Source organism: Ciconia boyciana, chromosome 4, assembly GCF_034638445.1.
Source record: "Ciconia boyciana chromosome 4, ASM3463844v1, whole genome shotgun sequence".
Lineage (NCBI taxonomy): Eukaryota > Metazoa > Chordata > Aves > Ciconiiformes > Ciconiidae > Ciconia > Ciconia boyciana.
Window position 1 is genome coordinate 58645143 of NC_132937.1, and position 288358 is coordinate 58933500.

At 38.7% G+C, this 288358-nt stretch overlaps 3 protein-coding genes across 11 annotated transcripts; 2 read left to right on the plus strand and 1 right to left on the minus strand.

Annotated features, from left to right (window-relative positions):
• Positions 1-21717: 21717 nt before the first annotated feature.
• GNAQ (G protein subunit alpha q) lies at positions 21718-159229 on the minus strand. 2 transcript variants are annotated; one of them, XM_072859149.1, is made up of 8 exons: positions 159128-159229; positions 157926-158070; positions 113650-113834; positions 60344-60498; positions 47439-47567; positions 46331-46460; positions 28152-28305; positions 21718-24476 (listed from the first exon to the last, which is right to left on the minus strand). In XM_072859149.1, exons 2-8 carry the CDS (start codon positions 158059-158061, stop codon positions 24286-24288), a joined length of 1080 nt encoding a protein of 359 aa, XP_072715250.1. In that variant the 5' UTR covers positions 158062-158070; positions 159128-159229; the 3' UTR covers positions 21718-24285. The 2 variants fall into 2 exon arrangements, with proteins under 2 accessions (XP_072715250.1, XP_072715249.1); XM_072859148.1 differs by lacking the exon at positions 159128-159229 and having other exon boundaries at positions 157926-158516.
• A 32335-nt stretch (positions 159230-191564) lies between these two features.
• Positions 191565-220299, plus strand: CEP78 (centrosomal protein 78). Of its 3 annotated transcripts, none has more exons than XM_072860188.1 (16): positions 191565-191722; positions 194085-194361; positions 194581-194756; positions 195393-195465; positions 196039-196142; positions 196917-197091; positions 198495-198608; positions 198901-198965; positions 204564-204672; positions 206292-206427; positions 207390-207435; positions 208634-208777; positions 214805-214882; positions 216684-216850; positions 218363-218516; positions 219528-220299. In XM_072860188.1, exons 2-16 carry the CDS (start codon positions 194109-194111, stop codon positions 220050-220052), a joined length of 2319 nt encoding a protein of 772 aa, XP_072716289.1. In that variant the 5' UTR covers positions 191565-191722; positions 194085-194108; the 3' UTR covers positions 220053-220299. The 3 variants fall into 3 exon arrangements, with proteins under 3 accessions (XP_072716289.1, XP_072716290.1, XP_072716292.1); XM_072860189.1 differs by lacking the exon at positions 191565-191722 and adding an exon at positions 191723-191751; XM_072860191.1 differs by lacking the exon at positions 191565-191722 and adding an exon at positions 191770-191796.
• A 5819-nt stretch (positions 220300-226118) lies between these two features.
• PSAT1 (phosphoserine aminotransferase 1) lies at positions 226119-253590 on the plus strand. 6 transcript variants are annotated; one of them, XM_072859121.1, is made up of 10 exons: positions 226119-226219; positions 227265-227414; positions 228579-228639; positions 229807-229876; positions 231191-231396; positions 233027-233199; positions 234279-234448; positions 237499-237627; positions 240193-240330; positions 240960-253590. In XM_072859121.1, exons 4-10 carry the CDS (start codon positions 229809-229811, stop codon positions 241063-241065), a joined length of 990 nt encoding a protein of 329 aa, XP_072715222.1. In that variant the 5' UTR covers positions 226119-226219; positions 227265-227414; positions 228579-228639; positions 229807-229808; the 3' UTR covers positions 241066-253590. The 6 variants fall into 6 exon arrangements, with proteins under 6 accessions (XP_072715222.1, XP_072715220.1, XP_072715223.1 ...); XM_072859119.1 differs by having other exon boundaries at positions 227265-227409; XM_072859122.1 differs by having other exon boundaries at positions 227265-227389.
• The last annotated feature ends 34768 nt before the right edge of the window (positions 253591-288358 follow it).

Sequence of the window (288358 nt, forward strand, 5' to 3'; positions counted from 1 at the left end):
GATCCCGTGGCTTCAGGATTTTTTTCAGTTCAGCCCCTTCTGTTCCCTGGGCAGAATCGTCTCCATAGCTGTTTTAGGACACACCTGCTAATGTAACACTACATCATACTCCATGTCCCAGAGTTGGACACTCATTTACAGGTTTGCAGACAGTGGAGAATATAATAGTTATGACCTTCTAATTCTACTGAAGGTCTGCAAAATCAGCACATGATTTTTAAATCTATTTTCAAGGTTATTTCAGGTGTAGAAAGAAATTTTTTCTGGTGTTTTTTTTTTTGGGGGGGGAAGAAACATCTGTTGTACAGATGCTAGAACATCAGATTTATAATAACCCGGTGTATGCATTACAATTAATTTTTTCTCATCTTTGCTTTCTCTGTGCATGTGTCCAAAGTTTCCTTAGAGTTTGACTCTTACTTTGTCATCCTCCTATCATTTTTTTCTCTACTGGTTTATTCTAAAGAAAACAAACCTTGTAATGATACTTGAACTTTTGAACTTCCAGAGTTTTAAAAGCATTTAATAACAAGCAACAAGCTTTTGACTCAAAGTTTATGTAACAGTGATAGGTGAAACCATTAGAAAATAGAAAGATAAGCAAAAATTTATTTAAACAAGCATAAGTGGTTTTGTTGGTTTCTTCCCCATACGCAGTTGCATGTATTTATATTGTGAATGTAAAATATTTTTTAAAATCAAAGCTTAGTATTTCTAGGTCCATGGAAAACAATTGTCTCCACCTTTACCAATTAAGTATATTAGAGTAAGTAATTATAAAGCAGTTGCTTCATAATTTGAAAGCTAAATATTTTTGTACTTTTTAGTGCTAGTAACTTTTTAGAATACCTTCCTGACATAAGAAAGAATGCAGGCAGGTTTTAAAGGAGTCAGGATCCTCTGGGTTTGCTGATCCTGGAGTTTCACACAAATGTGGCTATTCTCTGAATAATGTTATTCAGTGCTAGTGCAGGTAAATATTTGCCTTGTCTAATAGTATTTTATCACCAGTACATAGGGTTTGAGATAAGTGTCAGAATCAGGTTTTTTTGGCGAACTACAGAAAGGTGTACACAGCAGTACAATTCCCACTATGCTAACAACTTTGAAAATTCACATCATATCTCTGTTCCCACATTAGGGTTGGCTCTCCAAGGAAAAAAATTCAAAGTCCAAATCTATTCTTACTGTATATCTCTTACCTTTATTAGCATTATTCAAAAGCAAAAATAAGCACCTACAGAAGAGTTTTCAGGATTGTACTATATGAGTTTTTCCTCCATGGTTCCACAGAAGTACATCAGCTCACTTAAGAAGTGTCAATAAAAATTCCTTTTTCAGTGGAGGAGGGTCCCAGTTTCCTCATCAGTGATTCTTTTAACAACAACAACAAAAAAGCATCATAATGCAGCAGCCAAAGGAAGGGAGAGACGAAAAGGGAAGCTACACAGATTCCCATCTCTTATGGATAGCAGGGTTAGGCTTCCAGATGAGGTTTTTTTTGTGCCATAACACAGTCAAGTTCTAAACAATTTCTCAGTGACTGTGGAGTTCCCTACCTGTAAATTTTTTAACTCTTCCCAATGTATTACACTTTATTTCACCTGTTTCTTCACCTAAGAACAAGTTAGTGTAATGTAGAAAATCCTTTGGACAATTTATTCCTGGTGCTAACATTTAGGTGATACGCTTAAGCTTTCTTCCAATCACCAGTGCTATTTTTTCCAGCTTACTTGTTGCTTTCTTGAATAAACTTGCATTGCTTATGGTTTGATTATCCTGTAGCTGAGTAATAGAACTGTGCAGATTACCAGGCTACCAATATTTTCTGCTGAGCTCCTGAGGGCTTTGTTTATCCAAAATGCTGCTACATCTCTCTTGGTGCAGCTGAGGAGAAATACAACCACACAAATCACCTGGCAGCAACTTTTGTCTGTAGCAGCCTCTAGGCTTTATTAAGAGTTACATTCCTGAGGCTGTGCAGAATATTAAGACTTAGTGGTATCTTCTAGACCAGTTATTAGCACCCATCTCATTTCCCTTTGACTCCCTTTAACCCATCACATTAACCCCCTTTAACCATTAACCAGACATGCCCGCTCCCACAGATGTAGGCATATGAACTCCTAATAATCTTGAGAAGGCTGCTAAAAACTAAGGGGTATGTAAAAGTTGGTGTCTGTACACCAACCTTTCTCAAGAGGAGATAAGATTTCAGAAGCAGGATTCAGTTCTGAGCTGGTTACAATACAAATAACCACCAGTGGTAAAAATTCTGCCCTCAGCTAAACAAAGTTTATCTTTTGCTAGGGGTAGGTTTGAGATTTTTAAAAACCTGGTGTGATGTAAAAATGCTTAGAACTCATACATCTGATTGTCTGACATGCCCATGTTGCTGAAAAGTAGCTGAAAAAGCTGTGCTCACATGCAGTTGGGAAAAGTTTTAAATCACTCCTTTTTCTTAAGTGTGGTGGAAGTTATGTTTGACCTCATGGAGGACAGTCAGAAGTCATTTTCAGTGAATATCTTGTAACAAAATCATAAAACACCTACAGGTACTTCCCTCTTTCTTTTGCTTGCACATGGTTATTCTTCAAGAGCAAAGCCACGCAAAGCCATACACTGCTGTTTTCTGCTGATCAGGTTTTCATTGTTGTTATGCTTCCTTAAGAGTGAACATCATCTTCAAATCAGGAGGGTGTCAACTAAAAAGACCAAGAAACAGTGCTCTGTAACAACCAGGAAGAGAGTGGATGTTGTGGTTTTGGGTAGAGGTAGGAACCTGGAGAACAGCTACAGCAGAAGGAAATTTTAGATGTTTCATAACCTCATATTTCATTATGTGCTTTACATGGAAGTAGTTGGTTGAATAAAAAAGGTCATGAGTATAGAAGCAGGGCAGACCATGCTTTAGAAAAAACGTGAGCAAAAATGTGTCAATGTAGGTTCAATGAGGGAAGTAATTTTGGTTTTGCTATTTTTAAAAGTGGGTTTTTTTCGATGGCTCACAGTGTCTTTTTGGGTATTGTTGGTATGGAGAGAGAACTTCAAGGCAGAATACCTGATATCAATAATATTTCAGTTTTACTCCTAAATTACATGTACACTTTTTCTTAACTATTTCTAGCTAGGAATATGTTCTTACCTACTATGAGCCCTGCTCACATTCACTCAAGTACTGAAAAAATGAGAAATTGTTTTTTTCTGGGCCTTCATAGAGCATGGTCATTTTAACCTGTGAAAAATGGATACAGGATTTTTATTTGGTAGTAGTTTATATCCACTTTTCTTAGGAGTAAACAGCTATGTAGGATACAGAGATTCAAAGAGAAACAGACCCCAAATGTTATGCATATTTCAAAATTGGGAGATTAAAATAAACTCAATTTTGCACTAACAATCATGTGTGGCTTTCTCTTTAGGGTGGGTGGTTTAGTTTGTATTTGTTTTGTTATTTTACACAGTGATAAAGTTTCACTCCAGCTGACTTGTTTATTTTCTTTGGCACTCTGTGTACTTTGTGCATGTCATTGCTCAGTAACTCACAGTAGCTGCACTCCTTAAAAGGAATGGGCTCAGAGAAACTTTCTTACTGGCCCAAACAAGTTTGACAGGTTTAATGACTCCAAATACTGGTGCAGTGAAAAATATCCCAGATTCAACCACCTTCCAAGTACACATTATTTAATATACTCTTACCCTTCAACAGAAATGCCTGGATTAAAAGATACCAATTGAAGTAGCACTTAGCAAGTGAACAATTAATTGGATAAAAATCACAAACCAGTCTCATTCTCAAAAGGCAAAACTGGTCCTTGCAGTAGGAATACTTTGGAAACAACCAGCAGCAGCAGCTCAGTTTTCGTTCTAACAGATGACTGAGACTTATTGTAGCCAAATTTTGCTCATTTAATTGCATGGTAGGCTAATCTCATCTTTGCAATGTGAAGTTATCCATTACCCTAACACTGCAAACAAACAAAAAAATGATGAGAGTAAAATAAAACTGCTGTACCTCACCTCATGAGAGAAATAAAAATGACATTAAGGAAGATAGGCAATGAAGAAGCAAAGGAGTTTTCAGATTATCGTTCTCGTAAGTGGAAGGATAAGAGAAAGACTCCCCTCTTAAATCCTAAAGGCTTGACTACCTAAGGAAATTTTCCTGAGTAACTCCACACGTGTGTGCTGCTGTTAAGATTTACTAATGTTGTGTTTTGTAAAGGCTTATGGTGTGCAAGAATAAAGGAACTAATGCGCATTTAACTACAGGCCTGCAATCCTGTTGTATGAGGAAAGATATCCCATATTTTTACTATTAAAACCACTAATTAGAATTAATGTTACATAAATGTTTCGGTATCTATGGAGGAATTAAACCCACCATCTCCTGTTACAAAGATGAGTCCTACAAGGCAGTCTTTAAATTCTGTCAGGTTCAAATATTTTATGGTGCTGATAAAAACACATTAAATAGCTGCAGGTTCAAAGAGGGACTTAGAAACATATTGGATTAAAAGATGTTTTGGAAAAAAAGCATGTTTCTGTTGCTGGCAAATCCAATAGTTTTGCATTTTTATATTATCTTTTATCACATAGTCTAAACTTCACTAAAATTAATGCATTACCTCCCACAAAAGCCTGTTTGGATGGACTGTTTTTACTCCCTGTGCTCCACCACCCCTATCTAAAAGGCAAGAGAGCAAAGAATCCATTTCCACTGGATCACACAACGACTATGGCAGAGCTGGAACAGGAAGCCTGATTATATCACTTCTCATCCTGTTCTTCAGTTTATCATAAAGCATTCAGTAACATTCAGGCAAATGTTTTTGAAAATTTATCAGGGTGTTTACTTGTGCTGACTGATGGCTGTGTTTAATTAATTAAACTACAGCTGATAGTAGCACAACAGCAGCACTGTTCCAGTCTTCTGGTATTTCTCTTGGAGTTAATGATTTATTAAAATTTCACATCAAACAGAACAAGACCTCCTCAGAATTTTTGGCTGCAACTTATCTGGGCCTGTTTTAATTCCTGCTCAGTATTATTCACAATTATCCCTAGTTACTAATGGATTAGAAAGTATTTAATCATGCTCACGTGACAGCACCTCACTATGTTCCTTTCAGACATATACCAGATATCAGCGTCTGGTATGCCTGCTTCATACTTTCTTCATCCTCATGTTTTACCATTTGGGTAAAACCATGTAGGACCTGTAACATTGCTAATATATTCTAATGTACTTTAAAATATCTGCCTTTTTAGTGTCACCTTATCCTTAAGAGCCATTGCTATTTAAACTTCCCTTTAGTATTTTCTGTACTCCTTACCTTTGAATTTCTATGATTTATGACTAGCTTTTTAATTTTTTTCTGTATGTTGTATTTCCTTTCCCTTCCCTTTGCTACTGAGTCACGATGAACTTTTAGCCAAATCTGTCTTGTTACTGAATCTTTTTTTCTTGATCTAATAAATTTCTTAAAAATTGTAGGGTTTTTTTGCAGTATTCTTTGCTTATTTTTATTCCATACCTCACTCATAATTTTCCCTAGCTTTGGTAAATTGGCACTTTTGAAGTATCACTTTTGAAGTACATAGATTACTTCTAGGAACTCTTCTCTCTTGCCAATAATAAACGCAGGGAACTGGGATTGTTTAGTCTGGAGAAGCGGAGGCTGAGGGGAGATCTTATCACTTTCTACAACTACCTGAAAGGAGGTTGTAGTGAGGTGGGCATCAGTCTCTTCTCCCAAGTGACAAATGATAGGACGAGAGGAAATGGCCTCAAGTTGTGCCAGGGGAAGTTTAGATTGGATATTAGGGAAAATTTCTTCACCAAAAGGGTTGTCAAGCATTGGAACAGGCTGCCCAGGGAAGTGGTTGAGTCACCATCCCTGGAGGTATTTAAAAGACGTTTGGATGAGGTGCTTAGGGACATGGTATAGTGGTGGTCTTGGGAGTGTTAGGTTTACGGCTGGACTCGATGATCTTAAAGATCTTTTCCAACCTAAATGATTCTGTGATTCTAATCAGATTTTTATTACAGGTTTCTTTGCAGTAACTGGCTTCTGGTCTGATAACTAATCTTCTTCATCATAATTCAGTTTTTAAAAAGGCTACTTCAGATTGTGTGCAAAGATTTTGTGTTTTAAAAGTTCCTGCATAAAATTTTCAGAAAAAGAAATTATGGTTTCTTACTGGCTAGGTTCATATTCCTCAGAACACAATCTTCTAACACATTATCACCAGGAGATTTAGGAGTAATTACTTGTATTCTTGATTAATTCAATGGTTTATAACATCCTTCCTCCATCCCTTTCTAATTCTACCAGCTTTGCCTTTTTTTTAGTTAATGTATTGGTTCATTTAAGATCCTCAAAGCTTTGAGTTATCAGATACTAAAGACAGAGAAAAGGTGTGTTCAACTAAGAATGCCAAGCAGCCTGTTTTATGCACTCATTTTAGAGTAGAGGTTGTAATCAGATATATCTGTTCCATTCCTGTAAACCACTCCACCACGTATAAGCGAAGTTACAAAAATCAACATACAGAAGTTGTAAACTATATTAAATGAAGAGCTCTGGAAGCTACTGTTAAAATATAAAATTGGATTTGTGCATTTAAAGGAATCAAAGAGGGACAGCTGACATAAATAGAGTCTGAACTCTTGAGTGACTGAATTTTTGGCAAAATCTAAGCTGCAACCGGAGTCAAAGGAAATACTGAAATTTTATACCACAGTAGGATTTAAAATCTATCCCAATAGTATCTTCAAAGACTCAGAAGGAACAGGTTAGGAACAAAACAAAATCATGTTTACATTCATTGAATCAAAACCATATAAAATATTGGGAAAAGAATTGAAACCCTGTCTTTAGCACATGAGTTACATGGAAAGTAGTAAGCATGAATTAATGTGGTTGACAGTATCAAGATGAAAGGAAAAGGCCTAGAGCTTACAATATAGTTCAACAGCTGTAAACAGATTTTGTCAAAAATGAATGCTGCCTTTTATGAATATACAGACTCTAAAAGACCAATTATGCATTTAAGATCAAACATTCAATATATGAAGTTCTGCAAACCAGGCAGTGGAAATAGAGCAGATAATTGCCTACCCATTTTAATTATCACAAGACTAAGAAACATTAATGAAGACAGGCTTTTGGATTCCTTCAGTTGAAACAAGTAAAGAAAACAAATAATCTAGGAAATTAGTAATAAAGTTTCTGAAAATATTTGAAGTAAATATTCAAGAAGAATTAGACATCATGTGTGAAAGAAAGTTTGACTTAAAAAATTAAAATACACAGATAAAAGTGATAAAAATACACATTGATTATTTTGTACCATGGAAAACATTAGAGCCTCTGATAATGTCAGCAGCAATGCCAAGTCCTGTCCATGTTGGCTTATTTCAGGAGAAAAAAGGCTAATTTACCTCAAGTTAAAAAAAATGTATTCAGCTGGGAGGGAACTGGATTATCAAAAATGGCAGCCAAAGCTGGAGAAATGTACGTGCTATCAGATTGAGCGATGACTGGTACAGGAACAACAATGCCAAGTGATTCTAAGTTCCACCTGTAACATTTTGAAATAGCTAATTATGGCTATTAAGATCAGTGATGAAATAAATATAAGTTGTATTTATATTGCTGTCCCTCAAACGTAAATCAGATTTAAACTACATCTGATTGTAACCAGCATATGTTTCATAAAATAATAGAATAATATGCACAATGCTCTTGGCTCTTCCCTCACGTTTTTTTAAGCAGATGACATAAAAGCCCATGTTACAAATCACCATGTTGTCTGGGAAGAGACTCAGGGAAGATCTGGCAGTTACCAGAGTACTCCTTTGAGGTTCTCAGACCAATTATAGACAGGTGTTTTCGATAGTGATATATATATTTATATGTATTGTGGGAAACAACTCTTTCTGTGCATAGAATTATACAAAGCCAGGTTATAAACAAAACATAATACATTTAAACAAATGTATAATCAAAATAAAATTAGGAGAACATGCTAGTGTCTCCTTAATGTCTTTGGGCCACTCAGCATGAGTGTCCATCCAGACAGAAGTTAAATATTTTCTATATTCCAAAATAGTTGTTCATTACAGAAAACATCAAATGCATACTTGCCAAAGACAGTCTCATGTCTAGCCATGAGAATGTGCTGCCTATTTTGCCTGCATCTCCACCTAAGAGCTCAAAGCCACTGCTCGGTAGACTTTATCATCTTCAAGTTCCTGCTAATGAACTCCACAGTCCAGTTTGTAGGTCTGCTACCATGAATATCATTAATGCAATTCTGGTCCTATCCTGGATTTGACTAAAAGGGATCTGAAAGGGGAAGACTAATTTTATGCAGAAGCATAGAGAAAAGCATGGAGGAAAGAGGCCTTTCTCCTATAATACCCTAAGTAAAATATTTGAACCATGCCATTTCAGAATTATTGCTACTGTTTTGTTTCTCTTGGGTTGACCTACCACTTCTAAAGTTACACCTATTCCTACTATTCAATTATCATAGAATTGTAGAATCATAGAATAGTTGGGGTTGGAAGAGATCTTAAAGATCACCTAGTTCCAACCCCCCTGCCATGGGCAGGGACATCTTTCACTAGACCAGGTTGCTCAAAGCCCCATCCAACCTGGCCTTGAACACTTCCAGGGAGGGGGTACCCACAACTTCCCTGGGCAAGCTCTTCCAGTGCCTCACCACCCTCACAGTAAATAATTTCTTCCTAATATCTAATCTAAATCTACCCTCTTTCAGTTTAAAACTGTAACCCCTTGTCCAATCACTAGATGCTCTTGTAAAAAGTCCCTCCCCATCTTTCCTGTAGACCCCCTTCAAGTACTGGAAGGCTGCTGTAAGGTCTCCCCAGACCTTCTCTTCCCCAGGCTGAACAACCCCAACTTTCTCAGCTTGTCCTCAAAGAAGAGGTATTCCAGCCCCCTGATCATCTTCATGGCCCTCCTCTAGACCCACTCGAGCAGGTCCATGTCTTTCTTATGTTGGGGGCCCCAGAGCTGGATGCAGTACTCCAGGTGGGGTCTCATGAGAGCAGAGTAGAGCAGGAGAATCACCTCCCTTGACCTGCTGGCCACGCTTCTTTTGATGCAGCCCAGGATAAGATTGGCTTTCTGAAATTATTTGTGCTGTAAACTAAATAGAACTTTTAAAAATTATAGACTTGTATCTAAAAGTGATTTTTTTCTATTCCTTGGAAGGAAAGTATTAAGTTGAGCTGTAATCAAGTCTGTCACTTTTTCTATTCAGAACTGTAGGCTTTCAGTTTGTGGAAATTTTTCATTCCAGTAAGCCTTTCATTAACTTTCTGTCTAACAGCAATTTTAAAATCTATAAAGTCAACAAATCAAACCATTGTGAATGCAGTTTACAACATGCTTCCAGGGTCTGTGTCCATGCTCTTGATTCATTCTGATTCTGCAACAACTGCTTTCCACTGGTCTCAGTAGGCAAAATATATTGACATAGTGGCACTCCGAAACTTGAGATTTGTTTTCAAAGGGTTGGAGGAATTGAGACAGTCAGATAATCAGAAGACATATCCAGGTCTGACAGAGGACTCATTAGTGGTGAAGGAACAGGTCAGAATGAGACACAGATGTGTGAAAATTCTGAAGTGGTAAAGCATTTTATCACAGTATTTATTACAGCTACACAAAGGCTTACGGTATAAGTCAATTTAGCATGTCAGTGCTACAACTAGGAGACCACTAGCACTCTGCCTATATTTTCACATAGTGAACTTTCCTGTGAGACTCACTTATTCTCATACCTCTTTCCCTTATCATTCTCTGACACATTTCCTTGTGAGTGTGACTTTTCAAGTACTGCAGATAAACTAAATACACTTGTGACATCAGGTACTTTACTGAATAAAGACCTGTATTAGTGTTCCAGGCTCTGATCTGTTATGGACAAGAAACCCTTCTCCTAGTAACTTGTGGAATTCACTTGCATTTCACACAAATAGTGATGTTAGAGCAAAAAACTTGACCCTACTTTTCCTTATGTCTTCTGCTTGCAAACTTTAAACATTCATTTAAAAGCTCTGAATCCAAGGAGAAATGGGTACTGCATAAACCTGAAACGTATACAGTTTTATTATGCTAAGTTATCTAAAATGTAAAAAATTAGTTCAGTGGTCTAAGTCTTGGGAGGCAATGAAATGATAGTTTGTGATGTGTTGTCCACGAACTTATTAACACATGGGTAGAGAAATTTTGGTTGAAGCAATACCTACAGGCCATGCACACATCCCACCCCACCTCATTTGCCATCTGGTTTATACAAAGGATGAAGCACGTATCATATTTTGAAGGAGGGAGGGATGAACATGCAGGTATGTTCTTCATAACCTGAATATCTCTGATTACTGGCAAAGTACCATTTTTCTTGTAGAGTAGTCACACATAAAGTCACATTAGGCAACTCCAAGAAATCACCTTTCTCGTGTAGATAATAACTTGAAGATAGGTTTTCAGTGTCCCTCAGACTGGATATCAACCAGAGACTCCTTTGTTGGATGCAACAGACAGAACCTCCTCAACGCTGCAACACCTCATGAATGTGAGAGTGGTGTTAGGGGAGATGATGCACAGGTGTTCAAAATTAAGATATTCTTTAGCAGGGTTACTGAAGCTCTGTAGAGTGTATACTCTGGTTACTGTCATAAAACTACACTAACAGTCTGGTTATCGTGATACCAATCATCAAATTAGACATTCTCCTTTTGGAAATATCTCTATCTTTAAAAGTTTAGTGAATTGACATGAACAGTCATAAAGACTATCTGATCGTCTTAGCCATACGCAAGACAGAAAAAAAAATGCACTGGAATTTCAACCTTTTAATGTGTGATTATTCATGGAATGCGAGGCTTACAGGGGGAGGAAAAAGAAAAATCCACTGAAAAATGGGGTCTTTCTTCAGGAAAGAAACTTAATTGTATGCAACTTAGAATACCACTTTTCTGGCTGCCAGTTAGGTGCCTTAGTTAGGTAATTGCTCTTTCAAGGTCAATAAATGCCCTAAATGCCCTGCAGTTGAGACCGCAAGAAGGGATGGTAACTAAGAAATACACCAAGTTGAAAAATAAGTCCACTTGTCCGGGTTGGACTGCCTAGCAGAACCCTGTTTCAGGAGCTGAGACACTCCTCACTGGCAAAGCAAATACAAGGACTCATCAAGCCACAAGATACAAGATACAGAGACTGAAAAGCATAACCTTTCTGAGTCAAATGGCAGCAGTTTAGGATCATCAATAGTATTAACTTAGGGGCAGCTGGTAAAGTAATGATTTGTATGACATTCACCAGATTGTATTTGCCCTGTGTCAGAATAGTGGGATGTAGGCTGAATTTTATACCTCTGAGACCACAAAGATTCAGGCTTTGACAGCTAACAGTGTGTGGCAATTCTAATGAAAAAGTGGTGTGCACCGTGACATCAAGAGGCTTTTTTATTGGTTCCCAATTAGCTAAAGCTGCCTTCAGCATTTCTCCCCCTCCAGAACTCAGTGGGGAATTACACAGCGCTACTGAGAAGCAAAAAAAGCCTTTCAGAAGACAGGAAGTTGTAGTCAGTTAGTTAGTTAGCCACTCAGATCCTTTCATAGGCAGACTGCACAGAAACACTGCACCAATACACCTGCTGTATGGGTAAGATACTCCTGCAGTCTATGCAGCCTCAAAATGGGACCGCATAAGGAAGTAATAGGTTTTATAAACTGAGGAAACAAAGAATTATCTTAAATTAATGAATTTTAAACAAAGTCAATCTCTATGGGAGTTTTTAATCTATCATTTTCAGAAGACTCAAGCAGATATCAAAAAAGCATGCAAGGGTGATTGCACAGGTTCTCTGACATGAATAATGCTCTAGATCTATTAAAATGTATAGATTTTTAATATTCTGTCCTTGTAACAACATATTCAATAGGTACGTTCTTTTTAAATACCAAATTTGATCAAAATATATATTGCTAAGTTTACCAAAAAACGTCTATCTTGTCGGTTTATGAGAAATACGTGCTTCATTAACTCCTACATCTTTAGCATCTTTGGTGGTTTATATAGTTAATTCTTCTAGAAGAACAAAATCTTCTCCATATTTCCGACATGATTTTCCATCATCCTGGTAGGTGACCACCTTCAGTTTTGTCTGGAAAAGTGACTGACATACCATTCACTTGCAGCCTACTGGTGAAATTTTAAAATCACTCAACATTTAATTTGTGCCCACTTAAGCACAGGAAAAATTTGTCAAAAAAAGTACCAGAGATGAGAGCAAGGCCCAAAATAACCTCCATAACAGCATGTTTAATTTACTTTTCACAGGCATTCAGTCATTTTGATAAATTAGGACATTTTGATAAAGTAGGAACATTCATCCACAACAAAGCAGTCCATACAGTTCCAGCAGAAATTAGAAAATACACTTTGTATTGGAATTTGGTATATATAAATTGCTAAGAATCTTATAAGGAGCCTATTACGTACAGTGGTGGTCAGGGGCTTTTGTGGATGACTCATTAGCAGGTGTGTAGGCTATCTATTTTTTTACAATGTATTTTCTCCGTAAACAAAATGGACTACACTTCTGTGAAGCTATCAGCTTACTGGTTCACTCACTCTGAAATTGTAGCAGATCTGCAAGTATTGATCTCCAAACTCCTTGGATAATCACAATGAATTGCAGTCCTCAAATCCTGGACACAGGACTAGATATTTAGATTTCTACCCCAACAAAGCTGGAAGCAAAGGCCCAAGGTCAACAGATGCTCTTCAGACAGCCACCACTAATCCTAGAACTCTGATATTCTCCATTAGCTCCCATAGGCCAAAAATGGTGCTCGTCCTGAGGTTAAGCGATAGTGACGATTGGCTTATGAAGTCAGTGTCAAGGCACTTATGTAACAGAATTTCAGCACTAACTACTACAAATGATACATGCAAGTCATTTGCTTGAATGCTAGTCCAGGGAGGATGGAAATTCAATGAAGAAATAGAGAGTATTTTTTGTTTTGTTCTTCTGAATTTGATTGTTGTGACCCTATAACTACCACTTAAGTCTGGGAAAGGTGCAAACCCTTTGCCAATGGCAAATCATGCATGGGAATTACACAACTTCTAGAATCTGCTAAGTGCTTGTTTGCTTTTACAGTATTCACTGTGACAGTGTTTGCTGTGCTAGGACATGGATGATAAAAAAAGATCCTTCTTTTATTTCTTTGGTGGATAAATAATTCCCATTCTATTAACATTTTTCTTTGAACACAAATGCAATTTGTAGTAAATGCTAATAAATATAGGTTAAGTTGCTTAAAAAATGATTGATCAACTAGTTCCAAATTCATTCAGTATAGTTCTAAAAAATTAAAAGCTTAAAATCAATATATGTAGTATTAACACCAAAGAGATTGACAAGGACATCTGAAACTTTTAAAATCCCAAATGATGAGGTTTAAATGATGAAATATACAAAAAGATTTGGGAAATATATATGTTCTGACTATTTCTGTTTTCAGATATTCACAAGATACTTCTGGTCTCTTGACCACATACTACTTCAGCATCCAGGATTTTCTCATCATCACTGTAGTCTGTGAAAACCTATTACTCTTCAGCCACTAGAACAATCATCACTGTACTTAGACATATCAAGAAACTCAGGCTCCTGAAGAAAACACCTTTAAAAAAACCTTCTGATTAATTTAAAGCCAAAAAAAAAAAAAATAAAAAAATCAAACAAAACATTACTTCTAGTTTTCATTAAAATCTATGAATTACAATGGTTCCATGATACCTTTCTAGAGATTCTTTAAGTAGGTAAACATTATCTGTAAGACTACAGCTCTCTAAGACATCATAAAATGCCTGATATGCTTGCTATGCCAATAGAAATGTATATGTACATATAGACAAATATACTTAAATGTGTTTGTACCTGTCTGTGATGAAAGATGTAAAATTGTGTGGCCTGGCATTGGCCTTGTGCTAAATTCTTTATTCATTATTTATATATGCCATTTCCTAAGTGTCACAGCTCCTGCATTTATAGCTAAGTAGCACATGGTTGTACAGATACTTTCTGAACTTGTGTTTTCCTTAATGACAGCCTTGAAGTCTTGGCAAAATGCCTCAGATTTTACCTTTTTGTATTTTCAAAAGAATTTTCATAAAGTGATATGAAGATTTCCACATTCCTATTTTCTCAGTGTACTTTTGGCCTAAGCATAAGTAGTTACTGAATTAGTTTTCCAGAAAAAGAAAGTCCCCTCCTCCTGCATCAGTAACTTCTGCTGTGGATCTAACAGTGTGTGGGTACTTCACAGCTTAGCGTCCTGCTTGTCCTCTCTGTAGATCTCAGTACACTGTTAATGGCCATCTATCATCAATTACTTCTTTTCTGGCCACTTGAGAAATCCTAAACTTGAAACCATCTTTTACAGTATCAGTAAAGGCATTTTTCTAAAGAACAAGGTGTATCTACATCTCAAATCCCACCAGACGTTACAGGCTTGATGTTGTAATTACAGGCTTGAAATCAATAGCCAGTGATCATATTCATAAAGCTATTGCTTTCTGTGGGCTCAAACAAGACTACTGAAAACTGTTGTCTGGAATGTGAGTGTAGCATGTCATTAGCCTTCCTGGTTCCCTCGGAATTTATTTTTTTCAATAAAAATGAGAGAGAAGGAGAGGAAAAAAACCAGAAAGTGAATAAGGTATCGCCATGGTAGAGAAATTCTGTTCCACGAAAGGAACAGCAGAACTGCTCTTGCTTTGAATGCAGATACATCAGACACTAAGACTTTCTCTTAAAATTCCCACCCTTTGGGACCCTGGGTTCACAGGTGGCACAGCAGATCACAGTGACAGCAGTGTACCATACGGGAATTTCCACGTAACCATGAGTATTTTAAATAATGCCATGTCAGCCTGAGTCAGTCTGCTCAAGACAGACTGCCATCAGTGATGGAAGTGCATGCTTTCTTTACACTAATGCTTCAACCTCTGTTACTTACAGAACTTAAACTAGCAAGTAAATGTCGGGAAATATCAGCTCTAACAGAAGCCTCCTCTGAGAAGCAGCTTTCTTTTTTATAGATCTCAGTGGAGTCAAATTTTTACTCAAAGACCTTCAGGTAGACAAGCGAATCTATTTCCCTTCTACTAAAATGTATTGGGCACACAATTATTGAAAGCAAAGACTAAAGCAGTAGGAATAGACAGCACAAAATGAAGTCTGCAGCAGCTAAACTTGTCTGCCATTTCATTAATTTCTGGTGGCAGAGACTTGTCTTTTTGCTTGCTGGGCAATAGAAGACTAAATAAAGGTCATACTCGTGGCTCTCTAAGACAGCAAAGACCACATTAAGTGCTGGAGAGTTGGGGAAAGGAATTCACCTTCTGTTTCTATAGCCTAGCGTAAGACAACCATTCTTTCATATTACCATTAGAATGACTGAACAGTGAAGAATTAAAAAGATCATCCGCTAGGCTACTGAAGTCACAATAAAATTTTCTAATGCCAAGAGATACCAAATAATTGAATTACGCATATTTTGCAGGTCAGCCAGCGAAATCAGGTTCACTTGCTTGATTGAGGATGTAAGGTTAGCCTTCCATGCCTTGCACCATCACACTATTCCCCTCTGCTCCAGTTTGGAGGTGTCATTCATTTTGAGCGCTCTGCAATAGTATGTATTACTCAACTGTTGAACACCAGAGTAAGGGAGAAAGAACTCTTAACCTGCATTACTTTGTAATTTTTGTGACAAATGTTTGAAGAATTCTCTTAGAGATAATGCTAACAAGGTATCTCACACACAGTTTTTATTTTCCTATTAACCTTGAACAAGTCAACACTCACCTAAATGATTCAAAAACGGCTTCCCAGTTTACTTGAGCCTTTCTCTGCTTATGAAATTTGTTGTGCTCATTTACACTCTAACACTGTCATATAGGATGAGTTCTATATTCACCTTCTAGAGCTATATACTGTTTTACTCTTCTGGTTTTACATTGAGAATTACATTTTGCTATCTTCAGTGGAGTTGCTTTTGTTTCATATTAGCAGAAATGAAATCAGCATGTATGAATGTGAATATACATCAAAACAGAATTGTTTAATCCATAGCCACAGAAATCTTCCACTTGTGCCACCATTTCTATACTTTCCTATGAGAGATGCAAACAGTTTCTAGACAACATTAAATAATACTAAAAATCAATTAAGCTTTTTTTACAAATATTAGTCATAACATCATTTGAACACTTCTGACATCTGGTAAAGAATCTGAGTAATATGGTTATGTATATAAGATGAGGGAAACTGATTTCTTCTGTCTTAGTACCACAATAGCCTGTTGCAATTCAAAAGGAATAGCTCCATCAGATAAATTATAGTGATATTATTGATTTATGTGTTAAAAGATTATTATGCAAGGGAAGTATCCAATTTGATTACATTTATATCTGGCCTTTTGCCTCTCAATTACACTTGGGTTGCTTAACTTCAGTAAAGTCAGATAAAACAGTGAAGTTCTAAAGTACTTGAAGAAAAACCTTAGTCATTAATTTTACATTGCAGTCGATTTCTTGAGCTAAAATAAATCAGGTTGTATCAGTAACTGTGAAGGTTCTCCTAAGACATGCTGAGAAAAGTAGCAATCAAGATATTGATACAAAACGTTGTTCTGCCTTTCCAAAATCAGCATTTAGAATAAACCAAATATTCTATGGCATGTGATAAAAAATTGATTAACCCCTAGTATACAATAATCACACTCGTGTGCACACTTAACTGACAGTTGTTAAGAGACTCCAGATACTTCATCTTGAGATAAATGGAATTTTATTTTTAGGGAGAGAGTGATTCCTCTTTATAATAAATGTATAAAAGTGCAATATCTTAAATGTTTACTGCATGCAAGTTGTCTTTTTTTGTTAGCATCATATAAAGTAATTTTATGTAATAACTTATCTCTGCAAGAATACATTTGAACTTATTGTCAAATTAATGTATCTCTTCAGTTGAGTGCCAGCCTGATCATTGCATTAACCACCTCATACAGGACTGTAGGAAAAAAAAGCAAATTTTCAGTAACATCTTGGCAAACACAGTTGTCTATTGACAATGCAAAATGACATATTAAAATGGGTATTTTGGCCCTCGTTAGCCTACTATATCCTTCAGTTGACTGTATTACAGCTACAGTGTCTGAAATGCCTGTCCACAAGGCTAATTGGATCTGCCCCCCATTACAGGAACTTTCTGAAGCTATTCTTATTCATAATTTGTCTTTAATTTATCCAGTATAATAAATTCTCTAATCATTACCAGAACTGAATCTGATACGTCAAGCAACCTTCTCTTTATGGCAAACAGGATAAAGGAAAGATACAGAAAAACAATCAGAACAAGATGGCAGGAGGAACATGAAATAAGATTAAGCAAAAAGTGCGGTCTTCTTCAGCTGTATCACACTTCATCAATTGTTCAGTCTTTAGCAGACCAATTTATGTTTAATTCACAAGGGTCAGAAAGTATTCCAGAGTGTACATACATAAAGGAATACTGTAAAAATATTTTCTTTAGATGGCAGGAAGCAATTAATCAATGTGATAGATGAGTATGAATGGAGAAGGAAGGAGTGCCTTGGACAAGGACACAGTAAACCTTGAATGTCATGCACAGTGACAAGGCATTTTAAATACCTGAAGATGAAAAACTTTTTTTTTAAGATCTTACTGGAAATGAACAAGAACTATTGTTTTTTCTTTTTTCTGTGAGACAAATGAAAGCCTAATTCTTATATTTCTCCATCCCTTACACCAAGTGTGACTTGTTGGCTTCAGTCTGATACAGTTGGGTTTAGTCCATATATACACAAACTTGTTATTCTTAAAGGGGAGCAGAAAGGAGTTTTCCTTGTCCTATCATTTATTTTTTGTCAGCATAAAAATGCAATCAAGACCTTTCAAAGTGAAAACAGCAACCCTTCCAAGCCAGAATAGCTAGTAGCCCATGAAGTGCATGAAATGAAGGTTTTCGATACTACACACTGTTCAGGGCTAAGTTTTAAAGGAAGGGGAGTTCTACTCCCCTTTTTCCTAACTTCTAAGCCTTTTGGCCACACAATTCTACCTCTTCCATTTAGTCAGCTTAATGCTTGTCTGAACTGTTGATTAGCCAAATTGGCTGAAAACCCTGAAAATTAGACTACTAAACCAGCCAAGCAGGAAGAGCAAAAGTGAGTGGGGTTTTTCACCCAGTTTATTGGCTGACCAGGTGGCAGGGCTGACACAGGGAGAGGGAAAACCCCACGCAACTGAGAGCCAGGAACAGAGGAGGTCTTGATGGGTAGTTCCTTTTGGTAGCAATGAGCTATAAGAGGGGGTCAGCTGCCTTGATACCAGATACTGATACCAGATGCATTCCTGAGGAGCTGGCAACTGCATATTTTGTGGTGGTCTACAAATACTCTGGAACTCCTAGGTGTTTGGGACAGTATCCTACAAAGTGGTTGGCAATTGGGTGATAGGATCATAGTATGTGATGTAAGGTTTTATCACAACTATGCACAATTTATCACACAGATACAGTTTCTACATCTATTTCAAGTATCTAAATATCACCACTTACACTGTATTTTTGTTGACGTTATCTTCACTGAGACATAAAGATAAAATAAATCCTTCCCCACTGATCCCTCTCCCTTACATTCTGCAACAGGAAAGAAAAATCAGGAACCATTCACTCAAATCCTTGCTTAGGCAAACTGTTTGGACTCCAAGAATCTTACTTAAACTGTTATGATCACGGAATAGAGAACAAACTCATTTTTGCAACTGGCCTGAAATTCTATTTCTTCAGTAATGAAGATCTGAGATCCACTGATTGTTGATCAGATATGAGCCAGACTCCTGAAAAGCAACACATAGGCATCTTTCCGTTATTCCTATCATCACACGGGCGAACAAAAGATCAAAGAAACAGTCTGCTCTTGCAGTCCTACTGCAATCAGCCAAAATGCTTAAGAAATTCACCTCGCTGTCTACAAATTCTGAAAGTTTTCTATTAGTGAGATATAGACTATTATTTATTTTCCCCCATGCTTCCGAGTTTCCATTGTACACGAGCCAAAAAAACCCTTTAATAATACTGTCAAATTACTGTCTCCACTGTAACAAACCTTAAATGTTTTGCACGTTCTGGCTATATAATAAATATATTCTGGAAATTTTAATATTTAGACAATGAGGAGAGAGCACATATAATTAAAAAGTAATAATGGAATAATACATCTATCCAGCATTTATCATAATAAGAAGCATTTTGGGAGAACAATAAGCCCAAATAATGTTTCAGAAAAGCTAAAATTCAAGGAATGAACATACTATAGCACAAAGTTATGGCCAAAAATATTGTATTTTTAACCAGCAACATTTCTGAGGGGCAGTAACTGTACAATATTAGTTTTTTTCAAAAAAACCCCTACTTCTGTCCCTCAAACAACACACAATACATGCATTTAAATGACACTTTAAGAACAGCAAATATGATCTTTATTTTTAAATACTGCAAGTTTAAAAATGTATCTGACACCCACCCCGCAAAAAAAAAAAGTCAAATAAGGATTTCCTGCAGCATGGTAAATGAGGAATCCAGCAATAGACTTCAGCTTAGACTGTACTTTGAGAGAAAAAAAACAAACCAACAGATTTATAGTAAGATTGATCTGGCTGACTTTATATTTTTCGCACTATCTTAAAAATCCCCCTCTATTCCTTTCTTTCCTGCAGCATGGCTAGTGTGAAAAAGCTTGAGTGAAACTTACAGTAAAATCCCTTTAACTAGCTAAATAGTGACCCTCAATGTATTGTTGACTAAGTAGAAATGTTTCTGGTTTGACTGATAAAACTCAAAATGTTATGGGTAACCAAAAGCCAAAAAAGAGGAAATGCCAGTAGCTCCTCTTCTCAAACTGAATGTATGGTTTTGCAAGATTTCTACTAAACTAACAAACTGGACAGGGACAGATGCCTTCAGTTGTTTAATGCATACTAAATTTTAGAAATTACGGTTTATGATAAAAGAAGGACCGTATTAACAAAAGTGTGAACTTCTAAAATACCGTAATTAATTACCTACACCAGGACATTTTAATTTCCTAACTTAGGATGATCTCTCCAAAACATATTTACTTTACTGGTCTCTTAGCTAGAGGTAGGTCATTTGTAGGCCTTGTTAATATGCTGTGCATATTAACATTAGTTCACTAATAACAGTGATAGTCTGCAGGATAACCATGCACAGAGCTCCAAGAACAGCAGCACATATAATAAATTAATTGGGTAAATTTTATTTTTTCATGTGGGTTAACATGTCTTTGTTTTCTCCTAACATTTCATTCTTTTGTGAAGAATGTGTAAAAAGGAAAGGGTCATGAGGTTGAGTAATCTGAAAGTCTTCTGCACCTTACAACCAAAGGCTGGGAGTCTAGCAGTGTCTTCAAATGCAGCCCTTTTCCCCCCATTTAGAGATTTTGCAAATCATGCAGTAAATTCTGACTGATATCCAGCATAAAAAGTCTCTTTTCCACTTTCAAACTTAAAAAAGTGATTCACAATCATGTGACAGTATGATTAAAAATTACAGTCCATACACCTTGACAATCAAAAAGAGTCTGAATTATAAAAAGTAAACTGCCCTTATAGCTGCATCATCCTATATATGTAAGGACAGTGCCAGTTAATTTGTGAAAAAGGCAAGTTTAAGGTTTCTGTAAAACACGTATTACAGCTTTCTTGTGCTAGTGAACATCTAGAATACACAGGTTCCCAAGACGTTTTCCTTCCCTCCTCCCCCATTTATGACATTCAAAGAAATCGCATAATTTTGGCAAAGTTAAAAGGGTTTCTGTCTTGATGTTTTTGCCTTCAGCTTCATGTTAGAGGCACAAACTTCTGGACTCAAGCACTATAAGGCATAGTAGAAACCACCAATTAAAACAACAGCAACACCACCACCACAATGGAATATACTGCAAGTGGGAACAGCTGTGTTATTTAAAAAGGAAATGTTTTTGTAAACTGTCACACTGCAATGCTGTGTTAGGTGATTCATGTAAAGCTTGCCTTGGCATGCCGAATATATATATATATTTTTTTAAGAACATGCTCAAATGATCTAAACATTGCCACAGGTTCAACTTACCTAAAATATACCAGAAGTAGCCCAGTGGCACACACTCTTGAAAACTTTGCAATCACAATATAACTATAAAGCATGAGTAAACTTTTGTTTTGTTTTTATACAAAACTCAGAACCACATTTCCTTCTCCCCCACCCAATATCCCATAAGAAAACAAAACAAATAATTAAAAAAACCAAACAAACCCAAACCTCTGTCAGACACCACTGTTTTGTTTTGTTTTGTTTTTCTTTTTCTTTTTCTTTTTTGGCTACAGTTCCATTCATAGCACTGAATCCAGCATGGGCAATGTATTCCCAGGTTAAAAGAACGGATATTATCAACAGTGGAACTGTGAAAACAGAAGCTTTGTTGCAATTATAGCAAGATCAGGACCACTTTTGTAATGCTGTATGTAAGAGTCACTGCTCTGATCCCCTATTCAAAATGTCAGTGTCGCTTTTCATAACCTAGATCTACCTGCTTTAGCTTTATTAAATAAAATACTTTAACTCCTTAAAATCGTTAACAATAGTGACTTTTTGGTTGTTGTTGTTATATCTAAGGTTTCTGCAGTTTCTGAAAGACTGTTTGATTGTTCTGATGTTCCGTATTTTGTCATGGTATTTTTCGGGCAACAGCATATATCCATTAGTACTTATGTACAATGGTTTGAAATATCGCTAAACTTACTTTTCTAATAAAGCCTATTAGAAAAGTAAAAGTAACCTAACATGAATCTGCCAAGTATAAATTAAATTTATATTTAAAAGCTTATGTTCCAATCCTAGATATAATGGCGTAGATTCTAATAAGACTGGTTTCTACACCTGTATAAAGCCCTGACAAGATGTAAGCATTGTTTTGAATGGCCTCTGTCTGGGTGTCTCCAATTTACTTCTACTCAGGAATGTGCAAATGATTTTATACAGCACGATGCTAGTACCGCTCTGTACTATAGTAATTTTTTTGTTTTGTAAATAAAAAACAACAACAAATCCCTAGTCAGAAATAAACTGACAAAATTTACATTCTTCTCTCTTAAAAAAGTAAATAAAATAACATTATTTAAAATGTGAATTAGCTATAAGACATACAATACAATTACATAGATACATATCAATACAGCACATTCAATTTGCCAAAAATTAATGATTACAAAGCCAATATGGATGCTGCCATATATATATATAGATGTATGTACAATGATTATAGCATTCATAATTGCACTATACCTACAACCAGTTTTAAATTACAAGGTGTTTTAAGAGGGAGCAAAAAATAGCAACTGTTTCTATTATTGTTGTTTTGGAGTTGGGAGGGTTAAGGATGAAAAACGTCTCATTAGTATTTATTGTTAACTTTGGTAATCAACTAATAAGCCATTATTTTTTTCCACCTCCCATCCGCTGCTATGAGGCAGCAATTTCTGTGTTAAGTGCACTCTAGTGCTCCTTGGCATTGCAGATGATCAATCCAATTACATGTCTGAACTCTGAGTTTTCTGTAGCTTGCTAGCAATCATGCACCTGGTCAAAAAACACCTTTCAACCTAAGCTGCAGAATAAAGGCTCATCAATGTGTGCTGCATTTTTGTTGTTAAAAAATTGCACATTTAAATTTCAAGAATGAGTTTCTCACTGTTTCATTTACATTAATAAATCTTTTCTAAAGAACATTGAGAGGCTAGTTTGTATGAAAGCCTATCAAATGTTTAGTTAACGCGCAACCTTATCAAGAAAGATTCCTGAATGTGATCTCTCATCAATAGTTTCTCGTTATACAACTAAAGGTGCCTTGATATTATTACAGAAAACAATCTCATGCCATATCTGACATAAGGAGAGATTTAAACTGTCTTTAAATTAGTAGACCACATGCGTGTGCATGGTGCACCTCGCAGCATATTCACTCACACAGTTGGTTTTGGCATTAGAAAATGGAACACTTTCTAAAAAAGGGAACATATGAGCTGAAACTGTTTGTTCATCATTTGGCAGTTGACTCAGTCAGGTCAGTTCCCAACCCATCAGTTTGGCATTTCAATCAGTATCTTATGTTTCAAGAGCATTGGTTTTATAAAAAGCCAGATTTGGCAACATTAATTTTACACAATAAAAATAATTTTTCTACTGTGGAAAAAGAACACTTAAAAAAGCTCTAACTTAAGAAAAAAAACCCCACACAACTGAAAAAAAACCCACTGTTTCAGGCTGTAGCCACTGGGGAAAATGTAGTGTCTATGACATTTCTATTTGGCATTTGTGAATAAAAGAAGAGAGAAAAAAATGGCACATGGCAATTAAAAAGAGATTCAAACATACTCCACGTACATACCAGGTTGTGTCTTAATTATTTCATTACTGTCTTCTGTGCACCTTTCCGAACTGTGAAAATATGGTTAAATTTAATATCCTTAGACAACTGTAATTCTATTTTGCAATCCCAATATTCAGTCCCAAAAGTGAAGACAGAATGAAGACACCCATGTCAAGAATTTAAAAATCACAGTATCAATACTTCTGATCCTTCAAAGAAAGTACATACTGTAAAATTAGAATGACTGATGACTTAAGTTCTGATGATAGTATTTTCCTGACCAAATCACTCAACAGAAAATATTTCACCCAGGAATGCAACTGGGGAAAAAAAGGCCATTGTACCTTGTAAAAGATAAGGGGGGAAAGGAAGGAGGGAGAGAGAAAGGGTCAGGGAAAGAGGAAACCAGCTTGATTTTGCTTCAATAGCAAAAAACTGCTATCTTTTGTAAAGGTATGACTGAGAATTTAAAACACATTGAGTCACAAGGTTTTGCCTAAAAAATGAGGAAATGTGCTGTGAATGTACTTCAGCATCTTTTGGTTTTCCTCCATATAGTTTAAATAAAATCATAATATTAACTACAAACTCTGTGGACATTCACAGAGTCCAGGCCGGCAATAAATTAGTATTATGCAAATTGTTTTCACAGATAATACAGTCCCTCTTGTATATCTTTAATCACGCAAAGTTGGTTTTGGAGGGCCTCCTAGGCACAGTTAGACCAGGTTGTACTCCTTCAGGTTTAACTGTAGGATCGTGTCCTTGACAGCAGCAAAGACGAAGCGGATATTCTCTGTGTCTGTAGCGCATGTGAAGTGGGAGTAGATAATTTTGTCACTGTCTGGATTCAGGTCTACGAACATCTTCAGGATGAACTCTCGTGCTGCCTGTGCATCCCGTTGTGGTCCTGATAATTAAAAAGAGAAAGTCAGTTTTCTTGAAGTTGATTCAATATTTCAACTTCTTTAACAGGAAACAAGAAAGGGTCAGTCTGGTCCTCACATAAGAGAAGACAGGGAACTTTTTACTAATCAATAGTATCATATAGTGGCTACTTTCTTCCTGGTAGGAACTATAAAAAACAAAGATAGAAGGAAATTTCAGAAGTTCATCAAGTCAGAGCTATCATGTCAAAGCTGCTCTTTTCCTGCTGACTATCCTCTTTCTTCAGTAAGATAATGTTTAAAACTGTGATTTAAAACTGCATAGAATGAAAAACAAAAAATTAGCTGTACTAATAAATCTTTAAAATTGTTAATGGAATTGGTGAATGTTCGGTCTACACCTACTACATTTAAATTATACTTAAGTTCTTTTAGCACTGCAACATTTACTAGTTTTATGAGGATTTTAATAGGTAGCATAATGAAGTTATATCCTGAACTGGTCTGACACTGTCACCAATAGAACTTAATTTACTTTGCTGATAATAAAATACACATACTCTCCAGCTGAAGCTGTTCGATTGCAAAAGGCTCATGTTCTAACAAATCACTTGTTATCTAAATTATGTACAATAATAATCCTATCAGTTCTAAATTAAGGTTGTAATTCTCAGAAGGATGCAGAGTCTATGTAACCAAACCACATGTTCAGCTTTGCAGAAGACAGAAGGTAAAGTAATGACTTCCAGCCTGGAACAGTGAGGATTCATTCATGTTCACAGCGAAAAGAGCAGTGCAGAAGCAAGAACATTAGCCACAAGCTGTTGAATTCTGTTCCATTATTCCAGTGCCATTTCCGAAGGCCATTATTCCCTTGCTCTCCTGTTTCTGGAATGTGGGTTTCAACAGAACATGCATGTTTTCTGTGCTGCCTCCTCCTCCTATTCTCTTCATTAATCCTGGTCTTGTAGCACGGCAATATAAATACCAGCGCTCAGCTGCTATATGTAGCTCTGTCCTTCAGTAGTTATGAAATCTGTACTTTGGGGGTTAGCCCATGCCCACATATTTTTCAACAATTGGAAAATAAACCTTATTTTTAATACTTCAAGCTTACAATTGCTAACATTTCCAATTTGGATAACTCCATAAAATTTAGGTAGGCAATGCATGGAAGAGAAATCACATACTTTCTGGTGTGCTGCAAATCTGTCTGGAGGGGGAGTAAGATTCTGCAAAATATGGATGTATGCACATGAACATATATATACATATATGTACATACATACACACATAAAGATTACACATTTCCTGAGATTTAGGCATGTAAATGGATCATAAGCTCTCTGAAGCAGGACAGAGGACTGTTCAACACTTCTACAGCTTCTAAAACACAACAGGGTCTAGCCTTTGGCTTGGTCACCCAGACTCTATAGAAACAGCAACAACAATAAGTCTCACACTACCATGAATAAATTTGCAGTACTTGTGAAGAAAACTCTTAGACTTCCAAAGACATTGATTTCTCCAGAATAAACCACTTACTGTTTTAAACAACTTCCTAGAATTTTGTTAAATGGTTTCATAGTAGTTAGACACAGTGCTCTCTCAAAATCTACTGCACTATTCAAAGCCTGTATCCAAATTTGCTTACCTAATCACACCTCTACTGACTATCATGTAATTTGAATTTTTGTTTGACTGAAATTCAAGTATGGAAAATTGAAGTTAGAAAGAGCATTTATGACCTCAGGAATTATCAAAAAATTGAATGAGTTAATGTTAAATTTAGACTGCAAAGTGGTTGTGATCTAAATAATATGAAGACTTGAAAAAGAATTGCCATATAAATCAGTTGGTTTCTTGTCCACTGCTCCCTAATCAGCAGTTTTCAAAGAGTATCTTTACACAATATGTTCAAGATCTATGTAAGAAGTACTACATCAATATTTTTCTCTTCTTTTCCTCCCAGCTATGTCCCTTTTTTGTATTTGTTCTCTCTCCCTCTCCCAGTTCTTCATTCCAGTCTGTGAGTCAGCCTTCTAGTACTAGCCATGCAAGGATGTCTTCGTGCGATACACTGATCACTGAGCATGCCTCAGTCCCCCTTCCAATGCTGTTACAACATACCATGCAGCAGAACTGCTTAGCTTAATTTAATCAGTCCCATTTGCCATCCTGGCTAGCAGGTCTTATCCCTATGCTACTTTCTCCCTTGTACAGGAAAACGGTTGGGAGAAGTGATCCAGCTGAAAAATACCTAATTCTGATCCCCTCCTCAAATCTTCCCACCTCCCACATCCTCAGAGTGCTGGGACAGAAGAGGGGACCATACGGTGACCTCTACAAGCCACAGACCCCAGCCTGCCACCAGAAGAAATCAAATCAAACCATAACCTCGTCTGTGGAGTTAAGTCCAGCAAGATCTGCAGAATTAAGAGACAAAGACTCTTGAAGACTTCCAGGTCTTGACTCCAACAGCCCTACCAGTCCATAATCTTTTCTTCCTTCACCAATGGCAAAGGACAAGAGAAATAGGGCTTCCCTGAGCTGAGTGGTTGAGTTTTGTCTGTTTTTTTCTGGACAGGCATTTTAACACAAGCTTTATCGTCACTTGAGTGGTGATAACACAGTAGACTGTAGAGTCTTCTCACCTTCAGGATGTCATCGAGGGAGATTGTCATATGAAGGAAACTCAAAAGAACAAGCATATTTCTATTCAACTGCCAGTTCTCTTCTGCATAGCACAATGAAACTAATCTTACACTGACTCATAAATAATATGGTCTGATACTGCAGGCTGTTCACTGTTTCCTTCCCCTTAAACAGGAAATAAAACGTAAATTTTTTCTATTTTTACTCTCTGTATTTGAACATGGGAGATTTAATCTTTTATTCAGCTTTCAAATCTACTATTCACTCCCTGGTGCGACAAAACAGATTTTTTTTTTTTTAGAAATAGGAGCATTTTGTTCTTTAGACCTCTTATTATATGAGTTTGATTTTTCTCTGTTACCAAGGCCTCCAACTCAGTTACCTCAAAATACTTAGCTTTTTACCTCAGGAGAACTTTCTGAAAGTACAGTTTTAGTAGAAACAGCTGTACAATCCACATAATTTTTACGGACAAGCACATTAAGCTTCACATAAATAATGTAAATTAAAACAAAGGAAAAAAAGAGGTACAACAGAAGGGTGGAAGTAGTGGTACTGGTTTGTCTGAGTGCCACAGAGAGCTTATGACACTTCCCCTCAAGATATCCAACCTTACACAAAACCAAACCTCAATAGAAGAGAGTATGGAAGACAATGTGGAAAAGCAAGGAATGCATTTTTACTTCTTTTTAGCTTTTATACTTCAGTTTAAACCGTCATCCCAACTTATGAAAAAGGACAGAATGTGGTTCACTGCTAATATTACAATACTCATCTAAAAGTCAACAATTTCCCATGAAAGGTTCTGCCATCCTACCCACAATTAATTACAGTATAAAATGAAATCCTAGCGGTCTAAAAAATCCCACAAGAGTTCAATCATATTTTAAAAATTTAGATGATTAAAAATTGCAAAGCATCTTTTTTTTTTTAAAGAGCAAAATATATCAAAGGATCTATCTGTCTAGCATTTGGACAAGGCTATTACAATTTGTCATTACTGCAGCGTAAATGAGCATGAGCTCTGATGTCATTATACTTACCATCATACTCTGGAAAATAATCAACTAGATGGGAGTACATAATTTTCTCCTCTAAGAGATCTTTTTTATTTAAGAACAGAATGACTGAAGAGTTTTGGAACCATGGATATGTGATAATTGTCCTAAAGAGTGCTTTGCTTTCTTCCATTCGATTCTGGAATAAAAAAGAGAGTGGAATTTTGGTGGTCATGGAAATAATTTAAAAAATTTTTTTGAAATAAATTCATGCAATATCACTTTATTTGGTAAACGGATCCATTTCATGTTTTGCACCTTACTACCAATATGTAAGGTTCAAGTAATTAAATTATAATTAATAAGTAAACAGTTAATTAAATGTGTAAGCATTTTCCTTCTGCAAATTCAACTGCTCAAGCATAAATATTCTTTAAAACACAGGTCATGAACACGAAAGCTGTAACAGGTACATTTGTAAAGTCTGAGTATGCACAGTTATGACCCGCCAACAAACTGGTGGGTATTGAAATGCATGTGATTCATGGTAGGGACAAGTATACCGCAACAAGACACAATAACCAGTTCAAGGTTTAAGAACATTATTTATTTGATAGGCCTTTCCTGAAATTTAAATGCAGAGTTAGATAATTCTTAGAAAGAGATCAACTTTAAAATAGTTGCAAGTAAATTTGGAATCTGAGAACATTTTATCAACACCAAAGGCTTATGGCATAAAATCTTAAAAATCTGTAAATTGCTAAATTTGTTTCTAACATCACTGGGCTAGCCTTTACTTTAATTACGTAACTGCTCCTGAAAACCACTTTGCATTATAGCTAAAATGTAAGTGAAGCCTACGGTTTTATTTGTGACACTTTTCTGTCACTGTAGAATTATGTTATGATTTGATACAGTTCTGAAGAACTGTGGTTAATACAGAGTCAAAACAAATTGAGTTCAAAACAAAGTGTGCTGGTTTTGGCTGGGATCGAGTTATTTTTCTTCCCAGTAGCTGGTATAGTGCTGTGTTTTGGATTTTAGTGTGAGAATAATATTAATAACACACTGATGTTTTAGTTGTTGCTAAGTAATGTTTGCACTAGTAAAGGACTTTTCAACTTCCCATGCTCTGCCAGGTGCAGAAGAAACTGGGAGGGGGCACAGCCAGGACAGCTGATCCCAACTGACCAAAGGGATATCCCATACCATATGGCATCATGCTGGGTATATAAAGCTGGGGGAAGAAGGAGGAAGTGGAGGACATTAGGAGTGATGGTGTTTGTCTTCCTAAGTAGCTGTTATGTGTGATGGAGCCCTGCTTTCCTGGAGATGGCTGAACACCTGCCTGCCCATGGGAAGGAGTGAATGAATTCCTTGTTTTGCTTTGCTTGAGTGCGTGGCTTTTGCTTTCCCTATTAAACTGTCTTTATCTCAACCCTCGAGTTTTCTCACTTTTACTCTTCTAATTCTCTCCCCCATCCCACCAGGGGGGAGTGAGCGAGTGGCTGTGTGGGGCATAGTTGCATGACACAAAGGAACTAACTAACTCTTTTTATTATTATTATTTAAAGCTGCAGCCCCCTGAAAAAACCTGTTTCACCACCAAATGGGGCTCCGGAGAACAACAGCAAGGAGGTGAATCCTGCTGATTCTGCTGTTGCTGAGCCATACAACAATCTGTTAGACAACTCAGACAGTTTTGCAGTAAGTGTATCTTTACTTGCATTAATTTGCATTTTAAAGAAACCAACATAAGCATGAAGAATAGGAACTTTAAAAAAAACCAACCAAACAAACAAAAAACACCAATAAAAAAACCCCAAACCTTAAAAACATTCCATCTTGTAGAATTTGATGGTTTGGTCTCATGTCACCACAGAACCTTTAAGCAATTTATAAAACTGCACTGCATGCTGGAGTGGTGGGTGAAAATAAATAGCCAAATTTAGAGATTGAGAAACTAATGCAGAGGAGTAAAATATTTGCTTTCTTGCAGTCAGTTCTTATGAGTCACATTGATTTCAGTGGTGCCAGGATTTCATTCACAAAGGAGAAAAACTGAAATGTCAACAGAGCTGAGCATAAAACCTAACTCCTCAGACTAACTGTTAATCAGACCATGTTTTCTTCTCAACATTCTATATAGACTTCTCTAAACAAGGCCTTACAGAAAGGCAATGGGAACGACACATGATAGTTTTCACTTTTACAGTTGATGAAAAAGAGAAGGCAATGTAAACTTACAAACTACTGTTTAAATTATATTTACCTAAACTCATTAACACTTGGTATCTTCTAATGTAAGACTCAGAAGGTGAAATAGCATCATGACTCAATTAGCAGTGTTCTTTCACAGTAAATGTATAAGCTATTGAACACTCCTCAGTAAGAAAAGTGCACTGAAAACACAAAGAAATTCTTCTCTAGAGTAAGTGTTCCTGCTTTTCACAAAAACCCTTCAAGAGGGCTGCAATATTTACATCTATAATGCTGATTCTTTTCCATATACATGATACAGAATTGCAAAGACAAAATAAATAAATTAGTTTGGATAAATTTATGACCTTTCCTCCAGGAAAGCTCAAGAAAACTGTGTTTTGCAAACATTGTTATTAGACCCAGAGCACATTTTCATTTTCTGTTTGAAAGGGATGCCAAACAAGATGAAGCAGAAAAGGCATGCGGTCTAAAGCTATGTTGATATCATACCTAAAACAATTTCTGGCATCCTATCAGCTAAAACATTTAACTCTGTAAGTGCTGCATATCATAAAAATACTGAGACACATAATAAAGAACAAAATATTGTGTCTTCAATGTAAGAAGAGTGTCTTGTGTTATATATTAACTATGAATTCTGTATAATATGAATTGCATTCCACAGAGTCACTTTTTTCCTATTACAAATTTATAAATGTCTCTTAGGTCCTTTCAGACTGGATTTGAGGCATCTGATTTAAACCTCTCCTTGACGAGATATCTACTAAGGATTCGACTCAACAGAGATGAAGCACATTTCCATGATTTCAAAGATAGTTCAATTAACTCAAAACCAATCTGGGATACCAAAAAAGGAGGCAGTGTAAAAGAGCTGCTTCAGAAAAAATAGTGTTATATCAAAGGAAATAATTACAACCTTGAGAAGTTTACAGAAGTGGTCAATATGTGGAGTCTAACACAACTGAAAGAAATGCTCAACTGCTTTAGAAAAAATAAATAGTTCAGGTTGTCAGTAACTGAAGTCAACAAAACACAACCAGATTATCCCAGCCTCATTCACTTAACTGTATTCTTTAGTATAGTCAAAGCTTCATTACATACAGAAGCCATTTGCCTCCAAAAGTCATCCAGTTAACTGTATTTCCAGGAAAAGCCAGGCTACATCTGAATCTATTCCTGATTTTGGCAGAATAGGCTTTAAAGAGGCAATGGCAGTAGACTGTTGCCCTTGACTAATTTTGTATTAAATGACCCAGTCCTAAACAAAATCAACTGAAAGTCAGAGAACTGGGAAATGATAAAAAGTGCACATTACATTGCCAGAGCCCATTGAAGTAGTATTATTTCTTACTGTATGAGGATCTTGCCCTGTACAGTCATACCAGCTGAAGATATTGGGAAGGTAAGACAGTAAAGTCTTGTGCACCAAATGGTAGCTCTGAGGAACAGTAACTATCTCGGTATATGGATTATTTCACAGTGTACATCACTACAGAATGGCCCTTACCACACCTACATCTGCAGAATGAAGCAAACAGCACGGATTAAGATATCAGGAAGGCTGCAGACACATTTTCTAAGGAGTTGGCAAAGGATGACAAGTTGTCCAAATCTGTTAAGAAAAAGGTCACTCTCCTTAAGATCTGACAGGCCTATGAATTTCCGTGATCCTTCTCAAGGAAAAGACCACACAACGCTATGTTCTGCCCTTACAACAGAACTGTAGAAAAAGGACTTAGGATATCACCGGTTATCTTCTCTGAATGTATGTCACATTGCAATGCTCCACAGACAAATATGCCTTCACAAAAGATATACGTAATAAGATGGTACTGCTAGAACTTTAAAAGGACAGATCAGTCAATTCCAGGGATTCAATGAAGATTTCATATCATTCGTATATTGTCTGTATATTGTCACAAGTGTCTTGCAAAGCCTCGTAAAGATATTAATTAAGAAAATTCATTTTCAGTTCATTGCATGATATACATAACATTATGTATATATTACTAAACGACTGCTACGGTCAATGCTATTTCACTGGAAGAAAACCTTAATCTTAGATGCAATGATGTAATGAAGGAATTGTCCATGAACTTGTCTGTTTTCTCTGATTGTATCAGCTGGTCTAATAAAATTATTGCCTCTTCCTACACATCTTGCTTATTTTAGCATTTGTATTGTCCACAGGGATCCTCTGAATGAAAAATGTCAGTTGTATCTGACAGCATCATAAATTACAGGGCTGTTATTGCAGTCATATGTCACATTAACATCATAGTTTTGACATCTAAAGATCAAACCAAGGAAATCCAAAATCTGTAATTGAATGTTAACTCCGGGTTTTGGTTTTTTTTTTTTTTTTTCCAGTTCTTTTATAACTTTATTATGCATAGACCTAATCATAATATCATAGTTGAAAACTCAAGGGGACTCAGAAGACGGGAAAAAACCTAGTAAATAGACAACCTAACTTCACACTCATGTTGCATTTTTTTACTATTTTTTTCTGCCTCTTCTTAGTGCCAGAAACTGCACTTATAGTATGGACAATACTATCAAAGTATAAGAAAACACAGTACTTAACATGCCCTAAAGAGAAGACAGATACTGACTGTATATTGACAATAGCTGTATTTTCTCTTGGTGTGTAGTCGTTAACATAATAAAACATGAAGGGTCTATCTCTTCTGTTCCCTCTCTATAAGTCCTTCAGGTGAGTGGGTTTTCCATAACTGAGCCCTTCCTTAGCAAGTAAATAAAAATGCTTATCTGTTGCCTGAATTATGGGAAATGTCACTGGCTTTTTCCCTTTCCCTATCCTTAAGAGGAAGGGAGACAGGATCTCATTAAATACATACTAAACTCTCAGCACTTTTTAAAAACTGTCCCAAAAGCCAGCACTGTAAACTTGAAATTAATATGTATCGTTATGAAAAACAATTAGCCTCTGGCTTCTCCTTTTGAAACTATCCCACATATTGAATCAAACCATTTGCTTTTCATAGTTTCTATTTTAACAGAGAAGAGCCAGAAAGTTTAAAAGAAGGCAGAAGCACAACAAAAGAAGCACAGAGATGAAATGAAGCTATAAGCTTCAATACTACTGGAAAGTGATGGACTCCCTAGGAAAACATTGCAATCTGTATTTTGAATTTAAGGACTGTTTTTGTTAAACTTGTTACTAAAGGACTCAGCATAGTTATAATGAAGAGCAAGTGCAGTCAACTTATGTGCGGGTAGCTGATAAATATCCAACACAAGCTCTGAAGATGAACATTAAGAGCTGAATTAATTTCTTATGTTATTAACATGTAAAGAAGCTGGATTTAGCAATTCTAACTACAAATATGCATGTACTTCTGCAAAGCTACTCCTTTGCTTAACATTAGGCTTAAGTCAAGATCTTGTTTTCAGATGCTGTTAGGAAAGGAGTAGGGAAGTATCATCATATGCTCTTCCTTTTCCAAGTAGCTCTTCCCAAGAGGCAACCTTCTCCATTCTCTGCACTAAGACATTGGGACACATATATCAAGAAGAATTTTGTCTTTATTTCACCAGAAACTACTAATTATAAAATTGGAAACAGTAATTCACAGTTTAGTTCCAAAATCAGACTCTTCATATAACAATAATACTGCTCCTACCCAATACACATTCAGGGTCTAGCTACCTGGATGACTTCCGAGTAAGGGCTAGGTCTACCAGTGGTAAAAACACTACAATTAGATGACAGTAGTTACTATTATAACCTAAGAGAACATAGAGGACATGATTATGTGTACATACACATCAGTAGGGATGCTGCTGCACTGCTGATACCATTAAGGACCATACAACATGAACGAGTAACAACCCCATATTTAATTTGTTTAAATGTAAACAGCTGTAAATGCTCACAGTGACTGTCACACATAGTCCACTGAAACACCACTGAAATGGCAACAGAGTATTGACCCTGAAATGTTGGCTGGAAGGCATCTCTAGAGTTCATCTACTTTAGTCTTTCATTCAAGTAGGACTACTGACAACACAGAGCAGGTCAGTCATGGCTTTGTCTTGGCAACTCTTGAAAGCCTCTACAGATGGATATTTCAATAACTCTCTGGTTTCCCTGTCCCACTGCTAAACTAACAACCAAGGGAAAAATGTTTCCTAATATATAATCTGAACTTCCCAAGCCACAGTTTGTTATATTGTCTACCTAAAAAAGTTCGTCTCCATGGCACATTTGCAACTCTTCAAATATTCATTGGCAAGTATTAGTGTCCTCTTCACTAGACTAAACAAGCTCAGGTCCCTCACCCTGTCTTCATAGGGCTTTGGGCCCTTCATGCCTTTCCCAACAGTTTATGTGATCATGAAATTGCATTTATAAACCCTTTGCAATTATTTCAGGGGGAAATGGAAGGGAATTGCATTAAGGATGGTGAACAGACAGTTTGATATTTTGTCACTCAGATGTGTAGTGCATAGATGTTTTGCAGGAACTGAAAGATGGCCTAGAGATTTTTAAGTAGATTTTATCTGGTTGAGCAGATAAAGCAATATAGGTCCTGAGTTTATCGTAACAGATTAAACATTCTAACATGGCTTTACTATTTTGTTTTAGAATGATTCAAGGATTAATCACTAAATTTTAAGCAATTCATTTTTTGACTTATCAATCTCTGCTTAACCTTCTGTGGTCTTTCATCTCTCTTTATCCAATGTCTAAGAGCAAATCAGCTTTTATGGATGTCATGGCAGATAAAACTGGTTTTGTTCCAGAAGTAATTTCTCCAACAATACTGCTTATTATTCTCTAAAATTTCTCTTAAACAGGTTTTCTGTTGCTAATGATAGCTCATACCATTGCATGCTCACCATTTTCCTTTTATTAAACATACATACATGCAACATTACTGCCATAATATTTTTAATCAGTTTTATTAAAGAATGTTTCACAAGATGAAATTGTTTAATTAGTCACTGTTATGAAAAACACTTGTCATTAACAGGATGCACTTTTTCTTATGTAAGAGACAGTTTCATGTTACATTAGTTTTACTGGAAATAGGGATAGGTTTACAAGGAGTATAGGAAAAAGGCCAGCACTGGGGATCTGACCTTCTGTCAGATGCAATGCAAAGGAAGCCTTGCCAAACCAGGCAAGACAGTGCGGCTCTTCAAAAAGAGAACAGAAACAGTGGGGAGCAGGCAGTATTTAGTGGTTCGTTCAAGCACTAGATCTGATTTTATGAGCCGGCTCTACCTCAACAAATTGCTTCCAGAAAAATCTTATTTCAGCTTCAATGGAAAAGGCTGCAGAAATAAACTTGTGAATAAGTAATGTACAGAAATGTGCAGCTGGAGCTGGCTCAAGGCTTTCTCAGTAGCTGACAGCCATTCTCAGCAGCGATGCCAACCTTCACAGCAACCCCCCTCCGACAGCAGCAACAGCTCATCGTGGCCTCCCCGGCTTTGCAGGCAGCTGGCACAAGGAAAATGAGCAGCAGAATCACTGTTTTCACCATCCCTCAAGATCTGCTGGCTTGGGCAACCTCTCTGCTCTGCTTATGTCTGCAGTCAGTCTCAAATTGCATGAAGACATATTGGTATCACCAGCTATTACTCCATTTTTCTCGTTATGATATACAGACGCTAGCATAAAATTCCCCCATCCTCCACACAACCTGACACAGTCACCAGTCCAATGTAAAAATATCATCATGAAACACAGAATAAAAAATACAGCAGAAAAACTTCACAAGTGAATAGAAATTTGTTAACTACATAGAGATCATATAATGTTGGACAAGATTATTCCAACTTCTTATTAAACACCAAGAAAAAAAACACTGTACTTACTCATGAATCATGGGACTGTCCAGTTTTATGACTAGAAATGTGTTTTTATGAATCATAAATAAAAATAAAATGAAATTTCTTTCTTCCATGTACCTCCATATAAAAGATTTTACGCTGGTAAGTTTTTGTATGATGGTTAAACATTAACGTAAATATAACTAGACATACAAACCACGTTTTCTCACATTTTTATCCAGATGCATACTCCTACTCTTCCTCATTTTTTAATAGATTAAAAAAGAGTATACTTCCTTCCACTCTTTTTTTAATCCTATACATTCAGTTTTCATGTTAAAATGATGTATTTCTAGTTTGGATTTACGTATTGAAATTTTCTTTGCTATGTGTTGCTCTGGAAAAATATGCAATTACTCCTGCAATTACAGAAACAACAGAATTGGCATAATTTATAGAAGCCAAATCCTGAAAAATACCTGAAAAGCACTAGAATAGCATTTAAAAGCTGTATCAGCTGGTACCCAGTGAAGGGAAAGCAGCACTTCCCAGCTAACAAACATAGTCCTTTGACAGAACAGACCAAGTACAATATTAATCTGAAACAATACAGAAGCAGCAGCAGAGTTTCACCCATTACTGTCTTTATGATTGTCTAGAGTGGCATCTAGTGGGCATACTGAAACTTACACATTGAACCAAAAATGTAGTCATTTTTGTCTTAAAAACTGTTTGTAATTTAAATAGTGTCTGTTAACAAAATTAGGATTTCACAAATTTTGACGGACTGAATTTTGTTGAAAAGTTGAGAGAGAAGGTGGTGAGGAGGTAAACAAGATATATTTTTTAGTCAACAACTTGCACTGTGTATATAACTATGTTTATGCTGGTAACAAATGTTTATTTGAGTGAGAGGGCATTTAGAGACGGTAATTGTAGAAGAGGAGGTATTGATGCAGAGAGCTTCAGAAAAAAAAGCAGGGGTTAATATTTCAGAAGTTATTTAGTGTCACGGTAATGGACTCTATTATTTTACTTGACAAAATCTTGTGCATGTGAATGGTTTTTGTGCAAAAGTCTATATTAATTAGGAATGTCTCCATCCTCCAAATAAGACTTCCAGCAATTATTTAAGTAGAAGCACTGTCTGCCTGCACAGAAAGACCTACAGTGTATTCCTTGGCTAGAAATTTAATAGAGTTGCTACATAAAAGTTGGGAAATAACAGAGGAAATCAGGAAGTGGGAGTAAGTGCACAGTCCTCCACTATGTAAAAAAGTAAATACAGTATCAAAACTGGAAGTGCTTCAGATTTTTGCCACAAGTATGAAGTATAACCTTGCAGTTCTACTGCTGTAACTAGCCATCTAAGAAAAAATGGCAATGGTTGTACAAATATTTTGATGAATAACCCAAATGCAGTAAGAGACAACTTCAAACACAGAGCTTAGGAATAATTATTTTATTTTCTTCACTGGTCTTGAATCTTTCTGCAAACTAGCCTAATAAAAAAGGCTGCTGGTAGAGGACTGGGAAGACACCTCTGTAGATGAGAACTGTATTTTTAAATCACCTGGGAGAAGAACTCTCACCTCTCCAACAACTTAAATTTGCAACACTGCACTCGCTAATATATGGCAATTTTATGCACCCAGCAGAGGGACAGATGAACCAAATGACAGCTGAAATCCATCAAACCAACATGTTCAACAACCATCAGAGCACAAAAGTACTGTCCAAAAAAAAGTGGTCCAAACAGTGGTAAAAAAACATGGTCTAAACATTGCTGTCAACTATTTTTTACATTAAAAATGGCTGTTAAATTAATTTTTATGAAATAACATGAATGCCAGAATAATCCGTTTTCCATGAATACCTGCATTATTTTTGAGAAAAACGGGCGAAAATATTTTAAAATTAAATTGTCATTGAAAAATGACAGTTTTGACACTGGTTATTGAAAAAAAAATAAGTGGCAGTCGTCTTTGCCAGCAATTGCTGCCAATAGCAACATTTACCAGCAGCATTTCTGGCAGCTTCTGCAAGCGGGTTCACAATCATTCAACCTCCCATTTCCATTATGAAACACCCACTTTAACAAAAGAGAGAGAGGCTCTGGCTCTTCCTTATGCAAATACTTCCCAGTACTGATACTTTACATTCTAAAGGTTCTTTATCCACAAACCAAAAAGAAAATACATATGCATATGTGTGAACAGGTATGAACAGATACAATACATACAGCAACAAGGTTTGGCACAGGTGGTTAATGTGTTATTTTCTCTAGTTTCCAAATAAACAATGAGTTCTGGAGATTTTACTTCCCATGGAAATAACATTGTTAAATAATTATGAAGACCATTTGAGGATTTTAATTCTGTCCGGGAGTTCATATTATCCCTCTGCCCTATGCTCAATTGTTCTGGATTGCTGAATGCTGATGAAAAAACCAGGCAACTAAAGTATTATGTTTATTCATGATGGAGAAAAAGAAGTGCTCTGATCTCAACATTGTTCTCTTTCAGCCTTCGTGCTAAGCCATGTAGGACTAGCCTGTGAACAAGGAACACAAAGTGCTGGAGGAGAAGTGGAAGCATGCCCAGATGTGAACAGCAAGATAGTTCTGATGAAAAAATGAAATACGTGCTTCAGATAATTCCCTCCATAAAGAGTGAAAGTATTCTGAACTCTGTGGCCACATGCTATTTCTTATTTTTGTCCCACATCAAAAGAAAGTGCAACTGGAACATTGTACCAATTTGTCACCTATTAACAGATCGCACTGACGACCACTACGGAATTTGCATCCAGGCTTTGGATACTCATCTATTTTGCAGATCTGTTTTGTCCAGATTCAAAACATGAGCATGTATGCCTGCATCTACATGCCTGTACACACAAACAGAGGAGTTCACACTAAAAATACCTATCCTGGGTTTCATGTAATTACTTTCATGTAATTTTAATACATGAGACTTTAACTAGAATATTTTGTAACAAACCAAGCAACGCTGATCCTTTCTACTTGGGACAACCTAAGAATAATAAAATTTTCCATCAATCAAAAGAACTGACATCCTTGCACGGTGCCTTTATTCAGTACTTAAAGCACAGAAACATCGCAGAAAACCAAAGTTCCTTCAGTTTCAATTTGCAGTTGTGGCTGAGGTACCGAAGCCCTAATTGTCTAAATATCCTGTTTTGCCTTCATACAAGCGTTACTTCTGATAAAATCGCAAGACAGTTCTTCAGTGTAAATTAAGTACTGTGAAGATAACTACATTAATTCAGATATCCACCATCAAATAAATTAGGGTTCTTCAGGGTTTTAAAGAAGCTATGGCAAAACCTTATGGCATGACCACAAAGATGCTCCCCAAAGAAACAAACAAAAAAATCTCCTTTCATTTGTCAAACTATGATTTTTCGACTTAGAATCACAGAAGAATTTATACTGGAAAGGACCTGTGGAAGTCATCTGGTCCAACTCCTTGCTTCCAGGAGGACTAACTTTGTCATTAGATCACATTGCTCATGGCCATGTCCAGTCAAGCTCTGAACATCTCTCTCCAGGATGGAGATCCTACCCCATCTAAGAAACCAATTCTACTTCAATCACTCACTCACATGTAGCCATCATCTTCCAGCCCTTGTGATCTATGAACACCAAGCTAAACACAGTTTTACTGAAGGCCACTGTATTTACAGACTATTAACTCACTAGACAGTTTTAATGATCCCCTGGTGGTAATGTTTTGGACAAAGCATTTTTAAGAACAACTTTTTTTCCCAGATTATTTAGCTCTACACTGCTTACAAAAGGGACTCCAACCAGTCACATGTTCCTTCTTCCTTCCACCTCTCCTGTTCCACTTGTCTGAGTACCCCCCTGAATTCCTGCAAGGTTTGTGCAATGGCTTTTTGAAACACTGCTTGAGTCACTTCCAGATCTACTAGTTCTGTCATGTCTCAAAAGAAAAATGTTATGCTTTCCTACTGCTAGTGCCATGCAAATGTCTGCTACTGGCAAATGAACCTGCTATTCTACATTTCAGAAACCTAGAAGACTTGATGGGGGATTACAGCTGCACTTTGCTCCTAAGTAACTGCCATTGCTTTAAAAGTTTATAAACTCAGGATAAATCTGTAAGACAACAGGATGCTGAACACAGAATGAGAGAGCATCCAGTTACAGCAGCAGAATTGTCAACAGTGCAAGCAGCAGTCTGGCTGCTACACCACTGTACATTACACAGCAGCAATGGAGCAGATTTAGGCAAGTTTCTGGGGAACTCTTTCTGTTCAGAATGAGCAGAATGGTAACACATGCAAAAGTATTTGTTGGAATGTTTTAAAAATGTCTGATCAAGACTGGCACAAAAATTATTCAATCTGGTTATCATATCAGATTAGACAATGCAGGTCCTTAAAGCATACAAACCATTTGGTTCCATGTGGTAAGGAAGTGAAAGCCAGTGGACAGATGAACACAAGGCAAAAGCAAGAAGCTGGGAAAATTATCTTTACGGCATCATTTTTGCGGAAGTCCATTGAGCAATATGGCATTTGTCAAGATCACAGAAAAGATAGATCCTAGATAATAGTTTAACATGTGTGAAAGGAGGACACACAGGAAGTAATGGCAATATTAGACATAGCTTGAAGGCATGTGTCTAGGATTTCTTAAGCCAAGGAATCAATTTTGTTATTATTTTAAAAATTCAGAATTCTTAAGCCATTCCAGCCTGCTTCATACATTACAAGAAAAACATTACAAACATTTTCAGCAAGAACTCCAATCTGGGATAAAACCTGTAAATACATTAATTAGAAGGAAGTGGTACTTTCCATAAAACTTTAATGCAAATTAAACAACTCCGATGATTAAAGGGAAGAGAAGGAAATAATGGAATAATGGTTTAAGATAAATTCAGTTACACATTATTATGTTACAACTAACAATTTTGGCTGCAGCTATATCAAATAATTAAGATGTAGTACAAGCTTTTTGAAAAAAAGCTTAAAAAAAAAAACCAAACAAAAGCTTAAAAAAAAGCTTTAAAACAAAAGTTTTTTTTAAAAAAGAGCAGTACTCTGCTTGACAAGAATCTCCTCCTTTTCTGATTAAAAAGAACCAATAATGGTTCTTAATAAACCTCTTAAAAGGGTTGCAAATTACCCGTCTGGATAGGATATATAAATGAATTAGACCTTAAGAGTAAAATTGGTTCTGTTTGCTTTGGTATTCAAGGTCATTGAAAACCCGGCAAATAAACCATGTATGAAATACAAGTTTTAAAAGTTATATTAATGTTACTATTTTAAACAAAGGAAGAGACATTTCAATGATTCTTTTATATGTGGTTTCATTCATCAATGAAAAGAAATTGCTTAACAAGTAAAATAATGAAAAAAACATTGTTTTCCTAAGGCATAGAGATGCATATATAAGATATTTGTACGTATATAGGATACATAGTATGTATATATAATGCTGGGCATTAATGAAATTCCTTACTCAAAAGTCAAAGTGGAAGGAATATTAGTTGTAAATATTAGCAACATTTATCTCCAATCCTATTAAAACTTCACATTTTACAATTGTATTTCTATTTTTTTAAAACCCAAATGTATCAGCTTTGCCCAAATTAATCTAAACTGGCATTTTCCCCCCAATTTATTTTTTGCAATGGATATTCAGAATACTCACACTGATTTACTACTAAAAATTATCCTTTATCAATGAATATTTTATGCTGTCCAATGCCTCTGCAGCTCTGCAGCCTCTGACGATACCTCAGGAGAGACAGTATTTGCTTTTTGATAGTTTAGAAAATTTCAAAATTTCTCTTAGCCGATTAAGCCATTAAGTTAGCTGAACTGAGGAAATTGTATTCTGTCCTTTCTATTTTTCCTCTGGGAACACAGAAGAAGGAAGATCTCTCTCTATAAAAAGCCCACATTTTCATAGCCACCATAGACCTATCCAAGCTATATGAAATCATATACGCCTTAAGACTTTTAGCGTGCTAATGTGGAAGAAAACTATGTACAAGAGTCAATAAATACTGTCCTTTATTTTGCCATTTCCAAGTACTTAACAAGCTCTGCAAAGATAATGAAAACCTCTTTTTTATGAAACCAGATTTTACAGGTACACTGTGATGTCTCTAGTCCTTCCATAACTGCAAGTGGTTACTGGTTCTCTTATAAAGCTGGAACTTTTTTTTGCATTTATTGCACTGAGACCATGAGATTTTTTTATGTTTAGAAGAGCTACCTGTGATACATATTTAAATGCAGCATATCCTGGAATATGGATTAATATACTTCACCTGGAAATAATCCTTTATTTAAGAAAACAAGTTGATTTTAAAAATCAAAAAGTTCTAAACTGTGCTTTTTGATAAAACTGCAAATTTATCCAGATCTGCTGGTATAATTCAGAGCAAAAGCTGGACCCAGAGGACATAATACATCATAAATTAATTTACCAGAGAGATTATTCCTTCATTTTTTATCTAACCTCTAATTCTGTCAGACTTTTCTGAAAAAGTGAAAAGGTCAAACATCGATAATTTAACTTAGAACATGTTCTCCTTTGTCACATCATATCAGACTGAGGGATGATTTACTTAATTTACAGTACTATTAATGTAATTAGTATATTATGTCCTCTGGATCAAATTTTGTCCTCATTTCCACCAATGAATCTAGACAGACTTACTGTTTTATTAAGGGCAGAATTTGGAACAGTTAGCTATCTCTCCTTTTACATGTATTCAAGAAGAAAAAGGCATTTCAAAACTGCACATAATCTGAAATTTTTGAAAGATATGTTTAACTATACTGTCCTTACCAATTCTTCTTGTTTTGTATTTATGCACCAAAATCAGATACTTAGTTACGTACAATCTAGACACATACTTAAGAGAGGAGAGATGATATTGTTTCTGAGTACTGCCTGTTAGAGGAATCATAGTTAAAATATAGTTGGGCGGCCATGCATGCTTTTCTTCAGGACTGAAGCCCCCAACTCTTTAGCTGCAGATCTTTGTCATAGGAGTGCAATTTCATGGATGTATCATTTAAGAGTGATGCTACATGGGACTCTGAATAACGGGCAGTCTGAACACTCGTCTTATTTTCTATGTATGCAATCCCCTTACAGAGTACTTACAATATATTCCTCAGAACTTTTAATAGTTAACTCCTCCAAGGGCATGAAGACAGAAACAGCTCCCAGCTCAATCCCACATATAACCAGTGAGTTAAAGCCCTTGAGAGACACCAGCAAAGCCTCTCAATTCAGTATAGCCTCATCTGATTTATAATTCAAATGTATTTCTCTTGAATAAGCTAAACAAGGGAAGAAATGGATTTACAACTGATTCTATCAGGCACTACATTTTGAAACATAAATCAAGAGTCTTAAGGGCTCTAAACCAGTTTCATAATGATGAAGTGTCATATAAACACACATGAACTGAATGGCGAATAATAATTCTTACAGGTTTATGTTCACTCATGAAAATGAGATTAATGAAAAAATGTATTATCTAAAAAGAATGCCACAGATGATTAAAAAGTGTAGTTTTCTTTGTAAAAACATACTATGAGGAAAAAGACTTCAGGCAGTAACATGCAGTGGACTAATTAGAAAAAGAAAGTGGGCCATCTTAACACAAATCATACTGTTTAATCAGGCCATGAAAGCAATGCAAAGGGAGTAGCAGAACACTGCAAGTTGTCAAGTCAGATCTTTTAATTTCAGTAAGAGGCACACAGATCAAAGGATTAGATTCTATCATAGTATCACACTGATGGCACACATACAAAGAAAGTAGGGCATTTAGATACACTCTCTCACTTTGGTGCTAAAATTTTAATACTGTTTCACAATTTAGAGGTAACTGCAAAAAAGTTATCTCTTGGCTGATTACTGAAGTCTCCAAGTTAAATTACTGTCTCCCCTACTGAGCTTGTCACACCCCAGTGAAGAACAAAAATATTTTTTGAGGGTAAATTTCTTAATTCAAGGTGTCCACTAACACATTTAAAACCTTTTCCCATATTTCTGCCATACCCACATTCAGTAAACTATGCTTTGCTTTATGCAGAATAAATAAACCTATCCTTCTCCCATGCGTTCTGGGACTGCAGTGTTTAGAGATACAGGGGAGGGAAAAGGAAGGGAAGAAAGCAGTGCCCTGGTATACCAACCAAATCTAGACAGACAGGCTACAGCTTGCTGAAAGCCAAAACTAAGCTGCCCAGATAGGTGCTTAGCTCTAAGACAGTCTGGATCCAATCCAGAGCTAGAGTAACACAGGCCTAAGGCTGCTGGAAAGCGCTACTAGTACATATGTATGACTTGAAAACAAGAACTGGTTTGAATTAAAGATATGAACGTATTTTAAACTGGAAGACAAAAGGGTTCAGAAGTTTTCCACTGTTGTTAATAAGAAACATAAATAGTCTAGCAGCGAGGTGGAAGAACCATCTGCAACACAGTGAGGAGTTTTACAGCTTTTGCCTCCATTAAGTGTTTCAAAAGTGAAAACTTGAAAAATCAAAACAGCTTTATGAGTAAAGTGATCTTTTTCTTAATAGTTGAAAAGTAGTTATAGAAAAGCTATCACAACTTTAGGCATCACTTCAGCTATTGGAGAGCCCAAAACATAAAGGAAATCTTCAGTCAGATGTTCTATTCAGTTCACAACACATGAACCCTTTTAGCTTACAAGAACACAGAGCAAGATTGTATACTCCAAATGATTCAGCCTAGGAAGATATTGCTCCATCTTCTACAGTAGGGATGCTCTAAGTCATGATCTGCACACTGAAGTTATCTGACAAACCAGAGCAAGGGTCTGAGCAAGCCACTTAACTAGAATAGGATACACTTAATAGGGAACCCGAGTCTGGTAAACCTCTCCCTATGGGACAGTTCCTACAAGAACTTCCCCCTATGAGAACGACAGTATGAAAACACGGTGGTAAACAGGTAACATCAGGAAGCTTTGAAGTTTATTTTGGATAGTTAGAATAGCATCTGAAAATTATCATAACTAATTTTTCTTTATGTGATTTCCAATATATTTTGACTTGTAAAATTAAAATGCTTAATACTTCTGTGTTCACTTGTGGCTACAAAAGAATAATGCAAACAGAAGAAGATAGAATCATACATTTCTGGCTTGGTTTGAAATGAGCCATGTCTGACTGAGTTCTCTTTTTATCTACACGTCTAGCTTCCAAAATTACAAGAGATGAAGTTGCTGCAGATTACATCATCATTTTTGTAAATTCAGCTTTGAATGATATAGTTGATTATATAAATAATGCAACGATATTTTTTCTTTTATGGAAAGACTATAAATGTAAAAGCTTTCAGAGCTCCCGAACTTTATTAAACAATGAATCCTGAAGAAAGTTCACCATACAAACATGAATGTCCAGGGACACCTGTTTTACCTTGTTATGTCAACCATTCTCTTAAACAGTGAAATCAAGATGTATGCAGCCATGAAGAACATTCAAATATTTTCTTTTTTTCATCTAACTTTTGTAAGTATGTGTTAAAAGACTTACATAGGACAGTCCCAGTAAGTAACTCATAAAAGTTTGATGAATTACTTAAAACAGTCCTCAGGAAAGACAGAAAATCTAAACATTAATTAATCTCCCTACTCTGTAAAACTGCATTCGAAATACTGGATCCTAGGGTACTTTGCCCCCTCAGCTCATCCACTTTCTTACTTCTGTTATTTTTTGAAATAAAAATACAATATACCTCCTATGCTTTAAGTCAAAGGAATGAAATTTACTACTTCAGGGTATGTTCTAGCAAAGAATCTGTAAGTTTTGTCTTCATTTCCACCGCTTATTTTTGTGGCTCTGCTACATAATACTAACTGCATAAATAGCTACACTAAGAACATTTCTCTGTATTCAACTGTATTCCCCTTCAACACAAAATAGATAGGTTTCTTTGGATCCTCCATGCAGCAGATCAAGCTTTGCCGTATTTGAAGACTGATCCCCTCCTCCCCTCTTGATCCCTGTAGTGCTTCTCACTCCACTGGGTGCAGTTGTGTATGACTGCTGGTAGATGCATTTTGAAAACACCTGGGACTGGACAAGTGAAGTTATTTTTTCTCTAAACCTGGTGCTTTTTGCTGATGCTTGCTTACCTCATTGTCTGACTCCACAAGCACTTGATCATATTCACTAAGAGCTACTAGGAACATGATAGATGTGACGTTTTCAAAGCAATGTATCCATTTTCTTCTTTCTGATCGTTGGCCTCCTACATCCACCATTCTGCAAAATTAACATCCACATCAACTCCATAAATACCTTAACAGATAAACACACAAGCACACACACAATGACAAAAGTCAAGAATTTAGTTCAACATACGGTTTGGTTTGTTTTTCTTAATGATTTTTTCCACTGATATTTAATGGAATCTGTTGTAAGTAGACGGTTAATCATATTTGCTTTTAAGTCTGATGTGTTTTCTGTGTTTAAATTATTGTGGGTCTCAAAACCCTCAGATTTCTGAGATACAAAGGTCTCATGAGCCATGATTCGGCAATGTATGCCCTGTGTATTTAGCAGAAACAGATGTGAACACAATAGACTTGGTGGTCTGCCTTTTCCCCCCCAAATTACCAGAGTCAAAATTCCCAACTTGTTAAAGCTGCCCCATTTTAAGAGGACAAACAGAATACAATATGTATCTACTAAAATTTTTAATAGCCAAAATTAAACCTCAAATTTTCTCGCAGTGTATTTCCACTTCAACCTAGTCTCAGTGTAACTAAACACAGGTGTCTAACTTGCAATTGCAATTGCATAGTTATTTTGTAAACAACTGTACTTGCACTCAAGTAGGGTGATTTCTCTCTAAAGGAGAGTAAAAATTAACTACACAAGTGGTAACTTTGTATTCCATAATTTACATGAATTATGAGGACACATGATTGTATTTTCAGATTATTATTCATAGTGAAACTTTGATACATATTATTGAAAAGGTGAACTGCAGTTTTCTATCAGTAATAACTACCTTCAGAAAAAGACAAACCTAACTGTCTTTCATCCTTTTGACATCTGTAACATCCGCTGCTTATTATATGTGGCCAATTACATGAAAATATAATGACCAAGCTCAAATTTTAAAAACATAGAATAATTGCTTTTTATGCACTTTTAACCAATATCCTATACATGGTGTTACTAATGTAAAAGGAAACAAAAGAAACAAAGCAAGTGGGTGTTATAACTTTTTTCTACCTGAAAATGACGCTTTGTAAGTCGAATGGATATTCAATGATCCCTGTTGTTGGGACTCGAACTCTGAGCACATCTTGCTGAGTTGGCAGATAGGTGGAATCTGCTATGCGGTCCAAGTCATTAAGATAGCTATAGACAGGGAGAAACAACAGGAATGCAAGACAGTGACAACATCATCCCACTGAGGAAAAGAGAAAGGAAGACTTGGGACTGGAAATGGGCTGTGGGGCAGGAAGAAGTACAACAGAAAAAAGAGCATTATCGGCATAAAAGAGGGGACAAAGTACAAAAATGTGCTCCATCCTCCCTTCCTGTATACTTTCACAGCATAAAGTAAATTCTACAGAAGGGTAGCATAATTATTCTGGGGTTTTTTTCATACAAGTTTGCTTGTCTTTCACATGTAAATTCACCAAAGATTCAAAGTTTTCAAAGTTTTCAATTACATAATTCTAGGCAATTTAGAGACAAATAATATTATAAAATGTGTGAGAAATATAAAATTGCACAGTTTTATTCGAATATGTAACATATTTCTTGATATTAATTGTGCAGTGTCTATACAGATACATGGATAGACAAACATGAATCTCCCACGGAACAGTGAACTGGTATAGAATAGATCATTATCAGTTAAAAAATGATAGGAGGATAAATGATACAGTTTGGAGATTAAATTAAAAAGAAAATTAAAAAAGGAAAACCCCACCCACTGACAAATTAAAAAACTCTCTGGATCTTGTTATCAGAAGGCAGCACTGATTACTTAGTGGGATCTCTGGCACCTGAAAGTCCTGCATTCACTTCCGTTTAAGTTAATAAGCCTGTAGTAAATGAAATACACCCCAGTCAGTTAGCAAATAACATGAAATTTCTATAAAATTGCTTGTAAAGGTTCATTAACTACAACACAAAATGCTTTTGCTATTGCCTAATGGTGGGTTTCAGCCATAAAGCACCAGTGTACTGGCGGTTTTAATTAATCCTCGTAAAAGGGATGCTTCAAAAAAGAAGTGTACCAATGTGTGTGTGATAGCCTGTTTGGGTCCAAGAGCTGGACATCTCATGAAATCAGTGCACCAGGCAGCTTGGGCTCTCCCCACGGTAGATGTCTGGGAGAAAGACTGCTGCAGGAAATCAAGTTCTTGGGCATTTGGTTACTTCCCAGCACAAGAATGACCTAGAGTTAGCCACTGAGAACATAAATTAACCTACGGATGCCCTCATTCATTCTAGGGGAGGAGAGCAATGGTCTAAGCTCTGAACGTGTTCTTTTCCTTGTAGTTATTAGTGAAGGTGCTCTTTTTAAATAAACCCACACAAGAAACAATTAGACTTCTTCTAGATCCTCTGAATGATTCTTTAATGAAATAGTGAGAGGAAGTTATCCTTAACAATGACAGAAACAAAGCAGTTTGATTTCTACCTTACAGCAAAAATACAGAATAATTAATTTGTTAGGTGTGGGAGGGAGCCAAAACCATTATCAAATCTCGCTCACTATGATTTTATTCATGAAAAATTAATCCGATAGTAAACATTGAATGTGAGAAAGTTACACATAGTTAGAACGATGTATGGAACCACGTATCTCAGATAATTCAGAAGCTACTACTCTGAAAATATTTTCTGAGAACACTGATTAGTTTCTGCCAATAAGAAAAAGGCTTGAGAGTCATAGAATCACAGAATCATTTAGGTTGGAAAAGACCTCCAGGATCGTCTAGTCCAACTGTCAACCCAACACCTCCATGCCTACTAAACCACGTCCTGAAGTGCCACATCCACATGTTTTTTGCACTCCTCCAGGGATGGTGACTCCACCACCTCTCTGGGCAGCCTGTTCCCATGCTTGACAACCCTTTCAGTAAAGAAATTTTTCCTAATATCCAATCTAAACCTCTCCTGACACAACTTGAGGCCATTTCCTCTCATCCTATCACTTGTTACCTGGGAGAAGAGACCAACCCCCACAACCTCCTTTCAGGTAGTTGTAGGGAGTGATAAGGTCTCCCCTCAGCCTCGCTTCTCCAGACTAAACAATCCCAGTTCCCTCAGCCATGAGCACTTGATCTACCCTCATGTGTTTTACACAAAAAGCAGAATGGACAAGCACATCATCAATTTGTTGGTGAAAAAATAAAAAGTGTAAGTGAACAAAATCCATAACCACCACAATAAGAAACTGACAGAGACGCTGAACTAGCTTCTTTTTCCCTCCTGCCCCCCAAAAAATTGGTTTTGGTTTTGTTTTGTGACTGTATTTTGGAAGTGTACAAAGAAGCATTGTGGGTCACTACACGCTACAGTGGTATTCATGAGAGCAGGAGAATTTTAACTGAATAAATTGGTAGGTGGCCCATTTACACAATCGTCTTGTTGCATTCCTTTGGCAAGCTTCAGCTGTGGTCTCCAATGTGAGCCTGGTTACTGTACCTCTGCACCATCAGCACAGTGGACATGTTACTAAGATATGCTGTAATGCACATCTGGATGATTTTAGAAAGGCAATAATGCAAAGGGATATTACTAAATAGTTAAATCTCATTTGTGTTACTGGAAACCATTAAATGGGCAGATGAGGGGGTTTTTTTTGTCCTAACACAAATCACTGATGTCATTAAGTTCCAGAAGCATTAATTTATCCTTTAAAAATACTTATCTTTTCCTCATCCTCATTCAGTTCTGCTCAAGTTCTGCTCATTTTATTACTAAACAGCAACCTTCTCACTCATTTCACCTGTAGCACTGTACAGAGCCTATACAGTCCATAGAAGAGTCCTTATGGAGTCCTATTGCTTTCCCTAGATTTCTTCACTTAACAGATCAAAGGATATTGGGCTGTCTAAGAAGTGTCCTGAATTACACATTCAAACCCAGAATCAAGGAAGCAGTGTCAAAACTGGTAAGACCACCTCACAGAAAAAAAAATAAAAATCAGATAGCACGCACAAAATCCTTTAAGAAAATCTTTGTGATCAGAAGGCATAACAAATCATAACCAGAATATACAGTCCAATAAAAGCAATTTAGAATACATCCTGCAATTTTTGTTTTTGAATAATGACATTTAGCCCTTACCACTTTTCCTTCTAACTTAAAACTTAATAAACATATTATTGTATCCATTTATTTAAATGAAAATGTCCCAGTTCTTTGTTGCACAACCTTACTTTTAAATCTTTTATTATTGCTATTTTCATTAACAGAGACATTTCTGATGAAGAATTACGTGTGCTGGAATTCAGATTTTAATGAAGTTTGTGCATTGTTGCTCTGAAGCAAAGGAGTAGATATTTTCTGCTACTGACTTTAACAGTTCTGCAGATCAGTTACACTTCCTGTTACCATATGAGGATATGTAACTTCACATTCTGCTATCAACTTCAAGGGGATTAAACATGTTTCAGAAAATCAGACTGAAAGCTTTGCCTGCAGCAGCAAGACAATGTTCCCTTCAAGATAGTCTAAAATCCCTAAAAACTCCTTAAGTCTCTCTTAAAATTCATGTAACCTCTAAAACAAAGTAACACAATTAATTAAAAAAATCTATTATCTTTGGGTAAGAACATGTATCATTGGGATTGACATCAGGGTCTTTCTTTTCCATTGTACCCACTGCTTTATATCACATCTGAAGATTTTTTATATATTGCAAAAATGAATCGTCCCTCGTCAGGCGGGTGCAATAGTCCTAAAATGCCAGTGGGAGCAAATCAACACACTTATCTCAATACATTATCATGCCTTTTGTATTGAATGCATAACACTATACTTCTATGTCCATAGTACTACATAGACAAAAAACAAGACATTTTTTCTTCTCAAAGCACAAGAATAGATTTTTTCATTGCATTAGGAGGGGTGGGGTGACAGCCTGATTTTTCTGAGTAACTGATTTGTTGGGTTGACTCACTGTTTCAAAATGCTGAGAGGGAATATGTAAATGAATACAGGTGACTATTTACATAAAAAGAAAAGACAACTGGAATACCATTAATATTTAAAGACATACTACCCGCACACACAATTTTCACATATTATTATTATAGATGTTCCTATAACATTGAAAATTTAGAATTTGGTTTACTTGGTTTATCATAGTTTAATTCACTGCCACAATAAAGGCTTATATTTTCACATCTTGCTTGTACCCAAAGGGTTGGCAATTTAACGCATCCTACAGCTTTTTCAACTAACAATTTATTTATTTTTAAATTAATTTAGCAAGCTGCAATTTTAAATAAATCAAAACAAGCTAGCTAATGCCAATTTTTTTCCACCTTCAACTGTGCTGGCTCAAGCCTAATCTAACTGCACCTCTGCCCATCCCCAGCTGCCAGCTCTTAGCTTGTGCAATGGCTTGATAACGCATTTCTGTCAAAATGATTTGGAATAGTGAAGAAACACTATTGAAACTGTTCAGATTAAGCTAGTTTATTTGATGGACACAGCCTGGGGTATGGGAAGTCCATAAGTTCCAGCAGGAAAGCAGGGTGGAGTTACTTCCTCCACTAGCTTATCTGCAACCAGAAAAGAACTTATGAAGCCAGGGCTATGTGAAATGTCTCAAGTCTCTGAATTCAGATGGGTGAGGAGTGAAAGAAAATGAAGATTTTTATTTACTTTTTTGTATATCTGCTTATTAAAAAAAACAGTTCACCATGGCTTTAAAGCACTTATCTAATGCAGCCCTACACAGAGTACTGAGAAATACGTTGCTCACCTGGGCAAAAAAATCCTGTGCACATACAAAAAATTTAAGCATGTAAGAGATACACACAGGGTATTTTACAATAAGTGCCTAACTCAAAATGTATGCACAAATACTGCAATCAGCCTTTGCAATGTAACTAACTCTTCAGTGTATACTAGAAATGGCTACACATGCACTCTTGCAAACAAACCACAAGACTTGTCATGAACATGAACTTCCAGAAAAAGAGTGTTGCCAACGATTGCCCAAACCAGATGTTTCCTCAGTTTATTAACTCCGAAATTTAAAATCATAATAATGATATGGATATTGGAAATACCCTGGCAGTTATTCTGAGGACTAGTCTAAAAGCAGGTAACCACCAGCGTTACCACGGGGAATTCAGTTGTATGGCTGGCAGCAACTGTGCAAGCCATTTAAGTCTCAACTATATGGCACTCTGACTCTATTTTTACCACCTGCTAAGAAATGACTTTGATGAGACACACTGTAGCTATATGGCCTCTCACCCAAGCAGTACCTACTCAGCTAGGCATTATACAAAGGAACAAAAAAGGGAAAATTGCATAAAATTACTGGGAAAAAAAAAAAAAAAGCCGAATCACATAGGTCTGAGTAAATTTATAGTACAGACCAAGTTTACAAAGTTAATTATACCTGTAATTAGTTTTGTAAAAATGAATTTCAGTGGCTGTTGAGGTAATTTTCCAGGGGGTTGCTATAGCAACATGCAGAAGGTGCATTACCGAGGCGATGTGTGTGTAATGAGCTGCTGGCAGTGGTCCTCCCTTGACGTCAGGAGAAACTGCCACTGTCTTGCAGCACGCTTGTGATCTCCACGATGACCAGAAGCAGAGGAAGCCTTTTGTTTCCCAGTCAGTGCCAAGAGACAAGTACTTATTTTTAATGCACTTTACATCACCTATGTCAAGGTCCAAGCCTGCAGCCAGCTTCAGGGAAGCTGCCAGGCTATGGAGGTGCTAACGATACCCTTGAAAGACAGCATGTTTCAAAGGTACCGTTTGTCCACATTTCAAAATAAACAGCAGGAGCAGGATCATGGGAGTAGACTGACTGGCTCTGTACTTTCCTCCATACCTTTCCCATACAGAAATCAGGCAAAGAAGTGAGACTCCTAACCTTAACAAATGGATGGTTAAAACAACAAGAGTTGTTTTAACCCATAACCTTCTTCAAGAAGTTAAATATAACCCCTGTCACCATGAACAGGTAGCTCAACATTCAGCCTTAATTCATTTCACAGAGCTACATCACCTAACAAAGACAGAACATCAAAACTTATTTGAATTTACTTTCAGTGCATGAGGTCTTGAAGCACCTTCAACATGAAGAAACATGGGGCAGACACTTCAAACAAACACCCTCCTCCAGCCATGAGCTACTATTTTCCAGACTCAGATTTTTTGTTGCAAGTAATCAGGTGACAAAGTAGCATTTTCTCAGGAATAATTCTGTAAGATGAATTTCTGTAACTTCAAACTAAGTTTAGCATATAGCCTAATTAATCAAGAGAAAGCATTAAGGCATGGGCAGACAAAGGCAGAAAAGCTACAGCCTTCATCCATCTCTAACACTCGTTTCCCTTTCCGAGGTTAAAAATGAGATTGCTCTATTCATCAGTACTTCCTAATAACTCTTCCCAAACTCAGCAGGCAAGACTGATGGAGCAAGATGCTGAATTAATATTCACTAGCACACTAATAAACCCTGTGCTTAGGAGGAGTCCGCCTGCGAGACCTTGTGAGCACAGAAGTCCCTGGGGAGCAGAGTGCCTCTGAAACGCACTGCTGAGGAGAAGCAATCCGCCTGGCACCACACCAGAAACACTCCAAGAGAAATCTCTAAAATAAAACCAAGCATGTTGAGATAGAGGTAATCACTGGCACTGATAAAAGGGTCCGTCTAAAACCAGTAAAGATTACTTGTTACCACCCAGCCAGCAAACAACGTGACTGTTTCTTAATCTATATGGGGAGAATGAGAGTACAGGGGAAGAGGAAAGGGACAAACCCCAAGAAAGTCTACAAAGTTTGCTGTTTAACAGAATGTTTGTTGGGCGATTTCAGTGTAACCACAGCTATAAAAGTAAGGCTTACCAGCAACACTTCCTATGCAAATACTTTCACTGTGTTCAACCACATGTAAGACAGATAGCGCACGGCTGACTTCTTCCAGTTATGATAGTAACCATAAACATTTACATCTTTTCAACCCTAAAGCTCTCAGGTTTAACGCTAAAAAAAAAAAAAGTATTTTCCTTGAAGTTAGGATTGTTCATAGGTATGACCCTCTACAAAATGCTCTCTCTCATACACGTACAGTGGCAGTGCAAGTGAAAATAAAACCCTAACCAAAGTCTATGACTAAGGCAAATTAGGCAAACAAGATTTGATATGTCTCTGTCCCTTGGAGCCTGGCTATTCTGGAATTGGGTGGGGCTACCCTCCATACTGTTGGTGGGGTTTGGTGTGGTTTGGGGCGGGGCTGGAGTTTGTTTGTTTTGCAAAACTCTGAACTGGCTGATGAGACTACCCCAAACTAGCATTAATTTTGACCGTGTGCTGGAAAACAAGCTTTGAAAGGGAAAAGCCTTCTGCATTTTTGAAAACGCATACAACATGCTTGTCTTTCAACTCCACATATGCAAAATGTTAAAGTTGCTGTAGCAGGATCTTTCCTACTTCACAGAGCTACCAGAATAACTGACACAAGTGTCCTCTTTGCTAACATGCAGCAGCACAGTAAATGGAATCAATTTTCAGTGTACAAACACAGTGAACAAACCTAAGTGTAAACAAGTATTGGCCACATTTGCAGAATTTCTGTAGAGGTTTGCATTTCTGAGCCTCTACACCACTGGTGAAAAGTTGAGGGACGTTTACCAGTTTCCAGAACTATCTAATCTTAATCTAAAGTAAACACAGTAAACTTAAGACCTTCGCAGTGAGGTAGGAAGAAGTCTGCACTGTGCTTTTTTTATCCTTATCCCACCGAAATCCTACCTACCTGTCTCCCTCAATTTCCTACATGGCTAAAAGCTAACCTTAGCAAAGGCTAAAAAAAGCAAGTAATCAAATAAAAAAATGCTTGTGCAAACTTTTCTTAATAGGAAATGTGGTTTAAAAATTATACAGATATTAAAAACATGTTCAGTACTGCATGAACAAAAAGGCTCCTGAAAGAAATTCATACTGTATACTGCTTTATATAACCCCACTTCCCTTTCTGAATTTCCCTAGTTCTGTTGCATAATCTTTGGTTTTTCTATAGGATGCAGTGCTTTGCTATGCAGCAGATTTCATGTTCCATCTTTCCTCAGACCTTCCTTTTATATTTGGGAACTATATCTAAGGCATAAGATAGGGTTAGCATGGTTCTGCTGCTAGTACTTAATCTTCAGACTTTCATTTTTATTTGCTGTTTTTATCTTACTGCAAACCTTACACAAGTAAGGCTGTGTAAACTGTGAATATATAAAAGCAGAATCTACCATTCTGCAACACAACTTGCCCCCAAATATAGCTTTAGAACCTTCAAGTACATTTTTACAAATGAAGGGAAGAAAGAATCAATGAACAGTATTAAAAAGTTTAATAAATAATGATGTGCTTAGGTATCTTGTAGATTGTGAGTATATGGTTTTCCCACCCCCAACAAATGACTGTTACACAGATATCACATAGACAGTTGTTCATAATTTGCTGTACCAGTGTCAGCTGCATAGCAGGTCTCAATTTAGGACAATATTAATCCTTCTGAAAGGCTCACACAGAGCCATGATGCTCTAAGAATTCCCTACAGCTTTATGAAATAAAAGAATGAATGTTCTGATCACTAGAAGCAATACCAGCAAGTACAGGAGTAAACTGCTGTCGTAAAAACTTAAGATTCATACACGCATCTTTCCCCTTGTGTGCCTCTAAGCACATCCTATTTAGCACACAGTAATTCCACTGAAATGCACCTGTTTCAGAAGTGAAACATGGAAGCAAAATGTTATTTTTAACAGCCAGGTATGAAGGAGTTAATTGTTCAGCTGAAGCTATGAAGAACTTCAAACTCAGATGGAATACTGTCATACAAAAATTACTACGTGACCAAAGCATTACAATTCATGCAATGGTTTCACAAAAGGTGAAACATGAACTTTTAACAAGCAGACATAATTAGGATTCATCTCTTTCTTCCCTGTTAACAATCAGTGATATTCTGAAGATGTCTCTTACTACATGGTAAAATACTGGAATCTGCATTTCTGTACTAACTGTCCAGCTAACTCAACTCACATGATCACAGGTATATGCACAGCTGTGTAACTGTAGGAACTAAGTTGTTAAAGGTGACAGCAAATGTAGAAACAAAAGCCTGAAGGACTCTCATGTATGTATGAGAATGCCATGGCATGTATGACTAATAAAGCAGTGCCTTAAATAATAACAAAGTGGGGTATTATATGCCCACTGGTGTAGCTAACACAGTGGGGTAGGAACTTGAGGGCAAATTATATTTAATTATCTGAAGTGTTAAAAAACACACCACGGAAGGGAAACTAAAGAGATATCCTCAGTGCTTGTGTAGCAACTAGAAAGTCCTTGGTTGGAGGTACACAATGGTATAATACTTCCATTTCACGGGGCCAGAGAAAGACGAAGTTTTTCAGCAAGGCTCTGGGACACTTTCCAGTTCTAAACACTTCCTACTTTTTCTTCATTAAGGGGAAGCCCTTAGTGTCATACTGGGAAAAACTGGTGATGAATCTCCACAAATTCTAGTTGCAACCCAAATTCTGCAAGTTGTCACATAAATGTGAAATGTTACTTATGACAACTGTCTCTCTTACTGACAACAGTAAGACTGTTGCCTCTCCTTTCTTCAGGCTTTGAAAAGCGATAATATAATCAGACTGTTGACTGGTAACCTGTCTGCATTTGGGTTAAGGTCTTGACACCCTGTGCAGTACATGATCTCATCTCTCACAGCTATTACTTAAGGCAATCCACAGTGTGGTGTTGGTTTACATCTGTCTCACACTGTCAACAGTATTTTAAAGGGAAGTGGTTTAGTGGTAAGTAAGTGGCTAAGTCATCCCGTAACATATATGGGAAGTGAATAATCTCTATTTACCTGATGTGCTCTTGACTTTACCACAGAGAAGTCTAGAAATTGCTTTTAAAAACAACACACCCAACCTTTGGAGCATCCAATGGCAAGGGAAGAGAATGGAATGTATTTGCTGAGCCTCCAAGAGGTTCAAATCAACTCCCACAATGCAGGAAATTTTCTTTTTTAGATCCTACCCTCACCTCTTCTGGTAAACACACATCTGATGTATTCTTCCAGGGTACTAGCAGTGGGTATAAAAACATCAAAAGTGTAGCTAACAATGACAAAGCAGGTCAAAAGATGACAGAAAGTGAAAGTATAGAAACATACAGGATGTATTAGAAACCAGAAACAGAATTTAGAAACAATAAAAGAAACAGGAAATGCAGAGGAAGATATTTAGGAAGACAACGTGTAATAACATTGACAGGCAAAAAAAAGCAACACAGGGAACAGACTGAAAATACTACTACTATAAAAGCACAGGGGAAAACTACTGAGAAGATGAGAGGCTCATGCAAGGGATGAATGAAGAACGTGTGACACTGAAACATATGCTTAAAAACATTGACACACATGCTTACAAGAGATCTGGTGGACAACAAACCATTTTGGTTTATGCATCAAGCCAGAAGAAATTACTAAGACTCACCAAGTCAATGGGCACTGGGTGCTTATTTCTGTCTTACTGCCTTGTGAATCCCAGTAGTAAGTTTTATGCATTTTGTTTTCTTGCTTTGTGACAGGGATTTAAAGCTAGCAAATTCTCTTTGGGTGTTTTATTGCTAAACATACACACTGTATTTCTGAAACAATGGTTCTTTGGTTTCTGCTAATGGCTTTTACTGGACTTACATACCTGAAAAAACTCTACTTGCAAGCATAAATATACAAGAGGCTCTTCTAAAGACTCATATACAGTGATTCACAATTCTAATTTAAAACAGATTTTGCAGAAATCCATAGTATGACTATAATAGATTATAGTTAAAGTCACCAAATCTGCAAAAACTCATGTTAAATTGCTAAACATGTTGAGCTTGAAAAATAACCAATCAACTAGTACATTTACCTTTGGCAAGGCAATGTACTAGCCATTTGCTTCTATAGCTACTTAATGAATTATTCCCTACCATTTTTAATACTACTCAAAAGATCCACGATGGTGACAATTTCATTAGAATTAGGTCAAAACTATGGTATTCAGCACAATCTGATATGAAGTAGCATCAGACGATTATTTCCTACTTTGGAGAGCAAGTAATTCTATTTTTATCCTCTAAGGCAAGCACACGAAATACATACATTTATTTCAACTTTAAAAACAGTATCACATCTGTTGTGGAAACAAAGTTAGGACCTACAAATACAAGAAATTCAAAATATAAGACAAGCTCTGCTTCACCTTCTAGTTACCCTTTCTGCTCATTTTGGTATGGAAACAATATGAAAGTATATTGTCAACAACTTGTCTCTGCAATTTTCTTTTCACCATTTATGCACCCTAAACTTTTTCACTTTATGTAATATTCTGTTTTCTTACCACTAAAAACCAAAACACAGTACAGTATCTTTGGGGTCAGTGAGAATCCAAACAAGAGTGATGCCACTGTGTTTTGCACCACTCTGCACCAAAATACACAGACACAAATGACAGAAGTGATAGGTTGGGAAGGTAGCCCACTCCACAGGACAGCAAACTACATAGGACAACAGGAACCCTATCCATGGGGCAAATATAGCAGAAGAACATGGTGTGGTGATAGCATCAGAGCAAATCTGAGGAGACATACGTCATGCATCTGTAGCTTCAGCTGCCTAAATTGCATCAGTGAGATACTAATAAGCTTGTCTTGACTAAATCACATGTAAAGTGTTGAGCTAGATAAGAATCCTCAGACTACTGTGCAGATAAATGTTATCCCAGACCTCTCATATCTATAGCCTTGTTCCAATGAGCTTAATGGGAGCTTCACGGTGCCTTTCCATTCTTCTGTGCTTTCCTCAATAAGAGGTTTCCATTCACATACACCTGATGAATGGAGACTGGAATGATATAATCAGAGTAATTTGCATAGCTAATACAAAAATTCCTGTGGACACCATGGAGGTTTCTGCCACAGCTTTAATAACTATGCTGCATCTTTTAACGTAGGTCAACATCAAAAGGTCATCATCCCTTACCATCATCCATTTCTTTGACAACAGATGAGAAATTTGATCTGAGCTATATGCTACATTACTCAAGAGTAACTGAATTTCATGGAGTCAATCTTCAGGCAGTCCTTAGATTCCAATGTTAAATTTCACAGTACTATTTTATCAGATTCCTGCCCCAAGAAACTAAAGGCATAACATTTCAGACATTGTTTAGTCACATATGCATTTTCATTATTGTTGATCTATAACAGAGAGGGTTTAACTTCAAGTGCTTTTCCTGTTGTCTTCGTGGCAGCCCTGTTCTTTAAAGTTTAGGCTTTGTTTCCATAAAAAAAAGGCAGTTCAATAAAACACAAGAACCCTTGCTTAGTACTATTTACCTCACCACGAGGACTGCAAAAGCAATCTGTGAGGGAAAAGGGGAAAACCTGGGAAAACAGGAGTTCTGGCATTATAATTTTTTCAGGCATTATAATTTCTATTAATTGTATGGAGCTCTACCTTGATTGCACTTCCCAGTATTCACTACTGTCATGCTACATGAAAGTATTTTTGTCCAGCTTGCCTTTGTGAGTGTATGTCAGAGGAGAATAAGGGCCTGAACAAGTATAACAAAAGAAAACAAAACCATCAGTGATTAACTATCCCTAGCTAGAATCTTACTTTAAGACTTCAAAGGATCACAGACTGTCATGCCGTGAAACAAACACAGATATAATCCTAAACTAGATGCACTCCACTCCTTAAAGTATCCTCTGAATTCAATTTAGTAAGCGTATATTCAGGTATGTTTGTGCTGCAGATGCATACAAACAGGTACACAGACATATCGTATAAAAAGTAAAAATTACTTTGTTAGAAACAGAAAATGATATATAGTTGTTTGTAGCCACCATGTACTTACTATTTAGTTGAATCGGACAACTGATACTCCCGTCGTCTATCATAACACTCCTGAATTCCAGGGTCATTCCATAAGCTTCTTATTGCATCTACATATGGATTCTCAAAAGTTGACACCTTCTCTACGTCGACTTCTCGAACTAACTGTGCATGAGCCTAATTCAAAACAAACAAAACAGTAAAATTTACTTCATTTTCTGTGTTTGCAGATAACTCATATACAGTGAACATGAGAAACAGGAGTAATTTTTCATATTGGCCATGCCACCAATATGTATATGCAATTTGAAAAATCAAGTACCACGAAGAAGGTTGTGAAGATGGAAAAAGGAGACAACTGTTACAGAGAGTCCCAGAAAATGAGGAATAAAAGAAAAAACCTTCACTTTTTTTATGGAAAGGATATAGATCTCAACATAGATCAGCATATTATTTACCTTTCGTGCTAAAAGACACTGTTAAACAGAATACCTACCATCCATTCTACCCACTGAACCACTCATTAACAACTGAACCCAGGACACTTGGACAACATGAAGATAGAAAAGACAGTAAAACCCCCAAATATTCAAAGATGGGTATTTTACCAAAATCTGTATTCATGTGAATAAACTTAGTGATGGTGTAGGAAGGAAGCAGTAATGTTGATTTATTGGGGAAGACCTTAAAGTAAATTGTGAATGAATGAGAATAAATAACAGTACTGGGTAAATTATGAATGAGTGATGATACAGTGTGTTCAAAGACAAATAGTGCTAAATACGATATTATGACAGAAAGTGAATTAATAAATGTACATATGGGCCCTTATTTTAGACTGTGCTTACTCCAATCCAGTATTATTTACATGAAATGGATGAAGCATTCACATTAAAATTTGTATTTAATTAAGCTCATTTTAAAGAAAGCTTTCATTTTTTATTTTTCAGGTACAATCTTAGAGTATATAAAACATACTTTTTAAATTATGACTGGTTAACCAACTTGGCAGATTTAGATACTGATGGTAGTTGAGAGAATGGAAAGGAGGGAAGGAAATTGCCTTTCAGAGAGACTGATAAAATTCTTGATGTTACCACAAAAGTAACAGAAGTTACTACTAAAAAAGAAAAGCAAGATTATTAGAAATTGTCTCTAGTTTCAATTTGTGCTATAAATTATGGAAATTCTTAAAAAGTAATGTCTAAAATTGGGAGTTGCTAATAGGAAAGAATCCCTAATAAATCCGTTACCCTCCTAAATACGTAAAATTTAGTTAAAGCCTATGGAGTCAGAACTACCAAAGAAATACAGCAGAACGATTTCTAATTTGTCCTGGAAGTATTATGTACACATTTCAGTAACAAATACATGAATGTATGTATCTGTGTAGAGATATATAGACATGCAAACATACACACATACAGAGAAGACAACCAATGAAAACTTGGTCAAGCAAAAAACCTGAGGGATTCTACTCTCATATCTAGTCTGCAGTTGAGCTGAGGACACAAACCTCTTCCCATTTTAAATTAGGTGAAGGTATACTGAAACCAGTGTTCTTGTTATTTTTTAATAAATTTATCCTCTGTTTACACACATACAATCCCCACTCCCCTTTTTAGACAGTCCAGGAGAATGATGCTACTGCTCATTACTTAACAAAATATTATACCTGCAACTGTTTTTTACTCAAGAGTTAATAAAACCCTCCAAGTTCAGTGTGAAAAATATGTGTCTTAGAGATAAGGAGAACATATGTTGTCTGTTATCAGAACCCAAATCTCCAAAGTTCTAACAAAGGGTATTTTCGTCCGGATCATGTCCATGCATCCCCAAAATACCTGGACGAATCATGAAGGGTGCCTACCTTCTCCCAGCAAATAACAAGAAATAGTACTCTGCTAAACACAAGCCAAAGTTCTTGTGAAACAGGGTAATTTTTTTTAAAACTACCTTATATGTTATCAAGCTCAGTAGTGTATTCTATTGTCCTTGTGTACTTCCAAAAGAATGATGCCCTGAATATTTTCCCACATCTTGTGACAAACTGATAAAAGAATATATTCAGATACTGATTTTTTTTTTGTACTTGAGCTCTGAAATTACAGCCAACTGATATAAAAATCTAACAGAGCTAAAAGACTAACTTACTATTCAAAAGCTTTCATTTGAAATCCGTCATAGCTGAAGTTATTCCTCCAACAGTTCACTAAATATTCTCTAATGGGTGCTCAAGTATTCTACATTGGTAGAAGAGAAAATCTTAAAAGGTAAGTACTTTATTCAGTTACCTATCTAGACTTGTTACTACAAAGTTGTCCAAGACCTTGCTCTGTTTAAAGTATCGGTTCTGTATGTTCTGCTATACAATTAATATGACTTTGCACTATGTGACCAAACTTACAAAATAAACTATGACATATGCCAAGAAGTTGCATCCATCGAAAAACTGATTCAACTTTTTAAAAAGAAACAGCATTTCCTCAGTGAATACTGCTTCTGCTTCCCTGCAGTTTGCCTGGGCAGAGTCATGACAGCTTGTACCCTACTGATACACAGCTCTTCGCATCAGTGCCACTTCTCTTAAAAAAGTAATGCCCTTTCACATAGATTTCAAATCTTTATTAATCCTCAGCTATGCCTTCTTGTTCCCAGAGGTACTATACTTTCCTGTAGACAACAATTTTTCTTTCTTTGAGAGTCTTTGTCAGGCAACTTCTTTTGGTGGCTTCTAATTTCTGGTGGCGGAGATAGAAATGAAAATATAGGATCTCATTTATTGGCTTAATTTTTGTCTCACTTGCCCTGGTACCCTGCCCAAAAGTAATTCTTGTGAAACCTTGTGAGATGGAGAAACATAAATTTAATGCAGGAGAAGAAATCAATCATGACCGATGCGTGGTGCCACTACTGCTAATCCCTGGCTTTAGTTTCCTTCCACTAATATAAATAGAAAATTTGGAACATAACTGTTGATGTTAGCACTCACACATGAAAAAATCTAAGGACTCATCATTAATTCAGTTTATGCAACTATAAACACTATCCAGTACTTCTTAGTCTCTACTAATCCTTTCACTTTACCCAAAAATTGACATTATTTGGGAGGACAAAAAGAAAAAAGTCAAGCTTGAGACCTGTACCTGAGAAAGTTGTACCTTGTTAGAGTTCTCTCTTTTCAGACACCAATAATTGTTATCAAAGCATTAAAACAAAAAAAATCTCAAAATGACAGGCAAAACCGAAGGATTCTGAAAGTACCACCAAATTCAAACTGGTCATTAAGGTGTAACTACTAGTTCAGCTGCAATGTTCCACAAACAAAATCTAGATGGTGTAGATGACTTTTCAGTCCAATACACTTTTGACATCAGCAGTCAACATCTTCTGTGGCCTTCTGGGAATATAAGAACACTTGTAACAATTTCCACCTTATTTACCAGAAATCTTGTAAACACTCATTCAATTACTTTTAGCAAATCACATCTCTCCTAAATTTAAGAGCTCCTTCACCGATTTCTACAAGTATTTAAAAAATGAACCCAGAATAAGAAAACTGGAATTTTTGGGAATAGTATTGGATTCTGAAATCAGGAAATCTGAGCCTGAGGAGAAACCAAAATAGCTGTCATTTCTCTTTCTTCATTCCCCTCAGAAAACTATTGACAGTGTTAAAAACTAATTCTGAGCTTGAATAGCGTTATAGTTTTATGCTGGTCTTTCTGGCAATACTCTTTTGGCCACAATCCATTCATAATAAGTATACTTTTTTAACCTCTAGGCTTCATCATGTCAGTTTTCTACTTACTCTCTTTGTAATTTTTTGAAAGCTCTGATGCTTCTTAGGGACTAATTGGGCCAGCCAATGGATCCGGGCTCGTATTCTCTCTGTATGTGCATCAACCATTTGGAGCCTTACAGCAGTGACTACAATCAACATAGCAAGCATGGAGAAAGGTTCATATTTTTATATTCCTTTTGATATAGTCTCTGTAACTTTCTCAAATTAGCACTCCACCTACCAGAGTGATTTATATGAGGGAGATCAGGCAGAAATGCACAGTCTAGTTCAAAAGAAATTCCTCTGGGATCTTAAATCTACAGGAGAAAGCAATATGCTTGAGACGCAGCACGTAAGATTGCTTCGTATCAATGGTCTCTCTGGACTAGCTGATTTTAGGGTGCCCATTTAAAGAATTCTCATAGAGGGAACATCTGTTTTGTAAAAGGATTTCCCAAACCAATCAGAAAAAGCCTGTGGCTGTAGTGTTTGGCTGTCGGTAACTAAAGGATTGATCCTTTAGTTCAGTGATATTTAGTTCAGTGATACCAGTTCAGATTGATCCTTTAGCACAGTGATATTAGTTAACTCTGGATAGTATAATTCACATTGATTGCAAAATTGAGAGCAATGGCATGTGATCGGATCCAAGCAGTCCGGGAGCTGAATGGAAGTCGTTACAAAGACATCATCATGACCATGGATTTATGTCTTTTGGGGGAGGAATTCTTGATAATGCAGCTTAAAAGCAGTAATGACTATTTATGCCAGCTCAACATGAGTCATTTACAGATGCAGACCCTGGTGACTTGTAATCTACAACTGTGGTTCATACAAATATCTTGCCTTATAGGGCTGTATAGCAAGATATGGTGCTTTAGAGACCCCTGCAAACCTGCTGATATTTGAAGCAGGTGTAACATGCAAGGCAAGTAATACTAGTGTATTCCACTGTCTCGAAAACTAGACAGGTGGGGCATGTGTTCCTTAACGTGTCAGAAAGCAGCCACTTCTGACTGATAATCAGTCCAAGGTAGGAAAGTGTTTTTTACATAGCAGCCCACAAAAAACAGTTTGTAAGATGACTGTAAAGAGGATGTTGCTTCCCTTGAGCAACTTCAGAGCATAGAATGGACTGAGGTAAACACGGTGGAGGTTTCATGGTGTGCTATGCCAAGAACTGTATTTAAATTAATAAAGTGTGCTATGAATTGCTGAAACAAGGCTTGGTGCAATGCTAATCATCCTTCAGTTGCTGACAAAGGTTAATAGGGTATCAAACTACCTAAATCAGAATTTGTCACTCTTTCCTGTTTCACATTCTAACCTTTAGAAAAAAAAAAAAAAGGCACAAGCTCTTTGAAAAAGAATTCCACAGACATGTAACAATCTAAAAAAATGAGTTTGCATGAGGAAAATTTTTTTAATTCCTGGTCATTGTCTGTAGAAAGCCTAGGATAAAGGACCTTAACCCATGGCTTATGGGCAGTACAATGAAATGGTAAGGATTTAAACAAGTTATCCTGTGACTTAAGCTGGAAATTTAATCCATTTAAAATGCATCATTAAACACTAGTTGTAATACTTTTATATATCTAAACACTGGAATTACAAATGTCTACAGGTATGAGGTTTGGTTTTTTGGGTTTTTTTAGTAGGGCTCAGAGAAAGCTTAGAAAGTAGCTGAATAAATAAGAACTTCATTCGTACACTGCAATCAGAGCCCTGAATTTCCTTGCTGTCTTATTTACTTTTAAGCTGCACCAGACATAGAAGACAAACACTAAGTCACCACTATAGGGCTGCAACCAGAACATTCAAGCAAGCTTTCATCAAGGATTATATCAAAATTTCAATATAGATAATAAAAAAGGCTTCTGAAACTTAAATTTTAAAGGTCATATTACCACTATAGTCCTTCTTGAAAAAAACCTGTTTTAATACAGCAAGAGAAACACAACAAAATAACTTCTTGTCACCCTAGGAGATTCTCTTGCCAGTGTTGGAGACATGTGAGTCATGCCAAAGGGGAAGACAGGGGAGGTTAGGTGTACAATTTAAATACAGAATCCAGACCTTCATAAATGTACTTTGTTACAGTTATCGTACTATTCTACCCTGAAGTTTCCGATCCTCTTTTTATAACAAAAGATTTGGATAGCAACAAAATAAGATTTTTCTGATGTCAGGCAGAAGAGTATAAAGTTATCTTCCTCTCTGATAACTAATTCACCCAGTGTGAATAACCGTTGGAAAGTTAGCTGAGTTAGAAAATTAAGTATGTAAAAATACAGCCTCGTTTCATGAAATATGAGATGCCGCCCTATAAGATGGAACATATGCATTATTTAGGGAAAGGAAAGCTATGGGACAATGCAATTACACCAGCACAGTGTAGATACTGTTTAGAAGTAAATAATCTAAAGAGCCCAAAACTAACATAGACTCGTTCTGCCATGGCAAATCATAGTATGGGGCAACAAAAGGGCGTGATCATTTTTCTACTTACTGTCCAGCTTTCCTATTTTCCATATATAAAATTTAGGCTGCCTGGCTATCACTGTTAATCCGTTGCCTAACAAATAAAAGCAACTTAAATATGTAAACATTAACGTTACTGCTACTTTGATAGAATATCTAATTCCATGTAACAGCCTGAATTATCACTTTTATCACTACTCACCCCTTCCCACTCAAAACCCCGTATCTGTTGTAATACTGCAATCAACTGAAACAAGTTCTTCAGTGAACACTTTGGGCAATCAACCTCTACAGAACAAACCAGGTTTTCCAAACAAAGTAGAAAATACAAAAACATGGAGAAAAGGAGAGATGAAGCATCCGTAAGCCATTCCCTCTCTACCAAAAGGACAAAGAGGCAGATTAAGTCAAATGAAACAGTCTTGCCGTGATCTTAGGTAACTTCAACTGTTAAAGTCTTCACCATTTCTTCCCTTACAAAGAAGGCTAGGTTTTGAACATTCATCCTAATTTTGTTCACAGTAATTCTAAGCAGAGTAAGTTACAAGAAAACTCTGGTAAAAGAACTGGTAACTCCACATTTAATAAGATAAAAATCTTCCTTAATTCATATGTCTAAAAACCAAACGTTGACTTTCAGATTTTTGTATTATACAACATAGTATTTTAACCTAAAGATCTCAAAACACTTCACAAAGGTTGTAAGTACCACTAAGTGTGGTTAATGTAAAATTGTCACAACACACAGGTCAATCATTTCCAACGGCACAGTGTAATCATATTAATGTTCAATTAACAGCAATTACCATTAGATTATTATTAAATTTGAGACTAAGATTCAGTCCTGTAGGAGAAAGTAATTGTTACCTTCAAATGGTATCACCTCTTCTATAAGTATTTCTAATGAGGTTACTGACAGAGTACAAAACCTGATGTGTCCACATCACAAGTCACAGGAGTGTTAAATGCCATACCATACCATGTTACCCAGATGCTCATACACAAACACACACTCACACGTCTTTACACATCCCCGAGTAAAAAAATACACTTTGTCTAAACTATCACTTCAGTTTAGTGAAATGCCTCTGTGATTATTTGAAGAACATTTTCCTTCAAGTAACAGGTTTAACAGATTTAGCATAGCTTTCTACAGCCAAATAATTCAGGCCCAGTTTCCTAATGTACAAACTGTCCTTAAAAGTGTTTGAAGGAAAAATAAAAATTTGTTTTGTTGCAAGACCCAGGAAGCTTCCCCTATCGAACCAAAGACACTGCCTTTTATCTTGCTAATAGTATTTATCTTTTTCTTTTGTTTTTTTCACTGTTTTGGTTCTTCTCTGCTACAAGGAAGTTTTTAATTTTGCTATAATGTGCTATTTAAGTGTACTATTTAATTTTAAGAGAAATGTTTTAGAACAATATGTCTCCAGAATGGGAAAGAGGGTAATTCTGAGGCAGAATTATATATTCTTATCACTCCCTTTAACCAAAACACAGTAGAATTATACACCTTCCAGCAGATAAGGTGAAGATATGACGTTCATTCCACTTAAACACACCATATATGAAAAACGTGGATTGTCATGTGTTTTTAAAACCTAGACTGGTCACATGAGAATACCCAATGAAGCCACATGACTTTCACATTCCGATATTGCTGGGGTGAGGAAGGAATGGATTTAAGACTTAAGGAAAAGTATTTCTTCAATTTATTTTTGCAGTAATAGGAAAATTATGGGATTCCCATAGGAACTTGGAGATATCTGATCCTACAGAATATACTTCAAGACGGAAACATAATTGTTGAAAAAGTTCTTGTAATTCAGCACTATTATTAAGAAAAAGGTGCACACTTTCAAGACTCTGCTCGCTGGAGCTGTAGGACTACATTAATGGTGGTTAGGGTTTGGACAAGACTTCCTTTCTGTCAACGAGTTGATGTTACACTACTACGAAGTACTTGCTTTCTTTAGCTATTTTTGTACATTTAAATTAAGCTGGGTTTTGCCAATTTACTCCAAGTAATATTTTACTGAATTACCATAGTGGTTAACTATGGGAACAACAGCAGTTAGCTGAATAAACTCAGGAAAAAAAAAACACTTGATGCCAAATACCCATTTCATCTTTCCAGTTATCGGAGGAACTAAATCAGTCATCTTTTTTCTGTAAAGCAGCATCAGTCTTCAGAATGAAACACTAGCCAGATCTCTGAGGAAAAGCTTCATCAACCAAAAAGGCATAAAATAGTAATGCTGCTTTCTGTAGTCTTTGTATGGAGCAAGAACACCCACAGAGCATTCCAAAATCTTGGAATTCAGAAGACTGGCCTGTCACCTTCTCCTGGACAAGTCATGACCCCACAGAAAATGGAAGGATAAAACAGCCAAAAGGCACAGCATGTTTTTCAATTGCCTGATTCATGATAAACATGCAGGGTCAGGGAAGCCACTCCAAACTGTGGACACATAAGGATGTTACAGGAAAAGACACAGACCTTCTTTTCTCTTCGTATTCTTAGCTTATTTATTTACATGTCCCTTTCCTGTGAAGAGCAGGTACCACATAGGGAATGGAGTAGAGGGGATAAACACCCCAAAAGTCTGATGTTACCACAGGCTACTGTTGTCCCGTTACTGAACTGAATTACGAGTCAGAAACTGCTATCAAGTCTGAAATGTCTCTCAGAAAAACTCTGCAATAGGACTTCAGACCTAGCTGACAGTCAGATAATGAAAAACTGGATTAAACAGGAGAAACTTTAAGAAATACGTCATCTGCTTGCTGCCAAATGCCTGCCAACGGTGGCTCTTTTGTGAAGCCCCCAAAAGACTGAACTCATTTTAATGGACTGATGGGCAATGAAGGCAAAGTACAGTGCAGAACTACTTTATTGTTTTGTTATACTGTTATTTAGTTTTACTGCTAAAAAACACTCACTGCCTACCTTTGTTTCAGATCAGGTCACAAGACAAAGTGGGAAAAAGAGAACCTTATCAACACACTTAGAATGGAAAAGATAACAAAATAAATCTTATAATACCACTTTCCTTAAGCAATGTCTTTACCTTCTGGTCATACTGTATAATATAAAAAATATGAATGAAAGCTACATTTTTTATCTCATGCATGAAGGAAGTTCAATTTCTCTACGGCAGTTATTTTTAAAAAGCTGGGACCTACCTGGACAGCATATTTAGTAAGTTCATTTCCAAGAATTATATGTGCAAATGTCAAAAATTATAACATCCAAAAAATTACAGAAAATCTCAGAACAGAGATTTGAAATGGCTCCTGATCCAATACATTTATAATTTAACTGATAGCTAAACGGCTCCATGCTGATTCTACCATGCAATTTTCTTGTATTTATATTATTATATCAAAATGCAGATGCAACTGTAAGTGTTCATAAACACAAGCCTTATATGTTCCTGCCTAAAAATCATGCCACAACTTACACAGTTAAACATCTCTAATTTAGAATGTTTTACATTTTGTTAAAACATACTAAGACATATTTATTTTACCTATGTATTCCAAAGTCTCAACTACAGAAAGACAATGCCACAGCAACTTTCAATAATCCCAATGGTTTCTGGTAGGTTGAACTTAAATGTATAAACTAAAGATTCATATTGTTACACTTCAAGAGTGAGAATGCTGCAGCTGTAAGTCAGTATGTGCTCTAGTCACTTACACATCAGGCAGCTAGAGTCTCACAAAACCTTTAGAGCAGCACCTTCCTCACCATGGCTCCACTTGCAACATGAAGATAGACACAACTATGCAGGCACAAAGGGAGAAATAAGGGTGTATAATAGCTTCTTCATTCTTTCACAGTGAAAGGGTAAAACCTCAGTTGACTGAACTGAAATCCATTAGAATTTCAGACTAATTTACACAGAGCCATTTCATTGCAAATAAGCACGCACACAGAGAGTTCTAGTCCATAATATGACATGTAATATCATCAATATGGCGCAAATATACTATACTGTATACTATCAGGAAGTTTTACTATACTCCTGACATAATATATTCCAACAACCTTGGCATCTCTCTGGCCAAATGGGATAACTTGTGAAGTGGACTCTATAATCACCTCAGTAATTCTCTCACTGGGCTGATCAAACGTTTGCAACACAGCACAAACCCTCAAATGAAAACACTGCATATATGTTACACACTATGATGATAACATTACACAACCCTCACTGACTTCTCATCACTAAACCACCCTTTAATGATTCGCAACAAATCTGTTAAGAAGCAATACATCACCAAGAAGTAAGATATGGAATAAGCGAAGGGTAGCTCTGCAGGCAAACTTTTCCATGAAGATAGGAAATCGTATGCAATTTCTGGGGAACCGCTCAAAAATCTTACAGCTCCAGGTTGCCTAGAAAGGGATGCATAATTGTAGTATGCTGGAGCATTTGTTCTCTGTCATGGAAGTCTTAATTACCAAAGTGTCTCCAATGCTTTGCCTGAGTCTGGTATACCAGGTGATTTACCAGGCATAATAGTGCCATTTCAGATATAGCAGCATTTCAGAGACTTCAGACTTGATGAAAATTACAGGTATAAAGCTGTTTTTCAAAAGCAAAATGAAATTGAAATGTGTTCTAATCTTTGAAATTATTTGACTACATTTAATCACTAACATCACAGTGACTTCTAAGCATCTTCTATTCTCTGTGCTCCTGGCCTGAGAAGGAAGAACAGCTAAAACCAAAAATATCTGCCATTGGAAGGGACAGGGGAACTTCTCACTCCCTCTCTTGGCTACACAAGATCTAAGCTCCGTAGGAGATAACTCAGTATCTTCTCAATTGCCCTCTGACGACAGAGGTGAAAGAGAAAAACAGAAATTTCAGCTTCAGATTTTCGTTATTCATTCTCCCCTTTTTCACTAGATCTAGTTGCTTCATTTTTAGATATAAAATAAAATATGCTCTATGTAGTATCACATCTGTTAAACAAAAATGATAGGCTCTTTTATCATCTCTTTTAAAGGCTTCATACCCCTATAATCTTCAGGCAGATCCTCCAGATTTCTAGGGGACTTTTGGCTGCTTTCTTTCTTGGGTAATGTTTTTATGAGATCAGATCATTTTAAGCATTACAACTTTGCTTGTTAATGACTGCAAGGCTGTTATACTCTTCAAATATTGCTATGGCTAGGAAAGCTGAGATGGCAGATGACATCAATGTTTAAAAACAGAACAGTGGGTTGCAAAGAGCTATTCCATAAAACATCATACTTAATATTTACTCTTGAGTGTGTGGCATGTTACATTTGCAACGGATCATAAACTAGACACTTTTACATCTCCTGCTGGTAACAAATGTAGCACCCTAGCTGAAATTTTTACACATTGGTCCTGAAATTGTGTAGCCAGTGAATACTTTCCTGACATGTGCTGTAAAAATCTGTCTCTTTTGCTATTGAGGATCCCAGAAACAGAAACCGCTTTACTCTCTGGACAACACTTTTATTTTGCAGAGTTGGGCAAATTCTGCTGCTGACTTTCAGAAATGTCTTTATGGATCAGCCAACGGCCACATCCTTTCCAACTGCTTTAGCAATTCCCCTCCAAATAATTTTTTTGTCTTGTTGGGAGGCTAGATATTATGCCCTGAAATTGCTCAAGATAATCTGCCTAAACATCCTACTCGATTACATTCACTTCTGCTAAAATACTTTTTTTTTTTTCATTTACATGCAATTATATTCTAATTTTGAACAATAGCTTCCACTTCTTTAATTACAGAATTCATTTATATACGTTTAATTGCTTGATTAACACTTGATTACATTAATTCTGCAAGTTCAGTTTGGTTTCCAGGCTGTGCCTAATTTTGCTTTGAAGAACACAGAGCAACAAGTAAAATACAGGCCATGTAAGTAAAGAGAGATCCAGAGCACTGGATTGCAAAGTTACTTTACTACTAGGTTTAAAAATGAAATAGTCCCAGAACGTCATGTTTTGACGTGTTTTCCAAACGATACTTTTACTGCCATATTTTCAAAGGTTTTCAGTGGGTGTGACAATTCTGGGATTCACACCTTGGTTCAGATAAATCTTTAAGATTCCCAAGGAAGTAGTGGAAGATATCTACTGAAGTTTTGAAATAGTTCAAAATTAATTGTAGCATTTGAGTTCTAACATTGCTAATCTGAACATAAAACTAAATCCAAAATTCTTCTCTTGGACATAGTCACTAGCAACGATTTACATCCTCACGAAGTCCTCACAATTAATAATTGACAAGCCCAAGTGGGTAAAATCTTTTTCTACTGATAAAAACCTATTTTCAAATTTAACTCAAATCTGCAATTACAGAAACTAACAAAAACATTTCAGATTTGAACCAGCATAAGTGAGAACTGGCAAAAAGATCTCCCCTCATGATAGTTTTTGTAGCTAACATGGATTATCCAAATTACTGCTCTACCTGTATAAAGATAGCATTATCAACAAATGTTTTCAAAAACACATTCAAGCATGTATATACAATCACATTTTCAGAAAAATGTCCATGTCCTAGGCTTTTCTTTCTTTTTTTTTCCTGAGGACCACTTTTAATCTGAGATCTTCAAAGAAATATAGTGCAGTAATCCTACAAATAATTATTGTACACACATGTAAGAAAACACACCATTGTTTCTTGAGCTAGCTAAACCAATTCATATACACACAGCAAAAATGCGAACCACTGGACTGCTTCTTAGTGTTACTCTAGTTGAAGTGTTACTCCAGTTAAGTGTCACTAAAACTACTGCATTGAGCTTACATGCAGTAAATACAGAAGCGGGAGGGAGTGTACTTTGCATCTGGGAAAGAACTCTCTCTATGCATTCAGCTGGTATAAACTGGGGCAGACTTAGAGCTGTTTTTAACAGCAGTGAGCAGAGAACAATGCCAACCCCAGAGTCAGGGACGCATTTTCCATTTCACCACGGTTCCTCATCATGCATATGGTTCAATAGCATGTGCCTGACAAGTTCGTCATCAGGAAACAGTATTCAAAGTATTGGACCACATGGTAACAAACCAAAAGCGCCTCCTCACAATCTTTCCTAAAAAGCATCCTCTACCTGCTTTGCCCACAGAAGAATATTTTTTTCAAAAAGATCTGGAAAAAAGAAGGGGTTAAAAAAGAAAAAGAAAATTCAACTGCCAGTCTCTCTATAGTGACTTCCCAAGAAGCTAGGATAAATCACTGAAATTTTTAACTAGTCCTTCTCCTACTTTACATGCATCACAGGCTTTAAGAACTTCATAACAGGCTTCATGTCCTAGCACCTGTTTTTGAAGAATGGTGCTCAATAACAGTCGAAATTATGGAAGAGAATGTTATGCAAACATGGACATGCTGAAGTTTTAATTCCATTTTCAAGCAACATAACTGCAGTACTTCACAATCCAGCAAGAATTCACTACCTCAGTCAACCATTGCAATACAACAGTAAGTGCATTAAAAAAAAACAAATAAAAGGGCAATGTTTGAATATGTGAATTCTCACTTAAGAAGCGTACAGATGGACAGAACTCCTGCTGACTCTCTCCTGTACAAAGCCTGAATGAGTCTTGCACTACAGATGTTTTTAAGAATCAGAGGAATAAGAGCTTTGCTTGGCTTCATGGGTTCAAATAGCTGTAACTGAAAAGACTGTGCGCCTCTTCATAGAGTAGAGGTTATGGCCAGTTGATTCAGGCAGTTCAGAAATTCAGCCACCTCAGCCGCTTGCCAACACAAAGGAACTGTGGAAGTTTCCCTGCATTTACAATCTAGAGAAGAATCTATGGTGAACATAGGACGGGCACAGGGAAACAAACAGCAGGTTCTCTTTAAGGGAATCATGTCATCATATCTCCGTTTCAATTCAGAAGAGGAAATATTACATGAAAAATAATCCTGTACAGAATTCTATCATATCAAAATTTCACAGTTATAATTTGTAAGTTAAAAAAAAAAGGGGGGGTGGAGGGGCACTGCAAAGAAAAGCATTTCTCCTCTGTATTTTTAAGCCATACTTTCTCGTATTTTTAAAGGAGGAGAGTGCCCTCTGCTGACTAACACAAAACAGCAAAGACAGTTACTTCAAACTGGTATTTCTAGAAGTATCAGAGGACTGGGAGGGTCCCTTTCAAAATAATAAATGATTCCAGCAGGAATTTTCCTCTGCAAAAATTGCAGCTAACTTAAATGGTTGCATTTGTGTGTTGTCCAACCAAGAAGATTGCCTTTCTAAACAATTACCTCATTTCTTGGAAGTAAACTCTGAAAATGAGCTTCAGACTTACCCTAGGCATGCAAAGCTACATGATACCCTATCACCTACTTCTTTTGGGTGCTTTCGTTAATCCTTTTATGTCTAGAGTAATGAATTGGCAGGACTAAAGTAAGGCAGCAAAATGTAATCTCAGATGAAAAGCTGTTGTTTAGAACAGGGTCACACAAGAATGAACTTAGCCCCAAGATGTTAAAGATAGCAACCCAACATTATTTTCTCTAGAGAAACCACAGACATATTATACCATGGTGATGAGTAACTATTTGAAACATGCCTTGAGGGAGAATTAAAAAAAAGTTCTATGCCATGTGTGACCTAAAAAAGTGATAGCTTCTTTATAAATTAGGTACAATCTTCTCATTCCTAGAAATATACCGTATTTCTGCTGGCTCAAATCAGATGCCAGGAAGAGCTTATTTAAAGCAGGACAGCAAAGCACTGCTGACTCCTCTTTCAAGGCTTCAGGCAAAATACCAGTCTCCTGAAACATGCTGCCAACTTTTATCATTAGGAAGGAGGAAGAAAAACCGATAAAACACAACAACTTTCCTATACAGAAATCACAGAATCAAGTTTTATACAAATAAGAGCTTGAAAAGCTTCTGCCCTTGCTGCCTGGTGTGTGCAAAATTGATTCATAGTCTGAAAATCTAATTAATATGTATTTTTAAATGATTAATTTTGCTTACTAACTATTCTGTATTTACAGGGAGAGGTCACAGTAGGCTTTTTAACAACCATTTGGGAAGGCTTATTTATCTGCCAAAGCACAAATGGATTATCCTCCCAAGACAGTAGCCAAAATAAGACATGGTCCTTATAAATGTTCATCAAATGAAGGGAAATAGATTTTTGGAGGGTTTTTTTTGTTTGCTTGCTTGTAGTATGTTTTTAGTAATCTAAACGGTTTGTAAAAGTACGTGTTTTCAATAAGAGTTAAATCTATGTGAAGGAAAGCAAAACTGGGGGCTTTTTTGAATTAATTTTGATTAAATTGTATCTGGAAGAAGCTTCTGGGAACTGAATAAGATGGGTAGAAAAGTGACAACACCGTCTATTGAGAAAAACTGCTGTATTAGTACAGCAAGGTTTCCATACTCAGTCACCCAATCCTGCTGTGCAATATACTCTGGAGATTCTGCAGGACACAGAGCAAGGAGATGAAGATCTAGGGACAAAGTGAACAGCCACAGACCAACGTATTACATCAAGTGTCCTGAAGTCAACAGGTTCTACTTAGCTACAAGTTTCCAAATCTACCGCCTTAATATTTTTTTTCAGAAATGCCCAAGGCAGTTTCCCAGAAGATCTTCAAGACAAATTTATCAAGTTAATTTAGGGAAGCTGTTGGTGTAGAAAAGACAGGCTGTTTGTGTTACATTCTGCTATCCAGAAAAAACGCTTACTAATGGGCCTTATCTACCCTGTTCACAAGTAGTATCTGAGACAGGCAACCACTTAGGAAATCAGCATGCAGCTACCACACACACACACACAGAGACTTTTTGAACTGGAATTGCAATGTTAATGCAAATGCTGGTATGAAGACTGAACTAGATGGTTACCAAACATAGTCTGTAATTAGCCTTTAAAACAGAAGATGTCATTAATTCACCTTAAGAAACAAGAAAGGATTTTGTTGAAAAAGCCAGCAAAGCATATTGTCCTGACCAAGCACCAACTGATGTTATCATCAAGATTTTCTTCAGTGGGCTTTAAACTCCCTCTTAATATAAAAATGACCCTAATTCCTTTACGGATAGGGTAGATAAGTATTCTGGTTCAGACTTCTGGCCTAAAATGAACCACAAATTGGATTAAATGTGAATAATATTTAGCTTTACTGGATAATTATAGTACTTTGAGTCATGTAATCACCCCACCTACAGAACACATCTCAGACCAGCAACACTTCTGCATGTTTGTAGGTAGACCAGGACATTATTAATCGAATTAAAGAGAGCAGAGCTGGAGGGGAGGAATTAGAAGAAGCTTTACGCTGGTTTTGCAGCCACCCAACACTTTCTTTGGAAGTGCTGATCACCAAATCTTCTGCAAATGCACCGCAGCCCCACAGTCACTCTAATTTGCAATGATGGTTAGTGACCTGACAGCCCGTGCCACAGTCAGCACCTGGGAGTCTGTTCATTTAGGTATGCGACCACTGCTGTCCTTAAGCAACCTCTGCAGTCTAACATACAAAGCAGTAGGAGACTTGTGCAGGACGATGCATTCTTCCTTAACAGGCATGATCACAAATCCTACTTGGAAATGTTATCAGAAGCGGGTAAAATTTTAGAAGGCTGGAAAGGTGGAGAATACGTGGTAAGAACATGGCTCTGCCACCTCCTTTTTACGTTGGTGCACTTTTCTTCACACTATTATTTTGATGCTATAATACCTATTTTCAAATGACTGATTTAAATGACATATTTAGTTAAAAAGGTCAACACTGAGCAGATAGAGGGGACCCTTAACGATACATGCTAACTGTCTAGTTATGGGATGTAGCACAGAATGTCCCTTATATCAAAGTCTGAATTTTATGATCAAAATACAATCATATTGGTTCAGATATCAACACAAAGATGTTGGAGCACCTCCTATTCTACAGGTGTACTCTCAGTTGCAATCTCTGTCATGCCATCAAAATTCTTTTTAACCAAAATCCACTGGCTGTGGATTATAACAGATTTACAATAGCTGAGTAATTCACTGCACTGGTGTCACACTGGTGAATTATTTTTAACTGTAAAATAAAATAATAAAAATCACTTAATGGAAAGCTAGGAAATTCACAGTACAGTTCAAAGAAAATACTAAACTTTCTCTTATTTGTGGCACACGGCAAAGGAGCCCCAGAACCCATGATTTCCAGAAGATTTCAGTGCTGTTTCCCCTGCATCTTCTTCCTTTCAGTAATTTCATTTTACAGCACACTAGTTGCTGTAACTGTTAAACTGCTGCATACTGAACTGTTTAAAATGTTAGAATGTCTTTAACTAAAAAAAAAATAAAAATCTTAGAAAATAGGATACCAAATTTTGCTATGAGATTTTTCTATGCAGTAATCAGTCTTTTTCTTCTTTGATCACAAATTGCAAATAGTCTTCCTCATTATTTTTCAAAATTCAGCTTTTCACAATACAAAAAAATCTTCCTTAGATAGTGGCTCTATGATGAAGAAAGCTACCGGTACATCCAGAGTCCCCAGTAATTCACCACCCGCAGAAGTATTTACCTAAAGGCAAATTTGGATTAGCAATCACATTTACCTTTCACAAACCACCAATCATAGAGCAGTAAAATCATTCTATTCTATAAAGGAAAAAAGTAAGATACCAGTTTGAGGTCAACAAGTCTTTTGCTCTTTGTAGGTCACCCTCTTTTCAATTTAAGCAGCAAAAAGCCAGAAATGTTTGCAGTGTTTCCTCCTGAGAGTCAGCACATGACTCAAGTATAATGGAGGGAAAAAACCACATAAAGAACAAAACAGTTTGGATAAGAACAAGGAGGCTCTGCCTGTGCACACTTCTGTGGCTGCTGCTCTGCAGAAGCTGTCTCAGCCTCCCGCACCACAGTGTCACAGGTACTGCAAAGTGCTGAGAGGGTCACAAATACTGCTTCAGCTCTGACGAGCAGGCTAATGTGCACCATTTGGAAAACATGTTAATGAGGGAAAAAGTTAACTAAGTTTGTTAAAATGCAGGCTCTTCAGGAGGAAACAGAAGTTTAATTAGAAATCATATTCTGATCCCATAAAGACCAAAGGTTTGACAAGCAGTGTCATCCAATTCAGGCAAGTACACATTTCTGGTTGGCATCTCAATGCTTTCAGTGATGTCACTGTTTGTTCTTCTCCGATATAATTTATTATTTTAATGGGAACCCACAAATTCTGTCTGTAAGTCTTGATACATCATACATACCATACCACCCTGCAACTCCACTGCTGTAATTGTCAGCAAAGCTTTTGATCAAGGGGGGGGAAAAAAAAAGTAGTTTATTGTTATCAACCTCAAAATGTACCAACCTTCTTCACCTCTATGACTGACAGGATCAACAGCAATGTCTTCAGTCTGGCACTAATACTTCCGTGTCAGGAAAGAAATTAGAAGACGAAAAAAAAGAGAGGAAATAAAGAACAGAAAAGAATTCTCTAACTTTTAAACTGTTTAGCAGCCTCATCTTCTCTCTACTGAAATCTAAAGGAGAATTACTCCTGTAGTCTCTACTGAATGAGCACTGCAGAAGTCACTATCCCTACATGAACCACATAAATTAGGTAAAACACCCCCCCCCATCAGGGTCTTACAAAGATCTGGAAGCTGCATTGTTCTCCTTGACTTGTCCTGGTATCAGACCATACTGGAAATCTAACCACCGCATATATTTGATGAATGATGATAAGTGGTTTGAAAGGCTGTGTTGCCTCATTACAGGTTTCGTATGTTAAGTATGCCCTGCAATGCTTCTGTGACGATTAATGTGAATTCAGTAGCCTTAATTTAGAACAAATCTACTTTTATTAATACAAAGTACAGCTACTGCACGCATTTTCCTGTTGCATATGCCACTAAAAAAAACCCCAAAAAGTCATGGCAACAAGAAGGGAGAGATGGGAAAGGAAATGGCATCTTTAAAGACGATATCCTGTGGGCAGTGCCATCTCCTACTGTCCTAGGATTGCAATTATAAAAGGAAGGCTGTATACCCTGAAGCCAAGGGAAGTATTAAAAACATTCCTAGAACAGTATTTCAGAAGCATAGTTAAACTGATGCTGCCATACTGGTCTCCCCACTTTTATCCAGAAATTCAGTGGGTGAGGTAAAGAATTTATTATTTAATAAAAATAACTGAGAAACACAGCTCTAACCATATGGCTATAGATTTTTTTTAATTTTTTTTTTCATGGTAAAGGCACCACCATACTGACTGTTTTCATGTACAACCCTCTCAGCACTGCATTACAGATATGTCCAGTTTCAGTATTAAATGTTCAAGTGATGTACCAACAGTACCCACACCAACACAGAAACTTAACTGCTGAACCTTAAAGATTGCTAGGGGTTCATACCCCCGAAAAAACTGAAGACAGATGGCATAAGTAGCCCTTTTCTCTTCACCAAGAGGCCTTGCCCAGATTAATGCTGGTCTTTCCTTCCAAAGTGAGTAAATAAAGATGTTGGAACAAGCAACAAGCAGAACAAGTACGCTGGGAGAAACCAAATTACTCATCCAAGTATCATAGTGGCAGCTTGCCACGAGCTTGTGAGCCATACACAAATGGCATCAAACAAAGCAGGAGGCAGCTGCCCCTCATAACCTGTGTAACGATAGAGATGCTGAACAGTTTCTAGACAACAGAAGAAGCTGGGCATGCCTATACATTCTACACTTTTGTAATTAAATTGTGAATTGCTTTTGCAGAATAGTGGGGATTTAATTTGACTGTGGACTACATTTGGTAATACCTGAAGTATGTTGTCTGAGTCAGGCTGCAAAAGAAAAGCTGAAACTGAAGAACCTGGTGAGGTTAATAACCGCATTAAAGAAACCAGGAAGCAGGCTGACAGATGAAAAGATAATTTATGAATAGGAAAAATCTTCCTTTTTCCATTCCTGCTTTCATTGTCTTTAGATGACCTTCCTAAGAAGGCTGAAACCAACCCTAAACCAAAAGCAACATCACCATTACAGTTCCCATCTTAACACTTACTTAAACTTTGACAACGATACTACACACATTAAATCTTTACTTTTTATACTAAACTAACAGGTTTACTTAGGTCTAAATAAAAACCACAAAGCTGCTTGCTGAAGAGATCATAAATATTCCATTCAGCTGATCCTCAAGACATAAGCATCATCAATTTGGTTACACAGTCACATGCTAATGTCACACACACAAATACAACTAAGTGAGAAACAAGTAACTCAGTATGAGCTAAAAGTAATTTCAGAAACATTTTAATAAAAATTACTATAGGAATATATTTTACTGAAAGGTAATTCAAATCTACACCAATTCTAACGAGTCACTGTGTTAGGTTTTTTCCCTCTATTCAAGCTACAATATTGTGGACTGTTCTCCAAATTTAAAAAAGGCTGATATTTCTGTGTTTGTACAAATCTTAATTTTTCATTTTCAGAAGTCACACGTCATGGAAATCACTTGCTCTGGACACCATTTATCTGAATAGGGCTTGCTAGGTTTTTTGGTACAATCTTTATCATCAGCAAAGTCAGTACTGCACCAGTGACTCTGGAAAATAAAACAAGGCTTTGGGAAGGGCTGAACATAGAGGAAGGGAACAGACATAAGGAAAAGCAGAAGAGCAAGACTTAACACTGAGAATAAATGCCAGATACAGCGTATGTGCTTCACTACTTTAAAATGGTGTAGCTGGAAATACTTCAAAACTCAAAGTGCAAATGGAGCTACGTTAGAAAACAGTAAATAGAGGAAACAGTGTGGAAGACGACCCAAGATACTTATGAAGGACATCACGTCTCAATATGTACGCTAGAGTTATCTCCAGAAGCCCAAAAGGAAGAGAGAAAGTAGCTCCACTGACCTGAAGCAGGACCTTAAAGTGAACTGTTTTTACTGATTTATCAGAAATATGCACATTTATAGTCTGAAGAGGATGATTAGAAGAAAAATAATGAAAGGGGGAAAAAAGACCCAAGCAAAAAACTTTGAGATAAAAATTGCTTTCCTTGATAACACGTAAAATGGGTGAAAGGGCATTCTCCATCTTCTAACTAGAATCTATGATTTCACTATTCTGATCTATATAGAAAAAAATCATGTTTTTAATTAAAATCTGAAATTAGTGATCACACATTCAGAATAGATCACCTTGCCTGTATCACAGTTACCCTGGAGATTAATGTCTAAACTATCATTAATACTACTCAGCTGGTGAAAAGAAGACTTAGCTATGAAAAATTACCGAGCAAACATATGTAACTGTGTTAATGCAACGGTAGGCTGCTTGAGAAAGGCAGCCTTCTGCCTACTTTGGAGCCAGACAAAAATCTTCTGAAATCAGAACTATTAAATAGACAAATCACCAAAATTGAAAGCTGTAGAGAAAAAAAAAACCATGAACTCATCATTCATGTACCTTTCACCACTGAATCCTTATCATATTGTTCATATTTTTCACCCACACCATGCTCCTGTTATTTTTTTACTCAGGACAACCTTCTATTAGCCATTACTTCTTTATTTTTATGCCCGACTAAGCACTTAAAACTTATCCAGATATACATGAATAATTGTATACAGATAGCTTGGATTAACACTCTGTAATTTTTTAACTTTTTTGTTTGCTGAAGGCCTTGTGGATAGGTTGATAAATCTGCCCCCCTTCCAGGAAAAGAAAAAAAACCAACAAAACCCCCCCCAAAACTTCACTTGTTACTGCACTGCAAAATTAACACACTTTCACTTTCTGTTGGAACACAGTTTAAGAGCCGGATATTTAAGCCTTTATTTCCTTTCAAGATGTTAAACTGTTCTGGGTTCTTTCAGAAAGTTTGAAAACCAGCTAGCTTTTATGGGAACATGGGTTTATCATATTAAAAAGAGAAAAGAAAAAAAAAAAAGAGACTTATATGGGAATAACCACTTTCTTTTCTGGGCATAAGAAATGGAGATTTAAATTGAGCTCATTCTTTGGCAGTATGAGAGCTTTTACTGACTCACAAGCTTTGCTGGATTCCAAAGCCGCATACATTTATCATGCAGTTCTTGAGGAACTGGGTTTGAAATAATTGCTTTGAATTTCTCTCTGATACATTATGCAGGCTGTTTTATATCACAGCTATAGCTCCAGTTAAGTGCTATGCTTGTTGCAGTTATATTCACTGATTAATTTTTATATGAATTTAGGCTATTGCTTATGGAACATATTTTATTTTTCTAGTATTTTTTTTATTTCTGTGCACACTTTTGTGAACAGTGAAAAATACCATACTGGACCATAATTTTTAATAAATCTATTTTAAGAATAAACTAAGTGGTTCCTGTATTTTTCTTCCACTTTAGAAGATCTCTTTCAGTATTATAGCACATTTTAGGTGCCACCCACTAACAAAACCAATGGCTTCTCCATATGTAAACACATAAACACTCAGGAGAATTAACTGAAGTGTAGACACACTCATTCAGTAGACAGTCCTTCATTCAGATCAGCCTAATTCACTTTGCAAACTAGGTCTGCTCTTAAAAGTTACCAAAAAAAAAAAAAAAAAAAAAAAGGAAAAAAAAAAGGCTGTATTAGAACGGAGACTTGGCTTGTTATCTGGACCTCCCGCCCCCAAGCTCATCTGTGAGCTCTGCCCTAGTTTGAACCCTGACTGTGGGGCATTTGAGATGTTCACAGATGACATGTGTTAATGGAGACTGTTAGTTATCATTTTCTCAATTATTTGGCCCAGGAATGAGAGATTGGAAAAGCCTTCTGGGTGATTTTTGGCCTCTTGAGAATAAGGTGGACTGCTGCAATTTTCAAGGTGCTAGATTTATTTCTCTAGAGAAGCACATTACAATAAATGTTCATGAGTTTGTAGCTAAATTAGGTCATTTAGATTTATCACTCACGGGACTATATATACTTCTGAGTTAGATTCTCCGCAAGGAGGATCAACCAGACAGGAGGCCACAGGTAGGCGGTTTGTAAGTAGAGGAGGCCAACAGCACAAAGCACCCCAATCTCTGTTGCACTGTGGAAAATTACGGGAGGAGTGGGTAACCAGGAATATTTGGTGTACTGCGAGCCCCCGCAGCCACCTCCACTGCAGAAATCCTTGCCCACTCAACAACAGAGAAAGAAAAATGCAAAACTGACTGTATGGAACATTAATGAGCCAAACACTAAGAAAATTCTGTGGTGTCCATATCCTTCATTTGGTTTTGGCCATGAAATATCTGCTAGAAATGCTGCCTTCAAACACCAATAGAAAAAACCCACAGATGTCTTCTAGAAATGTAATTGGACTGCTTACTTTGTAAAATATTTGACAGTATTTTAGTACTGACTGAAATGTATTCAAAATGCGCAATCCTTAGCTGAATTCCATAGGTGTTCTGATTTCCAACATCTAAACTACAATAATATGTGAATGAAGAGATGTACCACAAATCCTTTTTGTATGCATAATATAAACTCTCTTTCTAAAGTCAATTGAGGCTAATGGCCTCCTGTATACATCAATCTCAGCTATTGTGCTTCCAATTTTTAGGTGAGATCTGTTGTTACACCAATATTACTCCTACTTCACTAAACAAAGAATAACAGTTATGTATTTATTCCACTTCTAAAATCTGAGCGTTTATTTTTTAAAACCTGAAATATTTAAATGGAGATTTATTGCATTTGTGGTATTAGAAGATTACAGCATAAGTTACAGTTCAATAGAATGGTTTGGTTGGAAGCAAAATATACTTATTTAAGACAAACTTTTTCCTTGTCTTAAGAATTCTAAATCTCTCTTCCCGACATTTGAAGGAAATTAAGTAGAGGTGTTCATAGTAGGTACTGGGATCTCTTAAAAAATTCTGCAACTGAAATAGATCCTGCCCCTACATATGCCATAAACACCTTTTATAGTACATTATACAGTAAAGAAAGAGGGAGATTAAGTGATTTGTGGCTTTCTGTAACCATTCAGCAGTATTTAGATTTGACCATATATGTGTATCTTACTAAAATACAGTTGAAAATCATCTCCAAAATGTATAGACACTGCTGGATGAGTTTAGGATTCTCTCCACTGTAGTCTCATTGTCAGAAATGACACTTTTCTGACTATTTATCTTTCCTCACCAGATAGCCCTATTTTGTGAGCTCCAAATATACTAACAAATATTTTCAAGACAGGGCGTACTAGCCCCATAATAAAACTGCAAAATGGAAGTAAAATTCACTCTGGAACTACCTTCTTAGAAAGCAAGCCTTTGGTGGCAACAGTGATTTCTTTCATCACATTACCAATTACATGAGACACTTAAGTCATTGTAGCCTGGTTTGGCTGGAAGAAATAGTGCTATACTGTTTATATGCATTACAACACCTGTTACATAGGAAACATGGTAAGTGCAACATATATTCTGACAATGAAAGTAAAATGCTAAGTAGAAAAATACATTTTAAAATGAAAACGTTTCTTTTCATTGAGAAGTTGCAATTCTATTTAAATTTCTTTGGGCAATTAAAAAAAAAATTCTTGCTTGTGCTGAAGTACAGCATTTTAGAAAATAAAAATACGTTCACAGAATCAGAGAATCATATAGGTTGGAAAAGACCTTTAAGATCATCGAGTCCAACTGTAAACCAACACTACCAAGACCATCACTACACCATGTCCCTAAGCACCTCATCCAATACCTCCAGGGGTGGCGACTCAACCACTTCCCCAGGCAGCCTGTTCCAATGCTTGACAACCCTTTCAGTGAAGTAAAATTTCCTAATATCCAATCTAAACCTCCCCTGGCGCAATTTGAGGCCATTTCCTCTCGTCCTATCACTTGTTACCTGGGAGAAGAGACCGACCCCCACCTCACTACAGCCTCCTTTCAGGTAGTTGTAGAGAGCGATATGGTCTCCCCTCAGCCTCCGCTTCTCCAGGCTGAACAACCCCAGTTCCCTCAGCCGCTCCTCATAAGACTTGTGCTCCAGACCCTTCACCAGCTTCGTTGCCCTTCTCTGGACACGCTCCAGCACCTCAATGTCTCTCTTGTAGTGGGGGGCCCAAAACTTGCTAAAGTACTGTTATCTTATGAACAGCAACCTGTAATTGTTGAATGCAGAGCCCAACTGATATGAATCAGTGTAGATTCACAGAAACCACTGTGGATTTGTCAGGATTTTCCAATCTTCACCAGCCTCCTACTCAAAACCTTGCCTTACATCATCAAATAAGCACCGCCTTTTGATGAATATTACTCCAGGCGAGTAAATGGCAGACATATGAATGGTACGAATTCAGAATCTCTTCTGTCAAATGGATTTTAAGTGTTCACAGTCATTCTGGAGGTATGAAATATCTACCATGCATCTGAAGCTAAAAGTTACACACAGGTCATTATATAACCAAGTAAATCTTTCCATTAAAACGGATCTACTCTGCTATTGATCTGTCTAAATTCTGCTGGGTATGAAATACATGCCAATTAAGAGGTTGGTCTTAGTTAATATTTATGCTTGATTTCATATTAGGTCATCAAAAGCTATATACTGCAATCCACAAAAATGGATTCTGGATAACTTTATGAAACAATTAAATCAGGGTGAGATGTAAAGTTATAGTGGAAAACAAATTTTTAGGCTCATCTTGGATGGAATACTAAGAAAAACAAACACTAAGAAAATACAAAAAGGGTGTATTCTTTCAACATGACTTCACCAGAATATTGCATCACAGAGACAAAACATTTTAAAGATGTAAAAAGGACTTTTTTTCTAGGGAAAACATGAAATATGTAGAAAAGAGTAAAATACATGAAACTAATTCCATGTTACAACAGTTGTATTAACTTCTTAAAGAGTAAAAAATGTGTTAAGTATAATTTAAATAGTAAACAGATAAAAATATATCTACTTTGTTATAAAATATATTTATTTTTAGAGCTAGAAGAGAATAAGCATACTGTAGTGTGGGTTTTGCTTCTCAGACTATATCTAAAGAAGAGAAAGTAAAAAATGTTGACAAGAGAAATCATCACTACTGTTGGATCCATGAATTAAAAGGACAACAGCCACTGGGCTCAGAAATAGCAAATCAACAGAGATCAAATGTTATATGCAAATAAGGAGAAAAAAATATTGTTAGAAAAAAAAATCTGGGAAATAAACATACCATGTCCATATATGTTGACCGTAATGCACTTAGTACAGATGTAAATTTAGCCTCCAGCTTATTGGAACTGTAAATGCTGAACACTATTTCAAAACAAAGTAAATTCATTCAAACTACACATCAGTTATATTTTGCAGGGCTGCAATACGGTAGTAAGAATTTAAAACTACTAAAAAACATTATGGCTTCATGGATGGTATCATCTTAAGAGAATACTGAACTCAATGTTTTTCACATATTTCAAGGTCCCCCATATCAAATTTTTTAAAACATTATTTGTCTGCAAGTTTGTGGACAAGAGTTATTTCTACAACCTCACATCTTTGGTCATATGCAGCTTAAAATCACCGGTAGAGGACATACACAGTGCTCTGAGATAATGGTATCTAAGCTTCAGTTTTCAGTATTGTTAACAGCTGAACTTAAATTAAAATAATTAATTAAGTGATCTATTCATTTTACTATGTATTTTAAGTTATTTCACTAAGAGAACAATAAGAAACAGCATGCATAGGGAGTTTTCTTCATTCTAGTCTGTTTCAATTACTTTTTTTCCCTCAAAAAAAGGCAGATGTCCAAAGGCTAACAACTCCCAGAGCTACACAGTGTTCTGTTTTAATGGAAACAAAAGTGAAATTAACTTGGAGTTATTGTACAGTCACTAGTATAGTAAGGCTTTACAATACTGCTTATCCAATGCATTTGGAGAAATATTAAATATAGGCAGAAAGAAAGAAACAGGAAGGCACTTCACTACTTCAGAAGACAAAACTGCAAGTGGATAAAGAAAAATTTACAGAACTAAGTTTTCAAACAGCCGCAACTTCTTCATACATAGTAAGCAAGGACACATATTCTCAGAGGGAAGCTAAAGGAAATAACATCATTTTGGACTTCCTTACATAACTCCTTGCATACTTCTCAGTTTATTCTACCAGTAGTTTTGTGCTCCTGCATAACTCATTGACTCACTTTGAAGAACTCTTACATAGGAGATGCAATTAAAATGAGAAATGTAAACAAAGCAAAGCAGTTTTGCTATTCTAGACTATATACAACATTACGGAGAAGCTCTAGTAAAAAGTCCCATTCAAAAAGCTAAACTCTTCCCTACTTCCCTGCAACCCAGTAAGAAAAGGGCTCCCAATGAACTATTTTGAACTATCAGTTCATTCAGCAAGATTATCAGAAGACAAAAATAATTTTCAGAGAACAAGTTGTATTTTGTCTTCTGAGTTTGGATGCTCTTGTATGCATGTCAAGCCTGGACGTTACACCAATAACACTTTAAAGTGAGGACACAACAAGTTTGACAGGTTTATGTTTTAAGGAAAGAGAAAGAAGGGGAGGGAGGGGGACAGAAAAGAGATGGCTTGAAAAGAGCTGCTTGAGAATTTCGAGCACAAAAAGGTGCCAGTTCAGGCTAGCATCATATATAATTAGGTGCATTTCCATTTGAACTCCTTCTAGATTAATCTGTGATTGACAAAGGTTTTCCCTCCATCCTCCCTCCAAACTTATTTGCAAATAACACAAAATAAATTTGCTAGTCTGGACAAGGGTCAGAAAAAAAACCTCAAACCACAAAACCCAACCAAAATGACCAGGAAAGGTGCAAAACAGAATTAAATACAGAACTAAAGACAGTAATTTCATTATAATTAAGGCTGAAACAAACTTTCCACTAGCTTCATCAAAACATATGAAAAGTTGCACAAAATTTCCTTTTAAATATTTTTTTTTTCAATTGTAATCTGACAGATGACTCTTTGGGAGATACTGAAAGTTTCAGAAGAAATTATCTAATTATATCAACATTTCTTTTCTTGTAAACATTCAGTAAACAGTTGATACAACTTAAGAGTTAATGAGTTGCCTTTTGTTCTCCTTTGTCAAAAATGTACTCAGCTAGTTTATGCAACCAGAACACAAAACTTCTAGTGAAAAACAGGAAAAGGAATAACTAAAATTTCCTAGGATTCCCCTGGGTTGCCTTTTTGCTAGTGTTCACAGAGAAAAACAAATCCATCTCAACTCCTCCAGTCCCTCCTGTCTAAAAGAGTTAGGACAATCCATTCATGAATGCACAACCCAAGAACTTTCAGGCATAAAACTCAAATGCATTAGGTAAGATTGGGAAGGGAAGATTTCTTTTCCTGAAATAAAGAGTTTCCACATAAACTATGATTCCCATAGAGTTCTCGGTGGGGTAGGGGTCCTATGGCTGACATTATATTGCCTGAACAACCCCACAGAAGACCTTCTGAATTCAACCCAGGCCCAGCAGGAAGGCTCTGATGGACAAATTGCAATCACATGTGAACAAAAAAAAAGGGAAAGGGAAAACAAAGCAAAGTATAACCGTGAAGCATTAGAGACCTTCAGGAAGAAAGGCAACCAGGAAGACATTTGGAGCAGGAGGGTAAATGGAGGTGTTCTGAGAATTACCAGATGACAGTCTTAAATTGGTGTCATGATCCATGAGGGCTGTTAAAGAAAATTTCTTAATAAATTAGGGGAGAGGGCCTTCGCAGCATGCAAAGGCATGGAGCTTTTTAAAAATAGGGTTTTTCCCAATATCTGCAAATTATCTAAAGGAAGAAATACCTAGGATATAAGTGATTTGTCCTGAACAACAGAGAACTTGGGAATTCAAATCTATTCTTCTATTGCCTAAAAACATACATTTTAAAAGAAGCATTAAAAATATACTCCAGAAATAGTGATAATGAAATACGATACAACGGTACCACTGCCCCAAGTAAAGGCAGCAAACACTATCATTATCCCATCAAGATTCTGAAATTAGACAAATGATCTGAGCAAAATTGTTTGTTAATGGTCTGTAACACAGTAACATTACATCAAAGTAATCTGATCCTACAACAAATAACTCCAAACAGACCATCCACCAGGAAAAAGAAGGGTATCTAAAATTTCACGCAGAAGTTATCAAAACAGACAACAGACCCATTTCCCCAAACCTATGAAGTTGCAGAAGTATCGTTCATCTACCACAAATTTTTGAAAACAGAAGTAACTAGAACTAATAGTACTCAAGAATGTGTATAGCACAATTATAAAAACATGTTCAGCACAATGTTGCTATTTTGTAAGTACTGCTACAGGTGCTGCTACAGAATTAGCTCACTTGCCGGAAAAATGGTGTAAATTTTAAACTGTGCTAGTGATGTTACCTTCTTCAAATGGAAGGGAAAAGAGGTCTGTCATGTAATATCCTGGCTAATAGTTCTGTTTAATGAGAAAATAACAACAAAACCAGCTTGCAGTTTCTTTGTTTACGGCTTTTCCTTTGAGTACTTAAAACTTAACTAAAGCTCAGCAAAAAGGGGTGTGTGTGCATATGTACAAAAGTAGCATAAATGGGACTGGCACAGATATTGCTACTTTTGGTTTGCTGCATTACATTTCTTGGCTGAACATGCTCTGTTGTTGAAACTGGAAGTGCTTGTTGTTTCTTTACTATTGAATTTAGATTCCCCAAAAGAGATACAAGTTTTTTTCTTCTCCAAGCAGTGACCATTTAAAGCAATGTTTTATTTCAAATCATCTTCATAATATTTGATTCAAATACTTCACTATTTGCAGATTCATGATGAAAATTGCAGGGTTTTTCACTTGGAAATACATAGCCATTATGATGCAGTAACTGAAATTAAGTTAAATTTAAAATAACTGAAAAAACAGAGGATGCATAACAGAGTATCACTCCTTTAGTGTTTGTTGCATTGTATACGATTCCAGAAATTGGAAAAAAATGCTATGCATCTTAGTGCTTATCACAGTTGCTAAATGTCAATAACAAATATATTAGTCTTTCTGTATAGTAAGCATTTAGGCAAATCTCCAGACTGGACAAATAAACTATGAAGAAATTTTTTTACTGTTCCCGTTATTTGTTACTTGTTAGTTGTACTGAAGGCACACATTAAACCTGCACAGCTAAACATACTAGCACAAAGATATGCTTATTTAGCTTATTACATATGATCTAAGTAACTCTTGAATACAACATGAAAAAACTGCAACAGTTTTACAATCCTAAATTAAATTGTCTGAAATGCTGTGGGTTTTTTCCTGAGATTTAATTTTCTGAAACATCAGTGGAAGAATAAAACCAGGTATAAATTCCTCATTAGAATAAAATCCCTCATGGAAGGGCAGAAGGGCTAGATTGAATCCATGGTTTTGATGGGGAGAAAGGAAAAAAACAAAACAACCAACCAAAAAAAACCCTAAAGCAATTCCTACTTGACTTTTGGTAATTCAGCAGATGAAATGACACAGAAGAACCTGTTAGAACAACCCAGTTTGGAATCAACTAATTCTGGAGGCAGGTGCAGAATTACTTTAACAGAATCCTTTCTTACTGTGGAAGGATATCTTCTGGCAGCATGAGAAAAATGAGAGAAATGTCCCGATTCCTAAACTATGTACAGGCTAACTGCTCTTGCTTTAAAGTCTGTGGAGACATATGAAGAAATCTGCTGTCAACAAAAAAGAAACAAACAACAGCAACACCTTGACAGGTGGAAAACAGATCATTGAAGGTCTTGCAGAAGAACTAGGAGACCCTGAATGCTGAAACAACAACAACAACAAAAAATTGAAGGAAAGCTGAGAACTATATTCTGTATCTGATAATATTTCCTTTATTTTTTATTATCCTTTTGAGAACACTATTAGGAATAAATGGCTACTGAACTCTACAAGTGACATAAATAAACTCTACAACCCTACAATTGACATAAATGAACTCTACATAAATATTGATGAAGTTAGTGTGTTCACCTTTTAGATCTATTTACAAACATGAACATTTTAAATACAGAAGTCTTTTTAAGTGAACAGAAAAAACTAAGCAGCATTATATACTGGATCACATGCTGCTGTAACACAAATTGCAATCATAGTATTCTTGCAACCTCTACTTTTCCCTTCTAATATTCCTTTCCGTTGTTTCACATATTTTCCACTGCTCCAAGTATTTCCACTTGTATTTTCACCCTCTGCCCCTGTAGCCTTCCAAGTCCTTGCAAGGTGCTGCCCAAACTTCTTGAACAGTTTGTGTTAGTCCCCATACTACCTATAAACACTCCAGCTTCCAAAGGTGTGTGCAGCTTAGGAATAGGGAAAACAGAAATCTGCATAGTAAATGCATGTTTAACTGATATGAGCCTGCTGCGATATACTATTACAGCATAAAACCTTACTCTTTATTTATCAGCAAATTTGAAAGAGAAAATTAGAAAGCGTAAGAAATTTATCTGCGTCTGTGTTGAAGATTGTTGTTTGTAATACGTTTTCCAACTCTTCTTATATTTGAACTCTTAGAAATGACGGGCTTCCAGCACTTCCCTGGGAGATTACAGTCTCCTCAAACACAACCTAATAAAACAAAAAAATCCTACACTTCTAAATTATCTTTCAAAGACATGAAAAAAAAATCATTATGATCTTCACATATATTCTAACCCATCTATAGTCCAATTTTGTCTAAAATTTGAGCATACACTTTACCAAAAAAAGCCTACATACTTGGAACTATGTCTTTTTGTTTCAGGAGGTTTATTAAGATAGTTTATATATTCAGTAAGATCCTGTTTAGGCAGGCTAACTGTAAACATGAGGTTTTATGGATATACTAAATACATTTCATATAGTTACTAAATCTCAGTTATCTTAAGGTAATTCTGAATATATTGGAAATTAATGAAACATAGTTCAATACACCTATGTTTTAAATGTACTAAGTGCTTATTTATGTTTTGTACCATGGTAAAGCCAAGGTACAGGAACAAGAAACTTTCTTTCCTTTCAGAGCAGCAGTCACCCACAGAAGCTTCAAATCTCAGCAGACTAAGAGATGCCAACAGAGCCCCTGGCTCCAGAGGGGACATTTCTGAGTGGGACAGAGCACTGAATGTGTTTGCTGGTTTTGGTTTTAAAAAAAGATTTAGCGAAACAGTGCGAGGACAACACCTGCTGCATTTTTCCAGGAGTTCTTCCCGAGACTATTTCCCATGCATACCAACTAGGAAGCATACTTCCATATGATTAAGCACCACAAGACCAACAATAAAGTCAAATGGAAACATTTTAAGTGTTGTCAAGCTGTATGTTTTCTTTGACCTGTATACATAGTTTGGATCAGTTTGCAATGTTATTTGAATAAAAACTGAAGGACATTTGTACTAAAGACTTTTTTTTCCCTTGCTTTCTCACCCCTAGTCTTTTTATTTTTGGCATTATGGAGAATCACAGATAAACTTCATTTTTGCTTTGTTGAGTATATAGACTCTGCTATTTGGATGCAAATCACTGTGAGGGTAAGATTAGCCCTATTGCCCATGCGCATACTGAATAACAATCTAACAATCAGCAAGAGAACACAACGAATAGATTACTGTGTGTATTTCTACTCCACTACAGGGCAAGGTGGGGAGACATGACACAGGGGGCAACTTCTAGTGATACGACTGTACAAAGCTACAGTATTGTACAGTACAAGCCCACAAACTCCTGTGAGACTTCTGATTATACTCTTCACTCTCTTTTTTTCTCTTTTTAGTTAGCATTTCAAAACATACAATAATATACACTATGGTTATTTTCATGAGGCTCTGAACAGAAGGAGTGAGTTTAGTGCACATGACTGCTGAATTGTGTAAAAGTTAACAAATTTTGAAACTTCCTCCTAAATTTTATGCCTTAATTTATATGAACTAATGATTTTTTTCTCTTACTTCCTGAACATTTACTCATAAATTCCCTAAACACTACTACAAATCATGCATGCTGTAACATATGAAGATTTTGGTATGTAATTTTCCTGTGTAGCCCAACATACAGTTTTTTACAACAACCGGAGTTTGGTCCTAACTTTATTTTCATTATTGTCTTTCTCATACAGTGCTGAAAGCTTTCTCTATGCTTTTAATTTATATCAGCCAAGATGTTGATTTTTTATTAGAATAGTGACACATTTAGAAACAAGTTAACATAAAATTATTTTAGCACAGATAATTTCAGATTGGCACAGTTTTATCCAGTCTGTTCCAAAATTACTTTAACCACAAATACTTAAAGCACTGTGGAAAAAAAAATATTCCCACAAAACCGTTTATCTGAAGATACACAATCATTGATATATATTTTCAAAATAGCTTTTCAAAATAGCTTGTAACTTTTTATGAAAGAGCTGCAAACACTGCAGCATCACTTTCTCTTTTAAAAATGCACACGAATATCTATACTAATACAGTGTGTTCAGTTTTGGGCTCTTCATTACAAGACAGACATTGAGTTGCTGGAGTGTGTCCAGAGAAGGGCAACGAAGCTGGTGAAGGGTCTAGAGCACAAGTCTGATGAGGAGCGGCTGAGGGAACTGGGGTTGTTCAGCCTGGAGAAAAGGAGGCTGAGGGGAGACTGTATCGCTCTCTACAACTACCTGAAAGGAGGCTGTAGCGAGGTGGGGGTCGGTCTCTTCTCCCAGGTAACCAGTGATAGGACAAGAGGAAATGGCCTCAAGTTGTGCCTAGGGAAGTTTAGATTGGATATTAGGGAAAATTTCTTCACCAAAAGGGTTGTCAAGCATTGGAACAGGCTGCCTGAGGAAGTGGTTGAGTCACCATCCCTGGAGGTATTTAAAAGACGTTTGGATGTGGTGCGTAGGGACACGGTTTAGTGGTGGACTTGGCAGTGCTAGTTTAATGGTTGGACTTGATGATCTTAAGGGTCTTTTCCAAGCTAAACGATTCGATGTTTCTATGATTCTATGAAAGCCAAACATTATAAAACTTCCCAAGACCACTATTAATCAGTGTTAGCAAAACAGGATAATCAAGGAACAGTATAATCAAGGAACAGTATATCCTCCAGACCCACTGAGACAGACATTACCCTAATAGCTGACCATTATAATTCATCTCAGTCACGAAAATAGCTATGCTATTATAGCCTAATGACTGCTTGGTATGGAGAGTTTTCTGACCTCTGCCTAACTGTTTGCAATGATTTACTACATTGTTGTCCAGCTAAGAAGTAAAAATTACGGACCACTGCAGTGAATCCCTTCAGTGTTGTGTCATACCTAATGCTCACACAGCTCACTGCCTTCTCCTCCACATTACTGCCTCTCACATCAGCATCACAAATACCAGAGCCCAGATTCAAAATACACTGCTTCTGATTTCTATAGGCTTCCTTGCTTCTCACTGAAATGAGGAGACCCTAGCATCTAAAGACTTACTTAAACCTAAAACACAGAGCAAGCAGAGCTTACAGAAAGGCAGAGGGAGTTTGTGAACTAAGGAGATAATTGATGAAGCGTCCTTCTTGATGAAGCATCTTCTGTCTACTGCATTTACAGTGGGTGGAAAGTGGTCAAGAAAGGCAGTTTCATTGACACTACCAATATATTAGGCAGAGACAGTTGCACTGACTTGTTCTGTTGTAAAAGCAACTGAATCAGAGGAACAATGAAAAGGCCCCCCACCCCCAACCCCTGCGTGACTGTATCTCACAATTTACAAACAGTGCCCATGTATTATGGTGAAAACCTGCTCGGTTTATAACAAGGATCAGCCTCTTCCATAGTTCCCTTGAGATGCTTGTTTTGGTTCAGTTTTCAAGGCTATTTCATTAATAAGTTGAGCTCTAACTGAAGAACTATTATGTTGCTGGCCTCCTCCTTTTGTACTTACAGAGGTAACAAGCATGACTCGCATGCATATTAAAACAGTGGTGTCTTCCTGAGTTAGTGGCCAGAAAGTTGACTTGCTTGTGCTGCCGTTCATAGCTCTGTCAAACACCAACAGAAGGAATGAACAAGTTTATGATCAGCCTCACCATTATTTTTTTCAGCAGTAGTCACACAATTAAAATACTATGCTAATTGTATTCTGCTGCTAATGCTTAAGGGAATTTATGAAATGCAGAACTGTTGTTCTTCTAGACTTGAATTCTTAAGGAGGAGGAAAACCTAACACGCAGACTGAGACAGCCATCAAGAGACACACACAGAGGCTTTCAGAAATAAAGGCTGCTTCTTCTCTACATACATTGAGCAGGACTGAAGACTGAAGCCATCACCCTATAATCAGAGCTCAATATAACGGGGAGTCCCAGAAATTCCAGTCTAGCACCTTTAGGATATATAACAAATAGCTAAGAGAATACCACCTTTCCTTCTCCAGCAGTTATTCACTGGGTGTTGTCAAGACTTTAGAAAGAAAAGTATTGCCCATTATAGATTTGTGTTTGGTATTCTTCCCCTCTTGTAATTATTATTTTGTTTAATTCTGGCTCATTAGGTTTAGTTTCCCTGCTAAGTGGAATAGGTGTAAAGAGTCTCCAAAGATGGAGTCAAAATGAACTGGTAGGTGAATGACTGTGACATGGAAGTTACATCAACCACCAGAAAGTGCATGGCTTTGCCAGGTAACCAGCAAATTCCTCCCACTTACTTCAGCTACTGGCTGCACAGATTCACCATTTATTTTGAGCCTCAGAAGCAACAACAGAAACAACCAAAAAAGATATAAACATACTGAAATGATACAATTTACTCATCATTGTAAGATTTAATTCAATTAAGGTCTACAATAAGTTTTCATTTCACAGTTAGAAGGCGGAAAAGTAATGAATGAAATGGATAAAAAAAGAACACAATTAACTAGACAGTGACTCATCAAGAACACAACTATGCATTAAGTAACATTAGTTATTCCTGGTTTGCTTGCCATCACGTATCCAAACCTAAACCCAAGGATATGAGTATTGTTCCTGAAGCAATGTGTTTCTGGGGAAGGATCCCTATAAAGAGTTGCTGTCTATATAGACTTTAAAAAAAAAAATCCTGTTAGTAAATGTCTACTTTTTTTTTTCCACCCCTTAATTAAAAGGGAAACAATATTTCAGCAGTTACATCCTTGGAAGAGGACTAAAATTAATCAGTCCAGGCAACATGATTTGAGATGCTGATTTCCGCTCCCCCACCACCACCTCCACCACCCCACCTGGTAGTAGAAACAAGGAAAAAGGAGTAAGGTAACAGAAGCATAAGGACCATGCCACAGATTTATATGATTAAGGAAAAAAAGCATTAAATATACCAAGTCAAACAGAAACCACAGAATATTCCACTGTCAAAGACAACACTAACTGAATCTCAGTTACTTACTATTGGCAATCTTTCTCTGGATATTTGTTTCCTCCTTATTTTCCATTTTAGTGAGTAAGACACTCAGTAATATTAACAGTTCTTGTTCCTCATGAGCTTAAAGAAAAGCCTCAGAAAATGGGCGAACTGTGTCTTAAAAAGACCTGTGTTCATGCAGGTCACCAAATGACTTACTGAAGCACAGTCTGAAGCCTAATTTTAATTGGCTCCTATATAATAAACGCAGACTGTAGAAATAAGCAAATCCACAAGTTTCTTGAACAGAGACTTTATTATTGACAGCACTCTGCATATCACGGAATGAGACTGAGCTTTAATGCCAAGCATAGAAAAGATGCATTAGTCCCCTAAGGAGGGCTTTAATGAGTCCAATATGTTGGGAGAGGAAGACAATCAGCTAGAGACCTGCCTTTTAAACATTCCAAATACACTGAGCCCAATTATGCAACCTTAATTCATGCTCATGAATTTTTATGTGAATAATCTGGTATTAGTTTGAGCAAGTGCTCATCAACATGATTAAGAGGACAACCAGTGGACTCATCATAATTAATGCTGAGTCATAAATGACCTTGCGGAAGAAATAGAAAAATAATTATGGGCCAGATCTAGTTCAATTTATACTACAAAGTTTAAACAAGTATTCAAAGAAATCTTTAATGTAGTTTTTTTGAAAAGGTTTTTACATGAGGACTTCTGCTAGTCCTGTAAAGCATGCTTGGAAGGATGCTTGATGTCAAGAGGGAGATGCCTGCGGAGCAAATAAGTGGAAAGAGCACTTACAGTTTTGGTTACAATTTCAACTACATCTTTCACCTTTATTGCTTTGTTAAGGAAAATGAGTAGGAAAGCCTTTTACCATCTCTGTCTAATCTGATATGCAGGTACTGTGGCTGCTGGATGAGTGGCTAAATACTACTCCAACTGCCAAGAATAACTCTTAGAGCAGATAATCTGTATAAAATCAGAGGCAAAGGGGTTTCCACAAGAGAAAGAGCTCTGAGGTAAACTACCCATTCCTGTTAACTGCAGGCAAATCACATGGCAGCTGAACCACAGGCTGCTGGTCTGAGGTGGTAGTGGGTTGTTGGTTAAAAAGACCCATAAATGACGAGCAGATAACTGCAGACTAAAGATGTAAAAAATGGGTGTTTCTCGACCCAACTTTTTTTTCTTACCAGAAGCAGCTTAGTCTGCTTGCCTTGTGCACCCCACTCTATCAGGACATCCAACTTAGCTGACCTATGGACTACAGATGATGCTTGTACGAGTGTACTATCTGTATGGAAGTCATATGCCCTATCAACACATACTGCATACCAACACTGACAAGACAGAGGGTGTGGAGGAAAACACTGGTTAGCTGAGTCAGACTCTTTCTGGAGTGAGGCTGGCAGTGCAATTAAAAAGAAGTATATTCTCAGAAGTCTCACTGCATTTTCACTGTCCATCTGCCTGGCACAAATCCACTTCTATTAACAGCATTCAATTAGAAGAGCTGGAAGACGAGGCAAATAAGCTTTGCCTTCCTAATTGTTATGTCTGACTTCTATCCAGTTGCAAAAACCTATCCTTCTGTTTTCATATAATTGAAACAGTGATGGTGGAAGGTTAAAAGGCAAGTAAGTACATTAAAAAGAGGAGAAGAGGTGGTAATGCAGGGAAAAAATAGGATGATGATGGAAAGCATTAGCATTTAATTATTACAAATTTACTATGCACAATCCTGCAATTTCCAAAATTAGGACTCATTTGTTACAACTTCTCACAGCAGACAGATTTGCTAACCCTAAAAAAAAAAAAAAAAAAAAAAGGAAAAGAGTCACTGAAAGTGGCATTAGCAGCTCAGTTATGTGTCCTCTTGTTGAATCCAAATTTAGGAATAAAAACACTGACATCAAAAGCCCTTCCCTGTGTCTAGAAACTGCTAGTACAATTAGCAACCTATTAAGAAAAGCTTTAAAATACCATCAGACATATTTTAGCAAAAAGTGGAGATTTTCTTTTTAAATATTTAAAAGAACTGATGCCAGAAGAGGCAGCATTAATTTCATCAGATTAAAGGAAATTTACTGCAGCTTGACTTTTGATGCTTCGGAGAAAAACTGCATTTGTTGAAACTAGCATCTCTTTTCCTGCTTTTTATAAAGCTAATATTAAAATAAAAGTATTTTTGAAGCAAATTTCTTTATAAATTGCCTTACTTATAAGTTAATTATAGTTAAATCACTGCTGTTTCATATCCAGAATATGGCATTTCACTTCTTAAAAGTAACTTTGCCACCATAAAAAAACCCCAAAAACAAACAAAAAAACCACCTGATAATGTGTGAAATTCCTGTTCAGAGACTAGTGAACAGAGAAAATTTCTGGACAGGCAACAGTTTATATCTTCCATCTCAAAACCAAGATGAAAATGTACATCATTTTTTACTAGGGAAAAAAAAAAAAAAAGAGAAGGATTTTTCTATCCTGGTTTTGGTGATAAATCAGTAATATCAAGCTCTATAAATTAAGAAGAAAAGAAGTCTTCAACAAACAAGTCTGAAAGAAATGAGACCTGGTAGCAAAACTTCAGTTGCTTACTTTAGCTTCAGGTAGACGACTTCCTGATTTAGCTTAGGGTAATAACTTGTTCCTTGCTTTAACCTGTGGAAGGCGTATTTAATTACCTGCAATATCTGAGAAGCCAGTGGATAAAGGTACATTCAAAATTACGCCCCCAAAAGGGTCTGGTATTGACTTACTAGCATTTTCTAGAATGTTTTATTGTTGCATGTGAGGTCTGAGGTCAAACCCAGAAAGCTAGCAAAGCAATATATGCACAACACACTTAGTAAAGCTGGGGGGGGGGACACGGAGGGGGAGGGGGAGGGGATGGGAAGAAAGAGTTAAGCATAAGGTAGTGATATATCATCTTTATACCCTCCTGACTGTTGAAGCTTTTAGCTTCAGGCACTACTCCAAGTTAAGCCAGAACATCGTCTGGGCTGACCTAACTTTCATCAGCTGCTAATGGATCTGGCGGATACTGCTGTGCTTTCCCTACTTCAAAGACCATGGTGGTCTAATCACCTCTTTGTACACTCACAACATGAATACTGCATGGGACTGGAGGTAAGTGTGGAGATGCTGAGGTTGGGCATGGGTAGCACATATGCAAAAACCCCGCAGCCTATTATCTGAACCAGCTCCCACATACGCTGAGTGTGTATTTCTGTATGCGGGCACAGTGGCACAAGGCACTGAGCCACAAACACATGACTGCAGTATTCACTTCTGCAATGATACAGGTTTTGAAGCAACCCCAAACTAGTAGGAGTAACACTTTGGTACAATGATGTTACAAACGGAGGGAACAGTTTTGTTTCATACAGAGGTCAAAAAGAGGGAAAAAAGAGACAATCGCCATACTCAAATTCATTTGCTTAAAGTTTTCTAACTTTAAAGTAAATAACATTGATGTTAATTTAAATGCTGTGGGATCCTATCCAAGATCCATATTTAGGTTCTTCGATATGCTTCTCCAATTTACTTAGCGGCAGCTATGCCAGCTATTAAAATTAAGTAAATTAAGCAAGTAAAACAAATTAAGGCATTACTATAGGATATTTAGATCAAATTACCCAGACTTACCAAGCATATTCAACACTTGTGGTAAAACTGACTTTCTCATGGCCACATGAGCTAGTGAAAGTGGGAGGAACCAAAGACAGGATCCCTACAGCCTACCGCAGCTCACCCACACAGGCGAGAGAACCTAGCTCAAAAAGACTAGGTAGCTCATGGTGATCCACGGCAGCATGTGCTGGGCACGCTACCGCTGCTCTCCATTCATGACTCTGTGCTGTAAATCAGATGCAGGGTCATCCTGGGACAGCTCATGACAAGAGTGCGACTGCAAGTGGGGCAAGGGGTGCAGAGGCTGGGGCACTGGATGGAGCCACAGTCCAGCACATTGGAAAGGAAGGAGGAAAAGCTATACCTTGGAATGGTCTCCCAACAACAGCTTTGAGCACTTTTCCAGCACTGTTCTTCATTTTAAGGTCTAATTATTAATATTTCAGACCTGCCCATTGGTCTCTAACAACACAGGTCTCTGCATAGCTAGAGAAAATGAAAGACAGCAACAGACTAATGCTCAGAATGGCAGGATTCCCTCAAAACAGAAGAAACATTTTAAAGGACGCGAGCCTTTCCCCTATTCTATAATTGGTTGTGCTGAGGAAAAAAATTTCTGTGAAGTGCAGAGGAAAATGCTTTAGTCAGTTACTGATTTTATTTATAAACTGTAACAGTGCTGGCACCCGTTACATATCATAACAGTGAAGATTTATCCTTGTTACTTTCATTACATTCATCTGCTGATGCAATAAGGCATAATTAAGAGATGGAGATGAATACAGATGTCTGAATTTTGGGTGTGGTAGACTTCTGGTTAAGCACATTTTTATTCAGCCTTTCAAAGCATCTATGAACTCCAGTTTCTAAGACAAAATTACTTCATAGTAAAAGCATGCATTACATTTTTGCTCATTGTCAGGAAGAGATAGTTACTGTCCCTTCTCTTCACGTAGCTTGTAGAAGGCATGTTTTGTATTTTGTGCAATGCCGCCAGCTGCAGACCCAAAACTATGGCATTGTTTTCTGTTTGGTTTCTCAGCCACTTGGAAATACTTATTTTTAACAAGCACTGTAGTAAAATTCCCTGGAATTCTGCAGCCAGTACAACCCTGTCTCTGCGAAGTGGGTGCTGGAAAATGCAACTAAATCAGGAAGTCTGTACTCCACAGCGATCTTAACCACATTTTGTCCAGCCATATGAAGTTATGTCAAATAATGATCCCATCTGATTAATTCTGTGATCCATACTGCTGGAAAAAATTAAGACTCTTATGAGAAACTCACCAAATTTCAAAAAGTTCAAAAGGAATATGGGAACGGGGTAAAAAATGCAGCAATATAACCGTTCTTGTTTATTATCCTCCTCTTACATTCTTCAGCTGAATACAATTGTACAAGATCTGACAGGGAGAATACCCAAAGTGGAGGGGGGAAAAAAAAAAAAAAAAAAAATCTTAACATGAAGAAAGTGATCTAATCGCCAAATCTAGAATGGGAAAAAAAAAAAAAAGAAGAAAAAAAAAGGTGTTTAGGGAAGAAGCTTATTTGGTACCCCACTGAGAAATAGCTATGTCATGTTCAAAGAATAATGACTTAATGAGACCATCTGAACACCAGAGAAGCATTACTAAACAAAACTATCTTCAGTGATTAACCCTTACTTTAAAAGCAGGTTCTTGACAATTCAGCCTACATGTCAGCTATATCACTCCCTTCACACACATTTCTACCAAACCCTCTCCAAGGCATATTTATTTAAATTTCCTCTCATTGTGGTAGCTTCATATGAGAAATCTGATTTTCATTCCTTTCCCAAGAGGAAAGAATTCGTAAAATCTAATTCTCATGTAGTTTGGACCAGTAATGCAGGACACAATGAAAAATTGCATTAAAATGTTGAACAGCAAGAATTTGATTGCATTTTATGTTGGCAAGGTTTCTGTAGATGGTGTCTGTTTCAGCACACCCAGATGGTTATAACATCTGCTTGGGGTGTGTTCATAAAAAGTTGTTTTCTTCTGCATATCCTAGTCAGTAGATGATAAATCAAAAAAGACCCACTGGATCACAGAAATGCATCCCAATGAGAATTAAGAAACTAACTGTCTGAATAGTACTGACTTCAATTAAGAAAAATTAAAAATATTGTTGTTGCAGTTTTCTTATTTGTCAGATGGGCAAAGTACCACCCACATTGCTGATTCATATGGTATCATCAGACAGTAGTGCACAGGAAGCTCTACAGGAAGACCACAAAAGATGACGGGTGTCCAAAAACGGACAGATAGGCAGAAACATACCAGTAAGAGCATACGCACACCACTGGAATCAGGAAACAACGCAGCTAGCAAGTGAGCTACAGCTTCTCTCAATCCTTAATATTAGATCCTCAAAAATCTACTTCTTTAAAACATACATTTCTTTTATGAAACAGAGATGACTAAAAGTTATGTAATTTTTTTTTATTATTTCATGCAGGGAGGGAGTTGCTGTTTAAAACATTTTGCAATGCAGTGAATGAGTACTCTGCTATGGCAAGGGCAGCCAGTGCAAGTCATTGTTTATCACACAAGAAGGACATGAGCAACAAGGCTGTATTGCCATGTCCCTCTCTGATTAGCATGGTTTTATTTAAAAAGTTCTTCTGCAGGTCAATATTTATGTTTGAAATGAGGCCTTTCACAATGAGTTTAATAATGGGGTGGCACAATTTGTTTTCCTGGTCAGTGGCACTAGAACTACTCACAGGTGAAATTAAACAAATTCCAAGACTTAGTTTGGAAAAATGCCAACAGGTGTTTAGATTCCTCTAAGAGCAGGAAGGCTTGCGTTGCAAGCAGTAGATGAACTATACGCAACACAGTATCATTACACAAATTCTAAAAGAACACACTTCTAAAAACTAACAAGCTTACACAAACAGACATACTCCCTTCTAAATCGCAAAAGGGTCCTTAGAAACTTCCTGACCATACTTTAGAAACCACCTGCACAGCCTATGTTCTCCCTTGCAGAAATACCTCACTTGTTCTCAGTGTGCAGGCTCCTTTGCAGCCTCTGAAAAGATCAGTCCATTCACGCATTCTTCAATTTCCTCATACATATGCTTAAAAACCTTCCCTTATGAGCAAGCTTGAATCCGACAAGTAACTCCAACTTTCTTTAATAAAAATCCATTACATACTGCATACACCACAGTACGTACATGCACTAGCCAAACATTCTTCACGTCTTTTAGTGATATCTCAGCCCAATACCAATGGCTCCTCCATCATCATCATCAAAGAACCACTTCTTTTACTGCAGAGGAGTTTTCAAAAGCTGCTTACAAAGTGGCAAGTGGCTGAAAAAACTCCAGCTTTTTCAAAAACGAGAATAAGTATTGAAGTTAATTTATTTCCCAAATTGTTACTGCACATCTAAGTTAAAAAAATACATAAAATATTTTTTAAAAATATAATCACATTTCATTTTGTGCTTTTTATTTGCAGGTTACTGGCTGCAAGAGAATTTATAATACCTGGTATGTTTTTGCACTGTTTTGAATTCCTTTATTTTCATCCTTCATTTTTACTCTTTCAACTTTTCAAAGGTCAAGGCAGTATTTAAAAGTTCAAGTGACAGAGAAAGTAAAAGAAAGAGAAGGAGGAAAAAAAATAACTAGAGAAAAGCCATACAGTTCTAGGTTTATGAGAAAAAGTAATTAAAGCTTTACTGCAAAAGATTTCAGATTTCAAGAAGTCCTTTTTCAATCCAGAGTTTGAATGAAAGCAACTTTAAAAAAATGCATAGGGTCAAAAGAATCATATAAAAATGTACACTAAAAGTTTCTCAAAAATATTCTGTCCCAGAAATCACAGTTTCATCTGATTACATGGGTTTATGAATGAGGGGTAGAAGAAAAAAAGAGAAAAGCCTACCCTCTGAGAGCTTAAAATTGCACAAGATTCTTCCTATTTGATTGTGATGGGTGCCTCTAAGAAGTGAGTTTAGCTTTCAGAGGCTGGTACAATGAATTAGTCTGGCCTTAGTTTTATTCTCAAACGATATTTGTACGTATGTTGTTACAGCTTAAGACACAGAAATGTACTTTTTCATGGAACATCATCTTGATTGGTACCCTTAATAAAAACAAATAAACAGTTAAAACCAAAAGCAAGAAAAAACCCCTCTTCCAATCCAAACTATATATTCTTTTCTGTTACTGAAAAACTGGTCTGGTAACTGATACTACCTTTGTATCTACACTCAGTTCAGAAGCAATATTTTAGTAAACTGCAAAAAATGCTATTATATCAGAAGAACTCTTAAAATTCTTACATGGGGCACAAATCCTGTTTCTGTACAACTACAAGTTGCCAGTGTAGTCTGAGAGAATACTCAGTGAACCTTGTGGGTGTAAAAGCTACTGAATGTCTGTTTCATACTCAGCAGATTTCTGCTTTAAATGATCCTTGAAGGAGCCTTGAGTAATGGGTGCTACTATGTTTCTCCAATTCCAAGCGCTGCATTGAACAGAACTAGCAGTAAAGAAGAAACTACTGTGCTACCTCATAAATAATCACAATTCACTAAACAGGCACTAATACAAGGGCATACATAAAAATCTCATTTCCACTTTTTTCTAAAGCTCTTCACAAATGCAATATGACATAGGGTGGCCCTACAAATGGTACAGTTAGAAAAACAAGTCTGCAGTCAGATTCTTCCAAAGTCAAGGTGATGCTTTTCTTCTGCAACATACAGAATAACATCTCTGTAGATTAAAAATAGATACAGACTAGATAAGGACTCAACAGTAAATCCCATCCCTGTGTTTTTCCGTTCTTTGGATAAACAGAAACAAACATCAAAATAGCCATGAAGTCATGTAATTGACCCCAAACACCATGATAGGATTTATGAGGCTTATATAATGACTATGTCAATAGCTCTTCCTCTGTGGCACATGCCCACTGCTCCTCCACCCAGCATACGGCTGTGCTGGAGTCCAGAAAGTAGGCAGGTGTGCCCAAGGCTTCTTTATGCTCCAGTGATGGGCAGTTACCTTTTCATCCAACCTGTACCGTTGGCGGCATTTTATTTACAGTTGGAAAAAAAAATAGCAAGATAAAGACTGCAGATCAGAGGCAAAGAACGTCTTCATACATCAAGAGCACTCATCTACCTGCTTGTACAGCCAACAATATGTACAGAGAGTTTAAGTTCTCAAACCAGCAATCTCAGTTTACTAAACAAAAAATATCTAAAAACAGAGATCATCTCCAAACACAAATGACTCAGGACACAATCTGCATTTTTGAAATTTTCCAGTAACACTCCAAACTAGCAAAACATGTACATGCAACCTATTACTAACAATGTATCTACAAATCAGCTTAGAAGGTTAACTACTAAACAATAAGCCAAATTTTAACTCTGGCCAATAGGTCACATTAAGAAAATCAGAAAGTCATCATCATGAAATAACCTTAGTTAGCAAGAAAAAACCTTAATACTGTAACAGCTTTTCCACAGTATCGCTTGCCCCAGCCAAGTGCCCACAAACTCGTATATATGACAGGGACAAAGGAAATAGAGAGACATGTGAGAGTTAGAGAAATGTTAAGAAGGATTAAAAGCAACTCTTGGTAGTTACTACCCCTCCAACCCAATATTAAGCTCTCTTTTGTCATGCTCGAGATTTTTTACAGAAGTGACTTGCTCATAATAAATTATTTTCCTACCTACCCAGTACCTTAGGTCCACCATAACATTAAACAATCTACAGTCAAGATCTGTACGCTTTTTTGCAAAGCTGAAGCATGCAACCATAGCCTTGTGTTTGATTATCGTAAGAGCTATTCGAAAAAAATTAAAACATAACATGACTAATGTCATGCTTAGATTTCCCTTTGCCAACCTCCTCTTCCAGAAGCAAAAGACAGGACTGTTGCCTCATGCCTCACCTCCCTGCAATCACCCAAAATTAATACAAAGTCTAAGAGTGTAGCTACATGGGCCCATATTCTGAAAACAGGTAGACATGTGACTGGACTGATGAAGCGTGAATATGTAATCAACTCTTCACGTGCAAGACCTTATACCTACTTTAACCAGGGAGAAAAAAAAGAGCAAAATAATCTTTCAGAAAAAGTAGAGAATCAAAGGAATGATGTGAATACCTCTATCAGACAATACATCCCACAATACAAAACAAATTATACTTGAGGAAAAAAAAGGGGTGGGGGGTGGGGGGGGGGTTGTTTTTTTAAAATAACTCTTTTGTTTAACATTAGCCTATTTTCTAAGCCAAAGCTGAATTTTATTATAAGACAAAGCCTTTTTGCATCTCAGACGTTGTAACTTTTACCACATAGGAAGTGCAAACTGAACAAGAGACTGACAAAACCTGCAGAAAAATATGGTCCATTTTAGCTGAATGTTTCTTAATCCATTGCCCTGAACCTTATTTCAAGCAACTTCTGTGTGTTACTAGAAATGAACAATGAAGACATGAGATTTCAAGAATTTTTAGTCATTCTACATAATATAACCGCAACATAACTGGATCCAAGTTCCCCAGAAAAGTTTCCTGCGGGAAGGAAATATTTTCAAAGAGTGTCAGAGGAAAATATGACAAAAATATTTCAATCTGAAATTACTTCAGAAATAAATGCTGGATAACCTTAGCATGTCTTCTGTAGAAATGAATGAAATAATTAGGAACCTATTACTGTTAAATATTTTCTTCTAGGAAATACTTATATAAGGTTACGTTTATAAATTTTCTGTATAAAATTACATTGTATAAATACTTATATTTACATAACCGCTGTTAATTAAGAACCATTCCAAGAGTATGAAACCTTGTTACCTTAAAATAAACGCCAAACTCCTATTACATACAAAAGTTGCCCTGAGCATATTTCACATTTTCATTGCCAGAGAGCATGCCCATGTGAATATTTCCTTTCAGATACACAAAGCTCTGCAAGCAAAATAGCTAAGCGACAAACATATCTGAAGTAAAACAGAAAGAAAGGAAACAAAACAATGCTAGAAGCCTGTCCTCCTATATTTATGGTCTTTTATCCAGTGTATCCAGATCACAAAATCTACAATAATCTGCCAGCATTATTACCACCCATTCGTTCTCCACACTAGCAGAGACAGTAAAGTGGTGGAACTGGAAAGATAAAATACAGACATCACACCCCACATGAGTGTTTTTGTATATGACTTACCACTTTCCATTAGCAAAGAGCAGTTAATCACTTAAAATGTAGTATTTAAAAAAATAAAGAGCTTCACTTAAACAAAATACAAAAGGAGGAAGGAAGAAGTCTTATTGCTCTGCAAAAAGAGTAGCTAAAATTTAGTTTTCACATTTATGTTGAACTGCAGGCTAAGACAGTTTCCTCATTTCATATCAGTGAAATTACCCATTATTTTACTGGGGAAAGGAAATATACATACATGTTTATTTAAATATGTATAAATATACATGTTTATTTAATATAAATTAACTTTATTTAATAATTTAATTAAATTTATTTAATATAAAAATAAATTAAATTTATTTAATAAAAGATAAATATACATGTTTATTTAAAATAAGATAAGATATTTATCTGTATGTTTATTTTAAATAAAGATGTTCTCAGCTCTTCATGGGAACATTTGACCCTGATTGTCTAGCTTACTTCTGATACACAATTATTTTTTCCCCACACTTGGAAAAATACCTAAAACTCACACTCCTGTTGGGGTAAAGTATGAAACACTTAAGCAGAATATAACAGAGGAAACAAGCAACTAACAAATCCATCGGAGCAAGGCAGACAAATGCAAGAGACTTCTGCCCTAAACAGAGAGCAAGCAAATGAGTGAACTGAACTGGTAGAAAGAGGACAGGATGTAAATCACTGTATGTATGGGAAAACTTTATTCAAATATAAAAGGAGGATAAAGAAAACAGCAGAGAGTAGGACAAAATGGTAAGGCCACAGGTAAGTAGATAAAGACCTGCTGAGGTCATATGTACATAAGACTGGAGAGGTGCCAGAGAGAAAGGCAAGGCATGAGGAGTAAATGACTGACAGGAGGAGACTGATAAAAGGATGAGCAAGACAGCTGGGGAGAGGCTGGGATCTAGTGAGGATTGTCAAAGTCCTCAAGAAGGACTCTCTATGATGCACTCAGGAAGAAACTTCATGGCTTTACTGGAGCCTCTAAAGACACTGATCAATGTCCTCACAGGAGGAAACATGGCCATCAGGGAAACAGGCTTTACCTCATATTACAGCTCCTGAAAAAAAAAAAGCTATCTTCAGTTCCTGTATCCGAATACATGTTGCTAAAGGACCATGATACTTTAACTATACTCTCTTCCATGCTGGTCAGCTCTGCAGCAATCTATTTCTTGCCAAAGTAATGCATCTGGAGCTTCCCAGTATTAGAAGTATTTAACTCTTTTCTGCAGGGCTCCTACTTATTGGGTAACTACTTTGTTTTTGAGTGCTTGGAGAAGAACATCTGAGAGTACTTAAATACTAAGCAAGCACTACAATACATTAAATACTAACCAACACTACTAGTATAAATCTTTTTCTTGTAACCTGCCTTAAGCCCTCTGCTCCAGGTTTGAGACACTGCAGAATAGTGTTTGTGCAGACGGCACCGTTTGGCTTTCTCCATCTGCTTGAAAAGCCGCTTCATTATCCCTGTTCCAAACCAATAAGCATTTCATTTCACCATCCCAAGAACGTCATTCTTGCTTTAAAAAAAAAAAAAAACAGAACAACAAAACTGAAAAACATACCCCCACAAAAGGCCAGAAACCCCACACATTCTGCATCATCTGACAGTCAATAACCCTCCCAGTGTTTGCACATTCCTGCTCTAGATTCAGTCCTTCACGCTCTTTGCATATCAGGTGTGGTGTCTGCAGGAGGCCCCTTCCTCCAACCTAGGCTTGTTCAACATAAAATTTCACCAAAGAGATCTAGAACACTTAACACCCCCAACTGTTGACCCAAGATAAAAATTTATGTAATCTGACTCCATACCCGATCCTGTTGTCCTATTTCTGTCTGTATTTTTATTTGTTTGCGCCAGTTGATTTGTGACTTAGAAGAAACGACCTAACAAGGTAAACATGGACTTGAAGATAATGCCAGTAAGATTTTGGACTTTGAAAGCTTTTCCCATATCTGCTTATTTTTACTGCAAAACATTCCCCAAAGGGAATAGGCATAAATACAGAAACAACTTCAGCAGAAAACACTCTTAGAAACTTAACAGCAAATGTCTAGGTCTACAATAAAACTTGTTTTTATGTTTTCAGGCTCTTTAAAAACTTTCTTGTAGCCTGTTATGTTACCATTACTCACAGTAGTTATCTTGTTATGAATATTTAAGAAGTGTCACAGGAAATTATGGGCACGGGATTCAAGTAAGATTTCCTGCCCGTTAATCACTATGGAGTGACACCTTCCTGATACTGTCTGCTAGAGCAGAGAGGCAACTTGTCTTTTGGAAGTTACATTGAAAGGGAATAGTATGGGGTAACAGTGGTAGTTGGTGTTTAGTATAGTAATAGATTTATTTATTTAGTACAGTAATAGATTTGGTAGAACTTCTTAATGACAAAAGAGAGAAAAAAAAAGCGCCACCCATGCATACTCCCCACCTTCAGCAATATTAGACATGTAAAATAAAAAAAAAAAGATAGAAAAGAAGAAATGGACACTACATTATCTGAAGGAAAGGCTTCTAACCCATTATGAAGAACACTGAATGTGAGAATTTAGAAGATTAAAATGAATGGTGGTCTTATTTCAATATTTGAAAGGAGTGACAGAAGCATGGATACACAGTTCTGCTTTCTAAAAAGACAAATTGTAAAAAAACATAACCCTTTATTCTAGTTTTTAAAAAATGTGCATTTGAATATCTGTGGTTGCACATGAGTTAGTACTGTACAGTCACAAAATTTTGCAAAGACAGGCAATTTCAAGAATTGCTTATAAACATTTCTACAAAAAACTAAGGCTTTCCTGTATTTCATAAAATACTTCTTACTCTAAAATTCAAGAGCCATATGAAAACTTCACAACTTCTAAGTTAAAAAATACGTAACGGAAGCACAATACCATTTACCCAAAAGGAAACTAAAAACCAGTCCATAAGCCACCGTTTCCGATGACAGACAAATTCCTAAGAGAAGAGATCACCCTCACCCATTATCTTCAACCTCAGTAGAGCTCATATTAGTTTAACACGAAAAAGAAATGTCTTTCTTGTTATAATGCTCTACCATCAGTTCTGAGATACTACGTTCTAAACACTAACAGTTACATTTCTCAACTGACTTCCACTCCTCTGACAATAAATCTTTCAAAACAGCCTAGATTATTATAATATAGGACAATACATTTCAGTCTCTGCCTCTTTAGTTATTTCGGTGACTATGACGCCAACACAACTCCACAAGAACTAACTTGCTAAACTTAAAACTTGCCTCTTGCTACATTGATTATATCAAAATAATCCAACCTAAATGTTGTTGTGATGTTGTACACCACACAAAGATCACAACTGCCTACTTAACTAACATTTTGATACAACAGCACTTCAAATTCCAGCAGCATTCAGAGAGTCGAAACGCTCCAATTTTAATAATTCCCAGTTAAAGGTAAGAAAATTGGTACAGTAAGAGAAAAGCATTTGTACTGTAGCCCCAAAGTCTATTGCAGAACATGAAGAACTTGACAAAAAAAGGGTCACCTTTCTTTTGGCCCAACCACATCAATATTTTTATTTAGGCCCAACCACATCAATACCAGCTTGAGCTGCAGTTTTCTAAACTATTGTACAAAACAGCTACTGTGCTAAAAATATGTTATTACTCAAACTTCGAGATATTCCTCTCCAGAGATAGGACTTCCTGATAGGAGATTCAAATTAATAGGAAGTGCCCTTCCTGTGTTTTCTAGACTGCTAGGCTAATGAGTTTGTTTTCAAAGGCCTTTAAAAAAAAGGAGCAGATTAACCAATTGATTGGTGTTTACTGCTTAAAGGGAAATTACTTCATATACAAAGTGTAGATGTAGTAGGCAGGAATCTTCTCTACTCTGGGATGATACTGTAGCAAGTTTGGTTTCCCCTGTATTTCTGATGGAGTTTGTACAGGACTTGCCTTGAGACTCTGTCAGCTGGTGACTTCTATTTTACTCTTCATGTAGCCCTCTTAGAAACTGATGGGAATGCTTGCGAAGGAGCTGAGCACAAAGACAGACTCCCACTTTCAGGAAAGTTATTTTTATATAGAGAAAGTGAACAGCTCTGGCCATGTGTATACAGCTATGCCAAACCTAACCGACTCATGCCAGCTATATAAAAACACTATATAAATTCAGCACTCTTAACTTAAACAAAAACTACAGAACATATACTCCATAGTATAATACAAGGAAAAAAAAATTCCTGATTTATGATTAGGACTTCCAGATACTGTGGCAAAGTGACAATCAATACCAATTTTGAAGAAAAAAAAATGACTGCACTTTACAATCAACTAACTTTTCAGGTCAGTATGCTGTATGCTTTGCGCACAGCAAAAACATGGGAGCCAAAAGCCTGAAATACACATACAAATAAGGTTTTCTTTTTAATACTAATTACACACTTGATTTTGATTCCTGAGGGATGAGGGGAAACTAGACAGCTCCAGCACGCAGAGTAGGAAGTTCAACAATCTCTTTTACCAGTTAGACAAGTTTTTTTTAACTTTTTCATGTACACAAAAAACACCACCCACCATTAAAGAAGGTTAACAATATGGATTTTGACAGACAGGACCCTCCTGACTTCCCACTGCATAAACCCAGGCTCCTGCAAGACTCTGGTTATTGCAACATTACGTCACCAAAGTGATGACCATCTACAATGACTTTGGCAGATGCAAATGGAGAAACAAAGCTTCTTTAACCTGGTAATAAGCTTTATCTTTCCTACTTAAGACTTCCATCTTAACACAAGTTTATTTCATCCTGTCTTCCCCAGTTAACAGCAGCTTACTTCTTTATCGTAAATGTCCCTGTTCTTTGATAGTTTCTGATATTTAAAAAAATATTAGAATAAAAGAACTTTTGGGTAATTCATCAGAGAAAGTATTGTTTTCATCCAGGATTACTAAATTATCATTAATTACTCTTTCACAAGATTGAAAGAAAGGTGAGCCCTCCACTTGTGACAGATCTTAAACTCTCTGCCTGACAAAGTTGCTGATAATGGCTCAACAGTAAAAATCAGGACAAGTTCTCAGGAACTGTTATCAAAGAAAGTCGTACCACTCCTGTGACAAGAAGTGGGAGATATAGACATGTAACCCTGTGCATTACCATGTATTCAAGTAAACATTAAGCATTTCACTCTCCTTCATGGAATGCTTAAATTATTTTACTTATTTTTCTTTTAAAATGTAAATATTAAAAAAAAAATTGGAAAGAAGTCAGGCTAGTCAGAGATGAACCTTCCAAACATTTCAAATGTATTTTGTCCCTTTAAATTTCAGTAACAGAATGAATCTCAAAAGAATCCAACTGTTTTAAGGTCTTGCATTGAAAATTTTATTTCACAATATGTTCACACACAAACAGGTATCCTCACCTATATTTCTAATAATTTGATTTTTTTCCACATGTAATGTTAATGGCAAACCTTAAGCAGTAAGGTTCTGCTACAGATCAGAAGAATAACTTAACTATGCTCTGGCCAGAGCATGGCCTGGGAGGAAAAGACAAGTCAAACAGCAGCCTGCTATTAAACCTCTGCCCTGTGACAAACCCCCCAGGCAACTTGTTAAGGGCAGTTCTCTTGTTAAAAGCAGCACCTTTGTGTTGTCAAAGCAGCAAAAAAACGCAAAGAACTAAAGGCAGGACTGGAAGATGCCCTTTTCTTCTGAACTTTGAATACAATTTGTGTGACATAATTTTTTTTGAGACATTCAGTATATTTCCTAAAATAAAAAGAGGAAAAGCTTCAGCTACAGAAATAAACAAAAATCTCACCTTGTTATGTTCATATTTGTATGGGATTTTGAGGGTATCCATGGCTCTGATCATGGCCTGCATTGCTGTAAATATATTCTGGTACACCAGTTTTGTAAAGCCCCTTTTGTCTTCATCAGAGTAACCTGATCCATGAATGATTCTCATCTGCTTGATAAACGTGCTTTTGCCACTTTCTCCTGTGCCTGGAAGACAAATAAGAAGGATATGCTTTAGCCACTGGACACAAACATGACTTTTTTTGCACAATACTGACAGCTTGTTTAGTGCAGGGCTGAACAGTATCAAGTGGTGCCTGCAAGGTAACTGCAAGGACCAGTTCAGTGTCAAAGAGCAGCATCAGTAGCAACTGATGCTACCACTGAATTAAAACCTGCGTTTTGATTTAACAACTGAACTAATGAGTAAAACAAAACTCGAAAATATACATAGAATATATGACTGCATATTTTTAAATCTTCCATTCTTGAAGATATAATTGTACAAAACATCTAACTTCAGGTAATTACTATGAGACATTTTATCACAAAAATTCAGGAAGTAAGGAAAAAAAATTATCCTCCTCAGCCAACTTTCAGGACATTATGGTAGGCAGTGTACAACCACTAGATACGCTTGTGTTTTGGTTTGGGTTTTTTTGTTGGTTTGTTTTGTTTTTTAAAAAAAAAGCAAGTAAGGTAAAAATTACAGCCCTGCAAACTTTAACCTCAGAAACACGTGGTATCAGTGTTAATTAAAATTTGGTTCATATTCATTAATGGGAAGTTATTCATTCCTTCCTTCCTCTAAATTTCTCCACGTCTTTGTACTTCATACTACAAGTAGTTTGTTATGAACATTTCTGACTATTTGTCAATTAAAAGTTAAGATACGCTTGTTGGAAATGTCACACAGGATACATCACACACCCTTTTTCCTTTGCTCCAATTCAGTGAGCTCATCCTCTGTGACTAGAAGAGCTTATCTATATTATTCTTGTGTTTGCTTAAAAGGAGGAGCTGAAATTTAGGATGAGCAGTTGCACAGCCACACAAACCCTGCATTCACCCAGCTACTAAGCCCTGCAGGAAACAAAACACATGCACCAGGGTGCATTGCTCAGCACTGTGCTTTTCAGTCTTTCAGCCTGGGCTTTATTTTAATCATTTCTGTAACGCTTTCATGCCTCATACCATAATACTCATGTCCCAGGACAAAGGCAGCCTTATGCCCCTTAACATAATATCTTAGGTGTCTTGTCAGAGAATTGTTTCACAGCAGTGCAGTGCAAGGTTAAAGGAGCAACCCTTAAGCGTTTCTGAGATAGCACCGACTGCAAAAAACTAAGCTGGAAGCCTCTAAAAGCTTTTGCCTTTACCACAAACATCATTTTGAAGCCTTCAGTCCCATTTCTGCACGCATGAAACAAACTTGTAACACAAGCCTTCCTTACACACACATTCCCAGAAAATCAAGCACGATGTTACATACTGACCAATTTTACTTTATCTGAGGAGAAAGTGGTTATTATTGTAACAAAGAAGAACACGGTCTGAAGCTGAAAAGTGAGACTAAGCCTGCTTCCACCCTCAGCCTTCATGGGGATCCTCAGCCTGCACTGTGGTCAGGAGCGCAGCACTATGTGCGCAGGCCACCTCTGCAGGGCACTGCCTAGCCACCAGGCAGGACTTGCCCCACACAACCCAGCAAATTCATGCTAACCAGGCACAGGTCTTTGCGGAAAGGGGGATGTAGTACAGGCCATACTGGGTCAATGGTATCTGCCTCTCAGTTCATCAGAATCAGAGGTGAGATCTTTACACTTCTGCAATCTACCAGCAGGGAGAAAATATTACTTTCCTTCAGACTGTACAGAATTACAAACCTAGATGATACAGAACTATTACATAGTAAAAAATACTTTACGCTACCCTTAAGACCACCACAGTTTTTCTCTTTTTCTGAAACCTATGAAACAGAGTCATGTTCTTATACATAAAGTAAAATAAAGTGCCATACCACACATCTTTTTTAGTCATTTTGTAATACTATCCGGCTTTTCTGAAAGATATGTCACACATTTAGTACAAAAATCTGTTCAACATGAACCTATGAAACACAGAATCATTATGAGATGCCTTTTTGACATGATTAACTCTTTTACTAAAGATTCTGCTTTAAGTAACGCATAAGAAAATAATTTCCACCAAACGCCCCTGAATCAGTGGAATACAAAGGGACTTCCAATTCTGGCCCTCACACTTTCCCACACGGGAATCCAGATTCCTTCAAAATCCCCAAATGCAAATTTAGCATAGAGATAGGAAGAACGTGCTTGTATTATCTACTCTGTTTTAAAACCTGAAGCTTCTAATCCTTTTAATTCTTTATTAGAGGCATAGGTAGCAATCAATATCAGACATGATAATCACACACAAGAAAACATGGTGGTAAAGCTATCTGCATCATGTTAGAGAAGACAGTATTTCATATTATTTACACCTTGAAAGTGAGTCTACAAAAAAAACAATATGTAGGAAAACAAAGTTAAAACCCAAAGAAGAATCTAAAATTGAAGTCTGCATCTTATTCAGCTTTGTGATTCTGTTATTGGGTGTCCCTGTACCAAGACTTCGTCAGCCAAAGACCAGTAACAAATTACACTTGGAGATCTAAAGACATATAGATACACAACATACACACACTCTACATGCATTTTAATATGTTTTTCATACACATATGTACATGGAAAAATATATGTTGTATATACTTTTTCCATAGACATATGTATATGAAAAAAATATATTGTATACACATATAAAATACATATAACTACCCATACATGTATGAAAATGGTATATCTCTCTCTCTTTTTGAAGGCCATCTCAAAGTTTCTTCAAGTCTGTCCCTCCCCAGGTCAATGCTTAAAACTACTTTCTTGTGCCTGCCCACAGACTAATTTTCTGGGTAAGCCAGTGGCCATGATGAGAACATTTCTAATCCTCCTTAACTGCATGGAGTGTCACATGCACACAGGCAAAGTGTGAAAAGTATCGTGGTGAAAAAGGAAATCATAGACAATTTCCAGCACAGAATGCATGAAAATAGGATAAAAGAATATGAATGAGAGATAATAATAAAATTTACAGAATTGCCCCAAAATTACTAAGAAGTTCAAATGTTCGTTTTCAGCACAATATACAGAAGCTCACAAAAACTTCACATTGATAGTTCCTCTTAGATTGTTATGATCAAGGGCAGAAAGTAAATATTTTTATATTGTTGCTAACAAGAAAAGCATGCAAATAAAATTTCAGGGATGGCTTTTTTTTAAAAAAAAAAAAAAAACAGTGTCATCAGATCTTTCTGTAAAAAGAAGTCCTGTTTATATGAAAACTGCATAATAGTGATAGAACACCACTTACAAGCATGTCAATAGAGGTTTGCTTAGATGTTTCTCCCCAAACTAAAATAATTGGAAAGAAAACAAGCAATGTTATTTATTATCAGAGAAACAGGAAAATATTTGGCATAATGAATTACCAGGGTTAGCTAAGCAAAGCTGCAATCATCACAGCATTATTCCTGGTGGGGAGTGGGATTTTAAACTATCACTGTTACAGCACTGAGTCAAACCTAGTTTTGGTTACTTTTATATATTTCTTGGCTTTTAAAATCCCATGACTGGCACTGTAAGAAGATCAAGACGTTGACTGATACAACACCAACCGTGCTTTCTACAGCCTCATCCATTACAGAGCAAGTTAAGAAATACAAGTGGGCAATATGTGCCTAAAATCTTACCTATCACCATAATAAGCAAAACCTACACGGGGTAAGAGGCTCAACAGGACTCTTGAGTGGGCCTGTTTCACCTGGTGAAAAGAAGAAAACTTGACAGTGGGGTAAAAAAAAAAAAATCTACATGTCCTGAGAGGATCTGAATGCCTTACAGCTTCTGCTAACTGCTGCTTCTACCACCATCATCCCAGGAATACCTCTAGCTCATATAAGGAGAGAGAAAAGGTGAAATGGCAACAGAGCAGATCAGCAGAATGGACCGAGGTGGGCTAAAACTATACTAAGATCAATTTTCTGCTGGTTGCCATTGCACATTTGAATTTGTCAAGACTTGGATCAATTCTCTGGAGCCAGATGAGTAATACCTTCTCAGCTCTCAGAAGACAGTTGAAGGCCACACAACATACCTGAATCTCAATAATAATAGTAATAATACCACCACTCTCCCTCCTCATCTTTTAAAAACAGTGACTTTCAAAAAAACCCCATAATCCTAATATAACCCTTGGGTGGTACTTTGAAGAGAAATCAATGATGTGACTGGGAAAAAAAAACCAAAAACTTCCTGATTCAAGCACACAGTATGGTTGGTCATTTGACTTTTTAAAAATTTATTTCCAGATAAAAAAACAACCGAACTGAAGAATTAAAAGAGGTAACTAACTGTCTTCTAAAAGCAGTACAGAAAATGTCTCAAATAGTGATGAATTCCCATTTGAGCATGGCATAGAGGATTATCAAAACTTGTAAGTAAGAGTTTAGCATCTTACAACCTGGCAAATCTCTGAAGACCTCCCCAGATTTTTTTTTCTTCAAATGGTAATACCAACAAATATTACTGCATCATCAATTCTACAATCAGAGATCTGAAAGTCCCTCCAGCAGTACCATCTCCAAAAGCAGAACCAGGAAGAAAGTCAGGTTGCTTAAATGCAGCAGTAATCCTTTACGCGCGTGCTTGCACACACATACATATCATGCACAATTTATTGTATTTTTACTATGACTCCTCGTGCACACCCTGAAAAAATGAAACTACAAAATGTTGAAACACAACATTCTTTGCTCTGTGAAACCTATGGAAAAAACTTAAAACATGGCTAATTTTAAACAGGTGACAATGCAGCTACTGGCTTCAAAACTCATGTGGTGGCTGGCAAGGAAGACATAGGAGACTAATTTAAAAATAGTTCAAGACTAGAAGCCTAGGCTGACAAACTATTCTTTCACATGGGTGTGCAATGCATACCTTTATTTGTTTTCGCATTTCTCTGCATTATAACTTAAATAAATATGAAGTATAATTTGAGTGACCAAATGCAAGGCTGTTTTTAAACTAAAACAACACAGATGCCATTCTCTAAGCAAAATCCACACTGGCATCTGTTAAGAAAAGAAATCCTGCTAAACTACACCTGACTCTCTTGGCCTGTGACAAGGCAAGAAAAAAAAAGGCTATATTTTATTGTTTGAAATTTCATATTTAAGTTAGATAGAAAAGCACATTCTTAATATGTAAGGAAAAAAACAGCCCAAACCATTGAAATCCACTACCCTGTTAGTCACCATCCACATACATTTACTAAGAACCATTAAATCAACAGTGTGTACATTTGCAGGAGACCGGCTTGTAGCGTAGGACTCAGTGGCAGAAAGAAGCCCAGAGGTACCTGGAAAGTGAAGATTCATGGGTCAGAGTGGAGTCAACATCCTGCGCAAACTGGGCACAGCCTGATACTTCTATCTGCTGACCATTTTTCTACTTGCAGTATTACTGTACCTACATTGTTTCAGCAAACATTTACCCAGAAAAAGCAGTCCATTGTGCACTGCCTACAGATTTAATGAAAAGTGCAGAAATCAACCTCATCAGGTATTAAGTAGTAGAGTAACTCCTATGAGGAGTAAGAGCTAAAACAGTAATAGAAAGGTGACACACGAGAAGAAAAATATTTGATTTCAACTATAAAGTTATATTTCACTTGGAAGAGAGTTTTATGTCCTCTCTGCTACTACTAATTCAGCTACAGAGAAAACAAAAAATGTGGTTTCTTTTGTTGCTGTTCCAGCGGTGGAATGCAGCAGGATCACATTTCTGCTGAAACTGAGTATGGCCCTATATGAAAACATAAAAACCGTGCAGAATTCAGGCCTTGAACTGGCCTGGCTTTGTAGGTGCCAAAATACCCAAAACGTATTACAGAACGCATGAGATCATGCCGGGAGCTGAAGCAAAGGAGCCAGTCTGTCCTACCACTTGGAACAGCAGCATTCAGACTCACCGTTGAAGGACACCGGTGAGACGGATTTTGGTCTGGTAGAGTCTGCAGCAAAACTCCCTGAGGTGGCGATGAAGCTCCCCAGCTCACCCCATAACACCTCCGTGCAAGTTCTGGAGCAGAACTAGAGTATCTCTTCTCCATCAAAAGACAAAGGCGAGGCTAGTGAAACAAGCAGGCTCCTAAACAAACAGCTCTGTCCATCTGACATGGTCGAGAACCTACGCAGACAGGTTCCTCATCCTGATGCCTTACGAATGGATCCTTACCTCTACAGCCTTGGCCACCACCTCTGTCAACAGTGGCCATAACTAGAGCTGTCCATCAGCTTCAAGCTGGTACAGCTATCTCCTAGCACTCCTTTCTAACTGAGGACTGCTACTACTCTATGCAACTTTTTCTCCATTGCTTAAAAAATATTATCTTCATGACATATTGTATCTCTGTATCATACCTCTTGAAAGATACTTAAGTACCAAACTATACCTCCAACCATTTTATACCGTTATAGATTAATTTTTTGAATTGACCATTTTCATCTTGGTCATAAAAACTGAGGTATAACACCAAAGAATTTAAATAACAACTCATCCAGAGATATGAGTAGAATTTCTATGAGGAAATATTATGAGCCCTGATAATGAATATAGTAGGCATATTTGTATTTTCCATTAAATAAACAGTAGTACTGTAGTATCTTCCTTCTGTGATTATCAAACTCCTTAATTAACATTAATAGATTACACCTCACAAGAATCACTTGATGTTAGGAAACATTTTCAATGGTGTTTCAGTTAGAATAATGGAAAAGAATGTGGAACAGGAAAGCATCTGAATTTTCAAGTAAGGCAACGAAACAAGTCAGAAAACGAGCCAAGGTCTCCTGACATCTGTTCCTACACCAGGAGCACACGGTTTTGTATCTACATTAAAAACTGAATGGAATAACTACAAAAAGCTAAGTTAGGAGAGAACTCAAGTGATAGTCTTTGAGATTTCACAAAGCACAGGTTTAAATTAAGAGTCATTAATAAAAAACCTGGGAGAGTGTACATACTGTTCTATTGCCAACTGTTTGCTCCACTGACAGAATCTCTTTAAATTCAAATCACTACATAATCATCTTCTTAACTATTTTGTTCACAATCCACATCTGCATATTCCACTTGTTTTCAAAAAAGGAAGCATATAATCATTTTGCCATTCACTAAATTACCTCCTCTGTATCATTTTAGTAATTTATAAACATTTAGTTAAGATGACTATCAATATTCTATGAAAGAAAACAAAATATCATTTCATGAATGACTCATGTAAAAACAAAAAAGAGCCTGGCAAGATAAGTAACGATTCCTTCCAAAGAAAAGACGGGTAGAATTTTATGAGTATAGCTCAGGAACTGGAGAATTACATCGAATAAGCAACGTGAACCCTCTACATCAATCTAGAGTGAATTGTTTTAAGAATAGTCTTGAATGTCTTAAATGTTTATGAAAAACTAAGCAAATGTTATCCATTACAAAATATTATTAAAGCTGTTGCATCTTTTCCTTACCTAAACTAGACTACAAAAACTGTATCAACCATCTTTACCTAAGAATGATTTTTTTCCCCTCTCATTGATTATTATATGCATAAATATCATATTGTACTAATGAACATCTCCACAGCAGAGTATGGGAGCTAAATTCTCCCCTTAAAAATGGGAAGGAAAACCTCCCATTATGTAGACAGTTAGTCTGAATGCTTTCTAAAGCAGAGGAATCCTCTTACAAATTTAATCTGGTTGTGTTTGAGCAGATAATCATCTTCGCTTGTCACTCTAGTGCAGCCACTAAACTCAAAAGAAATAAAACTGATACTCATCCTCATTGTACCAGTGACACAATTAAAACAGTCCAAGTGACTACTACAATAAAGCCTAAATAAGGCACTGAATTGCTGACAGTTGGGAAGATAGAATTAAAATGTAAAATTCATCTGATATTCTGCAGCTTCTTAAATGAATATTAATTCAAGCTTTTTAATGAAACAGAACCTCTCAAAACTCCTTTACAAGAAATCTAGTTACTCAAATATAGCTTTGTGCCAGATAATCAAAACCACACTGTACTGCTATGCAGCCAGGCACAACCCATTACTGTAAGTCAGCATCCTCCTCTCTCCACCTTCAATTCTGGAAAAAAAAACCAACAAAACAACAAAAAAACCCTAAAACCCCAAGCAAAAAAACCCACCACCAAAACAAAAAAAACCCCCACAAACGACCCACCATCCTCCCAAAGAAACCTACTCAGCAAAGCAGAAGAATGAACCTCCTTATCTTTTCAAGCTATAATCAGATAACGTTCACAATTCTAGAGCTATCTTCTTATGGTTTGGGTATAATACAGAGGCAAGAAAGCGAGAGAAGAGACAAAGTGGTTGCCTTCACAGAGGAAAAGTAACCCCTCAAGATTTCACAGAGCTTTGTAAATGGGTTCAGAAGAGGACAGGACCCCACCCTGTGTGACCTTCTCCTCCCTCCTCTTGAAAGGATCCCTCTGAAAAACTAGGGACTCCCTGAAGAGAAATCACTCTTTACTGTCTGTGCTTAGCTTTCCATTTTATATGGTTTGGAGCAACTTCATCAAATTCTGCCTGAAAAGCTCATCCATACAGAAAAAGTGCCACAAATGAAGTTTCACCCTCAAAAATATTTTCTTTATGCTACTCACAACTCCACCTGACAGCAAATTGCTGAAAATCAGTCTGTTGCATGCTCTTCTCCCATGGAAAAAGTACAAACAAAACCAGAAGCAAACACCAGCGCTAGTGAAAGAGTACAGTACAAATTCTTACCTTCCTTGCATAGAGGAAAGGCCAAATCTGTCCTCAGAAACTTGTGCATAATTAATTCCAAAAGAGTTTTTATACTTACATCTGAGGGCAGAATATAGTGTTGGAAAGCTGACTCGCATAAGTAGGCACAAACGTGTCAGACTTGATCTGTTCCCAAAGTTGCTTGGTTTTCACCCGAGTGACAAGCCTGATATAAAAATCCAGGTAGATAAACCAATATCCTCTTCACCCAACCTTTTATTTTCTCTTATGATTTTAACATATATCTTCTTTGAGGAGATCCGCCTAGTGGACAAGGGAAAGGCTGTGGACGTTGTCTATCTAGACTTCAGTAAAGCCTTTGACACGGTTTCCCACAGCATTCTCCTGGAGAAACTGGCTGCTCATGGCTTGGACAGGTATACTCTTCGCTGGGTAAAGAACTGGCTGGATGGCTGAGCCCAAAGAGCGGTGGTGAATGGAGTTTACTCCAGTTGGTCACAAGTGGTGTTCCCCAGGGCTCTGTGTTGGGGCCAGTTCTGGTTAATATCTTTATCAATGATCTGGATGAAGGGATTGAGTGCACCCTCAGTAAGTTTGCAGATGAAACCGAGTTGTGTGGGAGTGTTGATCTGCTTGAGGGTAGGAAGGCTCTGCAGAGGGATCTGGACAGGCTGGATCAATGGGCCGAGGTCAATTGTATGAGGTTCAACCAGGCTAAGTGCAAGGTCCTGCACTTGGGCCACAACAACCCCATGCAATGCTACAGGCTTGGGGAAGAGTGGCTGGAAAGACGGTCAGCAGAGGAGGACCTGGGGATGCTGGTTGACAGCCGGCTGAATATGAGCCAGCAGTGTGCCCAGGTGGCCAAGAAAGCCAATGGCATCCTGGCTTGTATCAGAAATAGTGTGGCCAGCAGGACTAGGGAAGTGATCGTGCCCCTGTACTCAGCACTGGTGAGGCCGCACGTCGAACACTGTGTTCAGTTTTGGGCCCCCCACTACAAGAGAGACATTGAGGTGCTGGAGCGTGTCCAGAGAAGGGCAATGAAGCTGGTGAAGGGTCTGGAGCACAAGTCTGATGAGGAGCAGCTGAGGGAACTGGGGTTGTTCAGCCTGGAGAAAAGGAGGCTGAGGGGAGACCTTGTCGCTCTCTACAACTACCTGAAAGGAGGCTGTAGAGGTTACCTCTTCTCCCAGGTAACAAGTGATAGGACGAGAGGAAATGGCCTCAACTTGTGCCAGGGGAGGTTTAGACTGGATATTAGGAAATTTTACTTCACTGAAAGGGGTTGATGTTTCAGAAGGCCTTGAATACTTCATATGAGGAAGTTCATTGTTTAAATTCCTTTCAAGTCTCTTTCAGTTTCTGCTGCTTAGAGGGACTACGAACAGACAGACACAATTCCTATTCCTAGCAACTCTGAGAGGCACCATTTCAGGGACAGTATAATCCACTTTTCTTTGATTAATAAAAAGCAAGGACAAATACTGTTAGCATTCAAAATTGTAATATTTTTCCTTTCTTTTTACCATGGGAGGAATAAAATACCTTTACTACTTTAAGAAATACCTACTTCTTTAGGAAAAAAGTGATCTTCATGTCTAAGATACAGCAATAGTTTTTTGTTGGTCCCCCCACCACCACCATGGGCTAACATTCTTCTACTCAAATGAAATTGCGATCATTGTAATTGGAAAAGGAGAATCTGGATCTCTTGAGATTTTCTATTATCAAACATAACTATCATGTACAAGAACATAACTACAAAACATATTTATCATGCACACAATGCCATATATTTCACATGTTCTGCTTTCATGAGGTGTAGTTAGAATTTTTGTGATCTATTTTCTAATTTATGTTTTAAAGCAGTACTGTAATACCCGGAGAGTATAACTGATGTGCATTTCTGTCCATCAGAATTGCCGATAAAAAACAGTAAGATATGCATCTTGATTTTTGATTATGATTATGAAATTGATTGGTTGATTATGAAATTTGTTGATTTTTAACAATATGTTAACAACAACTAAGTGCAAAGGCATGAAAACACACTTTCCAAAGGGTTTTTTTAAAAATAATATTTAGCCTATTTTATGTTTGTGAGGTCTATTTTGAGAACCTGACATAAACTTTTGACCTACCACTCATACAAAAGGGCTCCATCCAGGAGCTAAAAGAATACAGTAGAGCATTTTGTTTCACAGAATGTGAAAATACTTCAAAATTAATTGTTTTGCTATACCAAAGCTAGTATAAATATATCTTTACTGAAAACAAAAGTCATAGAAATAGTAGCACTTCTGTTATGATGCAATGTTTATGTCAAGCAGCATTTCTGATATTACTAAATATCACTATCTCACATTAAAGACTAAGAACAGCAAGTGCTTCTTAGCGTTTTGGTACATTTTTTTCTTAAAAAACAGTTGGCCACTGCTTCCAGAAAAGATATTCATTCAAATTCTGTACTTTAGCCTAGATATCATGGAGCACTCCTTCCGGGGCAAAAAAACCAAACGAACAAACAAAAAACCCCTTTGGTTTTCAACCTTCTTGTATGTCCTTCTTTCATACTAAAGAAAGAAAATTTTCATACGGATTTAGATGATTAAAAAAATAAAAAAGAAAAGTAGATTGTGCTGTTTCTTCTAACAGACGAAGAGTTAAGAATATTTTTTTCCACCAAGCTATTTGAGGTCTCACTGTGTTAGGTTATGTACTCCTGAGGAAGACACTTAAGCCGTCCCCTTGGCCTCTTCTGCTTGTGCTTTTTTGTTGTTCATGCTTCGGAGCGCTCTACGTCGTCTGTACTAATAAGATAACATGACAGCTGTTTCTGAACATGTAATTAGACAAGAGTCAACTTCCTAGTATCATTATCAAACTCAGAAACATAAAGGAACTATATATCAAATGTCAGTATGTAGATACCTGTCGGACAGCTTCCCTTGTCCATTCACTCCCAGCCAGCACTAGACCCGAGATAGAAGGATGCTTTCAAGCCCCAAATATACCCCTAGCACTAAAACCATAAAGTAATTTTTGCTTCAGTCCAACTACAAACAAATAAGCCCAAACAAAGTGTAGGGTCTTGCAAGCAGAGCCCTGCACTGACTGCAGTGAGGAATCTCCTGGGGTAATGCATGATTTTTAAAATAATATACTTTACAACATGAATTACAAATTGTGTATCTTCCCTGGTTTCGAAAGCAAACCCATCTTGAGAGCACAATAAAGGCAATACTGTCTTAATGGTGTAAGCCAAACATGAAGTCTTACAGTAAATATTTTCATCTCATATTTAACCCTTTTCCCTCAGGCCAGTGTGAAGGGGATGCCTCCACACTCCTCCTCCTTCCCCAGGGAGACTGAAGAGGTGGTGGTAATCCAAACCCACACCCACCCGGTTCCAGGCCCACCCATACCCACTCCTTGAATGAGCTTCCATCTTGCTCCCACACACCACCACCATGGCTACTCTGTCTGGGGCTGGTCTCCATGTCATTACAGCTGACCACGGCATTAAACTTAGGGGGAGTGGGACGTGGAGGTGGTTTAGGCATTTTATAAGGAACAAAGAGGAAACATCCTACCAGAAAACAGAACAGGGCAGGGAGCTTCAGCAGACGTAACTGCCGCTGGGGGAGCAAAAAGGAGGTGAGTTGGGGGGTGGGAGGGCAAGGACAACGCAGATACCACTTTTGAATCAGCAGCCATGAGAAGGCCTGGGAAGTGCTTTCTCCTTCCCCCACAGAGGCAGGGCTCCTCCCGCCCGGCCTTCGCCCCGTGGCCACGCAGGGCTGCGCACAGCCCAGGGCTCTTCCTCCTGACAGCCGCCTTCAACGTCCAAGTTTCTCAGAGGATATTAAGCAACACTGAGAGAAGCTCTGTCCCCGAAAGACCTGTCCCTTGTCCCAGCAAGCAGTGTTCCTTCATCCCTTCTCCCCCAGGACACACACAGAGCCCAGCACAGCTGACAGCCCATGATAAGGAGCTCTGGCACGGCAGCAATACCATAAAAACACGTTACTCCATTTTTATTTTCATCCCTCAAATAATCTGAGAGGTTCAACTGTTGGATTTGTGTTCCCCTTGTTCCTACATTTACAGTGTCGCTCACAGCTTTATGTGCTTCTCAGCACGCACGCACATGGGCACGGGTGTGCGCACACACACACATGCGTGCGCACACACAGCGAAACCCAGGCTGGCTCCAAGGCCGAGAGCGTTATAAATCCACCCCGAGGGAAGCACAGTTCCAGATATTGTGGCACACTTCCTGCAGCTTATGGCAGATCGTCCTTAACTTGAGAGTGCTTTTTAACTGCTACTTCCCCTGGAGAGAGTCACTAGCTATTTATTTTTTGCCGTCCTCTTGCAATTTATGTCTTCTCAGCCATGGCAAGGAGCTGTACACTAATTAAGCAGCTCCTCCAAAATTAAGCTAGCCCCTCTGCACACCTTTTCCCCCTACAAGGAGAGGGGACAAGGGCCGGCCAGCTTGTTAGCTGGACAGGAGCGACACAACTGCTATGTTACCGTATCTCGGGAAAGACAGCCCACGTCTAATTTCAAGCATTTCAAATCTAACAAGATTTGAATAATATTAATAAAAGAAAGATTGAACAAGTTCATGTTTTAATCATGTTCCTTGCTTATTTTAATGTAAATATACCTATGTGCATACTTTCATGTGCATGCACACACACACAGTGTGATGAAGACTCTATAGACACAAATATACCAATGGCACTCTGAGTTTAAGAAATCAGGTCAAGGGTAGTATTACCAAAGAACAACTTTATAATTAAAAAAAGTATAATTAGATTCTCAAAAAAAAAAATCCCTGGTTTTTATTAAGGAAAAAAAATAGAAAGTAAATTGAATAGCTAAGTTCTGAGAGGACATCCTTGCGAGCCTTATACACTACACCATATAGGTATTTTCATGCTAAGTACATGACTACAGAAATGCAACGTTCTTTTCAGATGCATTTGCTCATTAAAATAATGAAAAGTTGAAAAACTTTAAGCTTGGGGGAAGTGAAAGAGGAAAGCTACTACTGGGTCACTAAGAACACGATATGAGAAGATACCAGGGACAAGCGGGCAGATTTTACTGCTCAAAGCATCCAGTCACATCATCTCGCATTTGCATTTCTAACAGCACAGTATACTAGCAGGCCATGCCACTTAAAGCATCGCTTTCCTACAGCTGAAGAGAATAACATTTTAATGTTCTGCTTCTCCAGCAGAGAAGAAGCCAGGAGGCAGCGCGGCCAGCACGCACGGCTCGTGGCCCTTCAAGGCGGACCAGCTGGAGCCCAGCTGCAACGCCACTGACCTGCTCAGCTGAGCTACTTCAGCAGCCCGACAGAAAACAGCTTCCAGCCGCGTCTCAGACAAGTCAAAACTCACGGCTCCAGGGCTCCTGCGTTCTCTTCAAGAGAAATTGCTGATCCTCTTTATAATTACTTTGTTATAGGCTGAAGGTACATATTTACTTAGACCTGATTATGTAACCTTGTATATACCAGATTATTACCTCCTCTGAAAGTTTTGAGAATTTTTTTGCATTTTTATTTGTTTTACACACGCGCACGAAGTGTCAACCAAGAATGGCTAGATGAATAAATAACTGCTTTCCATTTATAAAGGTAATTAAAAAAAAGTAAGATAGTATCAATCAGAATACAATGGAAATTGTGGATAAGCAATGTGCCTTGCTGCCTCTCAGAAGAAGTATCCCTTTGCTGGATACTTTTACAGTATTAGAAGAAATCTTAAGAAATGCATGAACTAGATGCATTTTGAGTTACAGCTACTGTTTTACTCAAACAACATCAACTCTAGCCAATAACCTGTACTACCGAGGTGCAGCTATGTACCTTAGAAAAAGCCACCTCCTTTATCTCCTAGAGTCACTTCATAGCTCTGACCTCTCTTGAAATGACATGTGGCTTCCTGTTTAATGAAAGTCCACATGCTGTTCATTGGCATACAAGTAAGCTATTGGCATTATAAATCCTGGTTTACTCCACATCTGAGAGAAAGTTCTAAATTCACTGAAGTCCCTGGGTAATTAAGTTTTCTATGGTGCTGGGTTTTTGTTTTATGGGTATTCACATAACTCTGCTTTTCACTAGTTATACTTGGCATCTAGTTTCACAGAGATTACATTGAATATATTTCTAGCCATTTTCAGTGCTATGGAGCAAGATACTCAAGAACATGCTTATGCCAAGAATCTGTTCCTATTCTGATTTTGTACACCAAAATATATACAAATTTAACTGTCAGGGCAAAGAACCATAACACAGTTGCAGCTCACACAGGGATGGCGGGACAGTGGGGGGACACTTCTAGTTTCTGTTAGCCTTTTTTTTTCTTTCTAGAGGAAACTTTTACTTCCAGGAAGTAAACATTTATTTTACACGTCATTCTTCTGCACAATAGCCAAATGAAAAGTGTTCCAGTCCAAATTTTTAGTTTATGGTTTAGGCTCTTAAAATGTTATCCACACAAGTCAACATTCTTTATAAATTTTTTGTATTATAATTTCAGTTCAGCTAAAAAAAACCCCAACCGAACAACCAAGCGCACATCCAGCTGTCAGCACAACCCACAGAGTTAACCATCCAAAGCTAAATAAGGATTTACTTCCAACAACCACAATGGCACGATGCTGAAAGGTGATTATATTTGGCACCTCTGTATTTACTTCTACTTTTGCATTGCTCTTTTTATACCCTTGCAGTAAAAACTCAGTAACAAACTAAAAAACCAGCTTATTTAGAGTTACACCAGGCCTGCAACTGTAAGGAGGCCCCTGTGTGTGAACAGGCAGAGGGAACACCTGATCTGAAATTCCATCAATTTTCACATTAAAAATTAAAAGTTTTTTTTAATAAACTGTAGTCTCTAATTCCCTTTTATATAGGATTGGACTGTCTGAAAATGTATCATGAAAAACTCTGGGAAATGCAACAGAAGTTATTAAAAATATTTTCTTCATTCTCAGGCTTGCTCTAGGAGGAAGGAAGGAAGAAAGAAAGAAATTACAGATAATGGCTTACAATGATTAAAACCAGCCTAGATCTTTTAGATGTATAAAAAAACCAGCGTAACACCACTATTGCCCTAAAGGCCTTCAATCTTGTATAATAAAAGTTCATTTTATGGAAAGCACAAATGTTGAAAAAGCTAACATTTTTCAGCACAAGGAGAAATATTGAGTAAAACACTGTTTCCTCTACTAACTTCACAATTTCTGACCAACAGACCCCTCCGTATGGCTTTTGATATCATTCTGCAGAATTTGCAAAATCACCACCAAAGACAGAGGTGTCACCACCAGTGACTGTGCATACCCTTCAGACAGGGCTTCTTCTCATGAACCCACCAGCAGCTGTCCAACCTCTCCCTGCAGGTCTCTGCACCATGCAAACCAGGAGAGGAGAACTGCGTGTGGAAGAAACTACCTCCGCCTCTGGCATCACGATGCACGCTGCCAGCCAGCTCCCCCCAGCACAGGCACAGCTTGGCCCTTGGCTAGGGCATACGAGGAAGGAGCCCCTCTTCCACTCACAGACCAGAAGCAGGCAAGACAGTTCCCTATGAAGCTCACGGCGCAGAATTTATTTCTGGAGCATTCTAAGCTCTCCCCAGCCTTCAAGCATAAGCAACATGGAGCCATTTTTCTGCTATCACACTGGTAAGCGAGAGATGACTGAAAAACGATTACGATGCCACTCTCAGCAGCAGCGGCCAACCCTATTCCATGCTTCACAACGTTTTTGTTTTCAAGAGGGATGGGAAGCAGAAGATGACACAATAGCCCGGTAGTTCTGAACTATCCTCCGTTTTCTTCTGGTCGGCTGCCAGTTTTTGGGACACTCTGGTGACCCCAGCTGTCTCATCGGTCATAGAAGAAATGGAAGAAAGAGCCCAGCTGCTCCAACACTATAGTCCTACAGACCCGAACGCTGCTGGAAGCCTTTGTGCATTAGTAAAAAATTAACCACTGCACCCTCCCAGGTAAGTAAACAGAAGCTGCTGAACCATGCATGCATGTCCAGTATAATCAACACCTCACGCTAATTAGCAGCTACCCCCTCAAAAATGTTTGCCATAAAGAAGCTGCAGTTCATTTTCTCTTTGAACATGATCTACAAAAACGTGTAAGCATTCTGACATTTATGGCCAGAGGACAGAGGTTGGTCCTCGAATGCCTGGCGCGTGAGAACAGTCCCATAAAAGACAACTGAAGTGTTTTGGGGACAGTCTTCAATTTGTTGCTGTTCAGGAAAAGTGTTACCTAGTAAACAACAGTAGGTTTGTCAGCTCTGGTAAAGCAACTTACTTGACCAAACTATGCAGTTAAAGACTACTTTCTCACTGTGGCAGACAAACAATAAAACTGTAGAAATATGTTAAAAGAAGACAACAGATGAGTGAATGCCAGATGCCCTGTGTTATTCCCTGATACCAAATTTAAAATTAATGTTTCCATTCAGATAAATATCAATCCTTTTTTATTAAGATCTGAGATCAGCTTTAAAATCTGACAATCAAGTTTTCTTGTGCCATCTTCACAGCCTTCTGTACTTCAGTTTCATCTGTTTTCTAAAGATGATGAAAAAATACATTTTAAAGGCTTCTGCACAAGTTTTCAGAGACTAGCACTTTTGTCAGGCATCATATAGCTTTACTCCAACCTGCCAAGTACTTTTTTTTTTCCCAACAAAACAACTTGGAAAGGCAGAAAAAAAAAGTGAGTTTCCCACACTTTAATAAGAAACTTCCAAAATGTGAAAATCCTGCAGAGATAAATTTCTGAGTCTTGAGTGCAGTTATTTCTGCAATCTGAGTTTGCAAGAGAAAACAAGAGAGAAAACACACTATATTTGCATAAAAATATGGATTTTCACACTATGCAGCTTAGGGTCAAAATACTAAAGTTCCACTACAAGAACTACAATAAATTGTAAACCTTGTTGTAGCTAAGCAGGCCCAAGGTATGTTCAGGCCATTTTCAGGAATTAAAAAAAAGAAAAAAAAAAAAAAAACATAACTTTGTAATTCTTATCTCCTGCTATTCCACTGATACCAGTAGTAAAGAAGAGATATAGTCACATTTCAAAAAAATAAAGTTACAGAACAGCTTGGAAAAAGAAATTAAAGAAAGTGATAATGGCCTCAGGAAAAGTTAATCATAAACCCCTTTTTTCTGTGATCCTTATTATGGATTTTGTTCTGCCATCCTTACTCTTTAAGTAGTCCCAACAGATTACTGCAAACTATGGCCTTATTAATATACATGAGGGTAAAAAACTGAGAGTAGGCATAAAGAGAGTATACTGCAATGTGTATTTTAACCATTTTAGAGGCATGCTTGAAAAATAAGGAATAAGAAGCATTAGATGCTTTCAAAAATTCTCTGCCCCCCATCACTTAGTAACCTAAGTACCTAAACAGTTTTTAATACAGGAAGGAGGATTCTAAGAACAGAGTTACCATGGTGTGAGCAGTTACCACACATCAGCTGCTCCACAGTGTTTTTTGCACGGGTAGCTTCAATTATGCGCAAATGTCAAGCTTTATCAAACTAATTTATTAGTCCTCTTTTATTTCAGTACATCCTGCTGGACTCAGTAGTTAATGGGAAGATTAAACATGTTAAAACACTGTCCTAAAAAATGACTTCATCTATGTTACAGCATACTAACGAAGACAAACTCATCTAGAGTTCACTCTATAATTTTCTCGTAACGACTATTTTTAAACTAAACTATCAAATGAAAGCAGCAGAACACTTCATTTTCCACTAATTCCCTACATTTACTCTAGTGCACGAGTTTATTATTAACCTGTTCTAATGCTTTTTAACTTCTATTTGAGAAACAATTCTTTGCAAGGTATTTTGTTACATCACAAAACTAGGTGTACAGGTCATGATCCCATTCCTTCTCAACGCAGGTGAAACATACATTTACCTGAACGAGAACACATTTGAGCACAGTGTGGTTACACCTGTTGCATGTGATTTACCAGTCCTCAGAACAGTTCTTCACCAATGTGTTTATGTTATTGTTGTTAATTTTCATTACAGAAAACTGTTTACTTATTTCTAAACAATCAAAACCAACAGGTATCAATGACATTTTCCTGCACTACTTTTAAAGGCTATTGGTACTTAACCAGTAAGTAAGTACCAATTAGAACCAATTTCAAGGCTGCTTTTCTTGGGTTTTTTCCTACAAATCTCAGCTGCACGCTAGAGTTCACTGAGACTAAAAAAAAAAAAAAGAAAAAATTCCACACATTTTTCTGTGTGAGCCATCCATTTCAAATCACAGTCAATAAAATGTTACCTACATTGTTGCTTTACGTCCTTATGATTTTTTAAAAGCAGAGGTTAGGATCAAGAATAGTCTCCAGGCAGACAACATACTCCATTCAAACTACATCTCCACACAGTACCATTCAGATTTATTTAAAACTCTGCTTACTGGCGCTCCACAGAAGTATGCTCCACGACCATACATACGCGCTTTTGACCATATACCCTCCACTAGAAGGTGCATTAGCTGTCTTCAGCAAAACACAGATGCTGTGACAACAATCTGGGACAAAATAAGTGCAGATCCAGGGATTTGTTACTCTATACCAGCTTCCAGTTACACAAACACTTTGTCTCTCGAACGACAGATGACTGCAGGCAATCTAGTATTTGATTAATTCTGGAAGGTATGTGAAATTTGAAAAAAGTTCTGCATTTTTATAGCCCTAAATACTGTGGTCTAAAGCCTAAGATAAGTGTCTTAGATTCTTCTCTTCCCTTCCACAGGTATTTCCTGAATTAGCAAGATGGAAATGCAACCATCCCTATTTGTGTAGATGAACAGAAGACAAACTTTATGTTGGAAGGCCATCTACTATCTGGTGGTACAGGGTTGCCAGCCATGACGTTTCCCTGCTGCAGGGAAGGACCTATGGCAAATAAGCATTAAAAGCAGAACTTCCAGAGGCTGTCATTTACCGGGTCTGTACACAGCCCACATGCCTGACACATTTATAAAATCACTGGGCTTTCTCCACAACCACAATTCAACCGCACTGCTGGCATGCATGCAGTAAGCCTGGCACTCCCAGAAAGCCCTGGGTTTACTAAGCATGTGCACAGTGACTACAGTACATGTGTGTGTACACTACTTTTACTCTGAGCGGGCCCTGTAAGAACATTCATGGGCTGCAACCACTTGCATGGCAATTAACTGGCCCACTGATTATTCCTGGGCTGCCTCTTCCTGTCTGGAAGAGTCCAGATTAATATGCCCTAATATGCTGAAGTACCTACACTTTGAAAAGGACAAAATTATATTCAGCACACACTGAACTGTTCTAAGCTATGTTCGCTTTGGGCTATTCGAGGCAGAACTATTATGAATTACCAATGAGAAAATATGAGGTTTCTTTGTGGCGCTGGCCTTCACCCAAGGGCCTTTTACAGACATAATCCTGTATTGAATAATACCACGCTGAAATGCGCTTGTATTCTGAATAAGCATAACAGACGAGTACAAACACTGACCGCTACAGAAGCTCTACAGGTTAAAGCAAGCAGAAGGGACAGTGGCTTCAAGTTTTTGCTTCAAACGTCAAATCAGAGAGATCCTGTCTGAAGCACCTATAGCACTGCATATTTTCATACTGCAACAGCAGTTCATTACTGACAGCTACTAAATCACCAACATGACCTCCTAGGGCAAAGAGGCAACTCCTTTATGTCAACTACTGGTGTGGGGCAGTTGGTTCACAAGTGTCCTACCAGCAATACCGTGCACATGATTTGACCTGAGACTGTACAAACACCAACCAGACTGCTCTTAAACAAAAATGTTGTCTTGGCTTTTCCAAGGAAGGATTGCTAATGTAATGCTATATGAATAGATCGTCTTTTTATGTATTTTACCAGCAATCATAGGTAGAAGCTAATGCATCATATAATTACACTATGATTTGTTTACTTGAACTGATCATCTTTCTAATCAAATTTATGAGATATTTATTAATTTTCTGCAAGGCCATAAGAGACAGTCTGTGATTCTCTGTCTGTGAAGCTGGACGATGAAGTTAATGTTTCGTATTTCCATGTCCTGTGAATTCAGCTAGCAGACTATCCAGCTCCAAGTCCAATGCCGTCTCAAGAGTTTTTACGTGTTTTGCTTTCTCGTCTTCATCTTACTTAACAAACAACTATTTTTCTTCTTACCGAGAATAATACAAGATCCATGGTGGTGAACTACAGCCTAAATAAGGTCAGGAGCTTTTTGCTTTCACTATCACATAAGATCACAGTTAGGGTAGTATTTGATTCCTGTAACATTACAGTGTAATAGCCTGCTTCCTTACAAACTCAACTGATGGACTTACAAACTTCAACTGATGGACTAGATTAATTTTTTCCTCCTGGTTAGTGTAGGACAATTTCTGAGATGTACTTCTCCAACACTTTAAACGTACTCTATCAACCACCTGATCAAAAGCTTCCCATCTCTTCATTAAATTAAAATTTTCTTTTCCACTTTTATTGGTGACCAAAATCCTTCTGAGAAATGTGTAGAAGATAACTGTATATCAAGTTAAAGGCATCTGGCTCACTTTAAGCATGAAAAAGTTCAAGTCAGGGTCATTTTGGTAGACATAGAACTGACACATGGGAAAGCCAGCATCAAACCTCTCATCCTAACACTGTTGTGCAGCTATACACACTGTGTAGGTCAAAGTTATTTTAAAGGCTGTATGAATATACTTGCACATGCAAAGAGAGGCAGAAGGAGAGCTATCTTTCATTTCTTCCTGACAAAAGGACAGCCTGAAAGACTGTTTGTATTTTTCCCAGCTCAACTCCTTATTTTTAATATCAGAAGCATTTATTATCATTATCTCCTGGTTTTCTGACGCTTCCGTTGGATAACATTGATGTGAATTGACAGTGGCTGTAACCATTAACTGAAAGAAAAAGTCAAATCAAACAAAAAAGACTAGTAATTTAGATGTTAAAGACAAATAATAACCAAAGAGTTTTGACAATGCCTAATCAAAGAATAAACATTTCTCTAATCAATTAATTATGTTGCAATATAAACTTTCTGCAGGGTACAACATGGAAAGCAACGCAAAGCACAACTGAAATATCATTAATGGTTCAGACAATTTAAAATTAAAAAATACCATAAAGAGGACAATATATTCAAAGTTTTTTCATGCAATGGACTAATGACTTTAAATTTCTATTGGCACTGATATACAGAAAAAGATAGTAAGTCGCTCATGTTGTTCATGAAAATCAGAATTAAAAGATGTTTCTAAACCTAAATCAACCTATTTCAAAGGATTAATATTTCATTATCTCTCAGCACTAACAGGGAGGGGAAATTTCTGAGGTGAGATGGAAGTTCCACCACTTTTGTGGAAAGTAGCAGCCAATCACCAGGGCCAAGTTTTTGTTCCATGTATATAAAATGCTATTTGGAGATGCCTGCAAACATAAGCCTTTTTCCAGTTTAGCTGTGCTTAGCAGCTCTAAAAAAAAATCATAGAATCATTTAGGTTGGAAAAGACCCTTAAGATCATCAAGTCCAACCATAAACCTAACACTGCCAAGTCCACCACTAAATCATGTCCCTAAGCACCACATCTACACGTCTTCTAAATACCTCCAGGGATGGTGACTCAACCACTTCCCTGGGCAGCCTGTTCCAATGCTTGACAACCCTTTCGGTGAAGAAATTTTCCCTAATATCCAATCTAAACCTCCCCTGGCACAACTTGAGGCCATTTCCTCTCGTCCTGCCACTTGTTACTTGGGAGAAGAGACCGACCCCCACCTCACTACAACCTCCTTTCAGGTAGCTGTAGAGAGTGATCAGGTCTCCCCTCAGCCTCCTTTTCCACAGACTAAACAACTAACCCATAGGCATGGCAAAACTCCCACCTGAAACCACAAACCAGAATATCTCTCTGGGTAGACATACAATAGTCTTTAAGCTAGGTTCAGGAGAACACTTTCAAAACAAACCTTCTTATCTCCCTTGCTCACTGTGCTCTCCTTCATGATCATCAAAATGACTCCAAGTGAGAAGCTGGATTCCTTTAGAATGAAAGCAGTGAAAATGGAAGTTAAGGGACCACACCTAATGCATTCTAGCCACAACCAGGCACTTAGTCCCTGGGATCAGACTAGACCTGGTTTAAAGCAAAAAAAACCCTGGAACACCAACATCAGGTTCTCAGCACCTACTGTTTTGCCCTAGAGACCCACTCTCCCATTCACACTATTTGCTAACTTAGACATAGCCTTTGTCTCCACTCCCCCAGCTACAATCACAGGGATAATAATAATTAACTACTTCCTCCCTTGCGGAGGTGACAGAGTGACTGATTAGCTAGTAGCTGTGCAGCACTCTGAAAATGTGCAGTGCTACATAACTATTCCCTCTTATTACAAATACTCTTGTACTGTTATTATCCAAAGAGAGAGCAGTGTGACAACAAGAATCAATCTGGAACATCCATGGTTTCTCTACAGTTAAAACTTTGCTCCAGTTGAATAAGCCACTCTGATCATAGCAGGTTTATTTCATAAAAGTTAATAATAATCTGACATGCCCACTTGAAGTACATGCATTGATTTTAGTTAGGATGCTGTTCTGTTAAGTAGAAGTCTGGGCTTTTATGTAGTAAAAGCTTTTCTAGGCTTTAAAAGGTTATTCAATATTTATCAATCAGGATAAAAAAAAAACCCATGAAAAATTAACTGACTCCTCAATGTCATTGCTACACACAATAGAAGGAACAAGTACCTGCCACTGCTTTTTTGCATCTTCTACTTATTTATTCTTGCTTAATAGAACCAAAGATAATGTAAGGAATTTATGGATATTTACTTTTGAGACAGCCATTTTGCTAATTACTATCTTTAATGTATCTTTTTGGCACTGTATTTAAGCTTCCAGAGTTCCTTATCTGTCAGGTTTGTCAGTACAGCCATTCTACTGGGAATATGAATTTGTGGACTCCTGAAGCTGAGGCAGATGATGACAGGGCAATGCACATGCTATTACAAAAGCTCATCCGTTAGGTATGTGATGAGAACATACTTCCTACCTGAAAATTAGGGCTCTGAATTACAGCTTTGACTCAGGCTACCGATGTGTACTCCACTGCTCTTTGTGGGAATTTCACTGATGGTCCTCAGTGGGACTTCTGTGGATGGCTGGTGAGACATGTTCCCCTCACATCAACAAGAGAGGAAATAATGACTTGGAATTTAGGCCTAACTCTACAACTGCAAAGATCTGACATCTGTGCTCTGCTGCTCTATGTTTCTACTGAGTAAAATCTGTACTTCCTCAGTTTTTGACACTTAAGTTCCCCAGCTGCTTAGGATTTTGATTCTGACTTACTCAAAAGCACGCTGCTGTTGGCAAAACCAAGGAGTGGTTGCCACAGTTTGTAAGTGCCAACGGAGTGTGTAAACTAAACATCTCGTGACCTCCCTGAGGGGCTCATCTGACTAGCTGGTCTACCAGAGCAAGCCTGACAAAGTGCGAGGACATTTTCTCTGCTTCAAAATACAACCAGAGGAGGAAATTATGCCTTCTACTTAAAACAGCTTACTGTTTCGTGAAGTCATGCAGGACATGGAAAAACTTTTAATTAATTTCTCGTTTGGCCAATTCAGTTCAAACTCCCAACTTCAACCTCTCAAGAAAAATAACTCACAGTCAGCCTACACTGCCATGTATCTTCCATCCATGCATTGAAAAGCAGGAAGCAACATCAGAAAGAGGGAACAAAACCAAACACGTTCTCACCCTCAATCAAAATGTAGTCTCAGCTTCCAATCCTGACAGTTCTGCCTATTTACACAGGTGCTTACTCACTCACCCTATTCTGCCTGGGCTTCTAAATCAGGCCAATGGGCAAGTAAGTCAGGCACTGAAGTGCTTGCTGGCAGAGGACCCTGTTCTCTCCAGGAATCCTGCAATCTCTCCGAATGGATTCTTCACCTACACGGTGTGGCATGATGAGGATGAACGTATGCAGTCAGGTGCAAGCCTGCTGAGAGTTGCAGTGTGAGAAGCCAATAACTAAAGAAGGTAGATGTACTGCAAAAAAATTATTGAATTTCAGTGCCTTTAAACAGACATTTAGAGGAAAGAGTGACAGGATCTTTCATATACACATTCAAAAATATTAGTCAAAATTACTTCCAAATACCAGTATGACTGCATAGTTTAGACCAAATATAACAGCACATTCCAATACATCTCACAATAAGGTTTTTTGGAATAAATGAACTACTGGTGCCACCAAAAATATCAGTACTTGACTGTACCTGATAGAAAAGAATTAAAAGAAACTTCTATAAATAGTCACTTTTTATGGAATTGTAACAGGAGGATGTTCCCAAGATATTTAAATGTGAAGCTTAGTTCAGACATTTAGTGCAGTATTGCATAAGACATGAAAATCTTACTACTCTTAGGCAAGCATTTCCAGTCCAATGTAAACTAAAACCTGCCTCTTTGGTAGCTTTGGTACCTCAGTCCACCTCAGTCTATACACTGGGTGACGTGCCAGACGGGGAACAGCATTATCTATGACAGTAACAACTCCTGCCTCTCTCCTTCCCCTCCTGGAAAATTTAGTTTCAGTATCACACTTTTCCAAATAGAAAAGCTATTGTGTGAAAGTAAGATAATGATCCACAAAGTCGTCAGTTGAAGGCAAACTCCTTATCATTTAGAAACAGAATCATGCAGCAGGATCCAAACTGTAATGATTACTTTAAGTGGATCACAGAAAAATAGCAAAGTTGGAGAGATACAGTAATTCCTTGGTAATTTACAGCATCAAAAGCACTACAAAGCAAATGAAAAAAAAACCCAAAACCTAGATCAGCCTTAATCATCATTTTGTTTGAGAAATTATGGTGAGTGTCGATTCATTAATTGATCCAGGAATAAAGCCTGGTGTCATTTCCAGCATTCTTCTGAAATGTAACTCGTAGAACTACAATTACAATGAGACTACTGGGAAGAGAAGAAGGCTCACAATACTTATTGTTAGACAGATAAAATTAGCTTAAGAAAAAGAGGAAATACTCCTAGGTGACATTTATGTCACAACACAGAATTGCAATAATCTTCATTATCACAAAAACAATCTACCTTGCTTGCTGGTGGACTTAGAGGGTTGCCTGAAATTCAGAACAAGATTACTGTGAAAGCAATGCATTATCAATTGGTCATGGAGGTCTTCTGCTTCAAAAAGACTTGGGGAGAGAATAATTTTCCCCTTTGGTGAAAAGGGATTCATTAGTAAGGCAACTGAGTCAGAAGGGAGAATGGCAGGAAGGTAAAACGTTAATTTACAACTGGAAACCTAAATATAAAAATACATTTCTAGACTTCCTCATTACAGTCTTCTCAATGAAGGAAACCCGAGATATTCCCAGGTACTTCATCATTGAGCAAGACACACTGGAAAACTAACAAGCTCACTATACTTGGCTGCAGGAAGAGTGTATATGAAAAGCTCTAAGGTTTTCTCCACTTCTATTCCATAACATGGAAGGGGTTTTGTTTTCTGGGGTTTAGTTTTGTCAGTTTGTTTTTTTGTTTAAACATACCTTATTCTGCAGGGTGAGGGGTAAGGCCAAAAGACAAATCTTTGTACTAAGCAAAGGCCTTAGTACATTTAAAGCAGGCTACTAAGAAAGGACAGAGAAAAGCATAATCCAGCATTCAAATGGCTTTTGCCTTCCTTTCACGTATTGGTTTTCACAAAGAAAGGAAAGAAAATAGTATAGCCCCGAACAGCTGACTCAACTAACAGCCATTACTGGAATCATCTAAGGACAGCCTGGGAAACAGCTTGCCATCATTTGCTTTTTCAGGTCAAGATGCAGAGAAATTCTACAGGTTAAGGGCTCAGAAGACTACTTAAAAAAAAAACCAAACCCACGCAGGGTTATGAAAAAAGGAAAAAAACACAAGTCCATTTTTAGAAAGAGCCAAGCACGACTACCTGATGGCTCTCACTTGCTGAGGTCCAGCCCTCCTCAAGAATTTCACTGCCTAGTTACCACAGGAGCACTGAGCAGCAGTTTTACATTAAAAGAGAGACCTACTGATGGACCAAGATTCCCATTCCAGTGCACCCTGACAAATGTCCCATCTCTCCCAAATTGAACTCCACGAGATATTTTACCATAAGACCACACCAATACCTTCTTTCTTCCCTGTAGCACAGCAAATGCAGACAGAGCTAAGGCATGAGTCACAGCCTCACGCTTCACTCTTCCAGAGTCATCAGTGGACACCAAGGTAGCAGATGCTTTAGGGTACTAGAGATGGGACATTGGAGACGTGGGACACCACACCAGTCAGCTACAGGGTACAGGCTTACCTTCAAATACTAGCTAGGAGGGGGGTTCCTACAGAAAGCAATGAAGCAGTGGGAGTAGGACTACCTGTTGCTTTGGAAGTGGGTGCCTGACTGCACACAAGCCTGGGTCCCTCCCCACCACCCCCACAAGTCCCCTAAGAGAAGCCACCAGCCCCTCTAGCAGGCATCCACTTACTCCAGAGTAAAGTCCTGTCAGCTTTGGTCTCTCCCAGGAGCCAAAGCAGGACCTGGCTGCTCTGCCACTCCGGCACTTGGCCTAAGCATGGCAGGGCTACAGACTGGCAGCCTGTGCACTTCCTTCCTTCTTCCACCCTTCTCACCTGACCTCAAAGGAACCTCAACTGGACAAACTGGCTGTTTTAAAAAGTTAGTTGTATGTATTTTAGAATACACGTTTGGCGAACAGTACCTTTGTAGAGAGCCATCAGTCTTTTACATCTCTTTCTTTCATGGATGTACACAGTGAGGATTAACCCTCATCTTCGCAAATAATCTCCTGACTTTGCAGCACACTTCTGTTAGTGATGAGTGTTGAGAGGGGAGGAGAAGAGAGTATTTTTTCCTTCTGTTACTTTTTCTTATCTATAAATAATTTCTCTTGTGCAAAAGGAATTTGCTGGCACTAGACAGGGCATCTTAGAGCACTGGGCAAAACAGAGTTTGTGATCACATCCAAGAGCCACTTACCAGGATGTTTTGGTACTGGTCTGGGCTTACATGCACAGCTAGCATCATGCACATACTTCACACGTGGTGTCAGGGCATTGCCAGACTGTGTGCACCCAAGTTGGAAGGTTTCGGTCCTGTCGTGTCTACTCATTTTATAATGATCTGTGAAACCCCTGAAACCACAACTACCCTACTTTGCATAACAACACTGACATAGCTGGGGGTACTGACACTGGATCACGCCTGGAGGCCCCTTAGCCTACGATCAGCTGCTTGAAGCTACAGCCCGCCTCAGTCCTGTAGATGTTCAGGGATCAGCTGAAAGACAGCCCTATACTACCCAACACAGCCCACAACCCCCGGTAACAAGCTACCCTGCTGTCTTCCCCACCAGACAGACTTAAGCAGCAAAGGTGGCTACTCCCCGAGAAGCATGCTGGCATACTGCTGCTGGAAGACCTCTGACCTGCCAAACTAAGGTTTTCACTGATTCCCCCACAGGTACCTGGTCACAGTGGCCCAGGAGTGTCTACAAAATGGTTCTTTGTACACCCACAAGCAACTGGTGAGTGGCTGCATAGTGAAACGTGAATCCCATGGGATTGCCCCCACACTAATTACAAGTTCTGGGTAAACTGGTGACACAGCTGATCTGTATCTGCAAGATGATGCTGCAGCACAATCACTGTACTTCACAGAACCACAGACTGGTTGAGGTTGGAAGAAACCTCTGGAGGTCATCTGGTCCAACCCCCTGCTCAAGCAGGGCCACTTACAACAAGCTGCCCAGGACTGTGTCTAGAGGTTTTTTCTGGTATCTCTTAAGGATGGAGCCTCCACAACCTCCCTGGGCAACCTGTGCCAGCGCTCAGTCACCCTCACAGTGAGAAAGTGTTTCCTGATACTCAGGAGGAACCTCCTGTGTTTCAGCTTGTGCCCATTGCCTCTCACCCTGTCACTGGGCACCAATGAAAAGAGCCTGGCTCTGTCCTCTTTACACCCCACCTTCAGGTATTTATATAAGTTGGTAAGATCCCTCCCCAAGCCTTCTCTGGGCTGAACAGTCCCAGCTCTCTCAGCCTTTCCTCACAGGAGAGATATTCAAGTCCCTTCATCACCTTAGGCACCTTTTGCTGGACTGTGTTCAGAAGCTCCGTGCCTCCCTTTCTTCTACTGGGAAGCCTAACCTCAAACTCACTGCCCACCAGGCAGAATGAGAAGAGGTTCAAGCGCTCTACTAGGTGAAGAAACCTTTCTTCCAGGGCGTACAGGAGCTCAGGCTGCATCTGTATCAGTGCAGAGACAAGTCGCGACCATGCTTCAGCTGTGTCAGTGCACATCTGAAAATTATGCAAAAACCTGCTGGTCTCCACAGTTACATAAGACACAGTCCCACAGGTCTCAAATCCTCATCTTGGTAGGATTAAGTCTGTCCATGAAAGTCTGAAAGCTAGATGATGATAAGTGGGAGAAGGTATCCGGTAAGCATCCCAGACTCTTCCAACTGCAGTTAAGTCCTGGAACATTCACTTCCTCCTTGATAACAAGGAGTGCTCAGCTTCTAAGGACAGACCCAGTCCCCCTGCAGAAGATGCAGAACTCCTTACAGTAGGCCTCTAAAGCCAGTGCTTCTCAAGGTGCAACCTGAAGCTGTTCTAGGATTTCACAGAAGTGCTAAGCAGCTGCTGCCAGCATTCATCAAGCAATGACCCTTACACAAAAGCACTGGCATATAGTCATACAATGTTCATAAGGTGCATGAGCCGTGACCACCGTGCATGCAGTACACAGGAGAAGCCTGCAGGTACCCTGAGGCGTAGGCACAGACAGCTGGGATAGCTATTCCATTAGAGTGCACTCTGTTCGCATGCAGGCAAGTCCCTGTGGATAGATTAAGGGGCTTGCTCAACTGTATTTAACAGAAATAATGAGAGCAAAATTGTACATGTGGCTAAAGTACACACCATGAGACAAATTACTCTGAATCTTGCAAATTATAAATACCTAAACACCCCACACTTATTACCTTGACACCCAGTTTGAACAACATTTCTGTTCCATACCAGAAGAAAACAGAACAACCTAGAGGTGAACTCCTGGACAGGGAAAGAACACGTGACAGAGTTTTGTTCTGGGGACTAGTCACTGGATTTGTGTGGAAGATGGAGTTGCAGAGTTTAGACAGTTTTCATTGTTAGAAAAGGAGAAAAGACATTCCAAAAGGCAGGCTGGCCACAGAGGCCTGCATATCATTGCACTATCGACAGTGAAGAAGCGGGGAGGTGGGGGAGAGAAAATGCACTTATTTAGCAGAACAATCAAAATAAGATTAAAATTAAATGAATAATCAAATTAAATGGAGAAATTAAACTGTTTGTACAAACATTCTAGACACCTAGGTGATAAACCCAAAGAATTGCCAATATACAGATGTAGATTTGAAGAGGGAGGTATAACTGAAGCAAAGATTTAGACAAGTGAAAGTTCAGTGATTAGCTCTTTTTATACTTCAAAATTGGCTTGCAGCCAGTAATCTTTAATATTTTTGGTTTAAATCCTAATGAGAAAAACTGAAACGAAAGCTGGTGCCATGGCAGATGACTAAGTCACAGCTAATGTGACAGACAACCAAGCGGGGATCCTTAAACACTTTAGTGAAAAGCGAAGGAGGTATAATCTCCCAGGGCCACGTAACTGATGCTAAAGGTCTCAAACAAATTACCTTTGTATTTCTGCAAGTTTACAAATCGTAATTTCTAAACCAGAAAAGGGCCACACAAAAATACTTCTTAAGAAAAAGAACACATGGCAGAACTACAGTCAAAAGCAACTGTGGGAGCATGTGATTACAACTCAATACCATTTGCTATGTGTAAACAGAAGAAGTTCAGTAGTAGAGGTATGTTATAGGTATATTGTTTTTCATGACAGCTACTTTAGCAAAAGCTGACAGAATTTCAAGTGTAAATATAACTGGATTTAGATTTAAAACAAGAACAATTGTGAGTAATTTCAGAACATATCACGAAATAGCCTAGACAGCCTCTATTCTACAAAACAAGGAAAAATGAAAAAAATAACAAAAGCAGCCTGGATAGGAGGGGAGGTAAAAGGAGAAAATTGGAATAGGTAAGCCAAAAATTTGGGAAATTTCACAAATTGTTAGTAGAAAGGGTCAAATGAAGAACCCTAGGGCTCCACCTGAGACCTTGCCTTTTTTTTTTTTTTTAAATCACAAAACACTTAAAACCACATTGGTCCCTCACTAAACTGCTGCTGTAGAACACTTAATATTTATTAACACAGAAAAAACATACATAATTTGCAAATTTCTCTTTTGTTTTTAGGGAAACACAGACCACATTTGCAATGACAATGAAAGAGCTTCCACTGTAGCACTCACTGAAGATAAATGTTACAGAGGATTTACTGAAGTTAGAACATTGTCATTCAGCAAGTCCAGACACCCCTTATCAAAGAGTTCTAGAAGCACTGGCTAGGAAGTCATCCTGCCTTGTAACTCTTGAAATACCACCCCAAAAAACCCAAAGGATGGGAAAGGGGTGAGGGAAAGAGACTGCATACCAAGAGCTATGCAGTTACAATATTTCAGATGGTTTGCTGTACGAAGTCAGTGGTTTTGAGGAACTAGGCATCTGCTAAGCAACTGATCTGGTGTCATACAACAAACCAACATAGCATGCATTAAATAACAGTTGTTTAAACAGTAATTATTAAATTACATAGGCAAAAGTCCTCAACAGACAGCTATCTTCCAAACAGGATTCCAGCAATATTAAGATCAGGGTAAGAAACTTAAATATCTTCACCCATGAGATAATTTTATGTTTTTATTCTATTACTGACAGTACTTGTAGGTGACACAAAAGCTGTGGACTGGTAAATTAAGAAGAGGATATGATGCTGAAAAGTAATTAGAATAACCTGTAGACCAGAAACAGGCAAAGTCTGTGCATCTGAATACTGTCAAATATAAGCTTGTCAACCAATGAATGAACCAACCCTGAAAAGCAATTATTTAGAAGAGTATTTATTTGAGTTACTGAGAGTATATTGAGTTGAGCAGATAGTCATCTAAACACGAATAGTTTAATGTCATGGCTCAGAATGCTGGTGCACTCCTTGAACACACCTCAACAGTGGTAACCCAACTAACAGAACAGAAATTTTACTCCTGTACTTGTAATAAAAAGTATATATACACATGAGTATCTAATTCTCATTGTCTGTACTACAGAAATGATGTTGAAGACTTGGAAAGGAGTCAAAAGACAGCTACGAGAATGAACAAAGGGTTAGAAAACCCTACAGAGTTAGGACTGAACTATGAACCATCCAGACTGAGCCACAAACAGGGGATATTGGAATATTTTCTTTTTGTCTTTGAAGTTGCTAATAAATGTAGTGTTCAAGAAGATGATTAATTTAAACCATGAGTAGTGTAGTTATTTTATTTCTTATATTTCATCTAATGTCAGAAAATAAATTCCACAATAAACAAACAGGTTATCAGACAGGTTGCTGGTGTTTTGTGGAACAGCCACATATTTTGGTTCAAAAAACACCCCACCCCAAAAAAAGAGACCCAACAAAAAAACCCAAACAAACAAAAAAACCCCAAACAAAAACACAAAACCCACACAAGCAAGCCTGAGAGCTATTGAGCACAGTGATATATACAACTAATGTCACTATACCCAAACTACAGTCTAGAGTGGTAGGCTGAAATACTGTTTCAAAAAAACCAGATACAATAAATCAACAAATAACCATTTGTCTTGCTTATGGCTCTGTTCTGATCACTTCCCAGAATTTTGGCTCTCTGTGCACATAAAAAACCTTGCAAAGAAATGGGAAAGTATTAGAGAAATGCGTGTCACTATGCCGAAGTAGCTTGGTATCATGTAAACAAGACAAACAAAACACAGGCACAGAAGGTGATGACCTGCTTCTCCATCTATGGATTATTTCAGAAAATATCATCAGATATTTTGGAGATATTTGAAGATACAAACAACTAAAATATAAAGCAAAGGCACTACAAAAGTACTGTCATGGTGGGTTTTTTCCTTTTGTTTTTAATGCTATTCTAACATAAGAATGTGCTCTAATGGCTTGACAAGTCATATATAGAGTAACATTGCATAATTACCTACAAAAAGAACACCTTCTTTTGCCTTTTTAAACAACAATAGCCACACATTTCCCCCCGTTTTACTGGTGTTATATTATCTAATGGGAAAACTCCACAAAAAAATGCAAATGTAAAAATGTAAGTACTATGCTCCTCACTTTACTACATGAACTTGTAGACCAAAAAAGTCTGTAAATCAAAAGATTCAGGCAAAGTATTTTCTGAGAATAACCAAATAAAAACTGCAGTAACAAAACTAAAGTGGTTGTAAATTAAAAAACAAACAAAAAACCAAAACACAGGCAGAAGAATGCCACTACCCAGAGAATGCTTGTGTCAGAAATTTCTTCAAGGGAAACAACTTAAAGGCATACATATTAACTTCACTGTTCAATGTCAGAGGTTTGCATATGTCATTGGGAGTACAGCCACAATTAAGCTATTAGCAAATTCTGTTCACGTTGTTTATCTGGTTTTGGTTCAAAGGCTAAAATCTTTACAGATTATCATAAGTCTAGTTCCTAACCCTAACTAGATTTAATAATTAATAGTAGCGTATTACTCTGTTGTACAGCCAAACACAGAACAAAACCACAGTGAATCAGAATTCATTATTATCATGTCCTGCAGATAAGAAGCAAGAATTAATGGAATTAAGTAAATAAACCCCAAGAGAACAAAAATTACTCTGGACAAAGAATGTTTCTAGATTCCTATGATCACAGATGGTATTGAAAACCAAGCTTAAATTATCACAAGCCAAGCCACCTTTAAAAGTAAAATATTACTGATGCTAACATGAGAATTAGATCAAACATGCAATTAGTCAGTTTACTCAAATTCAGTAATTCCAATGAACCTCTAGTCCTGTTTATAGAAAATACTCAATTTTGCATTTTGATGAAAGCAAATTTATTCCTCAATTGTCCATTCTGCCTTTCTATGAAATCAGCTGCTAAACCAGGAGAAACACTCATCTAAGTGATATCCATCTTTTCATGGATCAGAGTCAGTATTTATCATCTCCTTTAGTTTACTTATTTCAATGCTGAGATAAACAGAAACCATGAGGAAAATGAACACAGTACGAAAAATCTCATGCTATTTCTTCTCAACATTCTCTTCTCACCAATAAAAATGAAAGTATGTTTAGGTGCATTTTCAGAGGAAAAGAAATAAATAAAAAAAAATAAAGCATTGTTCCATCCAGCAATCAGGCTGGGAAGAGGTATAACATCTTTAATTCCCGGAAATTACTTACTACCAAAGCACTCTAATCATAGAATCACAGAACAGTTTGAGTTGGAAGGGATCGTCAAAGATCATCTAGTCCAACCCCCCTGCCACAGGCAGGGACATCTTTCACTAGACCAGGTTGCTCATAGCCCCATCCAACCTGACCTTCAACACTTCCAGGGATGGGTCACCTACAGCTTCTCTGGGCAACTGGTTCCAGTGTCTCACCACTCTCATCATAAAAATTTCTCCCTTATGTCCAACCTAAACCTACCCTCTTTGAGTTTAAAACTGTTGCCCCTTGTCCTGTCACTACAGACCCTGGTAAAAAGTCTCTCTCCATCTTTCTTATACACCCCTTTTGTATACTGAAAGGCTGCAATAAGGTCTCCCCAGAGCCTTCTCTTCTCCAGGCTGAACAACCCCAACTCTCTCAGCCTTTCTTCATGGGAGAGGTGTTCCAGCCCTCTGACCATTTTTGTGGCCCTCCTCTGGACTCGCTCCAACAGGTCCATGTCCTTCTTATGCTGGGGGCTCCCAAGCTGGACACAGTACTCCAGGTGGGATCTCACAAGAGCAGAGTTGAGAATCACCTTGATCAGCCTGCTGGCCACGCTTCTTTTGATGCAGCCCAGGATACAATTGCCCTTCTGGGCTGCAAGCACACATTGCCAGCTCGTGTCCAATTTTTCATCCACCAGTATCCTCAAGTCCTTCTCCACAGGGCTGCTCTCAATCCATTCATCTCCCAGTCTGTAATGATGTTGGGGATTGCCCCAACCCAGGGGCAATGCACCCAGCACCTTGTACTCGGCCTAGCTGGACTTCAAGGGCTTCACATGGGCCCACTCCTCAAGCCTGTCAAGGTCCCTCTAGATGACATCCCTTTCCCTCAAGCATACCAACTGCACCACTCAGTTTGCTGTCATCTGGAAATTTGCTGAGGGTGCAATTCAATCCCACTGTCTAAGTCATAACGAAGATATTAAACAATACAATCCCTTGAGGGACACCACTCATTACTCCTTTCCACTTGGACATTGAGCCATTGACCATAACTCTTTGGATGCAGCCATCAAGCCAATTCCTTATCCATCTAACAGTCCATCTATCAAACCCATCTCTCTGCAATTTAGCAGTAAGAATGTTGTGGGGGACCATATGCAAGGCCTTACAGAAGCCTCAATATATGACATTTGTAGCTCTTCCTTTATCCACTGATACAGTTACTCCATTGTAGAAGGCCACTAGATTAGTCAGGCACAATTTGTCCTTGTTGAAGCCATGCTGGCTATCTCCAATCACTGCCCCATCTTCTGTATGTTTTGACATATCTTCCAAGAGTATCTGTTCCATGATCTTAAGGCTAAGGCTAGGTTATAGCCTGAGTTTTGGCTTGAGTTTTAGTGTTGCCAAAGATGTTTCCCCATCTTGCGGGATTAAAAACAGTTTCACACATCATAAGTGCTTCTCATGAGGGATTTACATTAAATCATTTTGGCATGATGTTCAACACCTATAACCTCCCAGATGAAAACCCCCCACAAAAATTCACTTAAAAGGAGACTTGATGGATTAGGGGAATGGTAATGAGATACAGGGACTCTGGTCTCTAAATCTCTCTTTTGATAATGGGCCAGGTCAACGGTGTTCAAAAGTCAGTCAGACAGCTGCTTGGTGGCCTGCACTCTGAGATAAGCTACGAATCTCATCATTGTTAATGATGACCAGATGCATACATCATAACCACCCCTTATAAAAACTGGCAGCCTCAGGACAGGAGAGATTAAATTGGCATGAAGATTGTCATCTTTTTTGAAAATACTTCTAAGTGTCAGGTTCAATCAACACACACATGAAACAAAAAGGAGCAAAAGAGAATTTAACCAGAGCTATTTAAATGTACGTGTAAGACCGTGTGTTTTATTCTTTGGGCTTTTTTCTCCCAGCACAACTGTACACTGTCTCAGTTTCTAAGCTACTATTTTTTCCTTTTTACAAACAAACAAAAAAAGTAGAAGTGGGAAGTATTGTAAGAATCATTGTTTTCACTCCTAAAAGATCAACTGAGTTAAAGCAAATTATGCTTGTAACAAAGGAGTATTTTGGGGTTTTGTTTTGTTTTTTGTTTTTTTTTTTTTTTTTTTTTTTTTAATTGTTCCTTTCTGCAAACTACCTTTGAAATGTTTTCACTTTCAACATAAACATTGATTTCAACACCATCTAGACAACACAATCCAAAAGGGCAAACGTCAAATCATCCAAGTACCTGGATAGCTATATAAGAACCTGTTGAAGATACATGAATGATGCCTTTAGTTTTCAGCATTTAATTTCCATTGCTTTTACTGCTCTGGTCTATGAAATGAAGTGGCATACATAGTGCTTACTACATCCAGTATCAGAGTAAAATACATGTTCCATACTTGATCCTCAGTTTCCCAAGCCTGACCAGTTCCTAAAAGCACAAGGAATGATGGCATCTTTCCCAGCTTCTATGCATTTGAGTTTTTCTGGCCTTATAAGTTAGCAGTTGCTGCTACAGAAACCTTCTGTTTGACTTTCTGGCTGACTCTATTCACCCAAAAACGTGGGATGGAATAGCTTTCAGCATTCTTTTCCAACATTCTCTAACATAAGCAAGATAATTAACATTAACATTGAAGACTTAAGAGTTAAAAACTCTCCTGTGATGGGTTTATAGAAGAAGGAGAGAAAAGCAACTTTCCTTAACTTCTCACTCCATACAAGGATTCTTGCCAAAGATTATCTTGTTTCTTTTGAGATTGCAGCTGGTAGAGCAATGAACTAGCCTAAGAAGCAGTATGCTAGCAGCCAGTGAGCATAGAGCTCAAGTACAGTGACAGACATATTAACAAGACTAGGCAGTAATGTGTATTCTGTGCCATAAGAGCGAATACTGTCAAATCTAAAATATTTTTACCTAATTGAGAATTTCAAAAGGTACCTAAGACATGTTCGTTACATAGTACCTCAGTTTATACCACTATGATCAAGAAGAGGATTTATTTTGGTTGATTTCATGGCTATATCGTAACTAATCCAGTAATTTCTAAACTCTTGATTCCTGTTTACTGAAAGAATATGTAACAGGTCAGGTTTCTATCACATCCAATGACACCAAATTCCTACAGCATAGTAAACCTGAGCTCTTACCTTGGATTTAACTTGAAAGTGCCTAACCCCATCCGGAAAAAAAACCCTTCTGATCCACGTTTGGTGATACTTACCAAGATTAGAGCTGTATTTTCAGTTAACTTCAAAAGAGTTAAGAACCTAACTGCATTGATCTCTTCAGAGGAGAGAAGATTTTAGGGGGCGGGAAGGGGGGGGGGGAAGGAATATAACATATTTCAAATGCTGACTGCCCTTTCAACAATTTCCCTTGGGGAAAAACAAATCCTCGGCCAACAGACTTTTGATAGCTGGGGCCGAGTCTCAAAGCATTTCAACAAGGACCACCATGGCATTCTCCTAGATACAAAACAAAAGGCATAGATAATCAATGAGGACAGGACCTTGGGTAGATATTTAATCCATCTATTTGTTCTGAGACAAATCCAGACCCAGGGACTAGACAAAACTGTCTAGTCCTATTCCTAAGAGATGCTTCTTCCACACACAGAGCAGGTCAACCTAACTTACAAACAACATAGCTCCGAGATGAAAGTGTCAATACACAGCTCAGCTGTGCAAAGGCAACAGTGATACAGCCTCTATCTTTTCAATTTACTGAATCACTAGGGGTTTCCACTTTCAGAAACCTTCTGATGTTCTGCTGATTCAAGCTATGCACATATTACGCACCATCTCCTCTTCAGAGAAAGACGAACTGAACCACCATCGTGGAGCTCACTTAAACTGTATTGGTTCATATCAGTAGTCTGCGGGATGATTCTGCCTGAATGGACCAAAAAAGGAGGAATCTTGTTTGGTTGGTTTTATTTTTGTTGCTGGAATAGCCACACCACCTTCTCAAATGCAGAATGAAATCAACAACAGCACTCTTCTGTTGGCAACTGCATCTACACAGGGGTTCTGGGATAAAACTCTACTGTTAAACACTAAGCATAGTGTGCAAATTAAGTAGTTTGATTATTCCATTCCATTTGTCCTTTGAAAACCCACAAAGGACAAAAATCTGTAGACAATCACCCTTCAGTTTAGTCTCTGTATCAACATTACTTATTGGGGGAACAATGTGCTTTCAGAACATTTAAGATTTAATCTTTAATTTAGCTTGAAAAATGTTTGTGCTGTTCCTGGAACTCCCCCAGTAACTTTCAAAACTTAATTTCTAAAACTATGGTATCTCTTAGAATCATGCCCTCCAGTGTTAATGCATCTAACCCCTTTGCACAGAGTTCACAATACTTAAAGCCTGCTGCATGGTTCCTTGTTTGATGCTAAGAACACCACATATATGGCTTCCTAGTATTTCCTACATTCTAATTCTTCCTTGGTTTTGTACCGCTTTCCTGCTCTTCGTTCTTGCCAGTCAGAGGTTTTATAATTAGAGTAAATAAAAGGTGAATGCTGAAAAACCTCCATAATTTTATTAATAACAGCTGTTCATACATAGTAGCATTCCAGTGCAAGAACAGATTTTTCCTGAGTCTTATACCATTCAGCAGGGCAAGAAAAAATGCTCAGTGTTTAAAGTATGCTATTACTGCAACAAAGCTAATTACCATTAATCATACATCTGCTTTATAATGTTATTTCACACCTTCCTGGGATTAATTTTGCAGACATTGTCATATTATTTCAAAAGAAATGCCTCCCCCTGTGAAATTGCCATTGCCATTATACACCAACAAAAATAATTTGAAGCAGCTAGAAAGCAGAATTATTAATTCTTAACTTTGCAGCATACACTCAAATGTCCATTCTCAAGAGATTCTTCTGCTTAGCATACACTTCTCCCTCCTGCACTAATTCAATATTGTTCACCAATGTAAGATGAATTGGCTCTTTGACATATGAATAAAATTAAATTAGTCAGAATTCTTTGACTATGCAGGCCCTCAGCTAGTTCCTATTAACTTCAGTGGATGTAGATCACTTTTAAAGAAGTAAAACCAAAACAGCAACAAAACCCTTTTTAATGGCTGCAAAGAAAATATCCCTTCATGATGCACTAAAAATAAATAAATAAGTTTTAAATATGTTCTAAATAGATGTTCCTCATATGTTATCACACTGATATCCAGATGATGATTTGTCTTTTCCTCAAAAAAAAAAAAAAGTTAATTTTATATATGGACATATATGTCCATATAAGAATATATAAAGGTGTTTTGCATCCAGAATGAAATTGTATTTCCTTAGAAACAGCTTCTGCTAAATAAGAGATATTTACCAATCCAGTTACAACACATATCAAGATGCACATTAACTATTTGTTCATTTTACATTGTAAGTACGTACTGTGGTAGCTACCTAAAATTATTTGAAAATGTTCAGTGTGAGTAGGACAGACCGATACAAATACAAGTTAAAGGAAAAATATGGAAGCTTGCTTGTTTCTCTAGCTGAAGAAAAAGTTATATAAAATCAGTGTACTCCATTGATGGCTTAATGGACCCACTTCTTCAACTTATCTACAGAAAATCTAAGTCTTTGCCAATTCACCAAGTTCTGCATGTAAATCTTTAATTCACCTGACACAGGTATAAGAAAGTAAATGCATATATATCCTGCACACTTGCTGGATATTCACCTTATGTTCAAAAGCGTCTTTCCACTTAAGACTGGTTGCAATTCACACTAATTCAAATGGCTTATCTTCCACCTGTTTCCTTTGGTAACACATAGAGAATAAAAGGACACTCATATCAGGCAACTCTCTTCACTGACACATCTGCTATCTCAAACATAAGAAACACCTACCCCTTAAAAAAAACATGTTTTGCACATGACACAATACCAATAAATATGCCTCAAAATAGCAAATGCTGTCACACACCTCCAGTACTTAATCTGGCCAAGGTTCATAGATATGTAGGCATAACTAGTCATCTAGCATGATACTGCCAGATTATTTCCTTAGATACTCAAGGCATTTCCCACTGAGGAAACAGTGTATAATATAAATATATAAAGTGTACAGGCAACGGATGTCCAGGATTGAAGGTTTATGGCTACAATCTATCACACAGGCCCAAATGCTGCTTTCTAAGACCACGCAAAATTTCCATGGACAACAGGCAAAGTGATATACATAAGACTTGTATCTCTTATATATAAGACTAGTAAGGCACGCAGCTCTTACTAGTTAGCAATAAGTATGTACGTATATGCTTAAAATAAAAGCATGCAGAATACTGTACATTGTTTGGCATATACCAATATAAATCATTAAAGCACCTCTTTTTTTCCAATTATGAAAACAATGTAAGAGTTTTTACAGCTAACAGCAAACAATGGATGTATATTAACAACTGTAAGCTCTGGAGACCAATCATAGGGTTTTACAAAGTGTTCAGCAGTAATGAAATCCAGAAGAATTTGGAAAATACATGAGATCAAAACCAAATTCAGTGGAAGGCTGAATTTGTTCCAAAGTGCCTTAAACATTACAGCCAAGTTGTGCTAGCTGAACTACCACATCTTTGTAATATGCTTCAGCACTTATTTCTGAATTCTGGCTTTTCAGAATTACAATAGTAAAAACATACTTTGTCCTGTTCTAATCTGTTCCAAAAATTAAGCAATGATGTACAATAAAGTACCCAAAAGTGGTATTTTAATGTTTACTTACAGAGAGGGTTTCTTTTTAAACTAATACTTAAAAATAATCTTAGCATGCAGTAAAAGTTTTCCATAAATGACTTAGCATTTTAAACTCTTTGATCCCATGAAAAGTAAAAAGATATCATCATTAATACACATAAAGGGTGTACCCAGCACAGTGTGTATGTGTCACACAGTAACAGTTAGGAGGAAATTAACTCACTTTGCAAGGAAGCACTGTATCTTCCACAAGTTAAGGGCAAAAAACCTCCTCTACTGATTCAAAAATGTTAATTTTTTCTTTATATTTGCTACATATGTGCATTTGCACATCTAATTTTTAAACAAGAAAACAATCTGGCATAGATACACTTATTTCTGCCTTAAAACCCTTTGAGTTAATAATACCTTTCACTGTGCAGTTGTGACAAGTCTGAAGAACGTGCATGGTCAATTAACATGGCTCAGCTTAAACTGCACTAGTACTCTCCTTACAAGGCAAAGGATATGCGCCATATAAGTCCCATAATACTTTACAAAGAGGGACTGAAAAGTTGGCACTTCTGAAAAAAAAGAAAAAAATAAAACAAAACTGAACAAAACCGTGTTTGTCTATGTTTACATAAAATAAAATTAAGCAACACTAGTAATTTAAGTTTTGAGGGGGAAAGACATGTAATAGGACAGTAAAGGTCTGTTCCATTAAAAAAAAAAAAAAATTACTTTAAGCAATTTCACATGGTTTTCATGCTACCAACCTCACCGTTTTAATGACTACTCTTCTATTCTAAAATGGTTTTGTCTGTCTCATAACCATGCGAATGACCCACACAAACAACACAAACTTAATAAGCGAGCAGCTGCCTATGCTGGGGAAGCAGCGAGAGTGACAAAAAAAGAGTGCTGTCAGATACCTAAAATAAACCCACTAATAAAAAAAGTTTTCCTCAAAATTTGTTTATAAATTGAAACTTGAATCTCTACCCAACTCCACGACTCCAACAGTGGTTCACCACTATACTGCATTTTACAAGATGAGATCATTAAGTGTTAATCCAAACAGCTGCACATGCACACACGCTTTCAGTCAAACGTATGACAGAGGTTGAAAAGCAAAAGACAAAATATGTGTGCACAGTAACAATTTCTGTAACTGGGTTTCATTACCCGACTACACAGATACGCTGTTTAGTATGAGCAGCCGAACGTTCACCCCTCTTGGTCTCCAGTACATCATGCTTACGCCTTCACAAGCGTGTCAGAACTCTTGGTCTGCACTGACGCTGATGAATGCAAAAACCTTTCACACAGGCACTCAAGAGAGTTTTCCCCAACACTTTCTATGGGTCAGTTTCTCCCCTGGTCTTCCTCACGTCACTGCATCCTATTTGGTCCAAAGTGATGCCCTGATCTACCACCACTTCCCCTACCACTTCACATTACCAGTGGGAGGACCTTGCAAAGCAGTACAAGCTCTGCATTACTGACTGCAGAAGCGGATCTCTGAATTCCTTCTCTGGGTACTATATATTGGTCTCATTCAGTAATTTTTTGAAAACTTGGAAGAAGCCTCTAGCACTACCCCAAGAAAAATCAGGAAAATACAGAAACAATTTGGACCTGAGTAACAAGTCAAAGATGCCAACTGCCTCTCCTGAAGCGAATGTATAGCATTAAGTAATTATACTTAAACATCCATAAAATTAATCAGAAGCAAGCTATCTATTCCCTATTTTATCTTCTTTGTGAATCTTGAAACAGTCACAACATGCGCTTCCATCAACCAAAATGAGACAGGACATTATCACTGGGAGTGCTGCCTCTGTCTCCACCACTCCTTTCCCACAACAGTTAAGGATCCCAGCACCTTTCTCCATATCCTGAAGACAAGCTGCAGGAAACAGCATATTCATATGGAAGCACTAAAATGTATTCTGCCTTTTCCTTTCAACTCTCCTTACCTCACTGAAAAGGCAGTTTACTCCCCCAGTATAAATCACTACTTTCATATACATGACCCGAGACAAAAATCTTCAGCATAAACATCCCGCGTCCGCTTGGAACATCCCCACTCATCCACACACCAGACAGTGGTGCAGACATATTTCAAGGCCTGCGAGTCCCAGGGAGAAGCCCTGTTACCACAGGAGCGACACGACATAGTAGAGCACACTGGATACGGACAGATGTATTTGAATTCAAAAGGCTTATTTTAACACAAGCCAAATTTCTATCAGATAAACACTGCATACTTGCGGCTCCAAAATAACAACCTGTTTTAATTAAAGATAAATGATACAATAGATTTTATTTCCTGACCAGTGGGTGGATTCCGACGGTATTAAGATCCTGTCATCCTCCTGCCTACTTCAGGTTACTCCTCAGCTTCGCGTGTGCATCTGGGGCTTTACAGTTCCCTTTTCTTTCTGAAAACCAGTCTACAACCTGAGCATAAGCCCCTTATCCCAGTTTACCTCATTAAATAAAAATCACAACAGAAAATGCAACCAGTGAGCCAACCACCTTCCCGAGGCTCACAGAACAATGCAGATATTACACCCGCCACCATCGATCTGCACAGCAACTCCCCCTGCGAGTCCCTCCGTTAATCCGCTTTCTCGCCATCGCTCTCCCACACACACGCCCGCCGACATTTGCCCCCCGCCCCGCACCCCCTCACTCACCCGCCATCCTTCCCCTCTCCATTTTGGAAGGCCGTTCGCCCTCCACACCAAGTCCACCCGCAGGAGCCGCCGCCGTTCGCCCCGCCGATGCCCGCGGGCGGGCACACGCGCCCCGCCGCGGCGGGGCACGGCCGGCGGCTCCCCGCGGCGGAGGCGGCGAGCGCCCGCGGGCAGCCCAGCCGGCCCCGCCGCCGCCCCGGCCCCGCCGCCGGCTGCCTCGGCCCCGCCGCCGGCTGCCTCGGCCCCGCCATGTAACGCGCCGGCCGGAGGGAGCCCGGGGCGGCGGCGGCGATGCCTGGGCTGCAGCCCCGGCGGCACCTGGGGCGTGCGTGCCGGCGGCGGCCCGAGCCGAGGCGACGCGAGGCGGCCGGGCCGGGCCGAGCCCAGCCGGGCGGCGGCAGCCCGCACTCACCCAGCAGCAGCAGCTTCAGCTCCCGGCGGGCGTCCCGCTTGTCCCGGCGCAGCTGCCGCTCGATCTCGTCGTTGATCCGCCGGGCTTCCTTGGCTTCCTCGCTCAGGCAGCACGCCATGATGGACTCCAGAGTCATTCTTCCTAACTGGTTCAGACACAACCCCCACCCCCCCTAAAATCGCACGCACACACACACACACGCACCCCTCGCACTCGCACACACGCACCCCGCAGCCGCCGCACCGGCCCCAGGGGCCACAAGCGCTCTCTGCCCGGGAGCCCCCGCCGGGCGCCGCAAGGCAAGCGCAGGCAGCTGCCTCGATGCCACACAGGGGCGAGGAGAAAGAGGCAGGGCCGCTGGCGGCGCGGATCCCCGCTCCCTGCCGCTGACACCCGCCGCTGCCAACTCCTCCTCTCCTCTAAATCATGCACCAAACAACATGGAAACATCCACCGCGGCGGCAGCAGCGCTACCCCGCCGAGCCGCGCCGAGCCGCTCGCCACCGCCGCCCCTCGCCCCGCTGCTCCCCTTCCCTCGCCGCCGCCCGCAGCCAACGCGGTCCCGAGTGTCCCTGGCGGACGACACCCCCTCCGCCCTCGCAAGCGACCACCCCACCCCCTGTGGAAATGCTAATGCCCGCTAATCCCTCCCCCGCTCCGCACACACATTTCCCTGCCGCGGGAGCCCAGCTCCTGCGGGGCGGGCGAGCCCGCCGCTGCCCGGCGACCTCGGCGCCGCCCGGCGGGAAGAGCGTCCTCGCGGCCGAGCCTCCTTCCCGGCGGGGCGGCGGCTCGCCCTTCTGGCGGGGAGCGCCGCTGCCGGGGAGCTGCCGCGGCTCGCCCCTGCCCTGCCAGCGAGGACGAGAGAAGGGGCGGGTGGCGGGGATCCGCCGGGGAGGAAGAGGAGGCAAGCAGGCAGGCAGGGGCTGGGCGAGCCCGGCTTTTCAATGGCACGGCTCCGCGGGCGTGGTGAGGCAGAAATATGGCGGACCGTCTCTCCCGCCGCCTCTCCCGCTCTCCCCCCGCGCCGCCGCACGCCGGGGGCGAGCGGCCGGGGGAGCCGGGCCCCCCCCGGGATGCGGCCCCCCGCCCCCAGCCGGGCCCGGCGCCCCGAGGCCGCCCCCGCCCGCCCTGCGGCGGTGGCGGAGGGCAGGGGAGGGGAGGGGAGGGGAGGTGGGGGGAGAGACCGGGCGGCTTCTCACACCAAATGGCCGCGAGGAACGCAGCCTGCTGCGGTTCGTCCTGCAGGGCAGAGCTTTCCCTAGCGCCGGGCGCTGCGTTTGCTTTCGCTTCCTTTGTTTTTAGTCGGGGACGCACATTTTTATTCCCTGCCCGTCCTAGAAGAGAGGACTTGGGTTGGCAGGGACGGGGGGGAAATGTGACAACTGACGGGGGGGAGGGAAAGGGAGGGGAGAAGTACCTTCTCCACCTTCAGCCGGGATGGGAACGCGAAGCGGGGCACGCGTACGCCGCCAGGCACTAGCAAGCTGTTGTGCCCGCAGTGCTGACACCCTGCCTGCGTGGTTCTGTCATGTGCAGGGGCAAGGAAAGACGCTTGCCACAAGGGCGGTGGGACGCTTCCCCGCCTCACTGAAAGGAACCGATACACTCACTGCGTTCTAGATTCCGCTGCTGTAACCTCTCTTCAGCCAACGCTGGTCACTGGCCACCCGTCGCCCCGGCCCCGGCCTCGCTCGCCGTCAGTCCCGCTCCCAGCCCCAGTCAGGCTGTCCTCACGTAGCCTCCAGTAGCCCCCAGGGTGATGGCACCCAACTGGACGGGACCTGCTGACACAGCTTCTAGCTTTGTGGATTCATAAACTTCTCGCAAAATTCCCACACCTGCCCTTCGTCTGCCCACCTCCATATTAAACTTTGCATCTGGGAATGTTGCAGAATCTGCTGGGAAACTCGTACTAGCCTATGGAGTGGGTAGAGGAGCGCATCACTCTCCGTCTTCTAGCTTCAGGTGTGATGTCCTTTCCAGCACCTCTTGACATCTGCTTTGAAATTCATGTGCTCTTTCTTAAAACTCTTCATATGTACTGACGATATGAATTAAGTAGGGTCTGCCATAAGGTGTAAGACTAGGAGGGAATTTAAAAATGAGAATAAAATAATCAGGAAAATAATAGAGTCAATCAGTTTTTAGAGCATGAAAAATTTTTTAATTACGTTAAAGAATGCATGATTTCCACATAGATCTATATAGTATTTTTATGTCTAATGTATAAAAACAGTTAATAGAACTTGGAATTTTTTTAATAATTATGTTTCTTTATTCCAGTAAATTAATACATGAGTTTTAGTCAAAATTGTGTAATCCTAGTTATTAATAAAAAATTGTATTTCAGTCAAACCATCTTCTCTATTTTAAAACCTGTACATATGTACGTATATCTATGTATTTATCTATCTACCTTTTGGTCCCAGCTTAATGCATTAATATTAAACCCAGTAAAGGTTTCTAAAGATTTAATTACAGGGGCAGCTTACGTAAAAATGCAAATAAGTAATGAAAGGGAGGAAAAAAAAGTCTTCATTAAATTAATTCTCAACATACCAGTTTTCTTATAAAAGCCATGGCCCCAAAGGGTGAACATGGGTGCATGGTACAGGTCACATGAGATACTTGATGGATGTGCAACTGTTTTGTTCCTAGAACACTGGTACACGGAGTTCAAGTACGCACCAACCCTCTTCTGCCATCATGTCTAAAGAAAGGGTATGAATGGGTTGATGAATTTGCGACCTTTGGGTGAACCGTATCAAAATCCCCCCACAAACTGTGGGCACAGCCGTTCTATTGAAAACTACATACCTCGGACAATATTGTAACATTGCCCAGTAGATGAAGTCTGACTCAGCTTTCTTAACCAACTCTTTTATATGCTTACTGTAGAAGGCATGAACACGGTGTGTACCTCACATGCAGAACTGTCATTTAATTTTGCATTTTTAACAAGAAAAGACACCCAAGGGACCGTAAATTTAATCTGTATGTACCGCTCCCATTGACATAATTGGATTTTAAATCTCCACTGAATAAATATCTTCAGATTTTTAATGGATAAGCCATCTAGTCCTGAATCTGGCATCAGCAGATAGCCATTACACTATTTTGCCCATTTGCTTTGTGACTTAGTGGAAGTTAGAAGAACCCCCATTATGGACAATTACATGATAACAAATGTACGAGGAAATTTCTTTCCAGCCCTGATCTCCATAATGGTTGGCTTTTCTTTTGAAACATAAAACATCCTCTATAAATATTTTATCCTAATAAGAACCGTCAGTAAATGACAGACACCATTATTGCCCATACAGATAAATTATTATCCATAGATACTATCCATACTGTTACCTAATCCTGGACAGATACTTCCTGATAAGCCTCCCCTGTAGCATTAATAATCTCATATCCCTCTGTCCAAGTAGTTTCCAGTCCATGGCTCATAGCAACCCGTTGCCTGTGAGACATTTTAATGTTGCTTACTGCCACAGGAAATTAGAAGTTAAAAGTGAGGCTGACAGAGGGAGCAAAATATGGTATCAGACACTCTGCATCTTCAGTATTCTTCCTCAGAAGCCAGCAAATATTGGGAGACCACTGTTCTGTTTTATCATCTTGGTATCATTCTTTGCACCAATCTATCCCAGTTTTTAACTTCTTCTTTCCATATGCCTGAAGATATTTATTGTCACTCTTCTCTGTCTCTTCTGCTCGAGGTATGTTTCTGTGATGTTTTGACAGATTCCAAACAGTGTCTGAACTTGGTACTCACATGACAGTAAAACAGCAGATCATGTGTAGCAACATTGCAGGATTTTCATAGTTAGTCAGCATCTCATCTTAAGCAATGGAATATCTTGCAAGTGCTTTTTGATTGCCGTTGTGCATTAGGAAGATGTTTTCACAGTGCTCTGCACAAGTACATCTCTGTCTTGTTTTGTGAGTACTGACAGTTAATTTAGAGGCCATCGGTATGTCTGAGTAGGGCAAATTGTCCTTCCAGTATATCATCCTAATCAGGTTTTTGTTTGTTTTTTTTTTTTTAAGAACAACAAACAAGTTGTATCTGCTGGTTCTCTGCTGTTGAACGAATAACATCCAGTATTTGCAATTTCCTTCAACTGATGTAATCAGTTTGTTCCAGTATGTGTTGTTTTGACAAATCACCTTCTGAAAGTTTCCCACTGTTAGGTATTTCAAAGTAAAAGCTGTCTGCCAAGGTCCTAAGGTACAGACTAATGACTAGGGAAGGGTTAAAAAACCAATTTGTTCATTTGATTTATGTGAAATTTTTAAAATTTATTTCAACTATTTGCATATCAAGGTTCTTATTGATGACTTATTTCTGAAAAAGTGCAAGAATTGTTTGATATTCTTTTGTTCTTCAAATGCTCTCTTGATCCTACTGATTTTTTCTACTGACATCAGTGGAGGGATGTTCTGTAGAGAAGTTCAGTACGTGTAGCATCACTGCCATACACACCATACACATCATAGCATAATATAGCACGCTATCGAAAGCCTCAGCACTGTTTTGTGTTTTCCTTTGCGGTCTTAAGTACCAGAGACTCCTTTTTGTCTACGAGTCGCCTTTATTAACACCTAGTTTCAGGTGTTTGCCAAAGCTTACAAAATTCCAGTGGGAACTCTTAACCAGAGCGCCTGCCGCAGCCCCAGTTGGTGGCCGTGCAACATCCTATCCCATCCTGGCAATGCGAGGCGGAAAGCAAAATGAAGTGGAAGAAAAGCCACCAGGAAGGCGTTGCTTGCCAGGCGTGGCCTCCTATGTGGTGTACAGAGCTGGACTCCGTGCCGCACGGCCGCACCCTCCGCACCTTTACGGCTACACAGAGCACTCCGAGGAAGGAAAGCTGGTGCAGGCACGTACGTCTGCACGCCTGTGCGTACCGCTACCAGCAGAGTTCGCTTCTGGAGGAACGTCCATCCCCCACGACGGCGTCCCGGCCCGCTGCCCCCAGGCCCACAGCCGCCCTTCGGGCAGAGCCCGCCCGCCGCTGCCGACGCGCCCCTCGCGGGGGGCGGCGAGCTCCCGCCCGTCCCGCGGCGCAGCGGCGGCGCCCCCTGCCGGCCGGAAGGCGCGCTGCCCGGCTGCCGGCGGGGCCGCGCAGCCGCGGCCGGGGGACGCGGAGGGCCGGGGGCAGCGGGCGGGCGGTGCTGCCCGCTTCCTGCTCCTTGGGCTGCGGAGCGGAAATGGTGACTTTTCCCTCCGGCCCTCAGTCGGGGACCCTGGTGATGTCAGCGTCGCTGCGTTTCGGCGCCCGTCCCCGGCGCGGTGAGGGCCGCGGCTCCCTGCCGTTGCGCGGGGAGCGGCCCCTCTTGGGCTGTCCGGCCCCCATCGCGGCGCCGCGTCTGCCCCGCCGCAAAAACAGGGCGCGTCGGCGTGCCGCCTTCCTGGGGCACACAGCCGCTTCCAGAAACCACCCTTCGGGGACGAGAGAAAATTCTCCGTAAAATAACACCTCGTGGCCTGCTATTTCTCTCCAGATGTCTGTGCTGACGAGTGGTAGGTTGAGCTCGGGGCTGGATGGAGTCTTGCCCACAGCTTATTCTTCCTCCGGCTGGAGAGGGCAGACAGAGGCTGAAGGGGAGGGAAGGTGCCGTGGCAACCGCAGGGACGAGAGTGGCACAGAGGCCCCGGGCTAGGCGCTGGGGGTGAGATGGCTCCCGTCAGCAGCACACTTGGTCGGTGAGATAGCTGCTGTGGGCCGCAGGCCCTCTGGGTGAGATGGCCGCTGTGGGCCGCAGGCCCTCTGGGTGAGATGGCTGCTGTGGGCAGCAGGCCTTGGTGCTCACCGTGCAGGCAAGTGGGACAGAAGAGGCAGAGGGAGACTTCTGCCCTCCATCACCCTGCAGTTCCCTCCCCTGCACTGCACCATCTCGCCCTCAGTCCTCTCTTCTGCCAGCCCTGGCTAAATCACTGGCTGATTTAACTCCTTCACTCTGCATGGAACTCTTCCTATTTTATTGGGCTTTTTTCCTGAGTTAGTTTGCGGTTAGTTTAAAGAATGGCATTGGCTTCCCAAAGGTTCAGATGACCCTTCAAGCCTGATCAAGGGAAATGGCCAGCAGGCACAGAGTGCTCCAGACCATCCTTTCGAAACGTGGCAATAAGCTGCTGGATCAGCTGCATCAGCCAACTGTTCCCATGTGGTCTGCAGAGGTCTGGTGGAACAGGATCATAAATTGCAGCCCTGAAAAAAAAAACACTTGACATAGCCATATGACACAAATTACATCATTAGATCAGTAGAGTATGAATTGATATCACAGTACTACAGCAGCTCAGTAAAAAGTGACACTTAGGTGTTCAATGTTAGCACCTGCTGTCTTGGTGATGACTTCTGTTGTTTATCTACTGTTTTTATCATGAAATGGTAGCCAGTTGTGTATCCAGGCTATGGAATTTGTATTTGTATTTGTTAACTACATAGATTAAAACCTCCTCCCAAAAGTTTCATCAAAGTCTGTGATAAAGTGTTCCTCCCGGGATCTAGTCTGTGGGATACTATTCCTCCACCTCCGTGACCTAAATTATAAATCTGCATTTTGGCAGCATAGGAATACTGCCGTTTCTATCAAGATACCTTTTATGCTTATTTCTTACATTCTTCACACTCAAGCACATTTTTCTGTCAGCTTCTTAAATTAGCAGCATTTTCTACAAGGCAGCTTTTATTCTTTATGGGGTTTCTATTTTTGTGCAACTCCCAAATAAGTTACTCTTAGCTATTTCATCATGCATACTTATCAACTTAAAAGAGACTTTGTATAATGTCTAGCTCATTTGCAGGCAGTAGGACATCTCATGCTTTCCTGGGTTATAAGTGTTAATGACATTAGATGTTTGGATTATTTATCTAAGACCTCAAGCATTCTTTTCCTATTCCAACTTTTACTCTTCTCCTACACAGTCTGCTCTTGGGTGTATGCTACCTAATTCTGATTTCATTCAAGTTTCACAGTATTGTAACTCCATCATCTTCAATTAAGTTCACTGTTTTTCATGATCATACGCAGTAGTATCAGACCCTGAGCTCCCTTTAAGATGTTCAACATACACACTGTAATGGTGTGAATCCTCCAGTTTGTTCAGTGAATAGTTCATCGTACTTCCTCAGCAATAGTCTAACCATTAGAATAATCTGGTAGGCCATCATTCCCACCTTATTTCTTTCTGTGTCACAAGACAGGGAGACAAGACTTACACATTACCCAGATAGAGGTAGTTCTTTTAGTATTTCATAGGAAAGTATTATTCATAATTCCTTCCATCATCCAAAGACTGTATCAGCTGAGGTTATTTTTTTGCAATCCAAAGTATGTCACTAGAAGAACTATGGATAACTATTAAAGTTATAATTTTATAATAGAAGACCATAATTTTGTAATGGAAGACAAATCCAAAATCAAAGCATGCCACAATACTTTTCACAACCTTACACCAAAGTTTAGTATGTAATGTGAAAAATTATAATCTTGCGTTATATCATTTCCTCAGTTAAATTACCTGAGCAATGCCTACTCAAAAGATGAGTATGCAGTAAGATTTGGGTTTTTCAAAAATATTTTTGTATTTCACTGCAAGCAAAGTGTTCCTTCTGGGATGGAGTACTTATAGCACAGAATGCCCTTTATGCAACTGTAAATATAAAGCGATCACCACTACAGCAACACCGGAAATAAAAAATATTTCTATATTGTTCTGCCTGAATAATTCCATAGCAGAGTAAATAATAATTGGATACTCTTGGTGCAATTCCAATAGACATGACACACTATTATTACAGATTCAGGTATCATTCAATACCATAAATCAAAGAGAGTCTGCCATTAGCAAAAGATTTAAAGGGACAATGCATTTTAGTTCTCTCACATTTATATATGTATTTTCATCTGGTGGTTTTAAAAGGTAGCAAACATAGAAACAAATGAATATAAATGGAGAAAATTCAGTGTAAAAATTAATTTGCATGTGAATGCAGACTGACAATTCACAGCTAGGAAACTGCAAATACCTCTTTCCACAGAACTTCCATATATAGCCTTAGAGTATGTAAAATCATGAGTCAATGTGATATTTTTCCAGTGAATATGAACAGAAAATAAATACTCCCTTTCATGTAATAGTACTTCTGAAAATTGCCTTTTCAATATGCAGTTCAAACACAAATTCACTGCAAGAATTTGGAAGCTTTGATAATGAATCCTGTACTTTGTATATGCTTTATATCTTGTATTAATAGGAGCATCAATATCTTTTGCACATTACCACCAAATCTCTTAATGAAAAACAAAAGGAAATGTCTGAGTGATAAGTGACATAAGGATAAAAATTATGACCTGGTCAATTGCATTTTCGAATGGGCAATTAAATGATTTTTATTGCTATATATAATTCTGTAAAATGGTAACAGAAGTCCACCAGGAGACTGTTTCCAGTCTTTATTGTTTTAAAGTGAGTGCAGAGGAGGATCTTAAGGCAACGACTAATCAATGTCTTCCTTTAAGTGGACCTAATCAATGTCTTCCTTTAAGTGGACCTACAGTAACAATGGAGGTATCTTTCTATCTTCATGTGAAAATCCATTAGAAAAGCTTGTAGTACTAAGAAAAAATGGTCCTCTTTAAGTCTTAGGTAAAGCCATCACAAATAGTTGAAGAAAGTAGGATTCCTGCAAATGTATTTAAAATAGTGGAGAAGGCTGTTAGAAGATAGCAAATAATTGGCTTCCATTTGATACTTTTGCAGGAATTGAGGCACTCAGTTATATACTGAAGTAAAAATGTGGGTTGTATTGTAAGCCTCGGTTTATAACTATAGTAATAACTTTAGTTATGTAACTGTAGTTATAACCATAAGATAGCCAGATAGTATGTTGCCTAAGCCAGTATGGGATGATTTGTGAACCTGAATTTAGGCAGAAATGGAAAAAATTCTCTTGCCTGAGATGAACAGCTAATGGTAGTTGTACAGTGATTGCTGTATATTAGTCAAATTCCCCTGCACTTAACATTGAATTTAGGTAGTGCTCTATTCTCTTGGGAAAGATTGGTGAATCTATAATAATATTTAAGGGAATTATGGAAATTAATCAGCTGGGAAAAGGATAACATGACTGGTTTCATTTGTCTGAAGAGACATAGAAAAGAGACTTTTCAACACTTACAAAAGGCTGCTTTGGACATATATATAGAGTTGTATAGAGTGCTAAGATGGTTTAAATACATATTTGGATAAAAAAACATTTATTACCCTGATGTGGGTATAATAATGGAGCAGGCTGTCAGGGTGCTGTGGTTTTACTAGCCTACTTCCTAATCTGATTATATTTTGAATTCTGGCTTTGCATTACCTTACATAGAATCTAAATAAAATACTCTGAAATTTTGTTTTTGTTTTGGTGGTTATATATTTAAAGAGATTGTAAGAAGTTAATTTTTTACTCCAAAGTACACAATGTTTAATGGATCTACAACTTTGAAGAGACTAGGAAATTTTCAGAAGAATCAGTGGTTAAATTTTAGGTTGGATACTGAGAACAATTCTAGCTATCTTTTGAATTACATTGCATATTCAAACCTCTTGTATTTATGGGGGAAAACTTTTTCCATTAATATCTGCTTATGCTAGGAAACTGGTCATGATTCTGTGAAATTTACCAGGAAAAAAGTGTTGAGCTCCCCCTACTGTCCCACTGCATACAGATAACTGGAAAACCTAGATTTTGTTCTGATGAGTAAAACGACAGTCAGGTAAAATAAAAATTTTAACAATAAAGAAGACCCATTTTTCAGTATCTGGTAATGTGCTACTAACAGTGGAGAGATCTAGAGTGTTTAATTTGCTTTCCAAGTGTTTAGTATTCTCAAGGTTTTTTTGCATTTATAGCATAATGTGCAGGAGCATGTATACTTTGACATTTAACAGTTTTCAAAATTCCCTGTGCAAAGATAGCATTTAATGTTTGTGCATGCCTACAGTTAATCTTGTGCCATTTACATGTCCATGAAGAGATTCCTAGACGCTAAAGAAAAAAGGTACACCTTATGATGATGATTTCTGTTTGCTATAAGGAGTTATTCTAAGAATTAATGACATGTTCATAATTGTAAATTCTGAAGCTTATGATAATCTCTGGTTTGCGATAATAATCTGACAACACGTATGTGCACATGGATGCCTGAACGATGCTGATTACTTTATAAGCCAGCAATGCTGGCTTATACAGATAGTTTGGATAGAAATCAAATCAATTAGACTGAGCCATTTGGTTCGACTTAGAACAAGGTAGAGTTTATTCAAAAGGAATGCTTTGCTATGTCACACAGCTAAACAGTCAACAAGAAGTTAACATGGGTATATTTTTGATATTGCAAGGTGGAAAATCAGAGAAAGAAGAGAGAAGTGTAAATAATAAACACTGATAGATACTTTCTTTGCCTTCAGGCAAGCCAGTATTTCTCTCTCTATATGCAGCACAGATATCTTTTTTCACAGATACATGGAAGAGCCAAAAAGACGTACAGGTAAGAAATGAAAAGGTGGTGCTGAATTGTGTGCCTGGGAGTGTACATGTTGTACTGGACATTGCTAATCAGGGACTCTCTCTTTCTCCTCCCTTCATTCCCCCGTATGTTTTTATCTAGGTGCACACTCGCATAAAAGTAGAGAGACTCAGAAGCCTTGTCACACCAGCATTGTATTACAGGGATACCGGGAGTTCCTCTGAAGAAACTCTTAACAATGTGAGTTCCATTTCCATAGAACAGCTTATCTACATAAATATTTTCAGAAGTAGCTTGTGCTTTCGCATTAACAGGCATTGGCAGAAATATGCCTTTTTTATGTGAATCCTGATTAGCTGTTAGCCTCAGACAGGGTTCCAGGTAGGACATTTTCCTGGGACTTTTAAATTTTCTGGCATTATTTAAATTTTAGTTTTATTAGCTATATTTCTTAAATTTGGGAAAGCCTTTTTGGTTCTCCCTCTCTCCTCCCCGCTTTTGTTTTGTCAGTTTATTACCAAAGTAAGGGTTGAATACCCAGTCTCAGTGGTCAAAGGAGATTTTATGGGTGGAGGCAGAAGTCTGTGGTGTTTCAGAATAGTTGGAAACCCAGTCTAGAAGTTAAACATAATGTTGAAATAAATAAAAGTTAGCCAGTGATTTACTGCTGGAGAGTCAAATGCATTTTATTTGGTTGTAATGCAATTGCACTTTGTAAAGGGTATGCTAGAATCTTGTCATGCCACTGTTCATGTGACAGACCCTTAAAATTCAGGACTCATAGGTATAAATAGCAACAAATACATGCACACAGATATCAGAAGGAGGCTGATGACTTCATGTCAGTGATACTGTTGTTTCTACATGTATTGTGGATGAAAAGACAACCAGAATAAGCCTTTAGGTTCAGTTCAGGGTAAGATACAGTTTATTCCTCCAAAAGCTCTAGGAGCAAACTGAGGCAGATGTCGTGTTTAAATATCTGTTTGCTTAGCAAATGCACAAAATGTTACATGAATGCATCTACATCTTTTCCTACATATAAAGCCTTACTTTCTTTTTTTTTTTTTTGCTGTTTGGTGACTGCTAAACTTTGCAAGTATTTACTTAGGGCTCATTTTTAACCTAGAATACAAATAAATGGCTAAAACTGGTGAAAGAGAAGCCCTGTGGATATACTGAAAAACAGAATTTGGCTCCTGATGTAGTTTCTTGCACAATGTACCAAGAAGCAGTGTTTTTCATGGGAAAAATATACCTTAGGAGCCTGGAAATCTGAATGCATGAGACCAGTGGCTTTTAATGTTCCCCTGTTAAGGCTTAGTTCATCTGTGCATTGAACACCATTTGTGTTGTAGTTTTGCGGTTTGCTTGGTCTTAAGACATACTGTAAGAATTATTTCAGTTCCTACAAGAAACATCATACTTCATTTCTATGTGCAGAAATGGCAGTGTCACTATTATGCTGTTTCAGGTAATTATAAATGGCTACCCTTCCCCTTCACTTCTTGATGTTCTTGAGTCAAATACGTGTTCTGTTGTTAATGACCTCAAATGAGCTGGCACATGGAAAAAGGGCCTAAGCATGAGTCAGAATTATTCTAAATGTGTTCTGGCATGCATACTAATGATACCAATACCAATTCAAGATTTTAGGCATCACGACTAGGTTTTGGGGTGGGTTTTTTTGTTAGAAGTAACCAAACAATGGATGGAGGAACATGAAAACAGAAAACGTATCATCTTACCAAAATAACTTGCAAGTTGAATTTAAATTTAGAGTCTTTAAAGGGGGAAAAATAACCCGATATAGCTGTGTATAGCGCTCTGCCCTTAAGACACTGACTTTTTCTATTCAGTTTTCTTTGTTTTACTAATTTCTTGACTGTTTATCTTTTTCTTAATCGAGCGCTTCAGTGTGTAAATTATGGGTAAGGACAGGAAGTAATGCAGGCAGTAGTGAAGTTGCTGTATCAGCTTTTTTTTTGTCTTTAAGCTGTTGTAAAAAAGATCAGGGTATGTATTTGCTTTACATTGTCTTTAAAAAGGCAGTATAATCTGCAGCATGGTCAAACTTAGAATTTAAGTCCAAAACTTATGTTTTTTCAACTACATATATCAGATGTTCTAATGAAAGACGTTATCTCTTCCTACGGTCTTTGCCTCTCTGCAGATGCAAAGAATATAACATGTATAAGTCACGTCATTGTCCCTTTTCTTCTGGCAACACCAGATTCTGAGAAAACTATCAGTTCTAAGGTACAATGAAATAACAAGGTTAATCGCAGCTTTTCAAATCTGAAACATCACTGTTGCCATTAGAAATTATTTATGAAATATAAAAACAGATGAAATAAAAATAAATCTTTTATAATATGTTACCAGTGGCATTTAGTTTTCTTTTTCATTTGATAAATAAAAAGTCCTATCCAGTGTGTTAAGCAAGCAGTGTACAAAGCTTAGTAGATCAACAGCATTCAGAAAAAATGTTTGGTGTATATTTCAAAGAGAAAATCCTGAAGCTAAAACTTGTATTCTTTATTTTTCCTTTTTCTACTTAATACCAGGCACTTGGTCAGACTCAGCTGAATCTTTTTGTAAAATGTTACACTTTGTTGCCCTTGACTAAATAGCAGCTTTAACTTAATAAACGATTTAATGCTTAGATCCTAAATGTAGTTAAATCAAAACAGAACAAATAAGGATTTAAAGAGATGAATGATTGGCACTCTATGTATATGTTGGATTATATTAGAAAAAGCTATAGAGAGAAATGGCAGAAGAAGGTTACTTATCTGTCCTGATATATGAATGGGCGTAGACATTGTCTTTTGGATAAAATTTGCTTGAATAAAGATTCAGTAGTCATTGAATAAGAGCAGCGTTTAGTATTTTAATATAACATATTCAAAATTGTTAATTGCCATGACCTAAACTCACAGGTTTGTGTTTTTTTGCTAAAGACTAGTTATTTAATCAATACCTTCTAGGAATATGTCATAATCTTAGGCTCAAATTCAGCTAAAAATTCCACGTGACTACAAATATTTGTCTCCATAGAAAATTCTTTCAGAAGCTGAGCTCTGAACAGATACATTTATCACAGGTCAACATCAATGAAATGAAAATCCTTGTTGAGACCATTCAAATGCTACCGGGGGTTCTGGAGATGAAGAAATAATTAAACTGTCCATTTAGGCATTTAACATAATTATGGTGCAGTATTACAGGAGGTTGCAAAGACAAAAACCAGAAGATTAAAAGTGAGTTAGGGACTTCCTTTTATAATATGTGAGTTCACTTTTGTGATGTGCTATAAAGGTGGAGAAGTCTACCCAGTAGTCAGTTCTTTGCATCTAACCCAACAATGAAGAAGTAATTATATTGTAGAATCAAACAGGGAGTCAGAGGTAGAAAACATTTTATGCAATTAGAGATTTTTTAAAAGGTTGCAAGATTTTCCTTTTATTTGAGGCAACAAATGCTAGTGTGCTAATTGTGAGTGGTTTTTGTAGCACTTTGTTCAATCGTTTTTCAGCTTAAATGAGAATAAATTTCCATCAGTCCTTAGAATCAGTTCTCTGAGGGTAATCTGAATGTTGGTCTGAAATTTGTGGGTCATACAAATCAGTAAACATTGGTGCATTCATACAAGTGATGAATTTACTTTCCCAGATAACTTTCAAAAAAGCATGATTTATTATATTTTCAGACAAGTGGTTGGGGAACTCCCACATACTGCAATTTCTAATGAATCGACTATTCACAAACCTACTTTTTGAGGTCCTTTACATTATTGTCATGGTAAGTAACAAAGAGTACTCTTAAGAATCAGAAGTCTGATCCATATGCTTATTCACATTACAAATACATTTAGCCAAATCTAACTTTTTAATCTCATAATGGCCAGATTTGTTTATAACATAATTTCTGAGTCATCATCAGCACTCAGCACTCACGAGCAAAGCACTTTCGTCTGTTAAATAAGACTGTTTGTTAAATAAGACTTAATTTTTCCGGAAAAAAAAGTGTAGTGTTAGCCTGTCTTTGCACATAGGCTGAGCTTTATTTGGGGTTCCGTGCTTTCATTATTTTAACAGTTGCAAAATACTGATGTGCTGGTTATCTCAAGCATTATTATTATACCCATCCTCAAGTTTCTGCTAGACTCTTCATAGGTGACCGTAAGGCGGTAGTGTTGTACACAAAAAAAATTAGGTAAAATTCTCTAGTATATCATATATTTTGGTACTTATGGTTAAGTTTCTCTGTGGAGTTCAAAATTATTCTAATGAAATCACCTTCCTTTTTTACCATTCTGACTTCCAAGAAATAGTTCAGCAAATGCTGCATATCACCAAATACCATCTGTTCTGCACTGGGGTAGGGGTGAGGTGAGAGTGAGCTGGTGCAGGGATCTTTCTGGATCTTGATAAGAAAGGCCCAACAACAAATGCCTTAATAAGATAACTGCTTCAAAAAGACACAGAAGAGTATAGATAGTAACACCTTATATCCCTTCAGATGCTGGGCATCCTGTGTTCATGCAATATCCAACAGAGCCCCGATGGATTTTCCCATGGCGTGCTGTGCAGAGCAGATCCTGTCCGTATGGAGAAACTCTCCCTTTCAGTCATTTGAGGTCGTGTATCATTTCCTTGCAAGAAAACAACTCTATCCCTAAAGGATGTTCTCATGACAACTTGTGCACTGTTAGAAAAGGGCAAAGGCCATGCAAGAGGTGTAATCGTGGTGCTGAGCAGGAGCTGCCCGCAGGCTTCTCCAGCACCATGCACGGGCTGGGTCCGTCCCGCAGCCGAGGGAGGCGTGTGGAACAGCACAGCATGGCACGGCACAGTACAGCCCAGCCTGAAGGCCACACTGGCCATGCGGTGCCTGCCCAGGTTAGCTGCGGTGTACAGTCGTCTCCTGCTCAGGATCAATACATTCCACCCCTTGATCCACGTACAGTTTACCTTTCCCAAATATGTATTACAATTTATAGATTATACTGGTAACATACAGACTTCTTGAGTACAAGTCCCAATAGAGCAGACATGGCCTGTTCAAGATCACTGACAACGCAAGTACAGTGTCTTCTGGAAGGCTCCCAATACAGCATCATCTTGCACGGTTTTCAAAGCAATCGTGTTGCTCGTTTAGTCATTTGTGCTACTTAGTGAAAAAATAAAGCAGCTAAAACAAAATGGTTGATTTTTGCTCCCAGTTTGTGGTCTTCTTAGAGATATAGCTCTCCAGGATTCATGAAGACATTTGTTTTTAACCTTAGATCATTCACAATTTTTCTGTCCCCTCTGTCATGTAAAGTACAATTTAATTGCAGTTTTAATTCCATTTCCTGCTGCTAAAGTGCCCAGTTAATATTTTTCTTTTACCTTTACGAATGCTATCCCTCTCTTTCTTTTATGAATGGAAAAAAACAGGTCTACAGTCTCCACAAAAGCTTTACCGAGTTCTTCCTTGAGGCTTACATCTGATACACTACTTAAACACCTGACCATGCTGAGAACAGCCAGTTCTAGCAGTGAGCTGAGCGTACTGTTTGTTACTAGAATTCTGTGTTATAAACTGTGGACCCTAGTTACTACAGTTTGCTTTATCTCTGTTACATTCCATTTTTGTCTTTGTTGTCCCATTTGGCAACTTTGTTCATGTTGTATCATTTAATGCATTAGTACCAGATCTGCTTTGTAATGCATGTCGATAGACAGCAATCAACAGTTTAGGAGTGCATTTCCTTATTTCTGTAATTCTATTTAGTGTCTAGTACATTGGGATTCCAGTCCTAATTGATAGTAGGTGTAAGAGAAATACATATGAGAAGCCCTGCATGCTAATACAGGTATTTCAGCAATACAAGGTCTCTCAATGGGTACACTTTATTCTCTCTGCCATGGCAAAGCCCTCTCTGTATTCATGTATACCACCTCAACAGGAGTACGAACTGAATTCAGAGAAAACTTCAGCCATGCTGCAAATAAGAACAGAGTAACTCTTTTAGCAGTTATAAATGCACCACTGTTAGTAAAACGTTGCCATCAATTAGCAGCTCCCTTATTACTAAGCAAATATGACTTGTTTGATTTACGACATTGTTTCCTTGGTCAGCATTTAGGATCTGTTTTGCTTCTGGCTGTCCATTTTTGTATTTCCTTTTAGCACCTGCCTCGCTCTCAACCCCTAACAAGCTCTCTCCTTTGAAGGAGCATATTCAGTAGACACATTCTGTGTAATGCTCTCCACAATGACCAGTTTTTAAAAACACTTCTAGAGGCTTAATCTGAGTTTGTTATTCAAGCATTACAGTAAAGATCATAGAGATGAGTTTACTTTTACACACAGACTTTTGTGGCCACATGCCACCAGACAAATTTTTATGAACTTTTAATTAGTCAGTGTGATACTTAGATGTAAAATTCAGCAAAATTAGGCATTCAAGTGTGCTGAATTACCTTCTGATTAAAGCCTCACAGAGACTCACAGAGGTTTTGTTTCATGAGACAACATTTGAAATCAAAGTTTACCTTTGCAATAAAACATTATTTTGAAGACTGGGGAAACAGGTTGCTCAACCAAGAGTGTCTTTCCTGTTATCTGTATTTGCATGAACAGTTGAATATTTCAAAGTTTAAGAAATGTTCAGAACATGTTATTGACCCCCCAAAATTGAGCCTTTAATTGATAAACTACATTTATGCAGGCCATAAACTGAGTGTGTTTTTTCTCCCACTAACAGCAAAGTCTCATCAATGTCTGTTTAGAAATCCTGACTATCTACTCCTTAAGTAGCAGTAAATAATGAATAGCAGTACAAGCTTGTTTTTAAATATTAATATGTAAATGTGTGTGAGGAGTTCAGTATAAAAAAAAGTATTTTATTGCATATGATACAGGAATAAGATGCTATTCCTGATCTCACTTATTCCTTTTTTTTACTCTTCTTCATAAAAATAAATATCAGCTACAATGTGAAAATTGTAAAGCACTTAGCTGTAGACTCCACTTGGCTCAAATAGATCTCCATACATGCATAAAAATGAAGTGATTTTTTAAGTGTTCTGCTAAATAAGTACAGGCTGCAAAGCTAAAAGCCAAAGCAAAAGGGTTTGTCTTGCCTTCCTATCAGTTCATCTCGTGTCTAGATATTGGAGAATTGAAATACCTGACTGCAGGTCTTAAAGGTAGCTGTACTGTGAAAAAAAAAAAAGAGTCTACATATAGAAAATGGCAGTTGAATAGTTTAAAAAGCAGACAGTAAAGCTTCATCTGAAAAGACCTTTATTTCCTTATGATAATTCTGAATATAAACAGAGATAGCGATGTAGATTTGGGTTATTGCCCGGGATCATGACTCACTGGATCATAGCGTAGGCTCCTATTGCTGTTGGGGATTCAGTGTAACCCCTTTCATAAATACATGACACTCCAATTTGTAAGAAATCATTTTTGCCTCCACTGCTGGAAGCAGATTCCAGTATCTGGCTGCTTGAATGGCCAGTGGCTTCCTTTGAGGTTCCAGCCTAAATGTGTTTGTTCATGGGCTGCTTATTCGCTACATAGGGGATACAGGGATTTGTCAGGACTCTCTGCTCCAGGTCCCTGTCCAGAACCTTCTTTTGGATCCATTTCTAAGGTACTTTCTCATAACTTTTCATTTGTATTTGTTTTCTTCTAACATATTTTCTTAATTGAAAGATAGTTGTTTGGATCAATAGAATTAGATGTTCAATATTGGACAAATATTGGGTAAATCCCCAATTCTGCAGCTTTCCACTGTTCAGGAAAATGTGTGAACACAGTGAACGCACTGGTTTCAATAGCGCTTGCATTCTTTTTTTGGTGGTACAGGAAGGCATTCTTTTTTAGAGTAAATCACAGTAGCAGCATCAAAATGAATAATAACTTTGATCAATTTGAGTCAGAAAAAGGAATATCTCTCATTACCAGACCTCAGGAGAAAAAAAAAGTTGAACAGTTACTGTCACCTGTCTGATAAATAAGCATCTTCCTGCATGTTAAAGCTCTTGATTTGCCACAAAATTAAACGTTGGTCTCTCAGTTAAGTCAATTAGTAAAGCCTCAGGTTAGAAAGAAAACCTAACAGTAAAGAAAGACTGAAATATGACAGAGGACTATTACTGAGCAAATACGGCTCCAAATAGGCATGCATTTTCTTGGGTTTCCTCAGCAGTTTTTGAAACATTCAGATTAGAGCAGTTGATCTTGGGTCAGTGAGCATCACAGGTAGTCTTCACGAGGAAGTCCTGCTGTGACAATGGAAGAGGCCATGTTAGCTACGTATTCGGGACAAGAACCATCTCATTCAGACCGCTTTTCAGGTGCTTTGATTCATTCCTGCATTACTACTCTCCCACTCTTCTCATGAGGATTGTATGCTGTCTCTACACGCAGTTTCCCAGCTTTGCTTTCTCTTTTTTTTAAATAAAACCATCACTTGAAAAACATCTAGCTTCTATTTAGTACTTGGTGCAGGATATTCTCATCTTGTACTCTTCTGGGTACGCACTCACCGAGTCATTAGCAGTACAATCTCTTAGAACTAACTGTGATGGCAACTGTATGTACCTTGTTGTCAAGATAATTTTATATAAAAAATCAGGCTGTTACTGCTATTTACTTTATATATTGTTCATTCATTGTATTTCTAAGTTTGCTTTGCTCTTCTGACCTGCCTAGAAATACAGTGGGCAGTAGCTACTTTCTCAATTAGCCTGTTCCTTTCAGAGAGAATTATATTACCATTACCAATTGCTCTATATTGTCTCTGGGAACACTGTTCCGGCAGGTATCCATTTACCTGTTATTCAGATAATAAGACTTATCTTTAAGAATATATGGCCAGTAAAAAAAAAATAATTTGTGCTTAGTTTTCAGAATAAAACGTTTCATGACTGAGAAGCATGTGTGCTTACATTATCCTGATAGTTGTACATGTAGAGTTTCCCTGCTGTGTGCCACTTCATTTCTTGAGGCAGAGGCTATGGTATTGTGTACGGGGTGCAGTGCCCAGGCGCTGGTAGCCGGGCCTGCAGGGCGGCCCCTGTGTGGAGAGGCCGGGGCTGCCCCGTGCCAGACACAGCAGGTTCCAGCCGGTTCCAGCCGGCTCCAGCCGACCCACCGCAGGGCACAGCTGGGCCCCTCGGCCAAGAGGGCAGCACTTCAGGGAAAGCATAGTTAGGAAAGGGTAAGAAGCGCTGCACGGCAGCTGTGAGAGAAGTGAGAAATACGTGGGAGAAACAGCCCTGCAGGCACCGAGGCAGTGGAGCAGGAGGGGAGGAGGTGCTCCAGGCGCCGGAGCAGAGATTCCCCTGCAGTCCCTGGAGAAGACCATGATGGAGCAGGTTGTCCCCCTGCAGCACATGGATGACCACAGTGGAGTCGCTAGCCACCCTGCAGCCCACGGAGGACCCCACACTGCAGCAGGTGGACATACCCTGAGGGAAGCTGCAGCCCGTGGAGAGCCCACGCAGGAGCAGGCTCTTGGCAGGAAAGAGCTGCAGCCTGTGCAAGACCCACGCTGGAGCAGCCTGTTTCTGAAGGGCTGAACCCTGTGGGAAGGACTCACGCTGGAGCAGTTTGGGAAGGACTGTAACCCATGGAGGGGCTTGTGCTGGAGCAGGGGAACAGCATGAGGAGGGAGGAGCGGCAGAGAGGAGCTGTTATGGACTGACCACAACCCCCATTCGTCATCCCCCTGCGCCGCTTGGGGGTGGAGGAGGTAGAAGAGTTGGGAGTGAAGGAGTGAAGTTGAGCCTGGGAAGAAGGCGGGGTGGATAGGGAAAGTGTTTTTAGTTTTTGTCTTTGATTCTCACCGTCATACTCTATTTTTAATTGGCAGCAAATTAATCTTCCCAAGTTGAGTCTGTTTTGCCTATGATGGTAATTGGTAAGTGATCACCCTGTCTTTATCTCAACCTATGAGCTCTTCCTTCTTACTTTGTCTCCCCTTATCCTGTTGAGAAGGAGAGAAAGAGTGGCTGGGTGGGCATCTGGCAGCCAGCTAAGGTCAACCCACCCCATACAGCATTGTGCGTTAGGCCACATGCCACAGTAAAACGTACGTCTTTATTAGACTTTTCAAGTGATAATGTAAAATGAGCAGCCACTATATACAACTAAATAATTAAAATAACGGCTAAAAATTCCTGCATCACTTTGTCATTAAACCTTCAAAGTGCATCAGAAACTGTCAGCATGGTTTGTATCTACAGTGTTCCTTCTTGGTAGGGGGTCTGAATTTGCAGACTAGCAGTTGGTGCTCAATAATGTAAACAAAGTGATGGTTAATAAAGTAACATAAAAGACATGAAAGGTATATATTCATATAGTGAATTTATATTCAGCAGTTAATGTGTGTTGGAGAACACACACAAACACCATTCCTGTTAGATTCTTTTCTCTGCCAGGAAAATGATTTATTTATGACTTCTCTAGAGAAAATTGAAATAGGATGTTGGAGCTGCAAGTGGGAGAAAAGGGCATGAAATTATGTTCAGGAGAACAGTGGAAAGATCTGTGAGAAAAGGAACAATCTACTTCCAGATTGAGACATTACTGGCAGTGAAATCCAGGGAAAAAAAATATTTACTTGTTGATCAAAAATATTTATATACCTAAGGCAATTCTTAGGTACTATCAAAAAATGCCATCTCAGAACTAGGACAGCATATTCTTGTACTCCTACTCCTATACTTCTATACTCCTAGACTTGTATTCCTATACTCCCACTCCTTCATTCCACCCCCCTCCTACTTTCACATACACTGATTGTGATGCTGGATGTTGTCCTTTAACTTTTTTCAAACAATGAGCCTAAGATTGGCTAGCTGCCAGTCTACTTTTTTTTCTGAGTCAGGCAAATGTTACTGTGTCTTTATATGTCATTATTGTGAAAATGTGTTTGTCCTTGGCTACAATTCTGAAAAATATTAGTGTTTGGGGAAAATGGCATGTTTCTCTTAGTGTTTTCTAAATGCCATCAACCATATATACACTGCAGTTAATTACTAAAGTCCCAGTCTTCCAATTTCCTATACAAGTATCATTTTGAGAAAGTTGAAGCAGAATTGCAGACTCTTGTTTGGGTCATGTGAGTTTTCTTACTGTAACAGATGAAGCCTCCTTATCTATTTTGTGTTCAGTTTTTCAATTTGGATTGTATTGAATAAATGTGAAGTAATAATACAAGCTTTTGTTTCTGAAAAACTTCACTCCTCCAAGGCTCCTGAACAATAATACTATTAAAATTCTTCCTTAATTTTCTACTTCATCCCAACCACTTCATCTAGCCAAGTGAATCCAAAATTGTTGTTTCAGGCTCCTTTAAATAGTTACACATATTAGATAGATGTCCTAAGTAGTGCTGCCTGAAGCAGCATCCAGCATAATGTCAAAGATTCATGGTAAATAAAAAGAGGGTAAATCTCCCCTGGAGGAGAAGTAATAACTGGAAAATTAATTTTATATGAAGAAAACTGATTCTGTATTATATTAAAAAGCTTTTCTGCTGTCATTTTGCCTTTCTGCCTTCTGCAAAACCAGTACCACTGAACTCACACAAATGGCTCTCCATGAAGTGTAGGCCAAGGATCCAGACTACCACCGAAAAGGTATTTCCTATTCTGTGCTCTGCCTTAAAATTAGTACTCCTGGGCTTTTATTCTTTTAGACTGAGGAAGCACAGGAAAATTCAGCACCAAAAACATGATTCTGCTCAGAATGAGAGATACACTAAGCACACAGTTAAATGTTTTTATAATGCTTAATTCAGACTTACAACTCAGGAGGCAGTTCTGGGAGTCAACACTGACACCTCTTCAAAATAATTGGCCCAGTGCACATTAGCAGCTGAAAATACAACAGGATATTGGCAATCACCAAAAGGGTGCCGAAAACAGGGCAGAGGCATCTCCTTGAGGTCAAAACCTTGGTGAGCCTGTGGGTTGTGGGTACCATGTCCAGTTCTGTTTTCTGCATCTCAAGAAGGATGTAGTGGAGTTACTTAGAGAAAGCTCAGAGAAGGGCAGCTAAAACAGTCATGCGGTGGAACAGCTTCTTTGCAAGAACAAATTAGAAGGACCAGGACTTCAGCTTGGAGAAGATAAGCCTGACTGAGGGTATGATTGTGGTTTAAAAAATCATGAAGGTGGTTGCCCAAGTGCTTGCAGAACTGTTATGTACTAAATCCCTCATTTGCAGAACTAAGGGATATTTTATGAAACAACCTGGAGCTTTTGTGTAAAAAATTAAAGTTCTTACGTAGCAGGCACTGAACTCGTGGAACTTGCTGCTGAGAAGCTTGTAGAGACAGACAACATAAGCAACTTCAAAAAATGGGTTACATGAAGTACTGGGTGACAGGTCAATCATGGATAGCAAAAGGACAAGGTGTGAATGTCCTCCCCAACAGGCCTAGTAAAACAGCTGTGGATGCTGGGAGAGTACAAGGGGAGTGAACCACAGAAAAGGGCCAGGCTTTTGTGCCTACACAGTATTTCCACTGGCCACTATAGCAGAATGAATATTGGGCTAGAGGGATGCCTAGTCTGAAAAAGAAGGACATTTGTTGTACTCTAGTTTGAGGGATGAACATTTGTTGATTCTGATTAATTTCTGAATAGAAATTTTCTTTCATTTATAAGCAATAAAATATTTGATCTCTGACAGTTCTGAAAACTCAGATGATGATTTTAGAAGTTCAGGTGGACTGTCTGAAATAGAGTTAGGTTTTGCTTTGTATGTGCTTCAATATTCTTGAAATTCTGTTCTTAAAATGTCCTTCCATTATTTATCCAACCTTACCTAGTAAGGAAAATGAGCTTAATTTGAAAATGGAAGCTTAATTTGGAAATGGAAAGAACTGAAAATAGAGCTTAATTTGTTGAAAAATTGAATCTAGCTCTAAATTATATAGCCTTGTTATGATTTGTTGGCAAAAAAAATTGTTCTTGACAGCAGTAATCATAGAATCATAGAATCATTAAGGTTGGAAAAGACTTCTAAGAACATCTAGTCCAACCGTCACCCCAACACCTCCGTGCCTACTAAACCATGTCCTGAAGTGCCACATCTACACATTTTTTTAACTCTTCCAGGGAGGGTGACTCCACCACCTCTCTGGGCAGCCTGTCCCAATGCTTGAACACCCTTTCAGTAAAGAAATTTTTCCTAATATCCAGTCTGAACCTCCCCTGGCACAACTTGAGGCCATTTCCTCTCGTCCTATCACTTGTTACTTGGGAGAAGAGACCGACCCCCACCTTGCTACAACCTCCTTTCATGTAGTTGTAGAGAGTGATAAGGTCTCCCCTCAGCCTCCGCTTCTCCAGGCTGAACAACCCCAGTTCCCTCAGCCGCTCCTCATCAGACTTGTGCTCCAGACCCTTCACCAGCTTCATTGCCCTTCTCTGGACACGCTCCAGCACCTCAATGTCTCTCTTGTAGTGAGGGGCCCAAAACTGAACACAGTGTTCGAGGTGCGGCCTCACCAGTGCTGAGTACAGGGGCACGATCACTTCCCTACTCCTGCTGGCCACACTATTTCTGATACAAGCCAGGATGCCATTGGCTTTCTTGGCCACCTTGGGCACACTGCTGGCTCATGTTCAGCCGGCTGTCAACCAGCACTCCCAGGTCCTTTTCCGCTGGGCAGCTTTCCAGCCACTCTTTCCCAAGCCTGTAGCGTTGCATGGGGTTGTTGTGGCCCAAGTGCAGGACCCGGCACTTGGCCTTGTTGAACCTCATAGAACTGACCTCGGCCCATTGATCCAGCCTGTCCAGATCCCTCTGCAGAGCCTTCCTACCCTCAAGCAGATCAACACTCCCGCACAACTTGGTGTCATCTGCAAACTGACTGAGGGTGCACTTGATCCCCTCATCCAGATCATTGATAAAGATGTTAAACAAGACTGGCCCCAAAACTGAGCCCTGGGGAACACCGCTTGTGACCGGCCGCCAAGTGGAGTAAACTCCATTCACCACCACTCTTTGGGCTTGGCCATCCAGCCAGTTTTTTACCAAAGAGTACAGCCTCCTAAGCCATGAGCAGCCAGTTTCTCCAGGAGAATGCTGTGGGAGACAGTGTCAAAGGCTTTACTGAAGTCCAGATAGACAACATCCACAGCCTTTCCCTCATCCACTAGGCGGGTCACCTGGTCATAGGAGGAGATCACGTTAGTCAAGCAGGACCTGCCTTTCATGAACCCATGCTGACTGGGCCTGATCCCCTGATTGGCCTGCACACGCCTGTTGAGCACACTCAAGATGAACCGCTCCATAATTTTCCCCAGTACCGAGGTCAGGCTGACAGGCCTGTAGTTCCCCGGATCCTCCTTTCGGCCCTTCTTGTAGATGGGCATCACATTGGCAAGCCTCCAGTCATCTGGGACCTCCTCTGTTAACCAGGACTGCTGATAAATGATGGAGAGTGGCTTGGCAAGCTCCTCTACCAGCTCCCTCAGTACTCTCAGGTGGATCCCATCTGGCCCCATAGACTTGTGAGTGTCGACTCACAAGTCTATGTGGGTTGTTGCTAACTCTTAAATTTGCAACTCTAATGTTGCTGACTCTTTTAAATTTGTCTCAAGTGTATTGAAATTTAGTGGTATGATAGTTCTTATTTTTGTGTGACATGTTGCAAAAAAGTCCTCATTGTAAAGCCTGAAATGTTTTCATGTGCAGCAATTTTTGTATTGTTCTTTAAGTGCTTTTAAAGAGAATCAAACTTCACATCACACTATAAAAATGTAGTGCTATGAACTTCTTCCATTATGATTAACTAGAATTAATCATGCTTTAAGTGCACTGTCTTTTTAGTAAAGGCAAATTAAGAATTAAAATGTAAAAGTTTTGAAATTAATTTATACAAATGCCACAGATCATTACACAAAAACCAATATTTTCTATTTAAATATGTCACTTTATTTCCTCAAAATACTCTCTTGCACAGTACAATCACTCTTGAGGTCTACTTTTCTCAGACAGGTGCTAAAAAATCATTCTTCCTGTGGTATCCTTCTCTTGTGAAGTGAAATTAATGTTGCATTCTGAAGATTTGAGCATTCTCTGAGTACTGTATTTGGAGGTAATACTGTCATTGCCATTGCAGTATAGTCTGTAATTTATTAAGTTTGGGTTAAAAGTGTGCAAGTTCATTCTTTCATTGCTTGTATGTCTTACACGTCATAAAAGTTAAACTACTTTTATATTGAGAAATAAAACTGGCTTTGTAAAACATAAAAGGTTCTTTGGTGTACTTACATTTTTCTTTTCAAACTTTCTTTCCTTTTCTTTTTTTATTTTTATAACTTTTAGGAAGTTATCAATTTCTTATTTGCATTTAAGAAAGCTCAGTGCCTGATTCAGTGCCTTGGCTACATGTTTATGAAGTTGAGTGAATTTCTGTGTTTTTGGTGCTTAGGGCTTGCATATTTTGGGAGCCATTCATATCTATAATGAACTAGCAAAGCATTTTTCTCAGATGACAGGTGCAAAAGGTGTTTTAGGAAGATCCTGAAAAGAATATTCAGAATAAAAAATATGCTACTTAAGATCTTAATGTATAATTTAAAAGCCCAGTAAAAACAGCACAAATATTTATCTTTAATTTAAAAGAATAATTTACCTTGAGAATTTACTTTCTTGTGGAAATTGGTAAGCTTCAGCTGAAAGAACAGTTTAAAAGAAATTTCTAACTTAGGACAATTTTAATGCTTTTGAGAAAGAGTAGAATTTGATTTAAATAAGAAAAACATGTTCCTTCCCTTTCACTGAATTTCATCAGAAGTTTTCAAAAAATGGCCTCCAATTCAGCTGAATTATGTACATGAAGCTATTTGCAAAGAAGATGTAAAATCAAAACAAAAAAAGGAAGTAACAGAAATTGCCCACTAAAACAATATAACTTTTAGTGTAATGGGATTATGTGATGGAATACTGTTGCCAAAATAGATCATAACCCCGATTTTACAGTGGGTTGTCTCCCCAAAAGATCCTGATCTAAAGCTTGAAATACACATTTCTCCAAACTTTAAAATTTAAATGCAAATCTACATGGATATGTAGCAAACTGCACAAAAACTTACTAAGATGAAATTTTTGATCATCTGTGGGAAATTATAAATTACTTAGTGAAATATGTAGATAATATTACCTCAGTACAAAATAATAAAGACTCCTAATTGTTTTCATGAAGTTTCAGAAAACTAGGCAATATTTTCTAAAGAAGTTCTGAATTTCTGTGTTTTTTCTTATGAACTTTTAATAAAGGCCTTCTACATTTTAATAAAAGACACATTCAAACTTTACTTCAGGTCAAAACCAAGAATACATCTATCCTGTTCCAAACATATTTGTTGATCTTTTAGTTCTCTCTTTTTGAAAGAAACTTGTATCTGGAAATATAAAATGGCCTATGGATTACCCTACTAGAAAATCTCTCAAATTCAAAGACACAAGAAGAACTACGCAAGTATGCAAAAATTCTGAGTCTGAGCAAGCTTCGTTTAATGTCACATGGGGACTTGTCGTTAACAGAAAATAAGTCATTATATATTGAGTAAAATGTCAGAAGTGATTAGACTAGTAATGATGGAAAGCTGAAGAGAAGAAATACATTTATTATTGTAATTATGCACTAAATATTTGATGAATTAATTCAATTTCATTGACTTAATCCAATGATATTTAGCTCTCTTACCCTGTATAGCTAAGTACTGGTCTGGTAATGAAAGCTGTGTAAGAACCATATTCTGCTTCATCCTGTGCTGCTGGCTGCCTCTGCCTGATCTTCTTCAAGCCAGGGTGCGCAGGCATTCAGAGGGAATATCTGGCCGTTCAGCGGCAGTGCCAAGTACGGTAGCTTACCTGGGTGTCTTGGTTCCTGCCTACACCTCTTGGGAGATGTTTTGTCTGGAAAATTCTGTGTTCTTCAGGCATTAGGATCCCCTTGCAATACCATCTTATGCATTAATATTACAAAGCTGGAATGAGGATAGACAATATTCCTCCTTTGAACCATTTAATTCTATGTGATTGAGTCTGTTGTAATCCATACGTTTCATCAGCAGACGGAAAGCATATCTGAAAGCTACTCTAATGAAAACCCATATTTTCCATCCTTCTTCAGCTTTGATATTCAAAATTACAATATATTTCAAAATCAGTATATAGTAGTTACTACTGTTACTATAACTTTGTCTGGCAGCTCAGGCTGTGCAGGTCTGTGTAGTGACCAAAACAGCGTGACTAACTCTATGCAATGAAGCCTAGGAAATGGTTCCCAAGCTAGGAGAGAAATTAAGGTCAAGAACAGTTAGCTAAAAGTGCATTATTTTCTTATACATTCATTATATCATAAATGTTACCTACTTAATTATCTGTTTCAACAGAAAAAATATGTTATTTAACATATATTATTTTTACATATTTCATTTATGTTCTTATAGATACAGTTCCAATAATTATACATATACATGTCATATTTTATCCTATATACAATAGGATATATATAGTTTATATGATATCTTATATCTTATGTATCAACACACAGTAAACAATTTTGCTATTTTTCTTCATACTTTCTTTCTATATCCTCCACACTCATTATTTAGTCATTTCCTAACTTTGGGGCATTTAGTTTTCTGGGTGATTTTTTCATTGTGGCTTCTTGTTAAAGTTATAACAATATATGACCTTCAGAATTGATCATAGGTAGTTTTCAGCACAACTTTAGGGGGAATAATGATTTATTTTCTAACACTTTTTTACCTAGATGGTTGATTTTGTTAAACAGTAATTTTGAAACATAGAAAAAAAATTAAACAGGGAGACAATGAATAAGAAGGAGAGACAAAAAGAGAGAAAAGTTTTTCTGTACATCTCTGACAGTGAGACAGAAAGAAACAACAAAATTATACTGCAGGATAGAAATGTAGCTTTTGAGAACAAAAAGCAAGCCAGTGATAGACAAAAGGAAAAAAATCCCATTTTCACTAAACAACTTCTGCTTTGCATTCAGGCTTCATCACATGGACTTGGAGCTCCCAGTCTACTAAAGTGAGTGCTAATCCATGGGATGGATGGCATGGCTGGCTATTGCAGAGAGAAAAGAACTGAATGTATTTGGCCTATCTCCAACCCAAGATTTCTGAAACTAAGAGTATTTACCCTTGCACTCTCAGCATTTTTCTTTTTTCTCCTTAGTCCATAAGTATTTTATTCTTCCATTTTGGCCAGCTTTCTCTTTCTCCTTTCCTTTCAGGCTGTCCAAAGCGTATTTCCTTATCACTGCTTCAGTCCCCAGTGCCCACTCCATGTTTCACAATTTTTTGTGCAATTGCTTACTATCAGAAGAACTTCTTTCTTTACACCAAGTTTCATACCTCTTTGGATCTCTCAGTGTGCCTTACTGTGAAAATTCACCAACAATGACTCATTTTTTTTTTTTTAACTTGATGTGCCTTTGGACTGCCCTGAGTTAGACATTGAGATTTTGTCGTTTGTTTTACATGCTTTGTGTGTGCTAAAGTGCCGTGTCCTGATACAGTATAATGCAAATAATAAATAACACTGTGCACTTGTCATTATGCAATCATGAGCTTCCAAGAAAAGTATGATCAAGCTGTCTAATGATGACATAATGAAATAATTATTTCCTCCTTGCTTTAAGGAAAAGATTTACAGGCTCTACCAATACATCTGTGCTTGAGGAACATTGCCACCTAGCAACAAAGTATCTTCTCAGGCTTCTGGACAAAAGCTATAAAGAACTGCCCCAGCAGCAGCTCTTAAAACGTTTTCAAATAGTTTTGGAAATTTTGTTTTTGTACTTTTGCCACTTAGCATGCAATGCCAGCTGGCATTCTGCAGAACAGAGGAAAATTGCTAGCTATTTAGTCTTGGAAGCAGACTTTAAAAGGCTACATACAGAAGTTTAAAAAAAAAAAAAAGAAAGACAAAATATTAAGTTGTTCCTTTAACACGTACCATGCAGTAAGGGATAATGTGGAAGAACACCAACCAAGCAGGATATCTGCCAGATGTCCTCATAAAGCCAAGACAAAATATCTGCTGCTCACTGACAGGGTAGAACGCACAGCCCTTTTTTTCCTCAGTGATGCCTCTAAGAAAGCTAGCACTGGCTACGGTGTAAGCGTGACAAATGCTTGTAGTGTTAAATCAGATTAAAAATTAGAATTAGTATACATTAAACAAACAACAAAAAAAATCCAAAGACCATATGGCCTAGAATGATACAGGAAGAAAACACTGAGAACAAGAATTAGTTAAACAAATTCAGCAAAATGATGACTGGTGAAGAAGACATCGTTTGCCAAAGTGACAGAATTAGGTCTGTTTTGGGACTGTTCTCTAGAGCAGAGACATCTGGTATCTTACCAAATCATTTCATATTTTTTAAGATCTAAAACAGTAATGGGAACTGTCTCTGACTGGAAAAGCAAGTAATGGTTATAGTCACAATTACAAACTATAGGACATTTTACATACAAATGAGAAATCTAGCCAAAGAGAAAACATAAAACACTACAGTAAAAATTCCAAGTCTTATTTTTTAATGCTTTAATGAGACAAGTAAATAGCTTTCAGAATGTTGTCAGAATGTTGTCAGAAGTCCTATGCAGACAATGAGTGAACATTAATAAAAGAAACACAGCAAAAGGGTTTACTCCAAGACCTGAGCACCCGAAAATGTCTGTTTTTACAAGCATGTCATATATATTACATGCTTAAAAATATTTAAATACTACTTCAACTGTATGGATAGTTACTAAGAAATGAAATAAAGGTCTCATTATTGCTGAGTGAGTTGGGCTTCTATATACAGCAATGAATAAATGCAAGAAATGAAGAAAAGCTATTAAAAAATGTGTTGTATTAGTATCTTGTTAATCACTAATAGCACAAATGGGCCTCTTTTCTAGTGCCCTGAATAAGTATTGTTAAGTCTTAACTGTGGCAAACTTTGATGCTCTAATACAGTTATCTTCTGTCTTCTGTTATTTCTACATTGAACATGTGAGACAAGTGTAACTATCTGGAAGTCTGTGACCACAAAAGACTATGGAATACTTTTGAATGACAGGAAGATAATATGGCTTTTTTATCATTTGCAAAATAAGAGAGAGTGTAGTTCATACCCCATTCACATAATACTGTGGTTCAGGTTGAAGTGGTCATAGCTTGCGTGTATGTTTTTTTTCCTAGAAACCTAGAACAATTCTTGAATGACAATATCTTATTAAATTTTTTAGCAACTGATCAATGATTCAAACCTTTATGTTATTTTCAAAGCACACAGTGGCCATAAAAGAGGATTACTTCAGTTTGTAGGCTGTGGAAACCCTACAGATGAAAGACTGGAATGCAGAATGAGACATCAGCTGTACATTCATCATTACACATACTACAGCTGCCTACTGCATAAAGCCTGACTTTAGAGCCTACACAATGATTCATATACATAGAACACTTTTGACACTTCCTCAGTACCCAGCCCTTTTGGCAGATCTGTGTCATGTGTACCAAAATTTGATTTAAAAAACAAGATGTAAAAAAAAAAACCTTAAACTTCAGAGGAGTAAATAGAATGCCAAGCAAAACCAATGAATCAAATGTTGAGGAAAGGGACACTCAGCATTATTTTTTAAAGAAAACAAAGTTTCGTAGGGAGCAACTTGCAAGGTTCTCTGCAATATTATGAATTTCAGCTTTGGAGATGTCTACTTACTGACACGACAAATTCCCTTTTAATTATAACTTAATTATGTTCTATGCAGCCTGGAGTTTTAGAGATCTAGTGTGATTGTTTCAAGGCTCTATCCAACAAAGAACACGGATAATAGTTCTGAAATGCCACAAAATAACAAGAGCTATATTAACAGTCTAATCACTCTTCATCTTACTTTTATTTCAGGCTCATTCTTGGTGCACAACACATAACTAATCAATTGCATACAGATAAGCTTCTTGCTTCATTTACATGGCAGTGACAGTGCTGCTGCGATTTAAAATTCCTCTTGAAATCCCAGTCTCTACAGTCAACAACATAATTGACACTGAAATTGACAACAAAATGCAAGGCTGGAGTCTCCAGTGTATAATGTCTGCAAATACCAGGTCTGTCGCTCCTGGAATCCTCACAGATGCTTTCTATTTTTCATAGCTTAAAATGCATAGAATTCCAAGTTACTACTTCTGAAATATCATATCAAGCACATTAGATTAATTTTCCAAAGAAAACAGGGACATGCCCAAAAATTCCACCCCTAAGTGATATTACAAGATGTGGTTATCATCTTACACCTTTGATTTGTAGATAAAAGATGGTTTGTAGAGCAAGAGCAAAATCCGGAGTGAAAAGACTGTCCAGAGAAGTGAGTAAAGTAAATTTAAAAAAAAGTACAAAAGTGATTATGGACATGCGAATCAAAGAGAAAATTTCAAATGCATGTGGGCTAGCAGTGAAGTAGTCCCTACTCGTTAACTCCCTACCTGTTAAAAAGTGATTTAACTAACTAGCACAAACAGCAAATCTTTAAAAGGAAAGATCCTTGAGAATATTTTATTTTGCTTGAGTTTATTCTGTGGCACCCAGAGGTATGGACAAGCACCTGCAATGTTTTGTCATCCAGCCAAGAAATGAAAAACTGCTGTTGCCATTTGGCCGATTATGGCCCCGTGTCCCTCGTCTTTTATGTTCAGTTCACAAAATGTCCTGGTGAAACAACTTGTACGGATGGTGACCTCCAGGCTTACTGAAATAATTCTTGTTCTGGCACACTTCATAATAGCACTCAGGCTACTTCAGTTGCTTCTCTTGTTAGTTAAAGACAGAGTGTAATATTACATCTGTGTGAACATACAGTGTTCTCACAGTGTTCTAGGGGCCTTAACCCGTTTAATTTCTCTGGAGTTTTCTCCGCTTTAGAGTTTAAATCCTGCTGCCTACAAGCAGACTAGAAACATAACCGTTTAAATAACCAAATCTCTCTTAGTCGTCAATTCACAGTCATAATTTTCTTAAGCAGTTGCTGTCCCTACCTGTGAATGAACTGGAAATCCTAGGATGAGTGCATGGACTACATTTGAGCCATTTTTGCCTGAAATGGCGCACCTTGGAATGCTCTCCACGGAACGCTAGTGAGAACTCTCTGACCCGAACTGAGGGCATGTCTGTGTAAACCAAGCTAGCAAACTAATGAGAACTGTAGCTGTGAAAGAGGAATTTGTTTACTCGCCCTCAGACTGCCGAGACCAGCTGACTGCAGCTACCGCTGTAATTCAGAACGTTTCGGTGTCCGCACAGCCCCTCATGGCTGTGCTTTGCTGGCAGTAAAGCTGCGCAGTGTGCACAATGACATACTGAAGGACAGTACGTCTGCTTTCTTCTAGCGCTCCATTGAAAAGGATTTTTCAGGAAACAGTAGTTTCCGTTTAGCTGTAAAATTTGTCTAAAACCTGCTGCTTTTAGATCCCTCCTGTCTAGCCCTGGTCTAAAGACACACTACGCTCGCGTGGGGATGAGGGAGAAAGGAATGTATTAAACGTTCCCTGCCGCCAGCAGGAGCGCTTACGCGGCAGTCATGACGAGAACAGCTAACTGTGCCTTGCCGATTCCCCGGGTGCCGGTCGGCCTCGGGCGGGAGCCAGGCAGGCCACCCCCCCGCAAGCCGCACGGCTAGGGCCGGGGGCTGCCGGCACCGAGGAAGCGCAGCTCCCGCCGGCGGGCTGTGCCCGGCCGTGCCCGGCCTGCGGGCGCCGGCCCGCGCCGTCGCGGGGCTGCGCTCGGGCGGCAGCACCCGCCTGCACGGGAGCAGAAGGAGCGGGGAGGAGGCGGCCGGAACGCCGCGCCGCGCCGCGCCACGCCAGGCCAGGCCAGGCCTCCCCGCCGCCGCCGCAGCAGCCAGGCGACTGCGGGGCCCGGCCAGCCAACGGCCAATGAGCGCGCGCCTTCCCCGAGCGGGGCCGGCCGCGCGCTGGGGAGTGGCCCGCCCCTCGCGCGCAGGGGCAGGGGCGACGGCGACGGCGGCGAGCAGCGCCCGCCCCGCCGGCACAGGACGGGGCGGGGCGGCGCGGCTCAGCCGTTGGGCGCGGCCATTTTGAACGTGTGAAGGGAGGAGGGCGGAGGCGCGGCAGCCAATCGCGTGCAGCCTGGCGCGCCGGCGGCGGTTGGGATCCCAGGGAAACGGCCGCGCGCGGTGAGTGGCGCAGCGCTGTGCGGAGGCGGGTGGGTGCCGTAACGGCTCGCGGCGGCCGGCGGGCTCGGGCGGAGGTGCGAGGTTGCCGCCGAGGGCGGCGGCTGGCGGGCTTCGGGGTCGCGGCTGGGGCACGGGGGAGAAGGCGGGTAGCTCCTGCGCGGTCGTCGCCGTGCCGCGATGGAGGAGTGGGCCGGGGGCTGGTGGCCCAGCTGGGAGCCCGCAGGGGCTGGCCGAGGCCCCGTCCGGGCAGGTGGGACCATGCGAGCGGGGCGGGGGGGTGGTATGGGGCGGGAGGGAGCGAGTGTCGCTGCTCCCCCGCCCGAGCGCTTCTCTCGCGTCCCTGTGGCTGATGGCGGACAGCGCAGCCCCCACTTCACGCTGGTGTAATGGTGTACTTTGCTGGCGAAGCGGAGTACTGAAGTAGTTCCCTGAGTTGGTGGCAATATTGAGTGGGTGAAACATAAAAAACCCTATTTTTCCCCAGTTATAACCAGAGTTTTTTATTTGCGTATGTTAGGTGGATGCTGTATTATATACTTAAATACAGTGGCCTGACAGGTCAAATAAAATTTGTTCAGCCCGAGCAGACCACCAGGCCATGCTTAATAGAGTGTATAAGCAGAGAGTAAGCATGTAGTTAAGCTTCCTGTGTGCGTCTTGCAGTTCCGGATGTAGGGCACGGTCGTTGTTTCTGTGGTCAGTGGTCTTCTGTGGAACTTTTTTGCCCCTCTGTAAATTTGCCCAGCTGTTTTTTGAATCGCTGTAAACTTAGAGCTTCCTAAAAACGCTTAGCATGGAACTGGATTTTGCAGTTTTACTATGTCCTTTTTACTTTTTTTACTTTAATTTGTAACCAGCTAGTATCATCTGATGTCTTCTTGCTTCTGTATTGAAAGAGATAGTAAATACTTGTCCCCTGTGTTCACTCTCAGAGCCAGTCAAGACACTCTAGGGTTGTGTTGGATACACTAACTTCCATGCAGAAGAGTTCTAGTTTACATAGTTTTTTCTCAACTGGAAGTTGTTATTGTGGGTCTGATTAGTTTGGCCCCTTCCCTTTCTACCTGCAAGTGGGTTAAACTTCAGTGCTAGGGCCAGGAGCTCCTTTCTTTACTTCAGTTAGAGGTGTGGTGTTCAGATGTTGCAGTGAAAGCCACTGTGAAAGAATATTGCTTAAGCTCTGGAGATAAAAGGCTAATATGTTGTGCATAGATACATCACCTGAAGTCAGTGGTGCTATACAATTGATGGTCGCTTTCTGAAGCTGAAGAGTTGGATTATAACTTAGCCATTTCTGTTCCTGTGGCCACAGTGCGGTCATTATCTAATGCTAGTGAATCAGAGCTAAAATAAAATAAATAAAAGGCAAACTATTATTAGAGTTTCTACTCCTGTTATTATTACAGCTTCACTCATCTGAACACTAATAATGTGATTATATTTTTCTAAATTATTCTTACAAATGGCTGTCCTTGCATGCTTGTACATATCCAATAATTCTTGTCCCATGTTGACACAAAGAAGTGTTTCAGAAGATCGGCTGAAGCTTGCTAGTCTTTAACAATATTAAAAACTGTTTGCAGTGTGAACAATGTTTGATATCACGTTTGAGATACTTAATGCTGTCTTGAGTAATAAATAAATAAATGGGTCCTCTAAATATACTGACAAATATTCCCATTGAGACTGTGGAATTACTTACTCTTAATAGCTGTGCCATAGCAGTATTTAGAGGTTCTACTTGGAAGTTAGTACTGTTTTGCTACATGGGTAGTAATGTGTAACAAAAACTTATGCCTGAAAAGTGCTTTCCTAAATTTACTGGGATCAGTATATAAGGTATGCAGTAGCAAAAATATTTAGGAAAACACACTTTTAATTCTGTATTATGAGAATTTAGACTTGTGAGCTTCTCTGCTACTTCAATCAAAACTAGTTCTCTGTGGAGTAGTCGTTTGTATCCCCTGATGTTGGGTCAGGGGGCATCCAAGCCTTTCAGGAGTCTGCACACCCTGACACTACAAAATTAAATTTTAAGAGGGAGACAAGAACTTTACAGTAGTTAGTGCTTGAACATTGGGCCTTTTGTGTTTTCGGTATACCTATTTGTGTAGGAGAATAAAAATGCCGGTTTGTTGGGGTTTTTTTTTTCACCCTCTTATTCGTTCAGCTGTACTTACACAGGTAGTGAGCATCACAAGACATCAGTGTTTTAGCTGCCACATCAAAGACATGTAAATGCTGTACAATATGCATGAACATGTTCATGTTTTGGGTATGCATGTTGAATTGAGACTGTGTTGCGAAATCAATTATACATTGGAAAAAGCTTATATCTTTTTTTTTTCCTCCCTTATTTTAGAGAGGCATTTATCACATAAAAGAAATGATTGAGTCAGTCAAAATAAGAAGACAGTGCATGCTGGATTTCTACTCACATTATGAACATCTTTGTGCTCTTCAAGGCTCTGTCCCACTGAAAGCTGTGAAGGCTAACCTGACTCAGGGTGCTCTTGATCTAATTGTAGATCGCATCAAAGCTGCTGATTGGGCACCACTTCTGAATGCTATTAGGCATAATAAGACTCTGACTGCTATTGGAATAAGAAGTTTTCATCAACAGGGTCTTGGAGAATCAGGTTTGTGGTGATGGCTATAGAAGATAAATATGTTGATGTATGCATGTTAGAATTTGTTGCATAAAACTTGTGTGATTGAGGACATAGGGGGAGGAATTGTAATGCCGAAGGAATTATTTCTGTTTAAGAAAAGCGGCAAAAAAGCAAGGTGTGATTATGATTCCTTTTAAGTCAATAGGGACTGGATTTTACTGATGTGTAATTTTTGTTGTTTACTAGGTGTTGAAAGATATAAAACTTACTTTAGAAGGAGAATTCCAGCAATTCGATCAAAAGACTTGACTGGCCAACTATGCAAAGCTGTCAAAGGCTGTCTCAGTATATCAGACGTACTAAAAAATTTAGAACTGCAGGGTTTGCTTCTGAGAGAGAGAGATCTAATACTTTTAACAAAGGTGAGAATATATGGGTATACAAATAAATGGAAAATATGCTTACAATGTAGAGAAGTAGCAACTAAATTTTATAAATATTTGTCACAGACAAGGATGTTCCTCTCCTAAGATATCTTTGTGTTATCCATTGCGTGAATGATTCTGCTGAGACATTTACTATAACGTAGTCTTGCTGAACCTGTCAAAATCACATAACCTTCCATTGCCCTGATTCATCTTTGGCTTTTAGGAAAGTTCTTAGCAGCATCTCTACCAGGTGTTTGGGGCGTATAACTTATGCTTGTGACTGAAACTACTGTGCATGTACATGACAGAGGAAAATTGTGGGACACCACCAAGGAGATGAAAACGGGTCTTTGAGATGTGTTATTGGAACATTCTCCAGTTTGCTCATGAGTGGCTTCTAGGAAAGGAGGTTGCTGCTTGTTGCCCATGGGCTACGGCTCCTCCTGTGCTAAAGACATGAACCAGCTTAAACTAAGCTTTAAGGGTCACTTGTTTTGACCTTTCTCTGAACCCCCTAGAGTTTCTTGTAGGGAGCACAGAGACTTCTGAGTAGTTTGGGTGACTTGGTCTCTTCTCTGTTTGTGTTTTTGCTTTTCAAGCCAGTTAACAAACATTGTTTTTATTCTGAAGGGCTTGGCTACAGCTTCATCTCTGGAGAGTGTCTCTTTAGCCCACTGTCCAATTGGAGATGGAGGATTAGAAAGTAAGTTCAGAATCAAAAACGTGTAAATATACTTACCTCTTTTTTTTAGTCCTTTAAATAGGTAGGTAAATTTTTCAGTATTTCCATTCCTGTTTTAAATTTGTCTATAGTGATTAAAATAACAATCTTCACTTTATTCTACATGACTTAACAACTTTTAAAGACTTGAATTTCTTCACCTGATGCTAGTAAATAGCCATACTACTTTATAATGATGTTTATATGTTCATTTAAAACAGTCATAATATTTGTTTGAGGTTAACTCTTTCTTTATTTGTTCATGTTTATATAAGTAAACTGAAATAAAATATATTCTAGCTTGTTCAGATAGTCTTTGCTAAACACTTGCTCTAGAGATATATAATCTTAGAACCCTTTAAATGTATTTAAAATCTACTTTGTTACATATATAATATATGTATATATTAAAAATAGAATTTCAACACTAGTTCTTTGTCAAAGCTTTTGTCTAGAAAAGCTGATTCAGCTTCTCGATATGGCAGTGGAAAAAGTGTGTTCTGATAATCTGGCTGTGGTGTATGTAGACAACATGCATGCTTTTGTTTTCTTCAGCAATCTGTCAGAGTGTAAAGAATTCAGCTACTATCAGATATGTAAACTTCACAGGATGTAGCCTCACATGGCGAGGGGCAGAACATATAGCAAATGTATTAAAGGTAATTTAATCCCCTTTCTTAGAACCAAATGTTCACAAGAACTTAAATACATTTGTGTTTTTTTTCTTTTACTTTCAAGCTCTAAATCCATCAAAGCACTTTGTGAGCAGCATATGTGAATACTGAAGTTAAGTATGTGAATAGTCCTTCTGAAATTTTTGACTTTGTACGCCAAAAGTAGCTTAGTTTACTGGTGTGGGAGTATTAAATACAGTATTTCTTAGTAAAAGTAAGTTAAACAAATAACAGTTCACACTGCATTTTCTTTAAATGAGGATTAGGGCCGTAAATATGACACCTGTTTTGGGTAGTGCTTCTTTCATTGTCACAAATGTCTTAAGAATTCTTAAGCATTGGGTAAGAATAATTGAGTTTACAGTTTAGAAGCTACTAATTAACTGATTAGTAAGCTTGTGACTAGTACAGTATTGTTATTAATGTTAACATTGGTTTGCATGAAACCACATAATTTCCTAGTGTGTGTTTCCTATTCAAGATGCATTGAAAGTGTCTGTCTCCCAAAATAAGGTAATAAGGCGTTTTGTAGCTATATTTAATAATTTGCATTGCAAATTGGATGATCAGAACAAACATGACTTAACTGTAATGTTTAAAAATGACTTGTATGTCTTGAACTCAGGAATGGTATAACTGTTTCTTATATCAGCGCTCAAGCCATTAAACATCAGTTACAAACAAAGATAACTTGTGATCTTCTTGTCATCAATAGTGGCTTTGCCTTTGCACTTGGTAACAGCTTTTTTGTTTGCAAAGCACCAGGCAATGAAAAGACATGGTGAAGCTTGGGCTGAAAGCCTACGTTACAGGAGACCTGACCTTGACTATATGACTGGCTTGAGGCGGATTACTTTCAACTGCAACATGCTTGTTGGAGATAGAGGAGCAAGTGCCTTTGCCGACTGCCTAGGAGAGGACCTTTGGCTAAAAGGTATTGTGAAATATTGACTCTTAAGATACAGTAGTGGCAGGCAGAAAACTTAAAATTGTCAGTTATAGCAAATGTAGCCACAAGAGTAACTCACTGTTTAGCTAGGAAAGAGTAATCTTTTTTCAAAATAAATCTCTCTTCCTCTTTTTGAATTGTCAGAGTGTCTGAATACTGTTGTGTCATCTAGTATTGTCCTCTAGTATTTTGGAGAAGTAATTTGTTTTACAGTGTATCTGTACAAAATGACTAATGGTGGTGGTCTAAGTCATACCATTCTTTACATGGAATCAAATACTTACCTGTTGAAATTGTTTTATAGTTTGAACTAGGTGTACAGATAACATGCATACTGATGGAAGAGGATCAGATTAGAGAATACTTAAGCAAACTGGACATACAGAAGTCCATAGGCCCTGATGGGATGCATCCACAAGTGCTGAGGGAGCTGGCTGATGTTGTTTTGAGGCCACTCAATAATCTTCGAAGGATCATGGTCATTGGGAGGGGTGCCTGAGGACTGGAGGATAGCAGGTGTCACTCCTGTCTTCAAGATGGCTGGGAAGAAAGACTCAGGCTGACTGGCCTGTAGTTCCCTTACTTGGATTCCTGGGAAGGTGGGGATGTGCTGCCATCCAGAAGTACCTCAACAGGCTGGAGAAATGGGCTGATGGGAACCCCATGAAGCTTAACAAAAGGAAGCACAAAGTCCTGCACCAGGGCAGGAATAATTCCATATACCAGAACATGCTGGGAGCTGTGTGGCTGGAAAGAAGCTTTGCAGAAAGGGTCCTGGAGGTCCTGGTGGACAACAATCTGACCATGAGCCAGCAAAGTGCCTTTGTGGCAAAGAAAGCTACTGGTGTCCTGGGCTGCATTAGTCGGAGACTTGTGAGCAGGTTGAGGGAGGTGATTCTTCCCCTCTACTCAGCACTGGTGAGGCCAGACCTGGGCTCCCCTGTACAGGAGAGAGCTGGAGCTACTGGAGAGAGTCCAGCAAAGGGCCACCAAGATGATGAAAGGACTAAAGCAACTCTTATTACAGGAAAGGCTAAGGGAGCTGGGACTGTTTAGCCTGGAGAAGAGAAGGCTCAGGGTGGGTCCCATTAAAGGCATACAAATACCTGAAGGGAGGCTGTAAAGAAGATGGAGCCAGGCTCTTTCCAGTGGTGCCTGGTGACAGGGCAAGAGGAAGTGGGCACAGACTGAAACACTGGAAGTTCCTACTGAACATGGGGAAACTCTTTCTTACTGTGAGGGTGACCAAACACTGGCACAGGTTGCCCACAGTGGTTGGGCAACCTGTCTTCATCCTTGGAGGTTTTTAGCAGGTGCTAAATTGTACCAGATATTGACTACAAGTTACATCACTGACTTTTTTTTTTTTACCTCCTTAAACATTTTAGCACTTGATTTGCAGCAGTGTGGAATATCCAATGAAGGAGCAAGGTCATTATTAGATGCTCTTCAAACTAATACAACATTAGTGGTACTTGACATAAGAAAAAATCCGTTAATTGGTATGTATCAGTATCTATCTTTGTCCTCCTTGTGTGGTTTTTTTTTTTTTAGGTTTTGGGGTGGGTTTTTTTGGTTTTTTTTTTTTTTTGGTTGGTTGGGTTTTTTTTCAGTAACTGGGGGGAAAAATAAATGGCTTTTAATGTATAAACCTGCAACACTATTTTGCTAAACATTTTTAAAATGGGGGAAGAGAGCAGGGTAGGTAATGTGTACTGCTTATTCATTGATCTGTTTGTATAAATAATTGTCTCATACAGGAAATTCTTAATAAGTTATCTTATTTCATTCTAGATCACGTTATGATGAAAAACATTATTGAAAGAGTTCTTATGAATGGAAATAGTGCTAATTTGGAGGTATGTGTTAGGCATTTTGGAGTGAGTTTGGGGTTTTCTTTGTAGCTGCCATTGCTTTTTTTTTTAAAGGACAACTTTGTTCAGAATGAATCTAAAACAGCTATTCTAGTTATAAACAGAAGTCTTAAGCAGTTCAAAAAACAAACAAAAAACCACTATGAAGGGAAAAACTAAAAATGCTAGCAGCAACATGATATTATATTGGGCATTTTATATGTTTTCTTACGTAATTTAAGATGTAACGTAATAAAACCGGGATATCCATTTAATGAAAAGAAAAATGGAAATGTGTGTGTATACTTGGGCATTACCGTAGAACATTAAGTAACTATTGCTACTGGACTGCTGGAAGGCTTTCTACTACATGTGTCTTTCTTGTTAACATGGTAATAATAACTTTTCATTGAAAAGTAAAGGAAATCATAACTTAAAATTTAAAACTTAATTTATTTTGAAACTTATTTTTTTGTCAATAACTTACATAGTTAAGATTTTTTTTTTTTTTAAGTTACTCAGGACTATCCTTTCTCATACTAACCATGTAAGAAACCAGAGTTTAGTTAAAGTACAGTACTCCTTGCCATCTTTATCTAATAGTCCATAGAGAGTTTACAGTAATGTGCATAAACTGAATATCTGGACCATTTATGATTAGATATACTATTTAAATACTGTGTCTTTTATTTATAACACAGAAAGGAGATTCAGTTCCCAAAGGAGACAGCAAACAAATGAGTGTACTCGTGTTTTCACAGAGCTGCAACAATCCCAGTTCTTGTTCTGGAACTTATTGCTCTTTTGGTTTTGAAAAGGCTTAAAAGTCAGAGCTGTGAATCTGTAGGGAGTATCTACTAAACTGAGAATTTTGTGTGTAGAATTCCTTGAGGATTAATACAGTTCCCCACTTCAATCTCTTAAAGACTTTTTTGGAGAAATTGAGGTTGGTTATGAAGGAGTACTCTTTCTCCTTGGCAGATGCAATCAACACTTGCAAAATGTTGCAGGCATCACATGAAAATAGCATCTGCCTGGAGATGCTCAAGATGATTGGAAAGTTGAACTGTGAAAAGAAGCAACTCTCTGGGGAATCTCCCATAGACTAAGAGATCACTGAACTCAAGACGTGTTTTATATTCATCCAGCTAATGCAGTATCTTAAGTCTTACTGGCGATGCTAGTAAGTCTTCATGCCTTGTTAACAATATGAATGAAAAAGGACTGACCACCAGCTTGCTAAGTAACTGTGCTTCTTCCACAAATAAAAACAGCCTAGATCCTTTATTTCGTAAGCTCTGTGAGCAGGCTGTTGTAAATAACATTTGCTATTTATCATGGGAACAGTGCAGACTTTCAAAAAGGGATCATCCACCGGTTTAGCAAGATGGACACAAACATTTGATGTTAAGGTTGATATTCTTTTGAAACTGAAACATTTACTACCCTAATCTAGGATTTACAGTTGGTTTTGAGCTCAGTTACAGAAGCCTGGATATTATGAAGAGAAAAACAGTTGAATTTCTTTGAGGTAGTGTCTTGATGTGCTCTGTATTGAAAGTCAGCCATGTGGGGTTTGGTTTTGTTGTGTTGTGTGTGGGTGTTGGTGGTGTGTTGTTTTGTGGGGTTTTTGTTGTGGTGTGTTTGTTTGTTGGTTTTTTTTTTAAGGAGTCAAAACTCAGAATAAATTAGTAATTTGTCAGAGGCCCAGTCAGCATCGGCTTATGAAAGGCAGGTCCTACTTGACTAACGTGATCTCCTTCTATGGCAAGGTGATCCGTGTAGTAGACAAGGGAAAGGCTGTGGATATTGTCTACCTGGACTTTAGTAAAGCCTTTGACACCGTTTCCCACAGCATTCTCCTGGAGCAACTGGCTGCTCATGGCTTGGATGGGTGTACTCTTCACTGGGTAAAAAACTGGCTGGATGGCTGGGCCCAAAGAGTTTTGGTGAACGGAGTTAAATCCAGTTGGCGGCTGGTCTCAAGCGGTGTTCCCCAGGGCTCAGTTTTGGGGCCAGTTCTGGTTAATATCTTTATCAATGATCTGGACAAAGGGATCGAGTGCACCCTCAGTAAGTTTGCAGATGACACCAAGTTGGGTGGGAGTGTCGATGTGCTTGAGGGTAGGAAGGCTCTACAGTGGGACCTGGACAGGCTGGATCGATGGGCTGGGGCCAATTGTATGACATTCAACAAGGCCAAGTGCCGGGTCCTGCACTTGGGCCACAACAACCCCATGCAATGCTACAGGCTTGGGGAAGAGTAGCTGGAAAGCTGCCTGGCAAAAAAGCAACTGGGAATGCTGGTTGACAGCCGGCTGAACATGAGCCAGCAGTGTGCCCAGGTGGCCAAGAAAGCCAATGGCATCCTGGCTTGTATCAGAAATAGTGTGGCCAGCAGGAGTAGGGAAGTGATCGTGCCCCTGTACTCAGCACTGGTGAGGCCGCACGTCGAATACTGTGTTCAGTTTTGGGCCCCTCACTACAAGAGAGACATTGAGGTGCTGGAGCGTGTCCAGAGAAGGGCAACGAAGCTGGTGGAGGGTCTAGAGCACAAGTCTGATGAGGAGCGGCTGAGGGAACTGGGGTTGTTCAGCCTGGAGAAGCGGAGGCTGAGGGGAGACCTTATCGCTCTCTACAACTACCTGAAAGGAGGTTGTAGCGAGGTGGGGGTCGGTCTCTTCTCCCAAGTAACAAGCGACAGGATGAGAGGAAATGGCCTCAAGTTGTGTCAGGGGAGGCTTAGATTGGATGTGAGGATGTCTTCAGTGAAAGGGTTGTCAAGCATTGGAACAGGCTGCCCGGGGCAGTGGTTGAGTCACCATCCCTGGAGGTATTTAAAAGACATGTAGTTGTGGTGCTTAGGGACATGGTGTAGTGGTGGACTTGGCAGTGCTAGGTTAATGGTTGGACTTGATGATCTTAAAGGTCTTTTCCAACCTAAATGATTCTGTGGTCCTATGATTCTAGGTGTTAATGAAGACAAACAGTTGGTCATTAAGCTCTGTTGCAGAAAGAACTGCAAGGACTGTTTCTTCATTCTGTCAATAGTGAAAATTCAGCCGTATGATTTAAAAAAAACAATGTACAAGTAAAAACAATTTAAGAGTGTATTTGTGAAAGTCCTAATGACATAGCCTAAATTCTGGATGTAACTAGCACTCTGGTTCTTTCTATTTTTAACAAGTTTTAGCATAATACAAAAATTTCAGTTATTTTTCAAATTTTCTGTGAGGATCCATTATAGACTAAGTTTACAAATTTAAAGAAGCAATGCTTGTTTCTCGTTGCTTAAGCTTGTCCAACAGAATACAGTCAGTTATCATTTACATTGCTTCCTTCTGTCATTTGTGTACTGCCTCCAAACCTGTGAGGTTTTAAAAGGATGTGCTGGTCCATTTTTTGTAGTGGAGAAAACATGGATATCTATCTTTGAAATTATTTAATTTAGTAGGGCTTTTTTTTTTCTTTTATCTATTGTAGTTGCTAGAGATCTGGATTTCATATTGATAGAAAGTGAAGAATCAATTGGAGGAAGTTTAGCCTACGTGTAGAGACTTCTTGAACAGGTGTTCAGATGTAATTTTCTGTGTGAAACTAATCTGTACTTAGTCTTGCAGCAAGTGGCCTAACTCATACTGTCTCTCACCCACAGATAACTAAAGAGTTGCATGGATGATCATCCCTAGTACTGCCTCCAGTTTAATCTGCCTCTAGTTTCAGCTTTTTATCCTGCCAAAGGCTAACTGTCATAATTCTCATGAGTAAAACTCAGTAAAGTGTCAAATTTGTTTGTATCTGAGAAGTGGCAGAGCTGCATTCTGTACCATCTCATCATGGCACCTGTTGTGTCAACTCCATGGTTTTGCTTATGCAGAAAATATATTAAGGTGCTGCTGTCTTGCTTTACAAAGAGAAGTTTGGTGGGCTTTTGAATTGCCTCATAGTAATAAGTCATCGTAACTACAAAAGGTCATGTCTTGGTTGCCACAAATAGCCTGTAATGTATTGTCACCACTTGCTTACTGGATACCAGCCACAGCAGCCCTTCTGTCCTGTTCTGCATAAAAACTGGTTGTTTCTCTTTGCTTTTTAATAGTATATAGGTGCTTGCCTTTTGGGTTGGGTTTTCAAGTTTGCAAGAAGAGCTGCCTACTGCTAATTGATGCCTTTAGATTTGATGGGCAGCTAAAACAGAGGAAAGTTGTGTTATCCTAGCAGCACTGTGTAGCTAGTATAGTGGATTGTAATTGTAGATTGATTTTATGTAATAGGTGGTGAAAGCTTGTATATATTCTGAGAGAGACTGGATAACTTAAAGGAAAGATCCACTGAAGGTGTTCATCATAAAACAAGATGCTTTCATAGTCTCAGCTCAAGGACTTAATAATTTTTTGACACTGTCTTAGTATGTTTGTTGTCTTTATACTTAGATATTGCACAACAGCAGCAGGCAGCTAGACAAGAGACAGGCTACTGGGCTAGATGAACTTTAGGCTTAACCTGGTATAGTTGCTCTTTTATGTGTGTAGTAAAACAAAATTGAGACACTCTTGCTCTTAGAAGTTTACAATTTGATTTTACTCTTTGTCTGGTTTTTTTTTTAGTTTAAAATGAACAATTCACTTGTCTCAGGAGCTAGATCCAGCTGTAGACCCAGCAAAACTTATAAAAGGATTATTTGAGTCCAAAGTTTAAAAAAAGTTTTTCTTCCCAGTGATAAACTTGACTAAACTTGGTTAGTTAGAGCACAGTAATGGCATTTTAATCTTCCATGTGCATTAGGTGGGAATAACTTCGGCATACTATTCCTAGTACTCTGAGGGGTTTAGGGCTGTCTGTGTCTGTGTTAATATCAACTGCATTTCCTTCGACGGCTGCTTCAGCACTAGACTTTGTACTAACTACAGCTTGATGCATGCTGAAAAATAAGTGACAGTGTACCTTAAGAATATCTACCTGGAAAATAAAACTTTTACTCCGGAAAGGGGAACTTTTAAGAATAGAGCTGTTGCGGTAAGGAAATGAAGTCTGAAGTACAGCAACTGCCTTTGATTATCAGTATGTCTTAATTTGAGTTTGGAGGCTTTTACTGTGTAAGGATGAATTCTCATTACAAGCAGTGAATATTAAACTTAGTATTTTAAAAAATACAAACTTTATTGGTAATACAAAATTATGTTAGGGAAGCTTTTATTACTGTGGAGAACTTTGGCCTGAGCTAGTCATTCTTAGCAACGCAGCTTTCTCAGAATGAAAAGCAAAAGCCAGAGTTTCCTTTTTATAGGGTTGATGCCATTTTTTTTTACTATAAAAGGAGAAGTGTTTTGCACAGGAGAAAGGAAAATATTGGATGAGACATTATAGTGGTGTTCTGGGAACACTTTCTGATAATGTAGCACTCAGACTCATGTTGAATCTGTGTTTGAATTGGGGCTTTGTGGGATTTTTGTTTTTCCTTAATTTTACAGTTTATTATTAAGTTTTCTGTAACTAGCAGTGTTCTCCATATATCTGACAAAACCCCCTCTAATCTTAAATGAGCACCTCTTTAAATATCAGTCACTAAACCAGTATGTTCTTTCTTTAAAAAAAAATTTCCAGTATAAGTGGCTGACGTCTCCATCTTCCAAGGATGCTTTGAAAACTAGACCAAAGAAAAGAACTATTGTCCTAGGAAGTGGTCGAAAAGGAAAAGCTACTATTCGTATTGGTAATACTGTCTTTATTTTCCTCTGACTACAGTAAATTTTGTCTACAAAATAATGTTTCAATGTTTAAGAGCTTTAATTAGAAGATACATGATGTGTCTAAGTGTTTTGCAGAATACTTGTCTTAAAAAAAAATTCAATTTATTCTTAATTCAATAATGTGTCTTCTACCATCAGTGGTTTCTGTAGAAAACTGGCTCTTGTTTCTAGGGCTGCTAGATAGGTGGCTGGAAAAATGGTAGGATATGCTGACTTAAATATGTGGAAGTATTGCATGTCTTTATTCTGAGTGCATCCTCTCCACAAGCTTTCACTTCTAGGAAGCTTGGTGGTGGTAAGTTGCCTAGTTCTTCTGATGTTGTAACCTTTCTGTAGCAGACTGTCCTCTGCCAGAACAAACAAGCGTTCGTTTTTTACTGATGTACAAAATGTTCTAAGATTTTTCTTTTTTTAACTTCATGTAAACCTATTATAAATAGTATGTTTAAAATAACATAGGTATCTTGAATATTTATAATTAAGTACTGATAGCTGCGATACACTAAATATTTTTCAATAAGTTACTAAAAATTTCACTGTAATACATTTGGCTGTCTTTCATCTTTGCTTTAGTTATCTGGAAGCAGAGAGGTAAGCATAAATCAAATTGAAGACTTTGCACAAATAAACTGTGGTGATCAGGGTGATAGAAGAAGAAAATTCCTGACTTAAATATAGTTTGGGGGGGGGGGGGGGGGGAAGGTTCTTGGTTTTTTTAAAAGAGAGGGAGGGAGTCAGGAGGTGAAAACTACTCTATCCCATGTACTTGTTGAGAACGAACTGAAATTTGGAATCCCATTACCACAGTTACGCATTTCACATGAAAAAATTAGTTGTTTCATTGATCTCAGAGAAACAATAACATGAATTCTCACTAGTTTAACTGTATGAAATACTAGGTGAACAGTTTTCTGGGCTTGTTAGTTTCTGACTTGTACAGAACCTGGGGTAGAGTGATCATCCACACTAGGTATTTATTCTGAATCTACTTTGAATGATAGTGTATGATTTAAACAACAACAAGAGACTGGACTAGTGAACATGACTTTTCATTATTATTCCTCTTAAGTGAAGATATTGCTGGTGTTCTGCAGAAGCAATCAACATGAGTACCAGCTTTAGGTTCAAGCATTTTGCTAGTTACAAAACCAACGTTCTTCACACTAAAGCCACTAGAGGGCAATTTGAAGCACGTAGATAGCCTTATTGTCTGCGTGGACTGTCTAAGCTCCCACTGAGACAATGGAATTAGGTATCTGAAATTAGTAATGTGAATAAACCTCTTTAGCTACAAAACTTTGCTTCCTTTTTTGAATAACAGTGTGTCTTACTTAGATCAACCTAACATAACAGTTAAGTATACCAGCTTATAACTGCAAACAGATAAGCTGTCCACCCTTCTTTTTGAGAAGCAAACAAAAAGTTTTTGAACGCTTTAGCAAAATTAGACTGAAAGGTAGATTTCCTACAGTCCCTTTTATTACATAGGAGATTTTACTTATGAACAGTAAGCTGTGGATTTATATGTAAATAACTAGGTATAATGAATTCTCTTTTCTCCTACTCTTGCTGTTCAATACAGGTTTAACATCTAAAAAGTCTGTAAGTCCTGGGAAAAAAAATACATCTGTGAAAGATAGTTACTCACCAAAACCACTACCACCAGGCACAAAAGGCTTCCTTCCTTGGCGGACTGCAGAACGTGCAAAGAGATGCAGGTGAGGTTTTCACAGTACAAGGGAAAATATTAAAGCACAAAACCTGCATGATAAATGTAGTAGAAAGCAGTGTTAGTTTTTAAAAATACGTATTTGAAAGTTACACACATAATTTCATATTGCATCCATATTTTTTGTGTTTATATAAATTTTGAGGATGTTACATAAATTCTATTCCAGTAAGTTTTAAAAATACACAGATATAATTCGATGTCCATAGGAATATCGAGGTGTAGCAAAAAAAAAACCCCACAACCAAACCCACCTTGCTTGTTGGTTCTTTTGTTACTAATGATTTATCAGACTTACCATAGCTGAAGATGCAATTTAGTTTTCTAAGCTTGTAGTGTAGTTGATTTGGCATCCAGTTCGAGGTGCCTAGGTATTTTTTCCACCTCTTCTTTCTGCTCCATCTCCCCCAGTGCCAACATAATTATATCATCTAAGCCCTGGGAAGTAAAATTTAAAAAAAAAATTGTTACACATGGAAGCCATAATTTATTACCATGCTTCCTTTTGAAACAGTTCTTGTTCTGTTTTTTTTAATGTATTCCCTAGACCTTGGCCTCTCAAAATGGAGACTATATAAATATTTAAACAAAAAATTACTTAATGGTCTGTCATAACTATTTTTATTAAACTTCGTTTTCAGAATGCTGAACACCAAATTCTCCTGTTAACTTTAGTTAATAATAATTAACTAAGCAAGATGCCTATTGAGGTTATTAACATTAGCATCCAGTAATGTTGCTCTAATTCATTATTAAGTAGGAATACTAATAGAACAAAATGAGGGTGTAACGAGTGTTAAGGGGATACAGTGCAGTGTCTGATGCTGTTTTTACTCTTACTGCTTCACCTGTCCTAGAAGTTTGGAAATGGAATCCTGTGTTTGGAAATGGAAGTAGCAATGGTGACATTATAAACTTACTTTTCTCAAAAGTGTTTTTTTATAACTTTAGAGGTGGGCCAGTGGACAGTACTGAAGAATTACCAGTGAAGATTCAGGTACTCTCTCTCTCATATAATGGTTTATTTAGTAGATGAATGCCTGAAAAAAGATGAAAGTGTTCTCAACAGAATCTTATTGTCTAAAAGTTAAGACTGGAACATACTTCTCTGGAACAAGCTTCTCTCTCATAGAAGTGCAAAATAATAGTTTATGTCGGCATTTGGTTGAAATTTCTTTGATACTTCGTTTATTCCCATTTCTGTATCACTACCTTCTGGTTTCTTAGCCTTATGAGCAAGCTGGGTTTGAGTCTGTGCACAATCCTTCCAGAGGCAATGAGGAGGATTAACAGCATTCTTCTCTGAAAGGTTCTCCTCCCTTCCTCTCTTTCCTCCTTTTGCTTGTGGACTGCATACTTGTGTTTGAACCCATTTGTGAACCGCTGTAGTAAACATACCAGCAGGGGGGAAAAAAAATCCCCTCTTTCTTCCTTCTCCTTTGCGTCTCATTTCTATCTTCCCCCACCCCACCCACCAGAGAAAAGCTGAAGAAGTGTGTTAGTGTGTACTGATGAATTAAACTGGCTCACAGAAGGGTCTGATGGTTGCTGAAGTCGGCACACTTATCCCCTGCTCTGGCGTAGGCTTCCCACGGGCTGCAGTCCTTTGGGAAAACCTGCTCTGGCACAGGCTGTCCATGGGCTGCAGCTCCTTTGGCCCATCCCTCTTCTCTGGCATGGGGTCTTCCCTGGGCTGGAGAGTGGGTACCAGTTCCATCATGGAGCACCTCCTCCTCCGAGCCTGGTCTTCACTCTGCTCTTTCTTACTCTTTTTGTTCCCTCTTCTTCTGCCTGTCCAGCATTTTTTGCCCTTTCTTAAATACGCTTTCCCCAAGGTGGCACCATCTGAGCCAAGGGGCCCAGCTGTGCCCTGTGGTGGGTCGGTTGGAGCTGGCTGGAACCAGCTGTGTCCAGCACGGGGCAGCCCCGGCCTCTCCACACAGGGGCCGCCCTGCAGCCCACTGCCACTAAATCCTTGCCACATATACCCAATATATGCACACATACAATTTTTTTTAATATTGTTTTATGCAAATTTAATTCAAAATGGCATAGCTGGACAATGTATATCCATTGTAAGGGACTCTGGGAAACGACTGCATTTAAATTAAGCTTTTGGTACTATTTAATCTTTGATTTTTATTGCAGAGTGTAATGCTGTGGGTGGGTGTGTTCTTCTTTTCTGGTATAATTAGACAGGTATTCCTGTGAAAGTGACAGTAGAAAGCGCTTCTGCATCTGAAACTGAAGACACAGAAGATTTAGATGACGTTATCCATCATCCTGACGTGGCAAAATCATTAGATAAGATTAACGTAACAAAGTATCAACAATTACAGGTAAGAAGCATGTTCTGTGCCTTAAACTCCATAAAGGCAAATTATATCAATTAAACCATGTTTTATTCAGAAAATTATAGTTAAGCTAATAACCAGTCATGGAGCAGGACTTCTGAATAACTTTTAATTATCCTGCATTATGTCACACAGGCTTCCATTTCAAAAGATGTGTGCCAAATATGCACTGAATTTCCAATCTCTGAATAGTTCTAATGAAGATGTGTACGCTATAAGCATGTTGTCAAATCAGGGCCATAATAAGGAAGAACTTCACTTAATACACACAGCTGCAATATGCGTAATTTCTCTGTTCCAGTCTGAATCATGGTTCACCAATCTTTTGATCAGTGTTATTGCCTGTAGTATTTCCTTCCAAGTATTTCCTTTATAAATGTAATTTAATGTTATTTCTGAGAGCTAAAATATTTCAGTGATTGTTGTATAAAAATAATTTAAAAAACAACTGAAAGTGTATTAAAGCTCCATATTATAATTGAGCTTGGTAAGAAACTTTTTTCATTTGCTTTTTATTATTCCCTCTACTTCTTTGATAGTTCTAAAAAACTAGCAGTAGTGAGACTGACTATTGCTGCAAATGTCTTGACAGGGAACGTTCTTATAAAAGGAGGGTGGGAAAAAAAAAGGGTGTGTCTCAGTGGCTCAGTAATGCTACTGAGGTAATTAGCACTATTATAAAGTAACACCCTCATGCAGAATAACTGGGTTGTTTCTGAACTGTTAGGATTTGAATGTTGTTGGGAGAATCTGCACTGCCTCCAAATTAATACTGCTTGAAAGACCTGTAGTCAGCCTGGTTTTGGTGGTGGTTGTCAGAACACCACACTGGGGGAATGAGCTGTTCACGTGTATAAATGTTAAGACCATATAGCTGTCTTTCTGTAAGCGAAGTGAAGTTGAAACTTAACTTGCGGCAGATCTATATGTAATGGGAGAGTTAGGGTGGCTTAGAGTTACTGTGGAAGGCAAAAGGACTGTGCAAATACTGCATAAATAACTACCTGCCTTTCAAATAACTATCAGCCTTCAGCTGATGTATACTTTTTCTTTAGGCCTACCCTTTTTCTCTCTAGAGCTTTTGTTCATGAAGATTTTCAAGGTTTTCACATGTTGCTGGGACTTAAAGTTGTATAGCAACTTTCTTCTTTGTAAGGTGATTTCATATCACTGTTTGTGTGCAATGTGTTGACATTGTGCTGTGCAGTGGCTTCTACACTCATGAAGAGCATTGTGTTTGGAATAATGGAATTCCATGTCACGTGCATATTGCGCCAAAAATGTCTATGCAGCAAGTACAGTGCTTTCAGGAAACACTTGATGTATTTATTCTTGGTGTTTGGAGAGGGAGGAATATTACTTTCAGGACACATTGCAAAGGCAGACAGTGTTCTATGCTTTGGGGAAGGGTTGTCATATCGACTTATCTTGTCAATGTTACTTGTAGTATTACGTATAGAGCAACTGTAAGGAAGGAATAATTTAGGATTCATTTGAGCTTTCTGGGAGTTAAAACTACAAATTTTAGGAATCTACCCCAAAAATTATTCTAAATTTCCTGTGCTTCTAAAGGTCTAGATTTTCCTGATTTTTTTTCTGAATTTGAAAATGAAAATACTTTTTTAGGCCATGGTTGCATATCTGACAACACTGTTTAAGCAGTCTCAAACTGTTTCTGTGCCTCGCCCATCCCTTTTGTTATGTTGATGCAAACCACAGTTTCACATTATGGTAGAACCGAACTAACAACTTGTCACCATTGAATTGTGAAGTCTATTTCCCCTCTGTCCCTTAGTGCTTTTCCATTTCTTGCTTCAGTCTTTTTCTCTCTTGTGTCTTTTTTCATGTTTATCTGATCATAAGGCAAGTTGATTCAACTTGCTGATTTGGAGAAAATTCATGTAGTTCAACAAGGAGAAGTGCAGAGTCCTGTACCTGGGGAAGAACAACCCCATGCACCAATATATGCTGAGGGCAGACCTTCTGAAAAGCAGCGCTGCAGAAGAGGCCCTGGGGGTCATGGTGGACACCAAGTTGAACACAAGCCAGCAGCGTGCCCTTGTGGCAAAGATGATGAATGGCATCCTGGACTACATTAGGAGGAATGTTACTAGCAGGCTGAGGGAGGTGATCCTTCCCCTGTATTCAGCGCTGGTGAGGCCATACCTGGAGTACCGTGTCCAGTTCTGGGCTCCCCAGTACAAGAGAGATGTGGGCATACTGGAGAGAGTCCAACGAGGAGTCACAAGGATGGTTAAGGGACTGGAGCATCTCTCCTATAAGGAAAGGCTGAGAGAGCTGGGACTGGACCTGGAGAAGAGAAGACTCAGAGAGCGATCTTACCAACTTATATAAATACTTGAAGGGAGGGTGCACAGAGGACAGAGCCAGGCTTTTTCCAGTGGTGCCCAGTGACAGGGCAAGAGGCAATGGGCACAAACTGAAACACAGGAAGTTCCCTCTGAGCATCAGGAAACACTTCTGCTATGAGGGTGACTGAGCACTGGCACAGGTTGCCCAGGGAGATTGTGGAGTTTCCCTCCTTAGAGATATTAAAAAACATCTAGACATGGTCCTGGGCAGCTTGTTGTAGGTTTGGAGAGGGGGTTTGCTTGAGCAGGGGGTTGGACCAGATGACCTCCAGAGGTCCCTTCGAACCTCAGCCAGTCCGTGATTCTGTGATATTTTTCCAGGTTAGTTTTCAGCCATCTTAATGACTTGCATTGGCTTATGTGATTGGGTGCGTTCCAGAACTGGAGCATGGTAAGTGGCAGAAGTCTATGGCTGATAATGTGAGAGGGGAAGTGGAGGACCCTTTTCATCTGCGTTAGTTGGGCTTATGTACTGTCATTAAACAGCTCTTACTGCAGAGCTGCTTGAGTGGGGAGCTGACTTGAGAAACTGATCCAGCTGAAAAGTAATCCAATGTATTTGGCTGTAGCAGGCCTTGGCACAGTCTTTCAGTAAAGTGGGACAACCAGCTGTGCTAGAACAATGATGGGATTACAGAATAGGAACAAACAGTAAGAGGTGGGAACTCCTTAAACTGCCACTGTGCCAAAAAAGCTCTCCAGACATCCCTTGATGTGACTAAATGACCAGAATTTCACTTTATATGCAAGTCCTTGAGAACTTGTCTGCATCCTTCTGCTCAAAAAGGGGCTTTAAGCGTACTACTTAGTGAAACAATATTAGTTTTGTTTTCCTTTTTTAAAAAAAATCCCTTGGCTAACGAAAAGCTTAATTTCTGCTTAAATGAAAAATGAGAACTGATAAATATTCTTTCCTTCCACTAGAGGGAATCTGAAATGTCAGAATTGCCTCTGATGAAGAATGTAGTTGAGGAAACTCCCAGATTTTGAAATTTTAACTAAGGATATAAATGGTGAACTTCACCCTTAATATAGTTAGCAGGGTAACTCTTTCTACACATTAATACTATGTGAATTACGTAGAAGTAGAGATTGCGCTATAACTCTTTTTTTAAAAATAAGGACAACAATGTAGTCAAATGTAGAAAAACATGACTAATTAGTTGCTAAATTTTTTTTGTATTTTTAGTTTTTAAACTTCAGTTTTATACCTCTGTCTAGTGTTGAATAGTCATATTGCATACAGTAATTCTGAGGGCTACAGATATATTTACTATTCATCTTAAAGGCTGTCAGTGCTGTCTTTCTGCACTACACTACTAAAGGGTCAGTCTTGTAGCTTGGATGTACATTTAGCGCTCTCTGATGTATCTTAATTTTTTTTTTCTGCACAAAGACTACAGGGTTGTGTAAACTAGTGAATTTCTCAAAAGCAAATCAAATAATAAAGCTTACATATACTTGTAATTTAATGGTGACAAATGTGTTTGCACAGCTGCAAGGCATTTTCCTTTAAATGTAGGCTTCTGATACAGCTAATGAGGAGATGTAGCTGCAGTGTTTGTCAGTTTTTTTTGTGAAGTCAGCTCATAACTATCAACCATTGTGGACACCTACAGTGTGATAAATCAAGTTTAAACAAACTACAAACCCTCCAAATTTCTGTTCAAAAAATCTTGATAATTTAACTATTTTCTAAGCCTTTGCCCTTTGAAAATACAAACCAGCAATTTGAAGAAAAAGGTCAGTGCTGTCACCTTTAGAATTGTCTAAAATCTGTCCACAACAAAAATACTATAGAACAAAGGTTCCTAAAGTAGAGTTGCTTGCCAAAAACCTACACCCTAGAAACTTTAAAATACATACATACATACGCGCACACACTATAAATGGAATTGTAAGAATTCTTGAAGTCTGTGGTACCTGTGACTGATCTTCAAAGCTAGGTTACAGGATTCCAGCTTACGTGTCAAGTTGTGAATGTAGAACATTATGGTCGCTTCTTTCTGTGCTGTGCTTCTGGATCTATAAAAGGTTTCTAGCTCCTATTATTGCCACGCGTTCTGAGGTAGATTGCAGTAAGATTGTGGTACTTGTTGAGGGTTCTCCTTAGATTTTCTCCCCACCCCATGCCTGGAGGCAATTTTGTTACCTCATGGCAGTTAGATACTGTTAAAACTCTTTGCAAATACTGTCTTTGAAATGTGGTTTTCATATACCTTTTGACCTCTGAGAGTCTGTCTTGCGTGTTCAGATGGTAAAGATATGACTAGCTTTCTAGTTCCAGGGTTAGCTTGGTTGATGCTAGCCTAGGGATCTTAGGAGTGGGCTTCACTGGACAGTAGTGACAGACCCATAATCTTCACTCTGAGTGGTTGTCACTGGAGGGCTATGTGTAGAATATTTTAGAACCTGCGTCTTTGAATCAAATGCAAAAGTCCCTCACATCCTCCAAGACCTGTGAAGACCTCTTTGCATTTGTAGAAGGACTATTTTTACTCTGCATTCTGTTGCACACCAGTCTTCTCAGTTGATTGCTTGTATGAAGTGCAGTAGTATGCTCTTGAATAAGCTTTTGATAGTAAACAAATGATTTCAGTACTATCTGGATCTTTGCTCCTCTGTAGAACTGATTGATAAGGTGTGTACAAAAAGCAGTGTCCTATGTTACATATATGTGCCTGTATACAAGGCGCATAGAGAAATGAAGAAGCTTTGTATACTGTTAATTCATATCAGTTACCCTCTGAAAAACAGAGCAGCTTGATAATTTTAAGTTTTCACCTTTGGAACCAGAAGACTGTGCTAACGCATGCAAGAACAAAAGTTCCTATTTGTTCTTCCACTTCAGATGCTGTAATTAAAGATGATAATGCTTTGCTATGATATGAGAAAAACGTGGTGATTGCTTATCAAATCCTGACTACTGTTCACTGAAACTGAGAGATTCACTACTTAGAACTAAAAGTTGAAATACAAGTGTAGGCATCTCATGAATAAGACTAGAATATATTTGTTAGATGTTTGGGTTTGTTTTTGTTGTTAATTCAACACTAAGCTGCTTAACTCAAACAGCTTGGGATTGTGAAAAACTGACTTCTGCTGAAGAACTAAGTGAAACCAGTTGGAAAGAGTACAGTTCTTAACAGTTTATAATTTTGTATTCCTACTGCTGTAATAAGGAATAAAATCCTGGATGAAGAATACATTCTGAAAATCTAGGTATGGCTACTAAGGATTTTTTTTAGAGCCTAATTTGAGCTTTTGATGAGGTAGATGTATTTAGTTAAAAATGAGGTTTGAAAAGGTGAAGAGGAAGAAGAGGAAGTAGAGAAGAACTTACATTCCTGATAGTAATGTCATAGGCCCAAGAGACTTGTGCTATAATCTCGTGTTATCTGTTGCTGTATTGCAAATCTGTTAAGTGAATCACACTTATTTCCACTTTCCTGTGTTAATTTTTTGCATCCTAGACTTACGTACTGGTAGACCTCTGTTACGTATTTTTGTAGAAGATATGTTATTGCTTGGAATGTCATGTGCTAGTTGTTAACTGGACATGTTGAGCTTTTGTATAATATTGCATGTTGATCTGATGTTTTGAGATAAATGTCATGATAGTTTATCTGTGTTATGATAGTTGGAGCTGGAAGAATGCATGGAAAAATTAAAGGAAGAGCAAAGAGCCAGAGTAAAGGCTGATGAACGGATAATGGAGGTAATGATACTTAACTGTTAATCATCTTTATTTTTAAAGGACACACCAATCAAACTATCCACTTGCTTAATTAGCAGTAATTATCAGTGACCTCTAATGTGATAGCTTCCAGAGTTGCAGTTCAAAGTCACATGGATCATTTACTAGCCTAAGGGCAATGATGAAATCTGCGTTTAGTAATGTGTGTTTGTTCTCCTGATCCTATTCCAGAGCCTTGAACTCTGGGTCAAGCTACTCTTTCAATGTGTTTCATTCATTTGGTGTATTACTTATGATCTGGGGTATCCTGATGTTTGTTTTTCTTGAGAAAGTGATTAAATCTGTTTGCAATTTGCAGCAGAGGGATAGTTCTTTGAGGTCTCCCACCTTCTTTATCATGACTTGTGCTGAAAAGCTGTTTGTTGCAAATGTTGGTTAATTTGGCTTATTCTGTCCCTTTGATTTTTAAGTTTTGTTTCTGCAGGCAATAAAAATGATAGATGGTTTCCTGCATAGCATGTTGGCTATAGCCATCAGTTGTTGCAAAGCAGTTTCGCATTATGACAGAACCAAACTTAATTTGTCACAGTTAAATTGTGAGGTCTGTTTCCCCTCCGTCCATTGTTGCTGACCTAAAAAGATCCTTTTGCATCAATAAGCAGAATTTCTTGTAATAGAGTTGAGTGTAAGATAGTGTAAATGAATGGGTTTGGTTCTTAGATGTGATCTGGAGTGGAATGAAAGTGGTGGTACCACTTCCATTGAGCAACAGGTGATACCCCACAGTACAGGGAGCAAATATCCACAAAGGACTTGGCACTCTACAGGGTTCGTTGTAGTCCTCTGATGCAGCCATCCCCATCCTCCTGTAATGTGAAATGAATGAGTGGGCTCTGCTGGGTATCTGTTGTTTGAATACTTAAATGCCTTTTAGGCTGAATATCCACTGCAACAAATCTTTCTCTGTCATGCTAGACTGCTTGGACCTAGCACCTTGTCTCAGGAGAAGGGATAAACTAAGTAGCAGTAATCTCTAAAATTGTTCATTTTGATGCTGGTTTAACAGCTACAGTGCACTACACAGATCTATAATTTTTTGTCCTTTCATAAAAGATGAAAGAAGGAAAGTCTGTGGTAGCAGTGGTACCATAGCTGTAATCTTAAATGAGTGTCTGAGTTAAATATTTACCTCAAACACAAAACCCTGTATATCTTACAGTTATCATTCAACTTTCAGTTTGTCATTGATTTGATTAATGTTCAATGTGAAGAAAACCTGATCATCTTAAGCTTTCAGTTTTGGGATGTACAGTGCAGGGGAGAGATACAGTAGTATGCATTCCCTTTGATACAGAGGGGTGAATATAAGGAGAGCATTGGCCTTCATTAAGGTTTTTTATTAGTAAAATAAATTATTTGGTGTTAGTGTGTCATATCATACATGAGAAATAACATGATATGAAAGCTAATTTTTTTGCTTGCAACATTGCTCTGTAACATTCTGTACATACTGAAGACAGTGCTGATCCAGCAGTTTTGTGTGCCTGCAGCAATTTCACTATGGTAGCAGAGAATTGCAGCTGTGGATAGACAAAAACCAAACCTGCACAAAGCTCAGTGTAAAGTGTCCTGAATATTTCTGGTACAGGAAGCTCTACATCAGTTATGTCAGTTACTTTGGGTATTTCTCTTTGTGATACTGCTCTATAGGCTTGCAAAGGTGGGGTTGGGTTTTTTGTTTGTTTGGGTTTTTTTAACTGACGATGATAGAAATTACTTTACGTTTTTATCCTTTTTTTTCCCTCCCCCTCCCCCCCCCCAGCTGGAAATTGAAAATGCAAGATTAAGGAATCTAAATATCTCCCTATCTGAGGTTCTTCATGCACAGTCAGTAACCAACATGATTTTGGAAGATGAAGGTGTTCTAGGCAGCATTGAGAACTCTTTCCAAAAGTTTCATGCTTTTTTAGACCTCCTTAAAGATGCTGGGTAGGTTGTCACTTTACTTAAGTCTTACTGTTTCTGCTGAGATCTCTTTCCAAAATTATACTCCCAATGAAGTATGTTGCCTCCTCCCCTCAGATCTCTAGGACTGTACTCGCAAAGAGCAAAGGAAGAAAAATTAACTGTATGTACCTACCGTTTAGTCTTTTCTCAGTGGGAAAAACATGATCCAAGCACTGTCCAGCTGATTTCCTGTACCTGCCCTTGGGAAAGGCTTTCAAGAAGCCCATTCCAAAAGAGAAGAAAGCTTCTATTAAAGCATGTTTCCAAGTCTTTATTGAATCACCTGTGGTTCCCATAATACAAAAGGCTCAAAATGCACTTAAACTGGCTTCAGAAAGTATCCTGTTGCCTTGGGCCCCCTTTTACTAATTGAAATACAGAAATCTAGATGGATGAATCTGGCCTCTGTACTTAAATTATGGATTATTTATTATTACTTGAAATATTTTAGAGAGTATTAATTACAGTTTGTCTTAAGGCTCTACCACTGTACCTGCAGCTTCTCAGAGGATGGTTCATCCTTCCCATTTGTCAAAGAATTTCAGCTTAAGTTCTCAAACCTGTTCTGTAAAGCTTATGTAGCCAGGCATGGCAATCTTATCCAGGAGAATGGAGGAATGATATGAAGATACATCGTAGTCTACTCTGCGTGTTCAGAGAAGACCACAGAAGATTTTATTTTCCCTCCCTGCGTCCTGCTTCCATCCACCTCCAAGTTGGAATAACGTAACTTAATGTAAAGTTCACCCCGAGGCTGTGTTCCAATTTTGTGCCAATCAATTGGTAGAGTTTCCATTACTTTAAGAATGAATTTCAAACTTTGGAGGAAGGAAAAAATGCTCTCTCACTACATAAAAAATAATTTTTTCAGATGGGTCCTACATCTATTCATGATAGTAGGGAGCTTCTCTGAAAGTTACAGAATCCCAATCACAAAGACTGCTCTTCTCAATGAGCTTCTGTTTAATGCTGTGCTATCAAGTGATGGCTGCAATGATGCTCACTTCTTATTGAGGCTTAAAACACACAAATGGTAAGTTTGGCCAACTTGTAAGCTGCCAGGTGAAACAACATGACTGTATTTGTGAAGCATGTAATTGGATTTGGCTGTTAGAGATTATGCTGGTTTGGGAGATGTGCACCCATCTTCTGCTTGAATGACAGAGTTTTAATCTTTGTTGTGCCTGACAGGGAATCTGCTTGCCAGCATCCTGCTCTGAGATCAATGCTAACTGGTAGAACTTCATTCTTAGCCTCATAACACTGAGTGAAGACTGACGGTTTTGAACCTGAAGGCTAATTTGTGCAAAGATAGGAAAATAGCTTCAGCTACTTGTTTTCATCTTTATTAGGCTATTTTGGGCTTCTCAGAAAATAATGGAAAAACTGTTTTCAAAGCTTCAAACAGATTCTGTTTCTTCTGGTTTTGAATGTTTAGATCTTTAACAGGGTAAGAATTTTTTCTGTCATTTTCTATTAAACTTTATTTTACAGACTTGGACAACTTGCTGTATTAGCTGGGATAGACCAGTCAGATTTTGGTCTTTTGGGGCATCCACAAATGAATTCTACTCTCAGTAAGCCTGCTAATACGCTAAAGGAGAAGTCTTTTGAAGAAGAAAGACAAGAACATACCTGGAATAGCAAAGTAAGCCTATAGAGGGAATGCTAGTGGTGATGTACTCGATGCTATTTAATGTACTTTGCTGCTGCTATCCTCCTCTGACTGAAAGTAATGATTACCAAATGATCCATGAAGTTGTTATTGCAATCTTTTGCTGTAGCTGTGTTTATATAGATCATCATAATTCAATGATTAATGTAAGCTTTTTAAGTGATCATCATTTGGAACAGAAACCATAGTATTTTGTAATGTTCTAAAGAAAGTGTTGGTGGTAATTATGTTGTTTCTTATTCTGAAAGATGAAGTTCCAATAGTGGTATGCATCCATTAAAAATGAAAAATACCATGACTAGGTTTTTCAGAAACATGTAATAATCATGTATAGTGGTTGTAAAAAAACTTAGTCTGATAACAGAGGGTAGTACAATATGCCTATTGAAAAGCAGGAATTTTCTTAAGTTGTTGCAGTGTTATGTGTCCCATCCTGTTAGATTTCTATATAGGCCACACTATGAATTTCAGGCAACTACAAATTTGCAATATTAACAACATAAGGTTTTAGTTCCTACTTTGAAGTCAATAAATAGAAAACCACCTGGATTTTTCAAGGGAAGTACTAAAGTTCCCTAAAAAAAAAAAAAAAGACCAGGCTTAAGTTCTTAATTAAAAATTAAGATACTGGCAGCCTACAACCTTGTCCAAGTTGGATAAAACTGCCATGCTAAGAATCATTCTGCATTCCAGTATGTTTCTTATACCCGATGTCTTCCCTATTAACTGACACATTTCTGTAGTATAAAGTTCAAGCTAGATGTGAAACTATAATATGCCTGCTTTGTGTCATTATCACCCTAGCAATCTTCTGACGCTTGCTTTGAAAGGTAATAAAGCTTGTGTGATTGCTATTATCTCTGAATCTTTTCTGTATTATGTAAAGACTTTATTTTGCTGTGCAGATTTTAGTATATGGCAGTTGCAATACGGCATTTTTTTCTCTAGTTGCATCAGTATCTTCATTGGAATCTCTTCTTTCAGAACAGAGCTGGGGACATCCAAGTTTCTCTTCCTGGCACGTTTCAATCCCAGATGGTTGTGAATAACGCCTTCCCTGCTCTTAGAGAAATACAAGAACTTCAGACTGCAGGGCAACAGTACCAGCCAGGCTCACAGAAGGAAAATGAAGCTCAAACAATTAACCAAAATAAAGAGGATAAGCCTCGAAATAATACTCCAACACTCTCTGAGAGGAGAGTCAAACAAAATGAACACACAAAAGGACATTACTCAGCAAGGCAATTGGTCACCAGTGTCCATTCATTTTCTGATTCCAGTGTACATATTAAAAGCAATGGTAGCAGAATAGCCAGTGGTACTTCTGGTGAAAAAAGCAAAAATTGTTCCTCAAAGAAATACATACCTAGAGCAAATGAAATGGCAATTCCAAATGATGGAGCAAGAGGCGACCAAAGTAGACTGCAGACAGTAAACCACTCTGGAACTGATACTGTAGGATCTGGCTCTGAAATACCAGAAAGTATCCAAAGTGCTACCAGCATTTGAAATGGTTCTAAAATGTTTGAAACATTAGAAACTTTGTAAACTTCTAAAGCATTGCATGCTGTTTAGTGTTCCTGTTTCATGTTTGCATCTCTTGTCACTAGATTTTTATTTTTGGAAACATGTGATGCACTGGTAGAATGGTACCCTGTAGTTTGTGCTACATACAAAGGATTCCTGGTGTGTGGATTTTATTGTGTATCACAGATCTTGTTATAGAGTGTAAACTGTTTTGAACTAATAAAATTAATTTGAGTACAAATTTTGCTTTTCATTTATTTCCAGTATATTGCAATGGGAGTGGAAAAAATGGCTTTAGGGCAAACATGAATTCATGCCTAACAGGGCATGTGTGGGTTTGACATTCCCAAAGGTAGTGGAAGTTGCACATTTGAAAATGAGCCCAGAAACATCTCTAAAAGAAATACTTAAATACAGCTGTTCTTTCCTATTGCTATGACTGCAGGATCATAGAATACATGTTGGAAGGGACTTCTAGGGGATGTCTAGTCCAACTGAATTAGGTTGCTCTCAGGACCTAGAGCAATGTGAGAACATAAAACTAAAGAATATCTTTGTTTTAAAATTCCTGGGGTTTGCCCCACTGCTTTTTGTTCCTGTCCTTTTGCAGAGGCAGCTGATTTGCAGCTTCTGAGCTATGGCACAGAGTAACATAGATTTTGATTAGCCTAATGTGGCACAGAAAATCATACTGTTTTGCACCAGGAATAATAAGAAGATGCACTTCAGTATGGTCCTGAAGAATAAAGCAGTATCTTTATATTTGTACACTTGCCTGAGTGCTATGAGAAGGCAATTGGTCAAGAGCCTAGTATAATAATTGTATAATTATTTTCCTTCATTAACTACTATTTTGTATATAAATGGGAGTTCTGTAAAATTAAACTTATTAGCAAGGGTTGTAGAGATGAGGAAGATGTTAAACAGTTAAAAACACTTTTCCTAAAATTTTAATAAGCAACATAATTTGGATTTGGAAGAATGAAACAACCTAAACTTTTAATTTAGGGTTTAAGCCTAGGTCATTTGGTTCAACAATGAGAGTGAATTTTGCTTTTGAATGAAACAGTCTATTTTATTTCCGTAAAATAACTTCTATGACTTTTCTCACATGCCATATGCTTGTGTCAGTCCTGATTTAAAAGAAATTTCTGAAATTGCGGTAGTGAACTCTGGGAGATTGGATAGTAGAATCTGACATACAATGCTTATCTTTACAAGAAGTTCAAATGTTGAAAACTCATCACATTGTGCAGTGTTCATCAAAAGCTGACTTTTTAAAAAAATATCAAATTTAAATATTTTGCCTTTATTTCACTATTTACAGTGTTAGCTGAGATTTTGAATGATCATAATATTTTAACCTGCTTGATATGGACTTCTTTCTTCTTAGCAATGTGTATTCCATTTGCAGAGCGAAAGGGACAGAGGGTGATGGAGCAACAGAAGATATTTTTCACATACAGGAATGAGGCAAGATTATTTGGGCTGAACTGGGGGTGGGGGGGAGGCAATACCGTGTAGCTTTCTTTTTACTCTGTCATCTGTTGTGAGCGTTCTGGGACAGAAGATCTGTAGAAATTCCTGACTCCAAATTGCTTGACAATTATGAAGAAACTCATGAATCCTCAAATGGAAATTTTCTACTGAGCAAATAGCATGAGGTTACCTTAGCTATTGCAATATTGCACAAGTAATTGCACAATGAAAGTACATTATTTATACAGACTTTGTCGCTTCAGAATAATAGCAGGTAATATATTAAACAATTTTTTAGATAGTCTCCCAAACATTTGAGGTCTATTCCTTCAGTCGTTATTCTTTGCTTGTGATTTCGATTTGATTGAACAATTATGTGCAATCAGTTTCTTCAGCATTAAAATGCTATGTGTTCCCTTTTAAAAATGAAAACTCTAAAACTAATCACTTAGCTAATCTAAGGTAAATGGGGGATAAAATTATAAATTCAAAAGTATTCAGATTTGTGAGGTTAGGAATTACGAATCTGTTATTTGTCCCTAAAAATACCATAAAGAACTTCAAACGGTTAATGTATTGTAAGCAGGTGGCATAAATAGCTTTTATGTTAAATACTACTAGTACTTGCTTTTAAAGTATGATTTACGTCAAAAATCATAATTTAAAGCAAATTTGAGCAGGCAGTATATAACAGGCATATTTTTTTCAGTGGGATTAGTACTTAACCATTTTTTTTTTTAATCAGAAACATGAAGGATTCTTCATCATGTCACTGGTGCTGTTGTGTAGCACTGTTACTGTGAGAATCTGGAGTGCATACTTTATAAATAGTTGAATGTTGGATCTGAAGTCAGTAGAGATAGTGGATGTAAGTTACCTGGGGGAGAAGCATTTTTTAAGGCTATCATGAATATTTCAGAAGTTTCAAGGTTTTTACTAATGATTTAAAAATGCATTTCCAAAAAATATTTTGCATATATAAATAAAAATTATTTTATATATAAAAATATATCTAAGAAGAAAGTATTTTAATAAAAAAGAAAAAAAAAATTTGTGTGTATATATACATACATTTTAAATTATTATGAAACCATTTCACTCTGAGTTTGGATATAAACTGTTTCAGTCTCTTGCTATTAGTTAATGGTTTACATATTTGTCTGTGTTCTTGTTTGACATAAAAGCCTGAAATCAATAGGCCAGCTATTTGCTAGAGAACATGTTACTGTTTACTTATAAAACTCAAGCATTTTTTTCTCTCTTCATTGGGAGTTCCCAAGAATTACTTTTCACATTTCATAACTGCAATATTTGGAGCGAGAGCTCTGAAAAACAAAATAAACCCAAACCCTTGTCTGAACTACCTGCATCTTGTTTTAAGTCCCACCAAAATTTGCTAGTCTCACTAGTTTGCTGGACCAGACATCCCATCTGCCTCCTGAAAGAGCTGCCAGGTTGCTATGTAGTCAGCATTATTTGTCTTTTAATAATGACGTCAGTTTGTCTGTTATTGTACCAGACAGAGAACTCGTGTGCGCTTGCTCTCCTTGAGTGAGCTGATTCTTTTCCAGCAGTAGTCGATGAAGGTTTTTCTGTCCAGCACAACATGAAGTCATGATGAACCCTATAAAAGTTCACTGAAAGCTTTGAAACTTTATTTAAATATTACACTTTCTCTGATTTTTTTCTTGTTTTGTTTTGTTTTTCCAGTTATGCATCAGAGTAAATACAGCGTGCTCTGCTTTTGTGGTAATTATGCAAGTTCACATTCGTCTGCAGGGATTTGTGGCAGTTGAAGGATCAGGTTCTCTGTCAAATGCTGGAAGCGAAAAGCCTTCCTGGAAGTAATCATTTTGAAAGTGTGTATTTTATATTGGGTGACTATGAATATTGATATAATGAATTTATGGTTTTTGATGTAATAAAAATATTAAATCATAATTGCTGGTAGCAAAATACTAAAATAGGATAAATCTCAATTCAATAGAAACGAAACTCTGACATGACCTTTACTGTTCCTCTTCATTCTCTCCAATTGCAAAAGCATAATAATCCCTTGCATGTAGTAAAAACGGACTATTCTGTGTCCAGGAAACTTTCTGGTTTATACATCCTTGTCAATTTTATTTACTCCCCATCAATGCACAATGTGAAATAGGCTTTCTAAGGCTCTGGGTGGCAAGGCTTCCAGCACAGTTGTCCTCTGATCTCACGGGAGCTGCTATTTTTGGTCAGGATGGGACTTTCCTGAAGTTAAAAACTACAATACCTGATATTTACTCCCCGTGCTCTGAGCCGGTAGCAGCACCAGCTTGCCTAGTTTCTATTTTTGTGTTCTAGCTCTTTGTGCCAGAGGTTTGAATTACACTTTTAATTCCAAAGTTTTAATTTACCTTGTGGTTTGTGCCCCACAGTTAGGATTGAAGACTGATCCTGCTCGGATGTCAAAGCACTTCCTGTAGAAGTGGCCAGGCTTCCTGACCTGAACCACCAACCTAAACTATTTGTGACTGCTTCTACTACCCCTTCCTACCTAGGATACCTTTACCCCAACAGGCTGGAGTTCGAAGCTGCCTCTCCAGGCAGATGTAGGTAGTCTGGGTTTAGCATTGGGAAAAGCCCATGTGAGGAGCCCATATCTCTTAAGCCTGTTTCCATTTGAGACTCTAGTGAAAATAATTACATTGTAGTCACATCTATGTTCTTACTGAGCATTTCAGTTGAGGTTTCTATTTAATTAGAACTAATTTTAATAATTAGAAGTAATGTAGTTGTTCTGAGTGTTGTGGTCTGAGACATACTTTAAAAATACCTTGGTGTTTTGAAGAGAATGTATCCAGCTTGTAATGTCCATGAAGTTTGCTATTACCACTTTAGAACTGAGCAGGGTTCTGGTGTTTGAAAGCGAGTTTGGTGGGTTTTTCTTAAGCTATTGTCATTATTGAAATGATGGTTATCTTTGCTCTAAAACCATTGTCTCTGTTTACAATCTTTTAAACAGAATAACTTGCATAGGATGAAAATGTATTAACTAAATACCAGGTCACACTGTAATCTGTGAATTTGTTTTATCGTTCTAGCTATGACTTGGCTTGACAGGAAAAGGAACAAATTCAAGTAGTCAGTATTTCTTCAGTGAAATAATTTGTAATTAAAAATGAGCTTTTATACAAATCTGAGTATTCACAAAATAATGGACATCAACACTTTCATTTCTGAAAAAAATGCAGATTTGGTAAACAGATGATTAATGTTGATGATAAACTTGGTGAACATGCACAGGACTAAAGTAGGGTCAGCATTACAGGTAACACTGGGCAGACGAAGGTGTTCAAGAGCTGTGCTTTACGCAGCTACATATGAGAATCATGAATCTCATCCAAGATATTTGAAAATGAAGGGACTCTGTAAAGCGCATCTGTTTTCAATTGTACTTTATGGCTCGTTTTGTCAAAACTAATTTACTGCTACTGCCTGTAAAATAACTTCTGAAAACTGATAGTGAGGCGGTATGTTTCTCACTAAAAGAGTTAGAAGAAACAAGATGAGCTGAAGTCTTTCCTTCAGTTACAACAGTTTAATTGTATTAACTCTATATTTTCAATGAACATAACAACCAGGTATCTGTGGAAAGAGTGGTTTAGCATTTAGGGATATTGGCCTAGGATGTGGTAGGCCTCAAGGCAAGTCCCAGCTCTGCTATCCATTCCATGAAGTTAATTTTCACAGCTCTCCTGGTTTTATTCCCTTTCTATGAAATCCAGATAGCAATTTGCCTGCAATGGGCTGTTTGGGGAAACAGCGCACAACATGCAGATACTTCTTGTATTAGAGAAGGTAGGGATCCTGCTCCTCTACCAGGAAAGCATTTTACACAAAATACAAAGACATTTGGGTACTGCGAAACCACCTCTTTCAAGATGAAATACCACCTGAAATTCATTGTAGCTATGGATTGCTATTTTTAATTTCTCATGCATTCATACAGATTACTTTTGGAACAAGCATCCCAGCTCTGCAGCAGCAACTGCATGGGAAAAACCACGGTAAAGTTACTGTAGGACATGCATTCTGTCTGCCTGTCTATCCGCCTGTCTACCTACCTACCTGCCTGCCTACCCACCCACCTATGGCTGTATGTGCGACGAAACCTTGGCAAGGTCTAGGGAAACTGAGGTTTTCCAAACGCAAGGCACGTTTAAATCCCTTTCATCGCCTTGAGTCCTGCCCCGGAACCCACCATTTTTGGCTTCTTCGGGTGAAAAAGGCCACCCCGGCCGCCCCGCACCGCCCCACACCCGCGGCCGAGGCCGGGGCACCCGCGGCGGGGACACGCAGCCGGCGGGGGGGGGACGCAGCCGGCGGGGGGACACGCAGCCGGCGCGGGGACACGCAGCGCGCGGGGCCCCGCCAGCCTGGCCACGCCGCCCCCTCCTGCCCGCGCCGCCAATAGGCGGCCGGGGCGCTGCCGGCGGCCAGTGGACGGGGGGGCTGGCTGCAGCCCCGCCCCCCGGGGGCGTGTGACCGGAGCCAATCGGCGGGCCCGCGGCGGGGGGTTTATAGTGGCGGGGGCCGCCGGCGCGGTGGTGGGCGGCGGCGGCGGCGGCATCATGGAGCGCGGGCGGCAGGTGGCGAACTTCGGGGCCGGGCCGGCGAAGCTGCCGCGCTCCGTGAGTAGGGGCCGGGGGCCCTCCCCGGCGCGGGCTGGGGCACCGCGGAGGGCGGGGGCGGGTGCGGGTGTCCTCGTCCTCGTCCTCGTCCTCCCGGCGCGGCGGCGGGGCCAGCTGCGCTGCGGGGCAGGTGGCTCTGCCCGCAGGCTGGGGCGGCTCTCCTCTCGCCTGGGCTGGGGCGGTGGGGCAGCGGCGGGTGCCCGCCGGGCGTCGCGGCGCGTCCTGCCTGCCGGCCTGGCTCCTCGGGGGCTTGGGCGGGCGCCGACTGCAAAGCGAGGGCTGGGGAAGCTCGAGTAAATAGCAGTGAAAATAATTACCCGGGGAGCAACGGCAGCTCGTTTCTTCTCCCCCTCCCCACCCAATTAAATGCCCTGGTAAGTTCGCTTTTTCGGAAGCGCACCCTAAGGTGGCTTTAGGATTGCGCTCCCAGAGCTTGTGCTGAATCTGACCATTGGTCGCTCATCAAGGGCTGTATCAGTTTGGGGATGGAAAGTAAGTCCTCTGATGCGCAAGGGTAGCTGTGTTGAGTAGCTGATAAATAACATGGTAATTCCCTGAGAAGTCTTCATTTAAAAAATGATAATGAGCGTAGTGTCGACTCAACCCTCTGGGAAGTTGCATCAGCAGCCATAGATTATCCAGTTACATATGGAGAGGGGGTGGTTTCTGCCAAATTGTACGCATCTGACTTTCAACTTAAGAGTTACGTGTTGTGGAAATTTTTTGTTCTCTTCTTAGTTTCCTTCTTAGTTTTCTTCATTATTTTATGTGTTATTTCTTTAGGTAAATTTTCTTTAGGTAAACAAATTTGCCGTACAGCAGCTTTTTTTTTTCCTTCTCTCTTCTCATGGAAATGTCCTTTGTAGATTATGTGTGAAGAAATTTGTTGTTCTGTCTTGAACCCTTGGCTCTGAAAGGGGCTCTTACTAGAACTGCTGCAGTACCCCACTCTCCAACAGAGAGTACGGAGAACTGGGGTTAGGGTTTGAGGAGAGCACAGCTGAACTCCATATTATTAATCTGTTTTCCCCTTTTGAAAATGCAGTGCTCTCAAATGGACTAGTGTATCACCTCGATTGTTTCACTTTGATTATGGGCTGATGCCGCGTATGAAGTGCATGGACCCACTGAAGCAAGAAGGCAGACAGAGCTCTTCGTGGCAATTATAAGGCATATCATAAATGTCTATTGTAAGGCATGTGCTGATTGTCAGATAAAGAATGTTACTAACAGAATTGGATTTTATCAAGCAGTTTAACAAGCACGTTCTAATGGTCTGTGTGTTCCCTTTGATGTTTTCCCCCACCTCCTCTGGCATGAATAAGTTTGCACACGAAACATGGTAGTTAAAACTTCACAATCTCTAACATCCAAAGCAGCACAGTTGTTTCTGGTTGACCTCTTAGTGACCAGCTGTTACAGTTGACAGGCCATGAAGATACCCTGTCAGCAAGGTAGATTTTTTTCTTCCTGCAACTGTCCAGAGCATGTGGTTTCTTGGCAGATCCTGGGGTGTATGCATACAGCATTTGTTTTGGTGGCTTTTCTACTGGGCTCCCTCTCCTTCTGCTTCCTTTAGGAGGAACTAGGAATGTTCTGGCTCTCACACAAGAATTTACTGAAATCAGGAGCTGCAGATCCAATGGTTAGAATCTAATTCCACTTTATTGATACGTGAGAGCTACGGGAGAAGAAAGGAAAACAGAAGGCTGAAGCAGCAGATTACCTGGCTAGGGCTCCTAGGAGTGACCAGTGTTTTCTGGTTGTCTCAAAATTTTGCTTCATTTCTTTCTTAACTTTCAATAGCATAGAGAAGGCTCATCTTCAAAAAGTGCAGGACTTCACTCTGTGAAACCAGGCCTTGTCCTATTGGGTCAGTTTGAGGTATTCAATTCCTCAAGCTGATTTTTTTCTTTCTTTTCCTCAATACCTTGGTTGTCCTAGTTGCACAAGTCAAGTGAAAGAATGCAGGGTGGAGGAGTGGAGATTTAAGATGCTTAATTAGAAAGAGTACACATGCAAACATTAAGCATTCAGTAAAAGGTTGGGAGTTCCATCCCTAGTGGATGGATGTTCCAACTCCTAGAAATCATTCTGAAATCTGGAAATGTACCTGTTGAAAATTATAACTTAAAACATGGTCTCCACAACAAGCATATGATTTAATTATGCTATCTTACAAAAAGCCTTCAGCTACCAGATACAACGGAATTATGTTGGTGACTATACTTCTGTTAATCTCACTTGATATGTGTCAGGTTATTGCAATATGGAGCAGTTGGCATATGCATGATGCATCAGTGAGTCCAGATAGTGGAAAATTCCCTTAGTTTATTTGTGGATTTTTTTCTTTTGCTAGGTATTATTGGAGGCACAGAAAGAACTGGTGGACTACAAAGGACTCGGTATAAGTGTTCTTGGTAAGACTTTTTACGTTCTGGAAAATATAGAATTTTTATGTTTAACCAAATTGTGTAATAAGAGTTTTTGATCTTGGTATTTCAGCTCCTTTTTTTTTTTTTCTAATACCTTATTCTGGTAACATGTATGTCCAGAGAATACTTTTCATACTGCTTTGCTACTATTCATCAGGAGACCATAAAATGATACATAACCAGATGTTTAGTGATCCAAAAAAAAGGACTAGAGACAGAGAAGATAACTAGTCATATGTCAAACATTAGTAGTTTTGGATCTTTGGGCAGGGATGTATATGTATATAGGCAATATATAAAAAAAGACTTTACATATATATAAAATACTATATATGTATACATGTAGTATACACATACTATATGTGTGTGTGTATATGTGTATATAGATACCATATATAGTATCTTATATACTACGTGGCAAAACGCTTCAGATGCATTTGATGTATAGCATCTTTCCCTTTAGGAAGGCAATGCTGTCCTGTCATGAGGAGGAGGTGTCTTCTGTGCCATATGGGTAGCTGGCTGGCTTTTCAGCCCCAGTTGCACAAAAATTTTATGCAAGAAGATGGTCACCATTTTACTAGTCCTGTGGAACTGTTTGGTTGCTAAAAGTAGAATGTGCAGCAGTCTCTGTAGGATTGGGATTCATGTTTAAATTACACACTCTTACAGATGGAAGAAAGAATATGGATTTAATAAAAGATATTAGTATTAAGTGTCCTTAATGTTTACTTAGGATTACTGCATGAAGAAGCCTTCTTAAAAATAAAAGAACAAAACAAACCCCCTGCTTTACTCTATACTTGCTACAGCATTAGTAGCAGAGAACATTCTTAGACTGAGAAAAACTTACACCTTTCTAGGGAGTATTTTTTCACACAGATGTAGTTGTTCCTGGGGGTAGTAAGGTGATGTGGATGCCAAATGTGAATGGACTGGATTTGCCTGGATCTGGACAAGACTGGAGGTGTAAGTCTTGTGTGGGTATTTAGGAAGGCTCAGCAGAAAATATAGGAGTTGGAACTGGGAATAGGAGCCTTCAGGCATTTTGGGTCTGTAGTGCAAAAGGTTTAAAGCTTAACACAATTTTTAAATTGCATTCATGTATTACCATTTTGTTTCATGTTATTTCTTCTTTCCTTTCCACCAAAGAAATGAGCCATCGGACCACAGATTTCACAAAAATTTTAAATACAGCTGAAAATCTCATGCGTGAATTGCTGTAAGTGAATTAGTTCCTGCATATTTTTGCTTTATGCTTGTGCTAGTTGCACCAATAATGACTAATGTGGAGACCTTTCCTTGAAAGCACCTGTTTGTGTGGTGTTTTTTTTTTGTTTAGATACTGTGTGTGATAGAATAATAATCTTGGAGAGGACTTCTGTTTGTCTGATGCTGATTTAGTTGAATGTGACAACGGGCTTTTATTAGGTTAAGATGCTTTTTATGTATCTACTGTACGTTGACTAGTTGACTTTCTTCTGAAATTTTAGTTTTTGTCACCTTCATAGAATACATTAAGGGCAGCAACTTTCTTCAAGAAATGGAAGAGTGGAAAAAGTGGAAAAAGTTTCCAAAAGTGGAAACAATAGAAACCAGTTCTCTAGTGGTGTAGAGGGGATCTGTAAATTACTCATCAGTCTGATTTTACTAACATAACACTGATTTAACTAACATGGGTGTGTTTTAGAGTCACTGATCAGGAGCCCATTTCCTATTTGTAGTGTGACACGTTTTAAAGTTTGAAATAAATATATTATATATTAGAATTAATGTTCTCATAGTAGTTAGTAATGATGGTCATGTCATATAAAAGCTTGACTCTCAGTCACAGCCAGAATTATTGACAGAGGGGTTTTAATGAATGATTTGAACAAGTAATTTTGTGACTGTATGAACAACTCCTTATGGCACTTGCTCTGCAAGTACAATTTCATAGTAGTTAGTAATGATGGTCATGTCATATAAAAGCTTGACTCTCAGTCACAGCCAGAATTATTGACAGAGGGGTTTTAATGAATGATTTGAACAAGTAATTTTGTGACTGTATGAACAACTCCTTATGGCACTTGCTCTGCAAGTACAATTTACTGTACAATTGCACTTGCAAATTGAAGGGTCTCAAAGCTGAATTCTACTGTGAGCACTTTGGTGTGAAGTTCTTTGCCTGACAGAAAAGCCATGAAGCTAGCAATAGATTAAATTACAAGTGGGCATTAATTCTGCTGAAATATCTTTCAAGTTTGTGTGCACTGATAGTAGAGCTACTCAGGATTTGAATTTGTTTAATGCTATCCAAGGGGAAAAAAGCTTGTTTTCAGAAAATTTTTATCAGTAAAATATATAGCATTACTTTTAATTAAGTTATTATTCAAGACCCGTGCTGAGGTAAGTTAATGGGATTTTGTCGAACCTCTTGGCAAAGAGTCTTTTAAAATGACAGTGTTCTTCCTCAGTTGCTGTTAAATGCATAGTATCAAGCAGTATGCATCCTGTGTCTTTTGGGAATAAATAAATGGTTATTTCTTGCATGCAGACATATACCAGAAAACTACAAAGTTATTTTCCTCCAAGGAGGTGGATCTGGTCAGTTCAGTGCAGTCCCACTTAATCTTATTGGTTTAAAGGAGGGACGACATGCAGATTATGTGGTTACTGGAGCTTGGTCAGCAAAAGCAGCTAAAGAAGCAGAGAAGTATGCCAAAGTGAATATCGTTCATCCAAAACTAGGAACGTATACAAGTAAGTTGACGATTATATCCATCCATGTGAATGCTTAGCTTTTTGAATCACTCTAAAAATTGGTCCAACTCAGCTATTGGGTTACTGAATGGTAACTAGTTACAGAGTTGACTGCCCAGCACTCGAAAGACTGCCTGCCACGTCTCTCCACGTTCATCACCGGGTGATCTGTTAGATGGCTTAACAGTCTCCACCGGGAAAGAATTGTGAAGCTAAGCTGAGCAGATCCCAGAAAATAAGTGGCAAGAAGCAAATGTGTATCGGTAGGGAAATGGTCTGGGCTGATTTTTTTTTTCTTTTTTTGTTATTTAACTGAGTTCTTAAGCTATTTGCAGGGATATTGCGAGGTATTTCAGTTTCAGGTACACTCAATAATGAGATTGCTCTGAAATTTAGGAGTATGTCTGGGATCTTAACCTTGTTGGCCCAGGAGATGGGAGACCTGCATTCTGTTACCTTCTTTCAAGGGTTCCCAAATACTTGTCTTCCCCACCCATGTGTCAGGCAGTTTGCTCTGGAATAGAAGAGGCATTTTCAACTCCTCCTCTTGAAGCTTGTTACTGGATGTAACATAATCTAAATGACCACAGTGTAGAAGGAAAAAAAGGTGAACTGTAATTGAGGCATTGGGAATTTTTATGTAGAGGGTCTGTTTCAAGAACATTTTAAGTGTATAATTTATCACTGGGTATACAAAAATAATTCTTGGAGCAGGGACACCTAGTTCTGGTTTTCACTCCTGCTGATTATGCTTGCTTTTCTTCCCTCTGGTCCAAATTATAGCATTTGAACTGGGAAGAATGGCAACAGGAAAGACAAAGAATATCCCCATACAAGTTAATATATTAACTGGTGATTAGGGCACTACCTTGGAAGATAAGTTTATATCCTCTGAGGCACAGCAAGGAATTGAACCTACAACTCCCCAGGAGTGTATTCACCATTTGGCAGCTGTAGATAAGGGGAGAGGTGGTAAATAATGGTGGAGGCAATAGCAGCACTTCTTCCCCCGCATGTTTTGCAGGAGAGAAGAAAGGAAGAGCAACCATTTATTCTGTGCAAAACTTGTTTTGTGCTGTCAGGGCATGCCTGTATATTGCCTGTTGACAGAGAAAAATCTTAGCTTTGTAAATCAGTTGCAAAGCTTAAACAGGAGGTAGGTAGGTAACCTTGTGTTCAGCTTGGACAAGACTGAAATGCTTCTGGGGATGCACAGAAACACAGCTTTAGAGAACTTTGCCAGTGAGAATTTGGATGCTTCAGTGGTTCCAAAGGCATCAGGAGAATTCTTGAAGCCAGTGCCTGAATTCCTCTGAAATGCTGTTTTGGACCCGTAGGGCAGTAGTTTGTAGTCTGGGATCACAAACCTGATGAAAATCCCTTGAGGAATAAGGGCTGAAAACCAGAAGGGTGTTTGCGAGCTTAATGGTGGCTCACCACAGAATTTTGGGAATGTGCTGGTATATTTCCTTTGCAGATATAATATATCTTCCTGGTAGCAAGATAATTAATACTTTATACTGCAAAATCATTCTGGGTTTGCACTGAAGTCCCGTGTTCAAGTAAAATTGCATGCCAGCAAAATTACTTGTGTCCAGTGACCTTTGGTTTTCTTTTTTGTCTGTCTCAGACATTCCTGACCCAAGCACTTGGAATCTTAATCCAGATGCATCTTATGTCTATTACTGTGCTAATGAGACTGTTCATGGTGTGGAGTTTGACTTTGTACCTGATGTCAAAGGAGCAGTCTTGGTTTGTGATATGTCATCAAACTTCCTGTCCAGACCTGTGGATGTTTCCAAGGTACAGTATTGGACACAGTGGCTGCACAAAGCATTTTCAAACTCGAGTGCATATAATTAGGCACTTTGAAATGTCTGGATGGCCAGAGATGCTGAGCAGTGAAATTAAGGAAATTGTTTTGTTAATTGGGTATCTGATGGTGGATACAAATGTTGAAATTTAAAGTTTGGGATTTCAATGTCTATCTGCTGTCCTTTTTTTCAGTAAAAACATATTGAACTATGTTGAAATTGTTCATGCTGATAGCTATCCAAGAGTATTTGTCTACTGTGTAGTCTTCACTGATGCTGTAGCTGAAAAAGATATCGTCTGAATCATAATTAGTCTGTAGACAGTGTATATAGCTATAGCAGAGTACCGTGAATAAGAATTTTTGATCATGCCTCTTACATGGAAAATCTGTAACCTCTGTTAAGCTGCTAAAGCTTCCTGTGCCTCACAGTTACTTTGTCTCTTAGATAATACAGAGGCAGAACATAGTACTCGCTTATGTTTGTAAAGTGTGTTATGAGTGGGAAGTGTGGAAGTGTTACGGACTAGTGAAGTAGCATGTTTAACCTTTCTTATCTGTGTGTAGCAAAAAGAAGGGCAATTGTTAGTGCATTCATCTTGGCCTTTCCTGGTCTGCCTCTTTGAACAGGTGGATTATATGATACCTGTTCTGAAATACCAGCTTGGTTGAAAAAACTGTTGTCTATGTATTAATTTATTTTTAGTAAATTTGCTTGTAGTAGTGTGAAACAGGGACAGGCTGCCTTGAGAATTATTTGCAGCTACTAAATAAATATTTAGCAAATCATTGGGGAAATTTGTTGTGATAATCTTCTTCAGTTGAATGAAGATACATGGTTCTGATAATAGACATACATGGCATAACAACTGTAGCTCTAAGTGCACTTTGAAATTGGAACTGCTCCTAACTCTTCTTTGACCTACAACTTGCTCATTTTCAATATGTTCTCCAAGCTGTTCAGCTGAGTTGTATGCCTCTTGTATAACGGTACTGCTGTTATTACTCAGTTACAAGATCTACTAGGGAATGCATGTAGCAAGTCCTTCTTTTCTTTTTTCTGTTAAAGTTTGGTGTGATTTTCGCTGGTGCTCAGAAGAATGTTGGCTGTGCTGGAGTTACTGTTGTAATAGTACGTGAGGACTTGCTGGGATTTGCACTGAAAGAATGCCCTGTAGTACTGGATTACAAAACACAAGCAATGAATGGGTCTCTGTATAACACTCCACCATGCTACAGGTAATTTACCCTGCTACTTAATATCTCGTATTCAGCAAGCTACTGCACTGCCATCTGCTGCTCTGATCCAGAAAAGTTTCAGAAGTTGAGTATTTGCCTTCAAGCCACTGATAGGTTGGAGTGTTTCACATGATTCCTGTGAAAACATGGGAATTATCCAGCCATGTGACTGTAGTAGGCTTTGATGTTGCCTATGGGACTCAGCCATAAAGGACAGAGTATTTTTATAAGTAAATTTTTAAGTCACTAGTATCTACTCATTCTTAATCTGGAGTGTTTTTATACCAATGTCTACTAAAATGATTATTTTAAAAAAGAAAATCTTCAAATCAGGTATCTTTTTCCCTAGAATTTTTTTTAATTACTTGGAAAATAATGATTTCTACTTTTAAAGATAAGATTCCCTTTGGTTCAGATAATTTGATGATGCAATTTTATATTGTTGTTTAATCTCAGCTCTTACAGCTTTTTTGTGCGTGCCAGAATTTGCAAACTTAAGTTGCCTAATGATCTCCAACAGATATCAAATGCACTGTGTAGACATAAAATACCGTGATTCCTGCATGTAAAGCCTACCTTAATGCCATTGCTTACTTAGTTTCACTTAGAATTCTACTGAATTTAACTGTATCTCTGAATCTGTGGATTCTCACTATGGGGTGTGTGATTGCAATGACATAGAGGCAGTTACCTTAATTTGTCAAAAACAGTGAGCACGTGTTTATTCCAGACTTTACAATACATGACTAGTTTTCTCAAGGACTATGTGTACTGTAGAGTATGTAGTGCTGTAATGATGTACTCTTTGTATCAGCCCGTCTGCCTTATCAGCTGAGTATATTCAGTATCCTTAGGCCTGGTGTCTAAGACAAGAGCTAACCTTACAATGTTTCCAGATTTTTGTCTTCTTTCTGAACGTAGCTTTGTAACATGGGCAGCATGTGTGTCTTTTTGCCCAGTGATTGATAAAGCTTCTGTTTCATGATTGATTATTTTCCTCACTGCCAAGTCACACATACTGTTTTGGGTGCTGTGTACTTGCACATGCCAGGTTTTAAATCCAGCCATTCATGTTTTCCAAGTACTAAGCTATTTCCATTTGAAAAACTAAAGTTCTACTTAATCTCAGCATTGAACACAGTGTTGCTTTTCTGGTTTGAAAAGCAAAGCAAATTAAATTCTGCAGCTTTATTTCAGCCACTGCAAAGAACTTCTGAAAATAAAGTGCTGCTTTAGCTGTAACTTGGTATCTGTCAGTAACATTAATGGGGTAGTGGGAGATTAAGGGAGAAGAAAATAAAGTTGAACTAAGAGTCTTTCTCCTTTCTGATCACTGTCTTGCCAGATTTCACTTCATGCTACAGACCCACATTGGAGTACACTCCGGAATCCACAATGTAACACAGACTGAAATGTTGGCAGGGTGCACATCTGTTTGGCTTGGCTCTAATGCCTGTTCCAGTTTTTGTAAGGAACTGGCAAAGCTTCTTAGTTCTTTTTCTCTGCTCTTTTCCTTGCACTCTCTAATGGTTTGCTGGCAAACAGGCAGGAAATATTAACTGAATTTGCAAAAGCTACTTCAGCAGGATGTTAAATTAAATTAAGGTGATGCTAATGGATTTAACCTCTTGGTGCTACAGAGCTTGACTTTTTGACCCTAATCTGCTTTGCTCAAATTAACAATGAATTTGCTATGAAAATCTCATTTCCAAGCTCCAAGGGTTTATTTTGCATTTAAAATTGCTCCAGAAACATTATTTTGACTGAGATGAAGGATAAAAGATTTCAGCTGGCTGGGTTTTGTGGATGACTCTAAGGCTGACTTCTTTAAATGTTACTTGTCCAAGAAGTTTCACTCAAGGAAGTAAGGGTGGGAGGTGAATGTGAACCTGTATATTTGGCAAGGGCCTAGGCTATACTTCACTTAAATCCTTTACACTGGGGTAGTGACAGTGTGCTGTCGTGAACGTGCAAGATTGTGCTCTCAGAGCTATAAGGTGCTTTGTATAAAAGGCCATCTGTAACATGGGTTATTCGGCAGTCTTTCTGCCGTGATCAAAGATTTGACACTGGCATCCCCTGAGAAATTAAAAGTAGCAAAATTTAAAACAGCCTCCTGCTAGATTTGTGTTAGGGAAACTTGTAGGGTAATGTTCTCTGAGCACTCCCTTGGAATCTGTAATGAAGGGATTAATAAAAGCAAACTTGTTGGAAATATGCCATAAAAACTTGTGAACAGTTTATTATGTAAAGTTGTAGTCGTGGGAAATGCCTGAACTTGAACAAGCTGAGTTTTGTAGCAAAAGCACAAAGGCAAAAGGCCTGGGGGATTTTTTTATGTTGCACTTAGTAACTAGCATTGAAATACTTGGTCCCAAGCCATGTGATGCCAGTAGGCTTCCAGATCTCTGCTTAGAACTTGAATGGTAATGAATAATTAAGTGTAATACATCTTTATTTGTTTTGCCAAACTTCACTGTTCATGTGGGAAAAAGGGGTTTTTTAGACAGAAATGGTATTACAGTTTTTATTTAACATTTGTGAAAATGGGATTAGATTTCTGGCATTATTTATGTACATATATTTGAGATTCACTCCTACATCTTTGCTAGAGCAGCTGCACAGGGTGGATGCTACTGACTTTTGTGCTAACTGGCTCTTTCTAGGACTTGACAGGCAGTTGTGTGGTCAATGAACTGGCAGTCCATGCAGCATGTCTGGGGATCTCCTTGGGAGCCCAGCAGGGCTGCAGGAAACCTGCAGGACTTGTCCTTCCGTGGTACAAAGGATTAAGTTTGGTTCAACAGATTTGTGTAGCATTTGAATTTCAGGATGCTTCCTTTGTGTCCAAAAAACATTGCCTGCTTAGAATTGCCATAATTTGTAAAATAATCCAGATTCTGAGTTGTTAATCTTAAGCACCCGGAAACCAAACATAATATTTTGTTTCTGGAACATTTTATCAACTATTAAACAGGCCTGTTATTTTTTATTTTTTTCTGTTTTTTTTTTGAAATAATATGACTGAAAAATGCTCTTTCCTCTTGCAGTATTTATATCATGGGATTGGTACTGGAATGGATAAAGAATAACGGTGGAGCTGCAGCTATGGATAAACTTAGTTCAATCAAATCACGAATGATTTATGATATCATAGACAAATCTAATGGATTCTATGTGTAAGTTGCTATGCTTTTCCCCTTGGTTTCAATATTTGTTGCAGAGCCAAACATAGTCATAACTTTTAAGAGTCTGATTGCAGCATATTTTTAGTTATGTCTTTAGTATGTAGAAATTTTGAGGAATCCTAGAATCCTACAGGAATTATTCGTGCAAACCATTCACTTGATAACTACCCAAGGATGAGTCTCATTTCAGTAGGAAGTTATGTCGAGTTATCCTGTATAGATTGGTTGTGAGGCATATTAATAATATATGTTCTAAACTTAATAAAATGCAGGAGCCTAGGAGAAGAGTATTCAAAAGCCAGATATGCAGATTCTGGTTTGTATGCTTACTGAATCTCTTGGGGAAATACAGGCCAAAACAGAGGAAGTGGCTTGTAAGAAGTTGTAGAGGCCACTTTTGCATTATATTCTTCCTACCATCTCTGTCAAGCAGAGCATTTTTAGTAGCTAATTGTGCAAAGTTGTGACACACTTTCTGAAACAGAGAGAGAAAGATCATCAGAGCTAGATGTAGTCAAAATGTAATACATTTTCTTTACATACAGTTTATTTTCTTCAGTTGTTTTTGATGGTTTTCCAAAGCAGATTTAACCCTCTGATTTTTACATATTGTTACAAGGTATATTTGAGCTTGCAGGACCCAAGATAATGTATAGTTGAAAGCTGATGTTGTAAATTGGAATAATTCTAATACTTGCCAAGCTCAAAAACTAGTAATTGACTATGAAACTGCAAAATATTTTCCTTCACCTTCAGTATAAAATCAACAGTTTTGGGACCTAATTAACTTTCAAGTCGAAGTTAGGATAGGGCAAATTAAATTTGGATTTTAAATTAAAGCTGGCTGCAACCTTAATTGGCAGGGATATAGTTTCACCATAATATTTAATACATTCTGCTTATCCATTTAGTTAATGAGAACAGCTTTGCCTTTAGCATTGTCATGATCAGGATTGTGATCCTACTCTACTGAGATCCTGAGGGTTTTTCATAAACCTCAGTAAGCAAATGAAGCCTTGAAAAAAACATTTTGTGACAAATAGAAATCTGTTTCTGGCAAGCTGGTTTGTAAGGCTGTGAGTGGGAAATGCAATGCAGATGGGATGGTAAATAGTCAATTGGGAGGGCAAAGCAAGCTTCACTAACTGAGCTGTATGCATCCTACTAAGCAATATATTTGAGACTTTTATTCTATCTATGACTAAAAGGAAGATTATCTGAAGCTGCCTTTGCAGCTTAAATGTGCCACCTAATCTGTGGCATGCTTCACTGGGTAAGCAGTGTGACAAGCCATTTAGCGAATGGAGACTTTCTTCCACAAAGTGCTGTGTGCCACTTGCAGTTTGCTTTCCAAAGTCTGTGCACTAACCGAGTTACATTGGATTGCCTAATAGCAGCTGGATCTTCTAAAAGCTATAGCGTAGCTACAGTTATTCAAATATGGGAATGCTTACAAGCATAAGCCTTGAAGAGTGTTTTCCTGGTTGCATCTGAAGCGGAAAATTTTCATAGGCAGATATTATGATTTATCTTTTTTTTTTTTCTCTTCGTAACGGAGACATCTGTACAAAGGAGCAAGGGAGGAACTAAAAAAGAATGATACCCATTCTTTGTCAAATAGAGTAATAAGAGGTATGAAGTTTACATGAGGTTTTTGAGAAATTATTCCTAATGAATCCCTGCAAGAATCTATATCACAGCCTTAGGAAAGAATAAATCTGGAGGCTTCATATCTCTTTTGTAACTAGAAACACTAAAGAAAAATATTTAAGTCCCCACCCCCTCCCCCTGTTCTTACCTTCACAAAATAATTGAAGAGAAATTTTGCTTTAAATGTATCTTGAATTTTCTACCTTAGATTAAAGGGAATTTTAAGAGAGTAGAGCTGTGATGCACCTCATATATATTGTGGCTGTGTGTGCAATGCAAGATTTGTTCTAGAGATACATCTTCTCTACTTGAGATGTTCATGATTCTGAATAATACTAATGTAGAAGCTGGACTGAAACTACTAACAGAAGTCTCTAATATCCATGGAAATTTCCTTATGCTATGTTCTTATACTTCCTTTAGCTCTGTTTAGCTGAGTCAGGCTCCATTCTGGTAGCACTTGTGACTAGCTTTGTAAAAATAAGTGTGTCAGTCTTTGATGATAAAGAGAAGAAACTGCTTGAGACTTAGTCAAAGTTCACTGTAACTAACCTCACTTACCCTGGGGAATGTAACTGATACTGTCGTGGGTGGGGTGGTGGGTTTTATTATGTTTTTTTTTTTAAATTAGGTCTGTTTACAAGCCTCCTGTGCATTCCTCTGGGGCAATTTTGAGTATGTCAGGAAGGGTTAATAAGCCTTCCACTTACTGTTTCTGTTGTTATACTTGGTTAAAAAAAGGAAGGTTGCTTTCTTTCACAGAAACTAATGATCTTTTCAGTTATGGAGGAATGACTTCAGTGCTAAACAGATGCAATTACTAACTTTCTGAAATTGTATATAGCTGAAAATGTAAATTTAGCTATATACAAATGGGTTAATCATTACATTCTGCAACTCTTCTAGATGTCCAGTGGAGAAAAAGAACCGAAGCAGAATGAATGTCCCTTTCCGTATTGGCAGCATCAAGGGCGATGAAGCGCTGGAAAAGCAATTTCTTGAGAAAGCTGTGGAACTTAACATGATATCTCTGAAAGGGCACCGGTAAGTATTAGAGTCAGATTAATCCCTTTCCTGTGCAGAATAAACTGTTACTGCAGTGATACAGCAGCAGGCACTGTGCATTGACTTACCAGCCTTTCTCACTCACAAGCTGTTCCTCACATTGGTTTGGCATCACTTGGGAATAGCAGTCTAGAGACAATCGGAGGCTGCTGGTGGCTCAACTACTGCTTAGGTGTGGTGGGCTCAGAGAGCTTTCTCCTTAATTCTGCTTTCTTCTCCAATTTGATAAATCTGGCTCTGTGCAAGTGCCAAAGAAGGTGATTCTTGAGGTCAGATTCTGTCATTGTATAAAGCCTTTCATTACACAGCTTGTCTACCTGGTTGCAAGAGTTCCTTCCCATGTTCAGTGGTGTTTGTGGGATTAAAAGAGATAGCTTATTGATGTCACAGGGCTATAGCATTGGAGCTGTAAATAACTAATAAATACTGAGTTTCTTTAGATTGCAAGCTTGCCTTGAAGAATTAAATGTTGCTTCTCATTCACACAAAATGTGGATTTTATCCCTTTGGAGTAGGGTAGGTTTAAATACCTGTGAATGTTATTAATGTCTTTTTTAGAACTTACAAAGCTTTTCTATTTTTTTTCTCCCTTCCTCTTTTCAATTCAGATCTGTGGGAGGAATCCGTGCCTCTTTATATAATGCGGTGACTGTAGAAGATGTTCAGAAGCTTGCAACATTCATGAGAAGCTTCATGCAGATGCATCAGTCATAAATGCCCATGGGCTAGAGCCATGCTGCACATCTATGAAATAAAAGCTAAAGGGATTGAAAGTTACTGTGGTACTGCACAGCTGTAGCACACAAGTTATATTTTCTTTTAGTACCTGTAGCTATTTTAGTTAACTGCATGGGATTGAGTCCCAATCTTGCAATGACTTGGCAGCCTTGGCCTCACTGAAGGTGAGGATCCCCAGACTGATCAAGATTGGTTCAAAAATTTGCAAAACAGTATTTTTAATGTGTAGTTAAAATATGAGTAGCATCGTAAGATGCTATGGATCTGAGTCCGTTTCTTGCTTCTAGTCATAATTGACTACTTGAGCAATGCCTTGTTTTCAGTAAACTTCAGGAGGCAGAATTTGTCATAAGCTTTCTGTAATGCTTTACAAATATTCTGTGACTGCACAGTGAAGCTAGAACTAACGTTAAGTGTTCGCTAAGGATATCTAGTTGGTTTATCAGATATATTCCAACAGTATACCACCAGCAGTATTTAGGAGTCAATATCTGTGTTCCTAACTTGCGGACCTTGCTTTCCAATTTCTGTTCCCATGCTTGAAGTGCTATCATAACAGTTCCATGTAGCAATACCCATTGTGGTTAAAGTGTCTGTAGGACTGGGCCTTTTTTCATCTCATCATTTATTGGTTTAAAACTAAGATGCATGAGTCTGTAATCAGATCAGTTTATAAGATGTTGTTTATTTCTCTATGCATTTTGTATATGAAACTTCTCTAGGTTATTAATTTTATATTCTTATTTTGCAGTGTGCATATTTGCTCCTGCCAAAAACTTGTTTTTAATTTGTTAACCTTATGCCAAACTGGATTTCTGTATTCCACTCAATGGATCTGTGACTTCCTTTGCACTGACTTCCCTGGCCCAAAGTGCAGCAGACTTTCTTGTATGGTGCCTCTTAAATGCCTTCCCTCTCTAATTGCTCCAGTATTTTCTCTGCCTTTTTGTTGCTTCAGTTCTGTAGCCTTTTGTATGTGGGGATTTGCCCAGCTGCAGTAAATACAAGTCTTGACTTCTCTGTCTCTTCCTGACGCTACATCACACTTTTGGTCCAGCTTTCTCACTTGATCCTTCTGGCTTATTCCAGACTTTGATACTCTGGGCTAGAGAAGGAACTGTGGTTATGCAAAGATCTTCAGAAGATCTTCTATTATAGTACCCTTGAGTTACTTTTCCTTCTCAGCTTGTGAATTTACTGCCAATGACCATATACTGACACTAGCCTCCTATTTTAACTTACGTAGAAGCTACCTGCTAGTAGCATAGTGTTTAGCATTACTGCAGCTGCTTTCAGAGTGTAAACTCTTTGGTACAAGATTGGGATTTTTTTGATTTTTATGTAACACCAGTACAGTGGTAACAATTTAATAATGGTAATGATGGACTGTATCTTTCCTGGTGGAACATCACAGCAAGTCTGTGGATTTGTACTAGGGTTGAGTTACATTCCTATCTGAAAAGTCATCATTTTATGACTACTGTTTTGAGATTTTTTTGTCAGCTTAGTGTAACTCAAAGTCATTAAACAAATAGGGTGAAGAAAATAAAACTTAATCACAGCATGCTGCGAAGTACCAGTGTGTCTGAAGCTTTTGTTTTTGTCACTTTCAGAAGGATGAGAAGTCATGCGTAATGTGTGTTTAGAATTTTACATTTCAGTATCATCCTTTTCCTAAAAAGCAAGCTTCCCTCATGCTTTTATTACTTTCTGAAAATAGTCTTTCCTACAACTAGCATGGAAATGAGTATTACTATGAGAAGGCTTTGAGAACCCTTTTTGCCTTGCCAATCATGAAGATCTAATTCAGGTTCTGTATTAAGCTTTTTAATTTTCTAAAATTCTACTTCCTCCAAATTTTGTGTACTTGTTTTCAACAGTAGCTGTGGCTTAACTGTCTTTCCAAAAGTTAGTAAACCTTTCTATTTTATAATAGCCTTGCATTCCCCTTAGCAGGCACACTTTTATTTGTAATTACAAAAAAGCTTGCACTTGTATGCAGCTGATTCATGAACCCAACAGGGAACCTCTTTGCTGATTCTGAATTGTGCCGAACATCTTGTCAATTAAAGACTTTTTTTTTCACCCAGAAAGGCAAAAATCATGTAAAAGCAAAATGCAGAGTGAAGACTACATTAGCAGGCAGTGATTGACTGAATATCATGTAAGGGGGATGCAGGAATGCTGGGAAGACTGGAGCATGTGCCAAATGAATTAGTTACTTGGGATTTGTTTCAGACTGATCCATGCAACAGTTCTACCCTTCCAAGCAGCATCCCTGAAAGATGTAATCAGGGTATTGAGCCATGGTGGACAGAGAAATCCCACTTCCCCCCATCAGATTAGTAGGAGGAATTTCAGCAAGGCATTGCTGAGTGTCCTGGCCTGTTTCCCTTATGTCAGCACTTCCAAGCTGGGTCAATAAATGCAGTGTTTGGAAGTAGGGCTTTTCTTGGTGCGATATGAATACTCCCTTCAAAGGTGTTGAAAAATAGAAGTAAAATACTGATCTCATCTGAGTTTGTGCATGTAGAGAGGGAATTGTAAGATGAGCTCTTTTCAAGGAACAGTGCTTTAAATTCCTCTTCTAGTGAGTTGTCTCTATTACATCTCCTAGCTTTTGTGTTTGATTTCACAAAAGCAGGTGCTAGCATTCTCTTTAGTTTGTAGTATAAAAGTCCCTGGCCACTGTCTTTTGCAGGCCTGGCGTAAAAAGGGAAAGCTGCTGAGAAGGTTGTGCACTCCCTCTGTTCCTCCTCTGCACAGTGAGGAGTGCTTTAGCCCAGGTGAGAAGAACTGTAGATCAGGAAGGTACCCTGTCCCAGGGGACTCCTGCCAGTTGTCAACGATAAGGTCTTTCTGTGGCAGTTGTGGTACCAACTCTAAGCCTGGCACAAAAGAATTAAATAAGAAGTCTGGGTTGCTACATCCTTATTTAACTAGTAATTCTAGTGGAGATAAATGATTCATGTGGACAGTCCTGACCCTGTGTCAGCTCACACTCTGTATTTTCATATTTCTTTTCCTGTTTCTGTTTAATTGTTTTTCTTTTCTGCTTGTAACTGGCTTAATATTTTTAGATGTACCCAGGGATGTTTGGATGTAAAAAGTTTAAGCCTATTCTTGTCTTTCAAGTAAATGTTTGGAATGAAACAGAAGTAAAAGACATCATACACTGATGGATTAGAAGTTGTCAAAGTATGCTGAAAGCATTATTAGGTCTGGCACTATGTTGGTGTATGATTAATGTTTGCTGTATTTCATTCTCTGGATAGAAAGTAAAATGAGGGTGAACCTCTTTGTCTTTGATAAGGATGTACCTTTGATAAGGATGTAATTAAAAAGTGAAATGTTACAAGGTTTTACATGAAATCAGTCACTTTAATTGGAAAGAGGTATCCCCATTCCTGTTGGTAATTGGACTCTTGATAATTTAAAACTGGGATTCATGACAGTCTATGATAAATTGGTCCCTTTTAGGCTAAAGAAGCTAAGAAGTTATAATTACCGAGGGATTACTGAATGGTTGGAGGAGCGTGATCAAAGAGATGCAAGGAGATATATGGAAGAGCTCATAGCTTGTGAAGATGTATTTATTTTTTTAAGTAGCTAAGGAATAAATGTGTATTTGATGTGACAAAAACAAAAGCTGTACGGTTTCTGAAATCCCAGAAAATTTAAATTCAATCTCCTACCTTTGCACTATGCATAAAAAGCAAAATTTGAGTATTTTAGTAAATGGATTAATTACAAAAAAGATACGAAGAAATCATGTGAGAAAGGTTGAAATTTACTAAACTATTATAAGAGAAATTACCATTGAACTGCTTAGAATTCATAATATAATGAACAAATCTGAGTGTGATTTTTTTTGTTTTAGTTCCATGATGTAAACTTGAAGAAATTTGAGACACATATTGCTAAAACTAGGGATGGTAGTAACAAACAATTCTTGCCGTATAACTGAATAAATATTTTTCCATAGTGTGAGCAGTAGTTTTTTGGACTTGAAACAAACTGTATGAAACTTTCAAACTCCGGTGCTAGGTTTTGTAGCCGGGCAAACCAGAACTACAGAACTATAAAAGCTGGAAGACAGTTCTGTGCTGGCGCTGCGCTGTCAGCATAGGGTCACACTGGCTCGTGGCTTTTCTTCCCTACCAGGGCAGCTCCAATCATGCTGCTTTTGGACACATTTTTGTTGTGAAAACAGACCTCTTGCCTTAGCGCTAGGCAGGTGTTAATGCCTGTCTCAGTTGTGATTGTGCTTCACCTGATATCCCGGTACTCTGAATTGTATGTCAGGTCTGTCCCTCTATGAGGACTGAAATTAAAGGTTTTGGCTGTGGAGATATTTCAGTCAGCCACCTAAACTGTAACTCCTCCTTCTTGGTATGGCATGGAAGCTTGTCTTCAATTCCCTAAATCTGGCTGGTGGTGTGAAGTAGTTTGAGGTAAGGCAGGATGTTGCTCTGGTGGCGTGAGGGGTCCTGCGGGGTGGCAAGAGAAAGGGCGATAGACATTGATAGCAGCGCTCTGTGCTCTGCGACTTCTGTAGCAAGCATGGGACCAAATTAGTCGTGAAGTACATGCAAGGTGAATGTTGGGTGACAGCTGGTGAATAGGAGGATATATTGCAAGGCTTTGGAATTAAGTTGTGTAAAACTAAAGGAGATGAATAGAAACAGAAGAAAAATATTAAGAGGGTAATACAAGATAAAGTTGTTCTTTTGGAGTAGCCATTTTACCTATTGGTGTCCGAGTTAGAATCACTTGAAGAGGTAGCCCTCTGCCTTGCTTTCCTGCCCTCCTCATCTAGGAGGGGTACTGCTTATTTTGTGGCTCCGTGACTACTAATGCCACCAGAAGGGATGTAGCAAAAATGTGGCTGGAGTGGGAAGTGTGGCAGAACACACCTATGCATGTCAGTTAAACGTAAGGGTAGAACTACACTCTCGCATTGCATGCACAGCCACACAATGTACCCCCAATGTGTAATGTACTTCGTCCATATTGTAACGATAACTGCAGATGAACAAAATTCTCCATTCAATTACTTCTTTACATCTCTGTTACAATTGGAGAAGCAGTCCCATTGTGTTCCAAATGCCCTCTAGCACTGGTTTTAGTTACAGCATTGCTTTGAAAGGAAATTGCTTGTTTGACAGCACTAGCCAGAATCTTTAACTGGCAGTTGAGTGTACATTTCAGTAAGTGAAAAACAGTCCACTGTATTACCAGCAAACCTTTAGCCTTTTCATGCAAAATACACAAATTTAGGTGTGTACAGTAAGCCGGAATACTACTTCTATCCCTACCACATTTTGCATAGAGAAGGCAACCACATATCTGGGATTCTGACACTAGCTCTCTGCCAAGTTTTGTTTGGTTTGACCTCTCACTACTGGTTGGTAGATGCTCTGAACCTCACCTGAATTAAAAAAGAACCCTATTTTCTATACATGTGAAGGAATGCATCCCCCAAATCAGCCACAGATCCTTCAAGTTTTAAAAGATATCATGTATAGGTGAATATTGGATACCCTTATTTTTGTGAAGTTTTAATTTGTGTTCTGATCATGTTGATTCCCATGATTTTACATATACACTGAAATGTGACTTATCCAATATGGAAACAGTTCTACAGTTCTTCCATGGATATTGTTTTCAAAATGTTAAACTCTGACAAAAAAAAAATCTCTGTATTGGTCATGTATGAAATGATGCTCTGGTGAGACCCCGCCTGGAGTACTGCATCCAGCTCTGTGCTCCCCAGCACAGGAAAGACATGGACCTGTTGGATTGAGTCCAGAGGAGGCCCACAAAAATGGTCAGAGGGCTAGAACACCTCTCCAATGAAGACAGGCTCAGAGAGCTGGGGTTACTCAGCCTGGAGGAGAGAAGGCTCGGGGGAGACCTTGCTGTGGCCTTTCAGTATACAAAGGGGGCTTATAAGAAAGACTGAGACAGACTTTTTATCGGGACCTGTAGCGGCAGTGGCTGTTTTAAACTGAAAAGGGTAGGTTTAGATTGGACAGAAGGAAGACATTTTTTATGATGAGGGTGATGAGACACTGGAACCAGTTGCCCAGAGAAGCTGTGGGTGCCCCATCACTGGAAGTGTCCAAGGCCAGGCTGGATGGGGCTTCAAGCAACCTGGTCTAGAGAAAGATGTCCATGCCCATGGCAGGGGGGTTGGAACTAGGTGATCTTTGAAGGTCCCTTCCAAGCAAAACCACTCTATGATTCTGTGATGAAACAAATATTTTATTTTGGAGTAAGGCTAGTGTAAATCTTAGTTCAAGATTTGTACTACCAGTGAATCTGTTCTGCACATTGCAAAATGGTAGAAGTTTAGCATGATTGACAATCCATGCTGAGAAGATGATAAATGAATAACAGGTGCAGTTCACAGATCAGAATAGCCTTGGCTCAACAGTGCTGAAATAACACCTGCAAATATTGAGCCAAAATGCTGCTGAGCATTGCTAAATCCTTACTGAAGCAAAATGACCAGCATCAGAAGACTGTTGGGCCCAGTATATTTGCTTGCAGTTCTCACTTCCATAAAAATTGTGTGTGTTTAGACAATTTATTTAAGATTCTCATTCCTGATTGTAGAAAATGTGGAGCTTACTTTCAAGAATGCTTATGCAGAATGAAAGGCATTGAGGAATTTACTTAACGGATCAGATGTCTGGGGATATGATACGAAGCAGCATACACTTTGTGTGGCTCTCCCTGTCTCTGTGAAAGGGAGGACATTTTGCACAAAGGCATCTTGTTAAGAGGTTTAGTTCTGCAATAAGGCTGAGTCAGAAGTAGACAGGAAGTATAGGTCTTTGTAGAATAATAAAACTATATTCACAGAGGAAGATGCTCCTAAGAGAGCATAAACAATCTGGAGTGCTGATAGCCATTATCCTCTGTGTTAACCCCCAGAGAATGTGAAAGGCTCCTTGTTATGTCTTCTGCACACAAAGAATAACCTTGTATTTCAGTCAGCTGTCTTTTATTTCAGATTAAGCCAAACAAACGGGCTAGCCATTTAGAAAATGTGAAAGGCTGGGAAGTTCTGTGTGTCTCAGGAGATATTGATGGGAAAGAACCACAAGGGCAGAAGGGGATTAGCGGTTCACAGTGTTGCGCTTCTCCTCACTCTGTACTGAAGTGTCTTATGGTGCTTGCTAGCACTCCATGTGCCAAAGACATTGGGACAGGGCCCTATTCAGTGTGAAAGCAAATGATCAGTGCTTAGGTGTGAGTAAATCTGGAAAGTTCAACTCCAGGCAAAGATTATAAAAGGTCAGTGAATGCATTAGCATGTTACAAAGCTTAACAAACTTGCACTGCACAGGGCAAATTGTAGTTCAGGTCAGGAAGAAATCTATCCTATAAATAGTTTAGCATGATTCAGCTCCATGTAAAGATGAGATCCAATAATGCAAAACAGAAACAGTTTGCAAGTTGCATAAGGGTGAATAGCCAGATAAGCAGTATTTTACTTGAACCAGGGCATCATCAGAGATGGCTGCAGCTCTGATGTGACTAGCAAGGCCTAAATCTCCTGCTTCAGCTTACTATTCTGGCTCACAAATGGGAAAGTTTCCAGTCCCCACAGGCAGTCGGGGACAAGTTGCACTACATCTCTGAGAAATCATGAGTTCCTGGTACTGCAGCATGGAACCGTGAAAGAGAAATTGATTTCATTTAAGGATTTAAAGAGCGGTGAATAGGCTGTTACATGTCTGACTGGCTGTGTTCAGAGTATCTTTAGGTTTTACAGATTATATACATCACACACCCCACCTGAAAAACCTGTGATTTAAGCGAGTTTATGGGATGAAATGCCCCAGGCTCCTGAGCGTGGGGGCTGCTTTGAGTTTATTCTTAAAGTGATGCTTGCCTTATGATTTTTTTTTATCTATAAGGGGTATTCTGTAGTCTAAAATGAAGTCTCAAAAATTCCAGTCCCTAGATTAAAATCTTGCAATAGTATTAAGAGCTCGGTTCTAGAAAGCAGTGATTATTTTCTGAAAATAATATAATTACTGTTAAAAATGTAAGCTAAAAGGGGATTTTATGACCCTCATTCCATTACTGCTGCTCATTTAAATGATTGGGATTACTTCTGTTTTACACTGCTATTAAGGAGAATTGATATCAGATTGTTAGTTATAGCAACAAGACGTAAAGTTATAGTAGTTAAGCCAGAGACCTCACTGTCAGTGGGCCTCAGTATGTACTATTCCAGGCATATTCTGAGTCAGGGCACTTCTTGAATCTCTTTCCCCATTCAAACCTCCAGTCAGCGAGGTTACAGTATATTTTAGGATATTCTACAGTTCCATCACAGAGATGACAATGTTCCCAGAAACTGTGCAGCTGCTCTTAACGCTGCTGATGCCACTGTTTTGTCTATCAAGTGGAATACATGAGGATTAACAAAGGGAGAGCAACTCAGTGAGAACTTGGCTGGTCACCTGATATGTGTCCCATGAAGGAGAAGTCATTTCCATTAGTTCAGGGACACACTATAAATTCCACCTGTGCTGCTTATAACAAAATATGGTGCACTGGTTTATCATCCTACTACATAAATACTATTCAATAAGAGATATTGAAGGCAGAAGTAGTTTGGATTCACAGAGACAATATTCTGAGCAAGGGAAGTTCAGGGAGTCAGAGACAGAGCTGGGAATAGTAGCAGAGACAAGGGGAATGCTAGAATAGAAAGTGTCTGTCTTTTCAATCATTGCCTTTTAGTTGGCTGAGGCTGGGCATGTTACAAAATGCAGACGCTCAGGCCCTGGGACGGAGAGCACCAAGCATCATGTAGCAGATGTTGTACTCCATTTGCAATGTCGTTTAATGGCCACACAAGCTCCCTTTGCTATGAAGAGCACAGGCAAACCGCTGATTCCAGTAGTGGGTGTGTGCTTTTGTAACCCACTCAGAAAGTGATCCTTGTAGAGAAAATGTCCTGGGGATGGGATTGTTCTACTTTCTATGTATCTATCCACTGATCAATAACAAAATAATTCACAGGGAAACACATTTTTAAAGCTCCTCTGAAGTAATTCCCACCACCCCACAAAACAGTGGTGATTACAACTTAAGTGGTTACAGCACCAGTACCAAGCTTGCCTGAAACTTCTGGTTTTAAGAGCCCACGTTGACTAGCTTGTACTTTTGCTAGAATTTGTAGGCCGACATTTTCCTTCCTAAATAACTGCCTCAAGCTTATCTTCCAGGAAAAAAAATCTGGGGAAATAGTTCAACCGTTTCTGAGTTCCAGAAAGAAGGCAGATCCGTTGACAATGAGGAAGAAGATATTACCAGTTACTTAACTGGCAAGTTCCCATATTCTGGAGCAGGAGTTTGAAGAGTCCTTGCAATTAAGTGCTTGAGCTTCCTACCTGAACTTGGCCATGCTATAAATCTCTCAGAAATCACACCTGCACATATTTAGTAGGCAGTTGGTTTTGGTGGCTTAGGTCGCCAGAGGGTCTGCCCTTCGCAGGGAGATAGATCAAAATGGTGTGGGAGATGGAAGGCTAGGTGGCTGCAGTGCAGGAACACGGAGACCAACGGAGAAGCGCAAAGGAGAAGGGACAAGTGGGGTGGTGAGAAGTCAGGGCTTGGACATCAATGTCAACAGACGCCGTTGCTGCTGCTGACCGGTGGGCTGGGTGCTCACAAGCTGAATGCTGATGAGCAGGCTGAGATGGCGAGGCCCTGCGTGAAAGGACGAAAATGTAAGCCTCTTTCTTCGCAGAGTGGCACTAAGATGGCAGGTGTCTCCCATCAGTCAACTCCATCCCATCACTGTGATGACAGTGGAGGACTGGCTCCAGCCGGGGTGCTTCCCACCCGCTCCAGGGCTCATGTAGCAGTAGGCTGAGGACCCTCCTCTAAGAAACCTGGTCTGCAGAAGTCTGTAGCCCCTCAGCCTTAATGGTGGGACTTTTGGCAAGAGGTGGGGAGCAAATGACCTGATTATTCCTCTGCTTTTAAAAGGGACTAAAGAATGTATTTTTCCTTTTGCTTTTCTCTTTCTTTCTTAATCTGTGACAATTAGGGATAAGCTACGTGGGGCCAAAGGGCAGATAGCTCAGCTTGCCAGCTGAGGGCCTTTTATGGCTGAGGCTGCCATTGTTTTGTGGAGAGGTGGATGAGCCTCCGTGTCCTACATCTAAACTGTGATGCCCATCTTGTGCCCTTCCACCTAGGCAATAATTGACAATATACTCTGGAATCACCCAAACTCTTGAGGCTAAGCATATGGGCATTGGTGTAAGGTGATAATCATAATCAGTGAAGCAAGGCTTTGGAAAAGGCAGCGTCTTTTATTGCGCTCACTGAAAGTTATTTAAGTTCCTTCTTATAACAGACAGCCCCCCAGCAGCCTGCACTGTGGTGCCCATTACCCACAGCTACACCGCTTCTATCATTTGCTTTAAGGGGAGTGTTTAATTCTCCAGATCTGATTTTCCTGAGGTGGTGTTCAGAACTGCTTGAAGTGTAACTGAGCGAATGGCTATGAACTTTGCTGTCTTATTATTATTACTGGCATAGATTTTTCTGCTGCACAGTATTCTCCAATATGCTGCAAGATAACAACTTAGTTTTCTAAAATATGGTTTAAAAGCTTAACTCTATCAGCAAACGAGCTAGTCCAGGGGATTCTTTAATTGGTCATTAATGCAGTGTTCAGTGATAGAAAGTAAAGGCTGTCTGCCACACAGTTATACTATACCTTTGTTAATAGGCCATTAAAGCATACTTTGTAATATCTTATTTTTTAAACTGTACACCTCCTTTTGGTTTGGGAATAAGAGCCAGATAAATTGAATTTATCTGGCTCTTGGAACTCAAAACCAGTTATCTCCTCATCCAACACATGGTACCTATGAGGCTGAGGGATCATATTAATCTGTTTTGAACTTGTTTCACTTAAAAAAATAAAGGTCCCATTAACAAGTATGTGTAAAGTGACTGTACAAAGTAGGGCTTTTGGCATATAGTCTGCCTTTCTAAAACTTATGAACAGAGCTACAGGCTACTGAGTTTACCATAATGCCAGTCTGTCGGGTCCCAGACTGGAGGAGGGAGCTCAGGTGCCAGAGCAGGTAGCCAGGCACTGGGCTGCTCCAGGGGATGTTTCCCCTTCAGCAGAGGCAAGCCCCCCCTACCTGAGGTTTTCCTTCTGTTTCACAGGCTTGCGCCGTGAGAGAATGGTCAGACGCCTGCATGGCAGGTGCATGGAGCGCCAGTATATTTTTTTGGGAGTGGGGGAGGCATAAGGTGGGGCTGAATGAGTGAGTCTTATGCTCAGACAGTGGGATCTGAAAAACTGGGGTGCAGTTTTGTCCTAAGGGATGCTTTGCAGGTGCCCACTTTGTACCATGCTCCTTCCCATGTTAGGCTCTGCTTTCCAAATCATCCTATCATCTACCTGTAATCCAAATAAAAGACCTTCATTGCTAGTGAAAAGAACTAATAATTAGCCAAAGAGCAGAATGAAGTTAGGAAATTTAATTGTTGGCATTGGGCTTAATGCTGAGAGGACCTGCAAAAGTGAACAGAGGTGGAGCTCAGGTTGACAGGGAGCGTCGGATGCCAGGCCAGGGTCACCTTCAAAGCCATGAGGTGTACGTACAATCAGCACAGGGAACGTAACCTTGCCTAGATTCTCTGTTCTGTGATTGGATCCCTCCTTTTACTCCTCAGTTATGTCTCTCTTTCCATGTAAGCTTTGTAGGACACAGGGAGTCATCTTTTATTTCTTTTACCATTGCTGGTACTCCTTGGCTTCTGAATAAATGATGGCTGCTCCTAGCAGGGCTATGGCTTTCACTGTCACTTGGAGAAGGCACTTAGGATTTAGTCAGGTTGAAATAAAGACTGAAGGTCTTAAGATGGCATGTTGGAGTAGGAATGCTGAAGCAGCTGCTCTGTCACTGTTATAAGGCTCTGGTTTGGGCTCAAAGTTCCTTTTTTCCTTCCCACTGCTGGAATGGTTGAAATAAGCAACTACTGCAGACAACAACACAGCCCTCAATTTTACTTTCACGTACTACTCAAGGGATGTCTGTTTGATTTTCTTTGAAGAGGCTACTAATCCCTTTCTCTGCTGTCAACGTGAGATGATAGCACTTGATTGCTGAAGACACAGAGCCACAAATTTCATGTCTGATGGCTTTTATTAGAAGGAGAGCTCCCTTGAAAGTGGTGCTGCTCAGCAGGGCTAATTTAAAGTGCTTTTTCTCTCACGGATTGATGTAAGTGTTGCAGGGTGTTTGGGGTGCAGCTGTTGCTGATGTTGTGGAAGAGCCTCCAATTCCCAGGCAGAAATCAGGGAGTGGGGTGGCTCTTCTGGAGAATCTGTATGTGTACTATGGTCCCTAAAGAGTGTGGTACCTGACTTGGGAAATCACCTGTAATGTATCACAGTAATGACATGAAATAAAAATGTTACAGGATTTGTCATCAGCTGCAGTCTTTTGCATTATTATTCTTTATCTCATCCTTTAAGAAATAAGTTTCAGAGACAAAGAGAATACTGACACAGTAAGGAGAGAATAAAGCAAGGCTGAAACTGGACTTAAACAAAATTCTGTACTTCAAAGCACTTTATGCCTTTTAGAAATAATATATTTATTTTTAACAACTCTACTCATCATAATAGCTAAAAATAAGCAACTATTGGAAGACTCATCTTTTATTCCCTGGTTATACAGTCCTCTGTCACTTGCTACTGTTGATTTCTAATTCACTCCTGCAGCATGCAGTAGCCAATGATATTGAAGTGCTCTATAAATATTCATTAAACATTCCAATAAATCATCCTGATGGTTCACAATGTTTTTATTGTGCCTGTTGCAACACCTCTTATAAAGACATGGATACTTGTGTATCTGTACACTCTTGCATGAATCCTTAACCATAACCAAACTAGAAGATATCTCTACATGAAATATTTTTATTTCTTCCTTCAACATCCAAATGCTTTTTAGAAGCTTCATTATGTTCAAGAAGCAATTAAAAGACACAATATATCCCTAGCTATTTATATTTAGAGTATAAAAATATCAACATGAAATGTAAAAATTGTAATGCAGCTATAGTAAATGTTTTCAGAACTGCAATACTCACGCTTATAAAATAGTCTTAAATTTAAAAGATCACCAGTATGATTTATTGAGTACAGCATCAGGGAAGTGATCTGACAGAACTGGAAGTATTCGGATGCGAGAGAGGCTTAGGGAATGGGTGGTACATTTAAAAATCACTGTTTTCTCCCACTTCCAATGAATTTGAGATGATTTTCTGCATATCCCAGCTCTTCAAAATGATGCAAAATTTTGGAGACTTGTTGAATACAAAGGCAATAGTGACATTTGGAATTCATGGTGACACTTGGTCACATTTCAAGCTTGTGATCTTTGTACAGTTTTGTTACTGCTGGCCATCTATGACAATATAACACACTGGTAGACTTTATACAGTGTTTTTATTGATTTCCTTGTCCTGATAAGAATTTGGCTTTTACATTTCTTGCTGCTGTATTTCACTCTGAGTTTGTGTTTGCTTCATATCTATCTGTTTAGAAAATCTGGAGCCTAACTATGAAGTGCAATAGCAAAGATGTTCTCAAGTATGTAGTCCCAAAGTCTCCCTTCCTGAAATTTCCCCTTCAAAGAAACACAATTTTTAATGGTTGTTTTTTATAACACTTCTGTGATTTCTGAAGTGCTAAATAATTAGAGAAAATCCATCTTAAAACTTCTTTAAGTCTCCTCATTCCATGGTATGTTCCAGCCATAATACCAGCTACACTTGATCATTACATTAGACTGCTTTGGTAGCAGTATAAAGCACGGATTTTAGTCTTTTTACAGCAAATCTCTATGTGCATTTATGATGTCATAGTAAGAATGATTATTACACATACAGAACTGTATTCTTTTTTTTACCTTAAAAATTTGCAAGTATGTGCATATACAATTATATTTTTTATACATATGCCTTAATAATAGCAGTTAGCCATTACAGTGAGAGGAACAACATGAGGGCAGAGAAGGAACTAGTTTATTTTGAGTATGTGAACATAGGTTTTGCTGCACACTGAAGAATAACCTTTGTTGAGAAGCACTTTGACCGGTGTCATGAAGTTAATAAATACACATCTCACAATGCACTTAAGAATTTGCAGCAATATATTGTGAATACTATAAAAAAAAAGCACATTAAATTTTTAAATATCAGAGAACCGTCTTTGTGAACTGGAAAATAAGTCAGAAAATCATCAAAATGCCAGGAGGGCAATCTGAACAGAGAAGGCTGGTTAGGAACTGGATTGTAATTTGGGCAATAAACCCTGTTTACGATAGTCTCCCAGTCATTAACTGTCTCTGCTGCCAGAGGAAACTGGGACTATTAACTTCCTCTGACTGAACCAGAGGGGAAAAGCAATAATTTCTTTTACAAGCAGAAGGAAAGGTTCTGCTCAATAAAGAGCAATTAAACATTTCCTATAAAAAAGAATGCTCAGGAGCTCATGCCACTGTCAATAGACATGTGGCCATCAAAACCTTTCTTTTGGCTCTTTGAAGCATATTCCATGCTATTTGTGTATTTGTTACATCTCTGCAATCACAAACTTGACGGAAGCCAAATTTTGTTGAGGTGAATGGTTCCGCTGGGTGACTACTGATCTAATGAATTTCCTTCTCATCCCAAACAGGTAATCTTTGATGTGTTTTCAGAGATGAGGGCTAAAGATGAGCTCTTGTATGCTAATCTTGCTTCATATAACTAAGGATGACCTTTTAATTATTCAGATAACTCTATCTTTCTACCTTTTTAATTAATTTAGAATTTTGTTTCTCAGTAAGATATTTGTTGCACTACTATCTTGGATCAGTGACCTGTTCAGGAAATTATACTGTATCATTATGCGCTGTATAAAGAAATATTTCCTTTCAATCTCCTTAGGTTACAAAAATATTTTGGTCCTATTATGTCTGTCAGAAAATTTAAATCTTGTGATCCTTGTCTGCATCATAGCATTCTGTGTGCCACAAAAAGAAGAGAAAGAGTGGTCCTTTTTGCATGGAGTTCAGAATTGGACAGCAGTGAAAGATGCAAAAATAGCAGACATGGCTTCTAGCTGTAAGAAGAATGGCCTGGGAAGAGAATTACTTCATTTTCATAATATACTGGTAGTATTTAGCCATATGAGTAATTTTCTTTAAAGGAAAAGGGTGATAAATTATTGCCAATTACTCCTTCAATTTATCATTATCAGCATATAACAGTCATATCACTTTAGCAGTTTGTAAAAATGTGGTATTTCACAGCATTTTATTAGTATCTGGATTGCTGTACAAAACAGCTTTCAGAAGAGGGAGGCTGCACCATTCCACTGCTTCCCATCCATCACCAGCTGGCTATCAAAGGATACAGGAGTAAAACAAACAATGAAAATTAGTGCCCACATGCTGGTCCTCTTTCCACTATGGTGTCTGCAGTAATTGAAAGCTTGGCTTGTCTAACTGCAGCTGAATTCATGCAGCATCTAATGCCAAACCAACCACCAACATTACGGCCATTTCAAAACTCATTTTCAGTAATGTTCCTACTGGACACTATTGTGTTGTGGGGTAAGTACTTCAACACTTAAGCAAAATTCTCACAGAACGTTGAAGAGAATTTGACTCTGCATTTTGGCCCAAGATCATTCTATCACATTGCATTAGAAATAATATGTGACAGAAGTGTGGGAGCTCTTCCTCATCCCACAGACAAAATCACCCCATCAGTATCTGTCTTCTTATGACCTGCCTATCATTCAGCCCCCTCAGGATGGGTTACAAATCCTACTTACAACTCATTGTGGTTGCATTTGCTGTCTGAATAAAAGAAGATGTAGAAGGAGGAAAGCAGAGTTAGGGAGACAGAAAATCTTCAGATGCAGTTATAGCAAAGATAACTGCTGAAGAAGCTCTGTGAAGCAACTTCATTCTAGCTCTACTATACTGCCTTTCTCTTTAGCTAGGTAAGAAAGGCTTATTATAAGGAATACTTCAATGTTCTGATTTTCAAAGCCATAAAACCAACAACACTATTTCATTTCTCCTTTAAATAGGAATGGTGAGAACATAACAGGGTGATGGGTTACAACTTCAGAGAGCTGTGTGCCATCCTGCTGAAGTCAATGGACAGAGGTTTATGGAAAACCAGATCACAGACTGCTGAATAAGAGAGAATTCATATAATTGAAACCACGGAAGGGTTTGAGAACTGCTAGTATTTTCTACTAGAGCAACTAAGAGTTAAAAAAAGAAGAAAAATTTTGACCCCTCCATAGGGTCAAAAACATAAGCATCAGGTAGCATTTTCGGGTACAATCCTCAAAAGGTTTATAATGATTTAATGTCCTCCAAGTCACTCACAGTAATAGTAAGAGTGTGTAAATTGTTTTAGATAATTAATGGCTAAGTAATATAAAATTACTTACAGACTGATGGCTAAATTAAAAGATTCTTTGCCTAAAGATCTTGTTGTTCAATTCCTACTTATTTTAACAAACCAAAGAATTAGCTGGAAGATTCTTGTGACCTTTTGGGGAGGCAGGAAATGGGAAAAGAAATGACAGCAAATATATCCAAGCTCTACAAAAAGGCTACAAAAGAGATTATTTTCATTAAAAAAAAGGTGTTTTTTTTTTTTTTTATGCTTTAAATACTGCTAGGATTGGATCATCTACCTCAGTTTATTGAAAGGAATCTACCAGGCCCGACTTTCAGGTGTATGTGGCTAAAGCATATATGAGAAAAGGATTTGGCCTAAGGTCTTCATTCTCCTTTGGGAAAGGTACAGATAGGTAGCAGCAAAGAGAAATGGAAGATTACAAGCCGTTACTGATGGGATGGGCTTATAGCAAGTAAGAGACATGTAACTCAACAGCTGAAATGTTGTGGGTTTATTCCAGATTTCCATTTGATTAAAATGATGGCCATTGCTCCCCCCCCCCCCCCCCCCCCCGCAATGAATACATAGTAGCTGTCCATGTGTGTCATATTTTTTATTGGAAATATTTGGAACATTCTCCTGCAAATTTCTGAGAGTTCATACAAAACTCTCATGTTTTTTATATATATATTTTTTGGAAACACCTTTTCTCCTATTCTGGAGGTTCAAATGTTTATGTGTCAGGTGCTGTGCCTTCCAAGGAATGTGACTTGATTTAAACAGGAAATTTGTTCCCTTACAGAGAAAGAGAAAGGCTCTGCTCCACAGATTCCCTTAAAAAAGGAAACACATGCAGTGCTAGAAAACTTAAAAATATAGCAACAAACTGCACACTAGGCATTTCACAAAGACAGTTGTCTTGGCCATTGCAAATATTAGAAAAAGGAAAATAAATGAAAAATAAAAGGGTAGATTTATATGATGTGTTTGAGGGTCTTTCCCATGTACTAATATCTTTCTTTTAAAGGAGTCTCACACTGCTTAATGAGTTGAGGCATAGATGTGTATGTGCATCAAAAATGTATGATATATCCACCTTAGCTCCATATATTCCCTTTGGAAATAAAAACAGGCAACTTTACTAAGATATTGCAGAATTTAATAATTGATTAGTTTAAGATTTAATGGTATGTTTCATCTGTGCATTAATCATTTCTCCCCCTTCTGAGGTTAATGCTTTTGAAAGTCATTTCTTGATGAGATCATGTAAATTCAGCAGTCCAGCAGTTAAAAGAAAGGTTTAGTGGTCTTGGGTAAGTTTTTGCAAAATATTATATTGCAGGTTACCAAGAAATGTTAGATACAGTATTTTAGCAGGGGGAAAAAAATCAATCATGAATCACAAAGGGACTGCATTGATTTTGTTCAGACTAGTTTGCAATTTTTTCTGACCTGCTTTTATCAGATGTGAACTACCCTTTATCTAGGAAGTATTTATTTTACTGAGAAATATTCATGTTGCTTTGCATATGACTTGAAAAAAATAGTGTAAAACAGTGCCTGTAAATATTTGAAAGAGATCTTCATTCACGTTTCTCTCAAATTCATGTTAACTATAGGCTGTGAACACAGGAGGGAGACAAAGACTTGGTTAATATGACAGAGTCAGAACCAGAGATTAGATGTCCTTTGTCTTCCCCCACTAGAACTGTTTAAAACTAAGCTTCAGAAAAGAAATGCTTAGAGTGAATACAGCTGGTGATTTACAAGTATTACGTATGATTAAAAATGATATTTTTATCACATGCCATATTGCTTTCTAAATTGCCACCTAATATTACTCAGTGAGACACAGTTCCTCCTTTTTCTTTTTCCTTTACTAATTGCTGCTCCTGCAATAATTTCTTAGCCTATTTCTGGAAGTGGTATCATGGACAGTTTTCCCTTGTTGCCTGTGCCTATAGCTGACATTGAGGTGGTTTTGCCAGTATTTTGTAATTTGCCAAAAATTACATTCAATCTTACGAAAGTTATGTTGTCTCTTACTGCAGATTGCACCACTGATGTCTGGAGTAAAATGCACTTATTTTTAATTCTCTTGTTTTTTCAGTATAACACCATTTGACATGTGCTTACAGTGTTTTGCAGTGCTTTCTCTTGTCCGAGAACTCTTAGCAAACAGACATGATAGAGATTGATTTTTAAAACTGTTTTCATCCAAAATTTCTTGGCATAAAAAATTATCAAACCATGACTGCACCACCTTTACAGTCTTTTGTAGTTTGCAGTGAAAGCAGAGCTGGGAAAACCTGCTGGCTGGTTGACAGCTGTGAGACCGAAGCCCTCTTTCTCTATAGCAGAAGTACAACAATGTGATTAGCCTTGCCAATGTGAGTCAACCATAGCTCTGAAGAAGCCTCTCCAGAATTCATTTTCTTTGTACACTTGGGGTCTGTCTGCTGAGACTGAAAATCTGCTCATTTGTCTGATTGCTGATATGAACTGAGGCTCCTTACACTGGCCATCAAAACGCCAGACGATGGACTTTGCATTGCAACCATAGAGTAAAGAAAATAAAACTGTCTAAAAATGCATGCTGTCTGTCTTAAAGATGGTGGAAAAGAGCTGAATATGATAAAGCAGCAAAGTGATAAAGTGGACGAACTTCTGAGCAGTAGTAGTTAGCCATGTGGCTTTTACCAAGTTGGCTACCCTGTCACTGTAACACTGCTTTTGTGTTTTATACCTGCTTACAATATTTAAAAATGAAAATACCAATTAATCCTTAGCTTTTGGTAGACTAAAAATGTGCAAAAATAATTCCATGTGATTAGGAATTAATGCTTTAAAGTGCAATTAAGTCCAGGAGATGATGAGTTGAGTAAATTGGTCAGTACTACTCTGTACTGGATTGTGGATTGATGTCTAGAAGTGGATGGTTTCATATCCTTTTCTCAGACCCAGAATCACCCAGCCTTCTCCACGCTGTTATGAATTGTAAGTAGGTAAACAACATTTCCAAACTGCATCAATGAGCTGTCTTACTTCCACATGTAATTCATAGTAAGAAATAGACGGAAATAAAATAAAGGAATACCATATTGGACATTTAAAACCACAAAACATGGCTAACTTCCATGCTATTAAAAAGAACATGCAAACCAGATGTTTAATGGAAGTATGTGTTTAGACTATACATATGCAGCATCTGTGTGACTTTTAGATCAGCAAAACAACGTAAAAGTAATTTCTTTTGGTGTAGAGAAACTCATTGTATTCTAGCAGCATCAGGAATTGTTCCTTAAATAAGAACAATTTTGATTGTAAATTGATAGGCATAAACCAGGTGGGTCCGTTGAGCTATTTAGTAACTATTGTTGCTGGAACACTGCGTAGCCAGAGCTTTAAAATAGGTACCAAAAGGAGCTCTCAGGCAGTCTGGGAAGAGCCACCTGGGCTGTGCAGCAGAGACAGTGCTCTCCTCTCTACTGTTCCTTTTCTAAAATGACGTGACTGCCACACCAGCTCTGCAACAGATCTTGCTGGTAGTAGTGATTGGCACAGCACAAGCTGCTGGAGCTTTAGTCAGTTGGGTAGTTCTGAGCAGCTCAAAAAACCTAGCCATTGACAAGCAGGCAGAGCTACAAGAAGACCATTGCACCAGTGGGAAATTTTAAGAAAATGTAATTGTAGACACAGCTAGTGGCTGTTGGTAGGCTCTTCACTGCAACTCTCCTAACAATTACGATGTGGCCTTCCTTCCTAGCTCTGTGTTTCTGCGTCCACTAATCCCATAGCCCTGAAGCAGAAAATAAGGTTTTTACTAAAATAGGCTAAATTTGCTTCAGGGGCATGAACTTGTCAGAGAATGGAAGAGGAATGCACGGAGGTTCATTTTTAAGGTTCTGTGTTCTGGGTGTATGATGTGCCTTAGAGGTCTGCAGAGTGGAAGATGGAAAAAGAAAACTCTGCCTGTAAAGTCATTTTAATTTGTTCTAAAACTCAGTTAAGTACATGCATTTGTAATTTATTTTTTGAACGGGGAGGCTGGGAACAGAGTGCAGCAGCTTATTCACTGGCAGTAACTTTGAAACATATCTTAAAAAGTTGGCATCGAAATTATATTTGCGCTCTCAGGCTGAGACAGTCTTCTTCAGACATGAGGCTACGAGCCTGATTTATGATAAATTCTTGTGCAGGAACTGTGCGTATGGCATAGTTCATCATCTTTGGAAGCTGGCAAGGACAGCCTCAGACTCCTTCTGTTTGTTCTTTAAGCAGTTGTCAAGACAGTTGTGGGGATTCCAGCAGCATAAGTCTCTTAAGAATTTCATCCTATTTCCACACCCAATGAAAAGAATAGCATTCAAAGGCTGAGATGGCAGAAGTGAAAATATTAAATGAAGACCGGTGCTGTTGGAGGAGATGGTGGGACTAGATGGCTCAGAAGACGGGTAAGAGGATGCAGAACACTTTACTCTGGGTTATTAGTCCAGTGCCTGTCATTCCTCTCCTGGTTAGCATCTGCTGCCTTCTCATGCTCTTTCCTGGGCAGGAGGGCTGTTTCATGGTGATCAGGATCAGAACCGCTCCCAGAAGACAACTGTACTACGCCCAGAGGATCTGGCCTGAGACAGAAGGAAATTTCTCTCACTAGATGCGACAGCTGTGAGCTCTAGCTGAGACACAGCACCTGAGAAATATTAAGAAAACTCACTTTGGATGACACTAGCCCTTCAGCTTACAGCGTCGTCTCCTTTTACTGATGCTTAAGTTTCCGTTTCTGGTCCCCGCGGGTATCCCCGGGTGCCTCATGGAGGCACGCTCACCCTGCGCTGCTGGGGTACCCTGGCTGCCTGCAGTTCCTCTGGGTGACGGGTGATTCAAGGGTGTGCTGGAGTTATCCACCTGGACTGGATTATTGCCTCATAAAAATGGGAATGAAAGGAAAAGTCTGTGAATGGATTTCACACTGAGGATGAGCGTTAATGATTGTCAAGATCACTGTTACTATTCAGAGTGAATTAGGATTTTGTTCTAGGGCAGCACAACTAATCATGTAGAGTGAAGAGGGGATCAAGAATACTGCTTTCTGCATCACAGCAGACATACTTCATAATAACAAGCACAGAGACATCAAGGCTGTCACATCAATATCAATGATTCCATCATGCAAACCCTGTCAGCAATATTGCATTATTTAAAAAATATAATACTCCACACAGAGACTGCAACATTAAATACGCTCGAGAAAATAATAAAAACAAATGCGCAGAGAGATAAAGAAGAAGAGCAGATCACATGTGTTAGCATTGATTCAGTAGTTTTTAGGTTTCAGCTCCCTGGGAAATGAACAAAAATTTACTGGTGTAAAACTTCAGACAGATAGAGACTTAAAGAGAAAAGACATGTGAGGACCACATCTTTCAAGAAGAAATGAAAATGGGGACTGTTCTGGGAAAAGGACAGGAAAAGCTGAGGCTCATTTACAGTCTCTAGCTGGCAAAACTGGGTGGCTATAGGTCTGCTTGTTCATTTGGGCCTGATCCCGCTCCCAGTTATGATAAAAGCTGAACTTCTGTGGACTGTAAGGGAGCTGCTCACAGCCCTTGATTCTGGAATATTTGGTGGGCAAAACAACACAAATGGTGCCAGAAAGGTCATGTCTCTCAGAAGGGCAGGAATATCAGAATCAGATAGTTCTTCTCCCTGTAGTTTAAGTGCTGAGGAAGAAATGTTATTCATTTACCTTATTTTGTTACTACTTTGCTCATGTTTTCTTTGTATCACCTTCTGCATATATTTTCCTGTTCAGCATCAATAGAAGAGGGAAGGCAAAATTTAATGAATACAAGAAAGCTATGCACCTCCTTTTTAAAAAAGGACCTTTGTGTGCTTGTGCACACAGAAAGAAGCAGTTTTGCAAGTACTGAATGTTACCTGATATTCCTCAGAAGTACTCATTTTCCTGTGCATGTGGCAGAGTTGCACTGTGAGCCTATTTTAACAGATTGACACATCTTTAACCCAACAGAGTGGGAATTTATTTAAAACTTGACATTATTTATTACTGATGTGTTAGATCTATCCATATAACACAGCAGCCTATACACTATTGTGTAAGTGGATGACTTTTATTACACTTCTACAGATATAACTTTTACAGTATTTATAATTAAAATATTTTAAAATATTAATTAAGTTTATGTATGAATTACAATTATTATTTCATAAACTTGCTAGACAATTTTTTTATTTCAACCCTTTATACCATGCATTTCCTTTAGACTAAAAAAGACTGAAATAAAGAGATAGAATACAAGGAAAATATAGACTCAATAGAACCGGTCTGAACAAGACAAAAAGGGAAAAAGGAGCTCTGCAATTACGATTGACAAGTTGGTTTAATATCCAGTGAAAGAAGAATGCAATTCTAGAGCAGCTGGATTAATTAAGTAATATGGCAAAACAAACCATGGGTTATTATCATTTTCAGTATGCCTCAGGACTTAGGGAGGCCTGAGGGCTTAGAGTTCAACTTCTCTCCATGCAAAAAGTGCTGATATCTATAATTAACTTGGGTGTCAAGATATAAAATGTATCTTATATACATAAGTATATATATGATACATCTTATCCCAAATATAAATGAGAGATATTTTATCTCACATATATTATCTTTCTTATTATATGAATATCTTATATCTCTCTCTGTATATATATAATACACAGATATATAGATTGCTGTGATTAGAGAACGCAGGCTAAAAAAAGGGGGGAAAAATCTCAACTTCTAATATGATTAGAAATAAAACAATCTGTGGAAGGAAACCAGTATGTGGTCTTGAGGAAGTGAGCGAAATAAATAATGTGACCCAGTTTGCTTTTACTGGAAATCTACTATTGCCTGGGGCATTATAAAAATCAATCAGACAGGTGAAAATAGAAAGTGAATGACCTCTGGATGGTTTAACAAATTTGTAAAAGTTTCACAGAAAATCTGGAGACCCTGAAAATGATTCTGAATAAGTTCACATGCCAACTGCAAAAAGACACACAGATCACATCCTAGAAAATGACACTTGCGTAAGTTATCCTTACATACACGAGTAGACCAACAGACTGTTTTAAAAATCCCCTGCAGCCCTGGATGTCAGGGGAAGAGTTCTCACTGCAGCGCAGCATGAGGAGTGGTACAAAAGACAGGAAGTAGTGATATTCTGTAGAAGATGTGAAGAACTCACAACAACTACTTGTTGTCACTGTGGAAATTAGGTATGGTGAAGCTTTGTTAATTACAGGGCCAAATTTCTTCCCTGATTACAGGTAGTGGTTGGTCTTGCTCGATCTGTTGGGTTTGATCTGAATGACTGATGAAGGATTGCCAAGACATGGAAGACCAGTGGATTGGCATTAATTTCTGTTGACTGATGACTGGGGAAAGCAGAGACGCAGGTTTGAGAAGGATGCGGCTGTTGATGTGATGGGAATTCTGCCGGTGAGCATCCAGGAAGCACTCACACTGCGAAAGTCTTGAGGCAAACCTGTAGGCAATGTTTGCCTGTTTACACAGACCTGGCCACAAGTGACAATTGTGTTCTTCCTGTCCAAACTGGGGACCATCCAATATTGTCTTGTGTTGGTCAATGAACTGTGGATCTGCTTGGACGTTGGATGCATTTGGGAGCAGGTGGGACACGAGTACTCAGGTGAAGGCTGAGTCCCAAAGGAGAGTGAACAGAGGAAGAAGGCCAGTCCCTACCGCTTTGGAAATATGCTCCTTGACAGAATGTGTAAAGGTGAAGACAGAGTGGACCTGTGGCAAGGTAAACTTAGGTAAACTGATAAGTGACAGTGAGAAAACTTTTCATCAAAATGTAGACAAAAGTGTTCAGGGACCAAGATTTCAAACACTGACTTTTTTGTAAGACCAAGCTAAAAACAGACCTGAAAAGAAAATATAATATCTGGGCAGCAAGAAATAAAGTCTAATAGCAGCCACAGACAGATGATGTGAGCAAAACTGGCAAAAACATGTATTTCCTTTCAGAACAATACAAACAAATACACCAGTGATTACTAATAGAGATAGGAACCTGTATGAAATGTTGACATTTATCAAATATTCTGCAATATAAAATGAGCTTAGCTTGGCAAGTATCATGTTCCAGGCCTGAAAGCATATGAAATGAGTAGAGACACAGAGACAGTTCCTATATTCTGAGAAAAAAGTTGTACTGAACAATGAAGAAGGTAATCAGTCAAAGCAATCAAGGAAAGCATCAGAGAAAGCAGTATCAGGTTATGTTCAGGAGCCTGTGAGTAAAACCAGCTAGAATCAGAAATAAGGTTATCATGGAAGACTAAAATAGTAATTCTGGTGATACATATGACATAAATTACAAAGCAAACCTTAATTCTTCCATGTTTGTGACTGTTCCTTATCATACAGTAGTGAAAGAAATTGTTTACTGCTTTAGTAGGCTAAAACAATGTAATCTTGTTGTAAATTACTACACTGGGTCCAGTCCTGATATTATGAAAATTAGTGGCAAAGCTGTGAGAGAAGGTTATTTAGAGATAAGTTTGAATTTCTGAAAGGAAGCAGTAACTCTCAGAGAACTACCACAACCTGGACTCTGCCACAAGCAATAAATAAGCAAAAAATTGTACCTGAAAGAGAGGCAAATATAAACAACATTCCAGTCATTACACTGTAATAGGGAAACACAAATAGTGTATCTGTACTGCGTAATAGGAATTGTGTTCCCTATAATGAAGTTACATTCAACAAGTAATCTACATATTCAGTCCTAGCTTGATATACATCACCACTCATCATATGTGAAAAAACACTTGCAAATTCAAGGCAGCAACATATTGCAAATTCTGTTTTCAAATTTAGAACCTCAGTAAAGAACTATATGCACTTGCACATTTTAAGCATTTTATGTTTTTAATTCTCAAAATAAATGTGCCTACATATGCAGTGTAAAACACATATGAAGATATGAAGATGGCGGTACACCTTTCTTTTGGATATTAAATACTAAAAATGCCAAATGTTCACAGATGTTGGCAGAAGACTTTATTATACTGGTGCTTATCAATAGAAAACAATTTAATCTTTGAGGGCAAGCTTTCGTGAACAAGAGCAGGATAGCTGCTCCACGAATCAAGTCAACAATTTCAGTGTTACTCTCTTCACTGTCTAGTCTCACTTAAGGAAGCCTGGGTGAACACATACTCTTCCCTGAGAGAGACTGTAAAGATAAGACTATCACTCCTTTCTAAAGGAGTCTGAGAGCACTGCATGGTTACAACTCTGTCAGGGACGAATGAACACCAAGGTGATTATTGAATGTCTGTCTTTGGCTACTGCAACCTGAACTCCTTTTTAGTATTTTATATTGTTTAACTTTGATAATTACCATTATGAACAGCAACAGTAATAATGTGCATGCACTTTCTTATTTAAAACACAGATGTATGCTGTGATCTCTAGCTTCTGTATGGTGCCAGTGTGTATGAAATATTACTTGCCTCAAGAAATGTTTTATCTCTTGATCTGCTTAATACTTTGCTAATAGAATCCAATATACATACATCTTTGAGCAGTTTATCTTCTACATGGAGTTCACCCAGGAAATTATTCCCACATATACTGGTCAAAATATTAAGTAACATATAACCAGTGACCAGAAAAGGAGAATACCTTATTATAAGTTTGTGGTTTAAATATCATGCCAGACTGCAAGCAGTACCATAGGCCAAGATTACTTTAGACAAATTTCTGAATGGATGTAATTGCTCTCTACATATGCCTTATTTAGGCATTTTTATAGAGGTATTTAATTACAATGCCAAGTGTTTCTTGTTCTAGCCCAGAACAAGTGCTCAGATTGATCATATTCCTCTATTTAGCTTTTTCTGAAAAATACAACTGAAAAACTGATGAAGGGTTATAAAACCCTAGTATGTATTGGCATGGAGGAACTTGACAAATAAATGCATTTACTGTTAATGGATGACTGCTTCAAAGTCAATGCAATTTCAGAATTGGCACTAGAAAGCAGCCAAATGTCACAAAGCATACAATATGGAACAAACAGTGGGTTTGATTATCTGCATCTGTCCCATCCTCTCCAGTGCAGGTTTCAGGAATTTATGCAATTTATACACATAGAACATATTGCTGATTTGCCACAATACTTCTAGACTTACAGAAAAGCTAAGATGTTAGTTGGATATCACTTGTTTTTAAAGTAAAACATGCCAGTGAAGACTTGTTGACCAAAATTGGAAGCCAGCCAACACCTCAGCAATGAAGAAAGCAGTATATAGCTTGCATGTGATCTTTGGTGTTGGGAAGTTTTTTGAAGAGCTTCATATTCCAGAGCTCTGGGAGCACCTTCAAAACAAGAGAAATTATAGGTGTGTCAATATGATCATTGGGAAAAAACACATCACCAAATCCATGCAGTTAAAGTCATGTCTGAAACATCATGTTTGCCAAAAATTAAAATGAAATGAAGAAGATTTGGAGGTGTTATGTTATGCTTGGTTTCCATTTTCCTACCTTGAAGATTGTTGGACCAATAGAAAAAGTTGTCCTCTGCCTGAAAGATGGGGATAGGGATGAAGTATACCCATTGGGCCAAATTCCCAGTACACCTGAGATAATATGAACAGAGAAAGGCAAAATGAACTGAAAGTCATTAGAAAACCTACATCATTACTTTAAAAGTGCTTTACGATCTACCTTATTAAGGTCTTGGATCTCCAGCTGCCTGTCACAGGCGCAGTCACAGAAATAATAGAAGCAGCTTGTGTTTCCTATCGTTCTTGCGTCCTCTTAATGTGGAAGTCTGCCAGCTGTGAGCATCTAAGATGTTTGTCCTACTACTTCCTTTTTTCAATGTGGGTGGCTGAGGAAGACCTAGTATTTTGGGGCTCTGGGATTTGTTCTTCTCTCCTAGAGATCAGGTTCTAGTTTTGCTCACCTGTAGGTGACAGTTAAGCTCATCAGGTCTCAGGCTTTCAGTGGTGAAAGAAGTGGTGACTATTTTGTGTGTGGGGGCGGAGATAAATTTTAAAGGTTCAACCAGTATGTTTAGATGTCAGTTTGGATTGTGAAACCTTTGGCAGGAGTTCTGATCACGGCAGCTGGGCAAAAGAAGATCTGTACTACGACTGTGCGTTGCACATATTTGGCTTATTTGAGTAGCAGTATACAAACTGATGTATGCCCACTAATCCGCTCCACTACTTCACAAAAAATTTCATCTTAACATAAGGCCCAGGAAAAAAGTCACTGCTTTCCAAAAATCAAATTTGGTATCAGACGAGATTGATTTTCTTTGCTTTTATTAAACAAGTTAACACATCATCTGAATTAAAAGTCCAGCCTCTCCTCAGGAAAATACCTGTATCAAAGATTTTGTCTAAAGGATTTAATGAGGTCATTTTAGTAGGTATTCTTTCAGGGAGAAGGGGCATGTTTACCATGGGTGAAAGAAGAACTTTGTGATAAGAAAATTCTATCAGATACTTTATTAATTAATGAAGGCTTTCAGAAACTTTGGCAGAGGACATGAGATCAGTCTGTATAGGAAAAAGGTTCCTCTCCAACACAGTGCCTCATGTTTGCATACTTAACCTAGCTTAGTATTTTTCCTCTGTCTTCCATCACCATCCAAATTTTGAACAACAAGGATTTTTAAAGCCACTGTTGAAGTAAGCTGCACTAAATTATTCGGACTGTTCTAAACCTCTTTAGGAAATTCATAGGACACCCCACAAGTTCTGGCCACACCCCCAGACCCCCGCGTTAGAGGGGAGAAGCCATTATAGGGGAGAAATATGCTAAAAGTGACAGGAAAGAAGAGTCTGCATGCAAACACTTGTCTTCAATAATTAGCAAGTAACAGGAAGAAATCACCTCATACGTACAAATGGCAAACCAGCTCGTGCCTCAGCAATATGCTTCTTCACTATGCTTGAGCATGCAAGTTCATTTTTAAAGCAGTAATTCCAGTGGCGTAAAGGGAGATGTGTTTGTTTGCTTCCTCCTCCCCTCCAAAGACGGAGCATTAGTTAAAAAAACAAATGAAGGAAAATTCCCCAAAGAACCTTAGCAGGGAACAAGAAAAACATCCATTGTAAACAGCGGGTGGGTCTTCTGACAGCCTTTGTTTGCAAATGATAACAATTACAGGTAATTTTTCATTTCAATTGGAAGAACAGGTATTAAAAAAAAAAGGAGAGCGAGAGAAACAGAGAGTGAGCGAGATTTCCCAAGTGTCTTATTCCCTCCCAGGTCTACAACCTAACAGGAGTGTAGAGAGCTCGGTAGTTTCTTCTCATTCCATTAAGTGAGATCTAATTGTGTCTCTTCTGTCTGTTGGCAGATGCGGTTTCTACATAACAACAGCCCAGAGACAGAGCTGCCTGATTAATGCCTCCAGCTGTCATATGCCCCATTATCTGTGCATTTGCATAACTTAATGGTTTAGGACAGGGGAGAGAGGATGCTTAATTTAATGTTTAGCAGGCCCTTGATAGCTGAATAATTTAAGAACTGTCAAGGGAGGTCAGTCCTACAGCGATTCAGCAAGACAGCTATGATTTCTGAATATCATTAAAATCCTTACTTAGGATAATTTGAAAAAAAAAGAAGGGAGGGGGCGCAGAAGAACAACAATGCCTGAAAGGAGGCCCTGCTTTTCTGTTAACCATTCCTTCCCTGAGGACTAGGAAAAATACTTGGGGAAAAACCATCAATTCATAACATGGCTGAGAGAGAAAGGGTTAACTGTATGCTTTCTCCCCCCATCCCCCAGTCTTCTTCTCATAGCTAAAGGGTGGAAATACAGAATTTACTTAAATTCAACTAACAGCCCAACATGCTTTGAACAGGAAACACTCTCGGTTTCATTAGATGCTAATGAATATTATTAAGCTAATCTGCCATTTGTTTTCTAATTATGTGTCAGAAAGCACCACAGTGGCAGCTGAGGCAACTGCCAGGGTGCATTTATTTATCTTCCAATCCTGTGTTTACTGACCAACTATAGCACAGAGTGATTAGGATCAAATAAAAAGGGATAGAAAAAAAAAGGGTTTTTTTTGCAGGTTGATTACTGCTGTTCATTTCCAAGTTAATCAACTTCTGCATGACGTTTGACTGTGTTTTAAGAACCGATAAAATTGAGTTATTTAGGCCTCCCTATGAGGCATTCTGTCATAATATGAAAATGGATGAAAGAAGTATTTTGTGGCTGGACTGACCCTACCTATTTGGTAGCCAAATCAAGGACTTGCTCAATGAGTCATAGAGCTGTGCTCTGCTATTTCTGTTGAGTTCATTGCACTCATCTGGCCCTGTCCTCCACTTTCCCAAAACAGAGCTCTGTGCTTCCCGAGATCTGGGTCTTTGAAGACCATATGGCTAAGATTTAAACAACTTCAAAACACAACTGATTAATGTTTCTGCTAAGAGCAGTAGTTGGTAAGTTCAGCGTTACTTGGTGGAACGACAGTATTTACACAGAAGGCATATGAAGTTATTTCACTGGATGAGGTAAGTCTGCTTCTTTGCTTGTGGTAAACAGGCTGACTTTCTAGCCAGTGCTTTGCCCCTAAGCACTTCTTCTTGCATACGTGTCTGGGCAATCAGTTCTTTTCCATCTCTATCCTCTTTCTTCCGTTGCCATCTGTTCTGCTTTGCCCAGCTTCAGTTCACCTGGTTCTAGCAGAAACCCCCACGATTTTCCTTGGGTTCATGGTGTGGGCCCTCCTTGCAGCTAGCTTTTAGGCAAGGACTTCTGTTGCTTTAGCTATCCAATTCTATAAAATATCTGAACAGCTTATTTAATTTCTGATTTGATTTCTGTCATGTATGGGCAGTCGCAAAATGTGCTGATGATAAAGAAGTAATCTGTGAAACTACTAGTACCTTATATACATCATATCAGCGTGTGTGTACACACAGTCCATATACACCTGTACACATATACACCTGTACACAGAAACTTATGTACACACAACTGGGTGAGTTACCTCATTTTTTTTTTCTCACGTTCTAGATCAACAGCTTAGAACACCATCTGACATTGGAGCACCTAGTTTTCCTCTGAGATTCAGAAAAAAGCGTAAGGAAAATTGAGTCAGAGGATTACACTGAGTTGAAGGAGAGCAATTGCTATGGCTAGTTGGCAGCTGCCCAAGATTTTATAAGGGATTGAGCACCTCCTGTCTTTGTGCTGTTGAAATCTCCTTCTAACCCATTTTTTTCTTTACATTTTATAAATATGGAAACTCAACAATTGTCAGCTGAATTAATTATTCAACTGGTTTAGTCTGTAAATAACAACCTCCATGCTCACCTTGCAGTTCCTACACTTGACAAAGACATTTGGTGGGGTAGTAGAGCTGTAGCTGTAACAGCATGGAAAGGAAAAACAAATCTGCTCCTGTGTTACTGGGCTGTTTTCTCCTTTTTATGATCTTTACCTGAAGTATGCAGTACTCACCAGAACAGGATGTAGGAGTCAATGGCACATTTGTCAGTTGTTGTGTGGCGATTTTTATACACAGAACTGATCCATGGTAGCAAAGTCATGGATAGCTCTGGTTTGTACTCCTGAGGAAATGAGAGATGATGCTGGCTTTTTTTGTTTAGCTACATTACTGTTTCTTGCTTGCAAGAATATAATTGCAAGATATAATTGTTACTTGCAATATATAATTGTTAATGTTTGTTTGATTTTCTTTCCAGTTGCTTTGCTTTAAAGGGGGAAATTGAGAAAAAAACGTGCATTATGAAGCTCAGTTTCTGAGAAGTAGATTTCCATCAGGTTCATTTTGGCCATTGCCTTTTTGTTGCTTCCTAGCAGGGAATTGATTAGAAGCAGTGTGAAGCCAAAGTAGAAACTGGGATCTTTTATTTGGTGGAAACATGTAGTTCCAGGTTAGAGACCTCACTGTTAATGCTCACTGTGTTGGCCTTAGAATCATTCTGCTCAGTTTTTTTCAGGGACAAATTTAATATTAATGCTGGAAACCCGTAATGACAAGGTTGTCCATTCTTAGGCTTCTACTAACAGAACAAAACTAAGAAACAAAATGGGAAGGGAAAAAAATCCTTACGCACGCTAACATAAATCATCACAGTTGTTCCAATCAGCACATATGGTACGGTAACATTGCCCACTGCTTTGAGACCCTCTAATGGAAGACCATATGGGCTACTGCTGCATCAAAACACAATAGGCCTGTGTTTAGGACTCCGCAGTGACCTGGATTCAGAACTTACTTGCTTTTATTGGTTTGTGTGTCTGCATCAACATTTTTTCTTCCAACATAGTGGTTTTGGTTTTGTTGTTTTTTTTTTTTTCTGATTCCTTTGTTCAGTGACAGACTCCTATGGATAGAGCAGGACAAATGTGTGGCTGTGGCTTTTGTATTTAATGTGATTGCCTTTGCATATTTTGGGACATTTCCAGATTTCAGAAATAGTAAGAGACCATTACAACTGGATCACTTTGTCAAAATAAATTCATGGAGATAAAAAGTATTTTCCTTTCCCTGGTGCATCTTTTTTGAATCACAAAAATGATTTGTTTGGAATAATGGAAATGGGGGTGCCACCCTGAGAGTTTCCAATGGTTCACAGTCAGTGCCTTGTGAAAGTCATTCTGTCCTATGGCTACACGGGAAGAGGTGCAATGCAACAAGTTGTTAAAACTGTGGTACTAGGGTGTTACAAATTTTATTTACCTAAAGGCTTATACACCATTACTGAAGTGGGCACAATGAATAGTCCTGGATCTAAACACTCCAGCACGCTGATACTTGGGACTAAGGATATTTGCTATAGGTAGAACATATTTCTTTGCTTTTTCCACACTCACCGATCCCTAAATATAATCAGTCATAACCTCTTTTTTTTCCAGGAAAACATGCAAATCCTTCATGGATTCCACACTGTTTTCCTTCAAAAGATTCTCTTTGTCTTCAGTCATGTGTTTTGGCCAGCTCTTCTTACCATTTTACTGTGCTCCTTGGCCGACTTTAGGGCCCCTGAAATCCACTGGACTTGCAGCCCTCCAGCAGGTTATGGCTCTTTAGCCCAGCCCTCAGCTGGGCGAGGGTGGGTGAGATCCTCCATTTCCTGCTCAATCCTCGATCAGAACAGCAGCAGATAGGTTGTGGCCTCTCCTGGGCCATACTGTGGCATGCAGGTGACCAGCGCCTGTGACTTTGTACAATGATACTCCTCCTTCTCCTCCTCCTAAGTTACGTTACGCATGGATCAAGGATAACGTTCTTGATCTACTCAGCTTTTTTGAAGTATAACAAAAGTATAGTCACCAAGGGCTATGCATTCACCAAGGATCTTCCAAGCCCAGTGCAAGACAGAAGACAGCAGATGGATATAAAGGACAGATGGGGACATGGTTATTAACACAATGATAGAGAGTGGTTGGCTGGAGAACGGTTTTCCTTTCTGTTCCCAAAGTGCACAGGTTTTCTCTGGCAGCTGGGGCTAGCTGGTGGAAATAAGTACAGGCAGAGGAGGGCAGATGTCTTCACATTGGTGAGCAGGGAAATAGGGCATAAAGCTCCCTTCAAGTGATAGCTCGTCCGCATCTGGGATGGGTTTAAATTGATTTTTACCTTGCAGACAGGGGTTTTGAGAAGTACCAGGCTCAAATGGCAGTGGATGTATCTGGACGCATAGGGGACTTAAATGGATTGTGAAAGGGCTCAGACCATAGCAGAGGGATGCATGGGTGCAGTGAGGCAGAAAAGTCAGGTATATCTTACTAACAATATGAGCATATTTCTGTCAGTTTTTTATAACCAGTATCACTGAGCAAGGGTACAAGTTTAGCAATCTAGCTATGCAATAAAATCATCATAATTCCAGCATCAGGTAACTGTTTATTTTGTAACCGCTTCTTCTGTCAGTACTACGGCTTTGGTGCTCATGCAGCATGAATTTGAAATGAATTGTATTACCTGACACTACTTTGCAGTACAATAAGTAGCAAGTTAAGTAGCCAACACAGCCCCAAGCTCTTGGTTATTTTTAGGTAGAGAAAAGGCAGGGATAAGTATTTTTGGTAAATACCTTTAATTGCTCCAGGTCTCTCCCCTATTTAACAATTTTTTTTTAACTTTCTTTTTAAGACTTGTTTCTTCAGTGCTCTGTCACACCTATCAAGTTTCCTTACCTATATCTGGTTTTTAATCTTTGAACCAATTCGGATAAACCCCATAACTACATGAAATTCTTGATTCTGAAACATGGGCCTGAAAATTCTGTGAAAGATGGCAAAATGGAAAGTAATTGCCAATACAGACCAATTCAGGAGCAGAAAGGAACAGGGAAGCTTCTTGTTTCTTCTCTATCCTTCTGAAGGAGATGGGATTCTTCCAAATCTCAAAATTAGGTTTGGTTTTAGGGAAAGGTTCCAGTCAGTGCTTGTTCTTCTAAATCAATTTCAAAACATAAGTCCTGCGATAAATGCCTGATCTCCTGCATACAGATTCAAAACCCACTTTTCTGATTCTGTCTTTTTCTGTCACATAGAAAACACCGAAAAGTCTCACATTCATATTCTCCCACTCACACATTTAGTGGAAGACAATGCAAATGTTCTTCTGCTGCACTAGATGTCACCTAGATGAAAATTTAAAAATAAAATATCCTCTTCCCTCTGTTTCCAGAGGCGATTAGGATGACAAGTTAATCAAGACTTCATCTGAGCCCTGCATTTTTCTATTCATCATATCACAGCTCTTCTAATGTAGCTGTCCAGTCCACTCAAAGCAGGCTTTTTAAAGGGACTTGGGTATGTTGCAGGTTTACTTGGCTGAAAAATGCCTTAGCCTTTTCCTTAACTAGCCACATATGAATCAAAACCCAGAAAGACTGCAGGTGTCCCAGAGAGGTGGTTATTAGGAGAATAGCTGGAATGACCTCAGTGCCCTGAACTGAAACCTAAGGAGACCCAGAGAGAGTTCTTGGCAGAGTGTCACGCTTCCCCGTGACCTGGGGAATTCACTTACGCTCCCTTCTGCTCAAGGGTCCTCATTTGCAAAAGAAGAAGAATGTCTCTTTGCTTTAAGGGTGCTGCACCACTAATGACAGTGAGTGTTCAGCTTCTGAGCTGCTGAAAGGCAGTCAGACATATGCTGGTTGTCTTTAACCTGCTTTGTGCCCTTTGGGGTCCAATGTATAAAGAATACAATTTTTCCATACCACCTACCATGCTACATATAATTTACAGGATCTAAATAAGTAGCTGGAGAATCATATCACGTGATGGGGCTGACAGTCACAAAGAACAGAGGTGGTTAAAGATAGTCTTTCAAGAGATAGAACAATTGGGTTCAAAGCATGGGGTATTTGAAAGCTACCCATGAGTTCAGAAGAGAGGCCAGTTGCAGTCTCCTGCTGCCTCAGCTGTATCCTGGGCTGCTCTGCAGTCTGAATGTGGGAAGGGAATGGTATTTCATATGTATTCCACTGTTGTTTTTCTTTTGTTACCGTCTTCTGTAGCTGGTATATAATGAAAGGACGTCTATTTAAAAGCATTATGTTTCCTTTCTGAGGTTTTCACGAGAATGCACAGATTACAGCAAATTTTCTACTCTCTGTAGTATGACATTTTACTTTTAAATGGACTCTAATGTTAATAAAGACTTTATAAACCCAAGCAGTATAACAATAGTGATAGAGCTTGTCTTTTTGCTCAGCCATCAAAATAAAGAAAATGTGTCCAAAATAATTTTTTCTAAGAAGCTCTAGCAGGAATCTCTTAGAAATGTTAAATGAAAGGGATGCTGTGAAAACTGGGCTAAAGTAAGTGCTGCTCAGCTCAGCCTGAGGTGGAAGTCTCTCTGGTCAAGTCACTGTTTCTCTGTCTTTGGTTTTGTGGGTTAAAGCCCATCAGGAATACAATTATGACTTAAATCTTCTGATCTGTATAATGAGTAATAGATTTTCAGCTCCCAAGAGATCAGAATAATTGAATATATTCAAATTTAACTCAACTTTTGATACCTATTTTTATTATTGACTTCAGAGTTTCTTTTGAGTGGCATATGTGGGAATCTAAGAGAACGGAAATGGAAACCAAGAAAATCCATGTGTGGTCTAAAGGTCCAGCCTGTGAAGTGACCCAATTTCTCTGTTCTGGTCAACAGCTTACGAGAAGACGTCTTAAAAGAAAAAAATTCTGAGCTTTTGTCTTTACACAAATACATATTGTGATGAAACACCATGAGCTGTGAAGGGTCTAAATACTTGTTTTTACTGACCTTGTACAAAGCTAGCTACATATGTGCATTCCTGTGCTGGCAGGTTCTGGTAACTTTTAATAAAGGTGCAAATTATTTCTTCAGCAGTATCTACTTGAACACTATTTCATTTGATGTCTATGTGAAATGAGCTAGCAGACACAAGGCAGTTCTGCTTCCCACAAAAATGACACTGTCAGAAAAAGGAATAGTTTACAACATGATCATGGGATCAACAGAACAAGCAGAGTGTGAATAAGCATGGAGACTGAATATTAGTTTGTCCCTAGAGCTGGTCTCCCTTTGCCAAGCTGATGTAGGGGCACAGTACACAGTTTGGGGAAGGCTGTATTTTTGTTTTGTTTTGTTTCTTGTCTGATCAGTGGTTAAAAAAATGCTATAGACTCTTGACCTATGTCAGGCCAGCAATTTTCACCAGCACTACTAGACACTAAAGAAAAACTAGTGCTGAATGTCACCTGTAATATTTCAGTTGTCTCCTAAGAAGAATGTGTTAGGTGCTAATTGTCCTGGAAACCTGGTGATCTGTTTTTCACTGTGAATGTTTGTTTATCATTTGTGCCCTTACTGAATTTTTGAGACACAGTTCAATAAAAAATGAAATTGTTGCCCTGTCACCTCTGTCAACGGAGCACTCTGTCAACTATTGAAGTTCAGCCTAGGATCTCGCTTTGAAGACATTAAAAAGTATTACTGCAGGAAGAGCTCTTTTGTTCAGTCGAACAAAGTATCCCTTCATTTACCTGCCATCCAAATCGGGACTATGAACATACTCCTGATAGGAGGTGGAAAAATTCTTGGCTTAGGCTAACAAGTCTGAATGAAAAGCGCTGGGGTTAGGGAATCCAGTGTGGTGCAGAAATGAAGGACTTGCAAGTAATTGTACAGTACCAAATCAAGGCCAAGAGCAAAGCCAAATTCTTTCATTGTGGGGATGCTTTTCAGCTTCCCCCTAATATGTAGCTTTCCAAAGCACATGAGATGAAAAATCATTGCAATTTTGCTTCATCTGCAGAGTAAGAGGACATTGAGTGATCTACATGTAGGTCTAGCTGCAAGAAAAGGGTCAAACTGGAAATGCTCCAGTATACTGCTTTATGCTTTCCTATACTATGCTGCTTATTCCCGTTTGTATTTGGCCAGAAGATTCAAAAACTTTCATGTGAAGATATGTAGTGACCAGCAAATATGCAGTAGAGCGGGACATAAGGACATACTTGTCCTTTTCTTACTCCTCCCTGACTGTATGCTTGTAGTCACCACTGGAAACAGCACACTAGGCCAGATAGACCCTTGGTTTACCCAGTATTCACTTCTCCTCTACAGGCATGTGTATCTATTAAAAGGGTGAAAAACCACTGAGAATAGTGAATATATTCAGTGTTTCATTTAAATTTTTCTGTGGCATTCATGCCAACTACTAATTAACACTGATTAGTGTTAACTCCCCTCAACCTCCTTCTAACAAGGCACTGTGCATGCATCAGCTCTGCTTTTTGTTTGTAAATAGCTTGTCTGAAACAAAGCAATTTAAAGTCTCCTCCTTGCTTTTATGAACAGAGAAGATATGTGCTCTTATTCACTTTATCAGCCGGTCAAACATTGCTGTTTCAGAGCCTGATCCAAAGTCCATGGAAAGACTCCTGCTGGGTTAAACGTGTTTTAGATCAAGCTCTTAGGAAAGGCAGCACTTTAATAAATCACAGCCTTGCAACCTCTTTGACAGGCTGCATACCTTTGTGGTTCTCTATGGCCTGCTAGCTTTAGGGTTTTCTTTGTCTTTTTAAGGATTTTATTCTACCCAAGCAACCCTGACTTATATTCTGTACAGCCTCACTGAATGTAAATGGAGTTTTACAGACTGTAAGTCAGAACTGACTCTGATTTTCTGATGCTGTCTTTTTCTGATCCAAGGTTCACTGTCATGCTAGGTTGTCTCTCCCCCGCCCCTCCCTTCCTTCAAAATTTCATTTCTCTCTTATTTCTGTGTTTCCAGAACTCTGGCCCCATCACTCAGCTGCTAAATCTCTGTCTCTCTCTATTGGGCTCCCTTCTTCCTCTCAACTGCCAGATCTTTTCTTGCTCCCAGCAATCTTCTTTCCCTCCTCAAGTGCCATAATGTATTTGCTGCTGTTTAATGAGATGCCCAAGATGGGTGAACTGACACTCTCATTCTGTCTCCCAGCATCCTTAAATGGATAGCATGATAAATACAAGCCAAAACTCAGCATTTTCTGCTGAGGAATCTGAAACTCCTAATAGACATGCCTTCCCAATTCTCCAAAATAGATAGGGCCATGTCCTCTGACAGTAACTTGACAAAACTTCATTGACTTCAGCAAAGTTACTTTGACTTATGGCGACTGATGATTTACCCCATAGTATAAATGGAGCTTGTGTTTCACATAAATCACAAGAAAGTAGTTAGATGTATGGCAAATTAAATTAAATAGCTGATGTCAAATTACTGCAAGTTCCTGAATTAGTGCTGCTTAATATCAAATCTTAAATTTGCGTCTGAGGTCAAATTAAAATTACCATTATCTAATGGAAATAGCTCTGTACTATATCTTCAGTGACAGTCATGAGTTTAATAATCTAACAAACCACTGGATGTCTCTACTGTGCCATACAAGTCCAGTTAAAAAATATATATCTGGCACAAAAGTCTACTTATAAAAGAATGCAATTTGAACATGGTAATATTTGAAATGACAGGACAGAGATTTGAGATGGATCTCTCACTGGATATGCTATGAAATGCAGAAGTTACCTACACAAAATTCAATTCACTTTTTCAAATAAGGAAGTTCCTTTTCCTTTTATTATTTAGTTGGTACCTGTTCTTCACAGGTGTAGGAAACCACAAATCTCTAATAGAGTGAAATCTGTTTGCTTTTATTTCTTTAACTCAGCTGAATGGCATCCAGATTTAAATGTTAGTCTTCCTGCTTCGAACACCCTCTTAATGGCCTGTTCCTTTGCTGTCCCTCTCCATGGACCGAGGATGACAGAAACTCCTCTGGAAACTCTAAATGTTAATTAAGTAACAAAAGGCTACATGAGGACCGAGACAATTTAGAACAGGAGAGATAAAATCATAAGGACAGGAATACCTAGGGGTGTCCGATGTATTACACAGGCTGTGCGACTATATGTGTAGGGGAAAGGGGATGAGCCCTCCGATAGATACCAGCTGGATTTAGTCACCATGGCTACACATGATTTGTTCTGGCTGTCCCTTCAAGCTGTTTTTCCAGTGAGAAGGACTGCAGGGCTGTGAGGTTTCTGTGGGGCTGGCAGCACACCGCTCCTGAGACAGGTTGGCAGCAACACATCCAGGCACCTGATGAGGAGGCTACAGGCGTTTCCTCGTTCAGACACCTCACTGGGTACAGGAAAGGCTGTGCTTGAAAATAAGGCTGGTTTTGTTTGCTTGGCATCCTGTGCCACCACCCTCTCTTTTGGGGAGCTGTTTGTATTCCATACCAGGGTGCATTAGTTTGTTAAAGGATTCTGAAAGCACTTTGTGACTTGTGTTGCGCAGCGTGGGTAATCTGTACATTCCCCTGGATTAAATATCTACTATATGATCCAAGTTGTTCCTTCCATTCCTATCTTGATTTGAAGTTAAAAAATGAAGAATCAAAATTAATAATAAACCACAACACCACACAATTTTCAATTTATCACAAAACTACCCATCCATCAGAGTAGTTATAAGTCATTACCAGTATGGATGCTTTTGCTTGATTGCAGTCCCTCACACAGTCACTTCCACTTCTGAAGAGGAATCAAGATGTGAAAAATGGATGCCTGGTTTGAGAACTGGGAGTTATGACTCAGCCAAATGCTTCTTTGTCATGCCAGTAATGACAATTCACTGGCATCTCTAGTATGGCTGCTGGGTATTCATGTGTGAAGAGATGCCATGTGTGATGCTAGAAGGTGGTGATGGCAAATTATTGTGTTAGGCTAGCAAAGTGGGAATTTAAAGAGTGTTGTCAAATACTCACAGATTACTCTAATCTGGGAAAAGGTAATAAATGGGGGCTCGACGCTCCTACCTCAGTCTTAACGACTTTAACTGTAGTTGGTACTTGGTTTTGTCTTGTTTTGTTTCATTTTGTTCTTTAAAAATCCATAAAAATCTTGAAATGGAAAGATCTAATGTCTATAATGACAGTGGATTCAATTTTACTTCTTCCCAGAACTTTGGTCTGAGCAGAGCAGTTGAGTTTTAAAAGGACTGCTCTATTCTCCTGTATCTATAATAAATTCCTGCCTGGCAAAGTTTAAATATGTAGCTTCAGGGAACAAAGGAAGCCACTAAAAGGTAGATAAATCATCAGCTTTTATTCAAAGGAACCTTTTCACCTATTCAGTAGCATGAATCTTGCAAGACAAAAACAATATTTTGAATTTTATAGTACCTTTCATCCAAAGCACTTTGCAAAAAAATGAATAAATTAGTTTCCCCTCATGGTACAGTGTTTGCAAATGTTGATATTTCAGTTTCAAGGTGGAGCAGGTCAACACAAAATGAGGAACAGTGGTTTCTCCGTAGTCCGACACAGGTAACCTGCACTAAGAGTCAGGAATAGTACCTGGATTATCATAAGACAAATGTCCTGTTTACTGGATTTGGGAAATGAAATCATGCAGAGGACAAATCTGTGAAGAACCCAGTCTACTGGTCATAGCAGAGGATGAAAAATCACCAGCTGACTGCAGGTGTTTCTCCATTGAGAGCAGAATAAAGGTAAACAGATGTTAACTTTATTGGTAAGCATGCTCCTCTGCTCATGGCTTGAGCTAGGTCAGGTTTGTAACTATGAGCACGGCAGTGCCAGATCTCACTGGGGATTTAGCTCTTAGTCTCTGTCTCAGTTTGAGACCCATAGAATGGGAATAAATGTGTCCTCTTACCTTGCAGAGCCCCTGCAAGGATGAATACACAGATGCTAATGGATTTCAGGTGCTTAGTTGAATCTGCAGCAATAAGCACTATATGTGTTTTGCCAGAGTATCTTACCTACTTTGTACAAGTTCCCACGTACCTTGACTCATATCGTGCATATCAGACACAAAGATTTACTCCTTTCTCCTACTTGTGGCATTCTATTTCAAGCTTTAATTTTCCAGAATAATCAAGTTTGCAGTTTCACCTGGGGACATCATTTGCTACCCCAGTAGATTTTCTGACACTCAGTCTGCACATCTTCTTGATTCTATTTCCACATGTCATTATACCTTATGCGTTGCTCGAAATAACTCCTTTTATTGCCATTGTTTTTATGCCTTTCAAATATTTGACATAGAATCATAGAATCGTAGAATGGTTTGAGTTGGAAGGGACCTTAAAGATCATCTAGTTCCAACCCTCCTGCCATGGGCAGGGACACCTTCCACTAGACCAGGTTTCTCAAAGCCCCATCCAACCTGGCCTTGAACACTTACAGGGATGGGGCCTCCACTACCTCTCTGGGCAACCTCTTCCAATGCCTCACCACCCTCATAGTGAAGAGTTTCTTCCTTACATCTAACCTAAATCTACCCTTTTTCAGTTTAAAGCCATTACCCCTTGTGCTATCCCTACATGCTCTTGTAAAAAGTCCCTCTCCAGCTTTCTTGTAGGCCCCTTTTAAGTACTGGAAGGCTGCTATAAGGCTGCAATAAGGTCTTCCTGGAGCCTTCTCTTCTCCAGGCGGAATGACCCCAACTCTCTCAGCCTGTCCTCATAGGAGAGGTGCTCCAGTTCCCTGACCATCTTCATGTCCCTCGTCTGGACTCGCTCCAACAGGTCCGTGTCCTTCTTACGTTGGGGGCTCCAGAGCTGACATCTCCTATTATGTCTGCCCACCATGCACTGAGTTGTCACTTAGCCAAACTATCATGCAGAATTAGCTCCTGTAATCTTGCCCCATTATTCACCTGTGGACCCCTAATTTTTTTTTTGTGCTCTAGTGTAAACTCCCCCATTTGTCAATATTTTTTGGGCTATGGATTGAATGCAACACACCGAATGTGCACATACAAGAGTTGTACAAGGGAAGGACAAGTCCATTACAGCTTCCTCATGTGACACCCAAATCCAAGTGTTTTGATTCTTTTTGCTGCTTTACAACATCACAAACTCTGCATTGCCACGTCCTATCCCTTCTCCATCCTGCTCAATGAACTCAGAGCATTTCTGCCTGGAGAGTGTACCTCCCACCACCCTAATGAATGCTTATTTTTCTTTACTAGCATTCACCAAACCCACTGAACTATCCTCAGCAAATTACTAAAGAAACCTTTCTCCCCACCCTCTGGTTGCTGAGCCGTTGTCCAGCCTGCACAGTTTGAAACAGCTGTTTCAGACCATCTGTCCGACGCTTTTTTCATTTGTGCGTGTTGTGCTCAGATTGTAACGCTTCATCCTGCTATTCCTCCTATGGAAGTATCTCCCCTATATGCCCATAGCCTCTTAATCCATCAGGCTTGGCCTATCTGTCTTGGAGAAACCCATGCTCAGTCTACCAGGCTCTCCAGCTGCGCTGAGATGATTTGCTTCTGTTGTCCTCAGACGTCTGCTATTAATCCGCAGTGTGACTAAGGTGAAAGTACAGGGTGAAATGCAGCCTGCACCCCTTCCCTCCATGCCAAGGGAGGTGTGGTGGTCCTCACGCCTCCTGAGTCAGCAGGCTTTCGGCGTGGCCCCTGCGCTGTGCAATTTGCCTGCACAGACCGGAGGGCAGGACGCCTCCGTTTAGGTTTTTCACAGGCACTAATGATCATGAGAGTCTGCCTGGAGTCAAACTGGACTAATAATATTGCCAGTGCCTTGAAAGAAGGAGGGGGAGAAGGAGTGGAGCTGCCTGCGAGATAGGAGGCTGCAGGAGGACCGTGATTTCTACAACTCTTCTGAAAGGCTTTTAATGGTCTACTTCATGGCCTCATTAGGCAAACAATGTCAGAGCTTTAAAAAGAGCCCTCTGTGATTCTTGCACTGGGCTGGTAATATATGTCACAACGGATATACATAGAAAAGCAAAGGAGCACAGAAATGTGCCTTATGGTTGGACCCCAAAGGAAAGACCTAGAACATTTCTTCTTTCACCCTCTACTCTGAATCCTTGCAATAATTAGCCAAAGTAAAATGAATATTAGCTTATGCTTAACTGCCTTTCCAGCATGTTACCCTGCATTGACCCAGTAGTGCTAAACCAATTATTTTTTGAACTTTATGGCTTTAAATAATCCTCTGCTCTAAAACTCCCTCTACCCCTCAGCTACTTAACCACAGGCCCGACTGCCCTAAATCCTTTTCTTATACTTTGTAGCTTTTTAAGCAAGCCCCCTCTTTAAGTAGACATAATCCCTTCTCTGTAGAAAACATGAAAGACCTTGAACAAATCAAGATTTCTCCATGGAGAATTCAGCTAATCCTGTGCTTAGCTCCTAACAAGGAAATCCATCTTGCCACCAAGCACCCCATTACTAGAACTAATGCCTGACTTGAATAACAAGCAAATTATTGTGCTTTAATTGTAGCACTGCTCTGTCACATGGAGAAGTTGGAGAGGAACGTGACGCGGCTCCTCCAGGAAAGACAGGTCACGCCTTTTTGTTGTTGTTCAGGTTGCTGAGATTTAAAAGCAGACTAAATTAACTATTAATATGGACTGCACATGCTTCAGATTAGATGAAACAGCTGCACTGTAGCTCTGTAGTACACTTTATTATAAAACAAGTGCTGTTATAACGGATTACTATTCTCCTTTACATTGTCTTTTGACTGTTGTGAAATTCATATGCTGGGGCTTGAAGGGGTATAATCGTGCCCTTGGGGGGAGGGAGGCATCAGCCATTTGGTCACAGAAAATTATGTTAGTGTTAAAACAGAGTAAAACCAAACTAATCCACAACACGGATGCAGGGTCAGCACTTTTTCCCAGAAGGGCTCCCCACAGCACGAGCTGGTTACTGCTGTGATGGTAGAAGGGAGAAAAAACATTTTGTGGGAAAATAACTGTACATATCAAAGAGAAATAGAAGGTGCCTTTCTGTCTCTGGAGTAGTGGTGTTAGCACTGATGTAAGCTGTGCACTGGGTACCATCACAAAATGGAAGCAGGAAGAGGACACCTGGTACAGAACCTGGGTATGAGGGGGTACACCGAACTCGCGGGCCACTGGCAATTAGTCCCTGGGTGCCTGGTGGTCCAACAGACACATATAAATTGTAAATGAGCTGTGCTGTGGGAAGCAGGCTGTGTGCACCTCACTGCATGCGCTTAATGAGCACGCTTCCGGGGGCGGTGGCTTTTTCCCCAGCTTGCATGGGTTTGGTGAGAGGTGTCCATTGCATTCAATCAACGGCTGTAGGGGCAGATACGGAGCCAGGAGCCAGTGTGTGAGGAGTGAGCCTTCAATAGGAAATACTCCTCCTGACTGATGTGCTCATGTGAAGCCATGCTGCCTCTGATTTAGTCTGTTAATCAGCTCCATGGCATGGTAGTATCGTGTGCTCCTTCGGCTGATTCAGAGAGTTTTGTGAAGCTCCTCTGGATGCCCTGATGTTGTGTGGAACTACAGGTGATTCCCCAGCTTTTTCTGGATTAAGAAGAACAAATTCATTTGGAAGATGTCTGGAGGGACTCCTGGCTTAAGCAAGGAAAGATCTTTGATGCTGTTTGGCAGAATGGAGAGAATTAACTGTGAGAACTGTAACTCATTTCTATGCCTGATAAAAGCATGCGTGTATTACTAAACAAGAGCGATTGTAACAAGACAAGAGGAAATGCTGTCTGTTCCACTGTGATGGGAAATTAGGATGAAACACCTTTTTTATTCAGGCATGGTTTATCATCCAATGTGGAAAGCACAGGATGCATGTTTATTCTCTTGGTTTATAATGTGCTTTTCTAAGTAAGATTTTTTTCCTCTCTGTATAATACAACTTAGCTGTGGCTGCTGCTGCAGTCATGTCTCTAGATTCTGAAAAATAATACTGAGGGATGGGTGGGATGGGGCAGACAAGCAGCAGCATTACATGGATTTAATGCGACATTAGGCAAATATTGAGCAAGATTTTAATTACAGCAGTTATGGCAAATTTTCCTGCTCTGGGAGATGTCAAAAATCCACCTATATTTAGTAACCTGAATACAAGAACCTCATTGCCTACTCTCTCCATCTCAGGCTGCATGTAAAGTGCAGACTAGGAGAGTTAATGGGTTGTAGTTTAAGGGGAGTTCCACTAGATGATGGTATAAATCTTCATAATGAGCAAGACCAAAGTGGATAGCTTAAACAGGAGTCCAGGAAAAGCAAAATGCCACACAACCTGAGGCAGTGACAGCCCCTCATCTTCCCCTTGCTGCATTAGAGTGAGGCTCCTGACAATTGCACCGGCCACACAAACACCAGCAAGACCCAGCAGCATCACAGTCAGCTGTGGCACCACACAGGCAAACTGAATGGAAGGGTTGATTTAGTTGATTTAAAATCAAGTAACAATTTGCTTAATTTATTTTGCAAATTAGACTGGGCTAACATCAATTCATTTTTAAATGATACTATAAATGAGAGTAATTGTGTAATTAGCAGCAAATTAATTACAGGGCAGAAGATCCATTTACATGAATCTGAAATAAAAAATTAAAGCTGGGTCTTGCATTCCCCCAGCTGACAGATGTCAGGATGTTGTTGGGGCACAAGTCTCAGTCTGTCTGCCCCAGGAGGAGAAAAGAAACAGCTTTTTGTACAGCTAGGTAGCATCTTCTATAGCTTGCTCAGATTGGCACTGGAGGCCTCAAATTGGAGTTTCATGGAGACCTTCTCAGGCAGCAGCTATATTGCCTGATGAGACATCAATTAGGAGAAAGGGCATATGGGGAAGACGATGTAATCAAGAAAATCTGCTGGGGAGAACAACCTTTGAAATGTATCAGCAATGGAGAAATGCTTGCCTCAGTCTCTGGGGAGAGTATAAAAGAATATGCCACTTCTAGATGCTGGTGAGAATAATACTACGAAGGTTCTCCACTTTCGCCTGGGGCATCTCTCCTAGAACATGCACCATTCAGCCTGAGGAATGTAAAACCCAGGTTCCATTTTCACCTCCATGTCATTGTACTGGCTCTGGCTGGGACGGAGTTCATTTTCGTCAGAGCAGCCCATAAAGTGCTGCGTTTTGGATTTGTGCCGAAAACACTCCTGACAACGTTTTGGCTATTGGAGAACGGTGCTTGCGCAGCGCCAAGGCTTTCCCTGTTTCTTACGCCCCCCTGCCCCACAAGTGAGTAGGCTGAGGGTGGGCAAGAGGCTGGGAGGGGACACAGCCAGGACAGCTGACCCCAAGTGGACAAAGAGATATCCCGTGACATCGTGCTCAGCAATAAAAGCTCAGGGGCAGGAGGAGGAAGCGGGGACATTTGGGGTTATGGTGTTTGTCTTCCCGAGTCAGTGTTAGGCGTGCTGAGGCCCTGCTTTCCAGGGAGTGGCTGGACATCTGCCTGCCCATGGGAAGCGGTGAGTGAATTCCTTGCTTTGCTTTGCCTGCAAGTGCAGCTTTTGCTTCACCTGTTAAACTGTCTGTGTCTTCATTCACGAGTCTTCTCGCCTTCCTTGTATTTTGTTCCCCACCCCACAGGAGAGGGGAGAGAGGGAGCGGCTGTGGGGTGCTTGGCTGCTGGCCAGAGTCAACCCACCACCTTCATGTAGTGGATTTATTACCCTGTAATGAATTAACTGCTAATTGCACAAGTGCTTGTATTTACAGTATGAAAAAACCCCACAAAAACAAAGACATCAAAGAGCAAGTTAATGATGAAAAAGGAAACAGAACTCAAGAATACTGATCCACAATGTCCTGGTCCAACCAGTGTAAAGGTGATACTCTGTGTTCCTGTAGTAGCTCTGCTCTGCAAATCAGTATATTTCAAAAAGAAATGGGAAATGCAGGATTTTGAATGCTAGGACTTGAAGTACTTGCTGCCATTCAAATTCTACATACCTATAAGCACTTACCTGTTCAAAGGCAGAATTATATGCTTATAAGACAGTCGCTGAAAACATCACAGTACTAATAGATACCAGTTTAACGGTCTTAAGGCAAAATATTGAAAATCAGAGCTTAGTTTATGTAGACAACTCTCTCACATGCTTTTGTCAGAGGAGCTGGGAAAAAAGGACCATAGTTAGGAAAGGTTTGACTCTGTGCCACACACCATCTGCTTAGCCTTTCATTTCAGCTCTAGGTGCTTTTGAAAATGGTGACCTTGATGATTCTTTTTACCCGCACAGCTTTATAAAACTGTCTTGTTACATCCTGTGGGGATGTAGCTTCTAAGAGCTGAGAGCCAGCCAGAATCAGCTGTTATTGTACGTGGAGCTGCTTGTTGTACAGGGCTGATTGGTTATAAATTGGACATTGAGTAGCACAGGCCTCTGTAAGGCATCTGAGTAATTAC

What these genes read in the sequence shown, in the direction of transcription:
- PSAT1 (XM_072859116.1), top strand. Translation starts at nt 226,160, where the DNA reads ATGGAGCGCGGGCGGCAGGTGGCGAACTTCGGGGCCGGGCCGGCGAAG. An exon ending in ACTCGGTATAAGTGTTCTTG is followed by an intron (nt 228,640 to 229,806) that starts GTAAGACTTTTT and finishes TTTCCACCAAAG; the next exon opens with AAATGAGCCATCGGACCACA. An exon ending in AAAACTAGGAACGTATACAA is followed by an intron (nt 231,397 to 233,026) that starts GTAAGTTGACGA and finishes TGTCTGTCTCAG; the next exon opens with ACATTCCTGACCCAAGCACT.
- GNAQ (XM_072859149.1), bottom strand. Translation starts at nt 158,061, where the DNA reads ATGACTCTGGAGTCCATCATGGCGTGCTGCCTGAGCGAGGAAGCCAAG. An exon ending in TTACAAAGCGTCATTTTCAG is followed by an intron (nt 46,461 to 47,438) that starts GTAGAAAAAAGT and finishes TTAATTTTGCAG; the next exon opens with AATGGTGGATGTAGGAGGCC. An exon ending in TTATTTTCCAGAGTATGATG is followed by an intron (nt 24,477 to 28,151) that starts GTAAGTATAATG and finishes TTTAATTATCAG; the next exon opens with GACCACAACGGGATGCACAG.
- CEP78 (XM_072860188.1), top strand. Translation starts at nt 194,109, where the DNA reads ATGATTGAGTCAGTCAAAATAAGAAGACAGTGCATGCTGGATTTCTAC. An exon ending in CTGATGAACGGATAATGGAG is followed by an intron (nt 214,883 to 216,683) that starts GTAATGATACTT and finishes CCCCCCCCCCAG; the next exon opens with CTGGAAATTGAAAATGCAAG. An exon ending in GACCTCCTTAAAGATGCTGG is followed by an intron (nt 216,851 to 218,362) that starts GTAGGTTGTCAC and finishes TTTATTTTACAG; the next exon opens with ACTTGGACAACTTGCTGTAT.